Source organism: Sylvia atricapilla, chromosome 11 (genome assembly GCF_009819655.1).
Source record: "Sylvia atricapilla isolate bSylAtr1 chromosome 11, bSylAtr1.pri, whole genome shotgun sequence".
In the NCBI taxonomy this organism is placed as follows: domain Eukaryota; kingdom Metazoa; phylum Chordata; class Aves; order Passeriformes; family Sylviidae; genus Sylvia; species Sylvia atricapilla.
Genome location: NC_089150.1, coordinates 899,024 through 1,184,952, shown reverse-complemented (window position 1 = coordinate 1,184,952; position 285,929 = coordinate 899,024). Strand labels below are relative to the sequence as shown.

Below are 285,929 nucleotides of genomic sequence, written 5' to 3'. Positions count from 1 at the left end.
AAACACAGAAATATAAACGTGTAAATATAAACATAAAAATATAAACATGTAAATATAAACATATAGATATAAACATATAAACATGTAAATATAGACATACAAACATAAACATACAAATATAAACATGTAAATATAAACATATAATTATAAATATAAACATAAACATGTAAATATAAACATAGAATTATAAATATAAACATATAAACATACAAATACCAACATATAAACATAAACACACAACATATAAACATATAAATATAAACATATAAACATGTAAATATAAACATATAAACATAAACAGATGAATCTAAATATAAACATGTAAATATAACAGATAAATATAAACATATAAACATGTAAATATAAACATATAGACATTAACATACAATTATAAACATATAAATATAAACATATAATTATAAATATAAATATATAAACATGTAAATATAAACATATAAACATAAACATATAATTATACATAGAAACCTACAAATATAAACATATAAACATAAACACATAAATATAAATATAAACATATAAACATAAATATGTAAATATAAACATATAAACATAAACACAGAAATTAAACATGTAAATATAAACATACAAATATAAACATGTAAATATAAACATATAAATATAAACCTATAATTATAAATATGAACATACAAATATAAACATATAAACATAAGCACATAAATATAAATATAAACATATAAACATAAACACATAGATATAAACATGTAAATATAAACATATAAATATAAACATATAAATAAAGGGACCCGAGCTTTAGGTGATGAAGAATTCTATCCGGAATTTTAAGGAGCAGCCGATTTCCCACCCGGCGCAGGCCTGAGGCGTGCAGGGAACAGGCCGGAGCAGAGCGGAGCCCGGCTGTGTTGGGATGTGTCGGGGCGAGGGGAGCTGCTGGGGCCACGGGAGCTTCCCTGGGAAATCCAACCTGGGGAAGGCATTCCCGGGAAATCCAACCTGGGGAAGGGATTCCCAGGAAATCCAACCTGGGGAAGGAATTCCCAGGAAATCCAACCTGGGGAGCGCAGCCCCGGGAATCCAACATGGGAAAGGTATTCCCGGGAAATCCAACCTGCGGGAGGCAGCCCCGGGGGCAGCCTGGGGACACTTTGGCTTTTGTCACCTGGGCCTGAGGGGACACGGCACCGGGAGCGCCGAGGGCCGCACTGAGGGAGGAGCTTTTCCTTCCTTTGAGAGAAATGGTAAATACAGAAATAGGGACAGGGAGAGAAATACAAATATATTTATTTATAAATATACAAATACATAAATATAAACATATAACCATAAACATACAGACATAAACATACAGATATAAACATGTAAATATAAATATACAAACAAAAACACAGAAACATAAACATGTAAATATAAACATAAAAATAAAAACATGTAAATATAAACATATAAATATAAACATATAACCATGTAAATATAAACATGTAAATATAAACATATAAACATAAACATGTAAATATAAACATATAAACATATAAACATGTAAATATAAACATATAAACATACAAATATGAACATATAAACATAAACATACAAATATAAACATATAAATATAAACATATAATTATAAATATAAACATATGAACATGTAAATATAAACATATAAACATAAACATATAATCATAAATATAAACATATAAACATACGAATATAAACATATAAACATAAACACATAGATATAAACATAAATATAAACATATAAGCATGTAAATATAAACATATAAACATAAACACAGAAATATAAACATGTAAATATAAACATACCAATATAAACAAGTAAATATAAACATATAAATATAAACATATAAACATGTAAATATAAACATATAAACACACAAATATAAATATATAAACATAAACACACAAATAAAAAACATATAAATATAAACATATAATTATAAATATAAACATATAAACATGTAAATATAAACGTATAAACATAATCATATAATTATAAATATATACATATAAACATACAAATATGAACATATAAACATAAACACATAAATATAAATATATAAACATAAACATATAAACATAAACACGTAAATATAAACACATAAATATAAACATATAAACATAAACATATAAATATAAACTTATAAATAAAGGGACCCGAGCTTTAGGTGATGAAGAATTCTATCCGGAATTTTAAGGAGCAGCCGATTTCCCACCCGGCGCAGGCCTGAGGCGTGCAGGGAACAGGCCGGAGCAGAGCGGAGCCCGGCTGTGTTGGGATGTGTCGGGGCGAGGGGAGCTGCTGGGGCCACGGGAGCTTCCCTGGGAAATCCAACCTGGGGAAGGCATTCCCGGGAAATCCAACATGGGGAAGGGATTCCCAGGAAATCCAACATGGGAAAGGGATTCCTGAGAAATCCAACCTGGGGAAGGGATTCCTGGGAAATCCAACCTGGGGAAGGGATTCCTGGGAAATCCAAACTGCAGAAGGCATTCCCGGGAAATCCAACCTGGGGAAGGCATTCCCAGGAAATCCAACTTGGGGAAGGGATTCCCAGGAAATCCAACCTGGGGAGCGCAGCCCCGGGAATCCAACATGGGAAAGGTATTCCCGGGAAATCCAACCTGCGGGAGGCAGCCCCGGGGGCAGCCTGGGGACACTTTGGCTTTTGTCACCTGGGCCTGAGGGGACACGGCACCGGGAGCGCCGAGGGCCGCACTGAGGGAGGAGCTTTTCCTTCCTTTGAGAGAAATGGTAAATACAGAAATACGGACAGGGATAGAAATACAAATGTATTTATTTATAAATATACAAATATATAAATATAAACATATAAACATAAACATATAAATACAAACATATAAACATACAAACATAAACATACAAATATAAACATGTAAATATAAACATATAAACATAAACACGTAAATATAAACATGTAAATATAAACATATAAATATAAACATATAAACATGTAAATATAAACATATAAACATAAACATACAAATATAAACATACAAATAAAGACATGTAAATATAAACATATAAATATAAACATATAGACATGTAAATATAAACATATAAATATAAACATATAAACATGTAAATATAGACATATAAACATAAACATGCAAATATAAACATATAAATATAAACATATAATTATAAATATGAACATATAAACATTTAAATATAAACATATAAACGTAAACATATAATCATAAATATAAACATATAAACATTCAAGTATCAACATATAAACATAAACACATAGATATAAACATATAAATATAAACATATAAGCATGTAAATATAAACATATAAACATAAGCACAGAAATATAAACATGTAAATATAAACATATAAACATAAACATACAAATATAAACATACAAATAAAGACATGTAAATATAAACATATAAATATAAACATATGAAAATGTAAATATAAACATATAAATATAAACATATAAATATAAACATATAATTTTAAATATAAACATATAAACATTTAAATATAAACATATAAACATTTAAATATAAACATATAAACATAAACATATAATCATAAATATAAACATATAAACATTCAAGTATCAACATATAAACATAAACACATAGATATAAACATATAAATATAAACATATAAGCATGTAAATATAAACATATAAACATAAGCACAGAAATATAAACATGTAAATATAAACATATAAACATAAACATATAATTATAAATATAAACATATAAACATACAAATATGTACATATAAACATAAACACATAAATATAAATATAAACATATAAACATAAACAGGTAAATATAAACATATAAATAGAAACTTATAAATAAAGGGTCCCGAGCTTTAGGTGATGAAGAATTCTATCCGGAATTTTAAGGAGCAGCCGATTTCCCACCCGGCGCAGGCCTGAGGCGTGCAGGGAACAGGACGGAGCAGAGCGGAGCCCGGCTGTGTTGGGATGTGTCGGGGCGAGGGGAGCTGCTGGGGCCACGGGAGCTTCCCTGGGAAATCCAACCTGGGGAAGGCATTCCCGGGAAATCCAACATGGGGAAGGGATTCCCGGGAAATCCAACATGGGGAAGGAATTCCCAGGAAATCCAACATGGGAAAGGGATTCCTTAGAAATCCAACCTGGGGAAGGAATTCCCGGGAAATTCAACATGGGGAAGGGATTCCCGAGAAATCCAACATGGGGAAGGAATTCCTGAGAAATCCAACATGGGGAAGGAATTCCCAGGAAATCTAACATGGGAAAGGGATTCCTGAAAAATCCAACATGGGGAAGGAATTCCCAGGAAATCCAACCTGGGGAGCGCAGCCCCGGGAATCCAACATGGGAAAGGTATTCCCGGGAAATCCAACCTGCGGGAGGCAGCCCCGGGGGCATCCTGGGGACACTTTGGCTTTTGTCACCTGGGCCTGAGGGGACACGGCCCCGGGAGCGCCGAGGGCCGCACTGAGGGAGGAGCTTTTCCTTCCTTTGAGAGAAATGGTAAATACAGAAATACGGACAGGGAGAGAAATACAAATATATTTATTTATAAATATACAAATATATAAATATAAACATATAAACATAAACATATAAATACAAACATATAGACATACAAACATAAACATACAAATATAAACATGAAGATAAAAAACATGTAAATATAAACATATAAATATAAACATATAAACATAAATATACAAATATAAACAAGTAAATATAAACATATAAACATAAACACGTAAATATAAACATGTAGATATAAACATATAAATATAAACATATAAACATGTAAATATAAACATATAAACATAAACATACAAATATGAACATATAAACATAAACATACAAATATAAACATATAAATATAAACATAATTATAAATATAAACATATGAACATGTAAATATAAACATATAAACATAAACATATAAACATACAAATATAAATATATAAACATAAACATACAAATATAAACATGTAAATATAAACATATAAGCATGTAAATATAAACATATAAACATAAACACAGAAATAGAAACATGTAAATATAAACATACCAATATAAACATGTAAATATAAACATATAAATATAAACATAGAAACATGTAAATATGAATTTATAAACATAAACATACAAATATAAACATATAAACATAAACATACAAATATAAACATATAAACATGTAAATATAAACATATAAACATAAACATATAATTATAAATATATACATAGAAACATACAAATATAAACATATAAACATAAACACATGAATATAAATCTAAACATATAAATATAAACATATAAACATAAACAAATAAATATAAACATATAAATATAAACATATAAATATAAATATATAAATGAAGGGACCCGAGCTTTAGGTGATGAAGAATTCTATCCGGAATTTTAAGGAGCAGCCGATTTCCCACCCGGCGCAGGCCTGAGGCGTGCAGGGAACAGGCCGGAGCAGAGCGGAGCCCGGCTGTGTTGGGATGTGTCGGGGCGAGGGGAGCTGCTGGGGCCACGGGAGCTTCCCTGGGAAATCCAACCTGGGGAAGGCATTCCCGGGAAATCCAACCTGGGGAAGGCATTCCCGGGAAATCCAACATGGGGAAGGGATTCCTGGGAAATCCAACCTGGGGAAAGGGATTCCTGGGAAATCCAACCTGGGAAAGGGATTCCTGAGAAATCCAACCTGGGAAAGGGATTCCTGAGAAATCCAACCTGGGGAAGGCATTCCTGAGAAATCCAACCTGGGGAAGGGATTCCCGAGAAATCCAACCTGGGAAAGGGATTCCTGAGAAATCCAACCTGGGGAAGGGATTCCTGAGAAATCCAACCTGGGAAAGGGATTCCTGAGAAATCCAACATGGGGAAGGCATTCCCAGGAAATCCAACATGGGGAAGGAATTCCCAGGAAATCCAACCTGGGGAGCGCAGCCCCGGGAATCCAACATGGGAAAGGTATTCCCGGGAAATCCAACCTGCGGGAGGCAGCCCCGGGGGCAGCCTGGGGACACTTTGGCTTTTGTCACCTGGGCCTGAGGGGACACGGCACCGGGAGCGCCGAGGGCCGCACTGAGGGAGGAGCTTTTCCTTCCTTTGAGAGAAATGGTAAATACAGAAATACGGACAGGGATAGAAATACAAATATATTTATTTATAAATATACAAATATATAAATATAAACATATAAACATAAACATATAAATGCAAACATGAACATACAAATATAAATATGTAAATATAAACATATAAACATAAACACCGAAATATAAACATGTAAATATAAACATATAAATATAAACATATAAACACATAAATATAAACATATAAACATAAACATACAAATATAAACATATAAACATAAACATACAAATATAAACACGTAATTATAAATATAAACATATAAACATGTAAATATAAACATATAAACATAAACACATAAATATAAACATTTAAATATAAACATATAAATATAAACATATAAACATAAACACATAAATATAAACATGTAAATATAAACATATAAATATATAAACATGTAAATATAAACATACAGATATAAACATACAAATATAAACATATAATTATAAATATAAACATATAAACATAACAACTAAATATAAATATAAACATATAAGCATAAACACGTAAATATAAACACGTAAATATAAACATATAAATATAAACATATAAATATAAACTTATAAATAAAGAGACCCGAGCTTTAGGTGATGAAGAATTCTATCCGGAATTTTAAGGAGCAGCCGATTTCCCACCCGGCGCAGGCCTGAGGCGTGCAGGGAACAGGCCGGAGCAGAGCGGAGCCCGGCTGTGTTGGGATGTGTCGGGGCGAGGGGAGCTGCTGGGGCCACGGGAGCTTCCCTGGGAAATCCAACCTGGGGAAGGCATTCCCAGGAAATCCAACCTGGGGAAGGGATTCCTGGGAAATCCAACATGGGAAAGGGATTCCTGGGAAATCCAACCTGGGGAAGGAATTCCCAGGAAATCCAACATGGGGAGCGCAGCCCCTGGAATCCAACATGGGAAAGGTATTCCCGGGAAATCCAACCTGCGGGAGGCAGCCCCGGGGGCAGCCTGGGGACACTTTGGCTTTTGTCACCTGGGCCTGAGGGGACACGGCACCGGGAGCGCCGAGGGCCGCACTGAGGGAGGAGCTTTTCCTTCCTTTGAGAGAAATGGTAAATACAGAAATACGGACAGGGATAGAAATACAAATATATTTATTTATAAATATACAAATATATAAATATAAACATATAAACATAAACATATAAATGCAAACATGAACATACAAATATAAACATGTAAATATAAACATATAAACATAAACACCGAAATATAAACATGTAAATATAAACATATAAATATAACATATAAACACATAAATATAAACATATAAACATAAACATACAAATATAAACATATAAACATAAACATACAAATGTAAACACGTAATTATAAATATAAACATATAAACATGTAAATATAAACATATAAACATAAACACATAAATATAAACATTTAAATATAAACATATAAATATAAACATATAAACATAAACACATAAATATAAACATGTAAATATAAACATATAAATATATAAACATGTAAATATAAACATACAGATATAAACATACAAATATAAACATATAATTATAAATATAAACATATAAACATAACACCTAAATATAAATATAAACATATAAGCATAAACACGTAAATATAAACACGTAAATATAAACATATAAATATAAACATATAAATATAAACTTATAAATAAAGAGACCCGAGCTTTAGGTGATGAAGAATTCTATCCGGAATTTTAAGGAGCAGCCGATTTCCCACCCGGCGCAGGCCTGAGGCGTGCAGGGAACAGGCCGGAGCAGAGCGGAGCCCGGCTGTGTTGGGATGTGTCGGGGCGAGGGGAGCTGCTGGGGCCACGGGAGCTTCCCTGGGAAATCCAACCTGGGGAAGGCATTCCCAGGAAATCCAACCTGGGGAAGGGATTCCTGGGAAATCCAACATGGGAAAGGGATTCCTGGGAAATCCAACCTGGGGAAGGAATTCCCAGGAAATTCAACATGGGGAGCGCAGCCCCTGGAATCCAACATGGGAAAGGTATTCCCGGGAAATCCAACCTGCGGGAGGCAGCCCCGGGGGCAGCCTGGGGACACTTTGGCTTTTGTCACCTGGGCCTGAGGGGACACGGCCCCGGGAGCGCCGAGGGCCGCACTGAGGGAGGAGCTTTTCCTTCCTTTGAGAGAAATGGTAAATACAGAAATACGGACAGGGAGAGAAATACAAATATATTTATTTATAAATATACAAATATATAAATATAAACATATAAACATAAACATATAAATACAAACATATAAACATACAAACATAAACATACAAATATAAACAAGTAAATATAAACATATAAACAAAAACACAGAAATATAAACATGTAAATATAAACATATAAACATAAACATGCAAATATAAACATATAAATATAAACATAAATTTATAAATATAAACATGTAAATATAAACATATAAACATAAGCACATAAATATAAACATGTAAATATAAACATATAAATATAAACATACAAATAAAGGGACCCGAGCTTTAGGTGATGAAGAATTCTATCCGGAATTTTAAGGAGCAGCCGATTTCCCACCCGGCGCAGGCCTGAGGCGTGCAGGGAACAGGACGGAGCAGAGCGGAGCCCGGCTGTGTTGGGATGTGTCGGGGCGAGGGGAGCTGCTGGGGCCACGGGAGCTTCCCTGGGAAATCCAACCTGGGGAAGGCATTCCCGGGAAATCCAACCTGGGGAAGGGATTCCCGGGAAATCCAACATGGGAAAGGGATTCCTGGGAAATCCAACATGGGAAAGGCATTCCCGGGAAATCCAACCTGGGGAAGGGATTCCCAGGAAATCCAACATGGGAAAGGGATTCCTGAGAAATCCAACATGGGGAAGGAATTCCCAAGAAATCCAACATGGGGAAGGAATTCCCAAGAAATCCAACATGGGAAAGGGATTCCTGAGAAATCCAACATGGGGAAGGGATTCCCAGGAAATCCCACCTGGGGAAGGCATTCCCAGGAAATCCAACATGGGGAAGTAATTCCCAGGAAATCCAACATGGGAAAGGGATTCCTGAGAAATCCAACATGGGGAAGGAATTCCCAAGAAATCCAACTTGGGGAAGGAATTCCCAGGAAATCCAACATGGGGAAGGGATTCCCGGGAAATCCAACCTGCGGGAGGCAGCCCCGGGGGCAGCCTGGTGACACTTTGGCTTTTGTCACCTGGGCCTGAGGGGACACGGCCCCGGGAGCGCCGAGGGCCGCACTGAGGGAGGAGCTTTTCCTTCCTTTGAGAGAAATGGTAACTACAGAAATACGGACAGGGAGAGAAATACAAATATATTTATTTATAAATATACAAATATATAAATATAAACATATAAATACAAACATATAAACATACAAACATAAACATACAAATATAAACATGTAAATATAAACATATAAACATAAACATACAGATATAAACATATAAACATATAAATATAAACATATAAATATAAACATATAAATATAAACATATAAACATACAAATATAAACATATGAACATAAACACATAAATATAAACATGTAAATATAAACATATAAATATAAACATATAAACATAAACACATAAATATAAACATGTAAATATAAACATATAAATATAAACATGTAAATATAAATATATAAATATAACTATATAAACATGTAAATATAAACATATAAACATAAACATATCATTATGAATATAAACATATAAACATACAAATATAAAGATATAAACATAAACACATAAATATAAACATGTAAATATAAACATATAAATATAAACATATAAATATAAACATACAAATAAAGGGACCCGAGCTTTAGGTGATGAAGAATTCTATCCGGAATTTTAAGGAGCAGCCGATTTCCCACCCGGCGCAGGCCTGAGGCGTGCAGGGAACAGGCCGGAGCAGAGCGGAGCCCGGCTGTGTTGGGATGTGTCGGGGCGAGGGGAGCTGCTGGGGCCACGGGAGCTTCCCTGGGAAATCCAACCTGGGGAAGGGATTCCCGGGAAATCCAACCTGGGGAAGGGATTCCCGGGAAATCCAACATGGGAAAGGGATTCCTGGGAAATCCAACATGGGAAAGGCATTCCCGGGAAATCCAACCTGGGGAAGGGATTCCCAGGAAATCCAACATGGGAAAGGGATTCCTGAGAAATCCAACATGGGGAAGGAATTCCCAAGAAATCCAACATGGGGAAGGAATTCCCAAGAAATCCAACTTGGGGAAGGAATTCCCAGGAAATCCAACATGGGGAAGGTATTCCCGGGAAATCCAACCTGCGGGAGGCAGCCCCGGGGGCAGGCTGGGGACACTTTGGCTTTTGTCACCTGGGCCTGAGGGGACACGGCACCGGGAGCGCCGAGGGCCGCACTGAGGGAGGAGCTTTTCCTTCCTTTGAGAGAAATGGTAACTACAGAAATACGGACAGGGAGAGAAATACAAATATATTTATTTATAAATATACAAATATATAAATATAAACATATAAACATAAACATATAAATACAAACATATAAACATACAAACATAAACATACAAATATAAACATGTAAATATAAACATATAAACAAAAACACAGAAATATAAACATGTAAATATAAACATAAAAATATAAACATGTAAATATAAACCTATAAATATAAACATATAAACATGTAAATATAAACATATAAACAAAACATACAAATATAAACATGTAAACATAAACATGTGAATATAAACATGTAAATATAAACATGTAAATATAAACATACAAATATGAACATATAAACATAAACATGCAAATATAAACATATAAATATAAACATATAATTATAAATATAAACATATAAACATGTAAATATAAACATATAAACATAAACATATAATTATCAATATATACATATGAACATACAAATATGAACATCTAAACATAAACACATAAATATAAATATAAACATATAAACATAAACACATAAATATAAACACGTAAATATAAACATATAAATATAAACATATAGATATAAACTTATAAATAAAGGGACCCGAGCTTTAGGTGATGAAGAATTCTATCCGGAATTTTAAGGAGCAGCCGATTTCCCACCCGGCGCAGGCCTGAGGCGTGCAGGGAACAGGTCGGAGCAGAGCGGAGCCCGGCTGTGTTGGGATGTGTCGGGGCGAGGGGAGCTGCTGGGGCCACGGGAGCTTCCCTGGGAAATCCAACCTGGGGAAGGCATTCCCGGGAAATCCAGCCTGGGGAAGGCATTCCCGGGAAATCCAACCTGCGGGAGGCATTCCCAGGAAATCCAAACTGGGGAAGGGATTCCTGAAAAATCCAACCTGGGGAAGGGATTCCCAGGAAATCCAACATGGGGAAGGGATTCCCGAGAAATCCAACATGGGGAAGGGATTCCCAGGAAATCCAACATGGGGAAGGAATTCCCAGGAAATCCAACATGGGAAAGGGATTCCCAGGAAATCCAACATGGGGAAGGAATTCCCAAGAAATCCAACTTGGGGAAGGAATTCCCAGGAAATCCAACATGGGGAAGGAATTCCCAGGAAATCCAACCTGGGGAGCGCAGCCCCGGGAATCCAACATGGGAAAGGTATTCCCGGGAAATCCATCCTGGGGAGGCAGCCCCGGGGGCAGCCTGGGGACACTTTGGCTTTTGTCACCTGGGCCTGAGGGGACACGGCACCGGGAGCGCCGAGGGCCGCACTGAGGGAGGAGCTTTTCCTTCCTTTGAGAGAAATGGTAAATACAGAAATACGGACAGGGAGAGAAATACAAATATATTTATTTATAAATATACAAATATATAAATATAAACATATGAACATAAACATATAAATATACACATATAAACATACAAACATAAACATACAAATATAAACATGTAAATATAAACATATAAACAAAAACACAGAAACATAAACATGTAAATATAAACATAAAAATATAAACATGTAAATATAAACATATAAATATAAACATATAAACATGTAAATATAAACATATAAATATAAACATACAAATATAAACATGTAAATATAAACATATAAATATAAACATATAAACATAAACACGTAAATATAAAACATGTAAATATAAACATGTAAATATAAACATATAAATATAAACATATGAACATGTAAATATAGACATATAAACATAAACATACAAATATAAACATATAAATATAAACATATAATTATAAATATAAACATATAAACATGTAAATATAAACATATAAACATAAACATATAATCATAAATATAAACATATAAACATACAAGTATAAACATATAAACATAAACACATAGATATAAACATATAAATATAAACATATAAGCATGTAAATATAAACATATAAACATAAACATACAAATATAAACATGTAAATATAAACATATAAACATAAACATATAAACATGAACATGTAAATATAAACATGTAAATATAAACATACAAATATAAACATATAAACATAGACATACAAATATAAACATATAAATATAAACATATAATTATAAATATAACCATATAAACATGTAAATATAAACATATAAACATAAACATATAATTATAAATATAATCATATAAACATACAAATATAAACATATAAACATAAACACATAAATATAAATCTAAACATATAAATATAAACATATAAACATAAACACATAAATATAAACATGTAAATATAAACATATAAATATAAACATATAAATAAAGGGACCCGAGCTTTAGGTGATGAAGAATTCTATCCGGAATTTTAAGGAGCAGCCGATTTCCCACCCGGCGCAGGCCTGAGGCGTGCAGGGAACAGGCCGGAGCAGAGCGGAGCCCGGCTGTGTTGGGATGTGTCGGGGCGAGGGGAGCTGCTGGGGCCACGGGAGCTTCCCTGGGAAATCCAACCTGGGGAAGGCATTCCCGGGAAATCCAACCTGGGGAAGGCATTCCCGGGAAATCCAACCTGGGGAAGGGATTCCTGGGAAATCCAAACTGCAGAAGGCATTCCCAGGAAATCCAAACTGGGGAAGGGATTCCTGAAAAATCCAACCTGGGGAAGGGATTCCCAGGAAATCCAACATGGGGAAGGGATTCCCGAGAAATCCAACATGGGGAAGGGAGTCCCAGGAAATCCAACATGGGGAAGGAATTCCCAGGAAATCCAACATGGGAAAGGGATTCCCAGGAAATCCAACATGGGGAAGGAATTCCCAAGAAATCCAACTTGGGGAAGGAATTCCCAGGAAATCCAACCTGGGGAAGGAATTCCCAGGAAATCCAACCTGGGGAGCGCAGCCCCGGGAATCCAACATGGGAAAGGTATTCCCGGGAAATCCAACCTGCGGGAGGCAGCCCCGGGGGCAGCCTGGGGACACTTTGGCTTTTGTCACCTGGGCCTGAGGGGACACGGCACCGGGAGCGCCGAGGGCCGCACTGAGGGAGGAGCTTTTCCTTCCTTTGAGAGAAATGGTAAATACAGAAATACGGACAGGGAGAGAAATACAAATATATTTATTTATAAATATACAAATATATAAATATAAACATATAAACATAAACATATAAATGCAAACATGAACATACAAATATAAATATGTAAATATAAACATATAAACATAAACACCGAAATATAAACATGTAAATATAAACATATAAATATAAACATATAAACACATAAATATAAACATATAAACATAAACATACAAATATAAACATATAAACATAAACATACAAATATAAACACGTAATTATAAATATAAACATATAAACATGTAAATATAAACATATAAACATAAACACATAAATATAAACATGTAAATATAAACATATAAATATATAAACATGTAAATATAAACATACAGATATAAACATACAAATATAAACATATAATTATAAATATAAACATATAAACATAACAACTAAATATAAATATAAACATATAAGCATAAACACGTAAATATAAACACGTAAATATAAACATATAAATATAAACATATAAATATAAACTTATAAATAAAGAGACCCGAGCTTTAGGTGATGAAGAATTCTATCCGGAATTTTAAGGAGCAGCCGATTTCCCACCCGGCGCAGGCCTGAGGCGTGCAGGGAACAGGCCGGAGCAGAGCGGAGCCCGGCTGTGTTGGGATGTGTCGGGGCGAGGGGAGCTGCTGGGGCCACGGGAGCTTCCCTGGGAAATCCAACCTGGGGAAGGCATTCCCAGGAAATCCAACCTGGGGAAGGGATTCCTGGGAAATCCAACATGGGAAAGGGATTCCTGGGAAATCCAACCTGGGGAAGGAATTCCCAGGAAATCCAACATGGGGAGCGCAGCCCCTGGAATCCAACATGGGAAAGGTATTCCCGGGAAATCCAACCTGCGGGAGGCAGCCCCGGGGGCAGCCTGGGGACACTTTGGCTTTTGTCACCTGGGCCTGAGGGGACACGGCCCCGGGAGCGCCGAGGGCCGCACTGAGGGAGGAGCTTTTCCTTCCTTTGAGAGAAATGGTAAATACAGAAATACGGACAGGGATAGAAATACAAATATATTTATTTATAAATATACAAATATATAAATATAAACATATAAACATAAACATATAAATGCAAACATGAACATACAAATATAAATATGTAAATATAAACATATAAACATAAACACCGAAATATAAACATGTAAATATAAACATATAAATATAAACATATAAACACATAAATATAAACATATAAACATAAACATACAAATATAAACATATAAACATAAACATACAAATGTAAACACGTAATTATAAATATAAACATATAAACATGTAAATATAAACATATAAACATAAACACATAAATATAAACATTTAAATATAAACATATAAATATAAACATATAAACATAAACACATAAATATAAACATGTAAATATAAACATATAAATATATAAACATGTAAATATAAACATACAGATATAAACATACAAATATAAACATATAATTATAAATATAAACATATAAACATAACACCTAAATATAAATATAAACATATAAGCATAAACACGTAAATATAAACACGTAAATATAAACATATAAATATAAACATATAAATATAAACTTATAAATAAAGAGACCCGAGCTTTAGGTGATGAAGAATTCTATCCGGAATTTTAAGGAGCAGCCGATTTCCCACCCGGCGCAGGCCTGAGGCGTGCAGGGAACAGGCCGGAGCAGAGCGGAGCCCGGCTGTGTTGGGATGTGTCGGGGCGAGGGGAGCTGCTGGGGCCACGGGAGCTTCCCTGGGAAATCCAACCTGGGGAAGGAATTCCCAGGAAATCCAACATGGGGAGCGCAGCCCCTGGAATCCAACATGGGAAAGGTATTCCCGGGAAATCCAACCTGCGGGAGGCAGCCCCGGGGGCAGCCTGGGGACACTTTGGCTTTTGTCACCTGGGCCTGAGGGGACACGGCACCGGGAGCGCCGAGGGCCGCACTGAGGGAGGAGCTTTTCCTTCCTTTGAGAGAAATGGTAAATACAGAAATACGGACAGGGATAGAAATACAAATATATTTATTTATAAATATACAAATATATAAATATAAACATATAAACATAAACATATAAATGCAAACATGAACATACAAATATAAATATGTAAATATAAACATATAAACATAAACACCGAAATATAAACATGTAAATATAAACATATAAATATAAACATATAAACACATAAATATAAACATATAAACATAAACATACAAATATAAACATATAAACATAAACATACAAATGTAAACACGTAATTATAAATATAAACATATAAACATGTAAATATAAACATATAAACATAAACACATAAATATAAACATTTAAATATAAACATATAAATATAAACATATAAACATAAACACATAAATATAAACATGTAAATATAAACATATAAATATATAAACATGTAAATATAAACATACAGATATAAACATACAAATATAAACATATAATTATAAATATAAACATATAAACATAACACCTAAATATAAATATAAACATATAAACATAAACACATAAATATAAACACGTAAATATAAACATATAAATATAAACATATAAATATAAACTTATAAATAAAGGGACCCGAGCTTTAGGTGATGAAGAATTCTATCCGGAATTTTAAGGAGCAGCCGATTTCCCACCCGGCGCAGGCCTGAGGCGTGCAGGGAACAGGCCGGAGCAGAGCGGAGCCCGGCTGTGTTGGGATGTGTCGGGGCGAGGGGAGCTGCTGGGGCCACGGGAGCTTCCCTGGGAAATCCAACCTGGGGAAGGCATTCCCAGGAAATCCAACCTGGGGAAGGGATTCCTGGGAAATCCAACATGGGAAAGGGATTCCTGGGAAATCCAACCTGGGGAAGGAATTCCCAGGAAATCCAACATGGGGAGCGCAGCCCCTGGAATCCAACATGGGAAAGGTATTCCCGGGAAATCCAACCTGCGGGAGGCAGCCCCGGGGGCAGCCTGGGGACACTTTGGCTTTTGTCACCTGGGCCTGAGGGGACACGGCCCCGGGAGCGCCGAGGGCCGCACTGAGGGAGGAGCTTTTCCTTCCTTTGAGAGAAATGGTAAATACAGAAATACGGACAGGGAGAGAAATACAAATATATTTATTTATAAATATACAAATATATAAATATAAACATATAAACATAAACATATAAATACAAACATATAAACATACAAACATAAACATACAAATATAAACAAGTAAATATAAACATATAAACAAAAACACAGAAATATAAACATGTAAATATAAACATATAAACATAAACATATAATCATAAATATAAACATAAACATACAAATATAAACATATAAACATAAACACATAGATATAAACATATAAATATAAACATATAAGCATGTAAATATAGACATATAAACATAAACACAGAAATATAAACATGTAAATATAAACATACAAATATAAACATGTAAATATAAACATACAAACATAAACATACAAATATAAACATGAAAATACAAACATACAAATATAAACATGTAAATATAAACATATAAACATACAAATATAAACATGGACATATAAACATAAACATACAAATATAAACATATAAACATAGACATACAAATATAAACATATAAATATAAACATATAATTATAAATATAACCATATAAACATGTAAATATAAACATATAAACATAAACATATAATTATAAATATAATCATATAAACATACAAATATAAACATATAAACATAAACACATAAATATAAATCTAAACATATAAATATAAACATATAAACATAAACACATAAATATAAACATGTAAATATAAACATATAAATATAAACATATAAATAAAGGGACCCGAGCTTTAGGTGATGAAGAATTCTATCCGGAATTTTAAGGAGCAGCCGATTTCCCACCCGGCGCAGGCCTGAGGCGTGCAGGGAACAGGACGGAGCAGAGCGGAGCCCGGCTGTGTTGGGATGTGTCGGGGCGAGGGGAGCTGCTGGGGCCACGGGAGCTTCCCTGGGAAATCCAACCTGGGGAAGGCATTCCCGGGAAATCCAACCTGGGGAAGGCATTCCCGGGAAATCCAACCTGGGGAAGGGATTCCCAGGAAATCCAACCTGGGGAAGGGATTCCCAGGAAATCCAACCTGGGGAGCGCAGCCCCGGGAATCCAACATGGGGAAGGTATTCCCGGGAAATCCAACCTGCGGGAGGCAGCCCCGGGGGCAGCCTGGGGACACTTTGGCTTTTGTCACCTGGGCCTGAGGCGACACGGCCCCGGGAGCGCCGAGGGCCGCACTGAGGGAGGAGCTTTTCCTTCCTTTGAGAGAAATGGTAAATACAGAAATACGGACAGGGAGAGAAATACAAATATATTTATTTATAAATATACAAATGTATAAATATAAACATATAAACATAAACATATAAATACAAACATATAAACATACAAACATAAGCATAAATATAAATATATAAACATAAACATATAAACATAAACATATAAATGCAAACATAAACATACAAATATAAACATATAGACATAAACACAGAAATATAAACCTGTAAATATAAACATATAAACATAAACATACAAATATAAACATACAAATATAAACATATAAACATAAATATACAAATATAAACATATAAACATAACCCATAAATATAAACATATAAACACATAAATATAAACATGTAAATATAAACATAAACATACAAACTATAAACATATAAATATAAACATATAATTATAAATATAAACATATAAACATACAAGTATAAACATAAACATAAACACATAAATATAAACATGTAAATATAAGCATATAAATATAAACATATAAACATATAAATATAAACATATAAACATAAACACATGAAAATAAATATAAACATATAAATACATTAATATTAACATATAAACATGTACATATAAACATATAAACATAAACATGCAAACATAAACACATAACTATGAACATATAATTATAAATATAAACGTATAAACATAAACACATAAATATAAACATGTAAATATAAACATGTAAACATGTAAATATAAACATAAATATACAAATATAAACATATAAATATAAACATACAATTGTAAACATACAAATATAAACATGTAGATATAAACATAGAAACATAAACATACAAATATAAACATATAAATATAAACATAATTATAAATATAAACATATAAACATGTAAATATAAACATATAAACGTAAATATACAAATATAAACATGTAAACGTAACACATACATATAAACATATAAACACATAAATATAAACATGTAAATATAAACACATAAACATAAACATACAAACATAAACATAAATATAAACATATAATTATAAATATAAACATATAAACATATAAACATACAAATATAAACATGTAAATATAAACATATAAACATGTAAATATAAACATATAAACATAAACACATAAATATTAACATGGAAACATAAACATACAAATATAGACATATAAATATAAACATATAATTATAAATATAAATATATAAATATAAACAGAAAACATAAAAATATAAACATATAAATATAAACGTGTAAGCATGTAAAAATATATAAATATAAATATATAAATATATAAATATATAAATATAAGCATGTAAACATGTGAATATAAATATGTAAACATGTAAATATAAGCATGTAGATATAAATATATATAAACATATAAATAAATATACAAACATATAAATATAAATATATAAATATAAACATATGATGTATGAAAATATAGACATATAAACATAAACATATAAACATGTAAGTATAAGCATATAAATGCAAACATATAAATATAAACATAATGTATAAATATAAGCATATAAATACAAACATACAAACATATATACATATAACTATATAGATATATAAATATCAATATATAATATATAAATATAAAAACATTAGAAATGTAAAAATATTCAAAATAAAAATGCATAGAAATATTTTCTAGACCTTTATAAACATATAATTTATAAACATACATTTCTATATGTTTAATATATCCATTATTATGTTCTATATGTATATTCAGATTTATGTATTATATGTTTATGTAATAAATATCATATATGAACATATACCGGTATATAAGCATATGATATGTAAACACATAATATACAGACATATCATTTGTAGAAATACAAAAATACAAATATATATAACTATAAAAACATATCTTGTAAATATAAATAGATAAACACATAGATACATAAATATTAGTTTATATATAATATATATAAAACATATGTATATATGACTACATACATGTAGAATATATCAATCTATTAATTACGTATTATACATAATTGTATATAGAATATACTATTATATAATTATATCTAATTTTATATTCTAGATAATGATATCGAATATGTGATTGTATGTTGTATATTAAATATAATGTGCCGTGGGGATCGTTAGGGAGGAGTGAGTGGGGAAAGCTGCCCGGAAATCTGGATTGATGACAGAACCCCCGTGGGTTGGATTGGGAGGGACATTAATCCCCTATCAGACGTGGCTCATCGCACTCGCCACACCTCCGGGCTCCAGCCTGGCCCGGGACATTCCAGAGTGTCCTCTCAGTTTGTCCCCAGGGAAATTCCTGTTCGTGTCCTGCAGACGACAGCAGAGGTGACTCCAAACCCACGGGGCTGCCACCAGCACAGAAATCTTCTGCGGCAATGAATATTAGAAAATATTCCCCGAGGATGAGGAAAGGAACCCCATTCTTTGTCCTTCTGGGGTTTCCAGCACCCTCCATCCGTCCGTCCCTTCATTAGCAGCAGTAATTAATGTAACAAATCGCACGGATTTGTCATTAGGAGAGGTGTGGCTCTGTTTGCCGCACAAAAAGCAGGTGAGGCAAACCCGAATGGAAAATCTCCGAGCGGAGGGCTCCTGTGGCACTGGAAGGGGAGGGCAAGGCACCGGTTTGGGGGATTTGGGGGTGTGGTGCTGTGCCAGCGCTGCTGTGGCTGCGTCCCCGAGGAGAACATCAGCCATGGGAGGGATTTTGGGCCTGTGGGAGCCCTGTCCCCTTCCCAGGGCTCTGGGGAGAAATCAGCGAGGTGCTGGCTGGTGATAGCTCAGCAAGCGAGCAGAAATTTGAAAAAGATCCCTTTCAAAATTTCAAATTTGAAAAGGTTCCTCGTGTGCAAGACTGGAGCTGCCCCTCCAAGCCGCCCTGACCCACAAGGAAATCTCCCATTTTCTCCTCACTGTGTAATTTCCCAGCAGGTTTATTTCTCCTCCACAGAGTTTTCATCACTCTGGACAAGAAAGGAGAAAATTACTGACAATTAGCTGAACTCTTGAGGCTTCAGTCAAGCAGAATCCCGTTGCCTGCGCTGGGAACGTTTCCCAGGACTGGATTCCAACATTTCCCTCACTTTTCATTTAGGAAAGGGCTGAAGAGAGCCTCTGCAGGGCCCAGCACAGCGCTGGAAGAAAAGGTCTTTTTCATCCTCCTTATTGGCTGCAGTGGGAAATCTTTCTGGAGAACGAGGAGTTTTGACAAGGGAGCCCATCACACCCGTGAGCAGCTCTGAGTGAAGCAGCATTTGCCCTCAGCAGTGACCTGGAGAGGCAGATGTGGGAGCAGCACCCCAGTTGGTTGTGGGAGGTGGTTTTTTCCTTTTTTTTTTTTTTTTTTGTTATTGTTGTTGGGGGGGTGATTTTTTGGTTTTGGGGGTTTTTTTGGTGTTGTGGGTTTTGGGGATTTTTTAAAAATTATTATTTTATTTTTGGTTTTTTTTTTGGTTTGGTTTGGTTTGGGTTTTTTGGTTTGGTTTGGTTGGGGTTTTTTTGTTTGTTTGTTTGTTTGGTTTGGTTATGTGGGTTTTTTTGGTGGTTTTGGGTATTTTTTTTGGCGGAGTATCTTTCGATGCACAATGTGAAGAAAGCACTGAATCAGGCAGACTGCTTAATTCAGCTGAGAGCATTGGGAAGTGGAGCAAACAAACACTCCTGGATAAAAGGACAGGATCTGTCCTGTTTCTGTGCAGTCAGAACTGCTTTGAGTAAAGCTGGTTGTAAAGCACTTGGGAAGCATTCACCCAGTAAATCTCTGAGTGACAGCTTCCCACATCCTGATGCCTGATGCACTTGGGATTCCCTGTCCACAGGGATTTCTGCAGGTTAAATAAATCCTCCGTGAGAACTTCTGAAGAGGGAAGGACCTGAACTGCACAAGAAACAAACAGATGACTCTGAGCAGGGATCTAATAATAACAATTCCTGAAATGTCTGGAGCCCTGCATCCTGGGAGGGCTCAGAGAGGAACCCTGCATGGCCAGAACAGGGCTCCTTCCATCCCGAGCTGTCTGAGACTCATTCCATCCTGAGGAGTCTGTGAGGCTCATTCCATCCAGAGCTGTCTGAGGCTCCTTCCATCCAGAGCTGTCTGAGGCTCATTCCATTCAGAGCTGTCTGAGGCTCATTCCATCCCAGAGATGCCTGTGAGGCTCATCCCCTCCCCAGGGGATTGGTGCCAGCTCCATTTTTAGCCCTGAGCCCGGTTTTACCCTGCCCTGGGGAGCAGAGCTGCCCATCTGCTGCACAGCTGCCAAGGTGAGCAGGGTTTGCTCCGTGTGTGGGCTCTGCTGCCCCTGTGCCAAGGCCTGGCCACGAGCCAGGGCAGCTCCTGGTGCCAGGGCAGAGCTCCCTCTGCCCTCCCTGGCTCGGGGGCAGCTCTGGCTCACTGTGGCTGGGCAGCCCCGGCACAGCCCCAGCACAGCCAGGGAGGTCACTGGCTGCTCCTGCCCCAGTGCCCAGAGCAGTTGTGAGAATCCAGGTCCTCAGCTGGCCTCACAGCTGACCCAGCCCTGTGCTCTGCAGGGCCTCTGGAATCCCAGCGTGGACCTCAGAGGAGCTGCAGAACCAGAGGGGGCTTGGGACGGGTGAGTCCCCTTTGGTTGATCCCTGCTGCTCTGATCCCCTGCCAGCTGCAGGGACAGGGACAGGGACAGGGACAGGGACAGGGACAGGGACAGGGACAGGCTGTGCAGGGCTGGGGCACAGCTCTGGTTTTGGAGTGACACACCTCTGGCTGTTGATGTGACACAGCTCTGGTTTTGGGGTGACACGGTTGTGGTTTTGGGGTGACACAGCTCTGGTTTTTGGGGTGACACCACCCCAGTCTGTTTGTAGTCTGCTCTAGGGCTCAGTGCTCAGCCCCATTTGCCCACTCCGCTGTGGTGGAGTGCCCATCCCTGTAAACCCCAGGGATGTGGCTTTGGGGACATGAGGTGGAGGTGGCCGTGGCAGTGGGGATGGAAGCTTTGGGCTCTGTGGTTAAAGGTCTTTCCCCAGCAGGCTGATGCTGTGACCCCTGAGGGCTGGGGCACTCTGGGGTGGTGTCCCCACACCAGGCAGGGCTGTCTGGGGGCAGCTTTGCACAACTGATTAACTCTGGCCTTTTCTAGGCACTTGTCCTGTGCCTGCCCTTGTCACCCTCCAGCCAGCTCTGCACAAGACATCCCTCACAGCTCCTGCAGACAAACGGAATTTGTCTCTTCCCCATCCATCTCCTGTGCCTGGTGCTGGGGCAGGCTGAGCTGGGCTCTGCCCTGAGCTGGGCTCAGCTGGGGCCATGGAGAACAAGCAGCAAATCCTTCAAACAGCTTCCAGCATCCTCCAGCCCGGCCTCAGCTCTGCTGAGCTGCAGGAGTGCTGCTCTGGGAGGGGCCGAGGAGCTGCACTCCCAATTTCACCTCTCCTGAGCAATGGCAGCAGGATGTTTTATGGTAAATCCCTGGCACCAAAGCCCCCAGAGCCTGTTCTGGTTTGCCTTCAGACAGAACGAGCTGTTTCTGTCACAGGAGACGCTGCCTCACCCCTGCCGGCACCAACACATTTGTCCTTTCATTAATTTGAACTTAGAGGAAGGAAAAATCTTTTGGCTAAGCAAAGAGGAATTTACAAACACGAGCGTTTGCAGAACATCTCCTCTTGCCTGCTCCAGAGCTCTGTGGCTTTTCCCTTCCTTTGTTTTTGAGTAAAAATGACAGGAAGGTCGACGTGACCGTGGCTTAAAAACTGGGACCATGAATTTGACAAATGCTGCAGCCTCACATGATTCTGCTTCCCTGAGTAATTTTTTTCTTGCACCACGAGCTCCTCTGGAGGAGGAGGAGAAGGAGGCTGACCCCGGAGGCCTTTCAAAGGCACTCTGATAACTCCAGGTTTCTCCCTTCAGCAGGGCCATTTGTCTGGGTGCTTGACATTTGTCCTACGTTTTCGTGCCACCTACTCCAGGCTGCCTCTGATTGAATCACTGCTGCCGTTATTATTTCTCTGTTCCTTGACTTTTGCCAGTGAACTGAAAATTCCTGTTCGCTATTGATCAGATAATTCACAGGTCTGAGGTGCCCTGATGTGGCCAGGACTGCAAATTCCCACAGAGAAGGAGTCGTTTACACCTCTCTCCCTGTTCTTACACCGTGTTTTAATATTTGCAATCCCTTTGGGATGTGTTACAATTGCCCGTAATTCCATCACAATGCATTTATTTTGTTTCCAGGAGGGGACTTGTACCTGGGAAAGCAAAACAACTCAGAATTCTTTTAAAATTACTCAGCTCTGCTTTTATTTCTATTATTTTTTCCCCCTTTGAAAACAAACAAACAAAACCCCTGTTGTAGATGCAATAATTGCAAGTGGTGCTTGCCTGAAAATTCACCAAAATTTGGGAATGTTTGGTCCTGTCCTCCTGCCCTGCTCAGCAGGGACTGCCCAGGAGCTGCTCCCACCCCTCGGAAGTCCCTGGGGGCAGTGGGATTTGGAGCAGTGGGATTTGGGGCAGTGGGATTTTGGAACAGTGGGATTTGAGAGCAGTGGGATTTAGGGCAATGGGATTTGGAGCAGTGGGAGTTGGAGCAGTGGGATTTGGGGACAGTGATATTTGGAGCAGTGGGATTTGGGGACAGTGGGATTTTGGGGCAGTGGGATTTGGAGCAGGGGGATTTGGGGACAGTGATATTTGGAGCAGTGGGATTTGGGGACAGTGGGATTTGGGGACAGTGGGATTTGGAGCAGTGGGATTTGGGGCAGTGGGATTTGGGGACAGTGATATTTGGAGCAGTGGGATTTGGGAGCAGTGGGATTTGGGGACAGTGGGATCTGTGATAGGGGAGCAGCTGGATTCCCTTGACCTTACAGTTTGGGTATCAGTTAAGTCAGGTGTCCATGCAAAGCAGCCTCTGGGTTATTTATCTGAGAGATCCCAAAGAACAGGGATTTATAACCTATTTCCCATTTTCACGCATCTTCAAGCAGGACACAAATATTTCCTTTTGCTCACACCATTATTCCCACTCAGACGACTGCAGGGATCCAGAATTACACAACTATTTGCTCCTCCAATGGTGCTGCATTTTCCCGGCGTGATTTATGGAGCTGTGACGAGGAGACCTTTCCCTAATAACGCATTTTTCCAAACGAATCTGCCTCGTTTCCATAGGTCATCCTCCCCACTTCAGCTCCTCCGCCTGCCATTTGCTCTGGCTGTTAAACAGCTCCAAAACCCGAGCGTGATTATTGAGAAATCACTTCATGAAACATCATCTGCCAGGAGCCACCGGGCTCTCCCTCCTGCCTCTCACCAGCAAGGAGAAGCTGCTGAGCTTCAGCGAGCAGTGGAAAGTTCATTAGGGATAATTGTTGATTAGATGGGGAAGTGAATTATAGGAATGAGATCAGCGACGTGTAATTGTCTGCACCGTGGGCAGGATGCTCTCTGCAGGGGGAGGGTTGGGATGTGCAGCCTCTGGGATCAGGGAGGGAGCTCCAGCATTCTGACAAGCACAGGAACCTTCCCTGTGGCTCATCCCCTGCCCCCAGCCCCGGGGCAGAGGGAAGCAGTGGGGAATGGTGGAGGTGAAAGGCAGAGAGGAGCTGGGGAGGCTGCAGGGGCTCTCTGGGCAGCAGCAGAGTGGGGCTTTGGCTGTCACACAGCCCCAGAAGGGTTTGGGTTGGGAGGGACCTTTGGGATCACCTCATCCATACAAATTACAGTAACGAGACTCTGCTTCTGATCATCCCAGCCTGCCATGGCAGGGCCACCTTCCACTGCTCCAGGTGCTCCAAGCCCCGATGTCCAACCTGCCCTTGGATATTCCAGGGATGAGGCAGCCTCAGCCGCTCTGGGCTCCTGTTCCAGGGCCTGCCCACCCTCCCAGGGAAGGATTTATCCCTCATCTCCAACCCAAACCTGCTCTGTCCCCATTCAAAGCCTTGCTCCGACACTCCACACCCTTTCAAAGTCTCCCTAACTGGATGAAGAGTTTAAAACCCTTTCCTTGGCCTTTCCTTCTCCTGGCTGATGTGTCACTGCTGGTGTGAGGGGCAGGGGCAGATCCCACACGCACACCCCAAATGGGGCTGCCTTTGTGGGAAGGGCTGTTCTGGAGCAGGGAACTGGAGTTGCCAGTGTCTGTTTTCCTCAGAATAATGGGATGTTAAAATAACACCGGCAGTCCTGGCTCCCAGCATCACTGTTATTTGTTTTGCTTTGAGCACAAATACTGGAGTATAAGATGGCATTTCCTCATCTGAGAGGAGTCAAAGAGGGCAAAAGGGACCTGGGAAGGGAATTTTTAAATTTGTAGTTGGATGGCAAAGGATGGAAAAAAAAAAAAAAAAAAAAAAAAAAAAAAAAAAAAAAAAAAAAAAAAAAAAAAAAAAAGAAGGACTTCAAAACAAAACTTGCAGGTAGGGGACAAGGAAAACCCATTTCTGTGCCTTGATGTGAGTGAGCTACTGAGATGAAGCATTCAGAAAGAAATGATGGGGGATTTTGGGAGCTGGAACAGAGACCAGGTCCTCCAGAGTGTGGAAATGGGAAAAAGGAAAGGCCAGCCAGTAAAAGGGTGGAAAATTGAAAACTTGGAGGTGTCTGTGGGGGCTGCAGAGTTCACCTTGAGGAGGGAGCATTCTGCTGGAGCTCTGGGCAAGGTTAAAGCTGGACATATTTCTCTCCCCTCAAAGTCTGCTTTCTCCAAGCCTCATTAACTGTTTTGCTGAACATTACAATCATTTCTCTTCTGCCAGGTTAGATCACATTTTTCAACCTTTTAGGTACAAGACCTTAGAATTATTGATCCAATGAATCATACTGACTTAGGTGCTGGCTGCTGCTGCAAGCTCCTGGAGAAACCAGGATGTTGGCTAAATGCTGAGCAGATTTCTCTGAAATTCTCTCACTTGGGGGGTGTTTTTCTTTGTGGAACAAGCAGCAGCACAGGAACGTCACCCCTTTACAGTTCTTAGGGTGCTGCGTGATGTTTGAGGCTTCTAATGAGGCCCAAACACCAAATGAAAACCCAAACAGGGATGTTTTCTGTGTTATGATGAGATCTCTGTGCCACTGAGCCATTCTGGGCGTGGGGAGGTTCTTTTGGGATTTAATTTACCAGCTGAGTGCCAAATCCAACGGGATCAGCAGGAGCAGGTTTGACTTTTGGAGTCTGCACCCTCCAGCCCAGGGGAGTTTATAAGGAAGGAAATTCCTCCCTGGGAGGGTGGAATAGAATTCCCAGAGCACCTGTGGATCCCTGGAATGCTCCGGGCTTGGAGCAGCCTGGGACAGTGGGAGGTGTCCCTGCCCGTGGCACTGGGTGGGATTTAAGGTCCCTCCCAACCCAAACCAATCTGGGATTCCAAGAATTTTCTTTCCATGGTTTCAGGAGCTGCAGGAATTGCAGCTTTTGGGGAGGGCAGGACCGAACACCCCAGGCTTGGAGGAGCCCCAGAGGCAGGGCAGGCTGGGGGAGCAGGGAAAGCTGCCTGGAAATGCCCCTGGGAATTCCTGCCAGGGATGGGAACAGGACATCCCGAGCCTCGGGCTTGTGCCTGAACATCAGGTTTTGTCTTCCAGCTCCAGTGTTCGTGTCTGATTTTCTTAGAAAAGCTTCTCAAAACTGCCAGAAAAATCCCACCTGGCATCCCTGCAGCAGCAGGCAGGAATTGTGGGTATCCCCCAAATAACAGAAATGAAATTAGCTAATTAATTAGCTAAACCATAATGATGTTTGTAAATACCAAATAATTATGCCAATAGATATTGATAACAAAATGCCGTTACTAATGATATTTCCTTTTGTGTTTACAGGAGGAAATGCATCATTCATGAGCTTCACACCAAACTGGGGCTGCAAAGCTGCACGTGGGTATTTGATTTACCGCGAAATATTCACTGGCAACAAACTCCAGGCCACTCATCCTGAGCTGCTTTCTGAGAGGTTCCAGAGAAACGAGCTGTGTGATTTAATTTGCACAAAAGTCTTTGGATGGAATTTGATAATCAAAGATGGACTCGGGGATTTCGAGGCCTTTTCCAGCCTTGATGATTCTATGATATTGAACAGGAATTCCCGATTGGCTTCCCTGCTTTGTGGGAATAAGGAGATGGAAACAGTTAATAATTCTGAATAAAATTAACTTTCCTTCAGCAAAACAAACAGCATCAAAAAGCTGTGGTAATTCTCTTGCAGCTTTCCAAAGCAATTATGCTGTAATGACTGCTGAAGAGATTTTCGTGTTGTTTCCAACGCTGGTTGGAACAACTGGAAGCTACAAATTTTTCCTCATTGTGACTTTATTATCTGAAAGGAAATGACTAATTTGGAGTTGGTTATTATTGTTTTATAGCCCATGAAATATAAGTATCTAAGTAAACATTTCCATGAATTGAAATATTTAATACACAAAATGTGAAATACAGAAGCCCTCGGCTCCTGAGCCAGATTTCACTGTATCACTATTATTCTATTTATGCCAGAAAACAAATGTTCTCTCTTCCTGGGCCTGATCTTCACAGCCACTTCTTCCCTGAGGTCAGACGAGTGGTAAGCTGAGGAGAGCAGCACAGGGAACCATGGAATCACAAATCTGGGCTGGAAGGGAGGATAAAGGATTTTAAATAGGGGAAGGGGAAGGGGAAGGGGAAGGGGAAGGGGAAGGGGAAGGGGAAGGGGAAGGGGAAGGGGAAGGGGAAGGAGAAGGTGTCCTCACCTCGGGCTGATTGTTGGATAAAGCACATCCACTCCAGGGCAGGAATGAGGAGCTCTCTGTCCTGTGTGGATCCTCTGGCACGTTCTGAGGTCTGGATTTACAGTGCAGCCCTTTCCCCCTGGGAATGCCAGTATAACCCTGCCCGTCCTCGTGGGAGCCCTGAGTAATCATCCTGATCCCAATCCTGGCATTTTCCCTCCTCCTCCCTCACTGCTGGTGCTGCTGGCCCCGAGCTCTGCTCCACAGGAGCTTTTCCAGCCTCCTCTGGCCCTCATCCAGAGCACGTGGATTTCCTTCCCTTCTGAGAGCAGTGAATCTGTCACTGGAAGCAGCAATTCTTCCATCCCTCCATCCATCCCTCCATCCATCCATCCATTCATCCCTCCATCCCTCCATCCATCCCTCCATCCCTCCATCCATCCCTCCATCCATCCATCCCTCCATCCATCCATCCATCCATCCATCCATCCATCCATCCCTCCATCCCCCCATCCATCCATCCCTCCATCCCCCCATCCATCCATCCATCCATCCATCCATCCATCCATTACTCCATCCCTCCATCCCTCCATCCCTCCATCCCTCCATCCCTCCATCCCTCCATCCCTCCATCCCTCCATCCATCCCTCCATCCCTCCATCCATCCCTCCATCCCTCCATCCATCCCTCCATCCATCCATCCATTACTCCATCCATCCATCCATTACTCCATCCATCCATCCATCCATCCATCCCTCCATCCATCCATCCATCCCTCCATCCATCCCTCCATCCATCCATCATCCCTCCATCCATCCATCCATCCATCCATCATCCCTCCATCCATCCCTCCATCCATCCCTCCCTCCATCCATCCATCCCTCCATCCCTCCCTCCATCCCTCCATCCATCCATCCCTCCATCCACCCCTGTCCATCCAAAGCCACTTTTCCTTGGAAAAGGGAGGAGGGACATTCCAAAGCTGGAGGAACCTTCTCTCCATCCCATGTCCTGCTCTGCCCTGGGCCTCCCTCTCTCCCTTGTTCACACCAAAAGAATTCCCCTCACTTTTGTGACGTGCTCTGTCACCCTTGGCATCCCTTTGGGAATCTCCCTGTGCCCTGATGGCTGCAGCTCATCGCTGACTTGGGGAATCACCAGCTCCAGCTCCTGTTCCCCCCTTTCCCCCTGCCCTGTCTCCCCAGGCTCTGTTTTTCCCTCCTGGCCATCCCATCTTTGCTCACCGCCTTTCTGCTCTGCTCAGTTCCTTACAATGCCAAGGAAAACCAGGATCCTGAGCCCTGACTCCTTGGCTGGAGCACAAAGAACCAGGATTCTGATCACTGGTGCCACTCTGATTTATTCTGTTACAATATCTGGTTATAACACACCAGCTTCATTGTGCGCAACGACGGAGATAAATTTTGGCCCCTCGTTTTTTTGCAGCCATTTTCCAGCTGTATATCATCAATCCTCCCCTCATTTAGATACTCGCTCCTACTTCAGGAAAAATAAAAATATCCCAGTAGTGTAGGTAATAAAGCTGGGGAACCAAACTCGGAAGTGCACTTTACAATGGAATTTGATTGTGATAATTTTTCATGTGTTAAAAGAGGAGCACGCTGGCTTTCTCTGGGAACTCTTTGGGTTTATGCTTTGTTGGGAATTTTTTTTTTCCATCCCCAGCTTGTAGTCACGTGGAAGATTTTTATTTTTTTCTCCAAGTGAACAGAGAAGCATCTCTGCCTTTATTAGCTGAGTTCATTGAAAAACTGTATTTTATTTTTTAATGAGGCTGGAAGTTGCACAGGTGACGACTGAAACAAAAACCTCAGGCCGTGTGAATTCACAATTTGGAAGTGTGAATGTGGCAGTGTGAATTCACAGTTTGGAAGTGCACCTCCCTGCAAGCCTCTAGTAAATATCTACAAAAAAAAAAAAAAAATACTGCAGGTGAACGGCTTTATATCCTTTCAATAAATAGAAATTCCCTGGTTCCTTCAGCAAGCTGGGGTGAGGGATCAGCAAAATCATGGAATGGTTTGGGTTGGAAGGACCTTAAAGCTCCTCCCATTCCATCTCCCCCTGTCCCAGGCTGGCCTTGGACACGCCAGGGATCAGCCACAGCTGCTCTGGGAATTCTATTCCAGGGCCTCCTCACCCTCCCAGGGAGGAATTCATCTCTAATATCTGACTTAAATCTGCTTTTGAAGCCATTCCCTGAGCCCTGTCCTTCCATCCCTCGTCAATAATCTCTCTCCATCTTTCCTGTGATCCCCTTTACCCCGCACTGAGGTCACCCCAAAGCTTCTCCTCTCCAGGTGAACAATCCCAGCTCCCCCAGCAGAGCTGCTCCATCCCTGGGATCATCCTGGAGCCTCCTCTGGGCTGTCTCCAGCAGCTCCAGCTCCTCCCTGAGCTGGGACAGGGCTGGGGCAGGTGGGTTCTCACCTGAGCACAGGGGCACAACCTCCCTGTCCTGCTCTGCTCAGACCCTCTCTGAGAATCTGGGGAATATTCTGCTGCTCCCCTCCTCCTCTCATCTGTCCTTTCCCAGCCAGTTTACATGAATTTACCCACGAAGTGCTCTGAATGCTCTTTACCCGTGTGACAGGCAGGAAACTGAGGAGCAGCTCAGATCAGCTGGAGAAACGTTCCCCGTTGAACAAGCCCTGGAAAGGATCCGTGCGCTGGCTCTGGGACATTGTTCCTCAGCTGCAGTCCTTGGGAGCCGGGCACAATTGTTCCCACTCAAACAAAAGGAGCCTAATGAAAGTGTTTTAATTTGCTGATCAGCTATTGAGAGTGAAAGGAAGGGCCCTGCTAGGTGTCCTTGGAGACTGGGAATGAGTGCGGCGGTGGGAATCACAATAGTCAGAGTTACTTACACTTCCCGGCCAGCCTTTGTGTGGGTACTGCTGCTGGAGGTTCCCTCAGCCTCACTTTTCCTTCCCTCCACCTCACAGAGCCTTTCCCTGCGGGTTCTGGAGGTTTTTCCTGCTGCTGCTGGTCCCAATGTCCCCGACCCGGAGGCTCCCTGAGCTCAGGGTGGGAGGATCTGCTGGAAAATCATTCCAAGACGTTTATTCAGGTGCCTGCTCTGAAAAAACCTTTCTGTGGGCGTAGCTTTTTAAAACAGGATTTTGTTTAAAGAGCTGCATTTCTGACAGGGATCCAAATTTCAGGCATTTTTTTTTTCTGGTAAGTACACAACCCCCAACAGTTTTCAGACAAAACCAGGAGAAAAACTCCTTTAGGAACAGGGACACTGAGGGAAATCCTCCCTCCTGCCATGGCATGAGGATGCCTTGGGTGGGGGAACCACGGGGAGGGAGGTGAGGAGAGCCCTGCTCCAGCTTTGAGGTGGTTTTCAGCCCTGAATTCCACCACTAATCAGAGTTGTATCAATTGAGGGCAATTAGCTTCGCCCACATGATCACAGCAAACGTAAGGAAAGAAGGATTGGGGAATAAGGCAGAAATAGTGTCTTGAATTTCAGTTCCATGCTGTGTTTAGAAAGATGAAATATTTTCTCCTGCATTTATTTTATTACTAAAATTATATATTTTTTAAAAATAAAAGATATAAATAAACCGGTTTCATGTAAATTCCTCCCACCAGGTCAGGCTTGGAAGGTGACACCAGAAGAGCTGACAGTAACATCTTGTGCTGCTGTGATTTCACATCCATGTCAAAGCACAGCAGAGCACAACTCGGATTTCAGGCAGGCTGGGTCTTGTTGTGTTGGAGCCCTGGGCACTGAGAATTCCAGATTTCTGTGCTCCAGGCACTGACCCCCAGCAAACACTGCATTAAATGAGGCCCTGGAAAAGGCTCCCAAATGCAGTGACAGCACTGGGATTGTGCCTGTGGGCTTGGAATAGAAGTGTGGGATAGCACAGGGGGCAACACTCACAGTTTCAGGGTTCAGAATACAGGAATCTAGATATAAAGCCAGATGGAGGATTTAGGGCAGGGGCTGAGTCCTTCTTTTTCACCTTCTCCTTCATGGTCTGGGTGGGATTTTGTGTTTGATAGAAAAGTCCACATTGCAGCCAGGGGTGGTGGGTTATTGGGTTAAAAGTCAAAACCATTCAGGTGTCATTTCTTAATTGGACAGTTCATCCTTAAAAGGCCTTATATATAGAGAGAGATGGGGCCATTTTTAGTTTGTTAGCCTGAAGTGCTGTGGAACTCATGGTCTGTGAGACTGTAATAGATAAGAATTAATAAATATCTGAGTCCAAACAAGAAACAATGTCTCTTGAGCATTTAATCCCTTCCCTGGGAAAAACAGAAGATAAAAAGCAACACTGTTGGGCACTCTGATTTCTGTCATTCCTCCCCCAGTGCCCTTCCTGCAGTGCCAGAGCTGCTGAACTGCAGCAGCAAATGTCTGGACAGTGTCACTGTACCCCAGGGACACCAGGGACTTAGAGGAAGCAGGAGATTTTTCTTTCACTGAAATAGATCCTTAAAGAATACATTCTGAAATAAGTGAGAAGAGAGGCCCCTCAGTGCAGGGAAAATGTCCACACTGAGAATGCAGATTCTGTTCCTGCTTTGTCCCTGGACACCGAAGTCCTTGTGCTGCTGTTGGTGGTAAATTATGGATCACCTCTTCCCTGACTCCTTTTATTATCATCTCCTGTTACCTATTCTTCCTTACCCTACTCATCATCTTCCCTCCTCTCCACAGAACGTTATAAAAGAGAAGATTACCAAGTTGGAGGGTCAGATGAGCAGAAAATGATGAGCTGCTGGTCCGTGTGCTCAGCCTTCGCCTGTGATTGCCTCTGCTGCAGGTGAGGCCAGTAATTCTGGGAGCCCTGGAGGGAATTACTTCTGATGGCTGGTAAATACTTTGCCAGTCATTTTGACATTATTCTTGAAATTCTGGGTCAATTAATACTTTTTTTGAATGGATCAGAAAAAGAGCCACAGAAGTCCTGGAGCTGTTTGTTTTGTGTGTGACTCTCTCTGTGTATCCTGTGGAATATGGAGAGCTGGGTTTGGTTGGTTTTCTTTGACAGGGAAATGAGCTGGGTTCTGTTTCTCCCAGTCAGGAGAACGGCTGCTGGGGCCTGGCTGTGTCTGTGCCTCTCCTCCTCCTCTTCCTCTTCCTCCTCTGTTGGGGAAGATGAATCAGGGAAACCTTATCAATATGATTGCTTAGCAAAAGATTCTGAAAATATGAAACCTATAATTGAAATAGAAATGAAAGCTGACTTTGAGTTGTAGGATACTGAGTCTTAGTTCCTACAGAACCTGAAAACAATGGTCCAGCTGAAGGAGAATCCCTTTGGAATGAACAATCCCTTTCTGCTGGCTGAGGGACCCAAAGGTCAATGGAGCAAAACAGAAGTTTAAAGAGTAGTTTTTAGAGTTTAAACTATAACACAGTATGGTGATAGAGTAGTTCTTATAGGCCGGATGTAGATTCTATAGGATTTTGTGTCTTGTGTTGGCTGGTCACTGAAAATTAGAATATTCATCACAAAAGGAGATATAATGGATTGTAACAAGGACCTCGCTCTCTCCCCCTTCCTCTTCCCCCTGCTCTCCCTCCCCTGCTCTCTCCCCTGCCCTTTGCTCTCCCAGCTCTCCCCCTGCTGTTCTCTCTCCCTCTCTCTTTGGGACTCCCCTCCAGCCCAGGCTGGGGGCTGAAGGCAGGACCCTTTTACCCACGGCCCTGCAATAAACCCACGTGTTCTGGAATATCCAGGTGGGCAGAATTCCTTGTCCCAGCCGTCTGTGGATTCCCTACACTCCTCCTCAGGGCTGAACTCCAGCTGTGCCCCCATTGCAGCCCCCAGACCCACAGGGGCACTGCTGGGCTGCACCCAGAGCCAGCACAGCCCCAGAGCCCCCCCAGGGCTGGCACACTGTGGGCAGGACGCTGCTGGAGCCCCTCAGTGGGACTGACCCTGGGGATGGGGAGCAGCAGCTCCTGGGGCTGCTCTGAGCCCCCCTCCAAGCCCATAGCTGGGGGGTCCCGCTCCTCTCCCAGCTCCTGCACCAGCACTTCATGTCTGAGAGGTGAAGGGGCCCCTTCCTCTCCTTCCAGAGGAGCCCCCAGTGCCGCAGGGGGGTTTCCGTGGGGTGTCAGTGGGGAGATCAATGGCAGAGCCCCGTGGGGACGGAGCCCTGGGGCTGCACATCCCTCAGCAGGAGGAACCATCCTGTTCTTGCCAAGCACAGGGCTCCCACAGCACCCCAGAAACGTCTCCTCAGCGCCTGCAGTGGTGCTGGAGCTGGGCTTTCTTTCTCTTTCTCTCCTGGTAAAATCGCTGAGGGCTCTTTTTTGGGGCCCTGCTGGGTGTCGGTGTGGCAGGCAAAGCCTCCTGATGGAAAACCAGATCCTGCAGTGAGGCTGGGGCCCGATTTGACTCTCCAACAGCACAGAACAGGCTGTGGCTTTCCTCAGAGCACTAAAGACTGGGAGGGTTAAGAGTGAATTATGTGCTTTTAAAGGGATGTTAACTGGAGATAATGTAACTTCATTGAGAATCCCTGGAATATCCTTTAAATAGATTTTGTGCTCGGTGGCAGCCTCGACTGTATCTCGTTACAAGAATTGCAAACACAACTCCTGGATCCTCACTGGGACAGCCCCTGGAGCGTGGCACAGCAATCCTGCTGCTTGTGCAGCCTCTCCCTGGGGCAGAGCCATGGGGCTGGGCAAGGCTCAGCCACAGCCCTGCACATTGTGTGGGGCCTCTGTCCCTGCAGGGTGGGCACCCAGACGGAGCCCATGGGCCACCCAGGGCCACCCCAGGGCCACCCCAGGGCCACCCAGGGCCACCCAGACAGGTCCTGTCCATGGAGAGCCCACTGAACCCCTCCTGTTCATGGAGGGTCATTGGATTGGTGAATGATTTGGGGTGGAGGGACCCTAAATCCCACCCATGCCACCCCTGCCATGGCAGGGACACCTCCCACTGCCCCAGGTGCTCCAACCCCAGTGTCCAGCCTGGCTTTGGGCACTGCCAGGGATCCAGGGGCAGCCCCAGCTGCTCTGGGCACCCTGTGCCAGGTTCCCACCCTGCCAGGGAACAATTCCTGCCCCAGATCCCCTCCAGCCCTGCCCTGGGCACTGGGAGCCATTCCCTGGCTCCTGTCCCTCCATCCTTGTCCCCAGCCCCTCTGCAGCTCTCCTGGCAGGGCTCTGAGCTCTCCCTGGAGCTTCTCCTCTCCAGGCTGAACAATCCCGTGTAATTTCCATTGACTGCAGGTGGCAGAGCATTTTTGGGGTTGTTTCACCCCTCTGCTCCCAGCCTCGCCATGGGCAGCAGGAGCACTCTGAGCTTTGCTGTTTGCTGTGGCTGCTGTGCCTCTGTGCCTCCACACCGCAGCACAGTCCCCCTCCTTGCATCTGTGTCTTCAGCCTCTGCCTTTAATATTTGGGCTGCTGCAGACTTTGTTTCTTCCTTGGGGGCATCCAAGGCATGAAGGAAAGGCACCAAAAAGAGATGCCATAAAAAGAGGGGGAGAAAACAAAAGGAAATCAGCTCAGGAGATCCGTTTTTCCTCCCGCAGCCCTGCCCGTGTCCTGGTGGAGCTGGGTTTGTCATCTCAGGTGCCGCACAGGGAGCGACAGCCCGGCTCCTCAGGGTAAGGCTTTGTGAGAGCTGTCACAGCCCATCGCTGGGCTGGGAGTGCCACCAGCCCTGCCAGGGGCTGCTGCTGCTGCAGCCTGGCCACTTCAGCCTGCTGCCTCCGCTTTTCTATCCTTCATCTCCTCGGAACCCTGTTCTGTAGGGAAGGGCTGAGCCCCACACACGGTGTGAGCTGCTGATTCCCCACTTTGGGCAGACACAATTCCTCTCCAGGCCTGGGCATCAGGACCCCTCACTGCTCCAGGGCTGAGAGATGGGAACTAAACGGAGTTGGGGCAGCAAACTTGGGGTCAATGATTCATTACCTGGAGCTGGAACTGGGAGATGAACCCATCCCTGCATGGCCCTGGGCAGCTGGACCAGGGCTGCACAGCCCTTCAGGGGCAGAAATATTCCCAATATCCAGCCTGGACCACCCCTGGCACAGCTCGAGGCCGTTCCCTCGTGTCTTGTTCCATGGAGCCCTGGCTGCAGCCTCCTGCCGGGGATTGTGAGAGGTCCCTAAGCTCTTCTCCAGGTTAAACATCCCCTCTGCTCATTGTTTTCTTCTCATGGGAATCGAAACATTAGATTTTGATTCCCATTAGAACAGATCTGGGGCTTTTCCACACCCCAGGCTCGAGTTCATCACGGTTTGGGCTGAACACAAAACAAACAGAGAGAAGTGACTTCATTACTCAGGGAGAGCCTTGACAGCCAGTTAGAAAAATCCTCCACACTGCCCCGGTTCCCTGGCTCCTCCTGTCCCCCAGGAGCGGGCTGGGGACACTCCATCCATCCCCATCACAGCCCGGAGCAGCTCTGGAGCTGGGGCTGGATCCCTGCCATCAATAACCCTCGGCCAGCCCGGGGGGAGCACCAGGGCTTTGTTCTGCACTTGCTCAAATCTGTGCTTTAAAGCTGACCTGATTCTCAGCGGGGAATCCGGTCTGGTGCTCTGCGAGGAGAAGCAGGAGGAGGTTTAAGCTGTGATTTATTTCGGTCTTTTTTTTTGCCTCCTTCAGAGTGGAATTTGTGTTTGTTGTTGGTGTGTGGTTGGTGGAGGGGCTGGTACCACCATGGGGCTCCTCCAGCCTCTCCTGTGGTCCCAGAGAATCCCGGGATGCTTTGGGCTGGGAGGACCTTAAAATATAATATAATATAATATAATATAATATAATATAATATAATATAATATAATAACATTATATTATATTGTATTATATCATATGTATTATAGATTACAAATTATGCATTGTGTAGTATATATTATGTATTGTGTATTGTATATTGCATATTACATATTACATATGATATATTATATATGATATATGGTATGTGATATATCATATATCATATATCATATATTATGTATTATATTATATATATATGAAATATTACATATTGTATTTTGCATATTGTAATATTAGATTTACACCTTTTGTGCTGGCACAGCCCATTTTACAGCTCTGAGATAACACTGCAAGATCATTTTGCGCCATAATTCGAAGTCCTGGGAGTTTTAAACACCATTGCAGCCATTTACTTCAGAGGAAAAAAAATAGAAAAAATTTAGAAAAATAAAGAAAAAAAAAAAAAGAGAAAGAAAGAAAGAAAGGATAAAAAAGTGGGTTTTTCTGCCTTTTTGCTGGCGGGGTGGCAGCGGGGGCTGTTGTGCTCGGGGGTCCCAGCAGAGCCCAGCAGTGCGGGATGTCCAAAGCGGCTCTGCTGGGGTTGTCCTGCCTGCCGGGGGCACGGGAGGCTTTCCGACAGAAATCTCTCCCTGATTCCATAAATTCTGCCCTCACCTCCCAGGGAAAGAGGCGATTCCCTCTCCTGAACAAACCCGAGTTTTGACAGAGAGACTCTGGAAATTGGCTCAGCCCCGAGTGCCAGGAGCATCCCAGTGCTCCCAGTGCTCCCAGTGCCCTCCCCAGGGTGGTGCTGAGCCCCAGCTCCTCTCCCGCTGTGCTCTCAGCAGACCAAATGAATTCTTTGATTATTAAGACGTTACATTTGGGGGTTCTCTGCAGCCTCTGCCTGGCTGGTTTGGTGGGAGCTGCTTTATCTGGCAGCAAAATCCTTCAGCATCCCAAAACCTGGGCGGAAAACCCTTCAGCATCCCAAAAACCCTTCAGCATCCTAAAACCTTGCAGGAAAAACCCTTCAGCATCCTAAAACCTTGCAGGAAAACCCTTCAGCATCCCAAAACCTGGCCGGAAAACCCTTCAGCATCCCGAAATCTGGCCGGAAAACCCTTCAGCATCCCGAAATCTGTCATGAAAACCCTTCAGCATCCCGAAATCTGGCCGGAAAACCCTTCAGCCGGCGTGAACAAAGGTGAATTGCCGAGTTTTAATGGTTCACTTTGTAATTAAGTGTTGAGCCCTCGGTGCTTTTCGCACCAAGTCCCGCCAATTGCAGTTCATCTTCTGGATGGCTGCGGGAGAGGGCAGCAGCTCCGGGACGGATCCCGCACAGAACACGGCTTTTTCTCCTCCAGAATGTGTGTGGGGCCGGGAAAAGCCGCGCCAGGGTCGGGGGGAACTCTTCCTAAACGCAGCAGTTTCCATTTGGGTGTCTCTGAGGTTTGGTGGGAAGTTCTGGGAGGGAAGGTGATGCCAGCTGAGGCTGTCAGGGCATCGCAGGCTGCAGGGAAATTGTCTTGTCAGACACCTGATCATTACGGTTTGCTGCTGTTTCTGTTTCACGTCTTTATTGCATTAAGAAATTTCCCTCTCCTTGCAACAAAAAAACTCAATCAGGGCCGCATCAGGGACAGAAATTGGGTTTTTTTGTGCAGGCTCTCCCAGGTTGTCCCTGCTCTGGGGGAGCCGAGGGGAGAGAAACAACAACTCATGTGAGATGTGGGGACACAGAGGGGACACAGGGACAGCCCCAGGGCATCGCCCACCTCCACAGCTCCACGATGCCCAGACACTGAGCAAATCCTTGTCATGACTTCAGCGGGGTGGATCCGGCTGGCTCGCACATTAGCACGGTGAGAACAGCGCTTGGCTGTGTTAATAAAGAACTGTTCAGTTTAAGGAATGAATTCTCGCCGAAGGATTTATCGGGGTATACAATTAGAGCAAGAAAAATGACAAATTTGTTCCTTAGAGTGCCTCGAAATAATTTCTATCTCATCTGATTAGGAGAAAAGGGCTGCTTTGTCTTCTTAAATTATTTTTTCTCTGTTTGAATAAATCTGAACTGCTTGCATGCCTGCAAGAATTACAAACGGCTGCTCAGACCTAAATCAAGTGTTCCAGGGCTGCTGCATGAATCTTCCAAGGCAATAAACTTTGGGTACCTCTGACAAGTTTTATGATCCCAGATAGGTGCACTGTGCTAAGGGCCATAATTCACAGCAACGCCTCTGAATAGATCAGATCAGTTTTTATATGCTAATAATTTGTTTGGGTAGTTTAATACCAAGAGCCGTAACTCAGATCGATGGCTCGCCTCAGACCGGGGGTAATTTGAACAACAGTTGGGGAAAAAAAATCACTTCAGGAACACTTTCAGGGTTGAACTTTCCCACTGAGCAATTAGGGCAAGAATAAACCAGGGGAAATTAAAGGAAAAAAAAATAAAAGGAATTGAAGCCCAGCAGCTCCAGCCCTGGGTCATTCCCTCCGAAGTTTCCCTCTCCCTCAGTCACTGCATTTTCAGTTTGCTGAGTGTCTGAGCTCTTTTTCCATTTCCTCTTGGGCTGGCAAATCACTCTTGTTATTTATTTAGCCACTCTTTTTGGCCTAGAACTCAAATCTAAATGGCTTTTTTTCCTTACACTCCCCTCCAACTCCCAGTGACACTGGTGGAGCACTGCAAGTTTTACCTGTTCTGGTCCAGGACGTGCCGTGGGAGCAGCTAAAACTCAATTGTGGTGCTGCAAACGGAGCAGTGCTGGCAGCAGGAGCAGGGGGGATGCTGTGGCACTGCTGTAACAGGGAACTGTTTGGAGGGCAGGCACTCCCCAAAGCCACCCTGACCTCCGGAGTCTTGTGGCTGCTCAAAGTTCCTCTTTGGAGGAACATGGGAGGGCTGGAGCCCCAGTCCTGGAGCCAGCAGGATTTGTGGAGACAGTCCTGGAGCTGCTCTGGGGTAAATGTTCCAGTCCTGCATTCAGGGCAGGCCGTGAAATGGTGTAAATTTGCTATTATTTGGTTTTTCTGCAGCTGGATAATTGAAACTAATAGAGGTAAATAGCTAATATTTTCTGGTGGGATGACCTTGGGAGCAGGAGAGCAGCTCCTTGTGTCTTCCTCCAGGGAAGAAAGTTAGAGGAATTACTGCCAAATAGTAATAATAGCAGCAGCAGCACGGGCTGTAATTCTCCACTCTCCTGCTCCAGCGACACCTGAGCAGCAGCGGGAGGAAAACAAGTCATTTATCAGGGATAATTCCTCAGAACTGCCGCGTGTGTGCAGCAGGGCTGGGGAGAAATGGGCACAGCAATCTCCTCCTCGTCCCAGCCATTAAGGGCTCGGCTCTAATTGTCCCATTTGGGCAATTTGTTCTCGCTCGGGCCCGGTGTGGGAAGGGAAATGTCCCCGTTTGCTTTTCTGGGAGCTCTGGGCTGTGAGATCTGCTGCAGCCACCTGCAGCCCCTCCTGAGGGACCCCAGCCCGTGGCTCCCTGTGCTCCCCCAGACCTCCCAGCCCAGATCTCAAACCCCAGATCTCCTACCCCAGATCACCCAGATCAGATCACCCACCCCAGACCTCCCAGCCCAGATCTTCAACCTCAGAACACCCGCCTCAAATCACCCACCCCACATCTCCCACCCCAGAACACCCACCCCAGATCTCCCACCCCAGACCTCCCAGCCCAGACCTCCCACCCCAGATCACCCACCCCACATCTCCCACCCCAGAACACCCACCCCAGATCACCCACTCCAGATCTCCCACCCCAAATCTCCTACCCCAGATCTCCCACCCCAGATCTTCCACCCCAGACCTCCCACCCCAGACCTCCCACCCCAGATCTCCCACTCCAGAACACCCACCCCAGATCTCCCAGCCCAGATCTCCCAGCCCAGCTCTCCCACCGTGTCCCATTTTCCCTGGACAGAGAGGTTTCTGTGGCACCCACAGCAGTGCTGAGCCTCCTGCAGCTATTTCTGGCCTCTGTAAAATCAAGGTGATTTCACAGAGAAAATCACCGGGATTTGACAGAGGGAGAGAGAACTCAGAGATAATGAACCACCAAAACTCTCAGTGAAATGGAATAAAGGGAAGGGCTTGTCCTGAAGCAGGAGAGAACCTGGCAGCAGTGCCTGGCCAGGAAAGCAGCAGGGGCAGAAATCAGGGCATCAGGGACATCAAACAGGGACATCAAATCAGGGCATCAGGGACATCACAAACACAGCTGGGGTTAACTGTATGGAAAAACGGGGTCTGGACTCGGTTCCATGCAGAGATGGAGGACAGGGCTGGGCTGAGGAGCTGGGCAGGAACATCTCAGCACAGCAGAAAGAGAGCAGGTGAGAGGCCCCAGGGGATTTCTGGGGGACAGCAGAGCATTTCTGGCTAGAAGAAGTCATTTTGAACTGCTGGGCTGGCTGTGCCTGCAGGATGTGGCTGCCAGCTGTGACCCCCAGCCCGGGAGAGGGGGAAAAGGTCAGCAGGAGCATCCAAAGCTGCAGGGACGGGCACTCCAAACCTCCGTGGGCAGCCCCTGCCCACCCCTGAGCACCTTTCCATGCCGAAATTCCTGCTGATGTCCAGGCTGAGCTCTGGGATCCCTCCCCTGGGCTGGGCAGGGTCCCCAGGGCTCACTGTCCCCTGTCACCCACCCCAGGGCTCCTGCCTTGGGCCCGGCTGAGCCTTTGGATAAATCATTCCGCAGGAGCTGGGCAGGGAAATCAGGGAATCAGGGAGTCAGGGAGTCAGGGAATCAGGGAGTCAGGGAATCAGGGAATCAGGGAGTCAGGGAATCAGGAACTCAGGGGATATGGGGATCAGGGAATCAGGGAATCAGGGGACCAGGGAATCAGGAAATCAGGGAAATCAGGGAATCAGGGAATCAGGGAATCAGGGGACCAGGGAATCAGGAAATCAGGGAAATCAGGGAATCAGGGAATCAGGGAATCAGGGAAATCAGGGAAATCAGGGAATCAGGGGATCGAGGAAATGAGGGAATCGGGGAATCAGGGAAATCAGGAAATCAGAGAATCAGGGGGCACTGAGCTCTGTGCTGTTTGTCACCTCCCCTGTGCTCCTCCTGGAGGAACCCCAGCTCCTCACCTTCGCCAGGTCCTGCCTGTCCCAACCCAGAGCCGAGTGCTCCCATGGAGGAGCCGGACCCGACAGGATGGATAAACTCAGGAGAGGCCAGCTATTGACCTTTGCCTCGCTGCTTCCCCGGGGATTCACAGGTTTTATTTTTTGCCAGGTACAAAAGCGTTTTACCTGGCCAACGCTCCTTTGCCAAGGTGAAAATGAATCAAAGGAGCCCGCAAACCCCTGAGGGGAGGCTCAGGGCTGTTCACAGCTCCCCCTGTTTTTAACAGCCCAGGCTGAGGTGTGCTGAGGTGTCCGGAGCAGTGCAGGTCCCTGCTCCAGCCCCAATCCCCCAGGGAATTCCTGCCTTAGCCACTGCCGCTGTTTCCAGCAGGAGGTTTGGGCAATCTGGGAACTTCACAGCCCGAGAAAACAACGTGAGCACTTTAAATGCTGGCTCTGCTGCTGGAGGGCATTTGGCATTTGACTGGAGTTAAAAATTCATCCCGAATTGATATACTGCATTTTTCATTTCAAAAATTGCAATCAGGTAGCGAAGTCGGAGTGTTCAGACGAGAGTAATATCTTTCCAACGTTCATTAATCCGAGTCAGTAATGAACTGCAGGTAAAATGGAGGGATAATTCAGAGCAAGGCCTTTATTTGGTTATTTTTCTTATCTTCCCCGTTATTAAATATCCATGAGCAGCTTAATTGACCTTCCTGAATTTTTCCCATCACGTCCCAAGGTGCTGTTGGTGGGTGGTTGGCAGGAGTCGAGGGGTCAGTGCCAGCTCCTGCCTGGCCACAGGGACACTGCTGGAGGTCCCAGTGTCCAGGGCAGTGCTGGTCACTCACAGCTCTGCCACAGCCTGGGGCTCCTGGGGTTTGCCTTCATCCTTTATCCTTCATCCTTTATCCTTCATCCTTTATCTTTCATCCTTTATCCTTCATCCTTTATCTTTCATCCTTTATCCTTCATCCTTCATCCTTCATCCTTTATCCTTTATCCTTCATCCTTTATCCTTCCTCTTCCTCCCCCAGGTCACGCCTGAGGGGGAGCAGTTCGTTGTTTGCTCCCTGCTGTTACTTTGGCTGTATTCTCAGTTTCTAAGCTCTCTCCCCAGTCTCTGGTTTAAGGCTCAGCTCCCCAACTTTGCTTCGTGCCCTGGGGATGTTTTCCAGACCTCTGATCTCCCTCCTTGTCCTGCTTTGATTTCCTTCCTCTCACTCCCAGCTCCACTGACACAGAGAGCCCAAATCATTTACATTTCCCCAGCCAGGACCTGGTGGGGCTGACCCCAGCAGAAGGAGAATTTCCTGTATTTTGGTGGCCACAATTCCATTTGCTGTCCCAGAGGCTCCCATCCTCAGCTCCCCAGTGACACCACGGATTATTCCTGCCCAGCTGTGGCCTCTCCTTGTCTCTCTTGAATAACAGCTGCTCTTTAAAAAAGGTTTTTAAAGGTGATTTCTGCCACGCCAAACCCTTTATTAGATGTTAATCTCAGTCCCTCCCTGCGCAGTGCCAGCAGCCAATTTAACAGCACCCCTCCTCTGCCCTGGCAGTCAGTAATGAAGAAATTAATAACGCTCACTTCAAGGCAGGTCTCTCAGCACCTCTATTCCTCTCTCCCTCTCAGCAGGGCTGTTCCTGGGCAGGAACGGTGTCCCAGCAGCTCTGTCCCTCAGGCCAGGGTGGGACACAAGGCTAAAGCCGAGCTGTCGCCTGTGTCCCAGGGTCTGTGGTGTCCCCTGGCAGGAAATGCAGCTGGGATGGTGCAGCCCAGCAATGCACTCACACCTTGGGTGTCCTGCAGCTCTTTTGGAGAGTTTATTTCTCTGGGAGTGGATGTCTGGTGAGCTGGAATGTAAAGAACATTCATTTTTTTAATCCGTCCATTCTTTTGGAGAGAGACTGCTAACGAGGGCAGGGAGTGCCAGGACACGAGGAGATGGCTTCAAAGTGACAGGAGGAGGGTTGTGTTAGATTTTGGGGCAGGGATTGTTCCTTGGCAGGGTGGGCAGGGCTGGCACACGGTGCCCAGAGCAGCTGGGGCTGCCCCTGGCAGTGCCCAAGGTTGGATATTGGGGTTGGAGCACCTGGGACAGTGGGAGATGTCCCTGCCTTAAAGATGAGCTTTAAGGTCCTTTCCAAGCCCAACCATTTATGATTCAAAGGATGTGGATCCTCTTTCCCCATCTCTCCCTCTCCAGCCTTCCCCAAGAGCTGTTTAAAACTCCGATATTGATTCAGACAGTCCTTTAAGCACGCAAAGATAAAGTTCATCAGCATAACCAATTTGCAAACATCTAAATTAGCCAGGCGCTCTCCCCGTTGCCTTTGTGGGAGATTATAAACTCCCCTCTTTGTTCCAGCATTATTGTGCCGACCATCTGCTCTCAGTTAGCCTTTTCACGGAGATTGAGGCAAGGAAAGCTTATTAAACACTCAACTTCCTTGCTTAATGGCTTTCCCTGCTCCTTTCGCAGTTCCCCTTTATTACTGACGCACTTACGGAATGATCTGCTGTTAATTGTCCCCCCTGTTTGTCCCTGACCCCCGTGCCCCGGTGGCTGCATGGCTCCGGGGAGGAAAACTCACTGAAGGCTTTCAATGCTGTGTCTGAAACTCCTGCTCAGGGAATCCAGGAGAATCCAGGAGCAGCTCCCAGCCTCCAGTGGCACTCCCAGGTGTCCCAGGGACAGGGCAGGGGGTGGCAGGTCCTAAACCCACTCCCAGCTGGGGACAGATGCACAGCAGAGGTGGTGGAGGTTCAGAAATTCTTTCAACGTGCAATTGGTTCCAATTTCATTGACTTTCTTCCCAGGTTCTCCTCTCCTGACTCGCCTTGTTCTTAGTGCATCATCTACATTATTTCTTAGTTCCTTAGAGCTCCCTGGGGATTTTCCCTTCCTTATCCCCGGGCCACGAGTAATTGTTCTCCCTCCCTGATCCTTTTAAAACAGCTGCCACAGCAGCTTTCACCTTTGGACGTGTGTGACCGCGAAGGCAGGAGGAAAATCCTTCTCAATTACCCCGGACAGGCTGTAAACAGATTTCCCAACCTCCCAGCCCCGTGTGCACACACCAAGGCTGCAAAAACCTGCTCCCTGAGGCGCAGATCAGGAGAGGCTCCTGGGCTGGTGGCACAGCAATTTGGGGAATGAGATGGGGAATGTGATAACGTCACACCTCAACCTGGCAACTTCGTCCTTCCCTCCCTCAATCCAGACACTGAGGCAATGGAGAGAGCTCTGATTTGCAAAGCTGAATAAAACAAAAGCACAGAGGAACCTGGCTGGGCCTGCTGACCTTCTTTTCACATCTCAAAGCAACTGGAAGCTGAGTGTTGCTCAGAACTGGCCACGAGCCTTGTTTTCTCATGCAGAGCCATTAACCTCTAACTTACGGAATCGAGCAAACTCTTATTTGCTGGTATAAAAAAAAAGCCCTCTGGCCTCGCTCATTTTCTCCTGAGGCATCTGGAAAGGGGTGAGCTTTGGCAGATGCTAACAGCTCCAACCTGCGCAGGATACTGGGAGAAAATCAAAATGCCTGCTGGGGGAGGTGCATAATGCAAAAATGGCTGGAACGCAGCAGAAATTTGGAATCTGTCTCAATCCTTGGGAGCTGCAAACAAGAGTGGTGCTGCCTCTTTGGGGGGTGGGCTGGTGGCTCCATCCCAACCCCCAGGTGACCCCATCCCAGGTCCCAGGTGACCCCATCCCAGGTGACTCCATCCCAGCCCCCAGGTGACCCCATCCCAGCCCCCAGGTGACCCCATCCCAGCCCCCAGGTGACCCCATCTCAGCCCCCAGGTGACCCCATCCCAGCCCTCAGGTGACCCCATCTCAGCCCCCAGGTGACCCCATCCCAGCCCTCAGGTGACCCCATCTCAGCCCCCAGGTGACTCCATCCCAGCCCCCAGGTGACCCCATCCCAGGTGACCCCATCCCAGGTCCCAGGTGACCTCATCCCAGCCCTCAGGTGACCCCATCCCAGCCCCCAGGTGACCCCATCCCAGCCCCCAAGTGACCCCATCTCAGCCCCCAGGTGACCCCATCCCAGCCCCCAGGTGACTCCATCCCAGCCCCCAGGTGACCCCATCCCAGCCCTCAGGTGACCCCATCCCAGGTGACCCCATCCCAGGTCCCAGGTGACCCCATCCCAGCCCCCAGGTGACCCCATCCCAGCCCCCAGGTGACCATCTGGAGGCAGCTCTGGGCAGTGCCGAGGAACCAAACGGGGCTGTGATTACTTCCCCCGGATTAAATGGAAATACCTGTGCCTTGTAAGCATTTCCCTGGGGTGAGGCAGCTCCTGGAGCATGGGGTGCACTGAGGGCAGCACCTTCAGGCGTGGGGTGGAGTTTTGGGGTGCAGAGGAGGGGCTGGGCTCCGTCCTTGTGGGTGCTCCATCCCTCTGCAGCAGGGCAGGGGCAGATCCCCAGCCCTGCAGGGGGCTCAGAGCCCTGTGCATGTGGCACTTGGGGACAGGGGCCTGGGCAGGGTTGGACTCGATGTCTCTGAGGGTTTTTCCAGCCTGAAGCTCCTGTGGGGTCTCCTCCTGCTCTCCAGAGCCCCATCCCGAGGGAGAACAGCCCCAGGATGCAGATGGGAGCTGTGCCAAGGTGGGCAGTGGGGAAGGAGGAACTGGGCACCAAAGGAAACGTTTTCAGCTGCAGCTCCCACAGGAAATCTTCTGTTCCAGCTCTGCAGAGCTCCAGCCACTTGTGGCTTTTCCTTTCCCTGGTTCTCCCTTTGCCTGTCTTTGGTGGAGGAGAAGAAACGCGAGGCTGGGTCTGGAATCCCTCACTGAGAGGCAGGTGCAGCAGAGTGCTCCTGCTCGCTGCTGTGGAGATGATTTTGGGTTTGCCAGGCTGATCCAGAGCAGAGCTTTAGGTGAGAACAGGGCACTGCAAACCTCTGCCCAGGGGGAGCAGCATTTAGGGGGCTCTGAGAAAGAGGAATCCACAGAGAAATCAGCTGGTGTTTGCTCAGCGAGGCTCTTTTCTGACAGAGAATTGAAATATTGAGCCAATTAAAATGCCAAGGACTTCTCAAAACATAGAGTTCACCGAGAAAATACGACTTCAGCAGCAGGTGATGTAAGCAAATAACAAATCCTGCTTGCTGGCATTAACTGAAAGTGCTTATAAACGAGCAGGTTTGGGGTTTTTTTCCTTCTTATCCATTGCTTCAGGCAGTCACTCCATAAAAACCTGACCTCCAGCTCAGTGCTGAGGGGTTTAAGGTGTGTGTGGGGTGGAAGGAGCAGCTCGGATGCGCCGGCACTTTGTGATGTTTCCTCACACAGAAACTGGAGAGCCAAAAGACAGATGGTGGTCTAAAGGTCAGCACAATAAAAGAGCAGGATTTAGTGATTCCCCTCCGAGTTTATGATGCGAGGAAGATCTCTTGTTCCAGCGGGGAAGAGTTTCAGAAAGCTGCACTGAACTTTGAGGGAAGGGGAGGCCGCCGCGGGCTCGGGCATGAGAAAAAATTAACCCAAGTCTGGATAATTTTTTATTGTTGTGCCAGAATTCATTGGGGGTCAGGAGGAAAAGGAGTTTTTCTGCTCCCCACAGCGTGTCCCCGGGGATGTTTGCAGGCTCCCAGCCGCAGCCCTGCAGAGGGGCAATGCCCCAATGCGCCGGGAGCAGGGCGCGGAGCCCCGGCTGCAGGAACACTGCTGGCTGCCCTCTGCCCTCCCCACCCGGCAAAAAAACACCTCTGAGCTGCTTTAGCTGGCGACTGGGAACTCTTCAATCGTGCTGAGGCAGGAGCAGGAGGGGAAGAAATGGTTGGGAGAGTGGTTTGCTCAGTAATCAGAGAGAGAACTGCCTGTTCTCTGCAGCCGCCGCGGCCACCCGGAGGGTTTTATTCCTCCTCAAGGTCAATGAAAAAAAAACAAACTTCACTTTTCCCCCCAATTTTTAGTTCTATGTGATATTAGAAAAGCTGAATCACGGTTTAGTTCCAAGAAAAATTCTTATTTAACTTTTTTTTGACAGGCATTTACGGCCCCTTCCACCCGCTGCTCCGGGCCCTGGGCTTTTCTCACATTTCTGCTGCCCGTGGTAGAGCCTCGCTCTCCAGGTGCAGGAAAGGCACACAGAGGTTTGTTTGCGTGTTCCCCTCGCTGCCAGTGTTTTTACAGAGCTGTTGAACTGCACTTGCCGGGTTTTACCTTGACACTTTCATTTGGAGGCAATCTAATCTGTTCTGACTGCGGATCTGGAAGTGGAAGTCCCAGAGCACGGCAGAAACAAGGCATAAATTTCATCACTCGTGACCCATTATCAGGTTGTTTTTTTTTTTTTTTTTTGGAGTCTGCCACTTCAGAAACTGTGTGTTGTTCCACTCCAGGTGCTTTAACAGCTCATTTTCCTTCGGCTGACACTGCTGTGTCACGGTTCGTGTCTTCTCTGACATGAAGCTATCAGGTTCTTCCATTTACTCTTCCATTTTATCCCTGCTTACAAATGAGGTTCAGAGGAGCTCAAACCTCGCCGTGGCTCAGGTCTCTCACTTGAGCAGCGCTGCCCTTTGCATTTTATAATTGCTGCTGTGCAGCTCCACTCGAAGGGCCGAACACCCTGCGAAATACTCGGGGAAATTACTGCTTGAAATAAATACTAGAAAGCCAAAGCTGATTCAGATAGCATCAGTGAGCTTTTGGTAGATTTATAAATTCCTGCAAAATAAAAATACTTCAAAATTTCCCAGTGCTCCTGGGAACAGATTGGTGAGATTGGCTTCAAAGCCAGAGCAGACCAGAATTTGACTGTTTTTTTGGCGCTGCTGGTGTTCCCACCCTCTGCTGAAGGCAGGGCAGGAACCAGGTGCCCAAAGGCCAGGCTGGAGCTCCGCCGGTGCCTTCTCCAGGCAGCACAAAAACACTGGAGGTGTCACTGTCTGCATTAATATCCCCTCATCCCTGCGTGCAGTCATCTGGTGTTTTTTCACCCAGCTCACACAGATTTTATTTTAAAACGTGGCAGGAGCATGTTTTTCTCTGGCTGCACCCATAAATAGAGCAAGGGGGGGCTGCAGCACCGTGCCACGGAGGACACGCAGCGTTTGTCACCTCGCTGGTGGCAGCGTGAGTCACCAGGGCCAGGCTCCCCTCCACGAGGGAGGTGTTGGGCAGCCCAGCCCACGGAGACAACTGGGAGCACTGGGGGAAAGGCTGACGTCAGGCAGGGCCCTGCTCCAGGAGACGTTCCTCCAGCGCTGGGTTTTTCTGAAGGGGCCCTGCCTGTGCCAGGAAAGGGGCAGAGAGGGGAATGGTCACCACAGCTCTGGGGGAACCCATCAGCACGGCCCACCTGGGAGCAGCAGAGGTGATCTGGGTCTCAACAGGGCTGGGCTGGGTCCAGCAGAGGTGATCTGGGTCCAGCAGAACTGATCTGAGTCCATCCAAGCTGGTCTGAGTCCGTCAGGGCTGATTTGGGTCCATCAGAGCTCTTCAGGGTCCCAGAAGAGCTGATTTTTGGGTCCGTCCAGAGCTCTTCAGGGTCCCACCAGAGCTCTTCAGGGTCCCATCAGAGCTGATTTTTGGGTCCCATCAGAGCTGATTTTTGGGTCCCACCAGAGCTGATTTTTGGGTCCCACCAGAGCTGTCCTGGGTCCCCCAGAGCTGTTCCGGGTCCCCCAGAGCTGTCCTGGGTCCCAGTCCCTGCAGGTCCCCAGCCCTGGGGGTGGGTTCCCAACCCTGCCTTGCTTCCCTCCCCTCCCAAATCCTCACAATTATTCCTGTCCTCACAGATCCTGTGGGAGCACGTGCCTTTTCCTTTCTGTGCTCCAGACCAGTGGTTTATGAGACAAACACAGAGCCTGCCCCTCCTGTGGGTCACAGAGCTCACTCCCTGCCACCAGGAGCTGCAGACACAGAATTCCGCACACAGCTTTGGGAGATTCCACGGTAAAGGCGCTGTAGGAATGTGCAGTGTGACCTAATTGGGTAATTAGTGCCAGTGCTCTGATTGCACACCCCGGAGAACCCCTGGGAGGGCTTTGATCCGTGGTGTGTGCTGTGCTTCCTCCGGACAGGACAGGATTCCTGTGGGATACAGGGGCAGCATCAAACCCTGGGCTGGGCAGAGCTGAGACCTGGGCCAGGCTGCCCTGGGGGATTTATCCCAAACCCCAAAGAGAGAGAAGCTGAGACCTCGGCCAGGCTGCCCTGGGGGATTTGGGATTTCCCCAAACCCCAAAGTGAGAGAAGCTGAGACCAGGCTGCCCTGGGGGATTTGGGATTTCCCCCCAAATGAGAGAAGCTGAGAAGATCTCCCCCCAGAGCCCAAACCCTAATTTTGTTTCTCCCGAGGTGAGGGATGCCCTGGTCCTCCTGAGCCCCTCCCCAGGCCTGACCCCATTCCCACACTGTCCCCAAAGTGCCCCAGGTAAACCCCTGTGTCATGAATTATGGATATTACAGACGTTGTCTCTCCTGCTGTTCCTTTTTTTTGCCTTTTCTGTGGCTGACAGTGTTTGATGGTGCTGTTTGCCCGCAGCTGCCTGTGCTCTCAGCGCTGGGAGCTTTGCCCTGGGAATTAGATATCACTGAGATATACAAGTGCTGCTCCAACCACTCCTGCCTCTGACAAAGGAACAGCAATGGAATGGAGGGGTTTTTTTTTTTCAGTGTTCTATTATAACTCTACCATATATTACTTATACAGTACCTACCTGGGGGTAATATATTTATTTTATTCCCTGGCAATTCCAAATTGCCTGAGGGAAAAAGACAAAAAAATAAACTCCTTTGTTAAAAGCAAAAAATGGTAAAAAATTGTTATTTCATCCCAGAATCAGCAAAGTAGCCAATTTGACCTCAGATTAAATATTTCATTTTAGTTGCTAAGTGATTTACTATTTTTTAACATAGCCTAACATTCAAAATGAAGTATTTGACACCAAGTATTTTGATGAGAAAGAAATGTCGCTTAAGCACGAAAAAATGAAGACAACTTGTGGCAATTGATGGAAGCTGTGCAGGATTTGTCAGCCTGCAATGGGGATTGTTTTTTGTTGTTTTGTTTTTTGTTTTTTTTTTTTCCAAAAGGAGAAGTTGGTTAAAAAACTTTTCCCCAGCTCAAGGTCAGCGCAGCCACACACATATACCACGCTGAGCATTCAGTCAGACCTGCAGAGATTTATGGCCTTAAGAGAGGAAATTTATCCTCAGTGCCTGCACTCCCTAAAATGTAGTAAATAGTAACCCCTGAGGGAGAGCTGCTGGGTGAAGCTCCAGAGGTGGAGACGTGATTTCCATCCCACCACCACCCCCAGCCAGAGCTGCTCTTTATTTCATTTGTCATCAAAACATTCCTTGGGGATTTTTTTGGGGTGGTTTTTGGTTTGGGTTTTTTTTTTTTTTTTTTATGATCACAGAATCCCAGAATAGTTCAGACCTTAAATCCCACCCCTGCCATGGCAGGGACACCTCCCACTGTCCCAGGTGGTCCCAGCCCCAGTGTCCAGCCTGCCCTTGGGGGTTTTCAGGGTCCAGGGGCAGCCCCAGCTGCTCTGGGCTCCTTGCCTCCATTTGCTCCCGTGTCTGTGTCTTTTCCCTCCAGGCAGATTTGCTCCCTCGTTTCTCTCTCTCCAGCTGAGCCTTCTCCCCACGATGATGCAAACAAACACATTCGGGTGACCTCATCTCTCAGGAGAGCTCTGACGTCCCCTCTGGGCTGTCCCAAATTAAAACAATCCAGTTTTGGTGGATTTTGTGGCTGTGAATCCTCACCCAACGTGCCAGGGAGGGCAGCTGGGAGACAGGGACATCCAACCCCCTGGATGGGATTTTTTGAGAGAGCCATCACTAAAACTGCAGCAAAGTTGTGTTTCTCTCCTGGCTGGGAGCTGGGACACGGTGGCACCTTTAAAAGGAATTATTTTTTCAGTGTGTGGGTATTTTAATCCTTTCTTTACATTTCCTTTTAGAACCATATTTATAATTTAAAGCCCACCTCTGCGTGCCTTAATCCGAGACTCTGGTTTGATTTTATTTTATATCTGTGATATAAATCTTCGCTCCTTATTTTAGCTTTGTCTGGAATGCAAGCACTGAGGAACACGCTCAAGATGTCTCTGCTTTGCTGTCAGGATCAGGATTTTCACAGAATTCAGTGTAAGGTAATGCTTCTTCAGTCTAGTTCTCACATTTTAAGAATAAAAGTCAATGAAATGCCACTACAGATATATTTTTTTTGGTGCTGTAAATCGCATTTTGATGAATCTTCCCTCCTGAACCATCCCTCCCTCAGCACTGCCAGGAAGCCTCGCTTGTTGCTTCTAGCAAGAATTGTCATGGTGATGCATTCTGTTGACCACATTTTTGAACACACAGATTGTTTCTAATTTTGTTTCTCCAATTTACTCTGGGCACTGCACCATCCCTGGTTCAGTCCTCGCTGCCTGTTCTTGGGAGGGTTTTTTATCACGACAAACCATGAAATTCCAGGCAGGGGGATGTGCCCCTGCACGTGTGCCAAACGTGCAGCTCTGCACAGGCACAGTGTGAGGAGCACCGAGCTCTGGGAAAGGGCTCAGCCTGCAGGAAAAGGGCCTTGGGGACATCTCCTGGCTCTGCACAGCTCCCTGGCAGGAGGGGACAGCCAGGGGTGTCCTGTTCTCCCAGCAAAGGAGGGACAGATTGGCCTCAAAACGGACCAGAGTGGCTCAGGGTGGGCAGCAGCAGGAATTTCCCCAAGGAAAGGGGGCTCAGGAATGGGAACAGCCCAGGGAGCTTTGGATCCCCATCCCCGGAGTGCCCTAGGAATTCCTGGGGGTGACACCCAGGGCTCTGGGCTGGGGACAGGGTGGGGATGGGGCACAGCTGGGATGGGCTGGGAGGATTTTCCAGCCTGGAATTCTGAGCTGGCAGAGGGTCCCGTGTGCCCCGTGGCAGGAGGGTGGCCCTGCAGCCACCACAGGAGATGCACTGGAGGTGCAGAATCGCCCCTGGGTGCAGAAAGGGGCAGGGGACAGCCCAGCAGGGCTCAGGGCTGCCTGTGCCCCCAGCCATGGGCCAGCAGTGCCCTGAGGAGCTCTCAGCCCTCCGAGAGGCTGGCCAGCTTCTAAGTGAGCTGAGAGCTCCACGAAGAAATTAAATTTGGCAGTGAAAGTGCAGTACTTAGGTTCCTCTCGAGCAGTTCTTGAGATATAAAAGCGTTTCTGTGGGAGTTCTTGGCTGAGTGTGAGGGCTGAGAGGAGCCCGGGCAGAGCTGCTGCGGCTGGGTTTGCTGCGTGGCAGTGCCCATGGCTCGGAGAGGAGGGTGGGGGGATTCTCCTGCACCCATGTGATTTTGGGGGCTTTCTCCTGCACCCATGTGAGGGCAGGGGTTCTGCTGAGGGGCCAGGAGGGAGCCTGGGGCTGTCAGCAGAGCCCCAAATACAGACTGGCTGCACTGGGGCTAAAGCAGCAGGGTTCTGTGGGTGCTTCTGCCTTCCTCCTGCACAGCCCTGCCTCTGCCCCGGGCCTGGAGGGGCTACAGCAAACATCCCAAAGCCCTAAAGGGCCTGGAGGGGCTAAAAAAACATCCCAAAGCCCTAAAGGGACTGGAGGGGCTAAAGCAAACATCTCAAAGCCCTAAAGGGGCTGGGCTGGAGAATCATCATCAAACATCCCAATCCCCTAAGGGCCTGGAGGGGCTAAAGCAAACATCCCAAAGCCCAGAATAGGGCTGGGCTGAGGATTATCAAACATCCCAAACCCTGAAAAGGACTGGGCTGGAGGATCATCATCAAACATCCCAAACCCTTGAAAGGAGATGGGCTGGATGGGCTAAAGCAAGCATCCCAAAGCCCTAAAGGGGCTGGGCTGGAGGGGAATCATCAAACACGCCAAAGCCCTAAAGGGGTTGGGCTGAAGAGGAATCATCAGAGGTGCGGGGCCGTTCCCGGCGGTGGGGCTTTGGGAAGGAGGAGGCAGGTTAAAAGGAGATTGAACGAAGGCACCGAGGGGTCGCTGCTGGTGTGTGAATGTGCCATCGCCCTGCGGGGCCAGCATCGAACACTCCCAACCACCTGGGAGCCAAAATTCTCTGGGCTGGCTGCTCCTGCTCCGGAGTTCCTGCTCGGATCCTCCTGCAGCTGTGCCCAGATGTGCCCAGCTGTGCCCAGCCCCGGGCACGCCGGGAAATCCTCCCAAAAAAGGAGAATTAACTGGCAATTCAAGCCTTGGCAGCGCTGGGTTCTGCACCTCAGAGCTCTTCTCTCTGCTGAACTCTCTATATCTATATTTATCTATATCTATAGAGATAAACACCACCATCAGGCACTGCTTTAAAACCTGGGTTAGGAGCACTTGTTGTGATTAAACTAATTCTGGGGGACAATTATTTTAATATATGATGTTGGTCAGCCTGTGGATGGGGCAGGTTTTTTTTTTTTTTTGTTTTTTTTTTTTTTGTTTTTTTTTTTTTTTTTTAAGAATGACATTTATATTGAAAGTATTGAATATCTGAGCAGGTGAATTATGGCTGTAGTTTTTCACAGCTGGTTTTTTGCTCTGATTCCCATTCTGCCCCTAGTAAAGGGTTTAACATACATATTTTATCTTCTTTTTAAACAGAAGTTTTTTGATGAAGAGGGCATCTCAAACACACAGCAGCGGTGAGGTGTGAGGCTTGTGTTGCTGACTGTGACCACCCCAAATCCAGCCTGCTTCCAGTCCCATCCCTCATTCAGTGCCAGAGAACATGGGGATTTATGTGAGACCCTTGGAAAAAATGGGTTTATAGTGAGCACGACCAGAGGCTGGCCTGGAATTGATCCTTTCAGGCAGAGCAGTCAAACCTTGTGCTCTTTGCCTCTCCACACCAGCCTGAGCAAACCCTGCTGGCCCCAGAACAAGTGGCTTTTCTTCTCTTGACTCCCCTAAACCCCATTCTGAAGCTGCTTTTAATTGAGTTTGAAGCTCTTTTCCAAAGAGCAGAGATGTTTTAGGGAACTCCTGCAGCTATTGACAGAGGCAGGTTTGCACAGAGCTGGATTGTACCTCAGGTTGGATTTGACTGGATAACACTCTTGTTCCCAGAAAACATCCCGGCCTTCTGCCTGCTCCTTGTTCCCTGCTTTGGATTCTCTCACTTGTTGGGAAAGGAATTGATAGGAGGAAAAAGTCAACCATTTAATTGTGTAAAAAGAGAAGAATCTGAGGTTTGTGGTGATATTCAGCACTGGCTGGTTATCTGCTGGCTGGTTCCATTGCTCTGTGAAGACGTTCCTGTTGCAGAGGGAACTCGGCAGAAGCGCCAGGAACTAATTCACCCGGTGATAAAAAGTTATGGAAATCAGAGAGGGGAGGACTCATTTCTCTGAGAGATTGCTCAGGAACAGCATCAATCAGCAGTATTGGGTGATGAAAGCTGGAAAAGCAACGCCGTGGCCCCTCGTACCTGAGCACAGAGGCGGGGATTTACCAGCTTCCAGGGGGATTTTATGTCTGCTATAAATAGATGGCACCAATATTATTTCGCAGTTGGCTTTGCCTTTGTGCAGCGTTTGTGGGGAAATGATGGGTTTGCTGGGGAAGCTCCGCGCTCTGGAAAGGTCAGGATGGCAACAACAACAATAAACAAACCAGAAATGTTACACTTAATTAAAAATAATAAAAAAGATAAGTAAGGTTGAGATCTAGTTATGATTTAATATTATTTTTGTAATGTAGATATATAATATATAATATATAATATATACAAATATGCATATATTTTTCATTTTCTATATTTATATAATATATAGTATATAATAAATATAAAAGATAAAATATATTAGATGGTATAATATATTAGATAATATATATTATCTAATATATATTAGATAATATAATATATTATAATATAATGTAAAATAACATAACATAATATAAAGTACTCTATTCTATTGTATTATATTATATATATAATTTTTTTTATACATACCTTAATGTATGAATCAATGTACATATTTATTTGGGCTTTAACACTGAGATAAATTGAAGAGTGGACATAATATGCAGTGAGTAAATTAGGGACTCTGAGCAATAAATAGCGCAGAATCCCAGAATGGTTTGGGTGGGGAAGGACCTTAAAGGTCCTCACGTCCCTCCTCACTTGCACACGTGGCAGAGCAGCACTGGGCTGAAGGGGCTGGAGCCCAGCCTGCTTTACTCCAGCCCATCCAGCTTTGCTCCAAACCGTGGCCAAGCTCTTTGTGTCCTTCCGTGGGCAGGACAGAGCCCTGAGCTGGGCCTGGGAGCAGCACAGCTTTCTTTGGGGTGGGGAGAGGCTGCAGCTGTGGGGCTGAGCTGCCCCCAGCCCTCCAGGGCACAGCCATGGATCCAGAGCTGCGGCTGGAGGGAGGAACCTGCCTGTGCCTGCAGAGCCTGGGAAACACTGGACTCAACTCCCCTCCTCCTCAAACTGGGGGGAAAACACTCGCGGGGACAGTTAGGTGGGATCTGGGGCAGGAATTGTTCCCTGGCAGGGTGGGGAACCTGGCACAGGGTGCCCAGAGCTGCCCCTGGATCCCTGGCAGTGCCCAGGCCGGGCTGGACATTGGGGTTGGAGCACCTGGGACAGTGGGAGGTGTCCCTGGGGCACTGGGAGGTGTCCCTGCCCATGGCAGGGGTGGGATGGTGGGATTTCAGGTCCTTCCAACCCCAAACCACTCTGGGATTCTGAGAAGCGTTTATCAGGTCCATGAACATCTATCCAGGCCGGGCAGTGAAGCCCACGCAGTTGTGGGGCTGTCAGGAGTGGTGGATGTGCAGGGCAGCCCCAGATGATGCACACGGGGTTCATCCAGCCGCTCGTTAACCATCTGCCCCAGAGCAGGTCTGAACACATCCCTCCCCAGTCCCGGGGGAAAGGGAGGGTTTGCCAGCCTGGGCATGGTGAGAGGCGCCGGATAAACGCTGCCCTGGCCTTTGGGAAGTGCAGGGACACTCTAGAAGTGGTTAGACGCTGAGCTGGGGGAGAGGAAACCCCAAACTCCGGGATTTGGGGAGGCAGAGTCCATCCGAACCGAGTGAGGAGCTCACTGCTGGAGCGAGTGTAAGCTGAGACCACACTGCCACAAACACCAGGGACCTTTTTATTTTGATTTCTCAAAGAAAGCTCCACTCTTTTGGGCGTAAAAACCCAGCAAATGTGTTTTTCTTGCTGTCTCCTGCCCTGGGGACCTGCCAGGCTGCTCCTGAAGGCGTGGGACACTTTTCCAGCCAGGGCCGAGGTGTGATGCTCAGCTCACCTCTGGCTGTGCAGGATCTCCTCCCACACCAAGCCCCGTGCTCTTCGCTGGCCCTGAGCTTTCCCCAGCAGATTTAACCAGTGTGTAACAGCCCTGGCAGCGCAGGGACGGGATGTGAAATGTGGGGAAGGTCTTCAGGGGAGGATGGAAGGGCCCCTCAGTTCTCTGAGACAGCTCGGGACAGGTAAAGGAAGGATTTTCCTCACTTTGTGCCACCCAGGCAGATTTGGGCAGATCCCCCCAGAGCAGGGAGGGCTGAGGGGGTGTCCTGCCCCAGCCGTGGATGTTTCTCCAGGTGTAAAAAATCCAGGAGAAACGTTTTATTTTGGAGCAGTTTTTTGTTTTAGAACATTGTGCCTGACGTTAAAGGGACCCTCATGCCACACTGGCTGTGCTCCTGGAGGTCTCGTCTGGGGATAAAAAGTTTCCATTGGCTGATAAATAATGATTCATTCTCAAAAAACAAACAAAAAAAATCATACTTTTCCTTATTCAACTCTTGGAATTTTTGATCAATATCTGACTCCATGGTCTGATCCATCTGCAATTCATCCTTTCTTGTCTAGCCAGTTTTAATAATTGCAACCCCCTCAGCTGATGTTTTGTTTAGGCAATAGAGAACAATTCAGCCTGAAGAAAATTAATTTTCCCGTTTCACGTGGGTTTGGGTTTCTTTTTTATTTTTTCCCTTTTTTTTTTTTTTTTTTGTTTTGTTTTGTTTTGTTTGTTTTGTCTTGTTTCTTGTAGTTTCTAAATGAACCCCTAGAAACCAGCAATGAAAATATGGGAGGGAAGTCTGAAGTAAACATTGATTTTTACAGTGCAATAATTTATGGTCCCAACTTAATAAGTGGTGTGACACGAGCAGCTCACCCCCCATTTATCAGGCATTGATAGTTTGATTCCAGAACTTTTAACACACACTGCTGGCTGTGACATAATAAAGGAGCTGCCAACATTCCCATTAGAACCAAGAGATTTTAGGAGCTCTGCCTCAGCTATAAATATCAGCATTTGGGATCTGTGAATTATTTTTGCAGAGTAACAACCTCGGAATGGCTTGTCCCAGCGGCCAGGAAGAAATAAGGCTTTGACATTTGTGAACTTCAGGAGGACATCTCCCTCTGTCCAGGAGAATTATCCACCACCAGAAGTTTACCAACTCAGAGACGGCTCCTGAGCTCCAACAAATCGCTTTAATCCCACAATTAACCCCACAGATGGCAAGGAGCAGACAGCATTGCCCTGGGGTTTGGTTCTCTCTGGCTCACCCAGGTTCAGGTGGTGGTTCCAGAGAGTCTTTTGCCCTCTGAAGGCCCTGAGCCAGATGTGAGAATGAAACGGAGTCTCCAAGGGCTTGGTTTTCTTGGTTTCTTGTGATGTTTATTAATCCTTCTCTCCCCATGTTCTCTGTGCCTGGCTGAGGTGTTAATCCTTCTCTCCCCATGTTCTCTGTGCCCAGCTCAGGTCTGTTCTGCTGCTGGGACACAGGTGATTCCCCTCGATGGAGGTCCCTGTCCTCTTGTACAGATAATTCTGTGTCTATTATTTATACAGATAATTCCATGTGTCTTGTTGACAGTGATGTGCCAATTCCTGTCACCTGGACTAACGGGGGTCACCTCTGCTCTGACCCAATCCCCTTAACCACTTTGTGCCACCGTCCCCAGGAGATGGAGGCCAGGGGAGAAGGAGAAGAACCCAGGGCACTGCCCTAAAACCCTGCATCTTGTTCCCATTCTCCTCCAAACTACGAACCCCAAAACGACACCATTTCCCACCCTGTGACACACTACAACCGCTGTCTGTCACACCTTTGTGACTTGTAACTCTTCTCTCAGTGCTGGAAGCTTTTTTTCCACGGACTGAGATCAAAGGCTGTGTCCTCCGGGCTCTGTGCCAGGCAATCCCCCTGGACAGAGCTCAAACCCTCCTGCTCGGGTCCCAAACCTCTCTGCCGAGCTCTGTGACCTTCCAGGGCAGCCAGAGGAGTGCCCATGGGCTCCAAGCCATTTCCACGGAAAGGCTGTGGTGATGAATGGTGATGATGGTGATGATGATGATGGCGATGGCGATGATGATGATGGCGATGATGATGAGAGGTGGCTGGAGCAGAGCTGGCTGGCAGGAGGGCTCCAGGCTGGTCACACCCTGCAGGGACAGGGCAGGGACAGGAGCAGCAGCTGCCCTGGGGCTGCCCAGCACAGCCCAGCTCAGGCACTGCCCAGACCTTTTGGGTCACCCAGGTCACCCAGGAAGGAGGCTGCTGCCTGCCAGCCCTCCTGCAGATGTCAGCTCCAATTATTTCTGCTTGCCACGTATTCTGGAGCTGTGGGTAGTGCCCTGACACTCAGGGCTGCCCTGCTGAGGCTGCCTGCATCTGCCAGCCCTGCACAGAGCGGCTGTGCTGGAGCCCTGCAGCCTGGACACTTCAGAGAAAAGGTGCTGACCCTCGGGCCAAGCACCGCGTTTGACCTTGGAACAGGCTCACAAGGCTGAGTGACAGCACCCGGGTGTGGAGCTTGACCAGCACTGTGTGATCTCACAGCATAAAAAAACTGCGATTTAGGGGTTAGTACAGTAATACACGTGAGTCAAGGTGGAGGATTGGGGGGCGTTGTCTTTGTCCTTCTTCTTCACCTTTTTCTTCCTCCTTCTCCGCAGGTTGGGTGGTTTCTGTAATGGGTGAAAAAGGTCCCCACTGCGGGCCTTGGGTGGTCATGATTGGGTCAGGAATAGAAATAATCAGGTGTCACCTCGTTATTGGGTAATTAGCGCTTAAATCACCTTGGAAGGTTATTTAAGCCCTTTATTTTACCTCTGTTCTCTGACTTGCCAGTTAGAGCTCACAGCTCATCGTCTGTGAATAGACAAGAAATAACAACATCCAGGTCTGACGGTGAATCCCACATTCCCGTGTATCATTCCTGTCCTAGGGAAAAAGAGAAGCCAGAACTGTCCGAGTTTGAAAAACTGAGCTGCTTTTCCCGGGGGAAGACACACCCAGGTGAGGGGGGTGCTCACCCCAAACCCATGGCTGGTTGGAGCCCAAGGGTTGGGAGTGTTGGGGGATTCACCCAGAACCTCCCCGGGACAGAGTCCTGCCGTCTCCGTGCTCATTTCCCAGGGAGTTATGGACTTGTCCAGGCTGGAAAAGGCCTCCGAGATCCAGCTGTGGCTCATGGATCCAGCTGTGAGGCAGCTGTGGCCACCCTGGCACCGCTGGGGTTGGTGGGCAGCTGTGAGCAGGTGGAGGGGGGATGCTCTCACCAGGTGTTTTCCCATTCCAAGGTTGTTCCCACGGGGATTCCCGTGGGAGAATTGTCTCTGGTTCTAGAAGTTCAGGAACTTCTAGAAAGAGGCACACGGGGAACAGGAGCTGTGGGTAATGGGACAACAATGAAGAACAAGTGAACTGGTGAGCTAAATTCTGTTTATACCCCCTATACAGTCTATTTATGTAATTAAAAGGGGGGCTGATTATGTTTGTCTTGGGTTGTAGGGATTGATGTACACTCTGTAAAGTCACTAAATAATTTTGTTGGGCCATTTGATCTCCATGCTGATACTTTATTACCACAAATCACTTGAAAACAGGGAAGGGACCTATGAAATTGGAAAACAATTCACAGTTTGTTGATTTTTTTTTCAGTAACTAGCTCATTTTAAACCCCCATTTTAGCAAGAAATAATGACTTGCTTATTTAGAGACTATTTTAAATGCTCTCGAGGTATCTACTGAATATCTTGACATCACAGATAAATCAGGAGCAGGCTCAAAATTAGCCCTGCACTGTTCTAGATTACAATATGTTCTATATGACATTCCCCAGCCCTTGTACAACGCCCCTCAGAGAGGGGAGACGAGACAGAGTCTGTTCTCAAAGCTGTTGGCACCAGATGATGGTCCTTAGCCCCGAAAAGCTGCCAGCTTTGTGTCTGAGGCACAGGGCTGGACAGCTGGGGGTATTTGGGGATATTTTGGGTAGGGAGGGTCTGCAGCAGCCTGAGGCTCCAGGGGGTTCGTGGTGGTTTCTGTATTGTTATATTATATGTTATATATAATATATTTATATTATATATTCTGCGTTGTTTATCTATCCCAAAGGAGCCAGGAGAGAGGCGGCTGCTCATCTGAAGGTTAAATTAACTAACTGATCTCATTCCTGTCCCAGCCAACCAGGACAGAGCCTGCCCTGCTCCCAGATGCAGAGCTGGCTCTGGCTGTGCTCGGGGTGATGCTGCCCGTGACCCCGGGCTGCCGGAGGGACAGGATCTGCTTCTGTGCTGCCAGAGCCACTGAGCTGCTCCCTGCCTTCATCCAAACACCCATCATTAACAGTTCCCTTGGTGCCTTCCCAGGCCATGCCAGGGAGGGACAGGAGCCTTTCCAGCCAACTTTTCCAGCCAGCTTTTTCCATCCAACCTTTCCATCCAACCCAGCTACATCCAGCCCGGCACAGCCCAGCCTGGCATCACCACAGCCCCACCGAGAATTCCCCTCCTTTCCCTCTATCCCCAGCCCAGCCCAGCATGACCCCAGCCCCAGGGAGAATTCCCCTCCTTCCCCTCGGCCCCTGGCGCTGTGTGGAACACAGAATAATAAGGAGCATCCCGGTGATTTCGTTAGGAATCCATCAGACTCTCAGACAGTCTGGTGCATCAATAATTCCCCATTAAGCCCTCTACACCCATTACGGTTGGTGCTTTTCCTTGCCTTTTTTTTTTTTTTTTTTTTGTGTGGTGTGGTGTGTGGTTTTTTTGTGTGTGTTTTTTTCCCCGAAGTTAGTTTTCCAGGCAACCAGTAAGAAGTGAATTGCATTAAGCTATTAATTCAGCCTTGCATGCCAGCTCCAGCTCCTGCAGCCCAGCTCTTCCTCTCCTGCACGAGTTTCCTCCTAAGCCCCTGGTTTTGGCTGAATCTTCAGCAGTGCCCAGCCCAGAGAAGTGGGGTGGGAACAGCGGGGTTGGGTTTGCTCCCTGTTGAGTTCCAGTCTGCCCGGTGGGGATGTTTGGGCAGAGAGCTGAGGAAGGCTGGTGGTGGTCACCAGAAAATGCACAGGGATCCCCTGGTGGGATCTTCATCACCACGTCAGGGGTGGCCTCAGGAAGGTCTGCACTGGGAATATTCCTGGGTTTGAGGGCGGTGGGATTGGTGATTTGAGGATGATGAGGGCCTGGCCCAGGGTTCCCAGAGCAGCTGGATCCCTGGATCCCTGGATCCCTGGCAGTGCCCAGGCTGGACATTGGAGCACCTGGGCCAGCGGGAGGTGTCCCATGGCAGGGCTGGGATGAGCAGGCAGCACAGTCTCATTACTGTCATCTGTCGTTTTGCAGATGTTATGCCAGAGATCCCTTCCTGCCAGGGGAACACACGGAGCTGGAAACGTGACTGATTAATGGAGCACGGGCAGTGCCTGTGCATCCGTAATGGAGCAGGGAAGAGGCAGCAGTAATGAGATGGGAGCACCCCGAGCATGACATGGAAATCTTTGCAGGAGCTAAAAAGGACTAATTTGGGTGTTGTGCTGCCAGAGCTAATGAATGTAGTGCTGGAGAAAGGAACTGCACTGGCAGCTTGGGAGCGACTGCCCTGCTCGTTCCCTGAAGCAGTTTTCCTTCCAGGCCTCAGGAGCTGTAGAAGTGGGATAGAGATCTGGGCTGAAATCACAGTTGTGGCTGATCATTACAATTCTCAGTTCAGGAATCCAGCCTGGCCTGAGCTGGGCTGTATCTCAGCAGTCAGAAAGGTCCCCTCACCATTCCCCAAACGCTGTCAGTAGTCACAGTTTGCCTGTAAATACACCTGTAGATGTTATTTTGGTTGTATTATTGGGCAAGGCTCTTCCCCCAGAGGGGTGCGTGGACACTGTCCCGGGAATGGGCACTGCCAGAGCTCCAGCAGAGTTTGGATACTGCTGCAGGCTGGATTGGGGTGTCTGTGCAGGGCCAGGAGCTGGGCTGGATGATCCTGGTGGTCCCTTCCATCCTAAAACATCCAGGATATTCCCTAAGGCCACTCCTCAGAGAACTCTTCCACACAGGCACTGGGATGAGCTTTGTCTCAGGGTTGTGCTGTGTTCTGGAAGCCACTGGAGGAGCTCTGCTGGGGTTTGTTGGTGAGGCAACAATCAGAACAAAAATCAATCTCAAGTAGAAGAAATTGACTTTATCCCTGCCAAAAAAATAGCAAAAACTATAATGAGTAAATGTAATACTCAAAAAAAAGCTGAAAGTGAAGCACCAAAATAAAGCCATTTCAGATCAAGCTGCCATGGCTGTGCTAAAACAGTTGACTTGGGATAGAATTTTAAAAAGTGATTTAAAAAAAAATACATTAAAAAAATACATTCATAAATAAACTCCAGTTTTGAGCTCTTTCCAATTTCTGTGATTAGAGCGCTATGATACAAGTCTGAATCACAGAGGTGACAAATCCAGGCCCCAAAAGGAAAACCATCAAACTTCACTGGAGAAATGAAATTATAAAAGTCTGCTGATTATCAGCAGGGAACATCATAAATGTCTCCTCTGCAGCAGCCAGAAGGACTTGGATGGCCCAGGAGAAGTTCCACAACCACACTGGCTGCTCAGAATTTTTGGGACAATTACCAGCAGCAACTCAGAACCCGTCACTGGGTTGCCATCCTCAGGGGCTGTGGCTCTCTCAGCACCCCCAGAACACCCCGGGGTCAGGATGCTGCATCTCATCCCATCCTCCATTCATTTTTTATAAACGTTTCCATCACTTTCAGCAGCGCATTCATACCTCCTCAGATTTATATCTGTAATTAGGGGATCGTTATTACCAGCTGCTAAAAAGACACCTTTCAGCAACATAATTCCAAATGTCAGGAGTTACTGCCAGTTCCAGATTAATAGTGCAGTTATTTCTTTGGCTCCGGCTTCGGAACGTGGCTGCCGTCAGAAACCTTTGAACAGTTCAGAAAACACTGGGGAACAACTCGTTGTGTTTTTCCAGCTGAGAAAATCAGCTGTAGGTGAGAGGGAGTGATGCTGCTCCAGGTCTAAGTTGGGTAAGGGGTTGTTTTATCTGACGAACTCTCTAACACAGCCGTCGTTGGTGATTTTGGATATTGGGGTTCTGCAGGAGCTGGTGGAGCACAGAGGGGTTCACATTTCAGCCTGAGCTCGGGGTTGGTGCTGCTGTGTCTGCCACACAGCCCTGCCCCTGCAGAAAGGACTCGGGAAGATGGGAGTGCTCAAACCCCTGATTGATTGTGTGTGTTCTCCAGGGGGATCCCAGAATGGGCTGGGCTTGGAGGGACATTAAAGGTGCCATGGCAGGGACACCTCCTGCTGTCCGCAGGGACACCTCCCACTGTCCCAGGTGCTCCAAGCCCAGTGTCCGCCTGGACTTGGGCGCTGCAGGGATCCAGGGGCAGCCCCAGCTGCTCTGGGAATTCCCTCCCAAGGCCTCTCCACCCGCCGTGGTGGATGATCTTTTGAGGATCTCAGCAATTTCCTGGTTATCTGAGATTATTCTGCAGTTGGTTTGGGAAGTGCTCAACGTCACCTTTGTGGTCAGATTCTCTCACCCCATCAAACTGGGAGGCTGTGTGTGCCATAACTCCACATTTCCCGGGCAATAAGGGGCAGACAACCAAGCCTAACCACATCCTTCTTGTTCCCTAGGGCTGGAATCCTGGAAACAACCCAAGCCTCACCTAACCCAGCAGCACTGGTGCCACCCCCAGCACGGCACCACCTCACAGGTGTCACCCTCTTTGGTCACCTGCCTGTGCCTTTGGTGCTCCAGCAGGAAGGTTTGGGCTGATGAGACACTTCCACGCTTCTTCAAAACCCAATTCATACCCTTTTTTGGGTTGCTACCTCTGCTCAAACCCTTCACTGGGCTTCTAGAAATGCTCAGATCCTTTTGAGACAGGGCCAGCATTTCCTTGGTGTCACTCCTGCAAACCGTTCCCACGCTTTCAGGGCCGCCCTGGCTGCTCAGTCACTCCATGCACTCCGAACTCACCTGGACAAAACCCTCATCAGTGAAATGATTTTTCTCCAGAAGCAGCAGGAGGGTGGTGGGGATTTTCTCAGTGGGAATGCAGCTGATGGAAACGAAGGGTGACTGTGCACATGCGATTCAAGGCAGTAGCTTTGGGGAAACATCAGCCAGGGGAAGGAGGAGAAGAGATTTGAGCTCATCGGATTTTAGTGACTTCAGCTCGGGTTTGAATCACATTTACATGCTGCCCTCTCTCCCGCCGTTTGCAGGTTTTATGGCTATGGTTCGTGTGGTCTTGGAGCGATGGGAATTAGTGGGTTTGTTATTGCTGAGACCGAGGGGAACTGCCACAGAGAGGAACAACATCGTTCCCTGGAGCCCCCAGGAAAAGGTGGGAAACCTGCAGCTGAACCCGGCTCCCAGGAGACACCAACACAGAACACACCCTGTGGAGGGCCAGGGGCTGCCGAGGGGCGGCTCAAGTCGAGGCTGGAAACTCATTAGCATATGAGGGACGAGATGGAAATGGGGGACATTTAGGGCAAAGCCTTCCCAGGGCCCAGGGGCTTTGCGCTTTCCTGCTGCTGCCTCCAGCGGTGCCCAGATTGTGGCGGGGGTTCTGCAGCTTCCAGAGCCAGCATCAAAGTGAGGAATGGTGCAGAGAGCCCGAGCTCCAGCGGGAGCCAGCAGGGCTGGAGTGATGGAAAGGCCCCGACTGAGGCTGGTGTCAGGGCCCTTGGTTTGGTGTTGGTCACAACAAAGAATCTCTGAGTATTCTGGGGCTGGGCAAAGGCTTCTCCTGGGGTGACCCAGAGGTGAGACTGCAGGGCTTTAACAGGAACCGTGTCCCCAAAGGAAAACTCTGATGTGGCACAGCGAAAAGAAGGCCATTGTCCCAAAGGCTTTGGCTGTGCCCTCTGAAGGGTGCTTTGGGGATTAATCAGCAAATGGTGGTGTCCCAAAAATCCAGCCCGAGTGGGGTTTGCTCATATGGCAGCCTCAGACTCCACACTCAGATTCCACGCTCAGATTCCACACTCAGACTCCACACTCAGACTCCACACTCATCATCAATGAAATGATTTTACATAAGGCAGATGTTACACTGCCCTGGTCTGCCTCTTTTGGCCAGGGTTTGCTTCCCCAGGGTTTGCTGCTCCTCCAGCACAGGCACCTTCTCTGGAGACCTCTCCTCCACGAGAGATGGTGCACGTTGTTCCTGTCTCTGTAAATCCATCCTCCTGCACTTCCTTACCCTCCCGTCTTCCCCAGGCTCCAGCCCCACACTCGGCTGTGTCTGGCTCTGGGGCACTCCCAGCACACAGAAAACCACCAGAGAAGGCTCTGGGTAAATGCAGACCCAGCGTGGGGCCCTGGAGCACCAGAGGGGCTGCAATGGGCTGCTGCCCTCAGGGGAATGCACTGATGCTCGTTTTCCCTTCTGATTTTTCAGACTGTGTTCACAGAACGATCACAGCTGGAAAAGACCTCCAAGGACGTCGAGTCCAGCCTCAAATGTTCCTCAGATTCGAAGGAATCCGCAGTTTTATTGGAGTAGAAATGGAAAGTGAAGTCCAAACCACTCCAATCTAGAGAATCCCAGCCTAGCTCTGGTGGGAATTGAGGCAGGTTTCCAGTAATTCGTGTTTGAAACGCCTTCATAACTTTTGCCTCATGAAAACAGAGAAGGACATAAAGTAAAGGTAAAAATTCCCATTTGGGAAGGAAAATTCTCCTCCCTGGCAGCCAGGATAAAGGAGATTTGCTGTGTTTTCTCAGTGGTTACTCTGATTTCAAACATTAACTCGGCACACTGAGTTATCCTGCCCACTCTCGGGTGTTGCTTTGATGGGAACTTGGTGATTTATGGGATTGGATTTGAATTCCTGTTCAGAACTCACGCCCTTGGTGAGGACACTAACAGCTCCTGCAGGCTGCTGGGGCTCCCCAAAGCCGAGGCTGGGCAGGCTCTGCCCTCTGCAAGTGCTGGGAGCTGCCTCATGTGACCCCTGCTGCCGCTGAAAATGGAAAAGTTGAGCAGGAACCACCAGCAGCACCAGAGGGTTTTTCCTCCCTAAGTGCTCTCATGGGTTTGCCTGGTCTTTTACTTGTTCTTCCTTCTCCAAAATGCCTCTTTTTTGTTTTTTTTTTTTTTTTTTTTTTTTTCTTTTTTTTTTTTTTTCTTTTTCTCCCCCAAAGAGCACGAAAAGGAAAATTGGTAATGAGTCAAACCACGAGGAAAGTGAGGGGATGCCTTGAGGACATGGATTTTCTCCCACACAGAGTCTCCAGCCAGCCCTGTCCCGAACTCATCAGGCATCCCTAATTAAATTAACTGTCTGCAATTAACACCCAGCCCAGCATCACCCTTTTAATTCATCTTCTGGTTCTCCAAACTGAACTGCTTTCAATAAAAACCTTATCAAAAGCTATTTTATTCTTGTCTCCTCACGCCAACCCTGAGCCACCATTGGTGTGTCTTAAATATTCAGTTTGATTTAGCTCAGAGCTGGACCCTGAGCTCAGGGTGGGAATTTAAGACACCACAAACCCGGAGAGAATGCAGAGCACCATCAAGGTGGGCAATTAAGAGGAAGGAGAGACACTCTCCTGCTTTAACACAAAAATAAATGATGGGTTTAGCACTGCTGGGTGAACGCTGCATTTCCCAGTAGTAAAAGCTTGTTTGTATCTGGGTCAGGAGGAAAGGAAAAAAAAAAAAAGCTGCTAAAATTGAGAAACACTTCTAAGTTTGGGGTTATTAGAAGTGAGAGAGGTTCAGTGAGAAGTTCTGGATTGTCAGTGGTGCAAATGAGGTTTTCCTGACAGGCTGGTGAGTCGGTGTTTGACTTTTTTTTTTTTTTTCTTAAATATTTGCAGGGAAATTAAGGGCAGCGCTTTGGTTCTGCAAATATTGACCCGGGGTTCTCCTGTTCCAGCAGCAGCAGCAACATTTGCTGAGGTGAAGCTGTGACCCCCAGGGCAGTGCCCCCAGAGATGGGCCAGGGATGTTCCCCTGCCCCCAGGGCTCAGAGTTAACAGACTAAATGGGGGGAATTCATTAATTCTGGCCCTTTTGTATTAAAATACAGCAATGTCTGAGTGAGAGCTGTGCTTGTCGCCCAGGGATCTGCTGCTGGTGGTTTTCTGGCTGACCTGGCTCTTGTTCCTTCTCCTGTCTTTGCCTTTCCTTTGGAGCTTTGAAGAGCTCTTGTGGGTTTTTGCTGGCCCACTCTGGTGCTGTGCCCCTTGCTGGCACTCCTCAGCTTTATATCTGGGATTTGACGGCCATGGAAATCTGTGAAAATCCTTTGGAGTTCTCCAAATCCTTCTTTAAATAGCAGGTGATTATTTCTCCCCTGTCCAAAGCTCAGCACCCTTCCTGGAGGTGTTGGGGTGCTCTGAGGGACACCCCTGACCCCCAAACCCCCGAGGAAACACTGCACCTGCAGCTGGGGCTTGGGTTTGCTTGGTCCACGAGCTGGAAATTCCCCATCAGCATCTGCCAGGAGTCACAGGCCTGGCTTCTCCAAGAAATTCCGTATTTCCCACCCTCTGGAAGCAGGGAGAGCAGCACAGAGTGGTTTTCAGAAGGCCCTGCATGGAGCAGCTCCCTTGGCTTGGGATGGTTCTCCGTGATTTATTAGTCAGAAATTCCATCATATCTTGTACCATCCCTCACAAATCTCAGCTCCAATTTCTTCCCTTCTCGGAGCTGTCTCGTGAATAACAAACCCCACATTTTTCTTGGTGTGTGTTCTTCTGAATTTATTTCTTGTCATCTTCTTTACAGGAGAGGAAGGAATAAAAAAAAAAACCTGCAGCTCCTCTCACTTAGCCCCTTTGGGACAGCAGCCACAGATGAAGAGCAAGCAATCAACATGTCAGGATACAATTAGATTGCCACGGAGTACAAGGTTTGATCCAATATCTGTATCAGGTTTGGGTTGCAGCTCTGCATATCCCAATAAAAGCATCCCTGCTGAAGGGGCTGGGCACAGAGCAGCTCCTTCCACCGCTGGGAGAGAGAGGGGCAGGCTGGAATTTCCTGGTTTACATCACTGCTTCGGGGTTTCAGTGGGGCCCAAAGGAGGGGTGGCTGTGGTTTTGGGGTATTTGATGGGGTTCTAAAGGAGGGATGGCTGTGGGCTGTGTTTTGGGGTTTTTAATGGGCTTCAAAGGGGGGATGGCTGTGGGCTGTGGGATGTGTTTTGGAGTATTTAATGGGGTTCAAAGGAGGGGTGGCTGTGGTCTTGGGGTATTTAATGGGGTTTAAAGGAGGGATGGCTGTGGGCTGTGGTTTTGGGGTATTTAATGGGGTTCAAAGGAGGGATGGCTGTGGGCTGTGGGCTCAGGGGTATTTAATGGGGTTTAAAGAAGGGATGGCTGTGGGCTGTGGTTTTGGGGTATTTAATGGGGCTCAAAGGAGGGATGGCTGTGGGCTGTGGGCTGTGTTTTGGGGTATTTAATGGGGTTCAAGGAGGGATGGCTGTGGGCTGTGGGCTGTGTTTTGGGGTATTTAATGGGTTTAAAGGAGGGATGGCTGTGGGCTGTGGTTTTTGGGGTATTTAATGGTTCTAAAGGAGGGATGGCTGTGGGGCTGTGTTTTGGGTATTTAATGGGGTTCAAAGGAGGATGGCTGTGGGCTGTGGGCTCAGGGGTATTTAAGTGGGTTCAAAGGAGAGATGGCTGTGGTTTTGGGGTATTTAATGGGGTTCAAAGGAGGGATGGCTGTGGGCTGTGGGCTGTGGGGTATTTAATGGGGTTCAAAGGAGGGATGGCTGTGGGCTCTGGTTTTGGGGTATTTAATGGGGTTCTAAAGGGGGGATGGCTGTGGGCTGTGGGCTGTGGTTTTGGGGTATTTAATGGGGTTCAAAGGAGGGATGGCTGTGGGCTGTGTTTTGGGGTATTTAATGGTTCTAAAGGAGGGATGGCTGTGGGCTGTGTTTTGGGGTATTTAATGGGGTTCAAAGGGGGGATGGCTGTGGGCTCTGGTTTTGGGGTATTTAATGGGGTTCAAAGGAGGGATGGCTGTGGGCTGTGTTTTGGGGTATTTAATGGGGTTAAAAGGAAGGATGGCTGTGGGCTCAGGGTAGCTGCAGGGCTGGAGCCAGGCTGGAGCCTGCAGCATCACCAGGAGCTGGGGGAGCATTTCCTGCACAAACCCCCCCAGTAACCCCTGTGGCCCACCCTGAAAGGGATTTCAGCTGGTTCTGCCCATCCCCAGTGCCAGGACCCGTGTCAGGAGGCTGCCAGCATCTCCCCTGTCCCCAGCTCTTGCCTTTTCCAGGCTGGCTCCTCCTGCTCTGCCACCAGACTTCGAATTAACGCTGCAGTCTCTGAAATTAATGAGTTTTCATCGACCTCGGTGGAAGTGGATCAGCCCAGCCCAGCCCACTGGTGCTCCACTGAAAGTAGTTCACCTATTTTGAGGCCCAATCCGTGCCCTGGGAGCTCCTGCTCTGCAGCCTCTGGAGCTCATTCAGGGCTCCCCCAGTTCCCTGCTGCTCCCCACAAAGAGCCTTCAACAATGACACTCTTCATTTTCTCCTGCTGTGACTCCAGGTGGTTTTGAGCTGCTTTCTCCACTCCTTTAGCTCAAGAAACCTTACAGAATATAGAATATAAAGGATATAAGAAAGGTCTTACTAGCCCAGGTTTTCCTGAGAGGGGAGGTTCAACACCTGCATTTCCCAAAGCCCCAAAATGGGGTTTGACAAATCTGATTTCATTCACTGCCATAACAAGGCACCTCGAACAAAACAATATCACCAGAGCAGCTCATGGGTGATGGAGATGTTCCTAATCCCTGTCAATTGGGAGTTTTTCCTGTGGAAAACACAGAGAGCCTTGAAGAGGGAGAGTCACACATTGCTGGGTAGACCCTGAGCTCAGCCGCGAGGCGCTGGAGCACGTCCCCAGCCATGGAAATACCTTGGAGAGGCTTTTCCCCGGGGTGTTTGGATGGAAGAGGAGCCATCAGGCAGCTGTGCCCCAGCAGAGTGCCCGGCCTGGCCGAGCTGAGCGGGGTGAGGCAGCATCTGGAGCCCCACCAGGGAGTACAGACACAGATACAGGGGAAAATTCATCCCATGGGCTGAGACAGGGCATGAAAGCAAGCCATGAAAACGGGGAAAGGCATGATTGTCTGAGAGCCAGTCAATCAAACAGGAGAATAAAGGTAAAAATCCATACCCTGAGCCCACAGCTGCAGAAAGGAGCTGTTAGCAGTACCTGGGGACGCCAGGCTGTCGATGGTTTTTACCTGAGCTTGCTGTTGTTGCACTCAGGGTAAAACCTTGCACAGACCAAACTTGCTACAGAATGAACGAGGAAGGACATCGAGGGAATAAATAAAAGAGCTGAGGAAAAGATCTCCACTCGTACAAAATCGGCACAGCCGTGGAGAGCCCTTAAAGAAAAGGAGTTAAAAACTTCATTTACAAAGAGCTCTCCTGACTCGTGTCATGAAATGTTCCAAAACAATCTCATGACTCAATTCCTGCAGCCATCGAAGTAGGAAGAATTACATAAGATCCTTGCTGTTTGCTTTATTTCATGCTTAACTCATATTCTCAATGATTCATTATCAGGGTTTGTCAGGACTAATTAAGCAGAGTGCCGGCTGTGGTAGGATTGGGTACCACAGCACCTTCCTGGCTGGGGGCTCCACTGGGATCAGGGCTCATGGAGAATTAGGGAACAGCAGCCAGTGTTCAGTGCTTTGGGGATAACTGGGCTGGGCTGGTCCAAAGGGAATGTATTTCATGCCTAAATACAAGAACTGGAGTCTTCTGTAACGCTATTACGGCAAACTACAAAATCTGTGAAGTTCCCAGGACGATTTTCTCTTCTCTGCTAAAAGCCACCTCTCTTCAGCTCAACAAAAATCCATAAATCCCCCAAAGGGGACAGTGTGAAAGGCAGGAAGGCGTGAGTGTGAAAAGGCGTGGTTGTGGAAGGTGTCCCTGCCACGGGGAGGGTTTGGAGCTCAGGGATGGTCCCCGAGGTCCCTCCCAGCCCAAACCAGAATTCCATGGCTCTGTGACTTGGTGTCCCAGTTTTCACGGCGGTAGGAAAGGAGCAGTGGGCTCAGCAGCTGTGGGAGCAGTTCCCAAACAAAACCTTCCTGACCTGGATTCCATCCAAAGCCACCCCTCGGAGGATCCCTGTGCTTTTGCGCACACCCTGCCATTAAAACCACAGTCATTAAGGGTAATTAGTTCCTGGGCAGCAGTGGCTGAATATCAGGGGCTGGTTTACAGGGCTGTGAGCTGGGGGTCCTGCAGCTCTGCCCATCCCAAGAGGACCCTCCTTAGGGCCTGGGGCAGTGGAGCTGGCTGGAGCAGTCCCAGCTGGGTGCTGGGCCCTGCAGGAGGGATGCTGCTTCCCAGGGAGCTGCTGGGGCTGCTCCAGGGCATCTCACCCAGGGGCTGCAGGATGCCCACAGCTCCGCCAGGGTCAGGTGTGTGTCCATCTCCTCTGAGCACCACCCCCCCTAATGAGGGGCTGGGGCAGGGGTCACCTGGTAAAGGTGTTTTCACGAATATATCAAGCGTTTTCTGGCGGCATCCTTTGGGGGGAAAAGAAGCCAACAATCTCTCAGGTATTTTCAAAGTGTTCTGCTTAAAATCTGGTGGAGCTGCAAAGGACAGAGAAGGGGCGCTGATGGCTGGGAGGGAAAAGCCTCTCACGAGCATCCTGAGTGATTCCATCAGCTTCAATGCCACTCTGTCCCCTGGAGAAGTCCGGGCAGCACAGCCAGAAGGGGAGGAGGAGACCTGCCTGCACTGGCTGGGCCCATTTATTGTCTGACATTACAACACTATTATTATTTGGAGAAAGCTGTCTTATTTAATTATCCTGAATGTGCAGTCCCATCATTTCTAATTCAGCACTGGAGGAAGATGTTCCAAGCATTAAGCGAATCAAAATATCCTTAGTAAATAAGTAACTGAGAGAATAATAAGTGTTTGGAAAGAAGAAGTTATTGTTCCCCGTGACTGGCAGGCGGTTTAATGATTTGGCTGAAGTGCCCATCCCATCGAGCTGCCTGCCTGCAGGATTTGTGATCTCCGAGGAAGTGTCTCCTGTGTCAGGGATTGATCCATCCCTCTGGAAGGTTTGGATGGCTTTCAGAGCCCGGGGCAGGATTGATGAGGCTGCTGTGGGAAACGCCTGTCCCCAGGGCAGAGGTGACCCCAGGGACCTGAGCAAGGGGCAGCTGCTGCCAGCTCACCCTAAAGCTCCTGGGAAAGGCCTTTCTCCTCTGCCCCTCTGCTCCTTTCCCGGGCTGGGAATGGTGGGAGCTCATCCTGACCTTTAACCACCTGCTGCAGTCACAAAATCACTGAGGTCCAGGGTCAGATCAGCCGTGACCCGTGAGCCTGGCACTGCCAAGCCCAGCTGGATGTCACCAGCTTGGCCTCACAAGGGCTTCTCCTCCTGCTCCTCCTCTTCCTCCTCCTCCTCCCAGAGCCTTTGGCTTCCTAAAGCAGAGGCAGCAGCCAGGGCACAGCCCCAGGGAGGTGCCTGGAAATGGAGAATAACCCCGTGTGTGATGCTGTGGGCTTGGAGAGCATCAGAGGAAGGGAAATGGTTCTCTCCAAGGGCTGGATCCCAGAGGTGATTTGCTCTTCCACGTGGTCACACCAGGGCTGCAACACAGAGTTAGGCCCAGATCCTTCATTTAGACACAGCGTGTTCGTGGCAGGTTTTTTTTCTTGGAAATGATCCATAATGTCTTGTAGACTTAATAACTTCATCTATTTTATAAATTACAATCTATTATAATTTTTAATATCTTTTAATATTTTATAATTCGATAGGCTACAGTTGTAAAAACAATGTTTCTCTTACATAAATCAGGTATCCAAGCGACCACGTCCTTGAAGGGAATTTGCTGTCCCCTGTCCCCCCTGGAAACCAGAGCCTCGGTGACACCTCCTCTTTCTAAACAGCAACAACAAAGCCCCGAGTTAAGGATCTGAGCTTTTCACTGGCCTCTGCTCCAAAAATCCATTATTTTCTGCACAGCAGATAAGCAGGAGCTCTGGCTGCTTTCCCGAGCCTGACTTCACCCAACAAATTAATTGCTTGTAGCACGTCCATTACAGTTGTCCAAGCTGACCTCTGCCTGCGCTGCAGCCTCTGCCACATCACCCAGATTTGAAAGATTGTTTTATTCCTCCTTCCTGCTGCTCCGTGGCTCTCTGGGCTGCTTCCACGGGCTGCTCTGAGGGGTTCTGGGTTTGCTCTGCCAGCTGCCCAGACAGAGGCAAGGTTTAATCGCACAGCAGCTCTGGCAGAAGATCCTCCCGTGCTGGAGGTCACACAGCACCCCGAAGGATGCCAGCCATGGGGCCCCTTCCTACCTGACAAAGCCTTTGCTCATCCAGCAGCAATTTGGCTGAATCTCATTTGACAAGCAAGTTAAGAAATGGTTTTGAATATCCTCTTGGATGTGCTTAACCTGTGCTTACTCCTAAACAAAGTCTGCTAAAAGGAGCAGGCTTGGGCTGGGTTTGTCCCTTGGGTTTGGTTTATTTTGCTGCTGAAGTTTTGGGTTGTTCTGTGGTTTTGGGGGCTGTTTTGGGGTATTTTTTGTGAAGCAGATCTCCCCGGGAGGACATGGAGCGTGTCCCCAGCACTGTGGGTGCACAGGCACAGGTGGCACTTTGGTTCTGGGTGCCTGGAGAGGTTCCAGTGCATCAAACCCCAGTGCTGAGCTCCCTGCTGGGCCTTTCTTTGGGTGAGAAAAGCAGAATGGCTTCACTCTCGCCCCAGGAGCCCTCCAGCCCGTGCAGGAGCGAGGACACAGCTCCCAGGGTCGAAGGTAAGAATGTTCTGGGAGCTCCGAGTGACTGTGCTGGGAGCTGGGCTGGGCGCACCAGTGACTCCCCGTGCAGTGAAACACAAACATCTCAATGACCTCCCCATCCCCACGGGCTTCTGACACAAAGCGCTGCTTTCCTGCAGCACCATCCGCTCCTGAGCTGCTCAGGGTCACAGCCGCCGCCTTCCTGGGGCTGGGAGAGAGGGGAACACTCCTGGCTCTGAGTGGGGGAATGCACATGACTCAGTTTTGCTCAGGAGCTGCTGGCTGAGTGCTGAGCGTGCCTCTGAGTGATAAATGCTGAGTGTGCCTCTGGGTGTTGAATGGTCTGAGTGTTGAATGCTCTGGGTGTTGAATATTCTGAGTGTGGCTCTAAGTGTGGCTCTCGGTGCTGAATACTCTGAATGTGTCTCTGAGTGGGCTCTGAGTGTTGAATGCTCAGTGTGGCTCTGTGTTGGATGATCTGAGTGTGGTTCTGTGTTGGATGCTCTGGGTGTTGGATGCTCTGGATATTGGATGCTCTGGGTGTTGGATGTTCTGAGTGAGTGTTCAATGCTCAGTGTGGCTCTGTGTTGGATGCTCTGGATGTTCAGTGCTCTGGGTGTTGAATGCTCTGGGTATTGGATGCTCTGGGTGTTGAATGCTCTGGGTGGTTCTGTGCTGGATGCTCTGTGTTCAATGCTCTGGGTGTTGGATGCTCTGGGTGTTCAGTGCTCTGGGTGTTCAATGCTCAGTGTGGTTCTGTGCTGGATGCTCTGTGTTGGATGCTCTGTGTTCAATGCTCTGTGTTCAATGCTCTGGGTGATCAATGCTCAGTGTGGTTCTGTGTTGGATTCTCTGGGTGTTGGATACTCTGGGTGTTGGATGCTCTGGGTGTTGGATGCTCTGGGTGTTCAGTGCTCTGGGTGTTGGATGCTCTGGGTGTTGGATGCTCTGGATGTTCAGTGCTCTGGGTGTTGGATGCTCTGGGTGTTGGATGCTCTGGATGTTCAGTGCTCTGGGTGTTGGATTCTCTGGGTGTTGGATGCTCTGGGTGTTGGATGTTCTGAGTGAGTGTTCAGTGCTCAGTGTGGCTCTGTGTTGGATGCTCTGGGTGTTGGATGCTCAGTGTGGTTCTGTGTTGGATGCTCTGGGTGTTGGATGCTCTGGGTGTTGGATGCTCTGAGTGAGTGTTCAATGCTCGGTGTGGCTCTGTGTTGGATGCTCTGTGTTGGATGCTCTGTGTTCAGTGCTCTGGGTGTTCAATGCTCAGTGTGATTCTGTGCTGGATGCTCTGAGCGTGGCTCTCCAGGTGGGCTGGCAGGGATCCTTTAGGTGCAGAGGGACAGGGGCTGCTGCTCAGCACAGCCGTGACACGCTCACTGCTGGGTTTACTCAGCACTGCCTCACTCCAGGTACTCAGCAATCCCAAGGAAATCACGGAATGACGGAATGGTTTTGGTTGGAAAAGGCCTTTCGGATCATCGAGTCTGGTATTTCTCCCCAGGAAAACACAGCAGTGAGAGATGCACAGGCTGTTATTATATTTAGTTCCCTGTCTGGGAGGGCCAGATTGGGTGTAGGTAGCTCAGAGCACAGAGTGGATGGAGCTCAGGTACAGTGAGAAGGGGAGAACTGCCAATTTGAAGAGTTCAGCTTAAAGGCAGGAAACTGAAAACTGATAAACAGGATTTTTCAGATGACCAGTGGTCCTTGCTGGGACAGCAGCCTCAGGCCCGGGCACTTCTGTGGATATCAGGAGCATCCAGAGTAATGACTGCTGTATCAATTTTTGTGATGTAATTAGAATAATCTTTCCTGCCTCAGGGCTTAAACCAATAAGATCAGGAAGAGAATAAAGATACCTGCATACTGCAAAACTCTGTCCTTTCCTTCTGGTACATGTGCTATTGCTCCAAGAGGAGCTGCCAGGCTGGGCTGGGTGTGCCTCAGCTCAGTCCCTGTGCTCCTCAGGGAACCTGCAGTGGGATCTGGACACGGATCCTTCAGGTAAACCAAGGTGTGAGGAAGAGGAGGATGGAGCGGAGAGCAGATGGGTTTTCTGTGACTTGGAGAGGACAGAGGTTTATGTGATTATATATGAACAACTGCAGATTTGCCCAAAGGGGAAAAACCAGTGCAAACCAGGAAGCTTCCGAAATCATGAGGGGACTCAGCAAAGCACTGAGATTTATTAGAAGTGATTTATCTCCACATCCTTTCTGAACTGGAGCACTCGAGGCCTCAATCACCAGAGTCAGAATCTTTGATAATAATAATAACAAACAGAGGTAAGATTCTGACTGGGGAGCTTTAAGTGGGCAGGAGCTAAATAAGCACTAAAACTCTCCCAGGGTGTGCACATGGAGATGGAGAAAGGGATGGAGCTGGTGTCACCGAGGCAGAACGGGGAAGGAAATGCCCCAGTGCAGCAGCTGAAGTGATGTGAGGGGTCGTATGGAAAATGCCCCAGGAACTGGGTGGTCCTTCAGGTCCCTTCCCACCCCACGCAGGCTGTGGCTGGCAGTGTAAAGGGAATCACCTTTTTAAGGTGTGTGGGTGATTTGAGGGTGGGCAGGGCTGGCACAGGGTGCCCAGAGCAGCTGGGGCTGCCCCTGGATCCCTGGCAGTGCCCGAGGCCAGGCTGGACACTGGGGTTGGGGACAGTGGGAGGTGTCCCTGCCATGGCAGGGGTGGGATGAGATGATCATTAAGGTCCCTCCCAATGCACCCTGTGACTGGGCAGGTTACTGCTCATAGGGTTCTGCTGGTAACAAATAATAAATAAATATATTTATTAATTATAATATTATGATACTATGAAAAATATTTATTTATCATAATAAAACTCTGCTGGTCCAGAGTGTGTTAGTGAACAGCAGCTACACCTGCTCTGCTCCTTATGAAGGAGGAATTAAAGATTGTCTCCAAAAAAATGTGCTTGGTCTGCTGGGAATACCTGAGAGCTGCATTCTGCACTAGCCTGAGCTGGGAACGGGATTTGCTGGGCAGAAGGGAACGGCAACAGGTGGTGTCCCTTTGGATGTCGGAGTTTCGGGGTGAAGGGAACAAAACCAGGCTGTTCCAGCATCCTCCAGATCTGGGCGTGCAGAAGAAAAATGGGTCTGGAGCTCTTAAAATAGAACGAGATCAGCTGCATTCCTTCGGGTTTGCGAGTGCGGGGTTACATCCAAACTCCTCCTCCTCCTCACCGCTCCATTGGCGCCCACCTCGGCGGGCGGGGGATGTCGCCCCGCGGTCACAATCCGGACTGATGGTCCGCGTGGCCCGGGCTGGCCGGACGCTCCCGCTGTCCCCGGCTGTCCCCGGCTGTCCCCGGCTGTCCCCGGCTGTCCCCGGCTGTCCCCGAGCCCCGCGGTGGCACTGCCGGGCCCCGCGAGCGGGGGAGCCCGCGGCGCTCCGCTCCCCGCCGGGAGAGCGAGGCGGAGGAGAGGAGGAGGAGGAGGAGGAGGAGAGGAGGAGGAGGAGGAGGAGGATGCTGCCGCTGCTGCTGCTCTAGCGGGGCTGAGCGAGCATCCCCCGCGCAGCGCCTTCGGCGGGCGCTCCCGAGCCGCGCTGCCAGGCTCCGGCTGCGGCCCCGGATCGGGGGCGGGGATCCCCATCCTCCCGATCGCCCCGGTTCCCCGCTGCCCCCATCCCCGGTGCCGGCGGGTGCGCCTACACCTGCGAGCGCCCATCCCCGGCACCGCGCGGGTCCGTGCCCAGCGCCGTGCCCGTGCCCGTGCCCGTCCTCCCGGCCGTGCCCAGCGGAGCCGTGCCCGTGCCCGTGCCCGTCCTCCCGGCCGTGCCAGCGGAGCCGGGCCGTGCCCAGCGGTGCTCCCGGCCGTGCCCAGCGGCGCTCCCGGCCGTGCCCAGCGGAGCCGGGCCGGGCCGGTGCGGTGCCCGTGCTCCCGTGCCCAGCGGATGCCCAGCGATGCTGCCGGCGGTGCGGTGCGGTGCGATGCTCCCGGCGGTGCGGGGCCCCGGCCGGGGCGGTGCGATGCTCCGGGCGGTGCGGTGCTCCGGGCGGTGCGGTGCGATGCTCTCGGCGGTGCGGGGCCCCGGCCGGGGCGGTGCGGAGGGGCTGCGCAGCGGCGGGCGGGGCGGGGCTGGGGGCGGGCGGCCCCGGCCGTTAAAGCGGCAGCGGCGCCCGGCGCTCCCCCAGTGCCAGCGCCGGTGGCGGAGCGCGGCGGGCAGGGCAGGGCAGGGCAGGGCAGGGCGCGGCGGGCCAGGGTGGCAGCGGCCGAAGCCGCGGCCCTCGCCCTCCCCGGCCATCCCGGCCCGGCCGGCCCGGCCCCCGGGGAGCTGCCGGGCGGCGGCGGCGTCACCATGGGCCGGGCGGGCAGGGTGCTGCGGCTGCTGGCGCTGCTGGAGCTGCCCTGCTGCCTGCTGGAGCTGCTGCTCGGGGAGGCGGCCCGCGGGCAGGAGATGTACGCGCCCCACTCCATCCGCCTGGAGGGGGACATCACCCTGGGCGGCCTCTTCCCCGTGCACGCCAAGGGCCCCCCGGGCTCCCCCTGCGGGGACATCAAGAAGGAGAACGGCATCCACAGGCTGGAGGCGATGCTCTACGCCCTGGACCAGATCAACAGCGACCCGGAGCTGCTGCCCAACGTGACGCTGGGCGCCCGCATCCTGGACACCTGCTCCCGGGACACCTACGCGCTGGAGCAGTCCCTCACCTTCGTGCAGGCGCTCATCCAGAAGGACACCTCCGACGTGAGGTGCACCAACGGCGAGCCGCCCGTCTTCGTCAAGCCGGAGAAAGTAGTCGGAGTGATCGGGGCGTCGGGGAGTTCCGTGTCCATTATGGTGGCCAACATCCTCCGCCTGTTCCAGGTAGGGCCGTGCCGCGGGGCTCCGCCGCTCGCGGCTCCCCCTGTGCCTCTCCAGGTGCTCCATCCATCCGCCTCCCTCCGAGCAGCTGCTTCCCCTCCCCGGCTCCCTTCTCCGCGGAGCGTGGCGCTTTCTGGATTTATCGCCCCATTTGCACGAAGCAATGCCTGAGGGAAAGGAGGAGAAAAAAAAAAAAAAAAAAAAAAAAAAAGGAAGAGAAGAGGCGCTGGTTGCGCTGGGTTGGCGTTAGAGCGAGCCGTGGCTCGGCGGGGATGGATGCGGGATGCGGGGCCGGGCATGGCAGCGGGACCGCTCCGCGCACCGAGCCCTGGCCGGGAGGGCACCGCTGGAGGGGCCGCGGCCGCCCCGGCCCGGGGCTCGGGACAGGCTCGGGACAGGCTCGGGAGGGGATTTCTCCGGCCGAGCCCGGGCTGTGCGGGGCAGCCCCAGCGCCCAGCGCCCGGCCGGGTCAGGTCCCGGCTCCCTCCCGAGCCCGGCTGCCGGAGCGGGGGCACCGGGGGCGGCTGCAGCGTGGGAGCGCCGCGCCGGGAGGAGCGAGGGATGAGCAGAGCCGGAGGATTAGAGAGGAGCCGTGTGTGTGTGTGTGTGTGTGTGTGTGTGTGTGTGCGGGGGAGATGCGCTGCAGCGCTGCCCCTTCTCCCCCTCCTCGCCTCTCCCCCGGCTGCGCTGCCATCGCGCCCCTGTCGCCCCCGGCGCTGCACCTCGGGGGCTGGCAGGGCACCGAGACCTGTCACCCCGCTCATCCTCCTGCCCCAGGGCCGCGCGGGGCCATCCGGCCGGGGTTTGCTGGCCCGGGCTCTGGGGGTGTCCCCCCGGGGCTGGGGTGTCCCCCCGGGCTCTGGGGGTGTCCCCCCGGGGCGCTGCTGCAGCCGCCGGCCCCGCAGCCGGCTCCGGGTGCTCCTCGGCAGCGATCGCGGGTGCGGTGACAGTGACAGAAGCGCCACCAGATGCATCGTGAGCAGCGGAGTTCTTTGCTCCCTGTCCTACGCCTTCGCATGCGGAAGGTGGTAGAGGGATTTATTTTTTTAATTTTTTTTTTATTTTTTTATTTTTGTGCAGCGGGCGGAGAAATCCCCCGCTTTTCCCAGCTGGAAACTTGTGAGGTTTTCACGGCAGATGCACTGGGTGCTGTCAGCAGCCGCCGAGCCGCCTCATTCCCATCTGGCCGCTGCCATCCATCTCGGGCCGCCGCAGCCGAGGCCAGCGGGGCCGTGCCGCCCTCGCCTCTCGCTGTCCCCTGCTCTGCCCCGGCCCTTTTCCCCCGAACAACGCCATCGAGCCCCTTCTCCGCCTTGCTCGCCTCTCCTCCCGGCACATCCGAGCGCATCGCTGCCGGATTCAGCGCCGTGCTGAACCTCCCACGGTTTGTGCGGCTTCACCGTGCAGCTCCTGCTTCGGCAGCGCCGGCGTCCCCCGGTGCCCGGTGTGTCCCCCCCCCGGTGCCCGGTGTGTCCCCCCCCCGGTGCCCGGTGTGTCCCCCCCCCGGTGCCCGGTGTGTCCCCCTCGGTGCCCGGTGTGTCCCCCCCCCGGTGCCCGGTGTGTCCCCCCCGGTGCCCGGTGTGTCCCCCCGTCCCCGGGCAGCCGAGCTCACGTTCTGCCTGAGCCCAGCCGCTCGGAGGGACGTGAGCCGTGCTGAAGTTGTGCTGGAGTCCCGGTTCCCAGGCAGGAGGGTGGGATGAGGCAGCTCTTCCATTCCCGTTCCCAGCCCACAGCCAGTCCCGGGCTCTCCCTGCCGAGATATCCTGTTCGGAAGGGAAACCGAGGCACCAGGAGCCTCTTGGATAGTGCCACAGTAGCTGCAAAGCCTGTGGTGATTTGTTACGTGGTGGAGTTTGCAGAAAATAAGACATTCGGGCAGTTTCTCCATGTAGAGATATTTGTATAAACGAAATACTTTAATGTATTGTGACTAAGCATCTGTTCAAAATTGCGATTTGCCCAGATCATCCAGCGAGCAGGAACTGGCCCATACCGAGGGATTTCACTGAGTATCTATTTTGCAGCTCGGATGAGCCGCCTGGAAGCAGATCCTCCATGCCATAAAACTGTTCCCCATTGTGCTCTCCTCTTCAAAACACAGCTCAGAACATGTTCAGCCAGAGAGAAATAGAAAAGAACTATTTTAGGAGGACTGGACCCGTTCAACAACTTAGTGTCATTGTGCGGGGGTGGATGAGAAGCTCTAAGTTAGTGGAAAGAATAAAACCGAGTACCGAGCACAAAAAATCCTGTTAACCTCCGAACTCTCTGCAATTCCCCAGCGCGGCAGGCAGCTCCTTTCATGGGGTGACTGTGGGTTTTACTGCCCGGGGCACTGGGTCAGGGTGGGTGGATGGCTCTTGAACGCTTGCTTAATGCCCAAACTGCCTTTTTCCCTCTCATCTGGAGGGTAAAAACTCTGTGGAGGCCCCTGCAAAGAAACCCTCCTGGAATTTCTGCTCCTCTGACGATACCTTGGAAGAGAAGTGTTTGTGCCGTGCCTCGATGTAGGGGGAAAATCTGCGTAAATCCATCTCTGTGGGTATATATAACCCATCCAGGGCCCAGCAGGGCCCTCCGCAGCTCCTGCTGCTCCAGGCGCTTCCTCCCCAGGAGGGGCCGCGTCCATCCAGGCTCTTCATCTTCCTCTCTGCATGGGAGGCTCTGTTATCTCTGCCTGCAGCGCCGAGGGCTGCGAGCAGCAGCAGCTAAACCAACAGGTGGATCAGCAGGGAGAGGCAGCGCCGGGCTCCTCCGGCCGGAATTCAGCCCTGCAATTACTGCTGGGAGGGTTGGAGGAGCTTTCCTGGGGTGTAAAAACATGATGGGAGGGATCTCCATGGCAGCGGAGGGGGTTTTTGCTGTGTGATCAGAGTCCCTGCTCTGCCTCTCCCCTCACTTATCCCCGAGCTGCTCCTTGGGTGAGAGAGCCTGGGAATGGCTGGGAGGTTTCTCCAGGAGTGTGGGGAGGGCACAGGGTCCTGCTGGAGCCCAGGGGAGCTGTAACCCACCTCTCCCTTTCCCCAGCTGAAGCGTTTGGGGTGGTCACTGCCCCTGCCGGGTCCCCCAGGACGTGTGGGTGGGCACAGGAGTTGCCAGAGGGGCTGGGTGCCTCCTCAGACCCGTCCAGGAGGATCCCAGAGTGAAGTGAGGAGGGATGGAAGTGCCCCGGGCCAGCTCAGGGGCTGAGGAGGGGAGGCTGCACCCTGGCTTCAGTGTCTGCCAAGGGCCTGGGGAGACCTGCGGGGGGAACTTGGGTTAAGATGATGAGTGAGGAGCACCAGCAGTGCCTGGTGAGGAGCAGGGCTGCAGGTCTGAGGGCACGGGAGCTTCTCCAGCTTGGCCATGGTTTCCTCAGGAAGGGGTGGAGGCTGGAGATGCCTCGGGCTGGATTCTTTATTTCCATCTCCGTTCTTTACCCTCACCTCATCCATCGTGTGCCCTGGCAGCAGTGACAGTGGCCCAGCCCTCTGTGAGTGCACCCCTGGGGCTGTGTGCCACTCCCATCCCGCTGCGGAGGAATTCCCAGGCAGGAATTATTCGGGAGCAGGGCAGTGTGAGCCATCCCCATCCCGCTGGGGAGGAATTCCCAGGCAGGAATTATTTGGGAGCAGGGCAGTGTGAGTGATCCCCATCCCGCTGGGGAGGAATTCCCAGGCAGGAATTGTTTGGGAGCAGGGCAGTGTGAGTGATCCCCATCCCGCTGGGGAGGAATTCCCAGGCAGGAATTGTTTGGGAGCAGGGCAGTGTGTGCCACTCCCATCCGGCTGGGGAGGAATTCCCAGGCAGGAATTATTTGGGAGCAGGGCAGTGTGAGTGTTCCCCATCCCGCTGGGGAGGAATTCCCAGGCAGGAATTATTCGGGAGCAGGGCAGTGTGAGCCATCCCCATCCCGCTGGGGAGGAATTCCCAGGCAGGAATTATTCGGGAGCAGGGCAGTGTGAGCCAGCCCCATCCCGCTGGGGAGGAATTCCCAGGCAGGAATTATTCGGGAGCAGGGCAGTGTGAGTGATCCCCATCCCGCTGGGGAGGAATTCCCAGGCAGGAATTATTCGGGAGCAGGGCAGTGTGAGTGATCCCCATCCCGCTGGGGAGGAATTCCCAGGCAGGAATTATTCGGGAGCAGGGCAGTGTGAGTGATCCCCATCCCGCTGGGGAGGAATTCCCAGGCAGGAATTGTTTGGGAGCAGGGCAGTGTGAGCCAGCCCAGGGCTGCCCGAGCTGCAGCACTCGGATTCGGGCTCCAGGAGGGATCAGCCCGGGGCTGCTGGAGCGTGGACACGGCCCTGCACCAACACTCGAGTGTGTGTCCGAGGCAGGGACTCCTTCACAGCACAATTCTATCAGCGCACACCAGGAAAGAGCAGCCCGGTCATAAATTAAATATCTCTCCTAAAAATAACACCAAAATAATTTGGAAAGCTGCTTCCAAATGCACCGGGGAGTTGAGGCAGGATGTTTGCAGGCTGCTGGTTTTGCTTTGGAGCAAATGCTGCTCCTTTGCAGGGTCGTAGCTTTCCCTTCAAAGGGAACTCAGGATAAAACCCTTCCCAGGGTGTTTCATATTTTCTGGAAGCAGAACCACGCAGTGGGGGGAATATCAGCGCCCTGGATTATTTTTTAGTGCTGAAAAGCTTGGTTTTGTGCTCCTTTAGAACTACAGACTTCTCATGACAGGCTTCAATGGTAAACCAACGGCTGCTTCAGGTTTGTGTCCTCGCTGGATACGACTTGAAAGAGCCAATCAAGGCTCATTTTGTTCTTGCATAAATCGCTGTGGGGTTTGATCAGGGGCTGCTCCTGAGCCCCTCCAGGGAACCTGGCAGCTGCAGTGGGCTAAGGGAGTGCAGGGAGCCTGGGAGTGTCAATTGGAACATCCCTGATCTCCCCGGGGGTGTTGGCTGCCTTTCCTTCCTGCCGAAGGAGGAAGATGACAGTTGCAGTCCTGCCTTCTGCTCCACACACAGTAATCACAAAAATGAGATTATTTGGAAAGGAAGGGAGCTTAAAAGTGCAGCTCTGAGCTGGATGCTGCTCTTTTCTTGCCAAGTGCACACACTTTTCCCTGGCTCTCTGGGGGAGGCTGTGGGGCTGGGGATTGGGATTGGGATGGGATCCGTGGGATGGGATCCATGGGATCCTCGGGATGGGATCCTCGGGATGGGATCCTCGGGATGGGATCCGTGGGATGGGATCCTCGGGATGGGATCCTCGGGATGGGATCCTCGGGATGGGATCCACGGGATGGGATCCTCGGGATGGGATCCATGGGATGGGATCCATGGGATGGGATCCATGGGATGGGATCCATGGGATGGGGCTCAGCTGCTCCAGGGAGTGAGGGCAGCCCTGGAGCCTGCTCCTCCTGCCAGGAATGCTCCTCGGGCACAGGGAGGAAGGGCAGGAGTGTCCAGAACCGTGTGTGATCCCATGGTTCCAACAGATCCCTCGAAGGTGTTTGGTTTCTGATGAATTCCTGAGCAGTTTCTAGAAACTCCTTTTAATTCCCAGGAAAATCTCTGCAATCTGGTTGTTCCTCTCTCTCTTAGTTGAAGTTTCTTGCAGGAATGCGGGATCTAGGCCCATTCCACGGGGTTGAATTTCCATTCCAGGTCCGTGTGTTGAGCCTCTCTTGCTGCCCTTGCCCTGAGGAGACGCTGGGGCAGGTTAATTAATGCTGGGGCAGGTTAATTGGTGGGATTTACCCGGGGAAGAAAACTCCCCCATTTCAGCAGTATTTTTCACTGGACGCTAATTCGTGCTGAGCTCCTGACCTGGTGGTTGCATTTTCCTCTCCTCACTTCAAACACGACAATACTTTTTAGGCAACGGAGTAATGATTCATTTTAGAAAAGGTATTTCAGGAAACTCCACATTTTTCAGTTTCTCACTTAGAGAAGAGAACAAAAAGCTGAAAATAGGCAACAGCCACCTTTAATTCTTTGCCTCTTCTCAAAAAACAAAAAACAAACAAAAAAAAAAAAAGTTTTTTTGTGTTCCTTAATGAGGTTTCATTTCAGCAGCCCCTCAATATTTGTCCTGGCTGTTAGTGCGGCCCTGATGAGTGTCAGCCCCCTGAGCTGTGCAGGGCTGATGTGCACCTGACATGTGGAATCTGATTTTCCCAGGATAAATAAAAGGCCAGGAAAATCCTCACTTCAAGAATTCCACGTGGGGAGTCACTAATGAGAGGGTGGAGGTGCTGGGAATGTATTTTTCTGGAACACGGTGTTTTTGGAGGTAAAATTCATTTTCTTGACAAGGCAAAATTCAATTTGAGCAATAATCTTGGCTCTTAATCTGTTTTCAAGTGTCTCTCTGGAGGCAGAAGGGACTGCAGAGGGTCATCGGGAAGGAGAGTGGCTCTGGCAGGAGAGGAATGCTCATCCACGGAGAGGCCAGGGAGGGATGATGGGACAGCACTCAGGGATAATTGGGGCTGGCCCAGGGCGTGCAGGAACACGGAGAGCAGATTTCCAGCTGCTTTCACTTGTGCAATTCCCAATTTACTCCTCGAAACAAAGTAAGGTGACCTCTCTGGAATGACAAATGGAGGGATCATTTCGAGGCATTAATTTTTATGAAAGAATTATTGATCTGCTTTGGAATCTCATCACAGCAATACTACAAAACTCCATGTACTCTGCTCCATATTTTATTCTATTAAATAAGTTTTGCTTGGAGGCATTAGAACCATCCAGCACAATGCTCTGTTTCATAAGCTCAGATGTTATTATTTCTATTTATAGTTGTATTCAAATTAATCTCAATGAGTGACAATGCTGACTGTCCCAGACTCTGGACTATGATGAATTTTATCATAATATTGGGAGATACGAAGCATGTAATTAAGGCTGTTTGGAGAGCGTGGAATCCAATCTAGGCAGGCCATTAGTGTGGGGAGAGGGTGCCCAGGCAGAGAGAAACCCAAAGGAGAACAAGGATTTCCAGAGCTTTGCTCCTCACTGGTGATTCACGAGGAGCTCCTTCTGCTGAGGGCAGCCTCGTTGCTGTGAACAACCATCCCCAGTTTGATGGCAGGAAAAGGTGCTCCTGGTCTGGGGCAGGAAAAGCTGCTCCTGTTCTGGGGCAGGAAAAGCTGCTCCTGGTCTGGGGCAGGAAAAAGGAGCTCCTGGTCTGGGGCAGGAAAAGGTGCTCCTGGTCTGGGGCAGGAAAAGGAGCTCCTGGTCTGGGGCAGGAAAAGCTGCTCCTGGTCTGGGGCAGGAAAAGGAGCTCCTGGTCTGGGGCAGGAAAAGCTGCTCCTGGTCTGGGGCAGGAAAAGGTGCTCCTGGTCTGGGGCAGGAAAAGGAGCTCCTGGTCTGGGGCAGGAAAAGGAGCTCCTGGTCTGGGGCAGGAAAAGGTGCTGGCCCTGCCCCAGCCGAGGGGCAGCTCCTCCCTGGGCACTGCCCTTGTGCTCCCCCAGCCCTGCAGAGCTCTGGGCCCCCAGCTGCTGCACCAGGAGCACGGACTGGGACGGTTCTTGTCGGAACTGGAGCTCTGCATGTCCCCAGGGCCACCACGGGCGGGGTGTGCCCTGTTCTTTGGCAGCTCAGGGCTGCAGTGGGTGCTCTGGGGTGCAGTGTTGGTGCTCAGGGGTGCACTGGGTGCTCAGGGGGTGCAGGATGGGTGCTCAGGGGTGCAGTGTTGGTGCTCAGGGGTGCAGTGTTGGTGCTCAGGGGTGCACTGGGTGCTCAGGGCTGCAGTGGGTGCTCAGGGGGTGCTCTGGGGTGCAGTGTTGGTGCTCAGGGGTGCAGTGGGTGCTCAGGGGTGCAGTGTTGGTGCTCTGGGGTGCAGTGTTGGTGCTCAGGGGTGCATTGGGTGCTCAGGGGTGCAGTGTGGGTGCTCAGGGGTGCAGTGGGTGCTCAGGGGGTGCTCAGGGGTGCAGTGTTGGTGCTCAAGGGTGCAGTGTTGGTGCTCAGGGGTGCAGTGGGTGCTCAGGGGTGCAGTGTTGGTGCTCAGGGGTGCACTGGGTGCTCAGGGGGTGCTCAGGGGTGCAGTGTTGGTGCTCTGGGGTGCAGTGTTGGTGCTCAGGGGTGCAGTGTTGGTGCTCAGGGGTGCAGTGGGTGCTCAGGGGGTGTCCAGCCCCATGAGCTGTGTTCTGGAGCAAAGCCCTTCGCAGCAGAGCCGGTGTCAGGTGCAGGATGGGGCACCCCGGGCACACCTGAGCACCCACAGGGATGCCAGCCCTGCTGCAGGGACAGAGTGCCCCTGGGGGACAGAGGGCAGCGCCTGTGGCCGGGGCTGTGGTGCTGAGGACACTTTTGCTGTGTCATTTGGGATCTGGAGAGCGTTGAGATGCTGTGTGGGTGCTCTCGGATCCCTCAGCGGTCGGGTGATGCTGGCCGCTGCCTCGTTCCCAGCCCTTCCAAAGGAGCCTGGCAAACGTTCCCGGAGCCTGGGACGTGCTCCTGGCCGGAGATCACCTCTCTGTGCCCTGGGGTCGCTGAAGCACTTGGGCTGCCTGGCCTCTGGCTGACACTGGGAGAGGAGGGAGCCTGGAGACGTCTCTTCCCAACGCTCTGAGCCGGTGTAGGTCCAGCGTTTGCACATTCAGGGCACATCCAGCTGCTCTATTTCAGTCTGGGTTTTTGGGAAAAGCATGGCCTGAGCTGTGGGGGTGGAGGGGAGGGCTTGGAGCAGTCACAGGTCACACGATTTCATCCTGCTGATGGTCCTGCTTTACTGCCCCTGAGCAGGGCTGTGTGTGTGGCTGTTCTTATATAGAGGTAGATATTCAAATATCTTATTGTTGCATATACTTCTGCTGTAAATGGAGCTCTTGCTTTAAGCTCTTGCCCAGGCCTTGGGCTGGGCTGTGCTGGGTGAGGAGAGGCTGGAGCACCTCCGTGCCCCTGTCACCTGCCTGTTTGGCTCCTTGATCCTGCCTGGCTGCCACTAAGATGATCCTAGGGCTCGGAACAATCAATCAGGGGTGATAAACAGAGAAAAGATGAGCTCCAGGAATACTGAGGCACCTCAGAGGCTTCAGCAGCACCACAACAGGCTGTGCTTGGGCTGGGCCGCTGCTGTGTGGGGAGAGAGGGAAGGGAGGAGAGGCTGAAGCTGCGATGGAAACCAGGGAAGACACTGGAGAGGCTGGTGCGGGGCTGTGCAGGGTGACAGGGTGCTGGGAGGAGGACACTGTGGGGACAGCTCTCCTGTCCCAGCAGCAGAGCCCCTGCAGCCACAGCTGTGCAGACACAAATGCAGTGGGGATGTTCCTACAGCGAGACTTTGGCTCTGCTCGAGGACAGAAGCCAAGAGCAGAGGTTTGGAGGTGGATGCGCCGTGGTGGGACCTGTGGAGCTGCAGCTCCTCAAGGCTCAGCCCCGTTCCCAGGGCTCTGGGTACCAGAGGTTATTTTAACTTCTCTCCCCAGCGGTGCATTGCCGGTCTGGAACACCTGTGTTCAAAACCAAGGCAACAAAAATCCAACAAGAAGTTTGCTGTCACAATATCCCTTCTTTAAAGAACCAGAGATTTCCCAAATGAAAACAATAATAAAATCCCAATTCTCCTTATCCAGTGTCTTTGATGAGGCCGGAGGGATCTGTGTCCCTGTGTTGTCTCAGCTGCAAATGCCCAGGTCTGGTTCTTTGCAGGTTTGTTTTCTCTCCTGCCATTCTAGGATTTGTGTACAGCAAAGCAAGCCCATACACCGTTCATTTCCTAATAAATTTCTAATGTCATTAATATTTGAGCAGGGGTAATTCTGCATTCAGCAGGACGGAGAGTTGTTTGGTGTCATTAAATCCGTGTCACCATGGCGTGAGTGTGGCGTCTGTGCAGCCAGGGCTCCGTGTGCCAGGGCTCTGTGCTGCACTGGGCACAGCAGGAGCTGCCCCTTTGCGGGGCTGTCCTCTGGGGAGGAGGAGAGGACAGCAGGAATCCCTCCTCTCTGCAGGGTTTGAGCCCCAGAAGGGCGGCAGGTTCTGTTGGCAGTCACGCCAGCCCCTGGGGAGGAGAGCTCAGACCAGCTGCAGGTGGGAGGTGCAGCTTTGGGGGGCTCTGGGACCCCCCTGTGCACCCCGTGGGGCCATCAACATCACACCAATCTCCTCCCAAAATAAATCTCTCAACACGTGCTGTGCTCCACCAGAGCTTTGGAAATACAAATTTGGGGTTTGCTGTCTCGAGAGAAACCCAGAGCAGTCAAAGTTTCCTGGCCAAGGGAGGCTTGGCTTGCCTGGCTGCAGGTGTGAGAGCACAGCCTTGTCCCCAGGCACGTCCTGCTGTCCTGGGACAGCATTTGCTGCTGTACAAACACCTCCTGCCACCCACAGCTTGGTGCTGGAATGGGAAAATCCAGGTGAATCTGCTGGATGGCTGGGATTGCACCCTGGGGTTTACCAGCAGCTCCTAAAGCACAGACAGCATCTCCCCCAGCACGGACAGGAGGGAGTGCCCCGACTTGTTTCCCATGTGGATCCCATCAAACCCCAGTCCTAATGGATAGGATCAAGGCCAAATCCCATTTAATAAAAAAAATGGCAGGAATAACAACAAAAATAAAGACAAACTGTCAGCTCAGATTTGGCAGGAAGTTGTTATTTTTGCAGGAATAAAATCCAGCACTAATAGAGATGGTTTAGTGATTTTTAAAGCAGGTAATTTTGTGGCAGGGCTCGAATGCACCGAAATTATATTGACAATAAAAATTAATTAAACGACTTTTTGTGGGTTTGTAGTTTTTCTATCTGACAGCAGTACAAAAAAATCTCCGAGTAACTGGAAGATCCTTAAGGCCCCTTCCATGCCAACTCATTCCATGGATGAGGATGCAAAGGAAAAGATCTTTTGGAGATGAGTCTGCTCTGGCTGCAGTGGGGCATTTCCAAAGGAGGAGAAGATGTTTTGATTCCCCAGCTGCACAAGTGGAAGGGAGCTTTGGATCCCCATCCCTGGGGTGCCCAGGGAATTCCTGGACTCAGAGCTCTGGGCTGGGCACAAGGTGGGATCAGGCACAGCTTGGACGGGATGGGCTGCGAGGATTTTCCAGCCTCAGGGATCCTGGGATTCTCTGCACTGGGAGCTCAGTGCCTGTTCCACCTCCTGCAGCACAATGCTGGTGTCCCAGCGAGGGGCTTCTGGACTTCCCAGGGGTTTGGAAGCTGACACAAGAAGATGAATTCCCCGTCTGCCGGCAGTGTCCGGGGTGGCAGCAGCCCTGAGGGAGTCACAGCTCGTTTGCTCTTGCTTGGCTAAACTGGAAATGTGGAAATGAGGAACGGCCTGGGCTCGTCCAGCCCCATGGAGGATCCCAGGGCTGCACAAACCCTTCTCCACCACACCAAGATCACCGTGAAACAGGAGCAGAGCAGAGGAAATGGAGTCCCTGGAAAAGCCACTTTCCTTCTTCAGGAATATTTCAGTGACGTGGTAAACTGTGAAGAGCATTAAATCCATGAAGGAATGAAATAAATCCCAAATACAATTTTTTTCCCACCTGTGAAAAATGCATTTTGCTGGGGAATTGAATTGTTGTTAAAAAGAAAAAGCCTCCCACCCCGTGCTTATTTCCTCAGGAAGGATCTCCTTGCATTTCAGAAGAGAATCAAATAGCTCTGAGCACAGAAGCACTGAGGAACGGGTCTGTGAAACGTCCTGCTCGTGCCCAGCCAAGCCTGTGCTGCTGCAGCTGGCACTGGGAGGTTGGTGCTGACCCACCTACAGTGGAAAGAAGGTTGGTGCTGACCCACCTGCAGTAAAAGGCTGGTGCTGACCCATCTGGGAGTGAAAGGTTGGTGCTGACCCACCTGGCACTGGGAGGCTGGTGCTGACCCACCTGGCACTGGAGGGTTGGTGCTGACCCACCTGCAGTGAAAGGCTGGTGCTGACCCACCTGCAGTGAAAGGTTGGTGCTGACCCACCTGCAGTAAAAGGCTGGTGCTGACCCACCTGCAGTAGAAGGCTGGTGCTGACCCACCTGCACTGGGAGGTTGGTGCTGACCCACCTGGGAGTAAAAGGCTGGTGCTGACCCACCTGCAGTAGAAGGCTGGTGCTGACCCACCTGGCACTGGAGGGTTGGTGCTGACCCACCTGGCACTGGGAGGTTGGTGCTGACCCACCTGCAGTGGAGGGTTGGTGCTGACCCACCTGCAGTGGAAAGAAGGTTGGTGCTGACCCACCTGGCACTGGGAGGCTGGTGCTGACCCACCTGGCAGTAGGCTGGTGCTGACCCACCTGGCACTGGGAGGCTGGTGCTGACCCACCTGGCACTGGAGGGTTGGTGCTGACCCACCTGCAGTGAAAGGCTGGTGCTGACCCACCTGCAGTGAAAGGTTGGTGCTGACCCACCTGCAGTAAAAGGCTGGTGCTGACCCACCTGCAGTAGAAGGCTGGTGCTGACCCACCTGCAGTGAAAGGTTGGTGCTGACCCACCTGGCACTGGGAGGTTGGTGCTGACCCACCTGCAGTGAAAGGCTGGTGCTGACCCACCTGGCACTGGAGGGTTGGTGCTGACCCACCTGCAGTGAAAGGCTGGTGCTGACCCACCTGCAGTAAAAGGCTGGTGCTGACCCACCTGCAGTAGAAGGCTGGTGCTGACCCACCTGCAGTGAAAGGTTGGTGCTGACCCACCTGGCACTGGGAGGCTGGTGCTGACCCACCTGGCACTGGGAGGTTGGTGCTGACCCACCTGCAGTGGAGGGTTGGTGCTGACCCACCTGCAGTGAAAGGTTGGTGCTGACCCACCTGCAGTAAAAGGTTGGTGCTGACCCACCTGGCACTGGGAGGCTGGTGCTGACCCACCTGCAGTAGAAGGCTGGTGCTGACCCTCAGCTGTGTGCCGGGGCTCTGCTGTTCCAGCTGTGGGGCTGGAGACAGCCCGGGGCTGGCTCTGGCTGTGCCCCTCTGCTGGAGCCCCCAGCCTCAGGTGTGCTCCTGCCACGGCTCTCTCCTGGCCGCCAGGAATCCCTGCCCAGCCCCACGAGCAGAGCTGCAGTGGGGCCGTTCCTTGGGATCGTGGAAGCACCGAGGTTGGAGAAGAGCCCCGGGATGAAGTGCAGCCTTTGGAGAGGAGCTGGGGCTGCTCTGAGCCCTGCCACTGCAGCCGTGTGTCAGCGAGGACGGGCTGCAGGAGGAGCTCAGGGGTGACAGCCCTGCTCTAGACTGGGAAGCAGTTTATTGAAAATGCCACCAGTTCCCGGGGCTGATCCGTGGCTCCTGTGTGCAGCGAGGGCTGGCACAGACAGGCAGGGCTTCGCTGAGAAATATTGCTTTGATTTGCCTCTTGCTGCTTTCCCACAATGAATTTTTTAGCAATGGCTGTGTGTGCTGTGGGTGCTTCTCCCTCTTCCCAGAGCGGCTGGGGCTGGATCCCTGGCAGTGCCCAAGGCCAGGCTGGACACTGGGCTTGGAGCACTGGGGCAGTGGGAGGTGTCCCTGCCATGGCAGGGGTGGGATGGGTGGGATTTCAGGTCCTTTCCAACCCCACCCATCCCAGGAGCCCGTGGGCCAGGGCGCAGTGGTGCTGTGCAGAGCTCCTCCTGCCTGCAGGGAACCTGCAAGGGTCTGTCCAAGCGCTGCTGAATTCCCTGGGCTGCCGAGCAGGGGCCAGGGGCACGTTCGGGGAAGTGACAGCCTGTCACTGCACTGAACAAAACACTCTCAGGAGCTGGAGCAATTTTAAAAATAGAAAGCAGGGAGGGAATGGCCTGGCAGGGAGAGGCAGCACTGGGAGAGTGGAATTGGCTCTAATGGGCTCAGGCTGCGCTGGGGATGGAGGGCTGAGAGCTGCTCCCTCCCGGCCCCTTTAGTCCTTTTTATCCCTAATTTGGACAGAGATGTTCCCCAGCCTTGTTTGGGTGCCAGGAGGGGCTGCTGGGGCTGCTTCTCCTGGGCGGTGGTGAGGAGCAGCAGCAAACCCAGGGCTGCTCTGGGACCTGCTTTGTATTGCAGAGTCTTGTATCCTAGGAGATGTGCCAGGCCTGGGTTAGACAACGCCGGGTTTCAAAAGGGCCTGAGCCCTGCTGCAGCAGGAGAGTGCTTGGGCTAACCCCAGGGAAGCGGAGATGAGATTTTTAGCTGGTTTTTATCCCACTCCTTGCTCTCCTGAGCTTCCCCAGGGATGCTGCTGGTGCCCAGGGACAGCCCAGTGCCCTCGCAGTGCCCAGGGATGTGTGGCAGATCCCCAGGAGCAGGCTTTGCCTGTGCCTGTGCTCAGCTCCTGCAGCCTCTCAAACTTGGCAGGTTCATGGTCAGAACAGCAAAACAAGGTAAAAAAAATTTTTTTTTTTTCCTTTGCAGGTTATTTTTTCCCCCCTCATCTTTCTCCCAGCGCTCACATAAATCAAGCAAAATGTGGTACAACTGGAATCTGTTTTCTTTAACAGTTGGCAAAGTGGTGTCTGTGCTATTGAACCTGAATCCTTTGGCAGATGCCAAACCCACAAAGCCCTTCCCGGTTTATTTTAAAGCCATGCTGCTCATCCTCGTTTCAGGCGTCACAGATAGAACAGATATATTTGGAAGACATTGTTTGGGGGGTTTTTTGATCTATAAAATAGAGCCTGTCATAGAAATGGGTGTGTAACTCAGCAGAACCCGTATGTGATGTATAAACCCTTCCCAGTGAGGACCGTGCTAAGGATTTGTCCTGGGGAAGGTGGCCAGGAAGGGTTTGACCTCAGCCCACACGCAGTGAAATGTCCAAATGATCGCAGTGACAGTGCACAAAGAGCTGGGGTTTGCCTGCAGGGCATTTGGCAGCGCAATGAGAGGGCCACTGGGCTTTGCCTCGGGTCCTTCCAGGGACAACCAAAACCTCCCTGGGGACAAACAGCCCCAAATCTCCTCCCGGAGCTCTGCGGAGAGAACTCGGTGGGACCTGCGGCACTGACAATGAAGCGTCCCCTCTTGAGGAGGAGAATGCTGTCCCCGTGTCACAGGGGTGGTGTCTGGTGGCAGCACTGCTGAGCCCCCGGTGCCAGCCCGGGGCACGGGGACAGGTCCTGGGGCTTTGGGGCTCAGGTGGATGCGCTGGTGCCGGACAGCACCGAGGGAAGGGACCGGGGAATGTCCCCGGCTTTGTGCGCCCAGGGAGCAGAGCCCTGGGGCAGGGAGAGGAGGAGGTGAGCCCCAGAGCTGCCCCAGGGATCTTTGGGGACACACCTGACGGCCGTGTGACAGCAGGAGAGCCCCGCACACCTTGGGCCATCTCCCTGATGTCACCTGGCGCTGCCGAGCCGAGCCCAGCCCAGCTCGGGCACTGCTGGGGGGGATGTCCATGGGGACCAACACACCGCGGGGACATCGCTGGCCTGGGCTGGAGCGGAGTGCTCAGCTTCTTTAGTCATGACTCGGGGTTTTCTCAGCTTCTTTAGTCACGAGTCGGCGTTTTCCTCAGCGTATTTATTCATAAGTCGGGTTTTCCCCGCACTTTGCGCTTCATCGTTCCGTCTCTCCCAAGGGGATGTTTAAATCCACACCCTGTTGGCAGGAGCTCCGCTGTGGGGTTAGAGATCACAGCCCTGGCACCTGCACCTCCGAGCTCCTGGGACGCAGCAGCCCAAAGGCACAAAGGGAGAGATCCCGGCAAAAGGAGGATCATTTTTGTGTGTGTGCTTGATTAAAGGTGTGATCACGCTCCTCGGGCTTCATGAACCGGGAAAAAAGCCCCCTACTCCAATAGAAAACTACTTCAAAATACAGGTTTCTGAAAACCTCGCAGACACAGAGCTGCCTCGAGCCCCAGAACACAAACCCGTGGTTGAACAGCTATTTTCATGGCACTGGAAAATTGTAATTTTCTCGCGGTAACTCCTGGCTACAGGAGCTGGGATATTAAAAGTCACCCAAATACAATGGCTACAGCAGTAAAACGTGCTCTGAGAGGCTCAGCACATTTCCCACGCCTTTCTCCAGCCCAGGAAAGAACCTAACCTTGTGACCCGCGTATTTTATAGGCAATTTAAACATTTTCATTCATTTGTGCGCTTTGAGAAGTGAAGGGAGACACATTAAAAGTAAAGAGATCTCCTGCTCTCTATGTAAAACCACTCATTGGTACAAAAAGCTGATGAATAAAACCTTAAGTGGTGAGAAGTGATGCTCGTGTGCAGTGCGGAAGGAAAATTCCCTGCGCTGAGCCCATCCCTGATCTCCCAGCCCTTGTGGGCTTTGGCACTTCCCAACCCTCTGCTGCGTTAGTCCCTAACCCAGGGAATTCCTGGCTGGGTTTTTTGGCATCCCAAGTGCACCCCACAATGAGACCGGGTCCTCCCTCGGGGAAAACCCACCCTGAGCCCGGCCTGGGAGCCCTTCCTCTTTGCCCATGTTAATGACTCTAATTAATGAACACTGCGGTTTAATTGTCTCGTCTCTCCCGCCCATGATTTCTTCTTTCGCTTTGCTCAAAGTTCATTTTTTCCCCCTCCATGTGCCGTTCTCAGCCGTGGTTCTGTATCTTAACAATTGGGAGGCGACAGTTCTTCTGTATCTTTTCTTCAATGTTCCCTGGGGAATTGTGCTTGAACCAGGGAAACTGGATGTTTCATTATCAAAAAGGTTCCAGGCGTTATCAGAGTCTTTTTGTTACAGTTGTCATGGAGGTTTTTATTATTATTGTTAAATTGAATAATGGGGAGGAACCTGTTCTTAAGCCGTTGCACAAGAACTAAAATTCAAATCCAGATAAATCTGCTCTGTTTGTAAAAGTGACTTTTTAAGGTTAACTGCATTTAGTTCCAATCACTGGAAGTGCAGCTTTGTTACTTTATCTGAATTAGATAGCGAGGGGGGTTGCAGCTGTAATAAGGGAAGATTGAACTTGACTTTCAAATGCAGATGCAATGTCTGGGAGTTATTGTTCGGGGCCTGATTTCTTGGTAATCACGAGAAACCCTCCATGAGGCTTCACAGAGCTGCTCCAGGAGCCCAGCAGGGCTGGAGCCTTCTGGAAGTGACGGGAAGAAATCTCGGAATGGTTTGGGCTGGAAGGGACCTGAAATCCCCCCCAGTGCCACCCGTGCCACGGCAGGGACACCTCCCACTGTCCCCTCAATGTCCAGCCTGGCCTTGGGCACTGCCAGGGACCCAGGGGCAGCCCCAGCTGCTCTGAGCTGCTTCCAACAGGGCTGGAGGTGGATTTTGTCCGTATTAAACAGTAAATATCCCATTTGGGTGGGACTGAGGTGCCCCCAGCAGGAACAGCCGGGCTGGGGACAGTTCTGTCCTGTCCTGGGGACAACCCTGCCCTGGGGACAGCCCTGTCCTGTCCTGTCTTGGGGACAACCCTGTCCTGGGGACAGCCCCGTCCTGCCCTGGGGACAGCCCTGTCCTGCCCTGGGGACATCCCTGCCCTGGGGACAGCCCTGCCCTGCCCTGGGGACATCCCTACCTTGGGGACAGCCCTGTCCTGCCCTGGGGACATCCCTGTCCTGGGGACAGCCCTGTCCTGCCCTGGGGACAGCCCTGCCCTGGGGACAACCCTGTCCTGGGGACAGCCCCGTCCTGCCCTGGGGACAGTTCCGTCCTGCCCTGGGAGGGGACAAGGGGCTGACTGTGATTCTGCCTTAAAGCAGCTCTACCCGGAGCCATCAAAGATCCCTGCCATGCAACAGCTCCCGGATTCCTTGGGGCTGGGATGGAACCTGAATGAGCAATAAGGAGATGAAAAACTTGGCTGAGAGCGAGCTCCTGCAGCTGGGAGTCACCGCAGCAAGGAGTGGAGCCTCTTTGAAATGTGGGACACAGCCAGCACAGGGGTTTCAAACAGTTTTGTCTAAAGGAGAAAAAAAAATGGAGAGGAGTAGTTTGAAAATGTCAATAAAATAATAATTCATCTCAGCATATTCAGGCTGCCAGACTTCAGGGAGCACCCAGTTCAGAGAAAGCATGAAATGTAAATACTTTATGTAATGTTGGCTGTGACCATCGGCCTCATTATGCCTCTGAAATTCATCATTTTTTGCCTTTGGATGCTGAGATTTGTTGACAATCCGGAGGAAGGAGAGTCCCCCCGGATTGTTGTGGTGTGGTGCTGAGGGAACTTTCCCTCTAATTACGGCAGGAAGGCAAATTGCGGGAGGCTTTTTAAAATAACAAGTGAAGATAGTGACCTTTTTTACAAAGGCTTTGATGAAAGATGTGAAAAAAATGGAATTCATTAGAATATTTCTAATTTCCTGACATTCAAATAGGAGAGACTTTCTCTGTGTGCATCTTCTCAAACATTTATCATTAAATGTCGTCGTTTAACAAAGGTCCCTGGACTCTTTGCATGCCAATGAACCCCACGATTGAATTTCGAAATACAAACTCTACAGAAGGAAAGAATTTCTTTCTGTGTCTACAGTGCTGTCCTACAATTCATTACCGTGGTGTAAATGCCTCAATGAGTTCAGTCTAAAGGTGCATAAATGCATTTCAAATGAATTTAAAATTAGGACTATTAAAATAACTGTGCAAATCCCCTAAGAGCATTTGGGGGCAAAATTAAATGCAGGGCACACACACAAATATATATATATATATATAAATTAACGATTATATATGATTGCAACATTATCAGGTTTGGGCTTTTATTGAGATTTATAAGGAGCCACAAAAATAGTTCTGGAGGCGTTTTCCAGGAGTGCAGGGAAGGTGAAGAGCAGCACCTGAGGGCTGTTGGTTCTGGTGTGGTGCCAGCTGGGCTGGGGTTGGTGGGTGCTCTTTGGGGGGTTTAGTTGGGCTGGAAAGCCCCAGTCCCACCCCATGCCCAAGGCTTTGGTTAGGGACACAGTGGGCCCGTCCCTGCGGTGGAGAATTCCCTGCAGGAATTCAAGGGATTGGGCAAGAGGCGTCATCTCCTGCTGCAGGTGGGACTCCTGGGGGCAGAGCAAATGAGGGAATCGCTGGAGAGCCTCAGCATCCTTCCCCAGCTGGATGTGCTCCCGTGGGACCCTCCTTCCCTTCCCTTCCCTTCCCTTCCCTTCCTTCCCTTCCCTTCCCTTCCCTTCCCTTCCCTTCCCTTCCCTTCCCTTCCCTTCCCTTCCCTTCCCTTCCCTTCCTTCCCTCCTTCCCTTCCCTTCCCTTCCCTTCCCTTCCCTTCCCTTCCCTTCCCTTCCCTTCCCAACCTTCCCTTCCCTTCCCAAACCTTCCCAAACCTTCCCAACCTTCCCAAACCTTCCCAAACCTTCCCAACCTTCCCTTCCCAACCTTGCCCTTCCCTTCCCTTCCCAAACTTCCCTTCCCAAACCTTCCCAAACCTTCCTTCCCAAACCTTCCCTTCCCTTCCCTTCCCTTCCTTCCCTTCCCTTCCCTTCCCTTCCCTTCCCTTCCCTTCCCTTCCCTTCCCTTCCCTTCCCTGCCCTTCCCTTCCCTTCCCTTCCCTTCCCTTCCCTTCCTTCCTTCCCTTCCCTTCCCTTCCCTTCCCTTCCCTTCCCTCCTCCCTTCCCTTCCCTTGCCCTTCCCTTCCCTTCCCTTCCCTTCCCTTCCCTTCCCTTCCCTTCCTTCCCAAACCTTCCCTTCCCTTTCCCGTCCCAAACCTTCCCTTCCCAAACCTTCCCTTCCCAAGACCTTCCCAAACCTTCCCTTCCCAAACCGTCCCAAACCTTCCCAACCTTCCCAAACCTTCCCAAACCTTCCCAAACCTTCCTTCCCAAAACCTTCCCTTCCCAAACCTTCCCTTCCCAAACCTGCCCTTCCCAAACCTTCCCTTCCCAAACCTCCCTTCCCTTCCCAAACCTTCCCAAAACCTTCCCAAAACTTCCCTTCCCAAACCTTCCCTTCCCAAACCTTCCTTCCAAACTTCCCTTCCCAAACCTTCCCTTCCCAACCTTCCCAAACTTCCTTCCTCCTTCCCTTCCCTGCCCTTCCCTTCCCGTCCCTTCCCTTCCCTTTCCTTTCCTTCCCTTCCCTTCCCTTCCCTCCTTCCCTTCCCTTCCCTTCCCTTCCCTTCCGTCCCTTCCTCCTTCCTTCCCTTCCCTTCCCTTCCCTTCCCTTCCCTTCCCTTCCCTTCCCTTCCCAACCTTCCCTTCCCTTCCCTTCCCTTCCCTTCCCTTCCCTTCCCTTCCCTTCCCTTCCCTTCCCTTCCCTTCCCTTCCTTCCTTCCCTTCCCTTCCCTCCCTTCCCTTCCCTTCCCTTCCCTTCCCCTTCCCTTCCCTTCCCTTCCCTTCCCTTCCCTCCCTTCCCTTCCCTCCCTTCCCAAACCTTCCCTTCCCTTCCCTTCCCTTCCCTTCCCTTCCCAAACCTTCCCTTCCCTTCCCAAACCTTCCCAAACCTTCCCTTCCCAAACCTTCCCTTCCCAAACCTTCCCAAATCTTCCCAAACCTTCCCAAACCTTCCCAAACCTTCCCAAACCTTCCCTTCCCTTTCCCTTCCCCTTCCCCTTTCCCGCTGTGGCAGCAGCTCCTGCTGCTTTTCCCAGCACTTTGGGGATTCCTGGTGCCAGGCTATGTGTTGGGATAATGACAACAGGGACATCTTGAGCACCTTTGGCTGTCCCCTGACAAAACTGGCCCTCGAACGGAAACGTTCAGGACACCGATATTTTGAACCCAAATGCAGGAGGGATTCGGTGTTGTTCCCTTTGGAAAAGACAGGGAAGGGAGCGGGGAATAAAGCAAGGAAGGAGAAGGCAGCAATGTCCCCAGTGCCACCCGTGTCCTGGGAGGGAGCAGGAGGGGAAATGGGGCTGAGGCGGGGAGTCCTGACAGGGGGGACTCAAACCCCTGTAGGGAAATCGCTCAATTAGTGGGGGCTAATGAGGGAGAGATGAATGGGAGAGGAGCAGGATGGGGAGGGGAGCTGGTCTGGGGAAGGAGCCCTGGTGCAGGTAGGAGTGATTCCAGCTGTTTTGGGGGGTGTTACAGTGCAGGATGGGTTTCCAGCTGCTGTAATAGCTGTGCTTTCAGAGTGTGCTCTTTGGATTGAATCTCAGCACATTATCTCCAGAAAAAAACCCTTTAGCTTTCCTCTCCAGGGGTATTTCAGTGCTTTTACACGGTTCAGAGTTCCCAAGGAATGCTTCTCTCCTGCTGTGAAGTATCTGAGGCCTGGCTGTGTCCCTGGTAATTCCCATCTTCACCCCGCGGCTCCTCAGACCCCACAGATCTGTTCAACAGCCCCTTGGGTTGGCAGAAGGCACCTCCAGCCATCTCCTGCTCCCTGAGGAGAGGCTTTGCCAGGACCTTGCTCTGGCTCTGGGGAGCTGAACGGAACCTTTGCCGTTTATGAATTTAAATTTGTAGGAGCAGCAGAAGTTCAGGTGCTGTTTCTTTTATTAGTGGAGAATGACGTGCATCACGCACACACTGGAAAAGGTTTTCACTTCAGAGGAGGGAAAGGAGCACTTTGGAGTTCATGCTGTGAATTTTCTACAGAGAATGACTCTAAATGCACATTTTGTAATGCATGACTTTATTTATTTTTAAAAAAAGGGCTGCATTATTAAATTTGGTTTTGTCTGTGCAAACAAATGTGAGTTATTTTGCTAGCTCAAGTGTTTTCTCAGTCACCCATAAATACAAAAGTGACTTGAAAGAACAATTGATCAGCAATGATGCATTGAGTGTCTCCCTACAAGGAGGGCATTGAGTCTGGAGTGTGTCATGTCCTGCATTCCTCCCTGCTCACAGAACGCCTTTCTCCTTCCCATCTGCATTTCATGGCAGCATCTTTGTTTTCCGTGGATGATGGGCTAGTTGGGATAAATCTCTGCTGGTCAAGCAGAAATAGAACAGAATTGTTGTGAGCCAGAGTGAATGTTTGTGCTGGGGTGCTGTGCTGGGCAGGTCACGAAGCTTTCCAGGTGGGTTAAGGATGAGCTGGGGTGGTCCTGGAGAGGAACTGCTGGGATCCTCTTGTGGAATATCTGAGATGCTCTGGTCCTTTTCTCCCTCTCAGCCCTCCTGAGGGTTTGGGCTGGGGATGAGCTGCTCCCACCTCTCCAAGGGAAGGTGCTGGGCTGGATCCTGAGCTCAGCTGCTGCTTGTCCAGCTGAGAAATGGGATGGATGGAGGGATGGATGGATGGAGGGATGGATGGATGGATGGATGGATGGATGGAGGGATGGATGGATGGATGGATGGATGGATGGAGGGATGGAGGGATGGATGGATGGAGGGATGGAGGGAGGGAGGGATGGATGGATGGAGGGATGGATGGAGGGATGGATGGATGGATGGAGGGATGGAGGGATGGATGGATGGAGGGATGGAGGGAGGGAGGGATGGATGGATGGAGGGATGGATGGAGGGATGGAAGGGTTCATGCTCAAGGACAGCCCAGCAGGGGAAGGCAGGGCTGGGCCTCCTTTGGGCCTTCCTGTCCTCAGAGTGAACTGGATCCAGATTTTGTTGAAAAGCCCTTGTGTTTAAGCACTGGTGGTGGGCTGCTGTTGCCCAGAACAGAAAGTATTTCCTTTCTCAGACTGCGTCAAGGGAAATACAGGCTGGTATTAGGAAGAAGTTTTTCACTAAAAGAGTGATTAAATCCTGGAATGCCCTGCCTGGGGAGGAGTGGAGTCACCATCCCTGGGTGTGTTTAAAAAGAGACTGGAAGTGGCACTGAGGCCATGCTCTGGTTGAGGTGTTGGGACTGGGTTGGACTCGATGATCTTGCAGGTCTCTTCCAACCTCCACGTTCTGTGATTCTGTGGTTCACAGAGGGTGTGCAGGGCTGGGGCTGTGCCAGGCCAGTGTGTGTGGACCTGCAGGTGCCCTGTGCCCAGCCCTGTGCCAGCCTTGGCTGGGCTGTCCTGGGGAACGCAGCAGCTCAGCAGTGAATTATCCCAATACCGCTGCAGCTCTGTTCCACCCCGCCAGGGCAGAGCTGCTGCTGCCAGGGCCTGGTGCCTCCTCCTGTCCCCATCGTCTGTCCCTGCCTTTGCCTGGGGGCTGGAGCTGCCTCTGGCTCCCAGGGAATTCTGCTGGGATCAGGTGGGCAGCTCCGAGGAGATGGTGGCAGTGAAACCCAGGTGTGACAAACGTGTCCTGTGGGGAGAGCCCTGCCAGGTGCCCGCAGAGGGACGGGCTCTGTGTGCCCAGGGGGCAAATAATGAGCAGTAAACAACCAGGCCAGTCTGCATTACAGAGACTCCTCTTGCTGTCCTATTTTTTCCCCTGCCTGGAGAATATTAATGTACAAATCAAAGGAATATACTTAAAAGTGTTTTAAATAACCAGCCTTGTTAGGGAAAGGGGAGGGAAGGGTTTGTCATCATGCAGTACAAAAGGCTGAGGTGGTCCTGACACAGAGAAGGGGAAACAAGGAGGAAAAGATTCCAGTGACCTCCCCTGTCCTGGAGGAAGGAGCAAACGCTTTGGGTGGCTGCTCCAGCCCCAGAGCACCTGCACAGCAGGAAAATGGGCCTCAGGCTGCCTTTGAGCTGGCACTGAAAGACGTGGGTACCCAAATCAGCTAGGTTTCAAATGGCGTGAAAGTGGAGTCATCATCAGCAGGGGATTGTTAAGAAACCCAAGATAATGTGAAGTGAATCTCTGCCCGGGGTTGTTCTGCTGTGTGGGAAGGTCTCACAGGCTGGAAGGACCCGTGACATCTGATTTCCTGATTTGTCCTGCTGTGGGGGAGAAGAGAGTTAAAAATGCAGTCCCAGTGTTTGCAGACTGGCCATTTCTCAGGTGTCTGTGGTTCTGTCGTGGCAGTCCCCACGGTGGGATGTGATGGGGGCACTCCCTGCACCCCCTGGCTCTCCATTCCTGTGCTCAGAGGAATATTTGTGCCTCTCTCCCCTCACCCCATCTCCCCATCGGTGCAAGGAGGAGGAATTCCCAAAATGTCGCCTCTCCAGGATCTCTGTTCATCCCCTGGGCAGAAGATCTGGCTGAATGTTTTCTAGAGGCTTCAGCATTTCTGCCTCCACGATTTTCTCTGCACACGAGAAGCTCCACTGCAAGATCTTTCTAATCTCTCAGGTTTCAAAGCTAATGGCACCAGGCTAAAATTACCCCATTAAATATCAATTAACATAAATCATCACAAGATGCTGCTCAGATTAAATATGCTCCTACTGGGTCTTTCTGTCTGGAAATATAACTGAGTGAAGAAATGTTAAAATGAACTGACTTGGATGCTCCAGGGGGGTTTTTTGGGTCTTGGCTGAGCTTGTGACTCCTCGCATTAAAATAAAATAACCCTCCACTGTTGCATGTTCTTGGGCATGGCTGTGGCCTGTTCCAGGGAATGGGCTCAGACTGAAACACAATTTAAAGGTAATAATTAATCCTGGGTGACATTATTAAGCTGCACTGGCTCTGTGTAGGAGAACTGACTGAGGTTTGGTAGAGTTTTGCTCACTCTGGAAGTGGATTAAGCCTGATCCAGCCTGATCCTGAGTGAGTGCTTATATAAAAGGCTGAATCGAGGGAGTTTCATTTCTTAATTGACTGAATTAGGATTTGAGTTTTTGCCACGTGGGCAAGCCCTGGATGGTTTTGGTGACTCCAGGATCACAACAGAAGAATTGCTGTCGAATTGAAATTACACGTGTGCGTGCGTTTAATTTTGCAAAACAAGTTCTACTACCTTAAAATGTCAAAGAACCTCGTGTTAGGAGGTGAAGGAGAGCAATGGAGGAAGAAATTAATCTCTTTTTTTTTCCTCCACTGGTGGCTGCTTCACCCATGTCTGGCAGCAGAAACAGCGATGAATACATGTCATGTTTCCCAGCTAATTTCTGGGTCACTTCTCCCATGGCTGCTGGGAGTGACTAAGCAGTATTTAATCTGGTTTAACAGATATGCAAAGCAGGGATGCTGCTCTCCCTGGAGCAGGGCTGGGCACACATCCCAGCTCGGCTGCGCTGCTCCTTCTGCACGTGTGACCCACGGGAGCCCGGGGCAGCCGCTGGAGCCTTGGGAAGCTGGGGGGAAGCAGCAGTGCTGGGACCTCCAGGAGCCTCCTGTAGGAGTTGTGGAGACTGGGGGAGGTCTGGTTCATAATCCTGTCCAGATTTATTGCCACGGTCATGGAATCATGGAATGGTTTGGAAGGACCTGAAATCCCACCCAGTGTCACCCCTGCCATGGCAGGGACACCTCTCACTGTCCCCAACCCCAGTGTCCAGCCTGGCCTTGGGCACTGCCAGGGATCCAGGGGCAGCCCCAGCTGCTCTGTCACCCTGTGCCAGCCCTGCCCACCCTCACAGGGAACAATTCCTGCCCAGATGCCAGTTCCTGCTCAGGGAGTGTGGAGTGCTCTGCCTGTGGCACGGGCTCCTGTCCCAGCCCTGGGCTGGCAGCCCTGCTCACACAGTCTGGGCGCTTTGGGGTGCTTTGTGCTCAGCTCACAACCAGCTGCGGTGCTGGGGGAGCCACGTGTGCCCCCCCGGCAGCTGCTGTGCCCAGCCTGGGCTGCACAAAGGCGGACTGACCCCAGGGCTTCTGTGTCTGACTCAGCTCTGAGTAATCCCTGCCAGTGCCGGGGGACACTGGGCCCCTGGCAGCCCTCAGGGACACGGCTGGCACAGGCCAGCAGCAGGACGTGCTGCTGTGACACCGTGCCCGGGGCTCAGCTAAAGGCCCCCGGGACAGACGGATCGGAGTGGGTACACAACAAGAGCAAATGCACACAGAGAGGGAAGGCACGTGCTGGGTTTAGTGCCCAGGCATTAATAATGCAGCAGCCTGTGCTTCCCAGAAGATGGGAGGTTCAGGTGGCTCCAGTGACAGCAGCACAGACTTGGCACCGAGCAGGATGCAGACTCACACCCTGGATTGCACAAAGGAGGGCACTGGACCTCCGTGGCTGGAAATTTCCTCTGCCTGCCTGGGTATTCTGGGCTTTATCTTTGCATGAGGAGCTTGCTGTGACTCTGCAGCTCAGCTGCCCTGGGCAAATGTGTCTGGGAGTGAGTAAGAGGTCAGCTGCTCCTCGGCTGGGATCGGTATCACTGCCCTGGATCTGAGCAGTCCTGGAGCAGGCACCGAGGGGGAGATGTGTGGAGGGTTGGCTTTCTCTTGCCCGGGGTCAGGGAGCTGATGCCAGGCTGAAGGTTTGCTGTAAACACACCCGAAACCAGGAAATGTCAGGATCCTCTGCTGGGCTTGGGCTCCTTCCCTGCCTGCCCCAGGGACACAGCAGGGACACTGCGAGCTGCAGAGTTGCACTTTTTGGGATAAACACCCGTTCTTAGCGCTTCTGAGGCACAGAAGGGTTGGGGTTGGAATTAAATCCCACCCATCCCACCCCTGCCATGGCAGGGACACCTCCCACTGTCCCCAAGCCCAGTGTCCAGCCTGCCCTTGGGCCCTGCCAAGGCTCCAGCCCCAGCTGCTCTGGGCACCCTGTGCCAGGGCTGTTCCTGTACCAGACACTTCTAATTATTGCAGGGAACTGGCAAAGAAAATACAGGGAGGAAAAAAAGCAAAGCAGGTGAATGAGGACACACTGGAGCATGAGTCACTTCTCCAAGAGCTTCAGTCCGAGGCCAGGGCTCCTCCTGCTCTGAGCAGGTTTGATCAGAGAGCTGCTTCCATCTCTGTTAATCATCTGATTGTTCAGGTCATGGATCAGTTGTTAGAGGCTCTGTCATTTCTGGAGGTGATAATTGAGAAGAATGAACTGAACCTTGCTCCCCAGTGGCCCCAGGTGAGGCTCAGCTGGATCCAGGCCGGAGCTGGGGGCTTTGGGAGCAGCCTGCTGGGCAGCTTTAGTGATTTGGGCTGTGTTTGCACGTTTTCTGCTTCGCACCTTAGTTCAGATGACCTCAGCTCCCACGTGGGTGTTCTCAGGGTGGATGTTCAGGCCTGTCCCTGCTGTGGGAGAGGGGCAGTGCAGGAGGTTCCTGGGGGGATCACAGCACTGCTCCAGGAGCTGCACCTGCCCACGGGCAGCTCTGGGGATGGAGCTTTCCTCCTGCTGCTGTCCTGGAAAACAATTCTGCTTTATTTTTCCGAGGGAGAACTCACCACTCAGCTTCTGTTCAGGTCGTTTCACACTCAAGCTCCTTTTATTTCAGAGAAGCTGTAACTTTTATGAACTTCTGTGGGTGCTGTAGAATATTATCACAGCTCAGTTATTTTCTCTCCTCAGTGACGTGGGCAACCAGAGTTCAGCTGCTTTGCTGATGCATCCCTGTTATTTTATGTTTTTTTTTTTTTTTTTTTTTTTTTTTTTTTTTTTTTTTTCCCCAAATCCCATGAGATTTGTGTTAAGAGACTCGTTTGGTGAAATCTGCTGCATCTCAGGCGTGATGCTGCTCAACAGGTCAGGCTGCCAAGTGTGACATCTCCTGGGCCTGGGCTCCTCTGCCATGGATCCCTCCAGCCTGTTCCCCCTGCCCTGTGCCGGGTGAGTCCAGGGCTGGGAGCTGTGTTCTGCCTGGAATTCGGGTGTCTGATGTCACAGAGACACAACTGGGGCCTTTTGCCTCCCAGCTCTGCCTCACATCTGAGCACTGCAGCTCACAGCCACGTCAGATGAAGGCTGTCTCAGTAATACCCTTTAATTCTGCCTCATGCTCGAGCTCATGCTCGGCTGTGATACAGATGCTGACTAATTTGCAATATTGTCTGAAGGAAAGATGAGGCAGAGCGGGATCTGCAGGCATTCAGGAGCGTGTACACACTGATTTTATTTTGGTTCCCTCTTTCACAGCGGTGGAGATGACTTAAGGAAAAAAAAAAAAAAAGATGAAGACATGTATTTTGCTTGCTGTAAATGTAAATATAAATCCTCATCAGCAACTGTGTAATCCGGCAATGATCTCTCTTAAATTGAAACAAATAATAAATTTTGTGAATAGAGCTGAGGATTGATGGTGTCATCCTTGCAGGCAGTTTAGATGTAAAGAGTTTTATATTGACTATGCAAATCAATGTTGAAATAACACCAGAAGGGAGCCAAAGATAAAAGAGCTGTTAAACCTTCCTGTGAATTCTTGCAAATCAGCTCCTGAGCCTGCAGCAGCTCCTGGTGCTCTCCACCTCGGAGGGCTGGATCTGCACGGTGCTTTTCCCTCTGCTGGGGCGCTCGGGGAGCCTCTGGAGCCGCTGCACGAGGATGGGATATGGGTCAGTGTCGGCCCCGATGCGGCGCTGGTTTATCCAGGAGGTGCTGAAGGAGCTCCCAGCACACGGGCAGGGAGCTGCGAGTGCAGCGGGGCTCGGGGTGGCAGCGGCTGAGCAGCCCCAGCCCTGTGTGCGCAGCAGCATCCTCTCTGAGCAGAGCCAGCCCACGGCCCTGCGCTCAGCGGACACTGGTGCCTCCATCAGCTCAGCTGTCCCCGTCCCCGTGTCGCAGAGGACTGCCCAGGCCGGCCTGGGGCGGTGACAAAACGATCTCCCCGTCCCCTGAGCGTGCAGGACAAGGAGCCGGGGCACTGCTGTGCCCAGGGGAACAGGAGGCAGCGGTGGCACAGCCAAGGGACATCCGTGTCCTGGGGGGTTAGGGACAGCTGAGGGACTGTCCCCCTCTGCTCTGCACTGGGGGGACCTCAGCCCCAGTCCTGGGGCAGGTGGGGTTTATAAAGGACATTAAAGGCACTGGAGAGCAGCAAAGGAGGGCACGGAGATGGGGAGAGGTGTGGAGGGGCAGGGGTGGCTGGCTGGGGACAGGGGACTGAGGGGACATTCATCCCCGTTCCCATCTCTGCCCCGGCCCAGGGACAGCGGCCAGGGAAGGGCTGGAGCTGGCCCAGGGCAGCTTTGGGCTGGAGATAGGAAAAGTTCATCCCCAGAGGCTGCTGGGCAGGGAATGGGCACGGCCCCGAGAGCTGCAGGAGCCTTTGGAGCGCCCTCCAGGGCTGCTCAGGCTGGGATCCGGGGGGTCTGAGCAGGCTCAGGGGCTGGGCTGGGTGATCCTGTGGGTCTTTTCCCACTCAGGACCCTCCGTGGGCCCGAGGGGAACAATGCAGGCTTTGCCCTGCGGAGATCCAACCCTCGCCTCCTGCCTCCGTCCGTGTGCCTCAGCAGAAAAACCCACTCAGCTCTGTTTAAAATCCTGCTTCTGCTTCAAAACCCAAGGACACGGCGTGAAATGCTCATGTGGGTTGGTCCCCTGATGATCCTTCAAGTAAATTAATCTGAAAAATAGGGAAAAAAACCCAAAAAAACCAACAACTTGAAAAGACCCTTAAAACATCTACACCCCTGAGCACATTATAATGAGCCTTTCTCAAGCGCAAACAACAGAAAGCCAACTCCGCCCTCCGCTCTTTTGACAAGAAAAGCAGCATCAAAGCGGAGGGTGGATTGGCCGGTAATTAGCGGGGCCGGGCGCTCCGGGAGGAGCTGCGATGGAGCCGGAGCCCTCCGAGAGCGCGGGTGCCTCCCTGGAGGGGCTGCGGGGCTCCACTCTGCAGTCCTGAACTCCAGCACCGGGGACTGGGAGCAGGGATTGCTCCTTCCCTTCCCACTGGGCCCGCTGTGCCCGAGCCGGAATTCCTGCAGGAGCATCCTCCCTGGCCGAGCTGTGCTCTGGGGCAGGGCTGGGAATGAGATCCCAGGGAATGGTGCTGTGCCTGAGCCGGAATTCCTGCCGGGAGCATCCTCCCTGGCCGAGCTGTTCTTTGGGGCAGCTCTGGAAATGAGATCCCAGGGAATGGTGCTGTGCCCGAGCCGGAATTCCTGCCGGGAGCATCCTCCCTGGCCGAGCTGTTCTTTGGGGCAGTGCTGGAAATGAGATCCCAGGGAATGGTGCTGTGCCTGGCCCGGAATTCCTGCCGGGAGCATCCGAGCTGTGCTCTGGGGCATTGTTAGAAATGAGATCCCAGGGAATGGTGCTGTGCCCGAGCCGGAATTCCTGCAGGAGCATCCGAGCTGTGCTTTGGGGCAGTGTTAGAAATGCGATCCCAGGGAATGGTGCTGTGCCCGAGCCGGAATTCCTGCAGGAGCATCCGAGCTGTGCTTTGGGGCAGTGTTAGAAATGCGATCCCAGGGAATGGTGCTGTGCCCGAGCCGGAATTCCTGCAGGAGCATCCGAGCTGTGCTTTGGGGCAGTGTTAGAAATGAGATCCCAGGGAATGGTGCTGTCCCTGACCTGGAATTCCTGCCGGGAGCATCCTCCCTGGCCGAGCTGTGCTCTAGGGCAGTGCTGGAAATGCGATCCCAGGGAATGGTGCTGTGCCTGGCCCGGAATTCCTGCCGGGAGCATCCTCCCTGGGCGAGTTGTGCTCTGGGGCAGTGTTAGAAATGCGATCCCAGGGAATGGTGCTGTACCTGACCTGGAATTCCTGCCGGGAGCATCCGAGCTGTGCTTTGGGACATGAGATCTGGAATTGAGATCCCAGGGAATGGTGCAGATGTCAGCGCTCCCGAGGCTCAGGATCTGGGTCACTGCCCGTCCCCAGCGGCTGGGTTGGGGATTTGATGGCCACGGACACTTTGAGGTCACTCTGCTCCATCAGGGGATGTCTCCTGGGGTCTGTGGCTGGGGAGGATCTGGGGCAGGGAGCAGCAGATCCCAGGGCACGGGTGGAGTCCCTGTCCCTGGAGGGGTGGCAGAGCCGTGTGACACTTGGGGACATGGGCAGAGGTGGCCTGTGGCTGTTGGGGACACGGAAGAAGGAGCTGGCAGCAGAAAGGTGAGCAGGAAAGGCTCTGAACTTGAGTTCTCTGACTCCAATACAAACAATTCTACAGACAGGCCAAGACTGGCTCCACAGGCTGCCACCTCTTCAGCCTCCTCGGGGAACATCCCCATCCATCGTCTCTCTCCTCCCAGAGGAGAAATATGCAAACAAATAGATAAATTGTGAAAATATCCATCATTTCCTTGAAGCTGCGTGAGAATAAAATGCAGACAGTGAAAAGCAGACAAAGCTGGGGCCACAGTGGCCTGGGCAGTGCTGGGATAATCATTGTGCTCCGTGATCTTGAGGGGCTTTTCCAACCTGAAACGTCCCGTGACGCTGCAAAACAAGATGGTTTTGCCCCTGGAGTACCCTGGAGTACCCTGGAGTACCCTGGAGTACCCTGGGGTACCCTGGAGTACACCCTGGAGTACCCTGGAGTACCCTGGAGTACCCTGGTGTACCTTCCCTCCTCGCCAGGGAAGGGCTTTGGCATCTCCTGCGTCTGCCTTTGACGCCTCAGGTTGTTTCTGAAGAGCCAAATGCTGGTGTAATTCCCGTGGAAGGGAAGCACGCGGGTACCTCCTGGCGGGAGGGCAGAGCCCAGCCCCCGGGGCTGGATTTGGGTACCAAAGCGCTGCCCAGGGTCACCCGGGTGGTGACAACCCCCTGTGACCTCCCCAGGGCTCTGCCTCCATCACCCACCGGCGCAGGAGAAATCCTGGAGCACTCGGCAGGACGATGTGTGGAGTTAGCTGCCGTTGGCAGTAAAAAGCTGCTGAAATGTGGCCCGATGTTACCCGAGAGGATATTTCCAGTGGTATTTATAGAATCCCGGTGTATAGACCCCTATCTATTGATTTATAGGTGTTCTCTGCGCCCCGCTCTGCCAAACCACGGGCACAGAATTCCCAGGTAAAGGAGGATGTGCTAATGGCAGTGTGGAGTTCCGACGGGCGGAGTTTGTGCGCTGGAAATGTGCCGCTGATGCCGGGATTGAAGTGACCCCCAGGGGGAAAAAGCTGATTTTAATGGGACGGAAATTACACGGTGGAACCTTTTCCTCGCCGCCTTTCTGCAGTGCCCAGCAGCAGGAGCCCCTCATTTCAGTGCTCCTGGCCCTGCCCTCCTCTTCCTCGCGTGGAGAGCTCTTAGCTGAGGCACAAATGCCAACACCGGGGCGGGTCACTGTCCCCAGAGTGAATAAATCAGGTCTTTGTTCCTCAGATGGTCTCGCTAAAGAAGCCTAATTAATCAGCCCAGCAGAATGACTGAGAGGCAATTTCCCGCGCTGAATAACCGAATTTCTGTGGCCCAGGCCTCCGGAGGAAAATACTGACAAACCCGGTGACTTTAAGTGAGACTGTCACACCGAGCACGGCGATATTTTAGCCTTAGTCCCTCTCCTGCCTGCGGAATAGAGACGCTTGTGCATCCTCATCCATCAGCTGCCAGCCTCCTGCTTACGGAAATGGTGATGATTTGACATCAGACCACTTAAATTCCCTTAGTGGCTGGGCTGGAAGCCTCTCACATTTTTCACCACTCTCCTGCATCTTTCTTACCTTTTTTTTTTTTCTTTTTTTTTTTTTCCCTCGACGAGGCTGACACCAGATCTCACTGCAGTGGTAAAAGTGCCCCAAGCTGGACATCCCAGAAGGGAAAGTTTGTCCTAAACGGGGGCTGTGGGGTGATAGGACAGAGGGGAGCTGCCAGGAGAAGCTGCTGTGACCCCTGAGTAACTCGGGTGGGGAGGTCTGGAGGGCTCCAGGGATTTATCCATTCCAGTCCCAAACCCCTCCAAGGATGGTGTCTGGAGAAAAGAATTTTCCTTTAATGGCTCCACAGCTTTGCGCGTGGGTTTACGGGCACCCAGCGTTTCTGAGCCATGTTCTGGCTGAAGCTGCTCCCTCCGGGACCGTGAGAGCTGAGGGAAGGGTTGTTTTCAGGCTGAGGTGGATTTGGGAATCAAGCCTTTGGCATTAGGTGTAGCAGCCAGGGGACAGAAGGGTGCAGGGCCACCCTGAGAGAGCTGGGCAATGAAACACTGACGGCCAAAGGGCTGAGCTGGGGGGAAGGCTGCGTGGCTGTGGGGAACATAAAAGTTAATGGAAAGTAATTTGGCAACTTCATCTGCAGGCTGGCAGGGATCCAAGTGGATCGTGATTGGATTTCAGCTGCTTTTGTGTTCTCAGTCAGGGAGAGAGCCTCTGCAGAAAGTCACCCCTGGCTCTGCCCGGGGGCAGCTCCTGTGTGGGGCTGGGGCTCGTAGGAGCAGCCAGCAGGGGAACAGATGGGCTTGGGTGGGGTTGGCAGTGGGCCGTGGGTAGGAATGTCTGGATCCTGGGGTGTCCCTGTTGGGGCAGCTGGGGCCGTGTCTCCTCCCCTGAAACAGGTCTTTACCCTGTTTCCAGCAGGGTTTGGCAGAGCCCCGTGCTGCCTGCAGAGGCACAGCCTCGGGGTGCTGTCCCCTCGGAGATCATGACAGAGTCTGACCCAGCCCTCACCATTTCTGCCCGTAACACCAACCCCCGGCCACTCCCAGCCTTGGGGACACGCTGGACTCTCTCACAGTGTAATTCAATTCCGGGTGCAGTTGTTTTGCCCTTTCTCTGAGCTGGTGGCAGCATCTTGGCTCCAGAGCTCGGTGCTGTGCCCCATGGCTCTGCCTCCGTGGTTACATTTTCACCAGGGATGAGCTTGCCTGGGTGAGGATGTGCTGAGGATTGAGCATCACCAGTGCTGGGCACTGGGCTGTCCATCCCTGTGCTGAGGTGCTTCTCTTGCCTGCTCAGAACCACCAGCGTGGGACACTGCAGTGAAGGAAAATACTAATTTTAGATATAATTTTGCCTTGAAAAGCATTTCTCAAGCACTGATGTAATTAAGGCTCTTCCCAGGTAATTTCAAGAGGCTCTTTAGCACGTGTGGGCAGTTTTTGTCCGGATTCGTTTTCCTCATGCAATTGTTCATTGGAGTGAGTCCTGTGAACACGGAGCCTGAAGAATCCAGTTAAATAAATAAACAGATTGAGATTGCTGTTCAGCTCCTAACGTAGGTTTTATAAGTCAGATTTAATTTAGATATTGGGAAGGGATTTCTGAGTGAGGGTGGGCACGGCTGGCACAGGGTGCCCAGAGGCAGTGCCAAGGCTGGACACTGGCTTGGAGCACCCGGGACACTTCCACAGACACACTGCACACATTGCTGGAGCCACGGAGCCCAGAACTCCAGCCAAATGGCTGAGAGAGGCTTTGGCGCTCCTAATTGTTTATTAGATGTTTTATGGAGTCCTCTGCCTGCCCAATCTAATGTCATCGGCAAGATAAGAAGGAAGGAAATATTAAGAAATTGTCTCTCCCCGCTCCTAATGCGCCTCTTTGTGCTTTATGTGCCTCTCTCTCGCTCCTGATTTCCTTGGCATCAAATTGCCCTTCCCCGTGCTGAGTGATGCTGGGCACGGAGGGAAATGTGGCTGCAGAGGGAAAATAAAGTGTCAGGAGTGAAATAGTGCCCTCGTTCTAATGTATTATCTAATTAGCGGGACTGGCTGCAAACTCCCCTGTCTGGGCTGCACTCAGCTCTTCCCTCAGCAGTGCAGATATTTAATGTAAACCATAAAGCCAGGCTCTGGGGGGCTCGGGGGGTGTTTGGGGTGTGTTTGGGGTGTGTTTGGGGTGTGTTTGGGGTGTGCAGCACAGGCATCCCCTGTGCCCTGAGTTATTTAATGTGACCCCAGCAGCCCTGGCCGGCTCCGGGGGGCTCAGGGTGTGTTCGGGGTGTGTTTGGGGTGTGTGTTTGGGGTGTGCAGCACAGGTCTCCCCTGTGCCCTGAGTTATTTAGTGTGACTCCAGCAGCACTGGCAGGCTCCGGGGGGCTCAGGGTGTGTTTGGGGTGTGCAGTACAGGTCCCCCCTGTGCCCTGAGTTATTTAGTGTGACCCCAGCAGCCCTGGCCGGCTCCGGGGGGCTCGGGGTGTGTTTGGGGTGTGTTTGGGGTGTGTTTGGGGTGTGTTTGGGGTGTGCAGCACAGGCATCCCCTGTGCCCTGAGTTATTTAGTGTGACCCCAGCAGCCCTGGCCGGCTCCGGGGGGCTCAGGCCCCTCTGGGATGTGGGGCTGGAGGCTGTCTGCCCCAGGATCACACCTCAGCAGAGCGCTCAGGATCCCTTTATTTGCTTTATCCACCCCGATTCCACCTTCTGCAGCAAGGGAGGGGGACAGTGGCGCTGCCTTTCTCAGTGGCCTGAAGATTAAACCTTTCTGCGGGACCCGAGGCAGCTCCTGCAGAATGCAGGGCAGAGAAAAGCTCCGGCTAAGGAGCTTAGGCTGTAATTCCAGCCGGGGGCCGATAAGGGAAGCGGTGATCAAAGCACCACCACTCTGGCCGTGGTATTTACCCGGCTCCTCTGGCACCAGGCTCGGCTTCCCCTGCAGCTGGAATGTCTGTGGAGCGACAACAACCACCAAAAGCAGGATACACCCTTTAATAGTGAGGGTTTAATAGTGAGGGTTTAATCCCCGCACCCACGGGAGGAAGCTGACATCTCCGAGAGGTTTTTGCCTTGTCCCCAAAAGGCAGCACGGTTCCCCTGTCCCCTGTGGTGACATCCCCACGCACCCAGGAGGGGCCAGGGGGCTCAAACAAACAGTCCAGCAATTCCTGTGAACTTCTGCATCCCATTTATTCCTCCAGGCGACACGGGGAGCACAATCACCCGGATTAAAACGGTCTCCTTCTCTCCTGCAGTCATCAGCGGCAGTGGCACGTTCCCAAAGTGTAGAGGCAGAGAAATAAATTCAGTGATCAGGACTCCTGCCGTGTGAGCACACTTGTTTTTGCACCTTTTATAGCTAAATCTTGGGATGCCTTTCATTAGGAGAGTGCTGATCATCCACGTAGGTTATCATTGCTTGAAAGCCTCTGAAAGTTTTTGGAGGCAGCAATAGAAATAAGATCTGCGACGTGCCAAAAATAAAGCTGTGACAGTGTTTGACATCAGTGTTTGAGGTGTTGGTCCTGCAGCCCGAGAGCTGCTGGGACTCAGCCCTGGCAGCAGCACAAGAGCCTGGAGTCCCAGCAGTTTCTGGGAGGAAAAGCAGCCAACAGCTCTGCTCAGGTGTTGCTGCCAATATTATTTTTATAGATGGATTAAAAAAAAAAAATAAATCCGTTACTCTTAAAAACGAGAGGGAAGTCAGGTGGAGCAGGGGACAAAGCCAAAGTGCAGCTCTTGCAGGCACAGTCGGTGAGGAAGGATGTTTGTGATCCAGAAATCAAAAAGAATAAGGAGCCATTCTTCCTTTGAGCCGAGGAGCTGCAGGAGAGTCAATGAACATCAAAAATCATTGTGCTCTTGGTGGCTGCTCCGGCTCCTGGAGCACTCCTGATGAATGGGAGATTATTTTTTTTCTGCCCATGCCGACTCGCTGCCTCTGCGGAATCCATACTGATGATAAAGTGTCACATAACTCTCCCCGCTGTCGAGTGCTTGAGGCAACAGCCGTAGATCCACCCGATCCATCATCCCGGGGATGCTGAGGGGATGCTCAGGCAGCAGCCGGGACCTGGGCTCCTTCTCTCGCTCTGTCCAGCTGCTGTGCCTCAGAGGAGTCCCTGTGTGCTGCCAGGGCAGGACAGCTCCTGCAGGGCTGCACTTGAGGCTGTCAGAGGTGTGTGGCCCCACTGCTGCCTCTCCCCGCGGCTCCTGCGCATCCTCCATCCCTGCAGCGCTCTGGAGGAAGGCAGCTCCCGGCGCTTGGGTTTGGGGTTTTTCTGGGTTTGTTGCCCTCTTTAGCCCGGCTGCTGTGGATGGAGCAGGGAAACGCTCACAGCCACAAATGGCACTTCACATTTCCAGAGCAAACCAGCCGAGCAGAGAGGCTTTTCGAGCCCCGGCTTTGCTGTAATCCCTCTCAGGATCCCAGGAGTGAGCCGAGGCTCCTGGCTGCTCCCGGAGGATGGGGGCGTTCGCTGCAGCCTCAGCCCCAGGAGCTCGGCTCTCGGCACGGGTTTCCCCCCGAGTGCGGTGGGTTTGATGGGAGGGGAAGGTGGGAGTTGGAATTGTTCCCTCGGTCTGAGGGGAGCTGCGCTGCCTCACTTTGGGGGCAGCGATCTGTCCCTGGGTGTCTCCAGCCCGCACCGGAGTCCTTTAGCCTTGGCAGAGCGCTCGGAGGTGCCTCTGCCGGAGACACTATTAGATCTAAAACGCATTACTGCTCGCTTCTGTAACCGACACAAATCCAAAGTGCTGCTTTGGCAGGAAGAGCTCTCGGAAATATTAGATTTATTGAGAACTGTGTCCTCCCAGTCAGTCGGTTGTGGCAATGAAGTCTGTTTGCATTATCCCTCCCGCGGGCTGAGTGCTAAATGGGGCTGCTCTGCTCTGGGGGCAGCTCTGAGGAAAGGCTCCGTTGTTCCTGCTGATAAACCAAACCAGGAGCTCTGTCCAGCACTGGGGTCTCTCCTCCCGTCCCTCCTCTTTCCGCCTTTTGTCCTGGCTGTGCCTCTCTGGATAAACCTGACTCCTGCCGAGGGGAATCTCTGGCTCTGCTCAGGGTGGGTGCTGGCTCCTACCAGCTGCCGTTGGATCCTGGAGCAATTTTAGCACGTGGAGCGATTTTGCTGTGACGCTGCCAGGATTTTGTGAGCAGGATTTAAGGCAGGCAATTTTCATTTCAGTCAGGAAGTTGATCATTTCCATATTGTGCTGGAGTTACATCTCGGAGTCGTGGTATCGGATGCACAAAGCGCTCGGGTGTTGCATTCAGCGGATCTCAGAGCAGACATCATTCAGACCATCCGGTTTGCAAAGATAATTTTTGAGAAGAACTTTATTGATTTAGAGTAACGTTACGGAAAAGTGACTCGTCTCTTTCCCAGAGTGACTTCACTCTTAAGTGACTCCAGCACTGGATACTCCACAATCTCTCCTTTCCCCGTGAAACCAGAGCCTGGGCCATCAGGGGTGTGGGGAGTGTGTCTGCCTGTCTCCCCCAGGACCTCTGCAGATATCAGGCCACATTGCTAATCTGGTTTTGGTCAATTAGGAGCGCTGGGAGGGCTGGCTGAGGAGCAGGAGGGCTGCTGGTGTTGGCTGGTGGTGCTGGCTGATGCTCCCCTGGCTCTGGGGGCTGTGGGGGCTGTGGGGGCTGCAGGCCAGGACACCGATTGCCCAGCAGAGCTGACAGGAGCTCTTGTGTAACACACCCTGAGCTCCGCCGTGTCACAATCCAAGTGTCAGCTCTGCTCATTCTCAGGCCTCCTGCTCTCCACGGGAATTAATATGCACAGGGCTCAGAAAATATCGAAATGTTCCTCCTCTGAGCCCCTGGTGGCAGCCTGGTTGGACCTGGGCTGGGCAATGCCTGCTCCTGCTCCTGCAGCCGGGTGTCTGTGGGGCAGAGGGGACCTGGATCAGGCTGTTTGGGGCAGGAGTGCTGACAGGCACACAGCCGTGGAAGGGTTCACCCCAGGGCTCCCTCTGTGCAAGTGCTGCTGCTGCTCCTCCGTGCCCACGTCCTCTGAAAGGAACTCTCCTCCTCCTCCTCCTCCTGGGCTGCCACCAGTGGCTGCAGCTCCGGGTGTCCCCAGGGCCACGAGGAGGGCGCTGGGACACCAGCAGTGGGTAAACCCCTCCCGTGAAACTGCAGGAGTCTCTGCAAACTGTGTCAAGGGGAGGAAAAGGGACAGTCATATTCTGGGACAGTCATCAAAGCTCCTCCTGCCGAGGCTGTCAGTGGCTTTCACGTCAGGTCCTCTCGTGTTCCAGCTGGGTTCTTGTCCTGGATTTTTGTCTGTGCCTTGTGTGACAGGGAACTCCTCCTCACCATGAGGAGCTCACTGTGGGAGGCTGGTCGGGCTGTGGAGCTGCCCAGGGAGCTGTGGAGTGTCCCAGGAAGGGCTGGAGGTGGCACTCAGGGCTCTGGGCTGGTGGCACTCAGGGCACTGGGCTGGTGGCACTCAGGGCACTGAGGATGGTGGCACTCAGGCCACAGGGGAGGTGAGACTCAGGGCTCTGGGGTGGTGACACTCAGGTCTCTGGGCTGGTGGCACTCAGGGCTCTGGGCTGGTGGCACTCAGGGCACTGGGGAGGTGGCACTCAGGTCTCTGGGCTGGTGGCACTCAGGGCACTGAGGATGGTGGCACTCAGGGCTCTAGGGTGGTGGCACTCAGGGCACTGAGGATGGTGGCACTCAGGGCTCTAGGGTGGTGGCACTCAGGGCTCTGGGCTGGTGGCACTCAGGTCTCTGGGGAGGTGACACTCAGGGCACTAGGATGGGGACACTCAGGGCTCTGGGCTGGGGACACGGTGGGGACTCTTTTCCAGAGGCAGTGTCCCGGTGGCTCTGGGCTGGCCCGTGGTCACAGTGGCTGAGCAGGAGCACACAGGGCTGCAGCAGGACTTGCCTCCCCCAGTCTCCAGGACTTTGAGGGGCCCCTCGAGGCCTGTGGGATTATTGGCCTCAGTGAGAGCAGAGCAGAGCAGAGCTGATCACCTCCCCCGTGTTTGATTTACTGATGCCGTTTCCAGGTCTGCTCGAGACCCTCCACCTTGAAGCTCGTCTTGCTCTGGCTCTAAAGCCTCGTGGCAGCTCCTTCTGCTGAAGTTGTGCTGAAGGAACAAAATGAAATTTATTGCACATTTAATTGGAATTTCACTGCTCCTGTCCACCTGATAATGAATTGGTTTTCAGCACAGGGACAAACTAAAATTAGAAGAGAGTCCCTTGCAGAAAGCAGCTATTGCTGGGGGTGATTACAGGCTGTATATCCAGCTGATGGGAGCTGCGGCTGTGCCTGGAAGTTCACGGCTTGGGAGAAGAATTTTGCACACTCAGGGAAAATTCTGAGCTTAAAGTCTCCTGGGGTTTTAGCCAGAAAATCGTGGTCAGTGCCTGGAGGTGCCACAGGCAAGCACTGACTGCCAGGGGTTGAATATTGCAGCAACATTTGGAATAAAGGCTTGGGGGATAATAATGGGAATCCTAAACCCCTTTCACAGCAGTGCCAGCGTGTCTCTGTCAGAAAGGACATGATTGTCCCCGGTGGGGCTGCATTTGTCCCCTTTTCCTGCTGGCCACTGTCCCCACGGACATCCTGACATGGTTTTCACGTGCTCTGCTCGTGTTAGAAGGATAGAACCGTGCTGAACATAAAACTTGGCCAGCTGAGATGCTTTTAAGGCACGTTTCAGGCATTTTTGGAGCTGAGGGTGGGTATTGGGGCGTTGGCACTCCCGGCAGCAGACAGTGCTAACTTCATCTGCTGCTGACAACTCAATTATTTGTGACGGTCTTCTGGCTCTGTGAGAGAGCTTTCTCAGGCTGAGCCGATAGTTTCTCATCATCTTTCCTGAAATTTAGATCCTCTCTAGTCCCCAAACAAGGACCAGAGTCCTGACGATCGAGTCAGGGGGTTACTTTTGTTTATCCTTGTGTGAATTATATCAGGCAAATAATATCTCTTGGGAGCAGCAGAGCAGCAATAACCCCGAGCAGGAGAAAATCCCCTGGGATCATTTGGACAGAGCAGAGGCTGAAGAGCCGGGCAGCGCTTTCCCTCCGTGGTGGGGTCAGCCTGGGGCTGGGTGAGATGCTCTGGGTGCTGTCCTGGGGTGCTGGGGCTCCCCCAGGGGGGAGTTCTGTGGGGTCTCAGGGCTGCGCCTTGTCCCTGCAGCGTGTGCCAGGCACAGGGTGTCACTGAGGCCAGCACAGAGCCGCTGGCACCTGCAGAAGGTGAATTTCTGCCTCTGCCTTGCCCTTCTCGTCCATCTGAGCAACAGAGAAATCAGTGTCAGGGCAGGTCAGGCTCCGTGTAATTAAATCCCGTTTGCTGTGCCAGCCTGAGGAGCTGGATCCCGAATTTGCAGTGTGTCAGAGCTGGCAGAGGGATGAGCTGTGGTAGGCACAGGGCTGCGTGCTGAGATCATCGAAGGCAACGTCTCCAGCTTGAAAAATTCACACCAATCGTGCCCTGTGACTCATCAATTTAAATCAATTTCCAGAGGAACATCTACGAGAATTAAAGGATTAGAAAAATGAATGAGTAATTTTTTTTGCCTCAACCTTTTGTTGGTGTGACTGGAAAAGGGGGATGATTTACTCCCTGGCAATCTGTAATTCTGCAGGTTAATAGGCTGGGTGAAATCCTTCATATTTATGACAAGGGATTACAGGACTCTGCAGTGAATTAGCACAAACCCCCGGTGAATCTGTGGCAACACAGATGAGGATTTATAAGGATCTGATCAAGGAATTTTCTGCCGAGCTTTGCGATGACGCACTCGAGTTTGTGCCTGTTTCCCTGAACTTCTGTTGGAAATGATGCTGATTCCAAGGAATTGGCAGTTGTTGTGCTCATGGGCAGGGGGTGGAAGTGCTGGCACTGAGAATGGAGCGGTGAGTTCGTAAGAGCAGTGCAGGAATGAAGGGCGGCTTTAGCTGTTGTTGTTTGTCAGGCAGACTCCGGGAGGAGGGAATTGTCACTGGGAGTCGAGGATGTGGCACAGGGAAAACCCTTCCGAGGGTGAGGGATGGTCAGGGCAGCCTTCGATGGGTGATTAAAAATGTAAAGGAGTTTGGGGAAGGCAGCAGGTGTCTAAGGAGGGAGATAAAAACGATCAAAAAGCAGAGGGGAGCAAATCCAGGTTGGAATTAAATCCCATCCATCCCACCCCTGCCCTGGCAGGGACACCTCCCACTGCCCCAGGTGGCTCCAGCCCCAGTGTCCAGCCTGGCCTTGGGCACTGCCAGGGCTCCAGGGGCAGCCCCAGCTGCTCTGGGCACCCTGTGCCAGGGCACCCACCCTGCCAGGGAACAATTCCTGCCCGAATCCCAGTGTCTCCTCAGAAATGTGCCCGTGGTTCCTGTGCACGTTCCCTGCAAAGGGTAATTTAATTTTCTGGCTGTAGGACGTGAAGGATGGAGAGTCCCTTCAGAAAGTACCAGTGGTTCTGGAAAGCAATTAGAGGATTTGCTGATGTCTTAGACTGCAGAAGCACAATTTAAGATTTTTTTTTTTTTTAATATGAGTTGTAGGAAAAAGGAAAACAGATTAAATTGTACACTGCTTGTATTTAATTTGGGACCCTTTAGCTTTAGTTACAATGCGCTCAGGCTATTTTGTAGCTTCATTGCCATCTTTGTCACTGCGGGATGAGCAGGAGGCTTTCAGTGGAGGGGGGAGAACAACAAATGCCCCAGATCTGCCTCGGTTTTGCTCAGGATTTTTTGTAGCAGTTTTCCAGGATGGGGCAATATCCTGAACAGAATTCGCTGTGTCTCACCCACGTTTTTTGTGAGGATCAAGGTGGTGACATCGGCTTGGGGTTTGAACGCAGAGCAATAAACACAGGGAGGTTTAAATACGGGGAAATTGAGGGTGGATGGAGGGGAGGATTCCCCTGGCCCGGGCTCTCTGCATCCACACCCGGCTGCGAGCAGGCACCACAGTCACCCCCGTGCTCTGAGGAGAAAATCCCACCCCACTTGGCTCAGAGAGAAAATCTTTCCCAAAGTACAGCGGGGCTCAGCAGCTCTGGGGTTATCAGAGCTGGCAGCCAGAGGGAAGGGCTGTGAGGTGGGGAGAGGGAATTCCTCTGGCTGGAGCAGGGCAGGAGCAGGGGGACCCCTGTGCAGGACTGGCCTTTGCTCCTTTTGTCACTTGGATAAAGATGGAAGGCCGATCCTTGGCCATCCCTGCAGTGATGGGTGTGGATGGAAAAGTGCTGAATTAGGCCAGGAGTGAGCACTCAGCCTTCTGCGGGGAAAACTCCCACCCGAGCTTCATGTCCTTGCTTTTTATGGAAGAAGAGGTGCAGGAATGTGATGTATCCCTGGAGCCAGCAGCGCCTTCACACCACCTCCTCTGCCTCTGGGTCGGTGCCAGGGCAGGAGCTGAGCCCTGAGGGGACAAAGCCACATCCTGGGTCATGGCAGGGAATAGAGTCACCCTGGGGCTGTGACAGGGACAGGCAGGGCAGGGAGGGCTCTGCACGGGGACAGTTCCCTGAGTGTCACCGTCAGTGTCACCATCACTGTCACCAAGGTTGCTCCCTGCAGAGCACAGGGGCTCTGGCTGTGGGGCTGGGTCTGTCCCAAAGCTGCAGCAGCCCTCCCTGGAGCTGCTCACTGCCTCCCCTCTCACTGCCACGATGGCCTTTTGTTCCTTTTAGGGTCACCTGGGATTTTCAGGATTTGCTGAGCAAGAGCTCAGCTTGGAGCTTCTGTAAGGAAACTCCGATTTCTGCAGCAGCTGAGGCTGCCCCTGGATCCCTGGGGATGCTCCAGGCCAGAACTGGAGCAGCCTGGGACAGGGGAAGGTGTCCCTGCCAGTGGGAAGGTGTCCCTGCCATGGGCTGGGATGAACTTTAGGCTCTCTTCCCACCGAAGTCAGTGGGGAATTCCACAGCAGAAGGCTCGGGGTCCTCAGAGGGGCACCAGAAACTGCACCCACAGCACCAACACCCTTCCTTCAGTAACCCCCAGGTGCTCGTGCACTCCCCGCTGCTCTCAGCAGCAGAACAAGTTCGGTGTTGGTTTCCTGTCAGCTCTTTGGGGTTTGGTGACCTGATTTGCTCGTCAGCATCTCCAGCCCAGAGCCTTCCAGGCCCTTCCAAAGGTTTTAGGTTAAATGAAGTCTGAGGCATTTCATAACCTCTGGACTCTCCCAAATTGATGGAGCATCGCTTTGTTCCCTGTTGGATACTGCTGGAGGCTTTAGGATGATGCAGAGCGCAGTTAATGCTTTGCCCAGCTCCGGGAGAGGCATGTGGGCTCCTTCTCAGCTCAGAGACCCCCGGGATAACCCGGGGCGCTGCAGCAGGGTGCTCAGGTTAGCAAAGACAGGAGGCACTTTTCTTGTACCCCATTGTGCGAGCTGCAATCCATCCGGGAACGGGAGGTAATAAAACACCAATGGTAATCACTGTGTGTAAATTCCCTGCCTTAATTTGGTGCATAATGGGCAATAGCAGGCAGTACCAATTATCCTGTATTCTCCATTTGCCGAGGTAGCACTGGAGATAATGGTCCTCATTGCAATCGCTGTTATCTCCACAAAGAAACAGTTAATTAACCCCATAAAGCCATTAGTAGATCACTCTTGGTATTTAGGAGACGTCTGGGTGCCGGGGGAGAGACTTGTGCCGGTAAAGGCGGTGAGATGAGCTCCAGGTTGCTCAGAGAACGCGGATTCATGAGGGCAGATGGTAAATAACAGAGAAATGACGCGCTCATGACCAGCATTAGGAGGGAAGGGAGCTCTGGGAAGGTGACCAAGAATCTCAAAAAGCAGAACTGGTTGTACTGGTGTGGCCATGGGTCTCTGCTGCGGAACAGGGAATTTCAGGGGAGTTGGTGGTAGAACACGTTCCTGTGGCAGAAAGGCGCCTTGGGGCAGGTGAAGGCTGCAGCTCTGAGCACCGGGTGGGTTTTCAGCAGGTTTTCAGCAGGTTTTCAGCAGGTTTTCAGCAGGGTGGGCTGGGGCAGGCTCCCAGTGCTCAGCCCCTCCTGCAGGAGCCTTTCTCTACAGGTTCACAGCGCAGGAGAAGATGCTTTGTGTCACCTCGGGCAGGCAGAGAGGATCTCAGAGTTATTTCGTTTTGCTGAAAACCAGAACTGCCCTGAGAAGGTCTCTGTCAGAGCAGGGCCAGGCACTAAAACTGGGCAGTGACACTGGGCTGTGACACTGGGCACTGACACCGGGCTGTGACACTGGGCACTGACACTGGGCAGTGACACTGGGCTGTGACACTGAGCAGTGACACTGGGCTCTGACACTGGGCTGTGACACTGGGCACTGACACTGGGCAGTGACACTGGGCAGTGACACTGGGCTGTGACACTGGGCACTGACACTGGGCAGTGACACTGGGCAGTGACACTGGGCTGTGACACTGGGCTGTGACACTGGGCACTGACACTGGGCACTGACACTGGGCACTGACACTGGGCTGTGACACTGGGCTGTGACACCGGGCTGTGACACTGGGCTGTGACACTGGGCAGTGACACTGGGCACTGACACTGGGCTGTGACACTGGGCAGTGACACTGGGCACTGACACTGGGCACTGACACTGGGCTGTGACACTGGGCTGTGACACCGGGCTGTGACACTGGGCTGTGACACTGGGCACTGACACTGGGCTGTGACACTGGGCACTGACACTGGGCACTGACACTGGGCAGTGACACCGGGCAGTGACACTGGGCACTGACACTGGGCAGTGACACTGGGCTGTGACACTGGGCACTGACACTGGGCACTGACACTGGGCTGTGACACTGGGCTGTGACACCGGGCAGTGACACTGGGCAGTGACACTGGGCACTGACACTGGGCACTGACACTGGGCTGTGACACTGGGCTGTGACACTGGGCACTGACACTGGGCTGTGACACTGGGCTGTGACACTGGGCTGTGACACTGGGCTGTGACACTGGGCACTGACACTGGGCACTGACACTGGGCTGTGACACTGGGCTGTGACACTGGGCACTGACACTGGGCACTGACACTGGGCTGTGACACTGGGCTGTGACACTGGGCTCTGACACCGGGCTGTGACACTGGGCACTGACACTGGGCTGTGACACTGGGCTGTGACACTGGGCTGTGACACTGGGCACTGACACTGGGCAGTGACACTGGGCAGTGACACTGGGCTGTGACACCGGGCAGTGACACTGGGCAGTGACACCGGGCAGTGACACTGGGCAGCGACACTGGGCACTGACACTGGGCTGTGACACTGGGCAGTGACACTGGGCAGTGACACTGGGCTGTGACACTGGGCTGTGACACTGGGCACTGACACTGGGCTGTGACACTGGGCTGTGACACTGGGCTGTGACACTGGGCTGTGACACTGGGCAGTGACACTGTGCACTGACACTGGGCTGTGACACTGGGCTGTGACACTGGGCAGTGACACTGGGCACTGACACTGGGCTGTGACACTGGGCTGTGACACTGGGCTGTGACACTGGGCAGTGACACTGGGCTGTGACACTGGGCTGTGACACTGGGCTGTGACACTGGGCACTGACACTGGGCACTGACACTGGGCTGTGACACTGGGCACTGACACTGGGCAGTGACACTGGGCAGTGACACCGGGCAGTGACACTGGGCACTGACACTGGGCAGTGACACTGGGCTGTGACACTGGGCTGTGACACTGGGCTGTGACACTGGGCACTGACACTGGGCACTGACACTGGGCTGTGACACTGGGCTGTGACACTGGGCTGTGACACTGGGCAGTGACACTGGGCACTGACACTGGGCAGTGACACTGGGCACTGACACTGGGCACTGACACTGGGCACTGACACTGGGCTGTGACACTGGGCTGTGACACTGGGCTGTGACACTGGGCAGTGACACTGGGCACTGACACTGGGCACTGACACTGGGCACTGACACTGGGCTGTGACACTGGGCAGTGACAATGGGCAGTGACACTGGGCACTGACACTGGGCAGTGACACTGGGCAGTGACACTGGGCACTGACACTGGGCACTGACACTGGGCTGTGACACTGGGCAGTGACACTGGGCACTGACACTGGGCTGTGACACCGGGCTGTGACACTGGGCAGTGACACTGGGCAGTGACACTGGGCTGTGACACTGGGCACTGACACTGGGCTGTGACACTGGGCAGTGACACTGGGCACTGGATGATCCTGGAGATCCTTTCCCACTGCAATGATTCCTTGGGAGCACCCTCAGCCCCGGCTGTGATCCTGTTGTGTTTCTCTCCTTTGGCAGTGAGGCTTTGAGATGTCAATTCCAACTGATTTTTTCTTTTCTTTTTACTTTCTAAGGCTGCCATCAGCTATTTAGAAATGATTACAGAGATGCTGGAGGAAATTAATCTGCTAACCAGATAAAGAGAGCAATATGTGCCTCATTTACTCTGCTCTTTCCTGGCTTTCTCCAAAATCAATTGGACTCTGCCTCCTGATGCCTGCTTAATTCCCAGACATTTCTGGGTGGATCAGATATGTCACTCAGAAGTTATTACAGTCCATCCCCAAAAAAAGATGCAACTTCTCAAGGTTAGATGTTCACTAAGGCCTGCCTTGAGTGAAACTTTCTGCAGCAGAAAATGCTGTTTTTCTAAGGGATTTTAAAAGTTCCTGGGTTTAGTGCATTGTGGGAAAGGATGTTGGATTTTTGCAGAATATAAAGATCTCAAATCTGAAAATGAATCTCCCACCTTGTGTTTGGTGCCTGCTCTCCCAGGAGTCCCAAACCGGTGGGGTTTTAGGGTAATACACAAAATAGGTTCAGGGGGTGCTGCTTCTCTACTACATCTTATTGCATTTTTGATGTTTTGCACTAAATTCTGCCGTCCGTCCCGGAGTCTGGCCCTGAGCCCCTGTCCCCGGGTCTCTGCTGCTCTCTTGGGGATTTCCTCCCATCGCTGGGGATTTAATTCCGTTGGTGGCAGTCACCTGTCCCTGGGGAGCTCTGCCCGAGGTGTGTTGAGCCCTGCCCTCCCCGTGGGGGTCACTCAGCATTCCCATGGATGAAAATGGGCAGGATCCCAAATTCAGAGCCAGCTGCTGCAGCAGACCTGGCTGGCTCCTGCTCGGGGCAGCTCCCCAGCCTTTAGTTATTGATTCCTTGATTTGTCATCTTTCCTTTGGCTTTTTTGCCTTCCAAGAGCCTCTCGGCGTGGCTGGGACCTGTTCTTGGCTCTTTCCACTTCCCATTTTCCTCCAGTGCCCCACTTTTGGGTGTCCCCTGCAGTTTGCCTGGGCTGGGCCAGGCTTGCTCAGGTTGAGGGGTACACAGAGATCTTCTCCATCAAACCATTATCCCAACTGGTTGTTAACCATCCAAAGGCACAGCAAACACAAGAATCAGGGAGTTACATCTTTACAGGGGCTGGCTCCGGGCTGGGAGACGAGGGCTGGCAGAGGAGGGAGAGGCAGCAGTGAGGAGGAGGAGGAGGAAATGACTCCAGGTCAGCACAAATCCCTGCCCTGCACCCTTCTCCCTGCCCAGACAGAACATCCCGGGGAGCAGAGCTGCTGCAGGCCCTGCAGATCCCCCCCAGCCACTCCAGGGGGTTAGAAAACCCTTCCTCCTGCACGAGGAGAGGGAAAATCATCGCTCCAGGAGCTGAGTGTGAGCACTGCAGATGTGCTGGGGCAGGATCTGGGGGCTGCTCCCACCCATGGGTGCAACACCCGGAGGGAGGAGTTGTCCCCTGGATCCTCTGGGATGTTCTCCCAGGACAGGGACTCTCCTGACAGGAGCTGGGGCTGTTACTGATGCTCTCAGAGGCTCTGAAGTCTCAGAAGTCACAGATACCATCACATCTTTATCAGCAATAATAACGTTTATTTATTGAAAAGCCGCCTGCTGTAGCCAGATTGGAGATCTCTGCCACTGCATTTTGGGGGAGTATTTTCATTTTATTCAGCCTTTAATCTATTAACTTTGTCCTTTTTTTCTGTCTACTCCATCCAATTTGTGTTGAAAGGGCCCTTCAAAAATTAAAATAATGCTTCAAAGCGAGAATCACAAGCAGTAGGGAGAAAAAAAGGCTCTTACCAAAAAAGAAGGACCATCTGGATATTTCTGCAGTACCACCTGGGTGTGATTTTATGTGGCCTGCTCAGTAGAAAAAGGCCCTGTTTGTGTCTCTTCCCACTTCAAGGTGATGGAAAAAAACCTGTTTACATCTGATGTTTGCTTTCCCACAGAAAGTTTAGAAAATGAATGCCTATTCCAGTGTTCAGTAACTACTCTGCTCGAGGCTCAGAGCAGAAATACCCCTGCAGGGAATGAGGGAGGTGTGTTGGGCACCTGCTGGAATGTCTCTGCTGAGAAAACCTTTGGAAAGGCACCGCAGAGACCTTTTCTTTTCCCCTCTCTGGTTTGTTCATCAGGAGGAAGGAGCCCAAAGTGCCTGTTTTTAGGGGCCAGGTTTCAGGGGAGGGAGTGTTGGGGAAGATGAATCAGGAAAACCTTATCAATGTGATTGTTCAGCAAAAGATTCTGAAAATATGAAACCTATAATTGAAATAGAAATGAAAGCTGACTTTGAGTTGTAGGATACTGAGTCTTAGTTCCTATAGAACCTGAAAACAATGGTCCGGCTGAAGGAGAATCCCTTTGGATTGAACAATCCCTTTCTGCTGGCTGAGGGACCCAAAGGTCAATGTAACAAAACAGAAGTTTAAAGAGTAGTTTTTAGAGTTTAAAATATAACACAGTATGGTGATAGAGTAGTTCTTACAGGCTGTGTGTAGATTCTATAGGATTTTGTGTCTTGTGTTGGTTGGTCACTGAAAATTAGAATATTCACCACAAAAGGAGATAGAATGGATTGTAACAAGGACCTCGCTCTCTCCCCCTTCCTCTTCCCCCTGCTCTCACTCTCCTGCTCTCTCCCCTGCCCTTTGCTCTCTCTCAGCTCTCCCCCTGCTGTTCTCTCTCCCTCTCTCTTTGGGATCCCCTCCAGCCCAGGCTGGGGGCTGAAGGCAGGACCCTTTTACCCAGGGCCCTGCAATAACCCCACGTGTTCTGGGATATCCAGGTGGGCAGAATTCCTTGTCCCAGCCGTCCGTGGATTCACCTACAAGGGAGGCCAGAGGTGGTGGGAGCTGCTCTGGGGCAGGGCCTTGTGCAGGTCACAGAGGGCTTTGGGGCCAGCCCATGGAGCCCCTTCCCTGGGAATTCATGGGAATGGCTGATGGAAACCTGATGGAGACATCATGTGCTCAGTTCAGCCGCGTCTTAATGGGAATTGATGGTCCTCGTTTGGGGTTTAATGGAATTCCTGCAGCCCTGTTGCAATGTAACAGAAAATAATATTCTGTAATTGGGAATCAATTCAGGTAATTCCTATGAATAATTAACACTCCTCTCTCAGAATTGTCTAACATCTATAATTTAGTGCAGGGGTAGAAGTGCATCTGACAGGGAGGAGAGGATCAGCTTTGGGTTTCAGATGCTCAGCTTGCTTAGAAAAGTGCAAATTTGGGAGCGAGGCTGGGAGGGAGCAGCCTCTGCTGCAGGCACTGCCTCTGAGATGTTTTCCTGGTGCTCCTGGGGTTTCATCCCACCTTTGTGGGGTGACCTGGCTCAGCCAGGTGTGTTGGGCTGCGCACTAGGGGCTGCCTCAGGGAGAGGCCCCTCAGAGCTGCATGAGCTGGGCTCCTGGTGGCTGTGCAGGAGCTGTGTGTCCATCCAGCAGCTCCACAGGCACTCTCTGCTCTCCTCTCCCCGCGCCAGGGCCCCAGCCCCTTCCCAGGGCAGCCAAGGAGCAGCAGAGGCTCCACGTGTGCTCCTGCTGCCTCTGCAGGATGCTCTTCACCCCTTGGGTGGGAGCTGCAGGTCCCTGCACGGCTCAGGTGTCTCCTCCGTGCCCCTGGCTCCCAGGGGACCCTACAGAGCCCAGCCCAGCCTGGCTCCTGCCTCTCCTGGCCCCGTCCTGCCTCTGAAAGGCCATTTCTTTGCTTTCTCCAGAGAGGTGGCCGTGCCAGCACTCGCTGCCACCCTGCTGTCCCCAGGACACGGCTTGGTCACCTCTCCCAGGCGCTGGCAGGAAGGGCAGCTCTTCCCTGAAGTGGGATTTGATTTCAGACTGCTGCAGGAAAAGCCTCTCTGGCTGCTGGGGCTCTGAAAACAACGTCACAGACATGACAAAACCCTGGTGTTCCCACCAGCTGCTTGTTTCCAGCCCGTGTTGCTGGGGCAGGGGACGCCTGTGACGGTCCAGATGGAACACCCAGCTCTGTCTGGAGCCCTGGGACCTGCTCCTGCAGGATCATGGATCTGCCTCCTCATTCCCCGGCTCCTCAGCAGTGGTGTTCCCAAAGAGAGCAGAGCACAAAACGCAGTTCAGCTGATAAGCGATGGCACTGCAATGCAAGTGTTTCCATTGAGGAGCCTTTTTGTTCAGGAGCCTTGTACATTAGTGGCATTTAGCAGCACAAGCACTCATTTTCCTTTCATTTCCCAGCTACCAATTCAAAATAATTAAAAAATAATTCCCCCGAACACAACTTTTCTCTGTTTTTACAATGAGATTATTAAGCGGTGTCACTTCAACAGTAGCTCCCTTCCTCATTATTCATTCAGGTCCATAGAAATCCTCCCTTCTCTTTAATTACTCTTTGACATTTGCTCTGCAGAATTTTATAGCTACCATCCTTGGGTTTGCTTTTTTTTGCCCGTTTCCTCCATTAGGCTGAAAGACTGAATTGCTGCCGTCAGAAACTTTCAGTGTCCTTCACTTTTAGGGTGGCAAAACCTCCGTTGTTGCTCCTGAGCTGGGGAGGGAGGCTCAGCCCCACCAGGCTGGGCAATTCCTGGTTCCCCTGGGGCTGGAGTTGGTTTCCACGCTCTGGGCTGCTCTGCCGAGGGAAGAGCTCTGGGATCCTGGAATCCCACGATGGGTTGGGTTGGGTTGGGTTGGGTTGGGTTGGGAGGGAGCTCAAAGATCAGCTGTGTCACCTTCAGGCAGGGACACCTTCAGGCTGCTCCAAGCCCCAGTGTCCCACCTGGCCTGGGACACTCCCAGGGACCCACCACAGCTGCTCTCTGCTTTTTGGATATTTAGGAGCCTCTCTGGGACCTGAAGGCCACTGAAGTTTCACTTTGTATTTTTAATTCCTTTCCTTTTAAAGGAATTTACCAAGAACTTCCTGACGAGCTTGCTGGAGTCAGGGGAAGATTTCTGAATTCCAGTTCAATGTTCCCTCTGCATCCCCTGTGTGAAGGGTTTTCACATGCACCTTCCTCCTGTTCCAAACTGCAAACGGCATTAATTTCATCTTGAGAGCTCAATTTCAGCAGGTACTACTTAGCAGAGTTGGTTGTTTTCAAATAAATAAGGTGCATTATCCGTTTGATCAGCGGGAGGAAGGATGTGATTTTAATCAATGAGATAATTTGCGGTTTCTTGCCCCAGCTGATGGGGATAATTTTGTCAGTCTGAAATGTGTGGCCCTGTTTGGAATTGTTTCACCACTTGTTTCTTTCCAAGGCACCCAGACATCACAGAGAACATTTTTGCATGTGTGTGCTTAATATAGTCTGTGTAAGACAGCCTCAAAGTAGGGCAGCATCAAACACTGAGGAGGGTGTGATGAGCCTGCTCCAGACTAGCAGCCCTATAATATCCCTAAAAGCTTATCTGAAACCATAAAATAAACCATTCTGAGGAGAAAACTGACATTCCCTGAAAAACAGAGGGGAGAAAAAGAGAATAATTGAAATGAAAGCGTGACGTCTGCTTTGAACCGTTCAGCACAGTGACAGCGAGAGGAGACTTCAGAGGGAGATGACTCAGGAGGAGGTTTCAAAGCCTCTGGTGGATGGTGATGTTCTAAACCCCTTCCCTGGGGGATGCTGGTGAGGTGTCATGCCTGGCTGTTCCTGCTGTGCCCTGGGTGTGGTTACCCACGAGGTTTTCACCCACACCGATGTTTTCGGGGTTGAGTGTGGGCACTGCAGCAGCCCTGGGATCCCTCTGCTGCTCCTCACACACCTCACATCCTCAGAGCCCGTTTCAGAGCCCTGTGATTTCTGGTGATTTCTGAGAGGTGATTTCTGAGCCCACACCTCCCCGCAGTGCTCCCAGAGCTGGTCCAGGCAGGCTCAGGGAGGTTTAGTCTGAGGTGGCCCCAATGGTCTCAGAGCCTTTCCCACCCCGCTGATCCCCCAGCAGCACATGTGCCTGAGGAGCCAGGGCTGCTTTGTGCCTTACAACGTTTGTCAGTGCTGGGGAGAGCACCCAGAGCCAGGCTCCAACCCTGCAGGGCACTGGGGACAGCTCCTCTGCCTCCTGCGGCTTCAGGGGGCTTCAGCCACAGACAGGAGCAAAGAGAAACCACTGAAATGTGGCTGTTCTCAGGGCTCAGCCGAGGAGAGCCTCTGCAGGGGCTGGTTCCTGCTGCTGTGGGGAGCTGAGGGGACAGGGACAGGCTGCTGGGGATGTCTCAGGAGGGCTGAGCTGGGACAGGCACTGGGCAGAGCTGGGGAATAAAGTAGATATTCGTTAAAAGGCCTTCAGGATCCACCTTGGGCAGGACAAGAGCCTGGCCAGGGCTGCACCCAAGGTGGACCCAAAATGGACTCAAAATGGACCCAAAATGGTCACAAAATGGACAAAGGGTCACCAGGTCTCACATTTGGATAATTTTTGCTCCATTTGCACCTTGGGGTTGAATTGTCCCATTCCAGCTCCAGGCTGTGAGGTCCCATCCTTCTTGTCCCTCCCTCCAGCCCACCCTTGGTTGTGCTGTTGGGGCTGAAAGTTGTCCTTGGTGTGCAGCAGGAGAAGGATTTGTTTTGTGTCCCTGCTGTGTGCAGAGCTGAGTGACACTGACTGTGAGCTCAGAGCTGAGTGACACTGACTGTGAGCTCAGAGCTGCCCCTGGGCACCACAGACCCTGGGATACAGCCCAGATAAAATTCAGGCATGGCAGTCTCCAGCAGGCTGTGCCCTCTGCAGCCTGGGTGCAGGAGCTGCCCCTTGCCCTGGCCGAGCCCTGGCAGCTCTCTGGTGGCACAGGGATGTGCTGGATGTGCCCAGGGCACGGCTGGGAGCAGCCCTGGCTGCTGGGGCCTCTGCAGGAGCTGTCAGGGAATGGGAACCCTGAGAGGGGATGCTGTGAGCGCTGAGCTGCTGTGGGACGGGGCAGGGCCAGGGTTAGGGGTAGGTTCTGCCATCTCCAGAGCACTTTAATGCCCTGGGCACCGGGAGCAGGGAGCCACTGGTTGGATTTTAATCGAGCTGTTTGTCCGGGGGGTTGGAGGACACATTTTTCCAGCAGAACAGTGTTTAGATGAGAAGTGCCATTTTTGAGGCTGTTCTCTCTGAAGTGGGTTCAGGTAAAGAAAAACCTTCATTATCATGCGAGATGTAATAACAGCTCCTCTTCAGGCTGGGCTGAGCTGAGTGAATAATAATCCTGCGAGGTGGGAACGTGGTCCCTGGGTAGGGAACATCAGTTACACTCTTATTTATAGTAACATTCTGTGTTCAAGCTGCAGAGTGCAGCCGGGGGTCAGCGAGCCCAAACGAGCTCATTAATGACAGCGCACTGACCTGCTTTTTGTGGAATCACAGAATCATTACGGTTGGAAGAGACCTCCAGGATCAAGCCCAACCTTTGTGCAAGAGGAAAGGAAGGAGGAGCAGCCCGTGCTCTGGGCTGGTGACCAGGAGAGCTGCAGAGGGGCTGGGGACAAGGATGGAGGGACAGGAGCCAGGGAATGGCATCCCAGAGGACAGGGCTGGATGGGATTTTGGGCAGGAATTGTTCCCTGGCAGGGTGGGTGCCCTGGCACAGGGTGCCCAGAGCAGCTGTGGCTGCCCCTGGATCCCTGGCAGTGCCCAAGGCCAGGATGGACATTGGGCTTGGAGCACCTGGGACAGTGGGAGGTGTCCCTGGGACAGTGGGAGGTGTCCCTGCCATGGCAGCGGTGGCACTGGGTGACTTTTCATGTCGCTGCCATCCCACAGCAGCGTGGGCTCTGTGCCCAGGGGCTCAGCAGGGTCAGCTCTGGCCCCGGGGGCAGCAGGGGGAGGTGAAGACACGAGCAGGGGTGAACTAATAAAAGTGTCACTTCAGAGCCTCCCACGTTTCTCCAGGAAAAGGCATTGCCACAATCAGAGGAGCTGGTATTAGATTGAGGCCCAGTGCCTGTGACTGTGACACTCCTCCCGGGAGCGTGCAGGGGGAGGGAATAAATAAATAGCTAATTTTTTACCCACTTAGCTGCCAGCCCTGGCAATGCCTGCCCAGCGAGACAGAGGAGATTGAAATATATGAACCTGTGGCAGAGCTTCTTTAATATTCCCAGAGCCCAGCTCAGGAGCTCTGCTGCTCCTGGGGTGACAGATCCATCACAGGCAGCGAAATGCAATTTAAATACTCTCGTGGCAGGAAAAGTTATATGGCCTGAAACTTCAGCGTTTGAGTTACCTTTCCTTAATCCCATTTTTAAAGCTGTGGAGATCATTTGTGTTATTATTTGGAGGCTGAAGGATGGGCAGCAGAGGAAGGCGTGGGGGAGACTCCTGAGAGCAGGGAATTCCTGCCCGACATCCCATTCCCTGTGTGCTGCCCCTCCATGTGCAGCCCCTGGCCCTGCTCGGGGATGAAGCCCTGCAGGGATCTCTGCCAAGGCTGTGATTTTCTCCCCCATCGGCTGCTGGTTGCTGTGGGATGGCAGCAGGATGGGCGTGGAGCGGGGCTGGAGCTGGGGATGCCCTCCCCGGGTTCTCCTGCAGGATCTGTCCCCTTCCATCCCTCTCATCCACCTCAGCTCCTCAGAGCTGCCCGTGGCCTGCATCCCCGAGCATGTAACCTTTAATTTCCACTTGGAAAATCCAAATTAGTCATTCTGGAGCAGCTCGGAGCCGGCTGATGACTCAGAGCTCCTGCGCTGCTCCGAGCTGCCAGAGCCCAGAGCTGCTCTGGCTGGGGCCTGTTTGGGGCTGGATTCTTCCCCACCTCGTGACGGGGGTGGAGAGATCTCCCCCTTTCCCTGGGAAATGTCAGCCTTCTCCCAGCGGATCCGCTCTTAGCTGAGAGCTGCACAAACCCCCATCCAAATGGGGACAAAGCCAACGAGCAAAAACCTGGGCCCTGTTCAGAGCGGGAAATGCAAAAGCCTTGGGGTGATTTATCACCTTTGTATTGGAAAAAAAAATTATTGTGGGGAATGAAACGAGGAGAAGGTGGGAACTAGAGATGTTCTGCTCAGGTAGTTCCATCCCCACGTGTCCCATCTTTCATGACTGGGATGTTTTCTTGCTCTGGGTGAGATTCACCCAGGGGTTAAAGCTTCCCTTTGGGAGCCTTTCCCCGTCTCTGTTTTTTCCTCTGCAAGTGTAACTATTGATTTTGGCCTGAATAATATTTTTAAAAAGGCTTCGAGGGGCGTAATAAAGCAGGGAAGGAGCTTTGCCGTGATACATCAACCCATAATCTGTAAATCAATGAAAAACTTTATTTAACGGTCTGAGAACTAAATGAATTCCACGTAATTAGTGCTGCAAGCTGTAAAAGATATTTATGAGAATTAAATTTTAATCTGTATTTCCTGAAGGCACCATAAAGCTGCTTCTCCCCGAGACAAAGGTGGCACCTCCTGTTTGTTTGTGGCCCAGGGCAGGGCAGGAGGAGTGGGCTGGGGGCAGGTTTGTGTCGGGGGTCCTGCGGCCCCAGCCTCCCTGTGCAGCCCTGTGCTCACAGCAAGGCTCCCTGCTATTGATACTCTCAACCCGAGAGCCTCAGCTTCCAGGGAAATGGCATTTTAGGAAATCCAGTTCAATGGAATGCGGCGTCTTCTCTCTCCTGGAGTTTTTCCTGCGGTGTCAGGGATGTTCTTTCCCTCTGCTCCTGGCCCCAGTGGCCACCTCCCACCATCCAGCGTGTTCCTGACCTTGGGCAGAGGCCAGGGCAGGGAATGGTCCCCTCAGGCTGCTCAGTTTTCCTGCTCTCCTGCCTGCATTTGCAGCTTCTGTTTGACCCTGCTTGTTTGGGCTTCGTGGGAGTTGGTTCAAAACCCTTTTGTTTTTTTTGATGTTGGGAAACGCTCTGATGGATTCCTTCAGTGCTTTGAGACCTGTAAATGAGGAACTTTGCTCAGCAGCAGAATCTCTTTATTGTCCGAGTTTTGGAGGAAAAAGCTTCATTAGCAGAAAAATTAAAAAAAAAAATAGGCTGCAAGAATTGATGCAGGTAAATTTTTACTGTAAAATTTGTCTAGAATAAGATCTCAACGTTTCAGAGGAGTTTTTCCCTCTGGGTGGATGTGCTGCAGAGCAGTGAGGAGGGGAGAGAGGGGGCACCATGGAATAATTAGGGCTGGAAAACATCTCCAAGAACATCCAGTGCAACCCCCGACTGACACCCCCATGTCCCCTAAGCCACATCACAAAGTGTCTGCTCACTGTTGGAACCTTCCAGGGCTCTGACTCCACCACCCCCCTGGGCAGCCTGGGCCGCTCTTTCAGGGATGAAATCCCTCTTGGTGTCCAGCCTGAGTTCCCACCGCCAGACTGGGACCAGCTTTACCTTCCCGTGCTTCTGCTCTTTTTATTTCTCTTGATTTTCTTTTCTCTCCTCCTCGGGGTGTGCTTTGAACACTCCCCAGCTGTGCAGGCTCTGAGCTGTGCACACCCAGCTCCTTCACTCCAGGGGTCAGTCCCACCTTTGAAGGGTGTCTGAAGAGCCCAGGTGGGGACAATCCTCAGAGTTCCCTGAGCTGAATCTCTCATCTCTGTTCCTCCCCTCGCCTTGCTTTTGGGCTTTCTTTGAGTTCAGCGATCAAATATAAATCAAAAGGCTCTTGGTTCTCTGACATCCCTCCGAGCTGGCGTGCTGCAGCATCCCCGGGGGCTTTGGGGGGCAGCTCAGGCCGTGCTGGTCCTGCAGGAGTCCGGGGCTGTGTGAGCCCAGCTCTGTGCAGGGCAGGCACAGCCCCGCTCCTGGCCCTGAGCCTGGGGAAACGGGCATCAGGAGGAATTTCTGCCTCTGCACACCTCCTGCCAGGAGGGGACAGCCCCAGGTCGGGCTCTGCCCCAGGGAACAGGGACAGGAGCAGAGGGAACAGCCTCGGGAGGTTTAAATTGAGTATCAGGAACAATGTCCAGGGGCAGGAGGACACGGGGCTTTGGCTGTGTTTCTGGTACTTCAGCAGTGACAGGGGGTTTTGAAAGGACAATTCAGCCACAATATGGGCAGCATCAATTTGGTAATGAAATTTTTATCTATTGGAATCACTTAATAATTTCTGCTTAATCTAAACCTGGGCTGGCAGAGGCTGAGTGTGAAGCTGTGCAGCTCGTGGGGACCTCCCAGCTGGCTGGGTTTGGGCAGACTGTGCTGTGAGACTGGGATAAAAGAGTTTTACTGGTGATGGAGCTCATGGAGTGGGAGAATCGGTTCAGAACACAGACTTGGGCAAGTCACCTCACAAACTTTGTGTGCTCCTTTGTTTGCAGGGCAGCGAGTGCAAATGCAGCAGATTCCTTCCCCTGCAGGGAGAGTTCAGGGCACAGAGTCCTGACCCCGGGGCTGCCGAGGGATGAGGAGAACTGCCTCGTTCGAGCAGTTGGTGCATTTCCCAGGGGCCAGGCCGGGCTGGAAGCTGCACATCACAGAACAAAGCCCCGGTGGCTGTGGGCAGCAAGAGCTGACTTGCATTTTCTGGATATTGAACCCATAAAGCTTTTCGTGATGAGCCTCAGCTCAGCACTTCCAGGGCCACTCCCTGAGCCCAGGGCAGTGCAGGAGGCTGAGCCTGGGCACATCTCACACCCTGCCAGGGATGGAGGGCTCCGGGTGGGCTCAGGGGTGCAGCTCCCCCCGTGCCACTGTCCCCGTGGGACACACAGAGCCTGGAGAGGCTGCCTCAAACCTCCCCTCACTCTGTCTGCCTGGGAATAACCCAGCTTGGATGGTCCTTCTATCAAAGATACGTTTTAAGTGGCGGTTTTGTTTAAAAAAAAATGCAGTTTTGTGATAAGTAAATCGCTCTCATTTTCTCCTAATGATAGAGTGCAGTGATATTGTTAAATTTGCTTTTCCATTTATGCACCATCATTTTGAAATCAGATCTGAAAACATCTTTTACCTTCAAACCTTTATTTTGCCTTCCCTTTAATTCCTGGCTTTTATTATCCATATCATTTAATTACACGTAAGGCACTCTGCAGCAGAACCCCCGTGAAGGAGGGGCTTTACAGCAGCTTTGCCTTGGGCTCTACTGGAACCGGGATTTTCTCTTCCCAAAGCCTAATTCAGCATTTCAATGCACCAGGGCTCGTGTTCTCACTCTTGCACAATTCCCCGCTGCCTGCAGATGCAGCTTTTTCTGGGATTGGGCAGGAGCAGGCCGGCGTGCCCAGGGAGGGACGAGGCTGCCCGTGCCCTGGGCTGGGTGTCACCGTGCCCACTGTCCCCTCTGGGCACTGCCAGCCCTGTGGCAGGTGCCACATTCCCTTTGTTGGCCGCTCCAGCTCCTGTTCCTGGCTGTGGCAGAGGAGCAGGGACAAATCCCCGAGGTGTCCTTGGCCAGGAGCCTTGGCTCTGTCCTGCCAGAGGGTCACCCCCCGGCTCCTGCCAGCTGTGAGGGGCTGCCCCTGCCCAGGGCCATCTGTCACAGTCACAGGGCACTCGTGGGGACAAGGGCTCCGTGGGGCTGGGCTGGGCAGGCTCCCACAGCTGCCCCACGGCCCCGTGGGCACCCGAAGCCCGGCAGAAATGATGATGAATTCTCAGTGAGAATTGCTCCAGTGGCTGTGGTGGGCTTGTCACCAGCTGTGAGGGTGGTCAGGAGTGAGGGTCTGACCTCCTGCTGCTCCAGAGCTTCTCCCTGGGAGCTGCAGCTCCTGAATCTGTCCTGGAGGGATCGAGCCAAGGAATCTCTCTGCATCCTTCACCCGCTGCTCATCCTCCCTCTTATTCCTCTCCAGCTTTCTGTGTGGCCTTGAAGTGAGAGCAAAGCTCTTTAATGCCCCAGCCATGAACCCCTCGGCTGTGTGACCAGGGCACGTCTGTGGCACCTTCTGGCAGGGCTCCCGCAGGGCTAGGGGCTGCAGGACCACCCTGGGGGGACACAGCACTGGGGACACTTACAGGGTCCAGATTCCCTGGGGAACCTCACCCTGCCGGGCTCCTGGGCAGCCCCGTGTCCCAGCCGGCACAAACCGCTCCGAACTGAGGCACTGCTGTCCCTGAGGATGCTCCGTGCGGAGGTGGAGCGCTCCATCCTCCTCAGCATCCCAGGCTGGAGCCATCTGCAGGTGAACTGCAGCCCCTGCTCCGTCCGTGGGGAAGGCAGAGTGCTTCCAGGGCCGGAGCAGCAGCAGCACTGGAAGCACGGCGGGCTCAGGTCGGCTCTTTGGCAGCAGGGCTGCGTTTCAGAGTGGGCAGGATGAGGAGTTTGATTGATATTTATTGCAGCACACAGGAAGGCAGATCAATGCTGCAGCACACCCTCGCTGTGCCCAGGAGCCAGGCTGCGAGTCTGGCTTGAATTACTGATGGAGCTTCCCAGGAACGATGGGCAATGATGGGGGAGATGAAAAGAAACCAGCCAGAGCAGGGAGGCGGCTCAGTAAATCCGAGGTGGATCTGCTGAGTAGGCAGTGGAGCTGCAGCCTGTGACTGATGCCTCTGATAATTAAATATTCTTGGATCTCTGTGAGCGTTGCCATTGATAATTAAACGTTCTTGGGTGTTGGTGCATGAGCGCCGTGCCAGCAGCTCTGGAGGTGGGGAAGGATGTGCAGGAGCTGCTCAGGACTGAGCAGCGTCCCCGGGGGCTGGCAGGAGGGGCTGAGGCTGGGGCTGAGCTCCCCCAGGGCAGCTGAGAGCCCGTCCTGGTGCTGCCCAGCTCCTGCTCCTCCCCAGGGCCCCGGGGATGGCTCACCCGCAGTGGGGAGGGGTCCCTGTGACACCCGTGGGCGCTGTGCAGGTGACCCACCTGCTCTGTCACCTGCCCTGGGGGCTGTGGGGAAGGAGAAAACAGCAGAGACACACAGAGAGACGGTGGCAGCAGAGAAGGGGAGAGCAGATGGGGTTTTGTTTGTAGGGGAGGGAGGAGGTGCCACAGGCTGGGAATGAGGGAGACGGGAACTGCCCAGGAGCAGTGGGTGGCTGTGCCCAGAGCCCCCCAGGCCCCACACTCCAGCAGAGCTGGGAATGCTCCTCGGTGCAGAGGGCAGGAGGGTCTGGCAGCTCCCTCCTTCCCCATCAGCGCAGAAGGTGGAAGAGACATTGTTTAAAGCATCTGCTTCAGTATTTCTGAAGCTGTCGCTGGATTCATTCCAGATGAATCTAAATTGGAAGGTGCTGCAAGTGCCAGATGGAGCAGGGATCTGTAAGGGGAAGAGCATGAAAGGCTTGGAATCACAGGCAAGGTCTTTAAAGAGAGCCTGGAAAAGAAAAGCTCCACGGGCCTTGAGGGGCAGGAACCAAAGACCCGGTCCTTGGTGGGAAAGAGGGACATGAAAGGAGCCTTGACAAGGCTCCAGGCGGGTCAGAACAATTCCAGCGCTGCTTTGGGCCAGGATGTGCCTGGTTTGTTGTTCCTGAGCACGTCAGTTTGATCTGAGCCTGTTGGCCCCGCTGCAGCTTTGATGGACAAGAAGAGTGAGGAACAGATTCAGTGCCTCAGCCCTGGCCCGGGCAGCTCTGCTCCTCATCCTCTGCTCTTCCTGCACCTCCCTGCTGCTTCCAAAGGATGGAATCCTTTAGGCTGGAAAAGCTCCAGCCATCACCCCACCCCGTACCACATCCACAGCAGTTCAGGGCACTTCCAGGGATGCTGATTCCACCACTTCCCTGGGCTTGACAAACCTTTAGTGAAGAAATTTTTCCTAATACCCAATCTGAGTCTGCTCTCCCTGCTGGGCTGTGTGTGTTGGGAAGCTGGAATTTGGACAGAATTCCCAGGGACAAGGTGCAGAGCATCTGGTGGTGTTGGGTGCCAGGAGGATTTCAGCTTCTGTGAACACCATCCTTGTCCTTTGGGTGAGTGGTGATGAATGGGGTGCACATCTCAACAGAACCCGGGCCTAATTCGATGTTCATCCTGCAGGAAAGTCATTAATAGCAATTATCTCATAGAACAATGTTCACGAGCCTCTTCCAATTTCCAGTCGGTGTCCCTTCTAGAGAAATGAATCTTCTGAAATCCACTGAGGCTGCTTTTCACCCCCCAAAGTGTTATCAGTTAAATTCTTCTTTGTTGGCATTCCCATGGAAATGCCGGTGCTGTCACAAGGCTGCAGTTCAGTTTGACTCTCTGTTTATAGAATGTGTGAGTGTGTCCGGCATTCCCAGAGGAGACTGTCACCAGCACCACCAAAGGAATCGATGTGCCACCGTTCAGACAAGAGCTGCAAACCGGGGCAGCCTTACAGACGTGCAGAGCTGCTCCATGTGCCCCCGTGCTGCCCCGGGAATGTCGCAGAGCCCCAGGGCAGGCGCTGCCCTTTGCCCAGCCCTCCTGGTGGCCAGTTTGACCCGCCCGCGGTGCCGAGCCCCGGGAATTGAGGATGGGCTCACCAGCAGGTGGAAGCAGAGAAAAAAAACCTCTCCAAGGCTCCCAGGGATGCTGGTGTTTAAAACTGGAGCTCGTGTAAAAGCCTGGAGAATTCCCTGAGCTTTGCATCTGCTCCAGCACAGCCTCATCTGTGTGATTTTAACACGGGTTTTAACACCTCCCTCTGCCGCTGACCATCACCACAGAGCTTTGGGCTTAGTCTGGTTTTTCCCCACTTCTGTGCGTCGTAAGCACCAGGAAAACAAATTCTGTGCTTGGGCCTGTGCTTGTGCTGTTATCAGTTACATTTGCTGCTGTTTCCCTGGAGTGCAGCAGAGCCTTGGGAAGCAGCAGCTCAGTGCAGGAGCTCAGAGTTCACCCCGCTCTGGGGGCAGGACGTGGTGGCAGCATGGAGCCCAGGGTGGCTGGGTGGCTTCAGGGCCCTGGGCTATCACTGACAGCTGGTTTTGGGCAGTCAACCCAAACACAACGAGTTCCACCTCAGCCTGAGGAAAACCATCGTTCCGTGGAGGGGCAGAGCCCTGGAGCAGCTGCCCGGGGAATCCTGGAGTTCTCCTCTCTGGAGACATCCCAACCCCACCTGGCTTATTGCTGTGTCACTGCTCCAGGTGACCCTGCCAGGCAGGGCCTTGCACTGGGGGGTCTCCAGAGGTGCCCCAACCCCAAATACTCTGCATTCTGTGAAATCTAGAAAGTGCTGCTGTCTCATGCTGCCCTCTGCTCCCGTGTCCCTTTCAGCTCAGGGGAAAGAGGAGCCTTTGTCCGGGTGTGAGGGAGCGCTGTCAGGGGCTGTGCCCACAGCCCGAGGTGGGCTTTGGGCTGTGCCTGTGGTCCCTGCTCAGTCACAGCTGGAGATGCAACTCCTCAGCCATCACATCTGGTCCCTGCTCAGTCAGGACTGGGGCTGCAGCTCCACAGCCATCACATCTGGTCCCTGCTCAGTTTAACTGGGGCTGCAGCTCCACAGCCATCACATCTGGTCCCTGCTCAGTCAGGACTGGGGCTGCAGCTCCACAGCCATCACATCTGGTTCCTGCTCAGTCACAGCTGGGGCTGCAGCTCCACAGCCATCACATCCTTGGTTCTCTGCGCTGAGGGTTCAGCTCTTGCTGCTCTGGTTGGGTTGGGAGGCACTGGGGGCTGGCTCCCGGGGCTGGGAGTGTGATCAGCTCCTCTCTGGGTGCTGGTTAATGAAATCATGGTGCGCGTCAGGCACTGGTCATCCTCAGGAGCAGAGGTGATGTTTTACCCTTGGTCTGGAGCAGTGTGACTCCATCAGGTATCTAAGTGTATGTGATGGTTCCTTCTCCTCAGGAAAAGGTTTAATTCTTTTGTCATCACAGAGTTTTGAGTTTTATCATTTCCAAGTATTGGCTGTGTTTGCAGAGGGGTAAAAAAGCGTTGCAAAAGGAAATAAATACCAAACTGGAATGCTTGATGCATAATAAAAGTGCATTTCAGCTCTAACATGTCGTATAATCGTTCAGCCATGTCACAGACTGATGAATTCCCGAGCACAGACACTTCAGAGGGGAGTATCAACGGGAAATCTGGAATAAAGATCCCCAAGCAGGAGCCAGCTCATTGGTTTAATGGGTCTTTCTGTCTCTCTGTGTTCAATGCTCCACACTTGGGAGTTCAGGGGACCACAAAGGTCCCCGAGCCCGGGCTGTGCTGAGGGAAGCTCCGTGTGGGTTTTACAGCAGAATGTTTGTACCAGGAGCGAAAGGCTGCTCCTATTCTTAAAATATTTACAGATTCCTGTGATTCTCTACACGGGGAAAATGAACCTTGGTAGTGTGGGCTGAGGCGTGGTGGAGCTCTCCAGCAGTTGTTCTCACTCCCTTATTAGGGAGATCTTCATCTCGGTGCCGGGTTTATGGATTGTAATGGAGCTGCTGTAACAGCAGTAATTGGGGAAATTACTTTGGACGGTGGCATTAATATTCATGCATCCCTGCAACAGCTCCCTGCTAATTAGTGTCTCTTCCTGCTCGGTGCTGGTGGCAGACTGCGATGGGATAAATCTCTGGGGTTGGCTGGTGCTCGGAGCGCTCACAGGGGCAGGACCTGGGGACACAGTGCTGGGGCTGTGGCATTCCCAGAGGAGCAGGGACCAGCCCAGGCCGGTGAGGAGCCCCAGGAGCCGGGGCTGGGGAGCTGTGCTGTGCCCTGGGCTGGCAGGAATCCTGCCGGGAATACTCCCCACACTGGCCTGGATTTGGGAGAGGTGCTGGGAGGTTGTCTCCATCCCTCCTTGCCGTAGTCCTGCAGGAAGGAGCTTTGCTGGGATGGTTTGTCCCTTCTCCCTGAGGGCTGTAAAAGGAACGTGCTGAGGGCGGTGTGGGGACAGCAGAGCGGGGACAGTGGCCCTCCCTGGGGTGTCACTGCCTTGTCCTGCGGGGCTGGGAATGGGTCTGCAGGTGCAGAGCTCTGGCCCACAGGATGTGGGGACACGTTCATACACCGGCCTGGTGGCTTCAGAGGGTCCCCCCCGGAGCAGCAGTGTTCCCTTGGGCCCCTCACCGTGTCCCCAGGAGCTGGGCTGTTCCCAGGTCACCTGCACATCCCTCGGGGCTGGGCGTGTGTCAGGGACACCTGCAGGAGGCTGCGGGGATGGAGAGGCCCCGGCCAGAGACCTGCTCTTGCTGCCTCATTGAACAAAACCCTTGTTGGGAGGGCTGGGAAAAGAGCACATGCTCTTTCCGGGTAATTCCCACAATACCTGATCTGTGTCTGATTTGGGAACAAGGTGCTTCCTCAGGGCGGGGCAGGGGGGCTAAAGAGCATTTGTCCCTTTGGGGCTGAGCTGTGGCCCTTCCTTGGGGACAGCACTCTGCCCTTTCCCGGCGGCTGGGAGCCCCGGGGCTGTGTCCTGCGCTGTGTCCCGGGCTGTGTGTGTCCCCTGGGCAGTGTGTCCCCTGGGCAGTGTGTCCCCTGGGCAGTGTGTGTTCTGTGCTGTGTGTCCCCTGTGCTGTGTGTCCCCTGTGCTGTGTATCCCCTGGGCAGTGTCCCGGGCAGTGTCCCGGGCTGTGTGTGACCCCTGGGCAGTGTGTCCCCTGGGCAGTGTGTCCCCTGGGCAGTGTCCCGGGCAGTGTCCCCGGCTGTGTCCCCTGGGCAGTGTGTGTTCTGTGCTGTATGTCCCCTGTGCTGTGTGTCTCCCGGGCTGTGTGTCCCGGGCAGTGTCCCGGGCTGTGTCCCCTGGGCTGTCCCCTGGGCAGTGTGTCCCGGGCAGTGTCCCGGGCTGTGTCCCCTGGGCTGTGCCCTGGGCAGTGTCCCCGGCTGTCCCCTGTGCTGTGTGTCCCCTGGGCAGTGTCCCGGGCTGTGTCCCCTGTGCTGTGTGTCCCCTGGGCAGTGTCCCGGGCAGTGTGTCCCCTGGGCTGTGCCCTGGGCAGTGTCCCGGGCAGTGTCCCCGGCTGTGTCCCCTGTGCTGTGTGTCCCCTGGGCAGTGTCCCGGGCAGTGTCCCCGGCTGTGTCCCCTGGGCAGTGTGTCCCCTGGGCAGTGTCCCCGGCTGTGTGTCCCGGGCAGTGTCCCCGGCTGTGTCCCCTGGGCAGTGTGTCCCCTGGGCAGTGTCCCCGGCTGTGTGTCCCGGGCAGTGTCCCGGGCTGTGTCCCCTGGGCAGTGTGTCCCGGGCTGTGTCCCCTGGGCAGTGTGTCCCCTGGGCTGTCCCCTGGGCTGTCCCCTGGGCAGTGTCCCCGGCTGTGTCCCCTGTGCTCTGTGTCCCCTGGGCAGTGTCCCCGGCTGTCCCAGCCCGGCTCTCCGGGCCAGCGGGGCTGAGGAGAGCACAGAGCACTGCGGCGCTCCCCGAGGCGGTGTGTCTGCACTAATTAATCCCGGCTCCATCACACACAGCTCTGCCTCCGCCGGCACAGCCCGGCGCTGGGCTGCGGGATCACCCCGGGGGTGTGTGAGCACCCATGGGTGCTGGGAGCCAACAACAGCTCACACAACCCCTTTAAATTCCATTAAAAACCCTCCGCGGTTTCCTTTCCCTGGCGGGGAGGGAAGCGAAGTGCTTCGCTCAGCCTCTTTCACAAACAAAGGAATAAATAAAATAAAGCCGTAAGTGATCCCGGCGTTTCTCTTGAAAGCTTGGGAGGAAGAAACAATGAGAAAATGCTATTTGTTCTATTTTTAACGAGCTGAGAGCTCTGCGATGCCATGGTGATGGAATTGGTGGAAGCACCTGGATGGGGAGAAATCTCCTGCCTGTCTGGGATAATGTGGATGGACCGGGACAGTGTGGAAGTGGAAAGGATTTCTGTTTATCGAGTTTCCCTGTCAGCTTTCTGTTATTAAACACGGTGATTCCCAAGCTGTCAGAATGGATGTTAAAATCTTCTGGCGTTTGTGCCTGTGGAAAAGGCTGCGGGAAGACAAATCCCACAAGGATTTGCGCTCCCAAGGGCCGGGGAGGGGCTGGCAGCGGGGCCAGCTGTGCAGCCCGGGGACTGTGCCACCTGTGCCACCTCGGGCACGTCCTGTCTGTGCCCACTGGTGTCACCCACTCCCCAGGGAGCTGGGAATGGGGTAGCGGAGAGGGGCTCATCCCGTCCTGCAGCTGCAGAGGAGCTGGGTGAGGGATGTCGGGGGCTGGAGAAGGAGCCCTGCGCCATGGGGGTGGCTGCTGGGGCTCCCCGGGCACGGGGCAGAGCTGCTGTCCCCGCGGTGCCATGTCAGTGCCCCGGTGCCCAGCCCGCTCGGGATGCTCCCGGAGCTCCGCTCTTCAGGAGCCGGGGAGAAGCCAGAGGCTCGAGTCACTCGGCTGTGACCACGTAATGACTCTGTGTACAAATTAGATGGATGCACGGGGTGCTTATCTAAATGAGGTTGCCATTTTACAATGCTAATTTTCCCGTCGGTTGCTCGTGATACCAGAACGCGGCGTTTGAGGGATGCGATCCTGTGCCGGTGGGCTCCGGAGCCGGGGTCAGCACAGCCCCGGGGGTCAGCACAGCCCCGGGGATCCCAGGGGTCAGCACAGCCCCGGGGGTCAGCACAGCGGGACCAGTGGGGGACATCTCACACCTGCATCCCATCCCCTCTATCCATCCCTCTATCCCATCCCCTCTATCCCATCCCTCTATCCCATCCCCTCTATCCATCCCTCTATCCATCCCTCTATCCATCCATCCCTCTATCCCGTTCCCTCTATCCCATCCCTCTATCCCATCCCTCTATCCCATCCCTCTATCCATCCCTCTATCCCATCCCCTCTATCCCATCCCTCTATCCCATCCCCTCTATCCCATCCTATCCCATCTCTCTATCCATCCCTCTATCCATCCCTCTATCCCATCCCTCTATCCCATCCCTCTATCCCATCCTATCCCATCTCTCTATCCATCCCTCTATCCATCCCTCTATCCCATCCCTCTATCCCATCCCTCTATCCCATCCATCTATCCCATCCTATCCCATCCCCTCTATCCCATCCCTCTATCCCATCCTATCCCATCCTATCCCATCCCCTCTATCCATCCCCTCAATCCCATCCCTCTATCCCATCCCCTCTATCCCATTCTATCCCTCTATCCCATCCGTCTATCCCATCCATCTATCCCATCCCTCTATCCCATCCCTCTATCCCATCCCTCTATCCATCCCTCTATCCCATCCCTCTATCCCATCCATCTATCCCATCCTATCCCATCCCCTCTATCCCATCCCTCTATCCCATCCCCTCTATCCATCCCCTCAATCCCATCCCTCTATCCCATCCCCTCTATCCCATCCCTCTATCCCATCCCTCTATCCCATCCCTCTATCCCATCCCCTCTATCCCATCCCTCTATCCCATCCCTCTATCCCATCCCTCTATCCCATCCCTCTATCCCATCCCTCTATCCATCCCTCTATCCCATCCCTCTATCCCATTCTATCCCATCCTATCCCATCCCCTCTATCCCATTCTATCCCTCTATCCATCCCTCTATCCCATCCCTCTATCCATCCCTCTATCCCATCCCTCTATCCCATCCCTCTATCCCATCCCCTCTATCCCATCCCCTCTATCCCATCCCTCTATCCCATCCCCTCTATCCCATCCCCTCTATCCCATCCCTCTATCCCATCCCCTCTATCCATCCCTCTATCCCATCCCTCTATCCATCCCTCTATCCCATCCCTCTATCCCATCCCTCTATCCATCCCTCTATCCCATCCCTCTATCCCATCCCTCTATCCCATCCCCTCTATCCCATCCCTCTATCCCATCCCCTCTATCCCATCCCTCTATCCCATCCCTCTATCCATCCCTCTATCCCATCCCTCTATCCCATCCCCTCTATCCCATTCCTCTATCCATCCCCTCTATCCCATCCCTCTATCCATCCCTCTATCCCATCCCTCTATCCATCCCTCTATCCCATCCCTCTATCCCATCCCTCTATCCCATCCCTCTATCCCATCCCTCTATCCCATCCCTCTATCCATCCCTCTATCCCATCCCTCTATCCCATCCCTCTATCCATCCCTCTATCCATCCCTCTATCCCATCCCCTCTATCCCATCCCTCTATCCATCCCTCTATCCCATCCCTCTATCCATCCCCTATATCCCATCCCATCCCTTCCCAGGCCCTTCCGGCGCTGTTTTCTTTTCCGGGAAGAGCTGATGAGGATCTGTTACTCAGTGGTTCTGAACGATCTGACACCCGCCATTCGGCAGAAACTTCCTTTCAGAAATCGCTCTTCAGTGCGAAGTGCAAAACAGAGAAAAAGGCAAACCCACCAGCCCGCATCAGGCGGTGATTGAGGGTCTGAACCGCTCACGCACAAACACGAGGTGATGTCGGGAGCCGCTCATTGCGCTGTGATGAAGACAGACGCGGGAGCGTTTGCGGAGCCGTTCGTGGCGCTGTGGGGTTTGTGCAGCGGCTCCTCCAGCTGCGGCTGTTGTGCAGCTCCGCGAGGCCCGTGGCAGCCGCACCAGCTGAGGATGTGGTGCTCCACGCACGGGTTTCTGTCCTGAGAGGAAAACACAGAGCTCACATCATCCCCTCTCTGCAGCTCTGCCTCTGTCCTCCCTGTGGCCCCCGAAGGGGAGCAGGTCCCTCTGCACCTTGCAGGATCAATCCCCCGGGAATTCTGAGCACCCAGCAGCCTTCTCACAGAGCAAGGATCCTGGAACACCGTGTGCTTCCCGGAGATGGGACCGTGCCTTTGGTCCCCAGGGCTCCCCAGGGTCACTTCCATCTCCCAAAGCTCCCCTGGCCTGGGCAGGGATCAGCTGGGGAACCTTTCGTGGAGCTGCCAGGGAAACCCTCGGCTCTGGGAGCAGGGATGGGAAAGCTCAGCATTCAGCCAGGGATGGGAAACCCTCAGCTCTGGGAGCAGGGATGGGAAAGCTCAGCATTGGGAACAGGGATGGGAAACCTCAGCATTCAGCCAGGGATGGGAAACCCTTGGCTCTGGGAGCAGGGATGGGAAGAGAGGTTAGAACCCACAGCACTCAGCCAGGGATGGGAAGGGAGGTCAGGAACCCTCAGCATTGGGAGCAGGGATGGGAAGGGAGGTCAGGGACCCTCAGCACTGGGAAGAGGCATGGGCAGGGAGGTCAGGGGATGCAGGGCTGCCCGTGATGTTGAGTTTGATGTCTCAGAGCCTGAAGCCAGCCTCGCAGTGCTGCCCCTGCAGTGGCACCCAGCCCAGCTCCTCAGGCTGCTGAAGAACAAAGTGGTCCAGGTTTTGCTGGGAGGCTCCTCCAGTCACATTCCCAGAGCGCTGGGATTTTTACCCTCTGCTGAAGGAACTGCAGCGAGAAACCAGCAGGTTTGGTTTGAAGGAGTTTCAGAGTCTGAGTGCACTTTATTCACTCTTTATTTTGTGCTCTTTCTGTGTCAAGCTGAGGCCAGCTCTGTGCACCATGACAGCTCCAGCAGCTCAGGTCTCTGATAGTTCTGAGCAAACCAAGCACTGCTGCTTGACCTGTGCAGCAGGCCCAGATGTGTTCTCTGATGAACAGTTACCTGACTGTCCCGTCTGTTGGACACCAGCAGCAATTTACACCAGAGCTGACCCATGGAATCTCCAAAAGACCTTGGTGGAGAGTTGGGAACCATTGTTAATGACTGAAACTCGAGCTGATGATGAAATAACACTGCAAAACTAAGAGCAAGGCAGGTGTGGATGGCAAAGGCTGGTTTGGCCGGTGGAAGTGGCTGCTGGGGTGGGTTAGGATCAGTTTTATCAGGGACACAGGTTGTGGGTTGTTGCTGAAATCGCCACTGGACACTGATTTTGATCTTTTAGGGAAGACCCTGATCAGCTTTTCCTGCAGATTCCCTGTTCCTCAGCATTGCTGGGGCTGCTCTGCTGGCCCTGGGCTGGCTCCAGGCAGGGCAAGGAGCTGCTCTGGTTTGGTTTTCATCAGGGTGCTGAGAGACTGAGCTGTTAGAGGCCTTCAAAAAAAAAAAAAAAAAATTAAAAATATTTCTCTATCTGGCTGTTCCTGCATGAGTCTAATAACATGGCCCTTAGAAAGCAATTTGGATTAATTAGAATGTCCGGGCACTTTTGCGATAAAGACATGCAGAGTAATTATCCAGTGTCCAGAATAATCTATTGAGCTTGTGAAGTTTAAGTCTGAAAATTATTCTCCCCTAAGTATTCATCTTTCTGACTGTATTTCTGTTATTAAATTTGTTTTCCCACCAGTCAGATAAGAAGCAATGTAATTATTTAGCTGGCAGGCTCGATGTTGAGGTGAAGAAAACCAGTGAAGGTAAAAGTGTGATTGCCTTGTGTTTTTTCCCTGTAATAATGCAGAAATATTTAGATATCTGTAGAATTACACGGTGATGATGCACTCCGTAAAAGGCCAGAGATGAAATATAAGGGAATAAAAGGTATAGATATTCACTGGGACTCCATTATACCCTATAACTCTTGGATGTGTAGTGGGAGAAATGTCAAATGCAGATTTCTCCCGTAATTACAATCCATTCTGGCTCCCGCGTCTCCTCACTGCGTTTGTTGCACTCTCCCTTATTCCCAGAGTCTGTGTCCTGAAGGACCTTGCTCCGTTTCTGATGCTCAGAGGACACAACAGGCCCTTTTTACTTGTGATAATGTTTATTTTGGATTAAAGAAAATCTGAAATCAAAGGCAGGCTAAATATAATCCCTCGGTGTCCCTGGTGAGAGCAGCCCCACGCCCGGGTCAGCCCAGCCTCCCACAGCTCCGAGGGAACTTCACACGGGATTCTGAGCAGGAAAATGTTTGACCTTGCAGCTGATGGAACAGTTGGTCCTCTCTGAGCCCCTCCTGCTGCTTCTGCCCCGGTGCAGGGGGGACCTGGAGGAGTGCAGGGCAGGGAAAGGAGCTGGAGAATTGTGGAAAGTGAAAAAGGACTTTGGGAGAGTTGCAATGAGCTTACAGAGGTTTGAAACAGAGGGGAAAACTTCAGGCCTGGAAATATTCAGAGCATAGAAAGTTTCTGAGCCGCAAAAAAATAGGTGGGAAATGAAATGACAGAGAATTCTCAAAAGTTTAGAGAGAGATGAGGGTTTGTCACGGGCAGCTGGAGTTCCCTGAGTGTTGGGGAAGATGAATCAAGGAGACCTTATCAATGTGATTGCTTAGCAAAAGATTCTGAAAATATGAAACCTATAATTGAAATAGAAATGAAAGCTGACTTTGAGTTGTAGGATACTGAGTCTTAGTTCCTATAGAACCTGAAAACAATGGTCTGGCTGAAGGAGAATCCCTTTGGATTGAACAATCCCTTTCTGCTGGCTGAGGGATCCAAAGGTCAATGTAACAAAACAGAAGTTTAAAGAGTAGTTTTTAGAGTTTAAAATATAACACAGTATGGTGATAGAGTAGTTCTTATAGGCTGGATGTAGATTCTATAGGATTTTGTGTCTTGTGTTGGTTGGTCACTGAAAATTAGAATATTCATCACAAAAGGAGATAGAATGGATTGTAACAAGGACCTCGCTCTCTCCCCCTTCCTCTTCCCCCTGCTCTCACTCTCCTGCTCTCTCCCCTGCCCTTTGCTCTCTCTCAGCTCTCCCCCTGCTGTTCTCTCTCCCTCTCTCTTTGGGACTCCCCTCCAGCCCAGGCTGGGGGCTGAAGGCAGGACCCTTTTACCCACGGCCCTGCAATAAACCCACGTGTTCTGGAATATCCAGGTGGGCAGAATTCCTTGTCCCAGGCGTCTGTGGATTCCCTACACCTGAGCACGGCTCACCTGAGCTGCAGGTGTGGGCTCACCTTGGGGGGAAGGAGGAGCTGCAGCTCCTGGGGCTGGTGGCTCTGGGTGACCAGGGAGACCACCCAGCTCCTCACACACACCCCTCAGAGCTCACAGCTTTCCCCTTGCCTCCAGCTCTCCATAAAGTGCCAATCCAAAGCAAGTTTCAGCTCAAGCAGAACATTTCCTTCAGCCACAGTGTGTGAGCACATTAAAAACCCAGGGGTTTTATTATTTGACACATTTTTTTAAATTCAGAAATACTCCCAATATTGCACGGAGGGAAATGAGCTCCAGAACCCCTGTTTAAAACATCATTTACTGCTTGAAATGGTGCTGGTACCCTCGGGGTGTTAGAGGATCCGGGGAGGGGCCGGAGGAGATCACATTGTCTGAGCCTCTCCCTTCACAGGACGCCACTCAGGGACATTTTAATGACAACAGGCTCCTGCTTTTGCAGTTTCTGTCGGTGGAAGTCATTCGCAGGAGCCTGGGTTTGCTCACTGTGGTGTTGAGCTGCTTGCCCAAAGTTTGACTGTCCGCTGGATTTAGAAATAACCACTTAATGCAGCTAAATCTGTGCTGCCAGAGTTTGGCTGTGTTGCTGTGGCAGGGCACAGAGGCCAGAGGCTTTATTCCCCTTGGCTGTCAGACTCTTGGCTACATTGAAAACGGAGGAATAAATATTCAAACCGCAGCCTTCTTTTCCACAACGTAAGCGCGGATGCTCTCCTAGAGACGCAACTCTGAGAGGTGCTGGACTCCAGGCTCGGCAGCGCTCCCTCAGCCTGGGAAGTCAGCTCACAGGGAGGATTGTTTCCCCTCGTACCACGCTGCGATTTGTTTCTGCTGGGCTGCCTTTGTGCGTCTCTGCTTGGGGATTACTTTCACAGAACTGTGTTCTGCCACCAAGAGCATTTTCTGTCTCAGCCTGGTGCTGAATGAGTCGTTCCTGGTGATGTCTTTATCGGGCTACTTTCGAAATCAATGAGATTTATGCTTGCAGATTAAAAACCTTTTAAAATATGCATAGACAATATAAGGTTCAATTATCTGTTTGGGATGAATGGAGCACTGTGTACACATAAATAAAACATAAAAGCCGCTTCGCTCTGTTTATATTCTGCTGCTGATTTATTTTCAAAAGAGTTGGAATTGGTGAGTGTTTGGATGTGAGAGCTCCAATCACTGCAGGAATGTCTGTGCTCGGTGTCCATTCATCTCTCTGCTCGCACAGACCGGCTTCTCAGCTTTTGGGCTGCAGGCAGGGCTGTGGGAATGGTGCACGTGGGAGGAGCTGGAATCGAATCTCCCAGTGCCAGCAGTGAGGGTGTGGAGCCTGAGCCTCTGCTCAGCCCTTGGGACGGTCACAGGAACCCTCTGAGAACACCCTGATGGGAGTAAACCTGACCAGCAGAGGGGTGGGGACATGTTTTGGTGTCTAGAGGACCTTGTTCAGGCCATGGCAGAGGCAGAAAGCCCTTCCTGCCCCTCCGTGGTGGCAGAACAGACACAGAATCCCAGGATATTTTACACCTGGGGTATCTTTAACCGTCCCTTTTCCAGGGCAGGGCAGGTGGCAATTCCTTGACTGGCACGAGGGTCTCCAGAGCAGCCTGGCTGCAGCCTCTGATCCCCAAAGTGGCCTCAGAGGGCTCCCGATGCTCTCATCCCCTGAGTTCAGCTCAGAACTGCCTTCAGCAATTGGCTCCTACTGGCCAAGGTCCTTTGAAGCTTTGTTAAGGCTTCAAATCTCCTGTAGCAAAGCAGCAGCTGTTAGTTCAGTGTCACTGCAGCTCCCGGGGACTGGGCTGCGGTTAAAATGTGAAGAGCTGCTCATTGTGCTGCCCTGGGTGGGCCACCAGCGCTGGGGCTGATGTGTCCTGGGAGGAATATCCCCTCAGTGCCATGCCCTGTGCTGGGCTGCCCACAGCTCGTCCTGTCACTGCTGGGGACACGAGAGAACACACTCTCAGGCTGAGAGGTGGGCAGTTTATTGTGGTTTGGGGTTTTAATAGGATTTGGGATTTGATCAAGGACTGGGAGATGAGAGGAACACCTCTCTGAGGCAGTGGTCACACCAGCAGCCCATCCCAGACTGGAATGGAGACAATCTTCTTCATGTTACATGGGTGGGAAAGCTCCAGTAGAACCAGAAATAACCAAAAAAATAAAACCCAAGCAGGCTAAAAACCCAAGGCAGCCCGTCCCCAGGTGGCCCCAGGTTTGTGCCCTGGGGTTGTGCCTTGTCCTGCCTGCTCAGGCTCAGTGAGGCCACCTCTGCCCTGCCAGGGGGTTGTGCCCTCTGGGGACCCCCCCTCCAGGAAGGGTGGTGGGACATCAGGGGCTTAGAAACAGTAATTAACAATTATCAATTAGATTTTTTGCCCCGATGCTGTTGAATCACAAGGCAGATGAACCAAGGGGAATTAAAATGGGAGTAATATAAATACCAGTTAATTCTACTTCTGAGAAGTGCTCGCTCAGGATCTTCCTGATTGCATAAACACAGCTTTAGTCACAAAGAGGAATTTGCACACACAAATTAGGCGAGTGTGTGTGTCAAACTCTTTTCTCAGTGCCAGTAGAAATCCAAATGCCGCTTTCTGGACGTGTTTTTAAGCAGAGGGAGTCTCAAGGCCCAGCAATTTGCTGGAGAATCAGCAGTTAGGCAGCGAGGGCTGGGCTGGCAGACAGGCACCACCTGCACACCACAGCAGGTTATTTCTGCACTGCTGGGGCACACAGGGAGGGCAGCAGCACCTTTATTCCAGATTTCCCGTTGATATTCCCCTTTGAAGTGTCTGTGCTCGGGAATTCATCAGTCTGTGACATGGCTGAACGATTATACGACATGTTAGAGCTGAAATGCACTTTTATTATGCATCAAGCATTCCAGTTTGGTATTTATTTCCTTTTGCAATGCTTTTTTACCCCTCTGCAAACACAGCCAATACTTGGAAATGATAAAACTCAAAACTGCCCTCGGTGCTCCCAGAACAGGTTTCCATCTCCTGAAGCCCAGCTCGGGGTGCAGGGACCCCTGGGCTGGGCTGCAGCGCTGCTGGGGAGTGTTCTCCCCGCTCTGAGAGCAGCTGAGCTCCTCCTGAGCCCTGGGGATGTGGGCAGAGGGCTCAGAACCTGCTCTGCCCCTCCATCTCTGTGCCACCGTGCCCTGGGAGCGCTGCTGCCTGCACAGCTCATCCCACAGCTTCCACAGGGCTCTTCTCAAAGACCAGGAGCGTTTGGGATTGTCTCACAGGCCCAGCTCAAAGCAGCTGAACTCCACAGAGAGTGGTTTTTGGCAGTGGTGAGGAGAACTCCAGGATGGTTTGGGCTGGGAGGGACCTTCAATCCTCCCCATCCCACCCCTGCCATGGCAGGGACCTTCCCTGCCCCAGGTGCTCCAAGCCCAGTGTCCAGCCCGACCTGGGACATTCCAGGGATGGAAAGTAAAGCATTTCATTAATAACTCAGCCCTAGGAAAGGATAAATGGCCGAGTCCTAGACCCCAGTGTGAGATTGGTGAGACGGGAGATGTCCCTGTTTGTCCAAGGACAGTTTTAGCTACAGCTCGAGAAGGGGGGAAGAGGTTTATTTTTGTGCTGTGCCTAATTTTCATTTCAGTGCTGGTTTCAAGTCAAGTTCTGCGAGTCCAAGGTTCTTGTAGCATTTCAAAGCTAAGAAATCCCACCTCTGTTTCTCCATAAAAAACCAACCTGTGCCATAAGCTCGTCACTGTCACAGGCAGACCTTGCTCCAGGCACAGGTCATCGAGATGAAATACAGGAAAATCCGTATTTACGGACACATCTCATTTTCCTGGGTGTTTATGATCTTTTTTTCCTGCTTTCTGAGCTGATGAAGTGCTCCCATGAGCCATGTGGACACTACTAATTGCTGTAATTATTGTCCCTTAATTGCCACGATCCTTTTTTCAGGAGTGCTTTCTCCCTCTGGCAAAGGAAGCAGGAAAGACCTTGCAGATGTGGAGAAGACTCCCAGCGTGCCAAAATCCCACCTCAGTGCCATGAGCTGTGGTGGGGATGAGGATTGATTTGTGTCCTGGAAAGGGGCTCTGTCCAGCTCTGAAATTAAGTTAAAAGGAACGTGTTCAATTAGGGAGGCAGTTGTCTGAGATACCCAAAGCAGCTTTGTGGAAGTGTTTGTTTCAGTCATGGGCTCCATCCATAATAATAGTAATAATAGTAATAATAATAATAATAATAATAATAATAATAATAATAATAATGGTAAAGAGGAGTTGGGAATTTGAAAAGGTGTTGCTGAGCTGCACCTTGGGCTGCTTAATCCTACTGCTGCCCAGGGAGAGGGAGGCAGGCTCTGGTCTTCTTTGGGGCATTGGGTCACATTTCCCTGGGTTGGGTTCCAGGGGACATTCAAAGGTCTGCTCAAACCCCTCCGAGGGCAGGGACAGCTTCCCCTGGGTTTCTGGAACTTCCTAGCAGATTTTCCTGTGCAGAAGGTGAAGTGAGAAAGGGAAGAGTCTGGAGGGGCTTTGCCCAGAGAAAAGAGCCAGTGAGAAACTCCAGATGACTGGAGCTGGAGACAGGGGAACCGATTCCCTGCAGCTCAGGGTGCTGGAGCTGTTGGTCCTGGAGATGTGGATGGGGCACAGAGAGGAGCTAATGAGGATTAAACCCTGACATCAGCAATTTCTGCATGAATAAAGCCCTGGCCAGTCCCAGGCTGCTGCTCATCCATCAGTTCACAGCGAGTTTTGCAGCTGAGTGCAGCCTTCAGGCAGCTCATTTGGGTGGGATTCGCAGGTTTTGTGGCCTGCCCCTGCCAGACCTGATGGGTTTCAGAGGCTCTGCCAGAGCAGGGTGAGGTCTCCCTATTGCCAGGAAACCATATCAATAAAACTTAATAGGAAATGGAGAGTCAAAAATGCAGCAAACTGTGAAGTTAATATTGCCCTGGTAGGAGCTCATTAATATCTCAATAGGTGCACTCCTGCATTATCCTAATTGCTCGAGGTCCTCCGGGAAATTGCCTTTTGTGCACTTTCCTGACTGCTCTCCCCGGGTGAGGGGGGCTCAGGTGCACACTTGCAGAAATCTTTGTGGCTGAGCTCGGTGGGGCTGAGCTCGGTGCCCTTGGAGGCAGCAGGGATTGTGTGCTCCAGGGGCTGTGGGCACAGCTCAGGGAGGGTTGGTGTGTGCCAGGACGGGACAAGGACTTGGTGAGCAAGTCAAACCTTCTGCCATTCCTCTTGGCAGAAAGGGTCTGTTGAACAGGGAAAGAAGGAGGGTCTGGAGTCAGATAATAATAAAATTTAATAACAAAACTAGTGAGTTAATAATAATTGAGTGAGTTGATGATAAAACAGTGAGTTTGGAAGGAAAAACTGGCACAGGAGTTTGTGTTTCAGTGGGGCTCTGCTCTGAAGTGAGCTGGTCCTGATGCCTTGGGAAGGCTGACCTGCAACAGAGACTGGGCAGAGGTAAAAACCAGAGGAGGTGTTTATTGAAAGGCCTTTAGGGCGCTCCCTGGGCAGGACAGGAGCCGGGGCTGCTGCTGGGACACGTTTGGGGCTGGCAGCAGAGGCCGAGGAGGCTGGGTGATCCCCGGGGTGTTTGTGTGCTGCCCTGCAGGAGACAGCAAGTGTGGCCCAGAGACAGCTCTTCATTAGCAGGAGAAAATGAAAGAAATGAAGAATAATGGTCAGCGTTAGAAATAAATTAACAATAATTAATCAGTGACTAAGACAGTGCTCCCGGCATTAATCACTCCCCCTTGCTGTAGTCAGAACCTCAGGCTGGGCACCTGTGCAGGTCCTGAGTGTGGGGTCGGCCAGCTCCTGCGGACACAGGGGATGGGGACAATGTGTCCCCACGGGGGAGGTCACCTCCTCACTGTCACTGTCCCCCCGAGAGCCCCGGCTCAGCCCCGGTGCTGGGGAGGGCAGGGAGCTGGGGCTGCCAGTGCTGGAGCTTTTGGAGAGCACACTGGGCTGCTCTGGAGCTTTGGGCTGTGTCAGGACAGAGAAAGGGGAGCGGTGATGGCAGAGGGATCTCACTGCTTTCAGCTTGGACTGAAGACAAAGAACGCATTTCACCGAAATGAAAGAACAATAAAACAGTGAAGGGCCAGAAAAACATTTCCCTGGCGAATCAAACCAGTGTGACTGAAACCCTCTGGGTGTCCCCTGGCCCTGCTCACCCTCCTGCACGGTAACACCCAGCAGCACCCCTGGGAGCAGTGACCTGCCCAGCCTTGGTCCTGACCACTTGGGGAGACCCATTTTTATTTTCCTGTGCACTCCCGTGCTGGCAGGAGCCGGGGGAGCCTGTGGGGAGCTCCCTGAGGGGCAGCAGCTGGATTTCAGCTCCTTCCAGTGGGTGCCCAGTGTGGGCTGCTGCTGGTGGGCACGGGGAGCTGGGCAAGGTGCCAATTGCAGGTGTCTGAAGATGCTCTGGCAGCCTGGCCAGGGGAATTCTGGTGGCTGCAGCCCCTGTCACATCCCCTGAAGGACTTTCCTCTCTGTATTTAAACAAAATGGGAGGAAAATTCTACTTGCCATATATATATATATATAACTTGATGTTGCTTTTAGATCTCCTGTTAGAAACACTGGTAAAACCCCCCAATATCTGCTTTTTATACTCCAAGTGATTGAAGCAGCCAGCAGCACTTAATATTTTATGAACAGTGGAAAAAGATTTAAAACCCAAAAAGTCTCCTTAGGAGCATAAAGCCGTGCAGCAAACCCTGTAGAGGCTTTGCTCGTTGTCAAAGTGCAGGATGTGCTCCTTTTGATTTTTAGTTGAAGAAGCAGTTGTTGGCAAGCTGGGACACCGAGAGCCGCCACACATAAAAGGGGACATTTCAGCCTCACTTTGATGAGAATTGCAGAGAGCAGCCCTGCTGTGCGTGGGGCTGGCTGTGTCACACCAGGGGACTCTCAGGTGTCCCCCCAGGGTCACCAGGGTCAGGGATATTAATCCACAGACACCAGAGTTTCTGTCCAAACGGGGACAGAGGAGTCCTTTGACTTCATTCCAATAAAGGGAGAGGCCATGGGACATTTGGGGACAGAGATGTCCCTGCTCAGCAGCCCTCACACTGCTCCTCCTCAGGGAGGATAAAAACTAACCTTTTCCCTGAGCCTGGAGCCTCCATCCTGGGAAGGGATGGGGAAGGGTGTCCCTGCTTCCAGCCACTGCTGGCGGCTGTGGGGTTCACCCCACCCAACCAGGAGCCCAAATCCTGGTGCCACCAGACCAGAGACAAGGGCAGGGAGCGAGTGAAATGATTTCTGTGCTGTGTTTGACTGCCTTAAAGGGAGGAGTGATGGATGTGCACGTCCAGGGTTGTCTCCAGCTGATTCCCAGTTTTTATTTGGGTGACTCGGAGCCAACCAAAGGATTGTTCCTTTGGCTTGGAGGTTGTGAAGGGACGTGCTGGAGAAATGCAGCTGCATTGAGCAAAGCCAAAGCTCAGCTGAAGCCTGGTGCTTTAGCTGCTGCTGCAACGAGTGCCATGAGTCTGTGAATGTGTGTATTTATCAGAAATTGTTTTTTTCTACAGATCCCACAAATCAGTTATGCCTCAACCGCACCCGAGTTGAGCGATGACAGGCGCTATGATTTCTTCTCACGGGTGGTTCCTCCAGATTCCTTCCAAGCACAAGCAATGGTGGACATTGTGAAAGCTTTGGGATGGAATTATGTATCCACTTTGGCATCTGAAGGGAATTATGGAGAAAAAGGAGTCGAGTCCTTCATGCAAATTTCCAGAGAGGCAGGTAGGCCACGCCCGTCCTCCTCCAGCGAGTCAATGAATGTCGTGTTGTGCCAAATGTCACCGCGTTCTCCCGCAGCTGCTGAAGCTGCTCGGGCTCTTTGCAGTGCTCTGCGGGGGCTCCTGGGTGCTGGGGGACTTTCAGGGGAGCCCTCGGTGGGTTCCATCCTTCCTGGGGACAGCAGAAATGCTGCACTTGTACCAGCCCCTCGCGCGGCGCTGGCAGGGGACAGGGACAGGGACAGGGACAGGGACAGGGACAGGGACAGGGACAGGGCAGGTTTGGGGAGGATGCTGTGTCCTGTGGATCCCCGGTGCTGACAGGGGACAGGGACAGCTTTGGGGGGAGTGCTGTGTCCTGTGGATCCCCGGTGCTGGCACAGGGACAGCTTTGGGGGAATGCTGTGTCCTGTGGATCCCCGGTGCTGGCACAGGGACAGGTTTGGGGGAATGCTGTGTCCTGTGGATCCCCGGTGCTGGCACAGGGACAGCTTTGGGGGGAATGCTGTGTCCTGTGGATCCCCGGTGCTGGCACAGGGACAGCTTTGGGGGGAATGCTGTGTCCTGTGGATCCCCGGTGCTGGCACAGGGACAGCTTTGGGGGGAATGCTGTGTCCTGTGGATCCCCGGTGCTGGCACAGGGACAGCTTTGGGGGGAATGCTGTGTCCTGTGGATCCCCGGTGCTGGCACAGGGACAGCTTTGGGGGAATGCTGTGTCCTGTGGATCCCCGGTGCTGGCACAGGGACAGCTTTGGGGGGAATGCTGTGTCCTGTGGATCCCCGGTGCTGGCACAGGGACAGCTTTGGGGGAATGCTGTGTCCTGTGGTTCCCCGGTGCTGGCACAGGGACAGCTTTGGGGGGAATGCTGTGTCCTGTGGATCCCCGGTGCTGGCACAGGGACAGGTTTGGGGAGGATGCTGTGTCCTGTGGATCCCCGGTGCTGACAGGGGACAGGGACAGCTTTGGGGGGAATGCTGTGTCCTGTGGATCCCCGGTGCTGGCACAGGGACAGGTTTGGGGGAATGCTGTGTCCTGTGGTCCCCCGGTGCTGGCACAGGGACAGGGACAGGGACAGGGCAGGTTTGGGGAGGATGCTGTGTCCTGTGGATCCCCGGTGCTGGCACAGGGACAGGGACAGCTTTGGGGGGAATGCTGTGTCCTGTGGATCCCCGGTGCTGGCACAGGGACAGGTTTGGGGGAATGCTGTGTCCTGTGGATCCCCGGTGCTGGCACAGGGACAGGTTTGGGGAGGATGCTGTGTCCTGTGGATCCCCGGTGCTGGCACAGGGACAGCTTTGGGGGAATGCTGTGTCCTGTGGTTCCCCGGTGCTGGCACAGGGACAGCTCTGGGGGGAATGCTGTGTCCCCACAGCCTGCAGTTCTGCTGGGAGCTGCTCACAGGCACTGGGGGCTCCCTGCTGCTGCTCTCGGGTGCAGCCTGGTGTGTGCTCTTTGCTTTGGCCTTTCTCTGCCCTGTTCAGTGCAGGGAGCCGTTCAGAACCTTTCCCCTGGAGCCCAGGGCTGGCTGCTGTGGGTTTGCAGAAACAGTGGTGTGGCTGAGACAAGCCACACCTTGGCTCTGAGCCCTTGGCAAGCTGGTTTGCAATCCAGACCCGTGGGGTTTGGAAATGGAGGTGTGTGGAGCTGATCCCTGGGAAGGAAAAGGCAGCAGCTGCTGGAATTCTCCATTGGTGATAAGTGCAGGGGCTGTCTCCTGGTGATAGAACCCACGGCCGTGGGGCAAGGCAAGCTCTGCTCTGCCCCCCAAATGGAGCTCCCGGGTGTCCCCCAAATGGAGCTCCCAGGTGTCCCCCAAATGGAGCTCCCGGGTGTCCCCCAAAGGGAGCCCCCGGGTGTCCCACCCAAATGGAACTCCCAGGTGTCCCCCAAATGGAGCTCCCGGGTCTCCCCCCAAATGGAGCTCACGGGTGTCCCCCAAAGGAGCTCCCAGGTGTCCCCCAAATGGAGCTCCTGGGTGTCCCCCCAAAGTAGCTCCCAGGTGTCCCTCAAATGGAGCTCCCGGGTGTCCCCCAAAGGAGCTCCCAGGTGTCCCTCCACAATGGAGCTCCTGGGTGTCTTCCAAAGGAGCTCCCGGATGTCTTCCAAAGGAGCTCCCAGGTGTCCCACCCAAATGGAGCTCCCAGGTGTCCCACCCAAATGGAGCTCCCGGGTGTCCCCCCAATGGAGCTCCCAGGTGTCCCCCCTGTACCTGCCTGGCACTCCTTCAATGAAAGCAGCTCTGAGCCCAGCTCAGGGCAGGGAGGGGAGGCCCTGGAGGGGTTCCCATGCCCAGGGGGTCCCACAGCACTGGCTCTGTGTGCAAACTGCCCCAGGGCTGCTGGATCCCTCCTGCAGGGAACAAGTCATGGCTTTAAAGGCCTTGGAGAGGGGGAGCCAGGATTGTTTCCTTGTGTTGGTGTCACAGAAGGAACCCACATTTGCATAAATTCTTCTGTTCCCACGAATGCATATTTATGTGGTATTAAAGCAAATGGGTTTGGATTTAATACAGCAGGAAGTGACAAATGCCAGCCCTCATTGGAATTGAAAATTGACTTTATGTGCAAATACCCACCGTTGCAAACTGCCACCCGGAATGTGCTCCCTGTGAGAGGGACAGGCTGTGGCTGGAGAGCAGGATCCATGGGGGGACTCTGCAGGGTGACACTGATGCCATGAGCTGTTCGTGCAGCCAGCACAGAGCTGAGCACCCTGCAGCCAAACCCAGAGCCGTGCCCGCCGCAGCAGCCCCCAGTGCAGGGATGTAGGTCACCCGGGGGATTACGGCACCCACGGGGATGGTGCCTAAACTCCTTCCCCAGAGCCTGGGGCGGGAATAATCCCTAAACTCCTTCCCCAGAGCCTGGGGCGGGAATAATCCGATCCCCGGGGCTGTGCTCAGCTCCTTGTGGCACGCAGATAAAGCTCAGGTGAAGCTCTGACGGGATTTAACACCTGCCAACAAAGTTCCCTGCAGCTTTTTAAACCCCGGGAAGGACAAGAGGATCCTGTCGTGGGGCGGTTCCATGGGGCAGAGCTGGAGAGGCAGGTCCTGCTCTGCCCTGGGGGACAGTGGCACCTTGTCCCCTGGCTCTGGGTGCTGCTCACCTGTGGTCCTACAGCACTCCTGCACACCTGCAGTCAGTCCCACAGCACTCCTGCAGTCAGTCCTATAGCACACCTGCACTCCTGCAGTCAGTCCCACAGCACTCCTGCAGTCAGTCCTACAGCACTCCTGCACTCCTGCAGTCAGCCCCACAGCACACCTGCAGTCAGCCCCACGGCACTCCTGCAGTCAGTCCTACAGCACTCCTGCACTCCTGCAGTCAGTCCCAGAGCACTCCTGCACTCCTGCAGTCAGCCCCACGGCGCTGCCATCCCTGCAGGGAGCAGTCCCGCTCCCATCCCCTCGGCACACGGGGATTTTCAGTCCCTGGCACCAGCACAGCTCCTGCCCTGGGCCCGGAATCCGCAGCAAGCTCATTATCCCAAAGTCAGCGTTTCATCCAAACTTGTTTCTGATCAGCCGGGATCTGAGGAAATCTGAGGATCAGTGGAAAGTGCTTCCCCTGCTTAGTTTTCAAATATGCTTTGGCATATAAAGACTTTGCTTGATCCTCTGAGTTAATAATTCTTCACAAAGTGACTTTTATTATGAGCACTTCAAGCGAGTTTGAATATGTCATTGTGGCAGGAGATGAAGATTTGAAACGTGCTCCGCAGTCTGTGGGATTAATAAATTAGGGGAATGGTCTAATTATGGGAAATCTAAAGGACAATTTCAGATTATTAATGAAACTACTGAATACTTGAATTTCAAAGATTAATTCATCTTTGATTCTTTTTAAAAGATTAATCTGTACCAGAAGGTTAATTGCTATCTGTAAGAAATATATATATTGAAGTCGTTAGCAAAAGACCACTTGAATGCCTCCTAACAGATAAATGAGAGATCTGGAGTGCATTTATTAATGCTCTGCTCTCCCCAAATGGGCCATTTCCACAGCTGAGCTCTCTGCCCGTGCTGCTGCTGGGCCTCTGACACTGTCTCACTGCTGGGCTGCAGGATGTGGGACATCCCTAAAATGTGTGTCCCTGGGCTGTGGGACATCCCTAAAATGTGTGACATGCCTAAAATGTGTGTCCCTAGGTTGTGTGTGACATCCCTGGGCTGTGTGTGACATCCCTGGCCTGTGTGATATCCCTAAAATGTGTGACATCCCTGAGGTGTGTGTCCCTGGGCTGTGTGACATCCCTTGGTGTGTGACATCCCTGGGCTGAGTGTCCCCGGGCCGTGTGTCCCCAAGGTGTGTGTCCCTGCACTGTGTGTGACATCCCTGGGCAGTGTGACATCCCTAAAACGTGTGACATCCCTGAGGTGTGTGTCCCTGGGCTGTGTGACATCCCTGGGCTGTGTGACATCCCTAAGGTGTATGTCCCTGCACTGTGTGTGACATCCCTGGGCTGTGTGTCCCCAGGCCGTGTGTCCCCAAGGTGTGTGTCCCCAAGGTGTGTGTCCCTCCGTGCTGTCCCTGCCCCTGGCCGCCTGCAGCTGCAGAGGGAAGGAGCTGCGTTGCTGCAGCCTGGGGCAGTTCTGCATCCCGTGCACTGCATTGCTGCCTCCCAAGGGAGCGGCTCCCGGGCTGGGCCGGAGCAGGGTGGCTGTCTGCAGCCAGGAGCTGCCGGGGAGGAGGGAATGGGGAGAAAGGGGTGAGACCTCGAGGGAATGGGGGGTGCCTCACAGTGACAGCAGGTCCTGGAGCTGAACAGGGCTCTCGCTCTGGGAGGGGCAATCTCAGCCTCTGAGCACACAAACTCTCTTCAAACATTCATTACAAACACTGGGATTTAGTTCCCTGGGTGTATTTTGTTTGTCCCCTTAATTCACCACTCCACAATGTCCAATCAGCCCTTTCATTGTCCCTCAGCTCAGCTCCTGTCTGTGTTTGCTGCTTTTCCAGCCCTGAACCTTTTCCTCAGATGACTTGGTTCTTCTCTTCCCTCGGTTCTCTTTCCCTTCCCTCGGTTCTCTTTCCCTCCTCTTCCCCCACGAGTGTCCCTGGGCTGTCCCCTGGTCCTGTCCCTGTCCTGTGTGGGGCAGGCAGGACAAACCCAGGAGCTCTCCAGCCGTGGCTGTCCTCAGTTATCGTCATTTATAAAGCCTTGGCTCCCTCCAGGCTGAGCTGTGCTGCTCAGAACCTTCCAGAAGAGCTCTGCTCCTGCTGGTTTCTGCAGCACCAGCCCAGGGACTGGAGCTGGCTGAGGCTGCAGTGCCCTGAGCCCCAAAACCCTGCAGGATTCCACACGAGGCCTCGTGTTTTGAGAAGAGCAGGGTGCAGATGTAGAGCAGCAGGGAGCTTTTGTTGACAGCTCTTCATTGATGTTTCATTGCTGTTTATGTATTTCTTTTAAAGCCAATTTTATATCCAGGCAAAAGCAAGTCTAGACAGATTGTCTAAAAACTTTTATTGGCCAATTAAGATTATACTGCTGGTATATCACTGCTGGACTCTGCTTGAGGAATGGCCTTGGGTTTTTTGCAGCAGGAGCCTTTTGCCAAGTTTTCTATTGTTCCTTGTGAGGGCTTTTTTCAGATCTATTTCAATGTCAAAAGCAAATGCCACTTGAAGTCTCCTGTTTGGACACCTGAGGCTGGATCAAGGAAGCAGAGCACCTTGATTTCATTTTCTCCCCAGAGAGCTGAGCATTGGTGGGTTCTGTCCCAGCTCACCGGGGCTGCAGCTGCTCTCACAGAGGGGATCGGTGCAGCTGATGGAGCTGTGGCCTCAGCACACTGGGAGGTGGCAGAGGGTGACCCTGGCAGAGCCCAGGGCTGCCCCAGGGTGATGCTTTTTGCTGGCTGAGGAGCTCACCCTGAGCCTGGGATCATCCCAAACCCAGCATTTGTTTGGAGTTTGGGATGAGCCAAGTGGCTTTGGACACTCGGGGGTCAGGAGTGGTTCTGGCTGCAGCTCACCAGAAAGGTTTGGGTGGGAAGGGACCTTAAATCCCATCCAGGGATTAAATCCCATGGCAGGGACACCTCCCACTGTCCCCAACCCCAGTGTCCAGCCTGGCCTTGGGCACTGCCAGGGATCCAGCCCCAGCTGCTCTGGGCACCCTGTGCCAGGGCTGTTCCTGTACCAGACACTTCTAATTATTGTAGGGAACTGGCAAAGAAAATACAGGGAGGAAAAAAAGACAAAGCAGGTGAATGAGGACACACTGGAGCATGAGTCACTTCTCCAGGAGCTTCAGTCCGAGGCCAGGGCTCCTCCTGCTCTGAGCAGGTTTGATCAGAGAGCTGCTTCCATCTCTGTTAATCTGCTGATTGTTCAGGTCATAGATCAGTTGTTAGAGGCTCTGTCATTTCTGGAGGTGATAATTCTGAATTAACCACTGATTTCGGTGGGAAGAGACCCTAAAGTTCCACCCATCCCAGCCCTGCCCTGGCAGGGACACCTCCCACTGTCCCCAACCCCAATGTCCAGCCTGGCCTCGGGCACTGCCAGGGCTCCAGGGGCAGCCCAACTGCTCGGGGCCCCCTGTGCCAGGGCTGCTCCTTTCTGAGCATCCCAAGGCCTGCAGTGGGCACAGGCTGCACCCTCAGGGCCAGTCCCAGCTCTGCCCTGACCCAGCCTCTCCCTGCACAGCAGCAGGGAGATAACACCGTGTTTGATTTCCTCAGAACCCTCAGCAACCTCCGCAGCAGGAGAAGGAAAACTCTTTTTTTTTCCTCGAGGTTTTATTTGAGCAGGTCTCAAAGCAGAGCCTGTGCAGTTTTGTCAGCTTCAGAAGGCCTTTCTCTGAGCAGAATGCTATTGATTAAACCCTAACGACATCTTTTACTTAGGAAGGAGCCAAGAATCATAAACATCAAAGATGGCAAAGATATAATTTGGATGTCATCGGTGCCTGAGCTGCTTTTCTCTCCGGTAGGTGACTGTGCCCAGGTGGAGCAGCACCTGCTGGCAGTGCAGGGTTTCATTCCTCCTCCAGCAGACGGGTGTGGATCTCTGCTGCTGGTGGCTGATGTGCAGCTCTGTCCTCTGCTGCAGGCAGCTGTGGGACTGACCCAGTTCCAGGAGCTCTCTCTGTCTGTGTTCCCGCCATCCCATGGGCACGGTGCTGCTTGGGATGGCAAATCCAGGGGAATCCCTGTCCCAGCTCAGCTCCAGCCCAGGGCTGACGGTGGGCTGGGAGCAGGGGGCACTGAGCTGGCCCAGGGCAGGGGCTGCCTGGGGCCCCCCAATGGGTTTGGGGCTGCCTGGGGCCCCTAAAACAGATTTGGGGCTGCCTGGGACCCCCCAATGGGTTTGGGGCTGCCTGGGGCCCCTAAAACAGATTTGGAGCTGCCTGGGGCCCCTAACACATATTTGGGGCTGCCTGGGGCCCCTAAAACAGATTTGGGGCTGTCTGAGTTCCCCCCCCAATGCATTTGGGGCTGCCTGGGGCTCCCCAACACAGATTTGGGGCTGTCTGAGTTCCCCCCCAGTGGATGTGGGGCTGCCTGCTGGAATTCCCAGCTCCGGAATGCCTCTCCCCCGTGCTGTGAGCTCAGCCCTGGTGTGAGCCCTGCAGGGCCCTGGGTGCAAACCCCAGTCACCCAGGCGGGGCTCCGGGCTCACATGGTCCCCGGGAATGTCTCAGGGCAGGTGAGGAGTGAGGAGCTCTCTGCAGACAGTGGAGCCTCTGTGCTGCTGGAGAGGAGCTGGGCTGGGGCTGGACAGACCCCGGGCTGCCTCTGGAGCTGTGTGAGGCTCTCCAGAGACACCAGGGTGTGAGGGAGCACTCTGCACTGAGACCTGCTTACAGCCCAGGGCTTCTGATCAAATCATTCATCTAATTCTTGTCTCATTTTCCTATTCTTCGCTCACCATTACAACCACCCCACATCGCTTTCAGGCCGCTCTGGAGGCTGTGCAGGCTGATTAAATTGCAAAGCAGACTTTTAAATGAAAGGATCCATATCTAGCTGCACTCATTATCAGCTCCAAGAAATTAAATCTACCCTCGGTGATTGACTCCAAAGCCAATCAAACCGGCCTTGGGCTGACAAAGGGCACGGTGGCTGTGCAGCTGCAGATGAAACGGAGCCAGACACAGCCCAGAGGTGCCAGCACAGCCCCAGCTCTGCCTGCGGCACCTCCAGCTCTGGCAGGGACTCGGAGCCTCGGACTCCTGGTGTTGGTGCTGTGCAGGGAAGTTGCAGTCTCAGGGAACAGAAAATGTTCTTTTCCTGGGAGCTTTCCTTGCTGCCTGTTCCATGAAGGCTCTAGAGCCCCTTATATCCTATATTCTATATCCTATATTCCATATTCCATATTCTATGTTCTGTATTCTATATCCTATACCCTATATCCTATATTCTATATCCTATATTCTATATCCTATATCCTAGGGCCCCATAAGGGCCCCAACCGTTGCCCTGGCTGTTGCTGTGGCTGTTCCCCTCTGCAGGGTGTGATCCCCCCAGGAAGGGATTTAAGGCAGCTCTGGCAGCTCAGCCCTGCTCTGGTGAGCCCCAGGAGGGGCTGAGGCACAAAGGGACACGGGCACTGCCCCAGCTGTGCCCAGCCTGTGCCGGGGCTCCCGGGGCTGCAGGGATCTCTGGCACGTTGTATTTTGGGATGTATTTGTGTGTGCTGGGGTCTGTGGGTGTGTATAACCACAGCGTGGGCTGTACTGACACCGCAGCAGCTGAACAGCCTGGAGCTGTCCCTGCCCAGGGGAAACTGGAGCACGTCTCACCTGGGAGGGGATCAGGTCTCCTCCAACCCAAACGAGTCTGTGAGCCTCAGCCTGAGCCCTGCTCATCCACTGAGACCTTGTGGGTTGGTGAATTATAACAAAACACAGACAGGAGATAAACTGCGGACAGTGGAAGGGTTAATTGGACATTGTGGGTTAGTGAATTATAACAAAACAGGTGAAAAACCGGGGGACAATGAAAGGGTTAATTGGACCCTGTGGGTTGGTGAATTATAACAAAATGGGATAAACTGGGGACAGTGGAAGGGTTAATTGGACCTTGTGAATGAAGGGGACAGACAGAACACCCCCAGGGAGTGAAGTGACAGTGAGTTTGTAGCAGTGCTTGGAGAGAATTTCTGTGCTCCCAGCCTGAGGTGGAGCTGGCCCTGGCCAGGGGAGAACTGGAGATCCCTCACCCGGGAGGGGACCAGGTCTCCTCTGCTCTGGAATTCTAAATGAGCCCGATGGAAAGCTCAGGGCAGGAGATTTATAGGGGTTTTATGGGGAAGGAAAGGTGAGACTTGTCCTGCAGACCTTTGGTATTCTCACATTGCTGCAGCCAGGGAAGGTGAGGACCCCTCTTGATTTGTTACAAAAATATGGATATTGATATAATACCGATATCCAACTCTGACAGACACAGACTCTCTAACAGTTTGAAGTTAGAAAGTGTGTGTTATCACGACTCCGGGCAGCGTGAGGGATAGCTCCCAAATACACACCGCAGTTTACAGATGCTCACAGGGTCCTTTTATGTACAAGAGTGTTGAATACCCAAAACACAAATGCATATTCATAACTCTGGTCCATCCCATTCCCCCCTTCGTATGGTAATTAGGCAAAAAGCAATTAAGCATGTGTAGTTTGTTCTTTGAAATGGGTCGGTGGTCCTTTTTAGGGGGTGGGATCTCAAAATGATGAAGTAAGAGGGGTCTTCCTCACTTTGACTTTTTAACCTTTTAGTGTTGGTGACACCAGGATCCTGTTTTCTCAAGACTATCTGATTGATGATCACATTGTGTTCTTGGAGTCTATTGATTAAGTTGACAGGTCTCCTGATTTATCAGTTCCTTAAACCCGGCTTCTGTTAAAAAAAGGGAAGTTTACCTCAACAATGTCTAGTTAGTAAAGGGAAGTCTACGTCAGCAATATCTAGTTTAACTAAAGTCCTTAATTCTTCAAAATGAATATCTCGCTCTGGTGCCCAGGTTGGCACGGTGGGCTGGGCAGCAGGGGCAGCCAGGCCAGCCGCCCTCCTGAGAATTCACATTCCGTTCACTGCTCACACGTGTCATTTCATTGCTTGGTTGCCTTTATTGACCTCCGGGTTCCCAGTCAAAGGAAAGGACAAGAAGTTGTTTTCCGGCACGAGAACTTCCAGGCTCGTGTTTAATTGTGCTCTGGGTTTGTGGAGCGTTCAGCAAAGCCTTTCAAGGGCAATCCTGAATTCTCTCCTTGCATGAGTGAGCCACAAGACAAGCTCCTTTCCACTTCCCTGCTCCTCTGTTTCTTTCCTTTCACGAGCGGTATGGAGATCTTGGATTAGTGGAAAAGAGAAGAAGGGTGGAGGGTGGTTTGGCACGTGTGTAGCACTGATGGACACAGACAGCTCTGCCACAACAACTCCCAGTAATTATCAAAATAAAGAAAATGTAATTACAACCCAAGATTCTAAAACTTTATTTTCATATACATCTGAACACGTGTAAACGCCTCCTGGAGTCAGACTGGCAATAAAGGTGTGGATAGCGTTGTTTGAAATACACAATGCCAACCATCCAGCTCTTACCTGTGCTCCTGAACATGTAATTGTGATTTATTCTGTACATCTAGAGATGTATAACTCGGCAGCTTTACATAATCTTCCTCTGCCTGGTGTTAATTGAATTAGTTATGCTTCTGGAATGCTAAAAACGATTTGCCTATGGGAATTTCTCCTCAGCTGTGAGTCAACAGTCAATTCTCTGGATTTTGTTTTAGTCGGGGACTCTTCATTAGAATAAACAAGATTAGTGGCAGGGGAAGTGTTTTCTCTGCTGGTGTTAGAAGGGAGGACAGGAGTGCCAAGGTGGGGCAGTGCAGGTGAGCAGGGTGGGCTGGGTGAGCAGGGTGAGCAGGGTGTGCTGGGTGAGCGGGGTGTGCTGGGTGAGCGGGGTGGGCTGGGTGAGCAGGGTGTGATGGGTGAGCAGGGTGTGATGGGGGAGCAGGGTGTGATGGGTGAGCAGGGTGGGCTCCTTGCAGCACAGAGGTGTGCTGGGGGAGCAGGGTGGGCTGGGGGAGCAGGGTGGGCTGGGGGAGCAGGGTGGGCTGGGTGAGCGGGGTGGGCTGGGTGAGCAGGGTGGGCTGGGGGAGCGGGGTGGGCTGGGTGAGCAGGGTGGGCAGGGTGTGCTGGGTGTGCTGGGTGAGCAGGGTGGGCAGGGTGAGCAGGGTGTGATGGGTGAGCAGGGTGGGTTGGGTGAGCAGGGTGAGCAGGGTGGGCTGGGTGAGCAGGGTGGGCTGGGTGAGCAGGGTGTGACAGGTGAGCAGGGTGGGCTGGGTGAGCAGGGTGTGCTGGGTGAGCAGGGTGTGCTGGGTGAGCAGGGTGGGCTGGGGGAGCGGGGTGGGCTGGGGGAGCGGGGTGGGCTGGGGGAGCAGGGTGGGCTCCTTGCCCACAGAGGTGGGCTCCTTGGCCACAGAGGTGCCACACACACTCCCTGGGGCCCTTTTGCCAGCTCTGCCTGGGTGGCTTTACCCTTGGGCCGGTGTCCTGCCCAGCTGGCCGATGGCAGTGGCACTGTCCCCCCGTTTCTGCGGCTCTGCTCAGCTCTGCTGTGCTGTGAGGCACTGTCTTTGCTCCCCGGGGATGGAATGTGCGGATTCCCACAGCGCAGCAGGGGCAGAATGGCAGGATTTAGCTCCTCAGTAATGTCTTTAGTGGGATCGGTTTTGCAGTTGTGTTTGACATCTCCAGCTGTGTTTTACGTGGCCGGTTTGTGGGGTTTGGTTTGCTGGAGAAGAGCCTTTTCCTCAACAGAGATAAAACATGAAGATGAGCTCCAAAATGTCCCTGGACTGAGCTGAAGTGACAGTGCCTGGGACAGAGGCTGGGAGCTCAGAGGGCACAGGGGACACAGGGGACACACAGGGGACACAGGGGACACAGGGGACACAGGGGGGCACAGAGAGGCACAGGGGACACACAGGACACACAGGGGACACAGGGGACACAGGGGGTTTGCAGATCCAACTCAAAGGGTAATTTCAGCAGGGCCACAGCTCCCTGGATGTCCCCAGTGCAGGGACAGTTGCGGAAGGTTCCGAGAGTTTGCCTGGCCAAGTCTGGGACATTTGTTCCAGTTTGGGCTTTATGGCTCTGGAGGGACACGACAACCAAGCGAGGCACAGACATCTCCATTTATGATCTCCAGAAATCGTGGGAGGCAGCGTGTGCCTCTGTGCTGGAGGATTATGTAGGTCAGCCTGCTCCTGGACCTGTTATTAAAAGTGACATTGCCAAAGAAAACTCCACAGCCAACACAAGAAGCTTTCAGCAAGAACATCGCAGGTGCCCCGTGTGTGTCACCCCAGAGGGGCTCCTGGGGCACTGCTCAGCCCCCTGCTCTCCTCACCTCTCCTGCACGCTCCCTGCCAAACGATGGTGGTAAAAAATCCCAGCTGCCATTCACCTGAGACAAATAGGTGTGTGAAAGCGGCATAAAAACGGATAACTGCCGTAATGCTGATGATTTACGGGAAATTCAGGGTGATTTGGGGGTAAATTATCTCTCATTTTCCTCGATGGCTGGGCTGGGAAGACCTGTGCAGCCTTTGGGAAATGCTCTGCCTTTTCTGAAGCCAGGCTGAGGAGACTGGAGGCGTGATGGGGCTGTGAGGGGCCCGGCTGCAGACAGGAGATGAGGGCAGCTCATCTCTGGGATCACTCAGGGCTCAGGGGAGCTGCCTGAAGGGAGAACAGCCACGAGCAGGATTGAAACAGTCAAGGAATTGCCAGGAATTCCTGGAGTTTGGAGTGCAGGACGTTGTGGGAGCCCAAGTTCTTAGTGCAGAGCCTGCTCCTGGAGAGGAAAACTCTGCCCTGTCCTGTCCTGCCCTGTCCTGTGCTGTCCTGTGCTGTCCTGTCCTGTCCTGTCCTGTCCTGTCCTGTCCTGTCCTGTGCTGTCCTGTGCTGTCCTGTCCTGTGCTGTCCTGTCCTGTCCTGTCCTGTGCTGTCCTGGCAGGGCTGGGGCTTTGGGGGCTCCCAGCTGGGGTGGCTTTAGGGACAGCAATAACAGTGTCTGGGGCTGGGTTCTGTGAAAAACGAGATTCACTTTTTGGTAGATCTTAAGAAAGAGGTTTTAATAAAAAGATAAGACAATTAGGAAATAAGGAAAAAAAACAAAGTACGTCCAGTTGGGTGACTTGGCATTTAGCCGAGTCCACAAACGGCTATTTCAGAGACTTTCTTTAAATACCCTTTCTGTTGTATCAGTCTATTGAATATTCATATTTTCCCATAAACCAGTTTCCATATTCCATGGACTGTTTTGCAGGGCCCCTCCTTGGATTTGCCTTTTTAGAGCATTTGTGTTTCTGGGCTGTGTCTTTATCATCACCTCCAGCTCGGGCCTTGGTCCGTTCTTCCTTCAGATGGGAGATGCTGATAGTTGGTGTATCAATAGCAGAGTCTTCTTTACATGTTCACTGGATGTTATCCCGGCCAAACAGGCAGTTTCAGCATCCTATAAAACAGCAGAAATAAAAACTTACATCCTTGCCACAGAGTTATTAATCATATGGCACATATCTTGCGAAAAGCCAACTTTATAATAGTCATTTATAACAGTTCCCAATGCAAATCCCAAGGGCATTTAACCCAGAGGAAGTTTTACCCTTCTGGGCAGCAAAGTGCTGCTCTTGGCTCCCGTTCCCTGCTCCGGGCTGCTGCAGAGGCGCGGGCAGAGTGTCACTGCACAGCGCTTTCGGGTGGTTTGCTGTAGCTGGGAGCTGCCCCTGGAGCTGCCCAGGACAGGCAGGCAGCTCTGGGAGCTCCTGTGCAGGTACAGCTCAGTGAGGGACGGCTCTGGGCGCTGTGATTTGGGAATTCCCAGAGCCCCAGGACCCCCTAAAGCCCAGAGGGGATGGGGACAGCCCATCCTGCTGCAGTCACTGCGGTGGTGGAGGTTCTGTGCCTTTGCTCCGGGCTGCCCAGGCCTGGGAGATCTGGGAGATGGGCTAAACACAGCAAAAGAAGCAGGAGATCCCGATGAGGTGGAACCTGTCTCAAAGCCATTGATCGGGGCGTGGTTGTCCTGGCCAACTTCAGAGCAGAACCACAGCCTCAGGCAAAGGCTTGTTTGTGCATTTCTGCCCCCGGATAGCGTTCTCTCTCTCTCTCCCTAGTTTATTTTCCCTCTCTGGTTTAATTTCCTCTCTCTGGTTTCATTTTTCCTTTCTAGTTTCTACTTTTCCCTCTCTGGTTTACCTTTTCTCTGCAGGTATTTTTTCCCTCTCTGGTTCAGTTTTTCCTCCCAAGTTTAGTTTCTCTCCCTACCCTGTTTCCATGGAAGTTTCAGGCTGTTGTGTCTGCCTGAAGACACAATGCCTCAGCCAGTGCCTCTGCTGTTTGAGGCAGAGCTGATTCTGTGTTGAAGGGGATGTGTTTTGCCCCCGGAGCAGTGCGCTGAGGGATGCTCAGGGCTTTGTTCAGCATCCCCGGGGACCTGCAGGCAGGGAGATCACAGCTGTGCTAAAGAGACCTCCTGGTTTTGTTCCTCCCACTGCGGAATTCCTCCCTGGTTTTGGTCCTGCCTTTTCCCCCGGCTTTGTGGCAGGACAGTCCCTGTCATTGCCAGGGGCACATCCCCAGCTCCCTGAGGGCTCTGCTCCCCTCTCCCAGTAAATGTTCCCCCACGGCTCATGGTCAGGGGTGGGAAAGGGATTTTCCCTGCAGTCAGTGCCCGCTCTGGAGCTCCGTGAGATCTGATGGAGCTGCAGTGGCCACCTTGTCCCACGCCATGTGCAGCTCTGTGCCCTGCCCTGGGGCTGGGGGATGCCCTCCGCCGCGCCAGGGGAGCACACAGCGCTCAGCTCCATCCTTTGGTACCTCAAAAGAGTTTCCATTTCTCTTTCAACCATCGGTGAAATGCTTTTGTTCCTTTTTAAAGAAGAATCCCTTCGTTTTCACGTGCTGTAACTGAGCTTGCAGCAAACTGTGCAGCTCGGAGTTGGTGTGTTGGCTGGCTGCTCAATTAGGAACGTTCCACGCTAGTAATTAACAAGGATCTACCCAAAAAAGAGACGTCTCCTTGGCAGTGTAACTTTTCTGGAGAAAAAATATAAAATATTGCACGAAAGGCTGAGGGAACTGCTCCAGATTTGCTTCCACGATCTGTAAATCAGGCAGAGGATTTACATGTTCTGCTGTTTCAGCTGGAATTCGCCTCCTCCATCAGATTATTTTAGCATTTCGTGGATAGGACTAATTAAAAATTATCATCAGAGTAACTTTGGTTTTAATAGGACTCTTTCCCCAGGGTGACAGGAATCAAGTTTAGGTTTAAAATCTTTACTGAGAGGCTCAGAGGGAGCAGAGCTCCTCCATGTCTGAACGTGTTCATCCATGAAAACGCAGAAAATCGGGATTCTCCACGGGGGCTGAATTTGGGAATTCCAAATTCGGGGATTCCAGGGGGGCTGAGAAGGGCCCTGCAGTGTGGGGCAGCCCCAGTGTCACCCAGAGCCTGCCCCACACGGCCCTGGCTGGGTTTGGGACAGCCCTGGGGGGCAGCAGCCTCCAGCCTGCCTTGGGACGGGTGGGAATTCCCATCCCAGGGGCACTGCTCTGGGAACAGAGGCAGCTCCGGGCTCTGGGCTCTGCTCAGGGATTTCAGCGAATGCCTGCCTCTTGGAGGGGCAGCTGCAGGTTTTGTGTTGGCCATTGGGTGGCCCAAGGACTCTCCAGGGCGGAGAAACCAACAGCCTGGTGGGGCTGTTCTGTGGTCCTTCTGCCTTTCCTGTGGTCATTCTGCATTTTCTGTGTCTGTTCTGCATTTTCTGTGGCCGTTCTGTATTTTCTGTGGCCGTTCTGCATTTTCTGTGGCCGTTCTGTATTTTCTGTGGCCGTTCTGCATTTCCTGTGGCCCCAGAGTGGAGGGATTTGGGGTCCTGTCCCCTCCCTGTGCTGTGGGGTTCTCAGCCCCTCCTGCAGAGCCCCTTCCCTCTCCCTGCCTTTGGGAAGAGCCGTTTGCCCAGCTCCTGACCTGACCCCGACCTGCTGCTGCCTTCCTCCTGTGCTCCTTCATCCTCATCCTCGTCCCTGCCCAGGTTTCCCTGCCCAGATTTCCTTTCCCTGCCCATGTTTCCGTGCCCAGATTTCCATGCCCATGTTTCCGTGCCCAGCTTTCCCTGCCCATCCCATCCTCATCCCTTCATCCCCGGCAGCTCCCAGCTCCCAGAGGCAGCTCCTAGATGAATATTTGAAGCCCTGACTGTGCTGGTTCCCAGCCCCATCCCGGGAGATGACAGCAGAGGCCGTGTGTAGGAGGGAGCTTTAAAAGCTTATCTTTAAAGCCGCGGTGTTTTGCGATTTCAAAATTAAGGCTGGATTAACAAATGGAGAGCCAAGGCTGTCTGGGGAATCGGGACTGGGGAGAGGAGCATGACTCAACAGATTGCTTCATCACCATCAAGTGCAGCTCTCGGGAGGATGTGCAGGGACTGCTCCGGAGCGCTGACACTCAGCTCTGCCTCAGCAGCCGTGCAGCTTCACTAAAATCATCTATTTCCCCAAAATAGGGGCTCTGCACAACGACTGAGAGCGAGTGCATTAAACAAGGCTCGCTGGAATTTTTGGTGGATTTTTCTGCTTTTATCCTGTATTTTTTATGCAGGGAATGTTGTCTTGCTCCGAGAGAGGCAAAGTCAACTTCCTGGCTGGTAAAGGGAGCTGCTTTTCCAGGAGAGCTCTCTTCAGGGTGCAGGGTCTGCTCCAGGGCTGCTGGACTCCGAGGCTGGGACAGGGCAGGGAATGCAGGATTCCTGAGGGAGCTGGGGAAGGGGCTCAGCCTGGGGAAAATGGGGATCAGGAGCAATTTCTGGCCCTGCACAACTCCCTGCCAGGAGGGGACAGCCGCGGGAATTCGGGATCTCATCCCAGGGAACAGGGACAGGAGAGGGAAGGGCCTCAGGCTGTGCTGGGGAGGCTCGGGGTGGATTTGGGGAACAATCCTTCATGGAAAAGGGGCTCAGGGGCAAGTTCCTCATGGCAAGGGTTCTTAGAGATGGGAAGGGGCTGCCCAGGGGGGTTCAGGGTGCCCATTCCCACAGGGATTCCAGAGCCCTGGGGATGTGGCCCTGGGGACACGGGGCACTGGGGACACACAACACTGGTGGCCCTGGGGACACGGGGCAGTAGTGGCACTGGGGACATGGAGCACTGGGGACACGGGACACTTGTGGCACTGGGGACACACGACACTGGTGGCCCTGGGGACACGGAGCACTGGTGGCCCTGGAGACACGGGACATTGGTGGCACTGGGGACACGGGCACTGGTGGCACTGGGGACACGGGGCACTGGTGGCCCTGGCAGTGCCAGGGAAGGTTGGCTCTGATCTCACAGGGCTGTTCCAGGCTGGGCCAGCCCAGGACTCTGTGACAGAGCTCCCGACAGCCGTAGCCCAGCAGAGCCCTGGGCTGTCCCAGCCCTGCACTGGGGGTGTCCCAGGGCTGCTCTGTCTGGGAGCTCTGAGAATCTTACATTGAAATTCCACATTTTGGGTGAAAATAGAGGTGGTTCAGAGCTCCTGTGCAGGGCAATTCCCCGAGCAGACAGACCTGGGAGGGCCGAGAGGAACTGAACGGTGGGGGCTGAGCGGCCTCTTCACTCTCTGCTTTGGAATCAATCTCATCAGGTTCTTTCAATATGCCATAATATTGGGAGAGATGATTAATACAAACCTTGCTGACCGAGATGAAGCTTTGAAATTAATTTCAAATATTAAAAGTGTTAATCAAAGTGTTAATTTCCCTCGCTCCCGTTGCAGTAGTTTTTGCAAAGTAAAGATAACTTTGGTCATCTTTTCCCACCACAAAATGAATTAAAGATAAAGGAGGTGGGTGTCTTGTGTGAAATAACAGTTAACATCTGTTTCCTTAGAACTTACATCCATTTAATTACTTTTCATTTGTTTAACACTCAGAACATCATTGAAATTCCTCCGTACAAGTCAGACTCCTTTCAAGAGGAGATGTGTTGGCCCTTGTCCCTCATTCCTGACTGGGATGAGGAGCAGCCTCACGAGTGTGGCAGGGACATTCCAGTGGGGAGCCCCATCCTGCAGCCCAGGGATTTCCAGGGCCACCAAAACCCTCTCTGCACTGTCACTGTTTGCACACCGAGTCTGGAGTGGAGCTCGTGATCCCCTCAGTTCCCGTGGGATGGGATAAATGCCGTGGGACAATGCCCGCTGCAGGTGCCTGCGGCAGGGGGCACGGGGTGAAACTCGATCTGCAAATAACAGAAATAATTCGATTAAGTTCAGGCTAATGTGAGGAGTGCCCCAGAGTAAGGGAAAGGGGCACGTTCAGCATATTAATTCTTCCTCAGCCTCCCTTTGGCCTCTCTCCTTGGTCCTGTGAATCCCAGATTTCCTGGGGCTGCCTTGCCCTATCAAGATTCCACCAAAAAAAAAAGTAGTGATAAAAACATTTTTGTGGCATAAAAATGTTTAAATATTGATGGATTGATTGATTGATTGATTGGAGGCTGCGACCTCAATTCTGATGCATTAATATTTTGACTCTCTGAAGTTTTTGCTGTACAGTGAATTTCCTTGGTTTATTCCTGGTGTGGCACAGCTTCTCCTACACTGCCACAGCTCTGGGTGCTCAGTTCATAAAATCAGGCCTGCAGCTCCAAGGAAACGGAGCCTTTAGAGATGGATGATGGTTTTGGCAGCATTTAGGGCGGTGTGGGCTTTCCTGGGGGAGGATTCCTGCAGCAATCCCTGTGCAGTTAAACACTCCAGATCCTGGCAAATGTTTCGTGGTCTCTCAGGTCCAGCACCAAATTTAGAGAATCCCCGTGTCTCTAATGGGCTGGTCGTTGAAAAGGCTCTTTGGAAGGCAGTGAGTGAAGAGCTTTGTGCTGGGAGCGCCCAGGGATATCCATATTCCATCTCTCCTTGGGATTCCTGACAAAATCCCACCCAGTGCCACCCCTGCCATGGCAGGGACACTGCCACTGTCCCAGGTGCTCCAAGGCCTGTCCAGCCTGACCTGGGGTGTCACTGGGTGGCACTGAGTGTCCCCTGTCCCCAGCTGGGTGTTGGGTCTGGCTGGGCTCTGACAGGAGGTCTCCATGGGGCACAGCTGGGGTGGCTGCTGTCCCCAGAGCTGCTCCTGACTCCTGTCCTTCTCCAGCCCCTGGTGGCAGAGCCCCGTGACGTGGGGTGGCTCCCAGCCAGGCAGGGCAGGGGCTGGGCTCTGCCAGGCTGCACGAGGGCTTTTATTGCACTATATTGCATTTTTAGTGCCCATCGGAGAGAGGGCCATTAAGGCTCAGCCGAGTACATTAAGAACATTACTCCAGTGTGAAGGAGACGGGGATTAGGAGCAAGCCGAGGAGTTATAGTTCTGTTCCCACTCTCCATTTCCCTGGAGGGGACAGGACCTAGCTCAGCAACCCGCAGCTTTGCTCAATGTGCCCGTTTGGGGTCCCAGAGGAGCAGTGCTCACTGGGGAGCTCCCAGCAAGGACCTTGGCCGTGAATCTGGTGGCAGAAGGTGCTGCAGCAGGGGAGGAGTGATCCAAACCCCAGGCGGGACCTAACAACACCCTGGGCTGGTCACAGCCATCCCAGCTGGCACCTGCAGGTCTGGTCACCGAGGGATGGGCACCACCGTGGGGTGTGGAAGTGTCCCCTAGCTTCGGTTCCTCAGCCCTATTTTGGCCCCTGTTTTGTGGGCCGTGCTCCGTGTCCCTGATCCATTGCAGAGCTTTTGTCAGGCTGGCACCGGGCTCCTGAGAGCGTTTTGTCACGCTGTAAATGCGGGGTGGAAAAACCAAGGAAACATGTTTCCTTCCCAAATTATCTCTCAGAGATCTTTTCTCCCGCCTGCCCTCCCACGGAGATGTCTGACAGTGTCCCGGCTGCCCTCTGCATTTGTCACTCTTTGGAGAGGTGACACGTCTGTGCCTGCCCTGACACAGCAGCCGCAGCAGGGCCAGCGTCTGGGAGCAGGCAGGAACACCCTGGTGCTCCTGAGAAAAAACGGGCTGGGAGCAGGGGAACCTCCAACCCTGCCTGGAAAAGCTCCGTCACTGGGGAAAGCTCCATCACTGGGGAAAAGCTCCATCAATAGGGGAAAACTCCATCATTAGGGGAAAACTCCATTATTAGGGAAAAGCTCCATTACTGGGGAAAACTCCATCATTAGGGGAAAAGCTCCATCATTGGGGGAAAAGCTCCATCATTAGGGAAAAGCTCCATCATTAGGGGAAAAGCTCCATCATTGGGGGAAAAGCTCCATCCTTAGGGGAAAAGCTCCATCATTGGGGAAAAGCTCCATCAATAGGGGAAAGCTCCATCATTGGGGAAAAGCTCCATCATTAGGGGAAAGCTCCATCATTAGGGGAAAGCTCCATCATTAGGGGAAAGCTCCATCCTTATGGGAAAAGCTCCATCCTTGGGGAAAAGCTCCATCATTAGGGGAAAGCTCCATCCTTCGGGCTGGAGCTCTGCTGTCCCCGGGGTATTTTGGGTGTTCTGTTTGTGCCTCTCCCCAGCCGGAGCTCACACCGCCCACGGCTGTTCCTGAAGCAGAAATATCTCAGAAATGTCTCAGGAGTGTCTCAGGAGTGCTGTGGCCCTGCTGGAGGGGCTCTGCTGAGCTGCCGCGGCCCCAGAGCTGTGCCCGGGCTCTGCAGGGACACACCTGAGGCTCAGTGGGGACCACGGCGGTGTGCTGGGCTCCCAGCTGGGCCCCGAGCTCTGCTCCAGCCTTGGCAGCTCTGAGTCTGGGTTATCCTTGGCTCTGTTCATGATTCTGGGTTATCCTGATTCTGTCTGTGAGTTTGGGTTATCCTTGGCTCTGTGAGTCTGGTTTATCCTGATTCTGTTCATGAGTCTGGGTTATCCTGATTATGTCTGTGAGTCTGGGTTATCCTTGATTCTGCCTTTGAGTCTGGTTTATCCTTGGTTCTGTTAGTCTGGTTTATCCTTGGTTCTGTTCATGGGTCTGGTTTATCCTGATTCTATCTGTGAGTCTGGGTTATCCCTGGTTCTGTTCATGATTCTGGGTTATCCTGATTCTATCTGTGAGTTTGGGTTATCCTTGGCTGTGAGAGTCTGGGTTATCCTTGGCTCTGTGAGTCTGGGTTATCCTGATTCTGTTCATGATTCTGGGTTATCCTTGGTTCTGTTCATGAGTCTGGTTTATCCTGATTCTGTTCATGAGTCTGGTTTATCCCTGGTTCTGTTCCTGGGTCTGGGTTATCCCTGCATTTTCTGGGATCTGTGCTTTCCCCCTGGGGGCTGATCCCAGGGCTCACAGGTGTCCCCAGGGTCAGATCTCAGGGATCTCCGTGAGAGCCCTTTCACCTCAGCCCAGGTGCCCCAGCCTGGGGTCTCTCTGCTCTGGGCTGCAGGAAACGGGTGAAAGACAAGGCTCAAAGCAGCAGTGAAGTTGTTCAGCTGAGGAGCTTCCTGCTCTGGGCCTTCCAAAGAAAGCAGGGGATGGTTCATCCATTGAGGGGTTTTCTTCTGGGTTCCCTGCACTCCCACCTCCTCCCAACAGGTAACATCCCATTGTCAGCTGGATCTCAGCCCTCCTGGGCAGGTTCCCCCTTTGCAGGGCTCTGCTCCAGGTCTCCTGAGGCTCTCCTGGCGTGGAGCTGCACCAGCCCAAGGGATTGAAACGTTTAAAGCAGTTTGTTTTATCTCCCATTGTTTTTCCCACGTGGCTGCACCATGTGCCTGGTGTTCCTCTGGTGCAGGGGGGTTTTCCAGATCCCTCACTGTCATTTGTGGGCACCAGAAACTGATGCCTCGGCAGGACTGAGCTGGGACAGGCACTGGGCACAGCTGGAGAATAAAGCAGAGATTTATTGAAAGGCCTTTAGGGGACACCTTGGGCAGGACAAGAGCCTGGCCAGGGCTACACCCAAGGGGGACCCAAAATGGTCACAAAATGGGCACAAAATGGACAAACAGTCACCAGGTCTCACACTTGGATCAGTTTTGCTCCATTTGCACCTTGGGGTTGAATTGTCCCATCCCAGCCCCAGGCTGTGAGGTCCCGTCCTTCTTGTCCCTCCCTCCAGCCCACCCTTGGTTGTGCTTTGGGGCTGAAAGTTGTCCTTGGTGTGCAGCAGGAGAAGGATTTGTTTTGTGTCCCTGCTGTGTGCAGAGCTGAGTGACACTGACTGTGAGCTCAGAGCTGCCCCTGGGCACCACAGAACCTGGAATACAGCACAGATAAAACTGCAGGCATCAGCTCCAATGCACCTTTTGTAGCAGATTTTAGGAAGCCAAGAACTCCCAGTCTCTTGTGCAGCCAAACCCAGGCTGAGCCTGTTCCCACTGGTGGCTCTACAGCACATCCTGATTTTCCTGCTGGTCTTCTCACAACCAGAGCTTTCCTACATCTCTCAAAGTGATCTTACACCATTCTTCTAATTTAATTTAGTGTTCCCAAGGAGAGTCTTAATTTTTTGTATATTACTGGAGTTTAACTGCCATAATAAAGGACAATTTTGAGGTGATAAAACACACCAGGAATGTCATTAAATATGCAGCAAAGGTCTGACACAATGGAATTAAGCATTAATGAATAACATACTGGAAATATTAGTCTTCCATATTAGTTTAGGTGTTCTGTTGTTGGGTAATGATGAGGGCTAATGCGAAAAAATGAAACAATAAACAAGATTAGTGAAATGAAATTTCCAAGTGATTCAGTAGCTTCTTCATGTGTAGAAAGTTTCTAAGTTAAAGCTGTTGGGTATCCACAGGGATCCTTTTCCTTGGATAAATTGTTGTCATTCCATGTTTTAATGTAATTTTATTACTGGTGCACTTTCCATTTTTACAATTGAATTACCATACTATGGAGATGTAATTTAAATTCCAGCCCATCTGCAGAGCAGGGCAGTTGTAAACTTCTTTTACTGCCATCAGCAAGGACTTTGGAGCTCTTGGCAGGCAGGAGAGGGAGCATTCCTAGGGTGAGGCTATTAATTGTTCCAGTAAAGAAACAAGCAGCCAATCCTGAGCCTCATTAGGACGTTGATTTAGGACACGGGGGCCCGGACGGCATTTCTGCATCTCTCTACAAGCCGTTTTTTTAACTCCGAGTTCCTTCTTCCTGAGGATCCTGCATATTCTGTGCTGGTTTGGCCTCTCCATTTATTTTCCCCCTTGCAGTGTGGTGCTCCACGGCCAGGGTGTTCCATCTCCCATTCCTGTGATTTGTGCAGCAGAATAAACCCCAGTCAGCTCTCTCTTCATGTGCCTTGATCTGGTTCCATTGGAGGGGCAGATTCAATCCATTTATTTCCACTTCTGGCTGCAGGGAGTGGCTTTTCTATCCATCAGCTCATTTCCCACGGACTGGAACTCCTTTGGAGTGCTCGGAGTGCCTGTGCATCTCTGCATCAGCCTCTCCAAAGAGTTTCCTCACGTGCAGCTGGTGCTTCTCCCACTCCTTAATTCGGCGGTCAGAGGGTGATTTGTGTGTGCCAGGACTCCCGTGTCCCCACCGTTCCTTTGTGGATTCCCGTGGGACAGAGCTGTTGTGCCACTCACTTTTCTCCCCAAAGCAGATTGTGGCACAAAGGAACTTTTCACACTCGGGATTGTTTCACATGGACACTTCAAGCTGCGCTTGGGAGAGGTGGAATTGCTCACCTTGGTAATCCAGCAGAGCAAGGCCTGATTCCCTAAGGCCTTTCTTTTCTTACCTGTCTGCAGCATTCCGTCTGTGCGTCACCTGAGCTCTGCTCACCCCTCCCAACCAACTCCCGTCAAATCTTCCTTCGGGGTGTTTTCTGTGCAGGGAGGGATGTCTTGGAGTCGCTGCCAGTGAGGAGCAGCGCCAGGGGCTTCATCTCTTGTTCCCAGAACTCTGATAAACATCCAGGAGGCGGCCCTTGGCAGTGCTCATTTTAAAGGAATGTATTAATCAGATTAATTGAGGGTTCCTTCTAACAGTCATCAGCAGCAACATAACTTCGTGACGTGGTGTTTTCAGCGTCGCCAAAAGTGATTCCCCTCCCCAGAAAGGGATCTCTGCAGATAAATCAGCTGAAAAAGTGTTAAATTGTCTCTTCTGCTACCTGGTAATCCAATTAAGCGGCGATAAGAAAAACAGCTCCCGGAGAATTTCAGGCGAGCGGAATAATGCACTTAGCGTTGTAGCAGGATCCGAACAGCACCGACTCACCGTGGGTCTCCATGGCGACCGCAGCAGCTCTGTGATCCCGGCTCCTGCAGCCCCTGAGCAGCAGCGCTGCCTGCCCCGGCTGCACTGCGACCCCCGGGCCTGCAGGGCGAGGGGCAGGGCGGCAGGGCACTGCTCAGGGGTGCTCAGGGGCTTCTCACGGGTTACTCACAGGTTACTCAGGGCATTGCGCAGGGGTTACTCAGGGGTTACTCAGGGGATGCTCAGGAGTTACCCATGGGTTACTCAGGGCATGGCTCAGGGGATGCTCAGGGGTTACTCAGGGGTTACTGAGGGCATTGCTCAGGGGTTGCTCAGGGGTTACTCAGGGGTTACTCAGGGGCTGCTCAGGGGTTGCTCAGGGGATGCTCAGGTCATTGCTCAGGGGTTACTCAGGGGTTACTCAGGGCATTGCGCAGGGGTTACTCAGGGGTTACTCAGGGCATTACTCAGGGGTTACTCAGGGTTACTCAGGGCATTACTCAGGGGTTACTCAGGGCATTGCTCAGGGGTTTCTCAGGGGTTACTCAGGGGATGCTCAGGGGTTACTCAGGGCATTGCTCAGGGGTTACCCAGGGGATGCTCACAGGTTGCACAGGGGTTACTGGGGGCATTGCTCAGGGGTTACTCAGGGGTTGCTCAGGGGTTACTCAGGGCATTGCTCAGGGGTTACTCAGGGGTTACTCAGGGGTTGCTCAGGGGTTACTCAGGGCATTGCTCAGCGGTTACTCAGGGGTTGCTCAGGGGTTGCTCAGCCCCTGCTGTGTCCCCTGTCCCCGGGGAGCTGCAGTGCCCTGCACTGTGCCCTGACCTCTGTGCCAGGCTCTGACACGGGGAATTGGCATTTCCGTGGCATTCCCAGGGAAACAACCCTCACGTCCCCGAGAGGGCTGTGTGTGGATCCCCTGCCCAGGGCTGGGGGCTCTGTGCCCACCCTCTGTCCCCTGTTGCCTGTTCCCTGCTGTAGGATCCAAAGTCACGGCATCATACGCTCCTCGAATGGGTTGGCTTGGGTTGGGAGGCACTTTGGGGGTTGTTCTTCTCCTTTATTCCTTTCCAGCCTTTCCTTTTCCCTGTTTTCCTTCTCCCCACCGGAACAATCCCTTCCCCTCCCGAGTGTGGAGCAGCCAAGGTCCAGCAGAGCTCCTTTGCCTTCGGGCAGCTGCAGCTCAGCTGCTCTCTGTCAAAACTGCGGGACAAACGGGGCTCGGGGGGGGCCACAAGAGTCGGATTTCACCATCTCCAAGCAGGAATTCGCTTTTCCCGGCTGTGCCCTGCTTCTCTCGGGGTTTGCTTTGCCCTGGGAGGAGGAGGAGGATGCTCCAGGGCTTGAGCCTCCTCCTCCACTTCCTTCACCCTCCAACACCTTCCCCAGTGCTCCAATTACCGGGACTGTTAAATCTGAGTTTTAAAGCCTCTCTGTGAATCTCTCCCTTGTCCTGCTGCCTTTTAATTAACTCATCCCCACCGCTGGTTTTTTATTAAGAGCTCTGATACGTTATTAATTAACGCGCCGTGCGCTTGTGCTGAGCAGGTTGGTATCAAAGATGCCATAAAAGATGAAAGTGTTTACTACTGAGGAACAAAATAATTAAGGCAAAAGTTGTGTTTTCATCTGCCAGCAACAAGCAGAACGTCAGTGGAGATGGGAATTTTTTTATTATGATTATTTTTTCTAAAACCAACTAGACAACTGGAATAGAAGAGCTGTGCTCTGAGTGGGAGTTTCTTGGTGTGGCTGTAGGCAGCTGTGACTGTGCTGGTGCTCTGTGCTGTGTTCTCTGGGTGTTTATGAGCAGCCCCATTCACAGATTTATCTTGGGCCTCCCCTGTTTGTGTCTCTCCACCTGTTTGGTGGTGGACACCTGAATGAACAGGGATTTTCTCGCCCATTGTGGGTTTTGCCAATATCTCCACTTTGGCAGTTCCTGTTCCTGGTGAGTCATTCCACTGGAGCATTTTCCCCCCTGTAGCCCTCAAGTTGCAAAGTCAAAAAGAATCTCAGGGCTCCACTGTGCAAAAACCTGCCCAACACACTGTCAGTGCCTTCAGCCTCTCAGCCTCTTGGTTTGGGGCTTTGTTCAAGTTTAAGCCTGTTCAGGGCGTTGTTGTTTCCTGTTTTAATTCCTCTCCTTTTCATCCTCCCACTGCCCATTTCTTTGTGTGTTTTGCTTTTCTGTGGGCTGGGCACAGTGTGTGTAAGCCCTGGCACTCCCGGCTGTGCAGGCTGTGCTGTCAGAGCAGGGATTGGGATCCCTCTGGATCCGGCCATGCAGTGATCCCTGCAGAGTTCCTCCCCTGGCAGGCTGCCCTTGGGGCCCTGCATCCCCCACCGCCCCGGTGTGCTCTCCCCTGTCCTCTTCTTGATGCCTCGGCAGGGCTGAGCTGGGACAGGCAGCTGGAGAGTAAAGCAGAGATTTATTGAAAGGCCTTTAGGGGACACCTTGGGCAGGACAAGAGCCTGGCCAGGGCTGCACCCAAGGTGGTCACAAAATGGTCACAAAACGGTCACAAAATGGTCACAAAATAGTCATAAAATGGTCACAAAATGGTCACAAAATAACAAACAGTCACCAGGTCTCACACCTGGATAAGTTTTGGTCCATTTGCACCTTGGGGTTGAATTGTCCCATCCCAGCTCCAGGCTGTGAGGTCCCATCCTTCTTGTCCCTCCCTCCAGCCCACCCTTGGTTGTGCTTTGGGGCTGAAAGTTGTCCTTGGTGTGCAGCAGGAGAAGGATTTGTTTTGTGTCCCTGCTGTGTGCAGAGCTGAGTGACACTGACTGTGAGCTCAGAGCTGAGTGACACTGACTGTGAGCTCAGAGCTGCCCCTGGGCACCACAGACCCTGGGATACAGCACAAACAAAACCCAAGGCACCTGTCTGAAGTCCCTTTGTGCTCTGCTCCCCGCACAGGTGGGCTCTGCATCGCCCAGTCCCTGAAGATCCCCCAGGACCGCCGGGACAAGAGCATCGACTTCGACAGGATCATCCGGCAGCTGCTGGAGACGCCCAACGCCAGGGCCATCGTCATCTTCGCCAACGACGAGGACATCAGGTGGGGCTGGGGCCACCTCCCCGCGCCTGCTGGGCAGGGACGGCCCGGGCAGCCCCCAGGGAGGCAGGAAAGGGTCTGTGCCGCAGCCCCTGGAGCTGGGAATGTGGGGAAGCACCGGGGGGAAGCACGAGGCTGCTGCTGCTGCCCTGCCCTGGGGTGCCCAGATTGGGCTGGAGGGACAGGAGTGGGGACCAGGGTCTGGGAGATTGTCCTGGAATGGGGACCAGGGGCTGGGAGATTGTCCTGGAGTGGGGACCAGGGTCTGGGAGATTGTCCTGGAATGGGGACCAGGACCTGGAATGAGGACCAGGGTCTGGGAGCTTTTCCTGGCACGGGTTGGTTACTTATGCTGGATGGCAGAGCTGACCTTTCCTCTCCGAGGAATTCAGAACACGCCCCCCTCTCCAGGCAAATTGTACTTTGTGTAATTCATTAATTCAGAGTCAATTTTATGGCGAATGTCAGTTCACAGTGATGGAGTGACTTGGATGCTCAAGGTTAAACCACTTGGAATGGGCTCATAAATAACACAAAGAATATTTTGTGTTTCATTGCTCACTTGTGCATTCCGGGTCCAGAATTTGAAATGAGCTGAAAACTGTGATGAGATCGTTGGTTGCTGAGAGCCTGGTGCCACAAAACGAATTTAGGGAAAAAATTCACTAAAGTAATGGTAAAACTCTGAGTTTTAGTGGAATCAATAACTCAGTCCTGGGATACAGGGTGAATTTAGAATTTACAGGGTGAATTTAGAGTCCACTGGCGCTGTGTGGATCATGGTTTGGATCGTGGGACGGGTTGGGTTTGAAGGACCTTTGAAGATCCCCCAGTTCCATCGTTCCCTGGCCCAGGCTCAGCCCATGGTGACACAGGGAGTGCCAAGGTCTGGAGCTGTCCCTGTCCCTCACAGCCTCACCCAGGCTGCGAGACACCCTGAGCTCCTCCTGCCACTGCCAGCCCATTCCTCACAGAGCTGCACGTTCCCACAGAGCCCTGTCGCTGACCAGCCGTTCCTCTCCACAGGCAGATCCTGGCGGCCGCCAAGAGGGCGGATCAGGTGGGCCACTTCCTCTGGGTGGGCTCCGACACCTGGGGCTCCAAGGTGAGCCCGCTGCTGCAGCAGGAGGACGTGGCCGAGGGAGCCATCACCATCCTGCCCAAGAGAGCCACCATCGAGGGTAAGAGCCTGTCCTGCCCCTGTCCCTGTCACCCCGAGGGGCTGGGGATAATCAAACTTGGAGTTCATCTCCATCCCCTGATCTCTCCCCGGACGTCTGTAGCTCTGGTTTTGTGCCTGAGGTGTTTGGGGTTTCTGAAATCCTTTTCCCAAGGAATTTTCTGTAAACAGGAGAAGTGTTCTGTAAACTGCAATTTTGTTATTCATTCCTTTCCCCAGGAGGGACTTCTCAGTGTCCCTCTGCTCTGACCAGTGGGAGTGAAGAGGTTTGTCTTTGTGTCACCAATCAGATTGGGCTGTGTGGAATAGTGTAAAAAGGAGACACATCCCAAAAATAGAGGAGTCATTTTCAGCCTCTGAAGTCAGGATCTGTGTCGTTGTGGTGTAAAAGTGTCAGATGTCCCTGCTCCTCGTGTGGAAGCTCCAGCTGTTCCCCAGCTGAGGAGCTGCCAGCAGCTGCTTGTCAGAGCCCTTTAAAGAAAAAAGGGACCAAAGTGTGTAGGGTCAAATGAGGGGATTGGTTAATCCTGTTAACAGGGTAAAGAAATATCTCAATGAGAGGGTGGAGATGGGCTCCAGAGCTTGGGAGGGTGTTGCCAGGGCTTTGTCCCTGGAAAGAAAAGCTGGTCTGAACTCTGGTTACACACCCCGGAGGAGCAGTTCAGGTCTCTGAGGCAGAGGAGAAGTTTTCTGCTGAAGGACTAAAACTTCATTTCTCAGTCACTGGTTTCCATTCAAACTCAGCTGAACTTTTATTTCAGGTCCAGCGCTGTGTTTATCCACGTTGGATGTGTATGGGGAATTTGGGGAAACTCGTTTGGCTTAATCCCCTTGTTTGCCAACTTTCCTTCGTGCTCTGAAGTGTTTGTTGTCTGATCTCGCCACAGTTTGTCAATGCTGTGGTGGGTAAAGGTGCTTTAGCACCCACCTGCCTTCTTCTGGGCACCGGGGGTTGGTCAGAGTCTGTGTTCTCTGGAACAGGCACTGAGCAGAGACACCCAACTGCTGTGCCCACATTCAAACGGGTTCTGGTGTCCTCACTCCCTGGAAAACCGAATAGTTGTGTTTTTCCTGTGCCTGCACTCCCTGCTCATCAGTTATTCCTCTCAGGTAGATCAGCTGTTTCATTCTTTTACATTTTGAACCCCCCGAGGCACTCTTGGATGTTATTTCTCCGTAAATACAGGAAGTTGACAGACAATGAAGTGGTTTGTTTCAGAAAACCAGGATATTTTAATAAGCTTTTCACACTGTCTGTATCATCCCTGAGGGTTTCTGACACAGCAAACGAAAATTCTGTCAACAGTACACAACCAAAACTTTCCACGTTTGTTGTTTTAAATATTTCCCTTTTACGTTGCACATGAAACCCCTCCTGGGAAGCAGGAGCAGGTTTGGATGCAGTGAGGGAGGATGGCAGAGAGAGGGAGAGTTCAGGTGGAGAGAGTCAGTTCAGTTGGAGTTCTGAGCGTCAGTGGATTTGGTGTGTCTGCAGAAGGATGTGTTTATGGGGCTGCAGACATCTCGGAGAGCTGCCTGAGCTCGGCTGGGAGCGTTTTACACTCAGAGCCACAAGGGCTGGGGGGTTCCTGTGGTGCCTGAACCACATTTGCCTGCAGATCTCTGCCAGTGAGGTGTCCTTCAGGGGCAGGCACACGTTTTGGGCCCTGTGTGCTCCTTCCTGGGCAGGAGTGGGAGCAGTGCCAGATGTGGTGTCCCTGTGGCTGTCCCTGGCTGTCCCTGTGGCTGTCCCTGTGGCTGTCCCTGTGGCTGTCCCGGTGGCTGTCCCAGGCTGTCCCAGGCTGTCCCAGGCTGTCCCAGGCAGCCCTCGCTGGCTGCCATCTGGATGTGCCATCTGCTGCTGCTGTCACAGGCTGCAGGGCTGCCCGAGGGGCAGGGCTCATCCAGCGCTGTTGGCAGCTCCCACGTTCCCCTTTCCCAGTGAGCCCATTTCTGTCCCATTCCCAGTGAGCAGCCAGGGGAGTGCCAGGAATCCTCTGGCTTTGGTGTCTGCGTGCCCAGGGGACCCAATCCCTCTGATCCCTGCCTTCCTCCTGCTGCCCCAATCCCTCTGATTGATCCGTGCCTTTCCCGTACTGCCCTTGTCCCCTGATCCCTGCCTTCCTCCTACTGCCCCAATCCCCCTGATCCCTGCCTTCCTCCTACTGCCCCAATCCCCCTGATCCCTGCCTTCCTCATGCTGCCCTTGTCCCTCTGATCCCTGCCTTCCTCCTACTGCCCTTGTCCCCCTGATCCCTGCCTTCCTCATGCTGCCTTGTCCCTCTGATCGCTGCCTTCCTCCTACTGCCCTTGTCCCCCTGATCCCTGCCTTCCTCCTACTGCCCCAATCCCTCTGATCCCTGCTTTCCCCATGCTGCTGGAGGTCGTTCTCCTTTCCTGCCTGTTGTTTTCATTTCCTTTGCCCACAAGACCCAGAGAGAAAGGAACTGGACAATTTAATGTCATCCTTTCTCCATCCAGAAAGGAGCAGCTGCTCCCTAAAATCCAGCGAGGTGTCGTTTCTGACCAGGGCACAGAGTTACAGAGATGAGGCATTTGGTTTTCCCTGCAGGCTGAAGGAACCCAAGTGCAGGAGCAGGCTGGGCTCGGAGCCCTGAGCAGGTCCCAGCCCAGCTCCTTTCCCTGCAGCGCCCTGGGGCTCCAGGGCAGGGCCCAGCTCAGTTCCCACTGGGTTTAGTGACAGCTCTGGGTTAGAGCCAGCAATGAGGGGTTGCCCTCATTTCACTCCTGAAAAGCATCTCTTCTTTTTTCTCCCCCTTTCCTTTTACCCCTGCCTTAAGTAGTGTTTGGAATGTGTTGGAAGAGGATTGTAAGAAGCAGAGAGCACTGCAAGCTCGTGGGCCTTCAGCTGGGCAGTGACATTGCCACAGCAAAGGGAGAAAACCTTTGGCTGCTCAGGGCATCCTCAGGAAATGTGCACTGAAGTGGGCGCTCACTGAGGGGTGTGTGGCACACTCTGGGCCAGCAGGGTTTGTCTCCCTGGAGCCATCAACCAAAACACTCCCTGTACAGAAATCAAACGGCGTTTTTCCAGCTGTTCTTCACCCCCAGCTGTGAGCTCAGTCCACAACACAGTGTGAAGTGCAGGTGTGCTGTGGTTTTACACCTCTGGGCACAGGTACCAGCTGATGTTCCTGCTTTCCTGACAGTGGGAACATCCCAGGACATCCCACAGCGGGGCCTGAAGTGTTTGGCTTTTGTAGCATCAGGCCCCAGATCCTCAGTTATTTGTCTTGGGACTCGATGCCACTCTTGGGACAGACTTTTCTGTGCCACAGTCCCACGGGGGGATTTAGGAAATCATTAGATGAACTGAATTCGTTCATCTTAAGTCAGTCTTAATATAGCCTGATTGTGTTTGATGTAATTATGCTGAAAAGATAAAGTTGCATTTTATTTGCATAATTGCAGCAGACAGGGAGCCAGAGAAGTGCACATGAAAGAGGACTCACTCCTTGGCGAGTTGGGCACACGCTGCAGTGCCAGCCCAGGCAGGTACAGGAGCTGGAAAGCCTTGGAGAGGCTTCCAGGGGAAAAAGAGCAGATTGTAGTTATTTATTGGCTGCTTGCTTTGTTCACAGAGCAGGAGGCTGTGCCCTGCTCCCTGCTGCTCTGAGCTGTGCCTGAGCCCAGAGGAGACTCCCAAACCTCATCCTGAGTCCCAAAACCTGTTTTCCTCCTCACCTCAGCTGTGAGGGACAACAATCTCCTCTCCTCTTCGTCTCTGTTATCCCCACACGTTTTCCTGTGCAGCCTTTATCAGGCTGGGAGCAGTTGTTGCCAGTGCTGAGCACTCAGGAGCTCTGGGGATTCCTCGGGGGTTTTTCTTGGGAAAACTCCCCCTCACCTTTCCCAGGGGTGAGTGCTCTGCCTGCACGGACAGCAGCTCCCGGGGAGGGCAGAGCCGGAGGAGAAATCCAGAGGATAACTCAGAGATTTGATCTTAATTATTTAGAAAGTCTGGCAAAAGCTTTGCTGATGTAGAGAAGAGAAAAAAAACCCAGTCTTTGGTGTCTGAGCTCCGAATTGATGCAGCTGAAGAGTGGGATTCAAATAGATTTCAGATCAATGGTTCAGCTCCAGGGGCTGTGGACGGGCTGAGGCTGGAGGTTGTGGAGCTCTGGGCAGGAAGGTTCAGGGATGGCTCAAACCCAGCACAGGGATGAGCCTTCACATCCGAGAAACTAAAATCTGCAAGTGCTGCAAACCAGCAGAACTGTCCTTGGAATTGCCGGTGGTTTGTGTTCCAGAGAGACGGAGAATCCTGTTTTGTTTTCCTTCCCAGCAAGGGCTGGTTTGCTCCTTTTTGCTGGGGCTCCATGAACTCAGGCAGAAGAGTGTAAGAGTGTGACTTCAGCACAATTACAAATGAGATTATCCAACCGTTCTGGAGCGTTTGACCCTCCCAGCCCCGTGTGGCAAAGGGAAGGAGCCCGGGGTTCATTTTTCCCGGAATATTCCCTGGGAATGATGTGGCTCTTGTCCCCAGTCCTCGGGAAATGAGGCTCTGTTCTGTTTTCCAGCCCTGCGAGGGCTCCCCCAGCTCTCAGCCTTTGCCGTGGGAAGATGTGACCCCAGGGCTTTGTTCCTTTGGGGGACACCAAAAGCCCGAGGGGACCGAGGGGAGAGGCACAGGGGGTGCAGCTTGGCCATCAGGACAGGCACAGCCAGGGACAGCAGGGACAGTCTGGGCTGTCACAGCTGGAGCCTCCCTCGGGCTGTCCCCAGGGCCACCGCAGCCCCAGGGCTCCTGCTGGCAGCTCTCAGGGCGGTTCCCATGGCACAGCTCCAGGCTTCGGGCTCGCCCATCCCGGACAAAGTTTGCCCTGAGCACCTCATTTACAGGGGCCAAGAACAATGATTCCGCTCAATGCCGCAGCGGCTTCATTTTGTGGAATCAAATTGGTTTGCTTTATCTAAAGAACCTGAAATCTAAACCGCACCTGAACTGGATTGACCTCCTCAGAATTTAAATGGCGCTTTTAGTCCTGGCGGTGATTTGAAATGCTGATGTGTCAGTCCCAAAGAGGGAATTCTTGTCTCGAGTATTGCCACTCGAAATTTTGGGAAGCCACACAGATGTTCATCTCCTCATTACGGAAATAATGTATTTGGTTGATGTGTCGGTGTGGAGAGAGGGGAATGCAAATTATCCTGCAACTGGGGAGCCACTGGAAACTTTCCTCCTCTTCAGGCAGCCTCAGGCACCAGCAGCCGTGACACTGCCTGAGACTGCCACCTCACTGGGCTGGCTGTCACCTCACCCAGGGTGGCTGTGTCACCTCACTGGGGTGGCTGTGTCACCTCACTGGGCTGGCTGTGTCACCTCACTGGAGTGGCTGTGTCCACCTCACTCTGGGGTGGCTGTCACCTCACTCTGTGTGGCTGTGTCACCTCACTGGGGTGGCTGTGTCACCTCACTGGCTGGCTGTCACGTCACTGGAGTGGCTGTGTCACCTCTCCTGGGCTGGCTGTGTCACCTCACTGGAGTGGCTGTGTCACCTCACTGGGGTAGCTGTGTCACCTCACCCAGGGTGGCTGTGTCACCTCACCTGGGCTGGCTGTGTCACCTCCACTGGGATGGCTGTGTCACCTCACCTGGAGTGGCTGTGTCACCTCACCTGAGTGGCTGTGTCACCTCACTGGGGTGGCTGTGTCACCTCCCTGGGCTGGCTGTGTCACCTCACTGGGGTGGCTGTGTCACCTCCCTGGGCTGGCTGTCACCTCCCTGGGCTGGCTGTCACCTCTGGTGGTGCCCAGGGCTGCCCAGGTCCCCGGGGTGCGGGGCTGGGGGTCCCCTGCAGTGCCGGAGGGGGGTGAGCGGTGGGCGCTCTGCTTCTGACATCCTCCAGTGACGTGGACATGGGTTTTGCTCCCCGGAGGCAGCGGGAGCTGCCAGGAGGAGCCCTGGGGCTGCGGTGGCCCTGGGGACAGCCCGAGGGAGGCTCCCAGCTGTGACAGCCCCAGACGTGTCCCTGCTGTCCCTGGCTGTGCCTGCCCAGGGCTGTGCTGGCCTTTGGTGTCACCGCTGTGCCAGAGGGGACAGGGCACAGCGATGCTGTCCTCTGCTGCGCTCCTGCAGCCCCTGGCATGGCTCTGGGGGCTCTGGGGGGCTCTGGGGGTTCTGGGGGCTCTGGGGGCTCTGGGGGCTCTGGGGGCTCTGGGGGCTCTGAGGGCTCTGGGGTCTCTGGGGGGCTCTGGGGGCTCTGGGGGCTCGGGGGCTCGGGGGGGTCCTGGGGGGCTCAGGGGGGGCTCTGGGGGGCTTTGGGGGGCTCTGGGGGGCTTTGGGGGCTCTGGGGGGCTCTGGGGGGTCCTGGGGCTCTGGGGGCTCTGGGGGCTCTGGGGGCTCTGGGGGGCTCTGAGGGGCTCTGGGGGGCTCTGGGGGCTCTGGGGGGGTCTTGGGGCTGGGCTGAGCCCAGGGTGTCCTAGGGGAACCCCCAGCCCAGCTGCTGCACTGGACATGGAAACAGAGAAGTTCAGAGCTGTGGGTGCTGGCACACTCGGAGCCCTCAGAGGTGCCTGGGCGCTGGAAGTTAATAAAATCATTTCTTTTATAGCCTTTTCACCGAGCAAGAAGGTCAAAAAAATATCTGTGGACTGTCTTAATCCCACCCCGCAGTGTGTGGGTGGGCAGTAAACTCTGCCGAGTCCTGCTGTCCCTAAAAGTGACCCTGTCATTCCCCACCCCGTGCTTGGATCCCAGATTGATGCTGGCTGAAGGAAACTGCTCTGGGTTAAATGCTGGGGAAATCGGGGAAGGGTTTGAATCACTGCCTTCGGCTCCTTTGGCAGCAATAATTCCAGAGGTGAACGGTTCCCCGTGTGGGGAAATGAGCGGCACAGAAATGTCACGAGTTTGACCATCCTTGGGACTAAACAGGAGAATAAAAATATCCCAGAGGGATCAAATCCCTGCCCCAGGGGAATTGGGTCAAGGAGCTGGATTTGCTCTCACCTGGGCTGACAGGGAAACGCAGTGGGTCAGTACTTCGGTGGTTTCATTAGGCTTAATGATTTTCCTGATTAATAACCCCTGAGCCCCTGAGGTCCCCTGTGACACGTGCAGGGGACAGTTTGCAGCGTGTGCTGCTGAGGTGGCAAAGCAGAGTGACACAAGGCCCTCAACGCTCCTGCTGTGTCCGTGCTGGTGGCACCTGGGGCTCACAGCCACCCCTGCTGCTGCCGCTGGCACCTGGAGCTTCCCCTGGGCCACTGCGGTCACTCTGTCACTGGGGTCACTGGGGTCACTGGTGTCACTGGAGTGTCACTGGTGTCACTGGTGTCACTGGTGTCACTGGTCTGTCACTGGTGTCACTGGTGTCACTGGTGTCACTGGAGTCACTGGTGTCACTGGTGTCACTGGAGTCACTGGTGTCACTCAGTCACTAGGTCACTGGTGTCACTCTGTCACGGGTGTCACTGGAGTCACTGGAGTCACTGGTATCACTGGTGCCAGCCCAGCACTGGATCCCCTGATTTCATTCTCCATTTTCACAGGGTGCTGCTTTTCCTGGGTGTCCCCTGCCAGGCTCCTGCAGCCCTTCCCTGTCCCTGGCTGTGCCCCTGACTGTCCTGGTGACAACCTCTGCTGCCAGGCTCCCTGTCCCTGTCCTGTCCCTGTCCCTGTCCTGTCCCTGTCCCTGTCCCTGTCGTGTCCTTGTCCCTGTCCCTGTCCCTGTCCCTGTCCCTGTCCCTGTCCCTGTCCCTGTCCCTGTCGTGTCCCTGTCCTGTCCCTGTCCCTGTCCTGTCCCTGTCCCTGTCCCTGTCCCTGTCCCTGTCCCCGGCTGTTCCCCTGCCTGTCTCCAGTGCCAGGTGCAGCCCTGTGTCCCCCGAGGTGGCACTGCCCGTGGCACTCCTGGTGCTGCTGTCCCTTACCTGGACTGCCCAGCTCCTCCACGGGTGTGGCCTCCTGTCCCTGTCCCCTCCGTGCTCCCCTTTCCTTTCCCCTGTCCCACCACAATGTAGCTCATGTACATATTATCCTCTGGTGGAAAACAAATGAACCCTTTGGGTAGTATCATCTTTCCACGTGTAAAAATAATGATTTAATCAGATCACAGTGATTTGAAGTAATAAGAGATTCATTGTAATTTGGAAAATCTCATAAAAGAACTATTTATATCTCTTAGAGGTATTTGCTGAAAAAGTAATTTGCTAAAGTATGAAATATGGAGAACGTTGGGGAATCACTAAATCTTGTCACACCAGCGCAGGGCTTGGTCACGAGCAGAGCTGAGGAGTGATTATTCCTGTTTTTTGCAGTTCAGCATCCAGCGTTTTTCTCATCGCTCCTCTGAACCCCAGTCTCAGCTCAGCCCCGTGCGGGGCTGTGTCCGTGCTGAGGGGCAGAAAGGAGAGGCTCAGGGCTGCTCTCAGTGCACAGGACGTTTGCCTTCTTCACCCTGAGCCTCCAGGAGCCAGGCTCACTCCAAAAGTGTCTGAAATCTGAGAGCGTTTGAGATCCCCGGTGGCACAGAGAGGCTGCAGGGGCAGTCCTGGCTGCTCCAACAATCCCTGGGGTGTCCTGGGCCAGGCTGGGACAGCGGCAGGTGTCCAGGGCTGGCACCACACGGGATTTCAGCTCCTTGCAGGATCCTCGTTCCCAGTGTCCAGGCTGGTGCCTCTGGAGGGGGTCTGCAGGACCTCCTGGCCAGGGCTGACCCCTGGAGTGACCAGGGCTGTGTCCAGCCCTGAGCCCATCCCGCTGTCCCTCAGCCACTTGTCCCCATCGATGGAAAAGAGCGGTAAAATGTTCCCTTTTGAACAGGGATCCATATTCCTGCCTGCAAAGGCAGAGGGGTCATTAAACCAGTCAATGGCAACGCTATTATTCGTTATTAAATCTGTAAAGGTTTCCAGTCGTTCATATGGGATTCTGTTCCAGTTTGATCAGGAGCCATTGATTTTGCATTATCAAGTTATGGAGCACTTTCCCCAGAGGTCAGTGAGTTGGGCACGTGGGGAAGGGTTTTTGGAGCTTTTTCCCAGCCACGTGGGCACTGGAGATCTTCGGCCTGGATATCCCCTTTGAAATGCTCTTTTAATTAGGAGGAAAAGCATATACAGAGGTTTGCAGGGAAAGGTTTAGGCTGTGTGTCCCTAAAACCTGACTGTTCTCCGAATATTCTTCTGACACATCCACGAGAATATTTTCCTGAGGAAGTTTAATCCTGTAAATGGTGACCACAGAATCCCAGGTTTGGGTAGAGAAGTAGCCCTGACCCTCCTAGGGGCTGCACAGAAATGTTCCTAAACCACTAATTTGTTATTAATTAGCTACAACAAGTGTCCCAGGAGTTTTAACTAATTATTAACTCATTGTGTGGGAGGCCCAGGTCAGGATAAAGAGGGCAGGCAGAGCTGGGGTCTCTGCCATCCCAGGATCTCTCTTTTCCTGCAGTTTGCTCCATTCTATTCTGGGAAGGTTTCATTTCAAGCTGCAGTCCCCACGTGGAGGGCTGGAAAGTCGTGTGGAGCTCCCGGAGGGCACCCCAGTGCTCAGAAAAACTGCAATCCAGCACCGAGGGTTTCTCCCAGCTCTCTTGGGTGGGTTTTTTTGCATTTTACCATGGGCTGCTTGCAGTCCTTCAGGCTGGGGCTGGGCTTGGCACCCTCCTGTGCCTCTGCTGTAGGAGGGACCCACTTCTGATTTCAGTAGGGTGCATCATTTGCTGCTGAGGCTGCATTTAAAACTGAAATGAGCCTTCAGCCTGGAAGGGCTCAGTGCTGATGTTCCTGGCTGCTCTTCGGCTCGTGCCTTTGGAGCTGGGATGTGTGAGAAGAGCAGGCTGAGCCCGGGAAAAGGCAGGTTAGAGCTGGGTCAGTGGCACAGGAGCAGAGAGGACAGGGATTGACCCCATTCCCAGCCTCCCTGCCAATTTTAAAACAGCTGCCCGGGTGCTATTTTTATCCCCGGTGCAAGGATTGCTAATGTAACAGTGCCAGATGGTTTTCCTTGACTCTGCTGCATCCTGGCCCTGCCAGCCTTTACCCCCCGACTGCAGGAGGGGCATGAGTCCTGGCTGCAGTGCCAGGAACGTTCCCCTTCCATGGCATGTGTGTGCAGCCCTTTCTGCCTGCAGTGTGGGGCAGGGCTGGTTTGGGCTCACTGCTCCCTCCCTGCACCTCTGCAGGGCCAGCAGTGGGAAAACGTCCCCTGAGATCCCCGTCCCCAGTGGTTTGCCCTTGTAGGAGGGCAGAAAATTCACGTCTGAGCCCCTCTGGGTGCAGCCAGCATTCCCAAATCCTCTTCACCCCTGGCCTGCTTCATCCAGGGGTTGGATTGGGGTAGGCTGAGCTCCTCAGGGAAAGAAGAAACTGTCTCTGTCCCTGGGGCTGTGCTGGGGCTGCAGCTGTGGAAGGTTCCCCGAGGGTCAGTGGCTGCAGGTGCAGAGCTCTGTGCTGCTCCCTGCAGCCAGCAGGGAGTGTCCCCCCTGTGGGGCTGCCACAGCCCCAGACCCCAGAGGGACAGCCAGGTTTGGGGGACAGCTGGATTTGGGAAGCCTTGGCCCCCAGAGGGGTTTGGGGTGCCAGCTCCTGTGACAGGGCTGGATTTGGGAGCCTTGGCCCCCAGAGAGGTTTGGGGTGACAGGGCTGGATTTGGGAAGCCTTGTCCCCCAGAGGGGTTTGGGGTGCCAGCTCCTGTGACAGGGATGGATTTGGGAGCCTTGTCCCCTAGCAGGTTTGGGGTGACAGGGCTGGATTTGGGGAGCCTTGGCCCCCAGAGAGGTTTGGGGTGACAGGGCTGGATTTGGAAGCCTTGTCCCCCAGAGGGGTTTGGGGTGCCAGCTCCTGTGACAGGGCTGGATTTGGGGAGCCTTGGCCCCACAGTGAGGTTTGGGTGACAGGGCTGGATTTGGGGAGCCTTGGCCCCCAGAGGGGTTTGGGGTGCCAGCCTGTGACAGGAGCAGCAGCAGCAGTCCCTGGCACCTCTGGAGCACAGTGCCAAAGCCCCCCTGGCTCTGTGCCAGCAGCTCCTGGCTGTGCCCTGCTCCTCCCGAGCAGGTGAGTGCGCACAGCTGCTGGCAGGGAAAGGGACACGAGGAATGACAAAGGGCTCCCTGGGCAGCACACACACTGCACTGGTTTATCTGTGCCCATGCAGGACTTGTTTGCCAGAGTGCAAAAAAACCCGAGAGCAGTGGGACAGTGACGGGATGTGAGAGCTGTGGGAGGGCTGCTGCTTCCAGAGGGATCTGTGTTTGTACTGGGGATCCCAATTTGGATTTGTATTTGAATTTGTGGTTCCAGTGGGGATTGTATTTGTATTGTGGTTCCAGTTTGGATTTGTGGTTTCCAGTAGGGATTTATGTTTCTATTGGTGGTTCCAGTCTGGGTTTGTGCACAGAGGTGCAGGGAACCCCAGGTGACAAGGAGATCCTCCTCTGGACAGGGCAGGCCAGTAACAAAACCACTCTTGAGCTCAGCCCAGTATCAGCTGCACCACATCATTTATTCCCACTCCTTACTGGTACATCTCTAACCCACACTTTTGCCTTCTAACCGTCTTTACATTGAGCTGTTTGATCTGGTTTACATTTGAGCTGGTTTACATTTGATCTGGTTTAGATTGAGCTGGTTTATATTTGATCTGGTTTACATGAGCTGGTTTACATTTGAGCTGGTTTACATTGACCTGGTTTACATTAATCTGGTTTACATTTGAGCTGGTTTACATTGAGCTGGTTTACATTGAGCTGGTTTACATTTGAGCTGGTTTACATGACCTGGTTTACACTGAGCTGGTTTATATTTGATCTGGTTTACATTGATCTGGTTTACATTTGAGCTGGTTTACATTGAGCTGGTTTATATTTGATCTGGTTTACATTGAGCTGGTTTACACTGAGCTGGTTTACATTTGATCTGGTTTACATTGACCTGGTTTACACTGACCTGGTTTACATTTGATCTGGTTTACATTGAGCTGGTTTACACTGAGCTGGTTTACATTAAGCTGTTTACACTCGTCCTGCCCGTGTTTGTGCCTGGTGCTGAGGCTGTTCCCGGGCAGGGTGCAGCTGCTGGGAGCACAGGGGCTGTGCTGAGCCGTGCTGTGCTGGGGGAGGCTCGAGGGCAGGGCTGGTGCCAGGAGCCAGGAGGCAGCTGTGCCCTCTGCTCCCGCAGGCTTCGACACCTACTTCACCTCCCGCACCCTGGAGAACAACAGGAGGAACGTGTGGTTTGCAGAGTACTGGGAGGAGAACTTCAACTGCAAGCTGACCATCACTGGCTCCAAGAAGGAGGACACAGACCGTAAATGCACAGGTAATTAATTAATGACTCCGTCCTCCCGTCCTGGGGCTGGGGGAATGTGGGCCCAGGGGTGTTCTCATTTGAGGGAAAGGTGCCTGGAGGGGGTTGGTTGGTTTGTTTTAGATGGAGGATGGAACAATTTGGGGCAGGAATTGTTCCCTGGCAGGGTGGGCAGGGCTGGCACAGGGTGCCCCTGGATCCCTGGCAGTGCCAAGGCCAGGAGGAACATTGGGGTTGGAGCACCTGGGACAGTGGGAGGTGTCCCTGCCATGGCAGGGGTGGCACTGGATGATCTACAAGGTCCCTTCTCACCCAAACCATCTGGGATTCCATGATTCCATCATTAGAACACCCTGGAGAATGTTGGTGCCCTCTGTGACACAGAAGGTGCTGTCACCTGATGTCCCCCCACCCTTCCCCCAGCCCTCCAGCTCTCCAGCAGCAGCTGAAATGTGTCACGTTGTGTAATTGCCTCGGGTTGTGATCAGAGGAAGTCACTTCATGGGAGGATTTGTTTTACTTTGATTGAAAATTGACGAGAACTCCCATCCCCAGGAGCGTGGAGGGGTTTGTGTGCCCCGGACACAAGATCCTGCTCCATCCCCAGGAGTGTGGAGGGGTTTGTGTGCCCCGGACACAGATCCTGCTCCATCCCCAGGAGTGTGGAGGGGTCTGTGTGCCCTGGAGCAGCTCAGTGCCTTGGACACAGATCCCGGTTCCCCAGGAGTGTGGAGGGCTTTGGGCTGGAGTTGATCCGATGCTTCTTTCTGCGGTGAACAGAAATTTGGGAACTCCTCTGCTTTCCCCCGGGAATTCCCTGGGGATTGATGGTGGTGGTTGAGATAAAGGCTTTTGTCTCTGGGTGGCTGAGGCTGGGCAGGGCGATTCTGTCACTGCAGGGCTGTCCCTGGGTCCCGCAGGCATTTGCCAGGTGGCACTGCAGGGGTGTCAGTGCCCAGAGCCCTCGGTGCCACCTCTCTGCCCCTCCAAATGACAATAGTTACCCTGGCACGTTACTGGTGTTCCCCAGTTCCCAGCTACTTCCACATCAAGAGCTGACGTGGAGAAGCCTTTGGAGCCCTGACCCGCAGAGCGTGAGCTGGGGGAGCCCCGGGAGGGTGTCTGCAGAGCCCTTGGGCAGGGATGGTGTGAGGAGCCCTGGAGCACTGGCTGTCCCCAGGGATGGGGCACTGGCTGTCCCCAGGGATGGGGCACTGGCTGTCCCCAGGGATGGGCACTGGCTGTCCCCTCGGGGCTGGGGCACTGGCTGTCCCCAGGGATAAGCACTGGCTGTCCCCTCGGGGCTGGGGCACTGGCTGTCCCCTCGGGCTGGGGCACTGGCTGTCCCAGGGATGGGGCACTGGCTGTCCCAGGGATAAGGCAACTGGCTGTCCCCAGGGATGGGGCACTGGCTATCCCCTCGGGGCTGGGGCACCTGGCTGTCCCCTCGGGACTGGGGCACTGGCTGTCCCCAGGGATGGGGCACTGGCTGTCCCCAGGGATGTGTGTGGAGCCCCTGAGCACTGGCTGTCCCCAGGGATAGGGCACTGGCTGTCCCCAGGGATAGGCACTGGCTGTCCCCTCGGACTGGGGCACTGGCTGTCCCCAGGGATGGGGCACTGGCTGTCCCCAGGGCTGGTTCACTGGCTGTCCCCAGGGATGGGGCACTGGCTGTCCCCAGGGATAGGCACTGGCTGTCCCCAGGGATAGGCACTGGCTGTCCCCAGGGCTGGGGCACTGGCTGTCCCCAGGGATGGGCACTGGCTGTCCCCAGGGATAGGCACTGGCTGTCCCCTCGGGGCTGGGGCACTGGCTGTCCCCCAGGAATAGGGCACTGGCTGTCCCCAGGGATGGGGCACTGGCTGTCCCCAGGGATGGGCACTGGCTGTCCCCAGGGATGGGCACTGGCTGTCCCCCAGGAATAGGGCACTGGCTGTCCCCAGGGATGGGGCACTGGCTGTCCCCAGGGATGGTGTGTGGAGCCCCTGGAGCACTGGCTGTCCCCAGGGATAGGGCACTGGCTGTCCCAGGGATAGGCACTGGCTGTCCCCTCGGGACTGGGGCACTGGCTGTCCCCAGGGATGGGGCACTGGCTGTCCCCAGGGATGGTGTGTGGAGCCCCTGGAGCACTGGCTGTCCCCAGGGATAGGGCACTGGCTGTCCCAGGGATAGGCACTGGCTGTCCCCAGGGATAGGCACTGGCTGTCCCCAGGGCTGGGGCACTGGCTGTCCCCAGGGATGGGCACTGGCTGTCCCAGGGATAGGCACTGGCTGTCCCCTCGGGGCTGGGGCACTGGCTGTCCCCAGGGATGGCACTGGCTGTCCCCCAGGAATAGGGCACTGGCTGTCCCCAGGGCTGGGCACTGGCTGTCCCCCAGGAATAGGGCACTGGCTGTCCCCAGGGATGGGGCACTGACTGTCCCCCAGGAATAGGGCACTTGGCTGTCCCCAGGGATGGGGCCCTGGCTGTCCCCATGAATAGGGCACTGGCTGTCCCCAAGGGATGGGGCACTGGCTGTCCCCAGGGATAGGGCACTGGCTGTCCCCAGGGATGGGCACTGGCTGTCCCCAGGGATGGGGCAACTGGCTGTCCCCCAGGGATGGGGCACTGGCTGTCCCCAGGGATGGGCACTGGCTGTCCCCGGGATGGGGCACTGGCTGTCCCATCGGGGCTGGGCACTGGCTTGTCCCCAGGGCTGGTTCACTGGCTGTCCCCAGGATGGGGCACTGGCTGTCCCCAGGGATGGGGGCACTGGCTGTCCCCAGGGATGGGCACTGGCTGTCCCCTCGGGGCTGGGGCCTGGCTGTCCCCTCGGGGCTGGGGCACTGGCTGTCCCCATGGATGGGGCACCTTGGCCTGTTCCCCCAGGGATGGTGTGTGAGCCCCTGGGGGCACTGGCTGTCCCCAGGGATGGGGCACTGGCTGTCCCCAGGGATAGGGCACTGGCTGTCCCCAGGGATGGGGCTCTGGCTGTCCCCAGGGATGGGCACTGGCTGTCCCAAGGGATAAGGCACTGGCTGTCCCCAGGATGGGCACTGGCTGTCCCCTCGGGGCTGGGGCACTGGCTGTCCCTCGGGGGCTGGGGCGCTGGCTGTCCCCAGTGGATGGGGCACTGGCTGTCCCCAGGGATGGTGTGTGGAGCCCCTGGGCACTGGCTGTCCCCAGGGATGGGGCACTGGCTGTCCCCAGGGATAGGGCACTGGCTGTCCCCAGGGATGGGGCTCTGGCTGTCCCCAGGGATGGGCACTGGCTGTCCCCAGGGATGGGGCACTGGCTGTCCCCAGGGATAGGGCACTGGCTGTCCCCAGGGATGGGCACTGGCTGTCCCCAGGGATGGGCACTGGCTGTCCCCAGGATGGGGCACTGGCTGTCCCCAGGGATGGGACACTGGCGGTCCCCAGGGATGGGCACTGGCTGTCCCCAGGGATGGGCACTGGCTGTCCCCAGGGGATGGGGCACTGGCTGTCCCCAGGAATAGGGCACTGGCTGTCCCCAGGGCTGGTTCACTGGCTGTCCCCCAGGGATGGGGCACTGGCTGTCCCCAGGGATGGGCACTGGCTGTCCCCAGGGATGGGGCACTGGCTGTCCCCAGGGATGGGCACTGGCTGTCCCCAGGAATAGGGCACTGGCTGTCCCCAGGGCTGGTTCACTGGCTGTCCCCCAGGGATGGGGCACTGGCTGTCCCCAGGGATGGGGCACTGTGCTGGAGGAACAGGGGGATGTTTTTCTGCCAGCACTTCCCCACCTGCCGGATTCCAACCTTGTGAAAATCCAGAGCTGCCTGCTTGATACCGTGAGCGTCGGCACAATCTTTAAATGAAATCTCTCGTTAATAATGATATCTCCGGGTTCTCAGCAGCACCATTGTGCGAGCCCCTTTGAAAAGGTGTTTAATTCTTCAGCGCTGAAGCGGTGTCTGATTCATCTCGCGCCAGCGCCGATGGAGTGGGGTTTTGATGTCTCTCCGTGTGAATTATACGCCATCAAACCGGTGCTGGAGATGCTGTTTATTCCCCCTAACACATCCCCTGGGCTGTGTGGCGATGCCAGGGAGCGCAGAGGCATCCTCTGAAGGGGAGCTCCGCGCTCACGCCGCCCGCCCGGAGATGGAGAGTGTGAATCCCTGCTGCATTCCCTCCTGTGCTCTGCCGGAGGTGGAACAAGTGGGATTCCGCCTCTGTGTTCCCAGCCCTCCGCCTCTGGAGCTGTCTCCGTGCCTTTGTTGCGCTGTTCTCCCATGAGGATGAGCCTGGAGCTGCTCCGTCTCTCAGGATGATGAGCACTCGAGCCTCGAGTGGGAGCGGGGAGGGGTTAAACTCTTTGTCATCACCTTCAAAGAGATCCTTTGGAAGCAAAAAAACACCACTCCTGTCAACAAACCGCTTTTGTGCTCCCTCCTTCTGCCGTCCCGAGGAGCTCACTGCACACCCGAGGGACACGAGGCTGTTCTCCTGAAATCTCCTTGTCTTCAGTGTCCCCAGCGGCTTCACTCTGGGGCAAACCGCGGTGTTGTGTGGCTCCTGCAGGTCTCCACCTTAAAACAACAACAAAAAGCAACTTCTTCTCGAGGACGAGCAGAAATGGTGCAGTTCTCAGCCAGAACAGAGAAATGTGCAGTTCTCAGACAGAGAACACAGAAATGGAGCAGTTCTCAGAGAGAGAACACAGAAATGGTGCAGTTCTCAGACAGAGAACACAGAAATGGAGCAGTTCTCAGAGAGAGAACACAGAAATGGTGCAGTTCTCAGAACACAGAAATGGTGCAGTTCCCAAGAGAGAACACAGAAATGTGCAGTTCTCAGAACACAGAAATGTGCAGTTCTCAGAACACAGAATGGTGCAGTTCTCAGAGAGAGAACACGAAATGGTGCAGTTCTCAGAGAAAACACAGAATGGTGCAGTTCTCAGAACACAGAATGGTGCAGTTCTCAGAGAGAACACAGAAATGTGCAGTTCTCAGAACACAGAAATGGTGCAGTTCTCAGAGAGAACACAGAAATGGTGCAGTTCCCACAGAGAGAACACAGAAATTGTGCAGTGCCCAAAGAGAGAACACAGAAATGGTGCCGTTCCCAAAGCCAGAACACAGAAATGGTGGCAGATGGGATCTGGTTTTACTTTCCCTGGTTTTGGTGTGACAGCACAGAGGGGCTCGTGGTTCTTGCTGCACCCAGTTTTAGGTGGCTTCTCCAACCTTCCACCCCCAGGGTGTCCTGACAGGTCTGTGCTTCTCCTCTGCCCCTTCCCCAGAGGCACCCACGGCACTGCTCCTGCTGCTTTCACATCTCGAGCCTTTCGGGAGCTTCCTGCTCCTGCAGAGGAATTAATAATTGAATTTCTGTGCTCCCTCACACAGGAGCTGTTCCTGCATGCTGTGGTAAAACGCTCTGCCTCACTTCTTCAGCTCAGCCTCGGAGGGGGAACTATTCCCCACAATAATGTTGAAGTTGGAATTTAAATTGTGCCCGTCACTTCTGGTTTATTCCTGCCTGGAAATGGACTTTGGGCCTGATTTGTGCTCACTGCAGCAGCAGGAGGGTGACACAAACTGGAGAGAAACGCTGCCCAGCCACGCCCGGTGATTTGGATATTTGCTGGGTTTTTTTGAAGTCTGGAGAATATGGGCCCATGTAAATCATAACATTTGCTCTGCAGGCCCTTTGCTGCTTCACATTTGGGTAAACTTCTCATTGCAATGAATCTCTTGTGAGGTGACTCAGCCTGTGTTTTGGCGAAGGACAGCACACTCCCAGCTGTATAATCCAGGCACGTTTGGGATGAGCAGTGCCATTTTGCCTCCACATCTGGATTTCCTGTGCACGGTCCTTGATGTGTAATTCCCGGCTGAGTGGCTCTTTCAGCCCAGGGAGGCATCCTTGTTCTTGGAAATTCTATCAGGATTTAAAACCCTTTCTTATTTTCATGTCTGGACACTGTCCACTGCTCTCGGGTTTTCTCAGGTGTGTTTGCCTGGGTTCCTCTCCCAGATCTGGTTCCTGCTGAAGGTTTTCCTCCTGCTGTGTGTGTGCCCAGCTGTGTCCTGGAACTTGCTGTGGCTTATCAGCGTTGTTTGTGTGCAGCATTTCCTCCCAGACCCCCTCCCTGGCATCCATTCCTGCTGCATCGCTCCTTCGGTTAGAGCTGAAACCACCCCAGTGCCTTTTCCCTGTCAGGGCTCCGGGTCCTGATGAGTTCTGTAATCCACGAGAGGCAGCGAATAATGAAAAGGATCCTGCCTGGAACTTCAGCAGCTGGAACTCGCTTCTTCTGCTCGGTTGTTTGCGGGATTTCCGAGGAGCTGAGGTTTAAAACTGAGGGGTTTGGTAGAGGGTGCCTCAACATCGTGGAATCATGGATGGGTTTGGGTTGGAAGGGACCTCACACCCTGCTGTGGCCAGGAACACCTTCCCCTGTCCCGGGCTGCTCCAAACCCCAATGTCCAACCCGGCCTTGGGCGGATTCGGGAGCGATGCCCGAGGCTGGGCTGTGGTTTAATTGCTGTGGTTTAATCGCTGAGGTTTATTGCTGAGGTTATATCACTGAGTTTAATTGCCGGGGCTTTAGGCGCTGACGGAGGGCGCGGTTCTGCAGCCAGGTGTCCCCGCGGTCGCTGAGTGTCCCGCGTGTCCCCGCAGGCAGGAGCGCATCGGGAAGGACTCTCACTACGAGCAGGAGGGGAAGGTGCAGTTTTGTGATCGACGCCGTGTACGCCATGGCCCACGCCCTGCACCACATGAACCGCGACCTGTGCGCCGACAGCGCCGGCTGTGCCCCGAGATGGAGCACGCCGGGGGCAAGAGGCTGCTCAAGTACATCCGCAGTGTCAACTTCAACGGTGAGCCAGAGCCCCTGTCTTGTCACCTGCTGATACCCCTTGTCACCGAACTGACCACCCTCGGTCACCTACTGACCACCCTTGGTCACCGACGGACACTCCTTGTCACCTACTGACCCCCCCTTGTCACCTGCTGATATCCTTGTCACCGACTGACCACCCTCGGTCCACTTACTGACCACCCTTGGTCACCTACTGACACTCCTTGTCACCTCTGACACCCCTGTCACTACTGACACTCCTTGTCACCTACTGACACTCCTTGTCACCTACCGCCCCCTTTGTCACCGACTGACACTCCTTGTCACGACTGACCACCCTTGGTCACCTACTGACACTCTTGTCACCTACTGAGATCCCTTGTCACCTACTGACCCCCTCTTGTCCATCCTGTCCCCTGGCGGAGGTGGCCCTCGGGCAGGGCTGTGTGTGGGTGTGTGGATCCTGTTCACCGCTCCAGGTGGATCTGTCCTGGCTCCGAGGCTGGGGCAGGGCCGGTTCCGTGCGGCCAGAGCTGGGATCCTCTCTTCGGTTTGGAGCAGCTCTCCTCGCTCCTGCCCTGAACTGGGAGCACCCTGTCCTGAACTGGGAGCACCCTGCCCTGAACTGGAGCACCCTGCCCTGGGCTGGAGCACCCTGCCCTGACTGGGAGCACCCTGCCCTGGGCTGGGATCACCCTGCCTGAACTGGGAGCTGGGAGCACCCTGCCGGCCCTGCCCTGAACTGGGAGCACCCTGCCTGACTGGAGCTGGGAGCACCCTGCCGGCCCTGCCCTGACTGGGAGCACCCTGCCCTGAACTGGGAGCTGGAGCACCCTGCCCTGAACTGGATCACCCTGCCGGCCCTGCCCTGGGCTGGGATCACCCTGCCCTGGGCTGGGATCACCCTCCAGCCCTGCCCTGGGCTGGGATCACCCTGCCCTGGGCTGGGATCACCCTGCCGGCCCTGCCCTGAAACTGGGATCACCCCTGCCCTGGCTGGGATCACCCTGCCGGCCCTGCCCTGGGGCTCACCCCCTCGCAGAGGCGCTGCGCGTGGATGCAGCCCGGGCTGGAGCCAGGTGTGGTGGAGGGAGGCTGGGTGTGAGTGAGGAGCTCAGTGTGCGGTTTGTGATCACGCTGCCTGGAGAACAAAAGGCCCAAATGTAGAAAAGTTTAAACTCAATGCTCAGACAGCGAACTTGCGGGAGGTTTGAAGCGCGGTTGTGTTTTTGGCAGTGAAGAGCTGAAGATGCTGTTCACAGGGCCCCTTGGGTGCCACAGACGCGCCCTGGGTGACAACAGCTTGGCTGGTGACACCTGTGTGACTCCTGTCCTCCTCTTCATCATTCAGTTCTCATACTGCAGTGATTAAGAGATGGGAAGCGCACGGCTGCAGTGGGGTTGTGGCTGCCTTTGAGGGCTCCCCGCGGGTGCCGTGTCTGTGCGGGGAGCAGGCAGCCCTTGCCGGGAGCTGCAGGAATGTCCCGCTCCGCAGGAATTGTCCCGGCTCCGCAGGAATTGTCCGGCTCCGCAGGAATTGTCCGGCCCTGCAGGAATTGTCCCGGCTCTGCAGGAAATTGTCCCGGCTCTGCAGGAATGTCCCGGCTCTGCAGGAATTGTCCCGGCTCCGCAGGAATTGTCCCGGCTCCGCAGGAATTGTCCCGGCCCTGCAGGAATTGCCCGGCTCCGCAGGATTGTCCCGGCCCTGCAGGAATTGTCCTGGCTCTGCAGGAATTGTCCCGGCTCTGCAGGAATTGTCCCGGCTCCGCAGGAATTGTCCCGGCTCCGCAGGAATTGTCCCGGCTCCGCAGGAATTGTCCCGCTCTGCAGGAATTGGTCCCGGCGTCCGCAGGAATTGTCCCGGCTCCGCAGGAATTGTCCCGGCCCTGCAGGAATGTCCCGGCTCTGCAGGAATTGTCCCGGCTCCGCAGCCCGGACACTGACCGGCTTCCTGAGCCGCTCCCTGCCCCGGCCAAACCGGGGGAAACCTGAACAGCAACAAACGGAATCCGAACCCTCAAGCGCAGGGAAACGAGGACACGTTTTAATGCCTGGGAGATGAAGGGTCATTTCTGAGGCGCCCGTCTCCTCTCCGTGATGAGGTTTCCGTACATCACCTTTCATTAATCCCGGGTTTGATGAAGCGGCCGGGGCTGCGGTGATGTGAGCAGGGCTGCCTGAGGACAGGCGGCACGGAGATGTTCCTGAGCCCCTCCCGGCCCCCGCAGGGCTCGAGGAGCGCTGGCCCCACCGAGCAGAGCCTCGGCTGCAGCCCCAATCGCTGCCCTCAGGGCCGGGCCAGGGGACACCGGCCCCGGGCTGAGCAGCCTGCGCCCCTGGGCACGGCCCGGGCACCCTGACACAGGGTCTGCCCCACTGAGGGTCTGCCATGCCCCTCTGGGGGTTTGTCCTGCCCCACTGGGCTCTGCCCTGCCCCACTGAGATCTGCCCTGCCCCTCTGGGGGTTTGTCCTGCCCCACTGAGGTGTGTCCTGCCCCACTGAGGTCTGCCCTGCCCCTCTGGGGGTTTGTCCTGCCCCACTGGGCTCTGCCCCACTGAGGTCTGCCCTGCCCCACTGGGGCTCTGCCCTGCCCCACTGGGGTTTGTCCTGCCCCACTGAGGTCTGCCCTGCCCACTGAGGTCTGCCCTGCCCCTCTGGGGGTTTGTCCTGCCCCACTGAGGTGTGTCCTGCCCCCACTGATGGTCTGCCCTGCCCCACTGGGCTCTGCCCTGCCCCACTGGCTCTGCCCTGCCCACTGAGATCTGCCCTGCCCCACTGGGGGTTTGTCCTGGCCCCACTGGGGGTTTGTCCATGCCCCACTGAGGGTCTGCCCTGCCCCATTGAGGTCTGCCCTGCCCCACTGAGGCTCTGCCCTCCCCACTGAGGTCTGGCCCTGCCCCACTGGGCTCTGCCCTGCCCCACTGAGGCTCCAGGGCTGTGTCTCTGGGGGCTCCGCAGGTCCCCCAGCCCCGAGGCTTTGCCGGGGGCTTTGGGCTGTGTCCCATGGGACCGTTCCGCTGCTGTCCCGTGGCTGTAGCTGTGCTCTCGGCTGTGATGTCCCCGGGGTCTGTCCCGAGGTGACAGCGGTGTCCATCCTCCCCCTGCCCCTGAGCAGAGCCCCCGTGCTCTGTGCCCACGGGCAATCCTCACCTGCCTCTGGTGCTCTGGGGAGCCTCACCTGCGCTCCTGCCCGTCCAGGTGTCCCTTCCCTGAGCAGCCCTGAGAGTGGTGATGAGCCAAATCCCATTTAGCCCTTTGCTGCCTTTCCCGAGGAGCCGAGGAATCACAGCCATTGCTCCTGATTCCCTCTAAGTGTTTCCACTCCAGTGTATTCTGGCTGCATGAATCTGTAATGACAATTAAATATCTGCCGGGTGCTCACAAGGAGCCAGCGAGGAGAGATTTCAGGGGGAGATTTTCTGTAGCAGCCTTTGAACTGAATTTGTATCTGATCTCAGAGGATTGTTGGAGAGACAGGAAACAATTTACCAGGCCTAGAATGGAGACTATGCTAATTCACTCCTTCAAATCTTTTTTTCACTCCCCGGAATTCAATGAAGAATGGGAATCATGAAGAAAACGATAATCTTAAAGTTCAGTGCTACAACAGGAGAGATTTTTCATTGCTTTAGGGAAAAAAAGTTACACAGGAGGAGGAAGCTTTGAATATAGATCTGCTGGAGGATTGTCATAATCTTCAATCTTGACACAATATTACCCTACCCTACCAAACCCATTTTAATGTGTCTGGAAATAAATGTCACCCTGGAAGGTTGCTCCTGGAGCTCTGAGGAAATGAGGCAGTGCTTTTCTCCTCCTGGGAAGGTTCCAGGCTGTGGTGGTCAAAATGCGGGTTCAAATGCTGAGAGCTGCCCTGAGCTCAGGCTCGGGGGTCAGAGCAGCTCCAGGCTGTGCCAGGGGTTCCCTCCCCTGCACATCCCCGGGGTTGTCACTTGGCAAATGAAATTAATTCAGTTCATTCAGGGTCCTGCTCTGCTCCTGCCCAAGGCACTCCCGTGGCACAGAGCCCAGACCAGGGAGAGCACAGGGAATGCTGTTCCCAGACCAGGGGTACACAGGGAATGCTGTTCCCAGACCAGGGAGAGCACAGGGAATGCTGTTCCAGACCAGGGAGAACTCAGGGAATGCTGTTCCCAGACCAGGGTACACAGGGAATGCTGTTCCCAGACCAGGGGTACACAGGGAATGCTGTTCCCAGACCAGGGAGAGCACAGGGAATGCTGTTCCCAGACCAGGTACACAGGGAATGCTGTTCCCAGACCAAGGGTACACAGGGAATGCTGTTTCCCAGACCAGGGAGAGCACAGGGAATGCTGTTCCCAGACCAGGGTACACAGGGAATGCTGTTCCCAGACCAGGGTACACAGGGAATGCTGTTCCCAGACCAGGGGTACACAGGGAATGCTGTTCCCAGACCAGGGTGCACAGGGAATGCTGTTCCCAGACCAGGGAGAACTCAGGGAATGCTGTTCCCAGACCAGGAGAGCACAGGGAATGCTGTTCCCAAGCCAGGGTGCACAGGGAAATTCTGTTCCCAGATCAGGGAGAGCACAGGGAATGCTGTTCCCAGACCAGGGTACACAGGGAATGCTGTTTCCCAGACCAGGGTACACAGGGAATGCTGTTCCCAGACCAGGGGTGCACAGGGAATGCTGTTCCCAAGCCCTGTCCCTCTGTCCCGCCCGGCGGTGACGGTGACGGTGACAATGACGATGACGGAGTGGAACACGCCGTGGAGGAGGAAGCTATTTCTGGATGCCAGTCAAGACTCACCAGACCCGGGCTGACTCCTGTCAGCAGCTCCCTCCGAAGCAGATGGAAGGTTTTCTGCAGGGGGGAAGCAGCATTTGGAGGCTCCGTTCACAGGAGTGGTTTCCACTGGAGAACTCCCTGAGGCAGGAGGAAAAGCCTGAGCTGATCCTGCTGGTGTTGGGCACGGTGGGGTGAGGGCTGGCTGCGTGTTGTGAGGCAGAGAGAAGGGACCTGTGGAGTGTGGGATGTGTGGGATCTGTGGGTGATGCCCGTGGCCCCCGTGCCCTGTTTTGGATGTCTGTATTTGCAGTGTGGAAGCTCTCAGCCCTGAGCACACAGAAGCTCTGCTAAGGCCCTCGGTGTTGGGTGGCTGGATTCGTGTGGCTTTCCTTCCCCCAGGCAGTGGCTGGCACCCCAGTGTGTCAACAGAACGGGGACGCCCCGGGGCGCTAACGACATCTTCCAGTACCACAGCAGCAACACCAGCAGCCCTGGTACCCCGCCTGGTGGGCCAGTGGACCGACGACCTGCGCTCAACGTGAGTCCCCTGTCCCCCCGGGGCCACCCCACACTGCGAGGCTCGGCAGGGCCCTTGGTGGGTCTCCTCCAGCTCCATGGTGGGGCCATTGCACCTTATTTCCTAAAAGCTTGGCAGGGATTTCTCTATTCCCTCACAGTCCATGGTGGGGGCATTGCACCTTATTTCCTAAAAACTCGGCAGGGATTTCTCTATTCCCTCACAGCTCCATGGTGGGTTATTGCATGTTATTTCCTAAAAACTTAGCAGGGACCTTTGGTGTTTACTTACAGCTCCATGGTGGGGTTCTTGGGACATTATTTCCTCAAAGTTAGCAGGGATTTCTGCTATTTCCTCACAGCTCCATACTGGGAATATTGCACATTATTTCCTAAAAAACTTAGCAGGGACCTCTGCTATTTCCTCCCAGCTCTATAACAGGGTTATGCACATTATTTCCTAAAATGTTGGCAGGGACTTTGGTGTTTCCCTCACAAGCTTCATGGTGGGGTCATTGCACATTATTTCCTGAAAATTTAACAGGGATCTCTACTATTTCCTCACAGTGGGGTTTTTGGGACATTATTTCCTCAAGTTAGCAGGGATTTCTGCTATTTCCTCCCAGCTCTGTATTGGGATTATTGCACATTATTTCCTAAAAAAACTTAGCAGGGACCTCTGCTATTTCCTCCCAACTCTACAGCAGGGTTATTGCACATTATTTCCTAAAACGTTGGCAGGACTTTGGTATTTCCTCACAGCTCCGTGGTGGGGTTATTGCAGATTATTTCCTAAAACTTTGCAGGGATTTCTGCTGTTTCCTTGCAGCTCCATGGTGGGTTATTTTATGTTAGCAGGGACCTTTGCTGTCTCCTCCAGTGGGGTTTTTGCACATTCTCTCCCTCTCCCCTGTCCTGCCACCTCCTCCCCGCGCCCAGCGAGCCAGAGCTGCTCACGCTAACAGAGACATCAGGTGCTCATGCAAATTTTATTCCTTGTGCTGTGCCTGCAGTCCCTGGCTGCCAGCTTGGGAAATGAAGCTGTGATTTGTTGTGGTTTGAAACCACTGGGCTTCGTTTGCAGATGCTTTCCGGTTTTTTTTTTGGTTTGTTTTTTTTTTTCCCTTGTCTTTGGAGAGCTGGAGCGGAATGTTTTTGGAGTGAGTCACTTTTCCAGCGGTGGTTCTGATCCGTGTGGATGAGGCGGCCTCACTGGGATGGCGCCTGAGGGAGAACGGGCTCCAGGAGCAGGCGCTCAAACACACTTTGATGTTTCCCAGGAAAAGGATAAAACCAGGATTGGTGGGTGGAAAGGTGGAGACTGTGTCACCCCTGCGAGCCTGGCCTGGGAGCTCGCTGACACAGGGGTGACACGGGGGTGACACGGGGGTGACACGGGGGTGACCCGGGTGTGACACGGGTGTGACCCAGGCGTGACCCAGGTGTGACACAGGGGTGACCCGGGTGTGACCCGGATGTGACACAGGTGTGACACAGGTGTGACACAGGTGTGACACAGGTGTGACACAGGGGTGACCCAGGTGTGACACAGGTGTGACACAGGGGTGACCCAGGGGTGACCCGGGTGTGACCCGGATGTGACACAGGTGTGACACAGGTGTGACACGGGTGTGACCTGGGTGTGACACAGGGGTGACACAGGGGTGACCCGGGTGTGACACAGGTGTGACCTGAGTGTGACACAGGGGTGACACGGGTGTGACCCGGGTGTGACGCGGGTGTGACACAGGGGTGACACGGGTGTGACACAGGTGTGACATGGGTGTGACACGGGTGTGACACAGGGGTGACCCAGGGGTGACCCAGGTGTGACACAGGTATGACACGGGTGTGACACGGGTGTGACACAGGTGTGACATGGGTGTGACACGGGTGTGACACAGGTGTGACCCAGGCGTGACCCAGGGGTGACACAGGGGTGACAGTGTGACACAGGTGTGACGCAGGGGTGACACAAGTGTGACACAGGTGTGACACGGGTGTGACACAGGTGTGACACGGGTGTGACCCAGGTGTGACACAGGTATGACACGGGTGTGACACAGGTGTGACACAGGTGTGACACGGGTGTGACCCAGGTGTGACACAGGTGTGACACAGGTGTGACACAGGTGTGACACAGGGGTCACCAAGGGTCCAGTCTTAGGGGCTGATCACAAACAATATTTTACTCTCCTCGAGTCTCGGCCCATTTTTATTTCCTGTCTTTGATTTGCTCTTGCAGTGCATTTCAACTTTTGATGTCCTATATAAGGAAACATACATTCACTTGCTATTTTCAGTTCTTTTTAACAAAAAAAAAAAAATTAATATTTTATTAAGCAAATCCTTCTCTATGTAAACTTCACATCCCGATTCATTAAAATTTAAAGCTAAATGAATGGAGCTTGATTTATATTCCTGTTGTTGTGTTAAAGGTTTCCATAAAAAGACTTCTTTGCTCGCCCTCATGGCCACAGGGTCAGATCAGTAGCTGAGATTCTCTCCCTGACTTCGCTTCTGATCACTCAGCTGTCCCAGTTTCTCACACAAATATATATATAAGAGAGTCCCTTTTGTCTTATTGGATTATTTCTTACAATAATAAAGAGGGTTGTGGAGTTTAGAGAAGGGATTCCTGGAAATAACCAAAATAAATACTATTAAATACATCCCAGGGAAAGCTGCCAGAGGATGTGATTTGTCTTCAGTAATTATTGTGGCAATAACTCTTCAGGGGACGTTTCCCCAGTTCTTATTTCTCAAATACACCCCAGGAGGGGAAAGCAGAGGGTGTTCGGTGCAAGGGTCTGAGTTTGCTGCAGGGGGCTTTGTTTCCCAAGAGCTTTGGCACTCTGGGCAGTCCTGGGCAGTTCTGGGTGTCTGGATTCCCTGGGACTGGGAAAAGCTCTTACCCCAAAGGTAAGGACGCTGCAGAGCCCAGAGGCACGAGGGGATAACTGCAGAGACCAGCTGGGTGAGTAAAGCTTTTCCTCTTTATCATCGGCCTCATTCCGGAACTGCTGGATCCTCCTGGCAGGGCTGCTGTGGGGCCTTCAGCAAAGCTCATCTCCCCATTCCTGCTGCTTTCTTTTTGGCCACAGGCTGCAACACTCTGGAACCAGACTTTTCCTGTTAGATTGCAGAGTAACTCCTATTGCAGTTTTCTCTCTCTGGCTCGTATTAGCAGACAGACTGAGGAGAGCTTTAGCAACTCACCTGGAACTCCTCAAATCTGCTGTTTTCTTATTGTTGGCCTGTGTTGATAAGCCTGGGTTGATGAATTATGTCATTCTGTATCTCAGGTCAGGTAACCAAACATTTGATGCCTTTTTCCCCCCGTTTCCTTCTGCTCCTTGGCAGCGATCAGCCGAGGCCAGCTTTGCCCAGCACCAGTCCTGCAGCACTCCTGGTGTGTGTCTGTGTCTGTGCAAGGATAAAATGAGCACAATGCTGATTTCCAAGCCCTTGGCCAGCGTTCCTTGAAGAGCCCCGTTCTCCCTGCAGCTCAGGGCGATGCTGAGGTGCCCACCCAGCTCCCACCCCGTCCTTGGTGTGGGTTCTCTCGCCCCCAGCACACAGATTTGGGGTGCAGCGCTCACAGTTCACATCCTCCGGCCGTTTCCGATGCTGTGCCCTGGCTTTGGGGATCAGAGGCTTGGCCATCCCTGCGGCAGCACGGCTCCCTGGTGGGAGGCAGAGATGGAGATCATGCCATTCGACTGGAAATGCTCTGGCTCAGGGAGAGCTGCAGCTCTGCGAGGTGCACTCTGCCCCTCGGGGCAGCTCCAGACACGGCAGCGGCTTGGGCTGGCCTCGGGTGTGTCTGAGAGGCCAGAGGCGCTGCTGGTGTCCCGTGGGCAGGCTGAGGAGGGACGGGCAGCAGCTGGATTAGGGGTGATTTGTTTGTCCAGGGAGCCCCTGTGGGGAGAGTGAGGAGGGCTGTGTTGTGTAGGATTTTGGATGGTTGGTTTGTCACTGTGGGGAGGATGAGGAGGGCTGTGGAGCATTTGGATTTTGGGTAGTTTCCTTTTCCAGTGTGTCCCTGTGGGGAGGATGAGGAGGGCTGTGTTGTGGGGGGTTTTGGGATGGTTTGTTTGTCCCTGTGGGGAGGATGAGGAGGGCTGTGTTGTGGGGGGTTTTGGGATGGTTTGTTTGTCCCTGTGGGGAGGATGAGGAGGGCTGTGTTGTGGGGGGTTTTGGGTGCTTTCCTTTTCCACTGTGTCATTTCAGTTTGTCGTTCTCTTGGCTTTTCCCTTTGTATCCAAGCCTTGGTAGTTCAGGCAGCAGGATTGGTGAGGGTGGCTCAAGGCAGCCAGGACACAGCTCCTGCCTCCCTGCCTCGTGCTTCCCTTTGGATCCCGGCCCAGGAATGACCCCTGGAGCCCTGCTCTGCCCCATCCCCTGGTCGCTGCCTCCCGTGCTGTGTGTAAGGCCCGGGCAGCCTTTGGGCTGCTGGACAGAGCTCTGTAGAGTGTGAGGAGCTGCCTGAGCACCTCCCAAACGCGGCTGGCTCCTGAAAATGCAGCTCCTGATGCTTGGAGGTGCCTGACACAAACACAGACACATCTCTCCTGGAGGAGCTGATGTGCCTGAAGGAGCAAGAATTGGATGGCTCCTGGAGGAAGCACAGGTTCTCCTGGGAAATTTGGTGATATTGCTTCTCCTCCTCCAGGTACAGTTCACTCGGCAGGTCTCAGGTCTGGGATGTTTTCCCATCCCATTCCCTGTGCAATTATCCCAGAACTGCCAAAATGAGCAAGCAAAGGAAACAATCCCTGTGAAATTGTTGAACCTGCCTGTTGCAGGTGTTGGCTTTGTGCTGAGGCCGGAGAGACCCGTCCTGGCTCCTGCCTGTGGCCACCAGCTGCTCCCTGGGGTCAGTGACAGTGAGCTGGGGCTCTTGGGGTCCTGCTGCTGGGCTGGAGCTGTCCCTGGGCACCACGAGGCAGCTCTCCCTGGGGAGGGCTCTCACCTGGAGCTCTCCCTGGGGAGGGCTCTGACATGGAGCTGTCCCTGAGGATGGCTCTCACCTGGAGCTGTCCCTGGGGAGGGCTGTCACAGCTCCCCCACGGGCAGGACCGTGCCCCATCCTTGGGGCAGTGAGATATTCCCTGAGACCTGGTTGTCTGCCCCTGGGGAGGGAGATCTTCCTGCAGCGAGCCGGTGAGGGGCTGTTTTTCAGTGTGGGAGTGTAATTAATGCTGCAGTGAGGCCATGAGCGCCTGCACAGGGTCCATCCTCCCGTGCCCTCCCTGCACTGCTGTCTCCCCGTGTCGGACACTGCTCCAGCCCAGAGCTCGGGCTCAGTACAGTGCCCCTGGGCTCTGGGCACACCCAGCACATGTTCAGCACATGTTCAGCACATGTTCAGCACGTGTTCAGCACGTGTTCAGCACGTGTTCAGGGTGGCTGCAGCCTGAATCCTTGGCTGGGCACAGGGAACACCGTCTCCTGTCCCCTCCTGAAGTGTGCAGTTGCAGCAGCTCGTGCTGGAGCTGTCCTGCCTTCCAGAGCACGGGGCAGGCCCGGGAGCTGCAGACAGAACCACACCACTGAGGAACCGCAAACACGAACAAACGCATCCTGGAGATGCCTCGGCCCGCTGCCCGCAGGGATAAACGAGGTCTGGGCTGTGTCCTGGGGCTGTGGGTGCCTCAGGGCTGTGGAGCAGAGCTGTGGGACAGGGCTGTGGCTCCACGGAGGGCTCCCAGCCCTGCTGGGGCTGCTGCAGTGCCTGTCGTTCTCCTGCTGTCCCCAGCGATGTGTGCCTGAGCCCTGCCCAAGGAGGGCTCGGGAGGTGAGGGCTGTGGTAACTCCACCGTGGCTCCATGGGCACAGCTGTCCCTGGCCCCAGCTCCACTCCCCGAGGCCAGGACGTGGTGTGGGCTCCTGGGTGACCCCTGGCAGGAGCTGGGAGCTGCTCTGTGCCTCGGGGAGCAGAGGGGGACAACAAGCCTTGATGGAAGGAGTGACATCCCTGTAGCTCAGGGTTTGGGGACTGGGGAGGGCTGGGGTCAGTGCTGGCCCCGGAGCACGGGGAGACTTTGGTGGCAGGACACAGCAGGGACAGGGACAGGGACAGGGATGGGACAGGGATGGGACAGGGACAGGGGCAGGGACAGGGACAGGGACAGGGACAGGGACAGGGACAGGGACAGGGATGGGACAGGGATAGGGCAGGGATGGGACAGGGACAGGGACAGGGACAGGGACAGGGATGGGACAGGGACAGGGACAAGGACAGGGATGGGACAGGGATGGGACAGGGACAGGGATGGGACAGGGACGGGGACAGGGATGGGACAGGGATGGGACAGGGACAGGGATGGGACACTGATGGGACAGGGACAGGGATGGGACAAGGCAGGGACAGGGACAGGGATGGGACAGGGATGGGACAGGACAGGGATGGGACAGGGACAGGGACAGGGATGGGACAGGGACAGGGACAGGGACAGGGACACCACGGCCACTGACACAGGATGGAAGTTCCACGCTGCAATCCTTTCTTCCCCACGAACAGAAGTACCTTGAGGAACTCTGTAATCCTCTGTGCAATTTGTGTGGAACCAGCTCACTTCAACACCTCCTGAATCTCTTTGGGCTCAGATTAATCAATTTACATGCCATAAACATCTCTGTTAGGGAATTTGGAAATAAATGTTATGAACAGTGAGCTGGTGAAGAGAGTAATTAACTGTCTAACCTGCTGGCAAGAGACCTGGCTGTACCTGCCTTTTTGTGATAAAATATTCGGATTGGAATTGGATCCAAGCACCTCTTCAGTGCTGTTTGTTGCTCAGGAATGTTCTGCCAACAGATGGTATTTTTCTAAAATAGCATGTTCAAATTGATTTCTGCTCGTTGTTTTCTTGGGTTTGTCGCTGGGTTTGGGGTTTTTCCTTTGGAGCAGAATGTGTTCAGAGCAGATGGACTTTGTGGCTTTGGCAGTGTTGGGGACACTGCGCCCTGTCCCTGCAGGTGTCACATCAGCCCCTGGGTGCTCCCAGGGGTGGCCGTTGGTGTGGATGGGGATGGTTTCCCTGCCCTGAGGCTGCCGGGTGCAGGGTCCTGCCGAGGGACCTGTTTGCACAGCTCCTGGGCCGCTCTGAGCTCTGCCCCATCGCCCAGGGAGGAGCTGGGAGGTGCCACAGCCCTGCTGTGAGCTGCACTGATGGATGTGGTTTATTCTGTCCCCTCATTAAATGCTGCAGTCTCTCATTGCTCATTAAGCCAGCACCTTTCCTTACCCCAGGCTGCAGAATGAGTTCCCAGCCCAGGGGAGGGCAGTTTCCAGAGCACTGGCCTGCTGAATGCCATGTGCTGCTTCCTCCGTGCCCCACGAGGCTGCAGCAGGCAGGGGCTGGGCTCACACTGGTCCTGCACAGGCTGCGGCTGGGCTGGGATCCCTGGGGCTGGGGCCAGGGGCTGTGGGGCTGCAGGAGCTGGGCTTGGTGCACTGGGAGTGGATTTGTCACACAGGGACACAGCTCAGAGCACCTGAGGGGTGAGCCAGGCACGAGCTGGGACAGGAGCTGTGCCAGAGACAGGAGCTGTGGCACAGGCAGGAGATGTGCCAGGAGCTGTGCACAGACAGGAGCTGGGACAGGAGCTGGGACAGGAGCTGGGACAGGAGCTGGGACAGGAGCTGTGCCATGGACAGGAGCTGTGCCAGGAGCTGTGCACAGACAGGAATGGTGGCACAGGCAGGAGCTGTGCACAGACAGGAGCTGTTCCAGGAGCTGTGCCATGGGCAGGAGCTGTGGCACAGACAGAACTGTGGCACAGACAGGAGCTGTGCACAGACAGGAGCTGTGGCACAGGCAGGAGCTGGGACAGGAGCTGTGCCATGGGCAGGAGCTGTGGCACAGGCAGAACTGTGGCACAGACAGGAGCTGTGCACAGACAGGAGCTGTTCCAGGAGCTGTGGCACAGACAGGAGCTGGGACAGGAGCTGTGCCAGGAGCTGTGCCATGGGCAGGAGCTGTGCACAGACAGGAGCTGTTCCAGGAGCTGTGGCACAGGCAGAAGCTGTGCACAGACTGGAGTTGTTCCAGGAGCTGTGGCACAGGCAGAAGCTGCAGCTCTCTCTCAGCCAGGCCACACTCTCCTTGCAGCTTTGTGCTGTCTCACAGAGCCAGTTTAGAATCTTGCATGGCCCGAGAACAGCAAGAGTTGGTTTGTAAAGGTAACACAATTAATGCTCAAGACATGTCTCGACACTGAGCAAAGCTCCTGTCAGTTTAAAGCACATGGAAACCCTGCTCTGATGACTGTGCTGGTGCATGCCGGCCAAAGCTGTGTGTGTTTAACAGCTCCCTGTCCTTTCACAGACATGGATGACAGGCAGTAGTCCGGTCCCAGCCCTCGCTCTGCAGACCAGCTCAGGGCCATTTCCTCTCTGTGACGGACCAGGCAGTGACAGTGACAGCACCCTGAGTGCAGCACCCAGCTCCATGGGCTCTGGCAAGGCAGGGCACGGCTGGGATCCTGCTGCAGCTCTGGGGATGCCGTGGGGGAAGTGTTTGTGGGGATACAAACACTGACAGGCTGAGATGGATCACACACGTGCTTGAGACACAGAAAACGGGAGCGGGAGGAGCTCATAAAAGCTCTAATGGCAAAAAAATGACGTCTCAGAGGACTTGACTTGAGATTTTGCTTTGTCTTGTGTTGTTCCTTTCCACGGCCACGAGCCTGCGGGCAGACACACTCTGAGGACGAGTTATGTAAGAAATGGGAGTTAAAAAATAAATCCCCCAGTCCTCAGAAGAGGTGCCGCTTCTGCGCCTACACACCCCTCTGTAAAGCCTTCCTGCCAGGCTAATGTGGTTTTGTCAGCAAATATATTCAAGAGCAAATGCTTGGCTGGGATATTTCATGGCTAATGAACACGTTTGGTTGCTTTTGGCAGGAGTAACAATGTCAGTTTGTGCGTTATTGAGGGCGCAATATTCTTTATTTAATATCTGGAAGTGGGAAGAGGCTCTTCGGTGACAGATGCGCTTTGTTGTGTTTGGAGAAGCTCACGCAGCTATGGAGAGCAGAGCTCTCGAGCTGTGCCCCAGAGCTGGCTGCTGCCACAGCTCCCGGGGAGTGTGGGGTCAGGAACCCCACCAGCACAGGGCACTGGGCATGGAATGGCTCCCAGCAAACCAGCCCAGGCTGCCACTCACACCCACCGGCCTCTCGGGCTGGCTTCTGCCCGGGATTCCACCCCTCTGGGGACATTCCCATCTCTCTGGGGACATTCCCGTCCCTCTGACCACATTCCCGTCCCTCTGACCACATTCCCATCCCTCTGACAACATTCCTGTCCCTCTGACCACATTCTCGTCCCTCTGACCACATTCCCGTCCCTCTGGGGACATTCCCATCCCTCTGACCACATTCCTGTCCCTCTGACCACATTCCCGTCCCTCTGGGGACATTCCCATCCCTCTGACCACATTTCCATCTCTCTGATGACATTTCTATCTGGATTTCCATCTGGATTTTCATCCCTGTTCCCCCTGGTCCCAGCAGGGTCCCCAGAGCTCCTGCCCAGCTTCAGCCTCCCTGAGGGGTCCCTGGGGCACCTCTGTCACCAGCAGACCCTGGGGGTGTGTGTCCCATCCTCGCCCCGGCCAGGGAGGCTGGATGGGGGACATTCTGTGTGTGTGTGACCCCCCGGGGGCTGTGGGCTGTGTGGGCACTGCTGTGGGCAAGGGCAGGGCTCTGCAGGGCAGGGACACCCACATCTGTCACAAATCAGCACTGGATGCATAAATCCTCTGCATCACACTTCTGGCTTTTCCCTGGCTGGGTCAGGGGGGTTTTGGGGGGCTCTGCAGAGGGGTTTGTGTCTGCAGAGGCCAGGGTCAGGGGGGTTTTGGGGGGCTCTGCAGAGGTCAGGGGGGTTTTGGGGGGCTCTGCAGAGGGGGTTGTGTCTGCAGAGGCCAGGGCACCCCGGGCACTGTGCTGAGCCTTCCTTTGGGCTCTCCTTTGGGCTGCTGTGCGAGGTGTTTGCTGAATCCCCTGTGAGTGCTGAGTGCCTGCCATTCCCTGCCATCCCCTGCCATTCCCTGCCATTCCCTGCCATCCCCTGCCATCCCCTGCCATCCCCTGCCACCCCCTGCCATTCCCTGCCATCCCCTGCCATTCCCTGCCATCCCCTGCCATCCCCTGCCATCCCCTGCCACCCCCTGCCATCCCCTGCCATTCCCTGCTATTCCCTGCCATCCCCTGCCATCCCCTGCCATCCCTGCCATCCCCTGCCATTCCCTGCCATCCCCTGCCATCCCCTGCCATCCCCTGCCATTCCCTGCCATTCCCTGCCAGCCCCTGCCATCCCCTGCCATCCCCTGCCATTCCCTGCCATCCCCTGCCATTCCCTGCCATCCCCTGCCATCCCCTGCCATCCCCTGCCATTCCCTGCCATCTCCTGCCATTCCCTACCACCCCCTGCCATTCCCTGCCATTCCCTGCCATCCCCTGCCATCCCCTGCCATCCCCTGCCACCCCCTGCCATTCCCTGCCATCCCTGCCATCCCTGCCATCCCCTGCCATTCCCTGCCATTCCCTGCCATCCCCTGCCATTCCCTGCCATCCCCTGCCATCCCCTGCCATCCCCTGCCATTCCCTGCCATCTCCTGCCATTCCCTACCACCCCCTGCCATCCCCTGCCATCCCCTGCCATTCCCTGCCATCTCCTGCCATTCCCTACCACCCCCTGCCATCCCCTGCCACCCCCTGCCATTCCCTGCCATCCCCTGCCATTCCCTGCCAGCCCCTGCCATCCCCTGCCATCCCCTGCCATCCCCTGCCATTCCCTGCCATCCCCTGCCATTCCCTGCCAGCCCCTGCCATTCCCTGCCAGCCCCTGCCATTCCCTGCCATCCCCTGCCATTCCCTGCCATCCCCTGCCATTCCCTGCCAGCCCCTGCCATTCCCTGCCAGCCCCTGCCATTCCCTGCCACCCCCTGCCATCCCCTGCCATTCCCTGCCATTCCCTGCCATCCTCTGCCATTCCCTCCCACCCCCCGCCATCCCTGGGGCAGGGCTGCAGCTCTGCGAATTCACCTGCCCCAGGTCTCAGTGGCACACCAGGGGCTGGCACCTCCCAGCCAAGAGTCCCGTGGCAATTACCATCGGGCAAAACCCGCTGCTTTGTCTCCGTTCTTGTTGGTCCAGTCTGAGAGCAAACCCCTGCAATGAACTGTACCAAGAGCCCTGGCAGCTCCCGGCTTCGGGCTGCCCCTGGAGAGCCCCGACAGGACCCAGCTGTGCTGTGCACAAGGAAAGGTTGGTCCCTGGCCAGTGCAGAAATGGTGACAGATGTGTCTTACTGTGGTGTTTGCTTTCGGGGGGAGAAGGACACCCCAGCAAGGCTGGCTGCCAGCTCTGCTCACACGGCTGTGGGGGCAGCCTCGGAGCTTCCAGCTTTTAGGCAGAGCATGAAGGATCCCGACAGGGCACTGAGTGGGTCAGAAATGATCTCTGCTGGGATGTCCCTGCACAAATTGCTGAGGGAAATGGCAGGGGCAGGACCCGAGTATCACACGGAGAATGTGGACTGGGATGTGTCTCCAGCTAATTGTTCACACCATGGACAGTAATAAACAGCTGCAAAGGGCCTTCAGGCTGCTCTGAAACAACCGGAGAGGAAGCCTTCCTTTGCTTGGTTTTCCTGTTTTGTTTGGCTTTTCTTCTCTCAAACTGGAAAGGTGCATTTTGTGAAAATGCTGCCGAAGTGATTCCCATGGAGCATCCCTGTTTGCTGGTTCATCCCCACCTTTAACTGGGATTAAAGGGACCTGGGACTGGCTGTGAACATCTTCCCAGGGCTGACTGCACTCAGCGATTTTATTCTGCTTTAGCAGCGCCTGTGCTTTGACTGACTGGGGAAGGGTTGTCCAGCAAGAGCAGGTTTTGCCCTTTTCCTGCCCAAAATGCAGCTGGAAGGGGTGGGAGAGGCTTTTCTCCTCGCTCAGCCCAGCCTGGGGCTCCTGCAGCTCCCAGTGCCATCTCCCCCTGCAGGGTCTCCTTGCAGAGAGGAATTCCTTGCCCTGAGAGCAATCCTTGGCCTGTCTGTGGGGAGAGAATCCCCTGCCCCGGGAGCCACTCTCCATCCTCTGTGTGCATCTGCACTTCTTCCGGGGCCCAGCAGGCTGAGCACAACCTGAGCAGGGTAATTTAATACTGTTAGCGTTATTAATATCACTGCAGCAATCTAATTAGGGCCTAAATGAGCTGGGGACTGAATTTCCCTCAGAATTCTGTATTCCTTCCATCCTGTTCCCTGCCCGGTGCTGTTCTGCCTCGCGCACGGGATGTGGTGAGGAAATCGCTGTCCCATTGATGCTGAGGCTTCAGGAGGGGAAAACCAGCACCAAATAACTCGACTGGAAGATGCTGGTCTTGGAATCAGCTGGGGAATTAGGAGGATAGATTAACGCCAGAGTTTCTGAGCTGGCAGGAACTCAAAGAGGAATTCTCTCCAGGTCACACACACTTGTGCTTGGCTCCCTCTCACCACTGCCCTTTCCAGGCTGGGAGTTGTGTCCTGCGTTTGGCAGAAGCAGAACCTTTCCACAAGCCCAAATAACAGCAAAAACCAGAATTTATTGGCTCCTAAGAGAGATAAACAAAGATAAAGGGCTAATCCTTTCCTCGAACCTTAGGCAAGGTGGGCTCGTGGCTGTGCCATGAAAAACAGCTCTGAGAAGGAGTTTTCAGGAGAAAAACCAGAATTCCTGGGTTTCCTTCTAGATGTGCCTTTGCCATCCAGGCTTGTCCTCGAGGACTTAAAGTTTCCAGCACGTTTGGAACAAGTGTTTGATTTCAGCTGCTGGACTGCTCTGGCCTCGAGCTGAGCTGGGATCAGGCTGTGCCCGCTGGGTCGGGAATTTCCTGTCCTCCTGCACCATAAAAATCTCTGACAAGCTGCCCAGAGCAGCTGGGGCTGCCCCTGGATCCCTGGCAGTTCCCAAGGCCAGGCTGGACACTGGGCTTGGAGCACCTGGGGCAGTGGGAGGTGTCCCTGCCATGGCAGGGGTGGCACTGGGGGGCATTTGATGTCCAAACCAGTTTTGGGATTCCGTGATGATTCAGATTTCCCCTCATTCTAAGCCACTTTAGCATAAAAAATTGCCTTGGGTTAGGTCTGCTTTCAGAAGACACTTTTGCCCTCACCCATCCATTTAAAGAGACAAGAACTGTGTGTTCTAAATGCCCGTTTGGAAGCACATGCTCTTTTTTGAATTAAAAAATTTGCAGGGGCTGCAGGATGAATAGTGAAGATGCATGGTCCACCCCCCTTCCCTTAGTCAGAGGACAACACGAAGCTGTAGGCAGATAAAACAGCATTAAAATAATTAATTTTCCATTTTATTGTGTGTCAACAGAAATGTATAATAAGAAGCATTTCTGCAAAAACTGTGGATTAAGCATTTTCCTCCACATCAGTGGAGTGCTGGAAATGTCCTTGCTTTAATGTAGAACAAATGGCCCTTGGATCTCATTAAAGGGGGAGCTGTGAGTGCTCAGAGGAGCCCTCGGGGCTGCCGGGGCACAGGTAGGGCTGCTGCCAAAGGGTCACCGACATTAAACAAACGACAAGGGAAGAGTAGGAATAAAAGGGGAATAAAGGAGAGTTAAGAAATGCTTCTCCTGGGAGCAGCAGACAGGGCTTGCAGTGTGGGGGACAGCTGCGGATCCTGGAGAGGCACTGTCACCCCGGGGGCTGCACCTTGGTGCTGCACGTTCCTGCCTATCCCTGCCCATCCCATCCCATTATCCCATCCCATTATCCCATCCCATTATCCCATCCCAACCCTTCCCACCCCATCCCACCCCTGCCCTGCCCTGCCCATCCCATCCTATCCCATCCCTGCCCTTCCCAACCCTTCCCATCCCATCTCAGCCCGTTATCCCACCCCATTATCCCACCCCAGGCAGGACAGGGATGGGATGGGATAATGGGATGGGATAATGGGATGAGATGGGATAATGGGATGGGATAATGGGATGAGATGGGATAATGGGATGGGATAATGGGATGGGATAATGGGATGGGAAAATGGGATGGGATGGGCTCCTTCTGTGTCAAAGGAGGCTCTGGAGTCCCTGGGGGCTCTGTGTTACCCTGCAGAGGTGTCAGGGTGCTCTGCTCAGCGCAGAGATGTGTTTGTTTGGCACAAGCCAGAGCCGGTGGTTTTCTCCTCCACCACCTCAGGGCTGCCACAAGCTCCCCCGGCAATCCCTGCGGGCAGGGAAACGGGGAGGACAACTCCAGGGTGAGGTGAAGCTCCGTGTCTGGGCCAGGCCTGGAGCAGCTCTGAGCCACTCTGGGCTTATCATCACCGTTATCTCTTGCAGGGATTGCAGTTGATATTTTGCGGGAGACTCTGCCCGAGGATGTGTTATTGACACATTCTTAGCTTAAAACCATTATCATGGTAAATCCCTGGATTTAGGAGCTAATTACAGGACATTAATAGCTGAGCCCGAAGAGCTAAGTCATGCAAATATTGCTGTCTGCAGAGTGGAATGCACACAAATGTTCGAGCGCTGAGTTAGGAGCTGCAGTCTGGAGGTGGCAATAAATCTGAGCCCAGTCCTCGCCGCTGGGATCTGCGTGTCCATGAAATTAATGGCACCGTCTTCATGGAAGTGGTGTCAGGGAACGTGGCTATTTTCTTCTCTGAGTAGGTTAATTAGCGCTAATGTAATTATTTTTGTACTGATTTTTATTTTAATCAAACATTGCACGAAACAATTAAGTTCAGAACAAATGGCTTATTATGGAAATGTTTGTGGCGGAGGGAGGCAAAGCAGCAATGTTTGAATTATACACAGATATTGAGTTACTTTATTCATTAAAATGAACAATTACATCAAGGCCTTATGAGACAGACTAAGCATTTCTCGGTAATGTTTGTTCTCTAGTGAACATAATGAGAATGTATATCGTGAGCGGATCCAATCCTCCTGCTGGAGGCATCCGGGGCTGGGGCTGTGTGGGGGAACATCCTTCCCAAAGCTGCCAGGACTGCAGGGCAGGGGCTCCTCCTGTCCCTGGGCACAGGGTGACATTCAGGTGTGACCTGGCTCCATTTGGGTACAGTGTCTGGCTGCCTCTGGCACTGCTGTTGGTTTGGGGAGAAGAAATTCCCAAATTCCCTTATCCCTGGACGGACATGGAAGGGGCCTCATAAACCCCCTCAGTTTTTCTGTTCGTTCAAGAGCACTGTCTCACAGTGTGTGGAAGTTTTTGCTCTGCAGACTGTGCTGGGCATTGTCAGCTGATCCTTGGAGGTGTCTAAGAGGTGTGTAGGTGTGGGACACGCTTCCTTTCAGAAATGCCCTTTTCTGAGGGGGGAGAGTGTCTGTCGTTTGACTCAGTTCTCACCCCGTGCTGCAGGTGCTGGTGCCAGCATTCCCTCACAGCCACTTTGCATCTGGATTCTCTCCACAAACAGCAGAGATGTGTCCGAGGCCGGTGCTGGGGCTGCTGTGGTGTCACCCCAGGAGGGCAGGGAAAGGACTCCCCTCACTTCTGCCTGATCTTCCCTTTATCTCCTCCCGCAGAGTGTCTGTGCAGAATGAATTCAGCACCTTTAGGCTGCCCCAGGCACCAGCAGTGCCACGGAATCTGTTTGAGGATATGGAAATCCATCCTTTTGTGGCCGTAGGGAAGCAGGGCTCTGATAACACATCAATCAGCCTGTGGTGATGAAGACATTCACTGGGATGAAAATTGGTGGAACTCGTTTCCCTGCTGCAGACTGGGCCAAAATCCATGTGGTGGTGTTGATTTCACTTGGTGCCTGCAGAAAAAGGCATCGGGGGCGGCTGTGGGCAGGGATCAGGTGGGAAATGCAGCCCCTGGCTGGCTGCAGCCCTGGCTCTCGGGTGTAAAAACTCAGGTGAGTGTCCTCTGCCTCGGAAAACAGGCACAGGGCTGAGAGGAGTCCCGGCAGTGGCACAGTCAGCTGCTTTCCCGAGGAGCTGCCGTGACATTTCCCGTGTTTCTGGGTCAGCAGTGCCAGCCCTGGCTGCCCTCAGTGCCAGCTCTGCTGGCATTGCCCCCGTGCAGGGGGGACTCAGGGGACATCGGGTCACTCGGCCCCTCCTCATCCTCCCAGCGCTGGAACTGCGCTCCCTGTGAGCCCTGGGTCAGAGCAGGGCTGGAGCCGGGCATGGCAGTGGAATTCCTGGCTCCTTGCACTGCCAGCGAGACCAAAGCACCGTTAATCAGCGCAACTTAATGAGTCTTTGTGTTTCCCTTATCTTCAGCGCTCCTTTGCCTCCTGTGAGCTGCACACCTTCAGCTCGGCAGAGCGGGAGAAGGGAGTTCAGGGATCTTTTCTCTTCCCCAGAATGCTGAAGGTTAATGAAGTTTCCCGGGCAGGGGCAGACCTCTAGAATATCTCTTATGGAGGGATTATTTTTACAGACTCTTGGCACTCCAGTGTGTGAGCTGAGTGTGACTTCAGGGCTTGGTGTTTTCACAAATATAAAGTGAAGATGATGCAGGGTCTGTTTTGAATTAAATTAGGAAAGTGCAACTTAATCCTTCAACTCAAGCCTTGCCCATCCAAGTCTTCCTGTCTATATGAATAATCGGGGCAGCTGATTCAAGAAACTCATCTGAGGATTTTGACTTGTGGGGAGAATCAGGGAACTTGTCACCATTCAAGTGACCTAAAGGAAAACAGCTGAAGTTTTGTTGTTAATGACACTTACTCCCGCCTATCCCAGGGGACCAGGATTTTGGTTTGGAGCAGACACACACACACAGAGCAGCTGCTGGGCTGGTAACTGGTGCTGGGAATGCCAGAGCCTTCCTTCCTCCCTTCCAGCCTGGGCACTCACTGGGGCTCCAGGGCGAGGCCTGCCCTGTTCCTGGAGGCTGGTGAGTGGCTGTAGTCAGACACGGTTTGAAATGATTTGTGAGTCTCATTTTTCACACCACTGGGAGCCTTTGTCACTTACCTTGGAGCTCAGGATTCTGCAGGCTGCAGAGTAAGTGGGACTTTCCATGTATTTAATATAATCATTTATCATTTGCATTCCCAGAAGCACATGTGGTATTTCAAAGGCTGAATGTGACTTTGAAATGAAATATCATCTAATTATTGCGCTTTTCAGTGATGACCATTTTCTTTGTCCTTCATATTTCTCACCTGGTTTGTGTAGCAGACCTTCCCCATTCCCACTGATCCCATGCTCTACAGAAAACGCATTTCCCCCTCATTTCAACTCTTCCCCTGGTCAGTAGCAGTTCTGGGAAGGGAGATCTATGTTCTGTCTCGGTAAGAAGCCCCAAGGTTTGTGGAAAGCAGCCTTGCAAATCCAAGTCCTGCCTTCCCTCAAGGTTTGTAATGCTCCTACTCATTCTCATGAAGAAAAGGTTTTCACTCTCGTGGTTTATCTGGGGTTGTGGTCATTCCATCAGACTTAAAACAAACAGAAATGAGACATGGAGCAGTGGACAGTCAGGGACCAGAGCCCCACACAGAGGCACCAGGCTGTAGTTCCAGGACTCTGCCACGTGGGAAGTTTGTCCCGTTGGGTTTTGTGTGCTGGGGCTCCCCTGGGACCCCTCTCTTCATTCCCAGCTCGTGTCTGTGGCTGCCAGCCCTGCCCCTGTCTGTGTCCCTGTCCCCCAAAGTGAGGAGATGCAGTGGGACAGGGGTGTGTGCTCTGTGTCCCCTTCACTGTGCAGCCACCCTAACCTGAGCCTGTCTGTGTCCCTGGCCCCACATCGAGGAGATGCAGTGGGGAGGTGGGGTACCCCCTCGGTGTGCAGCCAGCCCTAAACCAGCCCCAAACCAGCCCCAAACCAGCCCTAAGGCAGCCCTAAGCCCAGCCTAACCCCAGCCTGTCTGTGCTGTCCCCAGATCGAGGAGATGCAGTGGGGAGTGCCATGCCTCCCTCGGTGTGCAGCCAGCCCTAAAGCAGCCCTAAGGCAGCCCCAAACCAGCCCTAAGGCAGCCCTAAAGCAGCCCCAAACCAGCCCTGAACCAGCCCCAAGGCAGCCCCAAAACAGCCCTGAACCAGCCCCAAGGCAGCCCTAAGCCCAGCCTAACCCCAACCCTGTGTGTGTTGTCCCCAGATCGAGGAGATGCAGTGGGGAGGCGGGGTGCGGGCCGTGCCCCCCTCGGTGTGCAGCCAGCCGTGCCGGCCGGGCGAGAGGAAGAAGATGGTGAAGGGGATGCCGTGCTGCTGGCACTGCGAGCTCTGTGACGGCTACCAGTACCAGGCCGACGAGGTCACCTGCCTGCTGTGCTCCTACAACGAGCGGCCCAACGAGAACCGCACCGGCTGCCGCTCCATCCCCATCATCAAGCTGGAGTGGCACTCGCCCTGGGCCGTCATCCCCGTCTTCCTGGCCATGCTGGGCATCGTGGCCACCATCTTCGTGGTGGCCACCTTCATCCGCTACAACGACACTCCCATCGTGCGCGCCTCGGGCCGCGAGCTCAGCTACGTGCTGCTGACGGGCATCTTCCTGTGCTACATCATCACCTTCCTGATGATCGCCAAGCCCGACGTGGCCGTCTGCTCCTTCCGCAGGGTCTTCCTGGGGCTGGGCATGTGCATCAGCTACGCGGCGCTGCTGACCAAGACCAACCGCATCTACCGCATCTTCGAGCAGGGCAAGAAGTCGGTGACGGCGCCGCGGTTGATCAGCCCCACCTCGCAGCTGGCCATCGCCTCCAGCCTCATCTCCGTCCAGCTGCTGGGCGTCTTCGTCTGGTTCGCCGTGGACCCGCCCAACATCATCGTGGATTACGATGAGCAGAAGACTATGAACCCCGAGCAGGCCAGAGGGGTGCTCAAATGTGACATCACGGACCTGCAGATCATTTGCTCGCTGGGTTACAGCATCCTGCTCATGGTGACGTGCACTGTGTATGCCATCAAGACTCGGGGGGTCCCGGAGAATTTTAACGAAGCCAAACCCATTGGATTCACTATGTACACTACCTGTATAGTATGGCTTGCCTTCATTCCAATATTTTTTGGCACTGCCCAGTCAGCAGAAAAGGTAGGTGCGGGTGCGCAGGTGTGTCAGGATTCTCTGGGGCTGTAACCACGTGCTCGGCTGTCCCTGGATTTCCAGCCGAGCCCTCCGCTCAGCTCGTTGCTGCTCCCGGGCAGTCCCTGCCGCTGTTTCCCTTCCCCGTTTCACTCCGGGGCCATTCCTTTGACAAACGGGCGAATGATCGATAGCGATCGCATTAGCCATTCGTTTTATTGTTGCGTCTATTTCAATTGTTTCTTTGCAGTAGGAGAAGTGGGAATTAGCTGCCACGTTATCCACAAAGAGGCACCTCCTAACTAAAGCGTTTTGAAAACAAGATGTAAGCGAGAAAACTGTCAAAAACCCCCTCGGGTGGGCTCCTGAGCCCTGAGGCAGGGTGGAGTCTGGTGGGTGCTCTGCTCACAGAACGCCCCGGGACACATTTACACCACATTTACACCACATTTACACACACCCTTTACAAGGGCCTGTCCTGAGCTCCAGTGGCTGGGCCCAGAGGCTCCAGCTGATGCTCCAGCTGCGGATTCACTTTCACTTGTCTCTGGAGAAAAGCTGTCGTGTCAGAGGGCTTTGGCAAGTGCCTCCAAGGCCAGTGTTCAGAGAGCGATGGTGAAGCGGGCTGTCCTGAGCTGCTGTCAGTGTGTTTTACCCCTCCGCAGGCTGGAGGAGCCGCTGCCCCATCGCCCCTGTGCTGTGCTGCTGGGGCCGTGGTCCCCTGCCCGTGCAGGGATGTGGCAGCACTCTGTCACCCCCAGGTCCTGCACACACCCTTCCTCCTGCAGCAAACAGCTTCGGCTTTCCGCCCTTCCTCCAGCTCTGTTCTCGTCTGACACTGTTCTCCAGCACGGAGCTGGGGCAGGCTCGGTGCTGTGGGTGCAATTATCGTTATTATAACGTGTGGATGCAATTCTTGTTGTTAGAATGTGTGTTTTCCAAGGGGGAGCAGGTGCAGGCTGGCAGGTGTCCCTCGCAGCAGGGCTGTCACGGCCAGGGGAAGGTGGGGACACAACGGGGACCTCGGACAGGTCCTGCTGGGCAGCGGCTGCACAGAGCGCTGCTCCCCCCAGCCCAGGAGGGGTTTGCAGTCGCTTTGGGCTCACCCGGGGAGGGGTTTGCTGGGATCTCTCAGGATGCCCCGGGAGGAACAGAGGTTTCCACGTGTCCTCTCACCTCTGCACTGGGCTTTCCACAGCCACTGCACCCCAGAGAGAGCCCACCTCAGCTGGCAAGGAGCCCTGCCAAGGCCCCGCTGTCCCTGTTGGGGGTGAGATGAGGAGCAGCAGCTCTGGGGGCAGTGGGTGTGTGTGTCCTGGCTGTGACACAGGGGGGCTGAGCTGCCCTCCAGCTCCCTGCGTGGCTCTGGGGCCGCCAGGGGACTCAGATGGAGGCTTGCAGTTGTTGTGTGCAGAGATTGAACCGGATGGTGCTGAACCACAAAGGACTCCAGAGCTGTTGAGCAGCTGGAGGACCCCTGGACTCCTGGGGCTGAGTTACACCTGGGCTCTGGGAGCCTTGGGCTCTCCTGCGGCCCGTGGAGGACAGCAGAAGGGACGATGGGGCACTTGATGTCCCCCAGGGCACAGGGGAGGCAGCCCCTCACTGCGCTGTGCCCACCCTGGGGGCACTGGGGACACTGGGGACACTGGGGACACTGGGGATGCTGGGGACAGGGACAGCAGGGGCTGCTCGGTGCTGCAGAGGCTCATCCCCATTCCTTGGGCTGGAAGCTGCTCTGTGCTGTCCAGCAAAGCCCCCAGTGTGACCCTGCTGTGCGTGGAGGGCCCTGGCCCTGTGTCCCTGTGTCCCTGTGTCCCTGTGTCCCTGTGTCCCTGTGTCCCTGTGTCCCTGTGGGGCCAGTGCTCAGTGCCAAAGCCCAGCGGTGGCCCTGCTCCTGGGGCTGGCCCCTCCTGCCCTGCCCTGCCCTGCCCTGCCCTGCCCTGCCCTGCCCTGCCCTGCAGGAGCTTTGCTGCTTTTCCTCCTTCCCTCTCACTCCCTTTGGGTGCGGGAGCAGGGATTGTGCTTTTTGGTGCTCGCTACTGATTTCCTGTCAGATATTTCCTCTGGAAAATATTGTGCCTGAGCTGAGCCACGCACGTCTGTGCTGGAATGGCAATTGCACCTGCTGAAAAATCTCATGCAGCACGAGCTTTTAAACTGAGGAATGGGGTTATATATAACACTGTGGGTCTCAGTCTATGGATTTATTTTATTTTATCGATAAATACAAGCATAATGTTGTTCGGTGGAAGGCATATTGAAAACACCTGCCTTGTTCAGGGTATAGAATAACACCACCACCAACAACAGGAAAAAAAAAACCCTAGCAATGTGCTGCAGGTAATTCATAAAAGTGAATAATTCAAGCAGGAGCTGCTGCAGCAGGGGGAGGGAGGCCAGAAATCCGAGTTTCTCAGGATGGAGATGAACCATGAGGTGCATGGGAGGTGGCGCGTGGTGAAAGCAGATCTCAGACCTTTCTACAGCTGGACTCCACTCAGCCTGTTTCTGTTTCTTTGTCCCCCATCAAAAACGGAGAGAACACGTGGCTGGTGCTGATTTGGGGGTCAGCTGGGATTTGTGGGTCAGCTGGGATTTGGGGGTCAGTTGTGATTTGTGGGTCTGCTGGGATTTGGGGGTCAGCTGGGATTTGGGGGTCAGTTGTGATTTGGGGGTCAGCTGGGATTTGTGGGTCAGTTGTGATTTGTGGGTCTGCTGTGCTTTGGGGGTCAGTTGGGATTTGGGGGTCAGTTGTGATTTGTGGATCTGCTGTGATTTGGGGGTCAGTTGGGATTTGGGGGTCAGTTGTGATTTGTGGATCTGCTGTGATTTGTGGGTCAGTTGTGATTTGTGGGTCTGCTGGGATTTGGGGGTCAGTTGTGATTTGGGGGTCAGTTGTGATTTGGGGGTCAGCTGGGATTTGGGGGCTGTGTTTGGTAGTGCAGCACAGGGGGCCCGTGGAAGGGGAATGTGCTCACCCTTCCCACATCCCAGCACTCCGGGAGTTCCCGTGGCTGGGACACGGAGCTCTCAGAGCTCCTGCTCGCTGGGCGCTCTGCGGCTCTGGGGGGCTGTGTTTGCCCTTACTGAATGTATCTCCTGAAGGTGCTGTGCAGCCCTGGAGGAGCAGGACAGTCCTGTGCTGTCTCTGCTCAGAAGGGTCAATGTGTGTTTGATAGGAAACCACTGTGGCTTTTAGCTGAAGGAGGGAGATTTAGGCTGGATATGTGGAAGGAATTCCACCCTGGGAGGGTGGGGAGGTCCCAGCGCAGGGTGCCCAGGGAAGCTGAATATTCCCCTAAAATCTCATTTTCTCAGATTGTGTCACTGGGTGGATAGAGAGAGAGATGCCATCATTATATTTTCATGTTTCACAGAGGTTCTGCTGCCTCAGAGCTCTGATTGCTTTTATTTAGTAATTGGGCTAAGATTAAAATAAAACATTGCTGGATGTGTTTACAAGGCAGTGAGAACCGTCAGCGTGCTCCTGAAATATATCCTGCCGGTGGGATTCTTTTCTTGAATGATCCTCAGGGCTTTTTTCAGGTTTAAAAAGTTCTAATTGTGCCTCCCAGTGAGGGGTGGCTGTTATTCAGCCACTGTGGTTTTCCTGTTGGGAGCTTTATTCTTCCTGCCCTGAGGAGAAACAGGGAAAAGTGGAAACAGGGAAGAGACTTGTCACCTTCCATCAGCTCATTTTCTCATGAACTTTCAGTTGTAAACTGTTGGGGTTTTTGGGGGGCATTCTGTAGGTTCTGCAATGAAATTTGAAGTCCCTAATCCCATCAGCTCTTCCACCTTCCTTCTTGCTTCTCCGTTGTTTTTTGGTTTTTTTGTTTTTTGTTTTTTTTTTTTTTTTTCAGTGCCCCTTTTATTCAAATCAATAAGCAGGGCAAGTCAGGCATATTTGGCAGCAACATTTTACTTATTGTGTTGAGTGTTCCATAAATACTGTAATTTGAAGGCACATGCAAAACGGGTCCTTGTTCAGATTAAATAATGTCACATTAGCATGGGAGCACTTCAGTCTCCGTTCTATTTTTCGGTGGAACGAAGTTACCCTTCAATTCTGTGTAACACAAATAGCAATTAGCCAGGTAGGACACACTTTTATTTTCTCCCTCGGGAAGGCTTGGGCTGACAGTTGCTATGGCAACTCTACATCCGCGGATTCGGGAGTTAGGAGGAATTTAATGCGCCGTTTGCTGGGGTTTGGCACTGCTGGATTGTGGAGGAGCCCAGGTTTGGGGGCTCCCAGGGACTGTGGGTGAGTGTGCCCCGCTTTGGGGCTCCCCCGGGCACCGTGAGGATGGAGCTCCTGTCTAAAGGAGGACTCTGATATCCGCAATTTCTCATGGATGCCCTTGCACTTCACCCATCACGTCATTATCTGCAGATGCTCAAATTCTTCATTTTACCCAGCCCCTGCTGTAGCCCTGAGAACACTCTGCAATTTAAGGATCTGACATGAGAGTTGTCCTGAGCCAGGCCTGAAGTGAAGAGCAGCTTCACTCACTGCACTCAGACCCTCCAGACTGGAGCCGCGAGCTCTGGAGGTCCCCCAAGCACAGGCTACTCAAGAAAAACCACTTCTGTGGATTGCTGCATTTTAATTGAGGAGAAATTAGGTGTGCTTTGAAATACAGAAGTAAAACAATCAGTGGACGTTTTGGGAGGCTGATAACCCTCACTACAAAAGTGATCCTGGCCAGGTTTTTATTAGGTTATTTATTAGGTTTATTATTTATTTAACAACACTGCTGAAAAGTGTATAAAAACCCCTGTCAAACCTTTGGGTGTCTATAGAGTTTCAACCCTGATTTCTGTAGAACTAAACAAAAACTAGGTACAGCTCCAGGGTGAAGTTCCCAGTCAGATTTCCTTTATCACCTTCTGCATTCATTTGGCCTCCCCAAGGGGAAGGGAGGCTGGGGCCAGTCCAAGCCCAGCCAAATGAAAAGGCTTTTAATTTAAGGCGTCCCTGCTGCTGATGGTTGAACCCTGCAGAAGAGCTCAGGATTTCCATCCGTGTCGGTGAAGTGCTGCAGGAATCCCAGCTCCTGGAGCTGATCTCTCTGGCCTGGTGCCTGTTGTCCTCTCCCTGGTGCTCTGGGGGAGTTTTGTTCCCTTTGCACACCCACGGACCCAGTACCCCCTGGCTGGAGTTGGGTTATGGCCCCTGGGGCTGCTGGAGGACAGAAGAGCCCGGGAAATGTGGGATATTCCTGACTGGAATGTTCACTGAGCCCCTCGGGGCTCACCAGGAGCTCTGCCACAGAGGCTGGAAGAGAGAAGGAGAAAGAGCAAGGAAAAGGTGGTGCCTGAACGTGGGCAGGCTGAGGTGGGATTTGTGGGTGTCCCACACCCTCAGGTGCAGCAGGGAGAAGGGAGGATTTATCCTGGAGTTTGTCGTGACAGGGAAGGCTCGGGAAGGAGCCTCTGCTCTTCAAGGTGCTGGTGTGAAAACCCCAAGGCATTTTGGTAATGAACCCATCACCCAGCGTGCTGCACTGTGCCCCCAGCCAGCCTTTCCTGGGAGGGGGATTCCTGCCCGGGGGATCCCAAAAAGTGCCACCGCAGCTCGGTGCCCTGCCTCCTGCCAAGGCACGGAACAGCACCCCGCGAGTGAACTAATTAGATCCCCCTCAGAAGACCATAAATTAACGGTGATTACGATTCTTGCAAGAGCAGAAGCAGAAGGTGCGCACTACCGTCGCTCTGCTTTATCACGTTTGCTGCATTGTAATGCTCCTTTAATGTTAATATGTACTTTTGTAGTAAAATCTAATTGCAAACACTGAGCAGGCAGAGCCCAAGGCCACAATCGTGTTCCACATAATTACCTGGCGAGGAGGGGCTCCGGCAGCCGGCAGTGCCACCAGCAGCGCAGGTAGAGCAGGAGCTGCGCAGGGACGGGGCAGCGCTGCGATCATTAATAATCCCGTTAACTGGCTGAAATATTCGGGTGCTGGAGCAAGGGTCCGGGGAGAAGCAGTCACACCCTGCAGTGGGTGTGCTGTCTGTGGGGCAGGGGGTTCAGCTGGGCAGGAGTGACCCATTCCTGTCCCCGCGGTGCTCCTGTGTCACTCGGGACCCTCCTGTGCCACCCGGGACCCTCCTGTGTCACCCGGGACCCTCCTGTGTCACCCAGCACCCAAACCTCCGAGTGGCCGCTTTGATGTGTGAGGTTGGCGGTGAGGCATCTCTTTGCTGTGCTAATTCCAGCCTTTCCCGTTCCCGTGCTGAGGAGAACAAATAAAACCATTTGGAAGGTGGGGGAATCAATGGAAGCCAGAAAGGAGAGGGCGTTCCAGAGGTGAGAATCACAGAGTGCCCTGGGCTGAAGACACACCCAGGGAGCATCCAGTCCCACCCCGGCCCTGCACAGACACCCCGAATCCCAGCCTGGAGCAGTATCCAAAGGCTCCTGGAGCTCTGGCAGTGCTCATTCCCTGGGGATGAACCTCCCCTGATCTCCACCCCATGGCACTGGTGCAGCACCGGCACCAGTTAAACCAGCTCCTGCTCAGGCTTCTCCAGCTCCGCCTGGAGCAGTTCACCCGGAGCCCGGGCACTCTGTGTTTGGCCAGAAGAGCAGATTCGGGATGTCAGTGTGTGTTTGGCCAGAAGAGCAGATTCGGGATGTCAGTGTGTGTTTGGCCAGAAGAGCCGATTTGGGATGTCAGTGTGTGTTTGGCCAGAAGAGCAGATTCGGGATGTCTGTGGTGCTTTTCCCCCTGAGCCCGGCTGGGGCAGAGGCTCCTGCCCGAGCCTCTCAGCAGCTCCGGGCAGGACACAGTGCCAAAAGGAAAAGTGGCCACGGAAGGTCTCCTCTTCCCCTGGGATTTCTGGTGCATATTTAACCGCCTCTGGCTGAAAAGCAACACAAGTTTTAAAGAAAAAAAAAAAAAAAAAGTGTAGGTGTTTAATGCATAGTGTTGACATGTACTTTTTTTTTTGTTCCTCTTTTTCTTTTTTGGAAAATGTCGAATTGCCGGGAGGGTTTTCCATCTGAAAAGCCATCTCTGCACGGGCCCCTGGCAGCCCTATCAGCAGTTTTTTATCTGCAGCACGAACTGACAGCCCCTCACTGGGAAATAATTGCGGCTCCGTGGAGTCCGGGGCAGTAATTACTGTGTTGATGAAACTTTTCTCTTTGCTTGTGTTCTGATATCTCGGAATGTCAAACTCGCTCGGGCTGACAACATAATTTCCCCAGCAGAGCTCTCGCATGGACCACTCCAGGCTGCTGGGAGGGGCTGCGGAGTTTCCAGGTTGCTGAATTCCTGGGGCAGCCCAGGGAAAAGCTGAGGCCAGGGAAAGGCTGAGCCCAGGGAAAGGCTGAGGCCAGGGAAAGGCTGAGGCCAGGGAAAGGCTGAGCTCAGGGAAAGGCTGAGGCCAGGGAAAGGCTGAGCCCGGGGAAAAGCTGAGCCCAGGGAAAGGCTGAGGCCAGGGAAAGGCTGAGGCCAGGGAAAGGCTGAGCTCAGGGAAAGGCTGAGGCCAGGGAAAGGCTGAGCCCGGGGAAAAGCTGAGCCCAGGGAAAGGCTGAGGCCAGGGAAAGGCTGAGGCCAGGGAAAGGCTGAGCTCAGGGAAAGGCTGAGGCCAGGGAAAGGCTGAGCCCGGGGAAAAGCTGAGCTCAGGGAAAGGCTGAGGCCAGGGAAAGGCTGAGCCCGGGGAAAAGCTGAGCCCAGGGAAAGGCTGAGGCCAGGGAAAGGCTGAGGCCAGGGAAAAGCTGAGCCCAGGGAAAAGCTGAGCTCAGGGAAAGGCTGAGCCCAGGGAAAGGCTGAGGCCAGGGAAAACCTGAGCCCAGGGAAAGGCTGAGCCCAGGGAAAGGCTGAGCCCGGGGAAAGGCTGAGCCCAGGGAAAAGCTGAGCCCAGGGAAAGGCTGAGCCCAGGGAAAAGCTGAGGCCAGGGAAAGGCTGAGGCCAGGGAAAGGCTGAGGAAATCTCCTCCCCACAATGCAAGGCCTCTGAGGACCCTGGGCTGGGCAGGGGAGGAGAGAGCTGCCCTGCCAAGGACATCTTCAGTCCGGCAAGGGCAGTCCAGTGCAAAGCAAAAAGTAGGATTCTGTATCTGTAAGAGATATTGATTTGAAGGATTTATTGAAATGGTTTAAGCGGCCATGTAATAATATTAATAAAAGCAGAACCCATCATGCTCAGTCACAGGAATTGCCTCACGTTTTGCTTTCGAGGCATGAGCTCAGCAGAAGGTTAAAGAGAAACAACAATGAATTCTTGTCGACTGAAGCAAAAAAACCCTGTGTCCCAAGCCTACCAGGTCAGAAGTGATTTGGAACATGTTTCTATTTGTGCAATAACAGCTTTTCTTGCACTGCTAATTGCTCATTAAACACCCTCCGTTCGGTCCTTAGCTGCCTCTGCCACAGCGGGGACAGCCGAGGTTCAGCCCTGCCCATTCTCACGGTTTCACCCGTGAAAAATAATGTCTCTTGGAAATGGAATAACTGGAGTGTTCACACGTTGGCCTTACCTCCAGAGACACCCGTTTAACAGAGCGCACAGGGAGTAGGAGGACAAAACATGAGATGAACAATACGCTCTCATCTTCCTCTTGTTCCCTCTGATTTACATCTCCGGCATCAGAGCAGCCTGTAGTGTTTAATGGAGATAATTAAATATCATTTGGAGACAAGATAGCTCTTTTTAGCAGAGGAGCAGCTCCTGCCTAGAGCCGAGCTGGAGCAGTAATTCACCGGGAAGCTGCAGAGGAGATGCTCCGGGAAGCTCAGCGCAGACTCGGGTGGGGGGAAGGAAAAGCAACGGAAATCAATTCGCTTGGCCAAGGTGCTTCAACGTGATTAGAGCTGGAGAAAGTCTTGTGAAAACTGGAATTAAGGAGTAGTTAAGATTTATTCTGGTGCCTTAATTGGAGGACCAAGGAAGTCAAGTGATTTGATTCTGCAGAAGTTCAGGATCAATGTTGTTTGAGCAGGTTTTATTGACTGGAAGATGAAATCTGATAAGGATTGAGGATAAGGAAGGGAGGTCAGATGTCCCCGCTGGCGCAGAGCAGAGGCAGCCCTGCCTGTGCCTCCCCCTGATCCCACCCGAGCCGGGATTTCCCGGGGCAAAGCCCAGCCCAGCGTGTGTCCAGCACAGTGTGGGGGCCGCAGGGCCCTGCCCAAACCAGCGTTTACTGGGTCAGGTCCCAGAAAATGGCCCAAAACATTGACAGAGTCTGGTCCCAAAACAGCACTGACAGCAGACAGGGATTGTCACCCATCCAGGCTGTATTTATTCCTGTATTTCAGTTGTCCCAGGGCTGACAGCAGGCAGGGATTGTCACCCATCCAGGCTGTATTTATTTCCTGTATTTTGATTGTCCCAGGGCTGACAGCAGGCAGGGATTGTCACCCATCCAGGCTGTATTTATTCCTGTATTTCAGTTGTCCCAGGCTGACAGCAGGCAGGGATTGTCACCCATCCAGGCTGTATTTATTCCTGTATTTCAGTTGTCCCAGGCTGACAGCAGGCAGGGATTGTCACCCACCCAGGCTGTTTCCAGGCTCCTGAGGCTGGCTCACACAGAGATGGGAGCTGTGGCTGCTGCAGGTCCCTCTCCTGCAGCGGGGGCAGCAAATCGCTCTGGGGAAGTTTCACAGCGCTGAAGGCAGCAATTACCAGACTCTGCTTTTTTATCCTGCTAAACCCTACTGAACACGTTACAGCGTCACGTCAGGGTCCGCGGCTCGTTAACTTCTGGGCACGGAGGAGTTCCCCGTGTGAGCTGGTTTGGGCTCTAAACCGGGGGGTGTCCGTCGGTTCGAGCAGCCCAAAGGACGCTGCTGAGGGGCAGCTGGGGATAATCCCGGCGGATGGCGGTTTGTCCCCGGGATCTGGGGCCGGGAGGTGATTCCAGAGTCCCCGGAGCCCGTGGTGAGGAGAGGCTGGGGCGGGACAGGGCATCCCCTGCCTGGGGACAGAGCATCCCCTCCCTGGGGACAGGGCATCCCCTCCCTGGGGACAGAGCATCCCCTCCCTGGGGACAGGGCATCCCCTGCCTGGGGACAGGGCATCCCCTCCATGGGGACAGGGCATCCCCTGCCTGGGGACAGGGCATCCCCTCCATGGGGACAGGGCATCCCCTCCCTGGGGACAGGGCATCCCCTGCCTGGGGACAGAGCATCCCCTCCTTGGGGACAGGGCATCCCCTCCCTAGGGACAGAGCATCCCCTCCCTAGGGACAGGGCATCCCCTCCCTGGGGACAGAGCATCCCCTCCTTGGGGACAGGGCATCCCCTCCTTGGGGACAGGGCATCCCCTCCTTGGGGACAGGGCATCCCCTCCTTGGGGACAGGGCATCCCCTGCCTGGGGACAGGGCATCCCCTCCTTGGGGACAGGGCATCCCCTCCTTGGGGACAGGGCGTCCCCTCCTTGGGGACAGGGCATCCCCTCCCTGGGGACAGGGCATCCATCCCCTCCCTGGGGACAGGGCATCCCCTGCCTGGGGACAGGGCATCCCCTCCCTGGGGACAGGGCATCCCCTGCCTGGGGACAGGGCATCCCCTGCCTGGGGACAGGGCATCCCCTCCTTGGGGACAGGGCATCCCCTGCCTGGGGACAGGGCATCCCCTCCCGGGGGACAGGGCATCCATCCCCTCCCTGGGGACAGAGCATCCCCTCCCTAGGGACAGGGCATCCCCTCCCTGGGGACAGGGCATCCCCTCCCTGGGGACAGGGCATCCCCTGCCTGGGGACAGGGCATCCCCTCCTTGGGGACAGGGCATCCCCTGCCTGGGGACAGGGCATCCCCTCCCGGGGGACAGGGCATCCCCTCCCTGGGGACAGGGCATCCCCTGCCTGGGGACAGGGCATCCCCTCCCTGGGGACAGGGCATCCCCTGCCTGGGGACAGGGCATCCCCTCTCTGGGGACAGGGCATCCCCTCTCTGGGGACAGGGCATCATCCCCTCCCTGGGGACAGGGCATCCCCTCCTTGGGGACAGGGCATCCCCTCCCTGGGGACAGGGCATCCCCTCCCGGGGGACAGGGCATCATCCCCTCCCTGGGGACAGGGCATCCCCTCCCTGGGGACAGAGCATTCCCTGCCTGGGAACAGGGCATTCCCTGCCTGGGGACAGGGCTGCGGGTCGCTGGAGCTGTGGCCCAGCGGCTGCTCGGGGGTGGAGATTTCCTTTATTCCCCCCATAAAAAGGCGCAGTCAGTTAACTGAGGGACAAGCTCTTCCCTGACGCTCTGGATTGGCGCTGATGCGCACCGGCACCTCCCGAAGGTACGGGGGGATCGTGGAACGACTGGAATTTGGCGGCTCCTAAAATGACAGACTTTTGGTAATTAAACCTCATTGAAATGAGCACCCAAATGACGCTGGGTCGTGGAGTTACCCACGGCCAGGTTCGCATGGCGATAGCGGGCCTGTGCCGGAGGCCGGAGGATGCTGAGGGTGCTGATGGTGATGGTGCTGATGGTGCTGATGGTGCTGATGGTGCTGATGCTGCGCCGGGCGGTTTCCACGGCAACAGTTGGGAATTGGCTCCATCGGCCGCCGGAACGGGCTGAGGTTGTCACCGAGCTCCTGGAGGGTCCCGGGGCCAGCCCGGAGCACAGGGACAGCCGTGTCCCCGGGGCTCGGGGACTGTCCCGAAGCCTGCCCTGGCCCTTCTCGGGGCCGGGGCCGGGGCTGGCACACACCTGCCCGACCTCGGGAAGGGCAGTTCCAGCCCCGGGAAGGGCAGTTCCAGCCCGGGAGATGCTGCTGGTGGCTGCTGGTGGCTGCTGGTGGCTGCTGGTGGCTGCTGGTGGCTGCCGGAGCGCCGGCCACAGCTGATGGGATTTCTTGCAGGGACATGTGAGAGCCACGCGTGGGTCCAGCCCGAGTGGGGCTCAAGCCTCTGCCCTCACCCCATGTCTGACCTTTTTTTATTTTTATTATTATTATTATTATTGTTTTGCCGATTCAGTTCCTTTTCTTTAATACAAGGAGTTCCTTTCCTTGTGCCAGGGTTTCAACTCCTAACGATGGCTGCTCAGGAACAAAGGCTCTGCTGCCTCATCCGTGAATCTGCCATTCTTTCCACGCTCCTGTTCACCTCCAGAAAATGAAATCATTTCCGTGGAATGGTTTGAGTTGAGAGGGACTTTAAATCCCCCCCAGTGCCACCCCTGCCATGGCAGGGCCACCTCCCACTGTCCCAGGAGCTCCAAGCCCAGTGTCCAGCCTGGCCTTGGGCACTGCCAGGATCCAGGGGCAGCCCCAGCTGCTCTGGCCGTGCTCATAAATCAATAAATGAATAAATAAATCACCCAGTTATAAGAATAAATGAATTGCTGACTGCTCTGGGTGCTTGGCTGCAGCCTTCAGTGCCCCAGCACATCCCACACTCTGTGCCCAGCACTGTGGTGGCACAGGACATGTCCACCCATAACTAAGGACAGGTCCACCCATAACTAAGGACAGGTCCACCCATAAGAAGTTTTCTCGAAGTGGCCAAAGCAGTATGTAAATGCTCTGGTTTAACTAATAATTACATTATCATTTCAAAAGTCACTGAACAAATGGCTCGCCTCATGCATGTGTATTTGTCAGTGATTTTATTGCCAGTGCTCTGCTCCAGATGTCTTTAAAGAGAAGTAATAAGTGTGGGATTATCCCTTCCCTCTCCCCCTGCACTGACACTGGCTTGCACTCCAACTTCCCCTGAAGGTCTCTGAGCAGAATTAGATCTTACTTTGTATGCAAATATATGGAACAGATTCTCGGTTTGGGCCCGGGTCAAACTTCACTGACATTGAGAGATTCCAGCTGATTTTTGGGGTTTGGGGGGAGTAGAGTGACCGCAGTCAGTGCTGGAGCAGGGCAGGGCTGGGGCCATCAGGTGGGCAAGGAGTGTTCTGTGGGGCTGCTTTGAGGTTCTGCCCCCTGGCTGAGCCGGGAATACACTGGGAATGCACACTGGGAATACTGGGTTGGCTCAGGACGAAGGGCAGTGGTGGGCTCACCCTCCCTGGATGTGGCACTCGGGGCTGGGTGACAGGGATCAGCCAGGGGCAGCTCTTGGGGCTCTTTCCCAACCTCCTCAGGGGCTCTGTGGCTCAGCAGCCCCCAGGGAGGGCTGGATGCAGGCTCCAGGCAGGCACAGTCTGCTCCCAGGGAAACGAGGGGCACGGGTTGCAGGTGAATAGTAATAATAATAGTAATAGTAATAATAATAATAATAATAATAGTAATAGTAATAAACACCCTGGAGTGGCCAAACCAAGAGGAGACTGGGTGGAGTCTCCAGGAAGCGTGCCCAGCCCCAGGGCACAGCCCCAAAGGGCCCAGCGGCACTGCCCCGGGTGTGGGCTCAGAACTGTGTGCTCAGGGAAGGGCTGGCACCCAGCCCGGCAGGGGAATAGGTTTTGTTCTCCTGGGAAGGCCAGAGGATTTCATTTTGGATGGGGAAGGTTTGGGGTGAGTGTGTCAGGAGATGGAGGATGTTCAGCTGCTGAAGCAAGTGGAGGCAAAGGGAATTTATTAACTGGAGTGTCTCAGAGAAGGAGCAGTTTGATCTCGGGGAAAGCTTTCCAAGTGGGCCAGACTGGCTGGACATAAATCCAACATTCACATGGCTGGAGCAGGGGAGGCAGAACTGGAGTGAAAGCACAGAAGGGAAGTGTTGGAGCTTGCCCTGTGAGATGAACCTTCTGTGGGGATCTCTGCTCCGGTTTAGGGGCACGGTCTGGGCTGAAACAGCTGGAGTTTTCATCCTGGCAGAGCTGCAGATGGACACCAGGAGAGCCTGGGTGGGACGGACACTTGGCTAGAGCAGGGCAAACCCTCTGCTAGGGCTGGATAAGGCTGGGCTTGTTCCTTTGGCTTTGTTTTCTCACTGCAAATTACTGTGTGCGATTGGGGGACTCTGAACAGTGCCGGTATTTATCCTGGATTATGGATTTAATTTTGCAAGACCTTAAGTGAGAGGGCTGCTTGCTGCCCTGACGTGTGGCTGCCTGATTTAGTGGGCAGTAAAGCACAACTGCAGCCCCCAGGCTGGAGCCTGAGTGGAGAGAGAACCATCAGGGCATTTGTGCCTCCCCTTTCTGGGCCCTGGGTAATTTTGGCAGTATTTTTCAGTGCTGTCAAGGCAAAGCTGCAGCTGGCAGAGCTGCAGAGTTCCCATTGCCATGACAACCTGGGCACGTCCAGGAGCTGCTGCAGGAGCTGCTCTGGCTGGGAGGAGGGAGCTGGACCCTGGCCAGGAGCCCCCAGTGCCACCCCCCAGTAGCCCCCTGCCCACACCAGCGGGGTCCCTGGGGTGCAGAGCCAAGCTGGGAGCCAGGGCGGCTTGCAGGAGCTCCTGCTGATGGGATTCCACCCTGCTGCTCCTTTAGTGAAGGGCCTTTAGGGCACACCTTGGGCGGGACAGGAGCCTGGCCAGGGCTGCACCCAAGGGGGACCCAACATGGGCACAGAAGGGACCCAAAATGGACCCAAAATGGTCACAGAAGGGACCCAAAATGGACCCAACATGGGCACAGAAGGGACCCAAAATGGTCACCAAATGGTCACAAAATGGACCCAAAATGGACCCAAAATGGTCACAGAAGGGACCCAAGATGGTCACAAAATGGACAAACGGTCACCAGGTCTCACACTTGGATAAGTTTTGGTCCATTTGCACCTTGGGGTTGAATTGTCCCATTCCAGCTCCAGGCTGTGAGGTCCCATCCTTGTCCCTCCCTCCAGCCCACCCCTGGTTGTGCTTTGGGGCTGAAAGTTGTGGTTTCTCAGCTCTCAGACCCTCCAGCAGAGATGTAAGACACGTGGCCATTTCTCAAGGCCACCGCACTCTGAGTTTCCCATCTGTGTGTTTATGACACACACATTAACTTGGTTTGTCCCTTTGTCATCGACACCTGCCCCTGATGTTCCTCCTGCTCCTTCCTCCAGCTCAGGTCAATGGCATTGTCCTAAAATCGTTTGGCCTGAGTTGATTTTCTGCTCTGGAATGCTTTAATAATTTCAGAAAAATCGCCAGAGGGCTTGGCCTGGTGTTCTCTGTGCTGTTTGGTAAGGAAGGAGGGCGTGTGGGGGAGGCTCCATCCTTCAAGGCCGGGTTTGATCCTGGGGATATTCCCGGGCAGTTCCAGGGCTTTCTGCTGCCCTGAGGGGCCACGGCTGCTCGGATGGAATGTCTCAGGGGCTCCACAGCCCCTCTCCTAAAACCGGGCACTGGGGCATCTGCCGGTGATGGCGATGGCAGGGCTTGGAGAAACCTGGGCTACAGGGGACACTGTGTGCCCTGGGGACATTGTGTGTGCCCTGGGGACACTGTGTGCCCTGGGGACATTGTGTGTGCCCTGGGGACACTGTGTGTGCCTTTGGGGACATTGTGTGTGCCCTGGGGACATTGTGTGTGCCCTGGGGACACTGTGTGTGCCTTTGGGGACACTGTGTGTGCCTTTGGGGACATTGTGTGTGCCTTGGGGACATTGTGTGTGCCCTGGGGACATTGTGTGTGCCCTGGGGACACTGTGTGTGCCTTTGGGGACACTGTGTGCCCTGGGGACATTGTGTGTGCCCTGGGGACACTGTGTGTGCCTTTGGGGACATTGTGTGTGCCTTGGGGACATTGTGTGTGCCTTTGGGGACATTGTGTGCCCTTGGGGACACTGTGTGTGCCTTTGGGGACATTGTGTGCCCTTGGGGACACTGTGTGCCCTTGGGAAATTGTGAGTGCCCTGGGGACACTGTGTGTGCCCTGGGGACATTGTGTATGCATTTGGGGACATTGTGTGTGCATTTGGGGACACTGTGTGCCCCTGGGGGAGACACAGCCCTTGGGGTCTCACTTTATTTTCCCACAAAATCTCAAGCCGAGGGTTGCAGGGTTGGGGTTTTTTTCTCCTTTTTCATTGAATTATTCAATAGTTGAAGTGAGTGAAATTAAAGATTTCTAGACTGGTGACGTTTGGAATATAAGAAGGATAGCAAAATCTGTTTCATTTGAACTCTAATCTCTGGTCATGTATAAAATGAATAAAATGCAATAAGTGTGGAGAAATATGATTTACAACAGCAGCCAGAGCCTGGCTCTGAATACCCGAAAATGCCAAGATTGTGTGTCAGTCAATTTAGCAGTGCAGTGGCAAGAGGGAGCAATGAAATGAAGGCTTTCTCTTTTGCCTTGCCTTTTTTGTTTTGTTCTTTGTTTTTTTGGAAGAAGTGACAGATGAAGAATTATTTCTAGCTCAAAAAAGCCAAGTGCTCAGCCCGTGAGAGAGGGAAAAGCCATTATTTTAATAATAGAGGTTGAGGATGTACATTACTCCTGCTGCACTTTGTGTTTGTCTCTTTTAGCGACGTGTAACTTATTTTAGAGCTTTGATCACAAACAGGAATGCCGAGCAAGAGACGTTAGACACTTCTGAGGATTGATAATGGGATTTCTGGAGCTCTTCCCTCTGGCTGTGCCTGAAACCCAGCCAAGTCCTGCTGTGACAGCAACCCTGCTCAGCCCCAGGGCCGCGGGTGAGGCAGCAGCAGGGCTGGGGAGGGCTCAGGACACTCCTGCTGCGCTGGGGACACCTGCCCTGGGGACAGCTGGCTCCTGTGGGGACTGCCCTGGGGACAGCTGGCTCCTGGGGGGACACCTGCCCTGGGACAGCTGGCTCCTGTGGGGACACCTGCCCTGGGGACAGCTGGCTCCTGTGGGAACTGCCCTGGGGACAGCTGGCTCCTGTGGGGACATCTGCCCTGGGGACAGCTGGCTCCTGTGGGGACATCTGCCCTGGGGACAGCTGGCTCCTGTGGGGACTGCCCTGGGGACAGCTGGCTCCTGTGGGGACATCTGCCCTGGGACAGCTGGCTCCTGGGGTCACACCTGCCCTGGGGACAGCTGGCTCCTGTGGGGACACCTGCCCTGGGGACAGCTGGCTCCTGTGGGGACATCTGCCCTGGGGACAGCTGGCTCCTGTGGGGACATCTGCCCTGGGACAGCTGGCTCCTGTGGGGACACCTGCCCTGGGGACAGCTGGCTCCTGTGGGAACTGCCCTGGGGACAGCTGGCTCCTGGGGTCACACCTGCCCTGGGGACAGCTGGCTCCTGTGGGGACACCTGCCCTGGGGACAGCTGGCTCCTGTGGGGACTGCCCTGGGGACAGCTGGCTCCTGAGGGGACACCTGCCCTGGGGACAGCTGGCTCCTGTGGGGACACCTGCCCTGGGGACAGCTGGCTCCTGTGGGGACTGCCCTGGGGACAGCTGGCTCCTGTGGGGACTGCCCTGGGGACAGCTGGCTCCTGTGGGGACACCTGCCCTGGGGACAGCTGGCTCCTGGGGTCACACCTGCCCTGGGGACAGCTGGCTCCTGTGGGGACACCTGCCCTGGGGACAGCTGGCTCCTGGGGGGACACCTGCCCTGGGGACAGCTGGCTCCTGGGGGGACACCTCATCCACTGCACATCCCATCCCTGGCCTGTGGACGTGTAATGGGCAGGGAAGGAAAGCCAGGAGAGGGACGTGCAGGTCTCTGTCCCCCTGTTGTCACTGTCCCTGTTGTCAGGACCTGCAGGGAGGACTTGTCCCCGTCCCCCGGGCAGGGCTCACAGCCCACCCCTGCACCCACAGTGGGCACAGGGTCACACACAGCACACACGGCGCAGGGAGGAGCCCAAAGGGCGGCAGAGCTTCTCCTGGGCAGGGCAGGGACACCCAGAGCTCACCCCACACCCCACTGTCCCATCAGGGTGACCCTGGGCAGGGCAGGGACACCCAGAGCTCACCCCACAGCCCCCTGTCCCTGCAGGGTGACCCTGGGCAGGGCAGGGACACCCAGAGCTCACCCCACACCCCACTGTCCATGCAGGGTGACCCTGGGCAGGGCAGGGACACCCAGAGCTCACCCCACAGCCCACTGTCCATGCAGGGTGACCCTGGGCAGGGCAGGGACACCCAGAGCTCACCCCAGAGCCCTGTCCCATCAAGGTGACCCTGGGCAGGGCAGGGACACCCAGAGCTCACCCCACAGCCCTGTCCCTGCAGGTGACCCCTGGAGCCAGGGCCAGCACTGTTCCCTCCTTGGCTCAGCAGCTCCCAGGTGGCTCTGAGCAGTTCCTGGGCACCTCTGTTGTCCCTGTGGCTGCTGCAGAAAGCCAAGGCCGAGGAGGAACCTGCTGAATATTGTCTGTGTGAACGTGTGACTTGTGGGATTGCCCCTGCTGCTGCTCCAGTTCCTCCCTCAGCCATCAGATGCTGTCTGAAAGCAGCACTTGTTTTTCCGTTGCCGCTCTCTCCAATTATCTGGCTAATTTAATTTCCTTCCAGATAAGCTGTTAGAGCTTCTCTTGCAGGCTAGAGGAACAAAATCCCTCCTCTTCTGCATCTGCATCAGAGCCCTCAGAGCAAGCGCTTCAATGTTTGCTATTTTGAATTATCACACAAGTTACGGATACAACCCATAAATGTTTATTTTTGGTGCATGCAAATTCCTTGCACAAGGAAGTTCCTAATATAAGGGAACAAGCTGTATAAAATATTTCGCTGGAATAACTGAGATATTTAAAATACAGACATTCACTTCAGCTCTCCTGCACACGTTTGCCTGTGAACCACGAGCTGGAAAACTCGATGTGCTGGGTGCTCTCGGGAGGTGAAAATGAGCAGTGGCTCTGACAAGGTGACAGCAGCAGGAGCAGTTTTGCCACGCAGGCACTGGGAATTGGGAATTTGTGCTTTTAGCCCCGTTCACTCCGTGCTGGCTGCCTTTGCCTGTGGCCTCTGCAGGTGTGACTCTCTGGGATTAGGATGGAGTTCTCCTGTTGAGGGCTGAGCCTCCTGCTGCCAGGAACGTGCTGGGACATGATCCATCAGAGCATCCCTGCATCCTGGGCACGGCTGCCACAGGGGCTGGGATGTGATTTTCCCCTCAGCAAGTTGGTCTCTCAGATGCTTCTATTTGAGGAATTCTCATTTTGTTGGCATAAATTGGATCTGGGGCAGGAATTGTTCCCTGGCAGGGTGGGGAACCTGGCACAGGGTGCCCAGAGCAGCTGGGGCTGCCCCTGGATCCCTGGCAGTGCCCAAGGCCAGGCTGGACACTGGGGTTGGAGCACCTGGGACAGTGGGAGGTGTCCCTGGGGCAGTGGGAGGTGTCCCTGCCATGGCAGCGGTGGCACTGGGTGGGATTTCAGGTCCCTTCCCACCCAAACCACTTGGGTTTTGGGATGTGCAGCCCGGCCAGGAGCAGTGGGGCTCTTTGGGCACTGCCAGGCTGCACAACAAGCAGCCACTGAAGGGACATTTTGTGACACTAAAATCCCATCCTTCAGTGGCACCTTTGGTATGATTGCCAGGCACAGAATTGAGAACGAAGGGGTGGCCCAGAGGCTCCCTGTGCCTGCCTTGCCATTTCTGCTGTAATTCCTGTGTTCAGCACAGCTCCTGGCAGTTGGTCATAGGTCAGGTTTGTTCCCAGACCTTGACACTTGTGTGACACTTGTCCAGCTCCCTGGACCATCTCCAGGAGCATCCCCATCCCCTCTGGCCCTGGGGGGGTTTATGGGATTGCTGCACCCCAGCAGGGAAGGGGTTGTGTGCATGGGAACAGGGCTCAGGAGGGCAGGGATGTGTGGATACCTCACAGGGATTTACATCACCATCAGGGGACCTGCGCCTCGGGAAGGAGCTCAGGGGTGTCCTGGCTGTGAGGCAGGAGCTCTGTCCCTGTGCAGGTCCCATCTCCAGGGGCAGCCCCACAAGGACAGAGCTGGCTGTGCCTGGACCTGCGGGATCAGCCCGTCCGAGGGGACAGGACCGTGTCCTGCTGCCTTCGGGGCTCTCAGGGAGCTCCCCAGGGAGGGTGGGGGGTCCTCACCCAGCCCTCGGACACCGAAATGTCCCGGGGCACGTTTGCATTCAGCTCCTTTCACCTCCGTGTTTCTGCAAACACACGGCGCAGGGGAGGCTAATTTTAATTTTTATTAAAAAGTGTTTCTCGTTCTTATGTTTGCACAACATCATGTAGAGAATGAGATAGAATCTTCAGATGACCTGGAAAAGCCTTCTGGGAGATTTATAAAGCATCCCCTTCATCTGTAAGAACATTTGTTTTAATTCCCATATAAAAGTGAGATAAATTAGCTTGTAATAGCACGGGCCCAAAAATATCTCCAGTTACCACTTTATTTCCATATTGCAACATAACACAATTCAGAGCATAATTAGAAAGCTGATTTAGAAAAGAGGAGCAGTTGCTCCTGATTAGACTGAAGGCAAAGCTTTAGCCTGCGAAAAGGATTTCTGACTCCTGAAGGGACTTCTCAAAGCCCTGAAGCTCCGAGTTGCTGTTATAAAACTGTGAGTTCAGTTCCTCTGGCCCAGCAGCTGGGACCCTCTCCTGGGCTGGCAGAGACAGAGGCCTGACCCTGCAGTTCCTCCCGGGGCAACCACAGCTCATCCACAGTCTGCCACCGATGGATTTTGTTCTAGAAAAATTGCCCGCTATTAGATGTGTGCGGTCCGGACCAGTCCAATTTTCTCTCAAGGTTTTGAAGGCAATTTTTGTGATTTGCATGAATAAAGCCAGAATCTGGAAAACATAAAAAAAATATCTAAAATTCAAATGGAAATCACTTATGTAAAAGAAGTGATAAAATCTAGGTGCTTTTGCATGTGAATGATGTCCTCGGGGTTGGGTTTTCTCCAGCGCTCGCTTCAAAGCCGCTGCATTTGCAGCAGCGTGAGAAGTTAAAATTTGTCACAAGTCAGAGTCAGCTTGAGAGAGGAGATTTGGGTGAGGACGACCCTTCAGAATGACTTTGTGCTTCTGTCACAGCAGATGTGGCTTCAAACCCTCCAGGGGGGTGGCCTGGGAGACCAACAGAGGACTGGCTTTAGGAAGCCTGGATCTCCTCTGGCACCAGCCCGGGATGGGTTGGGAGGGACATTAAATCATCCAGGGATGGCTTGGGAGGGACACTAAATCATCCAGGGGTAGCTTGGGAGGAACATTAAATCCCAGCCCGGGATGGGTTGGGAGGGACATTAAATCATCCAGGGATGGGTTGGGAGGGACATTAAATCCCAGCCCGGGATGGGTTGAGAGGAACATTAAATCCCAGCCCGGGATGGGTTGGGAGGGACATTAAATCATCCAGGGATTAAACCCCACGGCAGGGACACCTCCCAGTGTCCCAGGTGGATCCAGCCTGGCCTTGGGCACTGCCCAGCTGTTCTGGGCACCCTGTGCCAGGCTCCGGGGAAGGATTCGATGGCAGTGTCCCACTGAGCCCTGCCCTCCGGCAGCCTGGAGCCATTCCCTGTGCCGTGCCCTCCATCCCTGTCCGTGGTGTCCCCAGTTCCCTCCAGACGCTGCAGGGTCACTCTGGTGTCACCCCAGGGCCTCGTCCCCTCCAGGCTGGGGCAGCTCCTTCTCATTGCCGCCGAGTTGGAGCATCTCTCACTAAATGTGCATCTCCATTTCCTAATTGAATCTCGGGTTGGGGGCTGGCAGGTCGAGCGGCGCTGGAAAAGGCGCGCATGAGTTATTAGAGTGCCATTGTCGGTTCAATCTGATCCTTTGTACTTTAAGTCACCCATTTGCATTCATCTAAAACGCTTCCCCAGAATTTATCAGAAGGAGCGAAATAAGGAATGAAATAGTTTCACGTAAACTGCGGTTTTATGTCTGACTGGTAAAAGCACGCAGCAGAGATAAAACACAGAAAGCTGAGGCTGGGCATAATAAGCAGATCTGTTGGTTTGCCTTATCCTGGCGCCGCTCCCGTTTGTCAGGAGACTCTCCTCGTGCTGCAAAGGCGCTTTTCTCCTCGGGTCGATGAGCCACCTTCCACCCCGTGCCAGGGAAGAAGCAGAATTCCAGCTCCTGAGCGGCTGCTGCTGTTGCCGGCCACAGGCAGGACCAAGGGGAAAGGGTCGGAGCGAAGGTCGCGGCTCCCAGTTACACCAGTCCCCACTGGGGCAGCCCCTGGAGCCTGTGCCTGCCCCGCTGCAGAATGTCCCTCATTAAAGAGAGCAAAATTTAATAGATCAAAATGATAGTTATCCAAAAAACACCTCTATAAAAATTGAATATATTAGAATTAAATAAATAAAATCAAATCTGTAACATTAAAGATATCACAATTAAATTTATCGAAAATCCATCTATAAAAATCGAATATATTAGAATTAAATAAAATCAAATCTATAAAATTAAAGATATCACAATTAAATTTATCGGAATATATATATATAAATTAAATATATTTGAACTAAGTAAATAAAATAAAATCGATAAAATTAAATATATCTAAATTAAATTTATCGAAAATACATATATAAAAATCAAATATATTAGAATTAAATAAATAAAATCAAATATATGAAATTAAATACAACAAAATTAACTTTATCGAAAAATACATCTATAAAAATCAAATCTATTAGAATTAAATAAATAAAAATACATATCTGAACATGAAATATATCAAAATTAAATTTACCCAAAAATAAATATATTGCATTAAATCTATTAGAATTAAATAAATAAAAATTAGATCTATAAAATGAAACATGTAAAAATTAAACATGTGGGAGCTCTGGGTGCCAGAGCAGGAGCACTGAGCTCTGGGGACATTGGAGGAGCGGAGTGTGGGAGCTCCAGAACGAGGAGAGGAGAGGAGAGGAGAGGAGAGGAGAGGAGAGGAGAGGAGAGGAGAGGAGAGGAGAGGAGAGGAGAGGAGAGGAGAGGAGAGGAGAGGAGAGGAGAGGAGAGGAGAGGAGAGGAGAGGAGAGGAGAGGAGAGGAGAGGAGAGGAGAGGAGAGGAGAGGAGAGGAGAGGAGAGGAGAGGAGAGGAGAGGAGAGGAGAGGAGAGGAGAGGAGAGGAGAGGAGAGGAGAGAGAGGAGAGGAGAGGAGAGGAGAGGAGAGGAGGAGGAGAGGAGAGGAGAGGAGAGGAGAGGAGAGGAGAGGAGAGGAGAGGAGAGGAGAGGAGAGGAGAGGAGAGGAGAGGAGAGGAGAGGAGAGGAGAGGAGAGGAGAGGAGAGGAGAGGAGAGGAGGAACCTGTTCTGAAGGAACCACCCTGGGTGTGTGATGCGTTCCCATGGCTCTGGAATTCCCGTATATTCCGATCCTGGAGAGGCTCTGCAGAGCTGCTGCTGCCTCTGCAGCCCCTCACTGAGCTGCCTCTGGGCCTGGGAATTGTGCTGGATCCTCTAAAGTCCTGGGAATTGTTCTGGTTTGTCTGTTACGTGTGTTTCTGAAAAGACAGGTGTTTAAAAACGGGGGTAAAAGGGGCTTTTCTACCCCTCTGTGTTTGCAGAGCACATTTTTTTAATCCCTGTGGTTCCTTTGAATACTCCTCTCAGTACCTGCTCCCTGAGTTGAAAATATTTTTACTAATAATGAGCACAGCAGAGTGTCACAAGCACAGAAATTGTTGTGTACCCTCTGCTGATTTATTTCAGTGAATTGGAGAGAATTGAAATAAGTTAAAAGAAGAAAATCCCACCTTCCTCAATGTTTTTGAAAGTCAGAAATTTCTACTGATTATTATTATGGCTTATCTTTTACAAGATAAGCCATAATAATGTGTTATTATAGCTTCTCTTCTATAACTTACAGCTCAGCTAAAGCCTAATTTATATCAGGATGATTTCAGTCCAGATCTGATCTGCACTCTCAGTCGATGAGCCAAAGCTGTGCCGTAACTCACTGTGGGAATTGTGTTCAGGCACTGAGGCTCTTGGTGCGTTTGGGGGGACATCACAGTGGCTGCAGTGCAAAGGTCTCAGCTCACACACCCTCATTGCAAACTGGTGAAAAATCCGTGTGAAATGGGTGTGTGTGTGTGAATGCTGCAGCCTGGCCAGACCCAGTGTACAACAAGCGTGAATTGGTTAAAAATCTCTTTACAATGGGTATTTGTGTGTGAGGTGTGCTCCTGGCCAGGCTCGGGGTGTAACACATGGAAATTGGTTAAAAATCCCTTTACAATGGGTATTTGTGTGTGAGGTGTGCTCCTGGCCAGGCTCGGGGTGTAACACATGGAAATTGGTTAAAAATCCCTTTACAATGGGTATTTGTGTGTGAGGTGTGCTCCTGGCCAGGCTCGGGGTGTAACACATGGAAATTGGTTAAAAATCCCTTTACAATTGGTATTTGTGTGTGAGGTGTGCAGCCTGGCCAGGCTCGGGGTGTAAGACATGCAAACAGGTGAAAAGTCAGTGTAAAATGAGTGTTTGTGTGTGAACTGCTGCAGGCCAGCCAGGCCCAATGTGTAATACACATAAACTGGTTAAAAAATACTTTACAACGGGTATTTATGGCTGAAGTGCTGCAGCCCTGCCCGTGGTGTGCCACACATGCAGACTGGTCAGGAATCACAGGGTGTTTCTGTGTGAAATCACAGGGTGTTTCTGTCAGGAATCAGAGGGTATTTCTGTCAGGAATCAGCTGCTGTTTCTGTCAGGAATCAGTGGGTATTTCTGTCAGGAATCAGAGGGTATTTCTGTCAACAATCAGTTGCTGTTTCTGTCAGGAATCAGTGGATATTTCTGTCAGGAATCAGTCGCTGTTTCTGTCAGGAATCAGCTGCTGTTTCTGTCAGGAATCAGCTGCTGTTTCTGTCAGGAATCAGTGGGTGTTTCTGTGTGAAATCAGTGGATATTTCTGTCAGGAATCAGTGGATATCTCTGTCAGGAATCAGTTGCTGTTTCTGTCAGGAATCAGTGGGTGTTTCTGTCAGGAATCAGTGGGTGTTTCTGTGTGAAATCAGTGGATATTTCTGTCAGGAATCAGTGGATATCTCTGTCAGGAATCAGTGGATATCTCTGTCAGGAATCAGCTGCAGTTCCTGTGTGAAGTGTCACAGCCCTGCCCGCCGTGTGTGACCCGCTCTCTGTCGTCCCACAGCTCTACATCCAGACCACCACGCTCACCATCTCCATGAACCTGAGCGCGTCGGTGGCGCTGGGGATGCTCTACATGCCCAAGGTTTACATCATCATCTTCCACCCCGAGCTCAACGTGCAGAAGCGCAAGCGCAGCTTCAAGGCGGTGGTGACGGCGGCCACCATGTCCTCGCGCCTGTCCCACAAGCCCAGCGACCGGCCCAACGGCGAGGCCAAGACCGAGCTCTGCGAGAACGTGGACCCCAACAGTGAGTACGGGGCTCTGCAGCGCCCCAGCCTTCACCCTGCACCCCGAGTCTTCACCCTCACCCCAGTGTTTCACCCTCACCCTGGGCTTTCCTTCACCTTCACCCTGGGCTTTCCTTCACCCTCACCTTGGGCTTTCCTTCACCCTCACCCCAGGCCTTCACCTGCTTGCTCTGCTCCATCCCAGGGTTCACAGCTCTCGTGTGGTGTTTTGAGAATTCTCTGGTTTTGTCCCCGGTTTTTGAGCCGTGCCGTTGGGCAGGAGTGCGTCAGGAAGGGTTTAGGAGGTGTGGGTGACTCGTGGTGCCCCTGCTTCCTTTTTGTGGGTGAGGGATCAGCACATCCCTGGGCAGAAAGCCCTGATCATAGAGCCCTGATCAGCACATCCCTGGGCACCAAACATGGGTCAGCACATCCCTGGGCACCAAACCCGGATCAGCACATCCCTGGGCACAGAATCCTGGGCACAGAGCCCTGCAGCCCGTGTCCAGCTGGCCCTGGCAGGGACAGGTTCCTTGGCAAGCACCAAGTCCATCAGTAACTCTGGTAACCCAAGTTTTCATCCTGGTTCTCGCAAAGTTGCTTTGCAAGAACCTCACAATCCCTGAAGATTCCCATTTAGGGATTTTATCTGGTCTTAATGCAAATCTTCCCACCGATTTAAAAGGAAAATAGATGGCAAAGACACTTCTAGTTTCCTTGATGTGCATAGCAGAGGATAGCACAGCACGAAATTACAGACTGGGGCCATCAAATTTGATTTGCATTTGAATCTGGAAGGAGCTGAGGAAGGAGACAGCTGCACAACTCCTCAGCACACTGCAAAGGTTTGGGCACGTCTGCAGTTTTTGTGAAAAACCAGATCTGAATGTGCAGAAATGTCCTTTCCCTGCCCGTGCTCCACTGATCCCTTTGCTGCTGGGATCCCTGCCACCTCCTGTCCCTTGGTGCTGCTGGAATTCCTGCTTCATTAATGCTGCTGGAATTCCTGCTTCATTAATGCTGCTGGAATTCCTGCCTGGTCATAATCCTGATGGAATTCCTGCCTGGTTAATGCTGGAATTCCTGCCTGGTTAATGCTGCTGGAATTCCTGCCTGGTTAATGCTGGAATTCCTGACTGGTCATAATCCTGCTGGAATTCCTGCCTGGTTATAATCCTGCTGGAATTCCTGCCTGGTTATAATCCTGCTGGAATTCCTGCCTGGTTAATGCTGCTGGAATTCCTGCCTGATTAAAGCTGCTGGAATTCCTGCCTGGTTATAATCCTGCTGGAATTCCTGCCTGGTTAATGCTGGAATTCCTGACTGGTCATAATCCTGCTGGAATTCCTGCCTGGTTAATGCTGGAATTCCTGCCTGGGAGCAGCATCTCTGCTGTCAGGGCAGAGTGGGAGCAGGCAGCAGATCCCTGGCACAGCACTTTCCCCCTGCTCACCCCTGCAGGATCTCTCTCTGATGTCTGATCATGCAGGTGTACAAAACACATTCCAGCTGGGAAAAGGAAATTCAGCCTTGGCTGCTGGGCTGGGCTTCTGACACGGGCCAGGGAGGAAATGGTTCTCCCAAATTAAGGGCTGTTTTAGCCTCATCCAGCTGTAGGGGACAGAGCCCTGAGTGCAGGAGGAGATAAACGGGATTCCTGCCCGGGGGCGTCACTCAGTGACACTCAGGGTCCTCTGCCAAGGCAAATCTCAGCGAGGGAAGGAAGGAAAAGAGAATTTGAAGTGCGGCTGGGCCAGGCCCGGGGAATGTGTTGCTGGTGCACCTCACAAATCACTGGTGGGATCAACTAAGCTGAAATTAGTTTGTCCCCCACAAAACCCCGAATGTGAGAATTTCGTGCCAAAACTTGAACAGAGAGAAAAGCACCCAAGCTGTGGGCTGCAGTGTCCCCTGGGGGAAGCCCATTCTGGGGACATCCCACCGCAGGGTCCCCTCCTGCTCTCATCCTCCTGTGCACATCTTATGGCTGCCTTCCGAGAATATTTTCCCCTCCCACCAAGGAACAGGCAGGTTTTTCTTTGGGAAGGGAATATTTTTCCTATAAATAAATACTTCTCACCTAACCCCCGTGGTTCTGGCCAGACACCCCATTTTAATCCAGGGCTGTAGACCAGAAGATGTTTTTCAGAGGCACAAGGGGCAGAGGTCCCTGGCTTGCCCAGATAGGCCACTTCTGCCTTGAGCCTTCCCTGAGTGGGATTTTAAAGCTCAAAAATGTGATTGTTAGGAAATGTCCAACCTCTGAGTTTCTGGTTTATAAACTTTTACTCCTTTTCCGTCATTTGTAAAATACGTGTTTTTAAAAACATTTTCATTATTTCTATAGAACTCCATCTGTTCATAGTCTCAGCTGCACCAGCACTAATCATTCATTGCCCAGGTCTGTGTGTTCATAGCAATTATTAGAAAATCAAATGGAATAAAACTTCTGCTGTACTTTAAAGGGTTTGGGTACATTAGTCACAGGGTAACTGCTACAGTCACTGCCCCACAGCATTGATTAGGTTATTGATCAGCCCCCTGATCAGGCAGTGGTCATGGATGTGAATGAAAGTCAATCACTGAACACCTGAATTCAGTTTCTTTTTTTAAAGTTTAAATATTCTGTTGAAAGTCAGAACATCCAAGCAAAAGTCCTCAAACTTGATTTTCGGTGAAATTTTGAGTATGGTGTCCATTCATAAAAATGTGTTTGATGTTTTTATAGCAATTTCGCTTTGAATATATATTCTGCTGTGAATAGGGAAATTTCTAACGTTTTACCAATCAGAAAACAGCAAATGAGAATTACAAATTGCCCCGGATGCATCAATTCTTGGAGCAATTTTTAAAATAACCTCAAACACCTGCTTTCAAAGGAAAACCAAAGGAAGTTTTTTCAGCGTTTCTCCATGAGGTTGCCTTTGCTCCTTGGGCTGGCCCCTGGTGGCCTCAGCCTTGGGGCAGGGGCAGCCTGGTGCCCCCAGGGCTCTGCCAGGGACATGGTTTGGCTCTTGGAGCTCAGGGGGGGAATTCCTGGAGAGGACCAAAACCAGCCAGGTTACTCTCAGAGTGAATTCAGGAGTGTCCTGGCCCAGCTCAGGCCGTGTGAGTACAGTGGGGGTTTGCAGTTTGATTTTCTGCTCTGGCTCATGGGCTGCTGCTGCTGCTTGCTCAGCTGCTGGCTGCTGCTGGACAGCCCTGAGTGTTTCCCACCTCCCCAGCCCCAGGGAGCACCAGCACAGGACCTGGGCACCTCCAAACACTGGCAATTTGAGGGCTGAGCCCAGGTGGATGAGGTTTATGGCTTGTCCTACTCACAAGCCACAGGCAAAGCACAAGCACAATGTGGGTGGTTTTACAGTGAAACAGCCCTGAAAAAACCTCCAGGTTTTAGTGGGCCTTTAAAGGAGCAGAGCAGCCGTGGCTGCCCCTGGACACCTGGCAGTGCCCAAGGCCAGGGTGGGCACTGGGGAAGGTTAGAAGGTGTCCCTGCCATGGCAGGGGGGCACTGGATGGGCTTTGGGGTCTCCTCCCAGCCACACCTTTCTGTGGTGATGGGCAGGAGCTGAGGGACCGCTGCCCACAGCTCTGGGCTGATCTGGGAATTTGGGCTCAGGACAAAATGTCCCAAGCACTTGGGAGAGGGGTTTGGAGTGAGTCTAAGAGGAGCCACTGATAACCAGGGAAGGAGAATCACTGGACAGGCAGTGACCTCATCTCCCACCCCTCAGCAGAAGGGACTCCCTGTGTCACACATTCCTGGGGTCTCCGGGAAGGCAGAACTTTCTCAGGCTGAGCTCCCCAGCCACGCCGTGGGAGGGCTTCGTGCTGAGTGGGATAAATCGAGGCCAAAGCTCCCAATCTATTTAGGAAACTGTTGATGGTTGGTGCTTGCCATCTGCCCTGTGCCTGCTGTCCCCCCTGCCCACGTTTGGCACGGGCAGGATTTGGTGCACAGCAGCTCTGGCCCCGGGGTCAGTCCTGTGCTCCTGAGTGCCTTTGGGTGATCCCACACCATCTGGGAAGGGGTTTCTGTGCGGGCCGAGGTGCAGCAGGCAGTGGGCTGTGTGGGCTGTGTGCTCCAGTTTGTGCTGCAGGAGCACAGTGTCAGCCCGGGAGGGAAACGCCTCAACCTCCAACGCGCCCTTAACTTCTGCTGGGGTTTACATGTGATCGCTCCTTCCCGAGGAAAACACTCCGAACTGGCTGTCGGTGCTGCCAAGGAACCTGGGAGTGACTCTGTGGCTGAGGAGGGCTGAAACTGCAGCCAAAATATCCTGGAGCTTGTTCAGGGGAGAGGAAGGAAAAGGCTGCAGAGGCAGCCCCGCTCCGCTGGGAGCAGCTCTCCCGTGTCTGGAGGTCCCTGAGCCCCCTGGCCTGGCTCTGCCCGGGGCCGGGCTCCTGTGCTGGTGCCCCTGAGCTTTGCAGTGCCCAGAGTGGGCAGAGGGATGGCAGGAGCTGCAGGCTGTGAGCTGTGCCCTGTCCCAGACCTGTCCTACACTCAATGTATTTACTTTCCCTGTAGACTCCATACCAGCAGTAAGAAAGAGTGTTCAAAAGTCTGTTACTTGGTACACTCTTCCACCTACTGTATAGCTTTTGCCTGCTTTCCAAAAAGGTAAGGAAAAACCAGCTTTTCTTCTTTTATTCTCAAATGATGATGATGATGATTTTTATTATATACGTAATTATATGAGAAATGTTCATTAGTGGAGCTGTGTTTAAAGTAATACCTAACTTAAAAATTGTTCACAAGCCCATTACCAAAATGTGCCATGGGAGGGTTGGCCTGGAAAGGGCAGAGCCCTGACCTGGGCCGCTCCAGGGCCTGGGGTCCCCAACACCAGCCCTGGGCTCTCCTGCTCCCACTGCCCTGGGACCCCCGAAAAGCCTCTGAGGCTGGGGAGGTTTGTTTAAAAATGGACAAACGAATGATCAGAAGCTAATTCTGGCCCCCAGATGTGACAGCAGGGCCAGGCAGTGTTCCCTGGGGGACCCCAGCACCTCTGGGGGAGAGAGAACACCTGCCCAGGTGTGAGCAACCCTGCCCACTGCAGAGCTGGAACCGGCTCCGAGAGGGTTTGGAGAGCTGCTCCTCCCAGTGACCGCTGCCCCCCTGGGAGCACGAGTGAACAATTTTTGAGGGCTGGCTTTGCCTGTGTCGTGGCTGCCTGGTGGTGACCTGCTGATGTGTGAGCTCCGGGGTGGCTGGGGCTGCATCCGGCAGGAATTCCTGCTTCCCTGCGGCAGTTGGATACGGGAGGGATGTGTTAGCCATTGATGAGTAGTTCTGACAGGGGAGAGATGTGTTAGCCATTCAGGAGTAGTTCTGACAGGGGAGGGATGTGTTAGCCACTGATGAGTAGTTCTCACCGCTCCCGGGTGCTCAGGAGCCTTTGCCCAGGTACAGAGGGTTGTGCTGACCCGGTTCCCGTGGCTCTGAGCACTGGGAAAATCACTGTATTCAGCCTTCCGAATGTTTAGCTGGGCCTTAATAGGCGAGAACTTCTATCGGCCAAGGCTGGAATGCTGCTTGAATTGAGTCTGTGAGTCAGAGGAAAGGAAATTACCGGTGTCTCTGAATTGCCCCGGCTCCAGCTCCAGTTCAGCCCTCTGAGTGCTCCAGTTGGATTTTACTGTACCGAATCAGGGCCATTACACCCACTGCAGCTCAGGCAGAAAGGGAGGCTGAGGCTGTCCGAGGAGCCCAGGAGCATCCAAGGGCTGGGGAATTGGAACAAGGGCCGGGAGGAGAAGGGGCTTCTCCGAGCATCCTGCACAAAGGGCAGCCAGGACAGGGCAGATCTGCGAAACCGAGATCGCTAAAGGAAGGAGAGGAGAGAGAGAGAGATGGAAGACACCTAAAGCTCAGGAGAAATCGATTTTTAAAATAAAACAAAGCTTTTTTTTTTTTTTTTTTTTTTTTTTTAATGGTACAAAAACTAATTAGGAGCTTGGATTCTAAAAGGATTTTTTTTCCCATGTAATAATGGAGATAACCCAAGGAACTGCTGCCTGCAAAGGCACACAGGTAACTCTGTCACCCAAATACTGTAAAAACCGATTGGCCACTCCGATTCTTTAAGCAGATTTTAAAATCTGGTCCAGCAAAGCTCTGAACACGCTACAGCCAGGGATGGTTCGGGCTTGTGCTGGTGCTGCCGGTGTTTTCCATCTCTGCCCCAGCGCCGCTGCTCCAGCTCCCGAGCCCTGCTTGTTGGTTTGATTTGTTTTCCCAGGAATACAAAGCAGGGAGCAGCAGGAAACAATGCAGTGCATTAAAACCAAAGCCGGGCTAGCAGGAAAACATCGGCCTGCTGCAAATTGACACTTGTTTTGCCGGTAAGGTGTTTGTAGCAGGAATGAACAGAGCTGAGCCCTGACGTGACTGTATCAATGTCTGCCGCGGATGCACAGGGAGATGTGTTTGTAATGCTTTCAATTGTTGCCTGGGAGTGACAAATGGGACTTCTCTGCTCTGGAGGCTGATGAAAATACAAGGCTTGAGAAACGCTCGGTGGTGGCTGTGTGAGGGGAGGAATTGTCCATCAGCCAGCAGGGCAAGGAGCCACCTGAGGCTTCCGCAGAGCTGCAGGGTGGCACTGGCCCTGCAGGAGAGTCTGCAGCACTTTGCACCTCCCCAGCCTGGGGCTCTGCCGGGGCTGGGGACACGAGGAGCAGCTCCCTGCGCTGGCCCCGGCACAGAGCTGGCACAGCCTTGGCTCTGCACTGCTCTGGAATTGGGGTTGGGGGCCCCAGGCTGGCCCTGGGCACTGCTGGGGCAGGGAGAGCGCCACAGCGCTTCTTGGGGGGATGAGGGGCTGTGGTGGGTTTGGGGAAGGCTGCTGGACACACGGACACGGGCACTGCTGGTTCCAGGGGCACTGAGGGGTTTGGGAAGGCTGCTGGACACACGGACACGGGCACTGCTGGTTCCAGGGGCACTGAGGGGTTTGGGAAGGCTGCTGGACACACGGACACGGGCACTGCTGGTTCCAGGGGCTGTGGTGGGTTTGGGAAGGCTGCTGGACACACAGACACGGGCACTGCTGGTTCCAGGGGCACTGAGGGGTTTGGGAAGGCTGCTGGACACACGGACACGGGCACTGCTGGTTCCAGGGGCACTGAGGGGTTTGGGAAGGCTGCTGGACACACGGACACGGGCACTGCTGGTTCCAGGGGCACTGAGGGGTTTGGGAAGGCTGCTGGGCACACGGACACGGGCACTGCTGGTTCCAGGGGCACTGAGGGGTTTGGGAAGGCTGCTGGACACACGGACACGGGCACTGCTGGTTCCAGGGGCTGTGGTGGGTTTGGGAAGGCTGCTGGACACACGGACACGGGCACTGCTGGTTCCAGGGATGCTCTGGGGGTTTGGGAAGGCTGCTGGACACACGGACACGGGCACTGCTGGTTCCAGGGGCACTGAGGGGTTTGGGAAGGCTGCTGGACACACGGACACGGGCACTGCTGGTTCCAGGGATGCTCTGGGGGTTTGGGAAGGCTGCTGGGCACACAGCCACGGGCACTGCTGGTTCCAGGGGCACAGGGAAGGTTTGGGAAGGCTGCTGGACACACGGACAGGGGCACTGCTGGTTCCAGGGGTGCTGGGAGCCAGCCCAGGCAGGAGCTGCTGCCCTGGCACAGGGTGCTGGGGGTGCAGGGGTGTCACCCCTGCCCTGCCCTGCATGCAGGGGAGCTCCTGGGTACTGCACAGCTGCAGCACCAGTGCAGTCACTGCCTGCCCTGGGCGCAGAAATGCAATTCCCGAGTGCTCTGTAGGGGACTTGTTGTCAGAGGAGTCACGATGTGGTTTCAGACTGGTCTGGGGCTGCTGCTGGAGGAGGGAAATGGTTCCGGTTCCCCCCAGGGCCGAGGATTTCCCTGCCTGTTCTCCTGCCCACAGCCCTGGGAGCACAGGCAGCACCGTGTGGTCCTGGGGACAGGCAGGTGACTCTGGGGACAGCCCAGCGGCCCTGGGGACAGCCAGCTCTTTGAAGGCTGTGGGTGTGAGCTGTGAGATGCTGTGTAGCTCATCAGCCCCCAGTGTGTGCTGTGGAATAATTATTTGCTGGATTAAAGTGTCATTTTTGTTTTAAATCTGGCCAGTTTCAAACGGAGAAAATACTCCGTGTTTAACCTCACTTGAGGGATTTTCTGTTCCGTGGAGGCTGCTAAGAAATGAGAATTTGCACTCAGAATTGAAAGACTTTGACAGCTCTTCAGTGCATCTATGTTGATGCTGGAATGGCTGACTGGAAAACTAAACACCACAAATTCCTTCGAATGCTGATGTGCTTATTTTAAGTGTTGCACAGAGGAGCATCTTGGCCCTGGGCACTGCCAGGGCTCCAGGGGCAGCCCCAGCTGCTCTGGGCACCCTGTGCCCGGTTCCCCACCCTGCCAGGGAACAATTCCTGCCCCACATCCCCTCTGGCACTGGGAGCCATTCCCTGGCTCCTGTCCCTCCATCCTTGTCCCCAGCCCCTCGGCAGCTCTCCTGGCAGGGCTCGGAGCTCTCCCTGGAGCTTCTCCTCCCCAGAGGAGCACCCCCAGCTCTCCCAGAGGGGCTCAGAGAGAACATTCCCTCCCGTCTGAACATTTGGGGATCGTGTCACTTTCTTCTTTACGTCTAAAAATAATTGCTTTGGATGGAACATTGATATAATTGCCGGCTCCCATATTAATTATCTGCAGACTGTCTCACACCTTTCAGGACTTACACAATACAAGACTTGCAATGTGCAGGGAAGTGTCAGACTGTTTCCTTTCTTAAAAATTGACATTCTGAGGGCACTTAAACCCTCACCTTCGAGTTGGATGTGTGAATAAAAACCACACTCATGGCTAGAAGTGCCTGGGATATTAAAAGCGGGGTAGTAGGTGGATGTCTGTGAGCACAAATAAGGATTAATTAGTGTGTAAGTATTCGTAGTTCATCCCGTATTTTCTGTCTTCTTTTGTGATCTTTTTTCCCTGGGAAGTCTGGGTGAGGAGCGAGCAGGGACAGTCACACCTCCCGGACCAGTCCCTCGCACTTCTCTGCTTAACAAACCCTCTGTGTCTCTGAGTTCTCCCTTTGGCTGATGGATCACTCCTCACATCCTCTCAGGGATGAGAGATGTATCCTCACATCCTCTCAGGGATGAGAGATGTATCCTTACATCCTCTCAGGGATGAGAGATGTATCCTCACATCCTCTCAGGGAGGATGGCACATTTAGAAATGGGAATAGCAGGGAAAAGCCGCGCCTTTTGGCTCTCTGATGTCCCAGGGGTTTATAAAGTGTCCCTTTGTCCCAGGCAGGGCCAGTGTCAGGGCTCAGCTCCTGAGGGGCTCTCAGAGCTCTCCCTCATCCTCCTCCCTGCTGGGGCCGTGCCTCAGGACAGGAGCTGCAGGATCAGGACATCAGAGTCCACGTGCTCAGCTCCATTGCCCTGGAATCACGGGAATCAGTCTTTGGGGACAGCAGAGCTCCCAGCAGCAGCAGGGCCTCGAAGGACCCTTTTTGTTCCTAAGTCTATTGAAAATTTGGCAAGTGAGGTCCAGAAGGACATTCTAATAATGGTGGGGTAAAAAGGCCAGGAGAACAAACCCCAAGCTGTATTGCAGCAGAAGGAATTTCTCAAATACACGAATCCAGGCAGGTTTTGTGGGCACGACTGCAAGTGTGGAGAAAACTGCTCAGATTGTATAAGAACAGCAAAAAATGTCTGTTCCTGCCTCGTTGTGTGTCTTCGGTGAGGCTGTCCAAGGCTTGGTGTGTTCTGTCACCTCGTGGGGACCAAACCACACAAATGGCAGCAGCTCTGGCAATGAGGGTGCTGCTGGAGTGGGAGCACGCAGAGGAGGAGGCAGAGCCCTGTCACTGGCAGGAGTCCCACGGGACATGAGGGACCTGTTGGTGTGTTTATAGTGCAAACAGAGAAGTGATTGGTGCAGCACCAGGGTGGGTTTGGCCCTGGAGGTCAGGAAGCAGCAGATCAGAAATGGCCCATCAGAAACTGAGATTTGTGGGTGCTCCTCTCCCACAGGCACTGCTGCCACACCAGCACCTCTGGAGAACATCTCAGGGGGTTGTTTCTCTTTCCTGGCTGCAGGGAAGCAAAGGTGGGGTGTCCCAGTGGGATTGAACAGAGGAGAGCATTGCTTTGGCCCTGAAAAGAGGGGTTCAGCTTTGGGCTGGGTTTGACCTGGACTCTGACAGCAGGGAACAAGTCAGGGGGGTTTTTTAGCCATAGAGAAAAATGAAAAATGCAGGAGGGGAGCTGGGTTAAACCCACACAGAGCCCTGGAACTCTCCATGTGGCAGGTGAGAGGGCAGGGGCAGCCCGTGCTGGGGTGGGAGCCTGGGCTGTCTCCCCTCAGCAGCCTGAGCTGTGCCTCTCGGCTGGCAGCAGTCACACTGCATCCACTGAGGTGCCTCTTCTCGCTGCTCAGGGGAAAAAGAAATAGAAAAGATAAAGTTGCCATAGCTACACCACTTGTCATGATGCTTATCATGTCCCTGGGATAAAGAGCCCTGCATTAAATCTGGGCTTTTATTAATATCAGCTGTTAAACATTTCCAGGGTATTTGAAATCAAGACTTCTGCTAAAAAATTAAATGTTGATTGCAGCAAAATTGGTCTGTTTAATAGCACAGCCCAGAGTGTCATTTTGTCAGACACTGTGTAACAGAGTTGTACACCACGAATACATTTTCCACTGAATTGAGTCTCGCTGCACCTCATGAACATTCCTGATTCTCCCGTTAAGATGTTTGTTACTCGCAGCTCTTTGCCAAGGAGCTGGAGCAGGCCAGCTGGCAGCAGGGACAGTTCCTGGGCTGAGAAAGGAAATCTTGCTGCTGAGATCCCTGTATAACCGTGGCAAGGCTGGGAGGGCTGGGGCTGCTGGAGACAAGCCTCAGGGTGAGCACACTGCGGCCTCCTGGTGCCCGAAGGGGCTGCCACAGGGAGGGTGGAGAGAGGATATTCCCTGGGGCTGGACGGGCAGGACAAGGGAACGGCTGCCTGAGGGCAGGGATGGATGGGATTTTGGCATGAATTGTTCCCTGTGAGGAGGATGGAGCCCCCCAGCCCCTGCCAGGATGGCAGGAGAAGGAAAGGCTGGGGAGATGTGCTGAGCAGGCAGTGCCACGGAGCCCTGCTTGTGCCCAGAGCTTGGGGACAAGGCACCGGGGACATCCTGGAACCAGTTCAGCAACACAGTCAGGAGGCAGAGGTGAATCGTTCTCCTGCAGCTCTGACTGCACGCCTCCTTGGGGATGTTTTAGCCATCACTCAGGTCATAATTTTAATTATGTTTCATGCAAACTGTTTTCACACTTGGCTCTAACAGCTCTCTGCAGAGCCTGGCTTTCCAGGTAAGATAACCAAAGTGCTGTTAATGACTTTGTTTTAAGCAGGTGAAAATAATTTGCTTCCATTTGTTATCTTTCCAGTCCGCAGCATTCACACCGCAGCAGTAGGAATGGACTTGGAATTAGCAGGTTTTCTGTACCACTGGCTCCAATTAAGGAATATGAGTTGGGTTTGTTTCTTCCCCGCCATAATCTCATAAACACTTGCAAACACATTTCCTGGGATGCTGTGCACCTTTCCAGGGATGGATTGGTGTGAGGGTTGTGCAGCGGCTCCTTTGTCCCCTGGGACCTGGTTCCATCCCCACTCCTCCTCCACTGGGAGCAGGATCTGTGTCCCCCAGTGTCACTGCACACACACAGCCCTGTCTGTGCCCCCCTGCAGGATCTGTGTCCCCCAGTGTCACTGCACACACACACAGAGCCCTGCCCGTGCCCCGCTGCCATCCTTCACTGCCTGAGGTGTTGATCAGCCTTCCTGGTGTGCATCCCCTGATCCTGATGGATGGGGCAGATGCTCTCAGGCTTCACCTGATGCAGGAGTTTTTATCTGCAGAGCAGACACGGAGGAGATGGGGGAAGATGCAGCCAGACAGGAGATAGGGAGAGGATGCAGCCCAGCGTGCTTGAGATGGATGTTCTTCAGCAGCGCCGGACTTTGTTGATTTTAGCTTTTATTTGGAAGGGTACAACTAATCCTTCTCTATCACAGTCCTATTTCCTGACTCAGAATCTCAATCCCATCGTTCTCTTTCTGGCAAACCCCTGATGATTTTTGAGGCCATGACGGGCTGGCTCTGCTCTGTGACTCACAGTCACGTTTATTGTGGTGGCCCAGATGGGGAGGTTCATCTCCGGACCCATCTCCGAGGTCCCACCCTGAAAACTCCTCCAAGCCGAGAGGTGGAGCTGCTCCCCAGCCCAGCCCTGGCAGTGGAGCAGTGTGTGTCCCTGCACACCATCTCCTGTCCCCCAGCCCTGGCAGTGGAGCAGTGTGTGTCCCTGCAGTCACACACACCATCTCCTGTCCCCCAGCCCTGGGCAGTGGAGCAGTGTGTGTCCCTGCACACCATCTCCTGTCCCCCAGCCCTGGCAGTGGAGCAGTGTGTGTCCCTGCACACCATCTCCTGTCCCCCAGCGCTGGCAGTGGAGCAGTGTGTGTCACTGCAGGCACACACACCATCTCAGCCCTTCTCACGGGAGCTCAGTGGGCTGACAGAGCTCTGGGCAGCTCCAGGCACAGACCATGGGGAGCTGTGGTGGTGTACACTGAGCTGCCACCAGCCTGGGAGTCACCCCTGGCCAGGGACAAACTGAGCTCACTGCCCAGAGCTGGGAAAGCGCCACCAACCCAAGAGGGAAATTGTCACAGAGGCATCGTAAGAAGTCATTAACTTGCTGTTCTGTACTTTATTGTAAATGTTGGGGGCTGGCAGTGCTGACATCCCCAGGTGCTGCTTTGCCCTTGGCTCGAGCAGGAGCTCAGCGGGATCTCAGTGGGCTGCAATCCCTCTCCAGGCTGGAGAGCTGAGCAGACACCACTGCACTCTCCGGAAAATAAGCAGTGCATGTTTTGTGCTATGCTCCCCAGGATTTTTTCTGACTTCTCTTTGTAGACAGCCGCAATTTGCTGTCCAGAGCAGTGTCAGGGGGGTGTGATGGTTACCCCATGCCGTTAGGAAAAGCTTCCCAGCACAGCAGCTCTGTCTGTCCCCCTGTGCCAGAGCCCAAGGCCGTTATTTATCTGTACACAGAGGAAAACCTGCCCAGCTTTCCAGCAGTCCGTCCCTTCTGCCTGCCCCTTTCCAAAGCCGTGCCCTGTGCGCCACAATCACCTTTCCATCGTGCCGCGCCTCCGCGGGTGACGGGGATGAGGAGGTTTTCTGGGCTTCACTGGGGGAAAGCCTGCTTCCCTGGCACGAACGGGAATCGCTGTCCCGGGAGCAGGCAGGGCAGCCTGGCTCCGTGCTGCGGTGCAGCGTGTGTCTGATGGAGCCCTGGGCTGTCTGACCCGGGGCTCCTTCGCCCTGTGCGCAGACAGGTTCACCGGCGGCTGGCCTCACTCCGACACATTTGCAGGACAGCAAAGCAAACACTGCCTCTGGGTGCTCCAGCCCTCCCAGACTGTCTTAAGCTCTAAGAGGGTCAGATCACTGCCACTTTGACCTGAATTGATGCTATTATTATACCATTATCTTCTCCAAGAACTGCCTTTATTACTCTTCCTCTCGGATGCATCCCCAGCTCTCACAGAAAGAGCATTGTAACCAAACCTGAGGAATTAAAAACTCACTCCCCGATAGCTGCTGCTGCTGCTTGAAAGCTTTCCAAGCTAAAACAGACTTTTGAAAGAAAAACCTGCTTCAAACCCCCAGGTGCCCTGGGGAGCTGGCGAGGTCGGACTCTTCCTTCCCATTAAATCCTTCCGGGGACTTCAAAGCATTGCTCATTAAAGGAAGCCGGGCTGGTGAATATCTGTAATTGTTCCTCATCGCGGCGCTGCTCCGTGCGGGGCTCTGGCAGTGCCCTGAGCTCGGGGCTCGCTCCAGGGGCGCTGTCACTCACTCTGCGCTCTGCAGCTGCCTGTGCCTCGGGACAGGCCCGGGAAACTGCGTGTCTAAAAGGGACAATAACACGGGGCCCTGAAGCTACGACAGAGAACGCGAGCGGTGTAGGGCGGGAGCTATGTGAAGTGACAGACAGGAGAGGGCTCCTGCAGAAACCCACCTGCAGCATCCGCCCGGCGCTGCTCCGAGCGCGGCATCGGCGTGCACACACACAAACCTCGTTATTCTAATGGGCTCAAGGAAGTCCCATTGTTCATTGCATTCCGAACGCCCCGAGGTGAGCAGGGCACATCCAGGGTGCTCAGAGCTGGGTGCTCTGGCACATCCAGGGTGCTCTGACACATCCAGGGTGCTCAGAGCAGGGTGCTGAGGCACATCCAGGGTGTTCTGGCACATCCAGGGTGCTCTGGCACATTCAGGGTGCTCAGAGCAGGGTGCTCTGGCACATCCAGGGTGCTCTGGCACATCCAGGGTGTTTTGGCACATCCAGGGTGCACAGAGCAGGGCGCTCTGGCACATCCAGGGTGTTCTGGCACATCCAGGGTGCTCTGGCACATCCAGGGTGTTTTGGCACATCCAGGGTGCTCTGGCACATCCAGGGTGTTTCGGCACATTCAGGGTGCTCAGAGCAGGGTGCTCTGGCACATCCAGGGTGCTCTGACACATCCAGGGTGCTCTGACACATCCAGGGTGCTCTGGCACATCCAGGGTGCTCTGGCACATCCAGGGTGCACAGAGCAGGGTGCTCAGGCTCTCTCCCCTGACAGTTCCAGCCAGCTTTGGGATTTTCAGTGGCTCCTAAGGACAATCACCCAGTTATTCTGCTGCAGAACCTAAAGGGCCGTGCCCATCAGAATCAGCATTTGTCACAGGACATCACTAAATGGCCTTGAGTTGCACGAGGGAAGGTTTAGGTTGGATCTTAGAGAGAATGTCTGTCCTGAAAGGGCTGCCCAGCCCTGGCACAGCTGCCCAGGGCAGGGATGGAGCCCCCATCCCTAGAGGGATTTAGAAGTTGTGTGGATGTGGCACTTGGGGGACACAGGGCAGTGGTGGCCTGGGCAGTGCTGGGAAGGGTTGACTCGATGATGTTGGAGGAGTTTCCCAGCAATTCAGTGACTCTCTGACGGTGTCACCTGAGCACTGTGTCCCCTGAGCACTGTGTCCCCTGAGCATTGTGTCACCTGAGCACTGTGTCCCCTGAGCGTGTCCTGTGGCTGGCACATCCGGAGCCTGGCCAGCTCATCACCGGCTGCCAGCTGGCCCATTGTGGCCCAGAATCATCAGAAAGGAGCAAACGTGGAATGCTTTGAGCCCCTGGCCCTGCCTGGTGCTGTCTGGAGGAGCCTCCCACTCCCGGAATGCCGTCCTGCTCCCGGCTCTGCTGCTGCCCCAGGAGCCCCGGGGCGGTCTGACAGCTGGGGACAGAATTCCTAAGAGCAGGCTGCAAAGCAATCAGGGAGGAACACACTTTGTCCTAATGTTCCAGTTGTTATTTAATTTACTGATGTGGTATTGTTAGAACAGGATGTTCCGTTGCTCCTCGGCATCAAAGCCACAGGTCCGGGCTGGAGGGACCCGGCAGCACAGGCAGTGACGTGGCTTTGCACAGTGCAGCCACTGAGAGACCTGAGCAGGTGCCAGAACACTGTGCTAGCACAACGACAGAGATGTCAAAACGTGAAAGAACAATCCATTTACATTTAGATACCAAATTTAAAATTATTTTCTCCAAGCTTCATTGCGTTCGTTGGGGTTTGGGCAGGCGTGTAGGATCATTTAGGCCTTTTGCTTTCATCTCGCTCTCATCTAAATTCCCCAATTGAAAGGCAGCAGAGCATGGGGAGAGCTCTGTCTTTCTGGCAGAGATGGAGGAGAAGCCACGTAGCTCCATTTTGCTTTTAGATAGACTAGAAGTAGGATTTAATAATCAGCCTCTGCTCTGCCTGGCACGAATGATATGGGTTGCTAAGCCAGAATTAAGGAAATGAAAGAGAGGAGCTCAGAATTATCCGGCCCAGTGACTGCCGAGGGAATCAGAGCAGCAGTTCAGGCTCGGAGCCATCCCGGTGTCCAGCCCTGCTCCGAGCTGGGAATGCTCAGATGATGTTTCATATGTCTGATAGCTTGAGGTGCCTGGGGGCTGCAATAAAATTCATTTCTTGCACTGTAAATCTTTGCTCTTTAAGCATGGAAGAGGTTACAAATGTGCATAAAATTGAAGTGCGAGTGATTACATCTCGCCCTGAGTCAGTATTGACAGCTCTGCCTTCTCTGGGGTGCCGGGGGAGCTCCTTTCTTTGTGACCTGTGCCCAAGATAATGAAAACCAGCCAAGTGATGAAACTCATAAGTCCAAAGAGGATTTTCTTGCTCCTGTGTGTTTGTTTTTTGTGTGTTATTGGCAGAGAGATGCAGCTGTTCCCCACGCTGGGAGGGGACGGGGTAGGCTCTCACTGCACTGGCAGGGAATGAATTCCTGTGCCCCATGGAATACTCCTTGGTTTCCTCGAGCAGCTGTCGGGTTCTGGTGGTGTCTGTGTGTGCCGTGACATGGGTGACAGCGTGGTGACACCTCTGCCAGGACAGGAGAGGAACCTGCCTCTGGGTGCGGCAGGGGAACTTCGGGCTGGGCATTAGGAGGGATTGCTTCCCTGAAGGAGTGCTCAGGCTCCCCGTGGAGTGGTGGATGGAGTCCCCAGCCCTGGAGGTGTTCCAAAGGTGAGCCACTGCCAGGTTTGGTGGCCGTGGTGGTGTCATGTGCAGGTTGGACTCGCTGATCTCAGGGGCTTTGCCAGCCTCGGCTGCTGAGTGGGTCCGCGGCTCCCCACGGGCAGTGTCCCCACGGGCAATGTCCCCATGGGCAGTGTCCCCACGGGCACTGTCCCCACGGGCAGTGTCCCCACAGGCAGTGTCCCCACGGGCAATGTCCCCACGGGCAATGTCCCCACGGGCAGTGTCCCCACGGGGAATGTCCCTACGGGGAATGTCCCCACGGGCAGTGTCCCCACGGGCAATGTCCCCATGGGCAGTGTCCCCACGGGCAGTGTCCCCATGGGGAATGTCCCCACAGGCAGTGTCCCCACGGGCAGTGTCCCCATGGGAAGTGTCCCCACAGCGCACACACTGCTCTGGCTCGCTGCGGGCCCCGCGGGCAGGCGGTGACAGGGCTGTGTGTGTCAATGACCATGAATGACCATGAATGACCATGAATGACCATTAATGACCATGAATGACCATGAATGACCATTAATGACCATGAATCCTGGTCAAAGGCTGGGCTGTGCAGAGGCCGGGCCGTGCCCGGTACCGGCAGCCCTCACTGTCTCAGAGCGCTCCGTGTGCCGGCGGTACCGATACCGATACCGGTGCCGGTGCCGTGCCCAAGCCCGGAGCGCCGTGCGAGAAGATTGTCTCTTCTCTCTGAAAACAACTCGCCTTTTATTGATCATCGCATCGGGATGACGGATGATGCTTTTGTCAGCTCCGTTATCCCGGTGGGGCAGGGCCGTGCCGAGGGTTGTGTCACTGTCCCAGGGCCCGTCCAGGCAGACAACCCTCAGCATTCCTTGGCTCCAGCCCTTTGGCTCCGCTGGTTCCTTGTCCTGGTGCAAATGGGAAAGGAGTTCTGGGGCTGAACTGGTGAGAAAACTCACCAGCAAATGGCTGGCTCTGCTGAGAGCCCCGGTCACTCCCGGGGGCACTGGAGGGCTGCCACGGTCTGGACTGGCAGTGGGAGCACGAAATCTCTGTCACAGCAACGCTGCTGCTCCCTGAAATTGGAGCATGTAATGGCTAAAGCTGAAGTACATCACAAAATAATACGTGGAATTACTTTGCAACCTGTTCCACGGTGACATTTTTTTTTTCCCAGGCTCATTTTACCCTTCTTCAGCGTTTAATAGCGTTCCCCAGTTTATTGGATATATGTAGTGTAGCCTTGAAGGATAATGAGTTTTATCCTGGCAGATGTTGGACACCTTCCTGTGCAAGAGAAGTTAATGGGAACTGAAGATGATCAGCACTTTGTGGGATCAGTCCTTGATTGAACAGACAGCGCTGGCTCCTGTCTGGGGCATGAGGGAAGAGCAGAATGAGGCTTTCTGATAACACTGCAAAGGGCTGCAGCCACACGTGTTCTGCTCCTACGTGTCCATCTTGGAAACACCCGGGGCTAGAATCCTTTCCTTGTCTTTGTCAGGGAAACAGGGAACCCCACGGGAAATATTGATCCGCACTCTGTGCCCAAAACAGTCTGAATTGCTGGGCGAGGGCAGAGCAAGTGTTCCTGCAAAAGCAGCAGTGACGGCTGAGAGGTGACACTGCTGGCTGGGGACACCCCCGCGGGGACACCCCAGCCTGGGTGGGAGCAGAGGGAGCTGTGTCTGGGCTCTGGGGGCTCGGGGGCGCTTGGGGAGCTGGCAGGGATGTAGGGGATGCTCAGGGGCTGGTAGGGATGCAGGGGATGCTGGGGACACACACAGAGCTCTGGGAGTCCAAAAGACTGTGGGATTTTGACTTCAGTGTGTTAGCAAACCGGGATAACTGTAAGTCCAGACTCTTTTTCTGGTCTCGGTGGAGTTTAAGTTGGAGATCAGGAAAGGTTCATCCCCAGAGGGTGCTGGGCACTGCCCGGGCTCCCCAGGGAATGGGCACTGCCAGAGCTCCAGGAGCCTTTGGGCAGCACTCCAGGGATGCCCAGGGTGGGATCTGGGGGGTCTGTGCAGGGACAGGATGATCCTGGTGGGTCCCTTCCCACTCAGGATATTCCGTGGTTCTGTGGCCTGGATCTGTCAGCGTAGCCAGAGTACTGCAGAACATTTTGCTTTGTGTTCAGCTGCAAATATTTGCAGTTTTTCTTGACTGGCGCGTGTAGTGGGGCTCATAAAATTCTGACTGGTTTGATTTCCTTCTGTTTGCAAACAGATTGGATTTGAAGGTCATAATTAGGAAAGCTGGTACCTTCATCCCCATATTGAAAAGTTCTCAGAAGTCATAAAACTTGAATAACAATCACTTTATCCATGAGAAAAGCCAAGTTTAGCCCAGGAGATTTAAGAAGTTGGAGGAAATGTCACTGTTTTTGTAAGAAAGAAATCTTAATAGGATCTGGTTGTGGTGCCTGAGCAGCGCAGTCAGCCAGACTGCGGGAGCCTGACAAAATCAATCCGGGCTGATTCTGTTTATAGCCAGAGCTGGGGCTGGGGCTGGGGCTGGGGCTGGGGCTGGCCTGGAGCCGCCAGCCCGGAGCCCTGTGGGTGGGAGCTGGGGACGGGAGCCACTGGCGTGTCCCCATTCCCGTGTCCCCATTCCCATGTCCCTGTTCCTGTGTCCCCATTCCTGTGTCCCCATTCCCGGTGTGTCCCCATTCCCGGTGTATCCCCATTCCTGTGTCCCCATTCCCAGTGTGTCCTCATTCCCATGTCCCCATTCCCGTGTCCCCATTTCCGTGTCCCCATTCCCAGTGTGTCCCTATTCCTGTATCCCCATTCCCATGTCCCCATTCCTGTATCCCCATTCCCATGTCCCCATTCCCGGTGTGTCCTTATTCCCGTATCCCCATTCCCAGTGTGTCCCCATTCCCGTGTCCCCATTCCCGTGTCCCCAGCCCCCCGGGCTCTGACCCGTGTCCCTTGTCCCACAGGCCCGGCTGCCAAGAAGAAATACGTCAGCTACAACAACCTGGTGATCTGAGCCAGCCGCCGTGGGCCAGGGCCGGCCCAGCTCCAGCGCGGGGCTCCGGCCGGGGGAGGCCAGAGGAGGCCGCTCCCGGGATGTCCCCGGTGTCCCCGGGATGTCCCCGGTGTCCCCGGGATGTCCCCGGTGTCCCCGGGGTGTCCCCAGCGCTGCCAGCCCCGCACGGGCACAGCCGGGCCCGGACCCGCCTCGGCAGCGCTCGGCCGCTCGCCGCTCCAAGGGGCTAATTCTGTCTTTCTATGTACTTCCAGACTGCAAGTTTTTCAACTCTCTGTACAGTTTGTGAGGATTTTTTTGCATACAGCCATCCGTGTCGTCCCCAGGTCGCTGTCTGGGGTTTTTTGGGAGGCACAGTTTGGTTGAGGCGCTGTGCTCTGGGCACCGACCGACACCCGAGGATCTGAGACCTGTGTACATGACTTGTATCATTACTCTTGTATCACTGCGATCCACATACCTTATTTTTTTTAACTAAACAAAGCAAACAAACAAAAAAAAAGAGAATTTAAAGACCAAAAACTGTGCTGGCGAAGTTTGTCCCCCCCCTTCACACCTCCGATGGGCTGCAGAGGGAGCAGGAAGGATTTTTGCTGAGTTTTAGTAGAGGTCTTGATCTTCGGAATGCATGCCAGTAATGTATTTTATGGTACATGTTAATAATTTATGTTTGATATTTGTATTTGTGTTCTATTTCGTTCTTTTCTTTAAGGTATATGACTATTTTGCAATAATTTCAATGATTCTTATGATATTTGGAGGAAAGAATATGGCTTTTACATGTCTTGAGGTTTTTCTTTGTTGATGCCCCACCATGATTGACCAGTGTGATAAGGACTTACAGAAGCATGTATGTTTTATACTGTTTGTAATAAGTAATTTCGTTAATCTTGCTGCTTATGTGCCAATTTAGTGAAACCAATCTTTGCCGCAACCTCCTCCCTCCCCTTCCATTCTCTCGATCCTGTGATATTATCCAAGAATGTATCAATAAAGGATTTTGGTTAACTTTTTTTTATTTACTCCAATAAATATATTTTTTCAGTTGTTCCCTCCCCCTTCCCCCTCGTGACTTAACATTTATTTCACGGCATTGTCAGACAGCCGAAAACCCGGCGCAGAGGGGCTTGTGCACAGGGAGCAGTCTGGAGGAGGTCCTGGGGGAGCTGAGTGCAGGGGGAGAAGTGTTTGAAAGGGGTTTGGAAAGGTCTGGAGCAGCCCCAAAAGCCAGGCTGAGGTCCCACAGCCCCAAAAGCCAGACTGGGTCCCACAGCCCCAAAAGCCAGGCTGGGGTCCCACAGCCCCAAAAGCCAGGCTGAGGTCCCACAGCCCCAAAAGCCAGACTGGGGTCCCACAGCCCCAAAAGCCAGACTGGGTCCCACAGCCCCAAAAGCCAGGCTGGGGTCCCACAGCCCCAAAAGCCAGACTGGGGTCCCACAGTTCCAACCAGCCCCAAAAGCCAGGCTGGGGTCCCACAGCCCCAAAAGCCAGGCTGGGTCCCACAGCCCCAAAAGCCAGACTGAGGTCCCACAGCCCCAAAAGCCAGGCTGGGTCCCACAGCCCCAAAAGCCAGGCTGGGGTCCCACGGCGCCAACCTCCCGTCTGTGTGATCACTGCAAAGCTGCTGTCTGCACTCCTGACGCCTTTGAAGGACGTTGCCTTCCAACAGCACGCCAGAAGGCGATGACGGGAGCGATTAACCGCGGTCCGCCCGCCAGGCTCGGGCTGCCTGAGCCGGGCACGGAAAGGGGAGAGCGGAGGCAGGAGGAGAGAGGAGCCTCATTCCTGTGCAGCACGGCACCTGCAGCACCTTCGGCATGGCAACCGCGGCTCCGCTGCTCTGACACATCCTGCCGAAGGTGTCTACCTCCCATTTATCCGCAGACAACTCGATCAATTATCCTGATGAGTTAATCAGCGTCAAGAGGAGCTGTGACAGCGGCGGCAGGGTGAGGAGCTGGGTGTGCCAGGCTCACCCTGCAGGAGCCGGGGATGCTCCTGACCTGGCCGGGAGCTGCACTGACACCGGGCCAGGGAAAGGCTTCCTGAGCCACACACTGATCACCTGATGGTGAGCACAGAGCTGCTGCCGCTTTTCCTGTGCCCACAAACGCGGGGACAGAGCCCGCGCTGGGTTAAACACACGCTGCCATCAAACAAACGTTCCTGGCTCAGAGAAACTCTTTATCTGAGTCAGGCTTTAGGGCTCAGCGTTAGTGACCCCAAAAGCAGCGTGAGCCCCTTGCCCCAGCACTGGCAGCTTTTGAGCAGAGCCCTGGGGAGTTGTTTTACCCCATTCCGGGCAGAGCATCCTGCTACAACACACACCACCAGAACTGAAAACCACCAGGTAATCGTGCCGGCCGGATTAAATCTATATTTACTTTTTAATGCTTAATAATATAATGCATCAGTAATTTTTTATCACCTCCAGCCCTATTTCTATGCATCAGACTCTGAAGCAAGTCCCTGAGCCCAGCGAGGCTCAGGTTTAGGAGCTGACACGAGGTGAAGATGTTGCTCTGCACTGTGGATCAATTTTTATTTTTATTTCACAAACGACACCACACTATTACACCCACACAGCTCCTTTTCAAACACAAAACCAGGGCCCTTTAACTCCATTTAGAGTCTTTTATTTCACAATTGGCTGCACTTAGCATCAGTGCACCGATACCATTGTTTCCATAACAGCTTCATCTCAATTTCCCAGGAGTGCACACCGGTGTCACGTACTGGTTTGGTCCCTGGAGTTCGTACTGGTTTGGTCCCTGGAGTTTGTACTGGTTTGTCCCTGTGCCCTGGAGTTTGTACTGGTTTGTCCCTGTGCCCTGGAGTTTGTACTGGTTTGGCCCGTGCAGAATTTCTGCACTGGTTTGTCCCTGTCAGGGATGTTTTCCCACCTGGGCCCTGTGCAGCCTTTGCTTCAGGCCGCCCAGTTTCTGTCCTGTCAGTGTTGGGCTGTTTCCAGCTTGGACAAGGAAAGCTGCTGGGATTCACCTGAGCTGTCCTGCCCTGGGATGATCCAGGTGACAGGAGGGACTCCCTGGGGTGCTGGGGACACCCGTGGGGAGCTGTCCTGCCCTGGAGGGGTCCAGGTGACAGGAGGGACTCCCTGGGGTGCTGGGGACACCCATGGGGAGCTGTCCTGCCCTGGGATGATCCAGGTGACAGGAGTGACTCCCTGGGGTGCTGGGGACACCCGTGGGGAGCTGTCCTGCCCTGGGATGATCCAGGTGACAGGAGGGACTCCCTGGGGTGCTGGGGACACCCATGGGGAGCTATCCTGCCCCGGGATGATCCAGGTGACAGGAGGGATTCCCTGGGGTGCTGGGGACACCCGTGGGGAGCTGTCCTGCCCCGGGATGATCCAGGTGACAGGAGTGACTCCCTGGGGTGCTGGGGACACCCGTGGGGAGCTGTCCTGCCCCGGGATGATCCAGGTGACAGGAGGGACTCCCTGGGGTGCTGGGGACACCCGTGGGGAGCTGTCCTGCCCTGGGATGATCCAGGTGACAGGAGGGACTCCCTGGGGTGCTGGGGACACCCGTGGGAAGCTGTCCTGCCCCGGGATGATCCAGGTGACAGGAGGGACTCCCTGGGGTGCTGGGGACACCCGTGGGGAGCTGTCCTGCCCTGGGATGATCCAGGTGACAGGAGGGACTCCCTGGGGTGCTGGGGACACCCGTGGGAAGCTGTCCTGCCCCGGGATGATCCAGGTGACAGGAGGGACTCCCTGGGCGGCTGTGGGACCCAGCTGCAGGCAGGAACTGTTCCCTGCCCGTCCTGACGTGCTGTGAGAAACGCCCCTGCGAGCGTGAAAGGAAAAAATTCCCCAAGAATGGGAGTGATTTCTTTGTTGTCGTTGCCGTTTATTATGGAGACTGAATTACACCAAATTGTTTTGGTATGTAAATGCCAAGTTTATTGTTCATTAAAATCATTGCGGAGTTAAGCTTTCTGGGCATGTTGTATGATAGATAATGACAATTATTTAGCCCGAGTCAGAGCTTAGTCTTAATTTGTGACATTAATTGCCTTTATATATAATTAAATGCACTATAATGCTCCCATATGCAGAATCTGTGCATCCATGAAAGTGCTAATCAAACATATTTATTAATGGCTATGAGAGCTTTTCGTCAAGGCTTTGATACAGTCGAGTGGGTTTTGGTAAATAACATTTTTTTAAGATGTTTAGCAAAATATTTTGATAATTGCTTTTTGTGCTAGTGGCGTAATTAATATGATTTCTAATAGATTAATAAGAGCGGAGGGGTGAGGTGCTGCTTCCCTCCAGCCTGGCGCTGCTCTGGCTCCCGCGGAGCCCAAAGGCCATCAGCAGTCCCAGGCCTCCCCAAACCACGGCAAAAAGGCGGATTTGGAGCGTCTTGAGGGTGGCAGGACGCAGAGAACAAACCCAGGAGGTCTGTGCCCTCTGGGACTGCTTCTGTTCCCGTTCACCCTCACCCACCGCCGGCAGCAAATGGGTTTGAACTTCCACCTCCCACGTCTGGGGCTGCCAACTTCAATCCCCTGCTCCGCCCTGAGCTTCCCATCGTCAGAGCTTCACCCAGGATGGGAGAGGAGAGGAGACGAGAGTCCTGGGGCAGGTGATTTCTGTCCCCTGGGAGCCCTGTGGGAGCAGGGATCTCCATTTGCTGGCCTGGATGCAACCACGAGTATTTATTATTAATAGACAATAATGTTGAAAAAAACCTTTAATTTGAACACTTGAATTTTATCATTAGATTAGGAATTAAAATGAAATGACCGTTTGATTGGAACGGTTATCCTGTATTAATAACAGTGTGTTCTCTGAAGGAGTGGCTGAGCACTGGAGCAGGTCAGTGGTGGTGTCCCCAGCCCTGGGGGACGTCAGCCGGTGACATGTGGCACTTTGCAGTGGCGCTGAGGGACGCGCTGCTGGACACTTGGATCGATGGTCTGGAGGTCTGTTCCAACCTTAATGATTCTGGGATTCAATTCCACCATGTACTTACTTTACCTACTTTCAGTACATTTTCTTTTCAGCAAATGCTGTCAGTTTGTACCACCCAAGAAGAACACTCTTTTCTTTTGTTTTGTCTTAAGAACAATCTCAGCTTTATTTTTTCCTCCAGGTTTTTGGTGCTGAGGGTCTGACTGGTGCCCGAGGGTGGCACTGGGCAAACCCACGGCCCCTTTTCCCCAGGCAGCCCTGGCAGTGCCCAGGGAATTCCAGAGCCTCTCCTCCGGCTCCTGGAAGGTTCCAGCAGCCCAGGCACGAGCACAGTCCCAAAGCACAATGACAGAACGTCCTTCCTCTCCACCTGCCAAAACAACTCCCAAGCAAGAGGCTTTGTCTGGGTTTATCTCAGGCTTATTGTCCCTGCCGAAGATTTATTAAATCCAGCAATGACAGCAGTTCTTTCTCCCAGTCACAAGCTTTTATCTTGTTGTTAAAAGTTTGAAACAGCATCTCACACAACAATGAGCATCACACACATCTCAATGAGCCCCTTCAAGGAAGGACCTCAGCTAATCTGTGATGAATGTATCTCAGTCTGGTGCTCTTTAATTTATAAAAACGACTGTCTCCCACTATATTGAATCATAAGATAAGTGAACCTTGCTCTGAACTCATCAGCTGGTGAAATGCTGTATCTGCTGTCTCACAGGTGCCTTTGGAGCGGATAAATCGCCGTGCCAGTGCCTCTCCTGGTGCCTGAAAGGAGGCTCAGGGGCTGGGCAGAGAGCGCTGGCCCTGCGAGGCCGGGGCACAGCACGGGAGGGCTCTGCCTCCTCTGCTGGAGCTTCCCTGCCTCACAACCGGCCAGTTCCCTTTTCCCAGCCTCAGGGGCCGTGTCCTCTCCTCTGCAACAGGCAGGACATGGGGAATGGCACAACCCGGGGCTGCTGCTGGACACGGGGAATGACACAAAATCCCAGGGCTGCTGCTGGACACGGATAATGACACAAAAACCCAGGGCTGCTGTTTGCTCCCACACTGCCCCAAAAGTGCCCGCCCAGCCCCAGGCTGTGCACAGGGCACAGAGGGCAAGGGCTCACCCTGGCCGGGGATGGCACAGTGAGGGACAAGGAGGGACACCGGAGCCCTCTCTGTGCACACCTCGGCAGGGCTGAGCTGGGACAGGCACCGGGCACAGCTGGGGAATAAAGGGGACATTTATTGAAAGGTCTTTAGGGGACACCTCGGGCACGACAAGAGCCTGGCCAGGGCTGCACCCAAGGGGGACCCAAAATGGGCACAAATTGGTCACAAAATGGTCACAAAATGGACAAACAGTCACGAGTCTCACACTTGGATAAGTTTTGGTCCGTTTGCACATTGGCCCTGCCCTCAAATTCCTGTCTCCATCACAGCAGTGGGGATGGAAAGGGACCACGGAGGGGGATGAGGAAAGGGGAGGGGAAAATGGATTGAAATAGAGAAAAGGAGTTGTGAACGATTCCTACAGGTTCGTGCTCACTCATCAAAGGCAGCATTTTAAAAAGGTTAACACCTTGGCAGAGTTAATTGCTGTTCTTCCTCTTAAATTCCAGTGTAATTTCTGATTTCTTCCTCTGTTGCTGATCTTTCAGCTAAGTAGATTTTAAATAAAACAAATATTTATGCCAGTAAAGCACACAAGGGCTTCACTGTTTGCACTAAGCAAAGCAATTGAAACTTCCTGCTGTAAATATTGAAGGGAAGCAAAGCAAACAAACGCAGGAACTCACATGGCTGAAGGAAACTGCCTTCAAAACCTGAGGTTACACACCTCTTCCCACGGAACTTCTTTTATTTGGTATCGTTTTCTTCTACTCTCTTTTATTTCAATACATTTTCGTTAGCTGGGCAGAACGGAGAAGCCCAACAGGAGGCCCCAGAAGGATGGAAATTTGTTGTCTGAAGTCTGCAAAAGCTGCCAAGTCCGCCCTCCTTGTCCTCAGGACGGGTCCCTTGTGACCCCGCGGACTCTGTGAGCTCCGTGTCCTCTGTGATTCCGTGAGAGGGTGAGGTGTTAATTGGTGTGTGCCCAGCACCGCCAGCGAGCTGCTGCTGAGACTCTTCTCTCCAGTGAAGGCGCCTGGGGCCAGCCTGGGCTGCCACTGCCCGGGCACACTGTGCCCTCTGTCCCTTCTTCATCCCTGAGAGCAGCCGCGGAGTTCAGCCTCTGGCTGCTCCTTCCCGCAGCAGGTCCCAGCGATGCTGGGGCTCCGTTCCCGGGGCAGCCTGAGTGAGTGTGCAGCCTGAGTGTGCAGCCTGAGTGTGCAGCCTGAGTGTGCGGCCCTGCCCGGGCTCACAGGGGAGCCAAAACACAGCCCTTGTGCCCCAGGGTGACACCCGAGACCCCCGGCTGCCTTCCCCAGGGGACACTGCCGAATTATCAATCGATAATTGTCCGATGTTATTATTAGCAGTAAAGCTTTCCCCCCGCACTAAGCGGCTGGGAGAGGCTTTTATGAAGATTCCGCGGCAGCAAAGGGCCTGGCCAAGGGTCTGGCCGGTCTCTAGGGGCTGAGGAAGCCTCGGGAGAAGGCGCTGCCTGTGTCAGCCCCGTCCTCCAGCCCCTGCCGTTCCCCCCAGCAGCAGCAGGAGCCGGGTTCTCTGCCGGGGGCAGCCCTGGGGCTCCGGGGGAACCTTTCCGGGCAGCAGTGTTACTGTGACTCCGTGCACAGGCTCGCAGTTCGTTCCGTTTTTCACTTTCTGGGTGCCACACAGCCCCCCCCAGGCCAGGCAAGGGCAGCACGTCCCCTCCAGGGCAAGGGCAGCTTGGGCTGGGCCAACACTGGTGAGTGCCTGGTCACTCTGTCACTGTGATGGGTCTCTGGTCACTATGTCACTGTGCTGGCTCCCTGGTCACTCTGTCACTGTGGTGGGTCCCTGGGTCACTCTGTCACTGTGATGGGTCTCTGGTCACTCTGTCACTGTGGTGGGTCCCCAGGTCACTGTGTCACTGTGGGGAGTCCTTGGGTCACTGTGTCACCCGTGGTGGGTCCCCAGGTCACTGTGTCACTGTGATGCGTCCCCTGGTCACTCTGTCCCTGTGGTCAGTCCTTGGTCACTCTGTCACTGTGGTGGGTCCCTGGTCACTCTGTCCCCTGTGCTGGGTCCCTGGTCACTCTGTCCCCGTGGTGGGTCCCCTGGTCACTCTGTCCCTGTGGTCAGTCCCTGGTCACTCTGTCCCCTGTGCTGGGTCCCTGGTCACTCTGTCCCCGTGGTGGGTCCCTGGTCACTCTGTCCCTGTGGTGGGTCCCTGGTCACTCTGTCCCCGTGGTGGGTCCCTGGTCACTGTGGTGGATCCCCTGGTCACTCTGTCCCCTGCGGCGAGTCCCAGGTCACTCTGTGCTGGGTCCCTGGTCACTCTGTCCCTGTGCTGGGTCCCCTGGTCACTGTGATGGGTCCCCAGGTCACTCTGTCCTTGTGGTGAGTCCCCAGGTCACTCTGTGGTTAGTCCCCTGGTCACTCTGTCCCCTGTGCTGGGTCCCTGGTCACTCTGTCCCCGTGGTGGGTCCCTGGTCACTCTGTCCCCGTGGTGGGTCCCTGGTCACTCTGTCCCCGCGGTGGGTGCTGCTCCTCCTGCCAGCCCTCTGCTGAGCTTGGGGAGGGAGTTCAGCAGCTCAAACCCTCCATTCCTGTCACCCCGCAGGAGCTCCCCAAAGTCCCCCGGGCCCCAGCCTCCAACACGAACTAGCGGGTGGGTGTTAATGTGTTTTCCCCTTCTGTCAGTGATGGAGTTCTCACTTCAAAGATAAGGCCGTGCCTGACAGAGCCAATATTGACAGAGGAGATGAAGAGGCCCGTTATGATAATGGGCATAATGAAACGCTGTTTATAAAAGGATACCTGGGAATACATCACTTTCCCCACTGCGGAATACTGATCCCTCAAAAGAAATAAAATTCCCTTCCTTCCACCTGCTGTACCTGTGCCTGTGTTTTACAGCTGCAGCAGAAACACCTTTTAAAAACGAAGAGCTCAGGTTTTGTCACTTGCTGACTCAGCGCTGCTCCAGGTCCGGAAAGGGGCAGATACAGAATTTATGGGGAAGTTCCACTGCTGAGAGCCTCGTCCCTGGGCCTGAACCAACCCCGGGGCTTTGCCAAGACTGTGACTGTCCCCCACAACTCCTGTGTGTAAAATGGTTATTGAAAATAGAAAATGGGTGGTTATAAATGCTCGTCTAAAATGTAAAACATCACCAGAACTGCCCAATAACTCCGGAGAAAGAGTCTGTCAGATGAAACTCCATCATCTCAAACCTCCCTGGAGTTTTCCTGTGTAATCCATCACAAAAATGAAATTATATCCGTTTCCATGGAAACATCTTGACCAATAGGCTGATTTATTTTTTTCCCCGGGAAGTGAGATATTGTTCCATTCACACCCGGAGCTGCCCCTCTGCCAGGGCTGCTTTGGCTGAGTTCATGTTCTGCTCCCTCACCCACTTGGCAAAAGGCAGAATTCCCAATTT

The 285,929-nt window shown here is 52.9% G+C and overlaps 1 protein-coding gene across 1 annotated transcript; it reads left to right on the top strand.

Annotated features, from left to right (window-relative positions):
• The first annotated feature begins 79,803 nt into the window (after positions 1-79,803).
• GRM7 (glutamate metabotropic receptor 7) lies at positions 79,804-276,485 on the top strand. Its single transcript, XM_066327148.1, is given in 15 exon segments — positions 79,804-80,430; positions 159,698-159,914; positions 187,001-187,142; positions 188,166-188,320; positions 200,467-200,626; positions 207,232-207,283; positions 207,285-207,360; positions 207,363-207,452; positions 212,590-212,636; positions 212,638-212,685; positions 212,687-212,728; positions 230,806-231,741; positions 256,614-256,860; positions 261,369-261,461; positions 276,419-276,485. Coding segments are annotated over 14 exon segments (2,793 nt in total). The 5' UTR covers positions 79,804-79,920; the 3' UTR covers positions 261,440-261,461; positions 276,419-276,485.
• The last annotated feature ends 9,444 nt before the right edge of the window (positions 276,486-285,929 follow it).